The 242176-nt window shown below is 36.8% G+C and overlaps 7 protein-coding genes across 12 annotated transcripts; 2 read left to right on the top strand and 5 right to left on the bottom strand.

Annotated features, from left to right (window-relative positions):
- Nucleotides 1-17841: 17841 nt before the first annotated feature.
- LOC140748598 (uncharacterized) lies at nt 17842-73275 on the bottom strand. The gene is made up of 20 exons (XM_073081432.1): nt 72915-73275; nt 57905-58037; nt 54751-57281; nt 40528-40666; nt 33774-34108; nt 32458-32772; nt 31839-31977; nt 31253-31404; nt 30664-30802; nt 28086-28267; nt 26014-26149; nt 24783-24944; nt 24237-24325; nt 23473-23937; nt 22478-22594; nt 21812-21878; nt 21161-21261; nt 20317-20484; nt 19645-19780; nt 17842-19299 (listed from the first exon to the last, which is right to left on the bottom strand). Exons 1-20 carry the CDS (start codon nt 73030-73032, stop codon nt 18183-18185), a joined length of 6741 nt encoding a protein of 2246 aa, XP_072937533.1. The 5' UTR covers nt 73033-73275; the 3' UTR covers nt 17842-18182.
- A 9559-nt stretch (nt 73276-82834) lies between these two features.
- On the bottom strand, nt 82835-96295 carry LOC140748599 (spliceosome-associated protein CWC27 homolog). 3 transcript variants are annotated; one of them, XM_073081435.1, is made up of 10 exons: nt 96083-96290; nt 95114-95222; nt 94225-94325; nt 92922-93072; nt 91193-91379; nt 90496-90626; nt 88967-89204; nt 88274-88474; nt 83735-83869; nt 82835-82999 (listed from the first exon to the last, which is right to left on the bottom strand). In XM_073081435.1, the coding sequence occupies exons 1-10, from the start codon at nt 96122-96124 to the stop codon at nt 82849-82851; spliced, it is 1446 nt and encodes a 481-aa protein (XP_072937536.1). In that variant the 5' UTR covers nt 96125-96290; the 3' UTR covers nt 82835-82848. The 3 variants fall into 3 exon arrangements, with proteins under 3 accessions (XP_072937536.1, XP_072937535.1, XP_072937534.1); XM_073081434.1 differs by lacking the exons at nt 82835-82999; nt 83735-83869 and adding an exon at nt 85730-86636 and having other exon boundaries at nt 96083-96295; XM_073081433.1 differs by lacking the exons at nt 82835-82999; nt 83735-83869 and adding an exon at nt 85731-86639 and having other exon boundaries at nt 96083-96295.
- Nucleotides 96296-112143: 15848 nt separating this feature from the next.
- Nucleotides 112144-118074, top strand: LOC140748695 (U-scoloptoxin(01)-Er1a). The gene is made up of 4 exons (XM_073081546.1): nt 112144-112236; nt 114895-115058; nt 117069-117149; nt 117905-118074. The coding sequence occupies exons 1-4, from the start codon at nt 112206-112208 to the stop codon at nt 117959-117961; spliced, it is 333 nt and encodes a 110-aa protein (XP_072937647.1). The 5' UTR covers nt 112144-112205; the 3' UTR covers nt 117962-118074.
- A 3406-nt stretch (nt 118075-121480) lies between these two features.
- On the bottom strand, nt 121481-141546 carry Cht2 (Chitinase 2). The gene is made up of 10 exons (XM_073081383.1): nt 141355-141546; nt 130857-131021; nt 128849-129044; nt 128295-128391; nt 127152-127214; nt 125471-125623; nt 124521-124715; nt 123483-123616; nt 122676-122851; nt 121481-121850 (listed from the first exon to the last, which is right to left on the bottom strand). The coding sequence occupies exons 1-10, from the start codon at nt 141428-141430 to the stop codon at nt 121564-121566; spliced, it is 1542 nt and encodes a 513-aa protein (XP_072937484.1). The 5' UTR covers nt 141431-141546; the 3' UTR covers nt 121481-121563.
- A 5114-nt stretch (nt 141547-146660) lies between these two features.
- LOC140748687 (serine protease 33) lies at nt 146661-161239 on the bottom strand. The gene is made up of 9 exons (XM_073081540.1): nt 161020-161239; nt 155547-155832; nt 154520-154712; nt 153916-154033; nt 151477-151606; nt 149713-149833; nt 148954-149201; nt 147322-147429; nt 146661-146842 (listed from the first exon to the last, which is right to left on the bottom strand). The coding sequence occupies exons 2-9, from the start codon at nt 155761-155763 to the stop codon at nt 146661-146663; spliced, it is 1317 nt and encodes a 438-aa protein (XP_072937641.1). The 5' UTR covers nt 155764-155832; nt 161020-161239.
- Nucleotides 161240-169271: 8032 nt separating this feature from the next.
- Nucleotides 169272-220455, top strand: LOC140748600 (serine protease 33). 4 transcript variants are annotated; one of them, XM_073081436.1, is made up of 7 exons: nt 169272-170108; nt 190766-191281; nt 213521-213632; nt 215343-215402; nt 217986-218239; nt 219131-219298; nt 220123-220455. In XM_073081436.1, the coding sequence occupies exons 1-7, from the start codon at nt 169472-169474 to the stop codon at nt 220353-220355; spliced, it is 1980 nt and encodes a 659-aa protein (XP_072937537.1). In that variant the 5' UTR covers nt 169272-169471; the 3' UTR covers nt 220356-220455. The 4 variants fall into 4 exon arrangements, with proteins under 4 accessions (XP_072937537.1, XP_072937538.1, XP_072937539.1 ...); XM_073081437.1 differs by lacking the exon at nt 215343-215402; XM_073081438.1 differs by lacking the exon at nt 190766-191281 and having other exon boundaries at nt 169273-170108.
- Nucleotides 220456-222776: 2321 nt separating this feature from the next.
- LOC140748664 (angiotensin-converting enzyme) lies at nt 222777-234002 on the bottom strand. Its single transcript, XM_073081507.1, has 10 exons — nt 233871-234002; nt 229893-230261; nt 229131-229501; nt 228523-228711; nt 227255-227367; nt 226236-226384; nt 225752-225860; nt 224943-225430; nt 224316-224471; nt 222777-223655 (listed from the first exon to the last, which is right to left on the bottom strand). The coding sequence occupies exons 2-10, from the start codon at nt 230213-230215 to the stop codon at nt 223493-223495; spliced, it is 2061 nt and encodes a 686-aa protein (XP_072937608.1). The 5' UTR covers nt 230216-230261; nt 233871-234002; the 3' UTR covers nt 222777-223492.
- Nucleotides 234003-242176: the final 8174 nt, after the last annotated feature.

Below are 242176 nucleotides of genomic sequence, written 5' to 3'. Positions count from 1 at the left end.
TTATTTATTACTTATAATCAGCCTGTATTTATAATTAAATTATTTTTCATCTCAAGTTCATAATTTCGGTACTCATTCCAAAAACATCGTATGCTAACGGATGACTCCATCTGACTTTTTTCAATCTAGAATGACATAATTTCCTAAAAAATATAATTTTTAGGTTCACATTCGCTCAATGGGTTGTCTATCTCTCTCTAACATCGTTATTTTCTAGGAAATGGGTGAGACAGACATAGTTTTAAGGTCTCACGCTCGAGTAGGCTAAATTATGCGCATGCGATTAATTGCGCTAATTTTATTGCAACGGTAAAATAATTATTAGCCAAGTTTTAATCATGTTGTAAATATATTATCTGCTAGCGGATCGGCTGAAAATTTAGGGTGTTCTTTTTTGTAAAAAGTGTAAAAAATTGCAAAAAGTAATTTAGACGTTCTATCTAAGAAACCGAAAGTAAAAATGAATTGTGAAAATGAAAAATATGGGATTCTTTTATGTAAAAATCAAAATACTTAAAACATATAAAAATAAGGGCTCTGACTGTAGATTTTCTCTTAACCCTTTTCATCAACCTGTTGCTGTCCTTGCTGGACATGACTTTGAGACACACATCATTGAGATTTATTTTTTTAGATCGAGGTTTTTTTTTAATCGAGTTAAGATCGAGAAGTAGTTTCTTAACCAGTAGGTTATCACTGCTAAAAATAATATAGTATTAGTTATCTGCGTCACCTTGAGCCACATACAAGCACCGTTGTAACTTCCGGCCTAAGGTCTCGAATTAAGGACTGCATTCCATAAACTTTCACTATCGCAGTCGCTTCGGAGCGCTGAATAATAATAAGGCTTCGCTAGTTCCGTGTTCATTCCCGACGTAAGAAAATATCCGATTTACTTACTTATGAAGGTGGTAGAACCCTTTGTGGTTCGACATTGATTACAGATGTCCATGGGCGGCAGTAGCCACTTACCATCAGGTGGACTGCATGCTCGTCTGCTACTCTTATACATTATGTATTATAAATTCAATGCAATGCTTCTGGCTCCTCTCAGAATGATAAGAATTAGTCCAAAGTCAAGTTCAACTGATAGATTTGAAATAAATTTAATAACTGTTTAATAGATCTCTGAAGTCATCATCATCATCAACCCATTACTGTCCCACTGCTGGGCACGGGTCTCCTCTCATAATGAGAAGGATTAGGCCATAGTCCACCGCGCTGGCCAAGTGTGTATTGACAGACTTAACATACCATTAAGATTTTTTTTATAAATCTCTGAAGTATTCAGGTTTAATCGCGATGTTTTACTTCACCGTTAAAATAAGTAATTTGATTTTTTGTAATTAGATATTTGAAAGAATAAGAATATTTTATTCAAACTAGATTCTGTGAAATTATTAGTATTTAAACGTTAATATAATCTTTTCTAATATATTATAAACTTTATAACACATACCATTCTACAAGGATAATAAAAATAATAACATCTAATACGCACACAACTTTGAAAAAATTGACAAAAATATTTTTGAAAAATAAAATGAACTAATATTTTCTAATACGTACAAAAAAGCGAGTAATCGTATAAAAATATATTGTTATAATTTCAGATACTCAAAAGTGAAAACCCGTTACAAAAATAACACAACTAATTTCAAAATATGTCTATTGTATTCAAATTATGTAACTTAAAATTAATACAACTAAGTAATGATGATTATATTTATCAGAAACCACTGCTCATCTCAAACCCGAGGTTAACTTTCGCTGAGGGTTACCGTTGTCATAGTGATGGGAACGGTATTCATTTGTATCGATATTATAAATATCGACTTTATAAATATCTACTTTCACGCCGAAAACTATGACTGGTTTTAAAATTTTGATTTATTTTCAAATGATATAGTGATGAAAACGATATTTATTTTAGTATCGATGGTTTAAGTATCGCCTTTCATGTCGAACTTGTTTAAAATTTTCAATAATTTAATATTTAAACTTTTTTTACAATTAAATATATCTTTTTTTGTTATTAATACAATTATTCATTATAATTTTCTAAGTTTATTTTATATTTTTTAGTTTGATTTCTATAAACGCGTGTACTTTAGTTTTTTTAAACTATATTTATTTTTTATTGTTTAGTTAAACTTCTTATAAAAGCGAGTTCTTTAGTTTCTTTAATTATTATTTATTGTTTTATTTATACTGCTGTTCACATTAAACATCCACAAAGCGTCATAATTATAAGGATGTGTGTTGATCTCTTTCTACTGAAAAACGGAGTTACTCACTGACAAACTTACAAGTGAAGCTAATATAAGGCGTGTAATAACAAAAATCTTTTTCTAGGAAACCCGTTTATTTTATATCCACAATTCCACATCATGGTGGTCGTATAAGCCTAACGACTGTAACCGTATTTAAACGGTAAAACGGTCAAACTATAGCAGGGGGTGTCATACTTCCTGTGAAGTTGCAACAAAGTATAAGAAAGTATATATAAGTAATTTACTTGTAGCGACTTCCCGCTACTCGTCAAGAGATGGCGCTGCTGAATCACGCTATCGAAGTTTTCTAAACATCTATACAAGCTCCGAACTGAGACTGTAGGAGCACGGCCGCTCCCCGGGCATGATCACCTAGCCCGGCGGGAGATCTCCCTTTGCCAAATACTCCTCTTTGTACATCAGTTAAGAATATCATACAGACAAACATAAAATATAGTCATTAGTCATGTAGGATTAAGTGTTATGTCACTAGAAAAAAAATCTTTATGGCGTCATGGCAAAAATACATATTCAACCTTTCATTTCTTTAACATGTACATTTTGAAAATGACTCTTAAGGAGTTGCAAGAAAGTACAAAATCCTTTTTATTGCTGTAATATTTTGAAAATAACTGTACTATTTTCGACAAAACAATATATTCACGTGAAGGCCTTTATGATATGGGTTATTCCTGAAATAAGAATAAATCTAAATATATATATATAACTCAAAGGTGACTGACTGACATAGTGATCTATCAACGCACAGCCCAAACCACTGGACGGATCGGGCTGAAATTTAGCATGCAGGTAGATGTTATGACGTAGGCATCCGCTAAGAAAGGATTTTGACCAATTCTACCCCCAAGGGGATAAAATAGGGGATGAAAATATTACTTCGTAACGCGAGCGAAGCCGCGGGCAAAAGCTCGTTCATGCATAAAATTCAACTTACTCAAAAACATTCACTATTTTTGGGAAATAAGAATAGTACATTACGATACGCGTGGCCAAAGTAGCCTATTTTTGCACGGCGTGAAGTTAGCGCCCGAGCGCAGCGAGGGTGCTAAACGCCGTGCAGATAATAGGCTACTTTTGTCACAAGTATCGTATACTATTTTATAGCTCGTGTGACATAAACCCGCTTATACTTGTGAAGAAATATGAAAAAATATGATAATTATTTTGAAACTTATAAATGATTGAAACTAAAAATTATGAACTAAAAAATCAATAAAAACGTGAGACAACCAAAACCATTGAAATTTAGAAAATTTAGTAATTATTCTGCACTTGTGATAAAGACAAATCTAACACCACACATACGTCGAAATCTATCAAGCCATTTAGGCTACATACAGGCGTATTAAAGAAACATATGATAAGCAATCACATAATGTACTAATACATAACTAATACTAGTGATACAGTAGAAAATCGATTATCCGGACCTTAGTTATAAATATTCGCGATTGTTCGGATTGTGAAACGTGAACAAGTAACTTTGTAATAACCCTTACAGATCAGCCACATTTTGTGTGACTTGTGCATTTAAATTCCGGAAAGTCGCCAAATCGCAACAAAATAGTTACTATAAAAAACAAAAACCCGATTGCTTAAAATATAACCTATGTTATCGCCACAATTTAGACGAATTCAGCGACACATCATGTATCAAAATTAATGAAGTCGTTTGAGTTTGCCAAAGAATGAAAAATACATACGTAACAAACATATAGTCGAAAAACATCGCCTTCCTAAATCGGTTTAAATAGCTTTTCTTCATAAACTCAATTATCCAAATTTTCGATAATCCGAATGCCACAAATACGACAACAAATAGATCGCTTAGTCGAGATTCTACTGGAGTAGTATTATGGCTAATTTTGATAACGATTCCTAATTTAAATATCTTCTACTATGGTGTGTAGCGAAAATAAAACAAACACAGTCAAAACAAACAATAAAATTCGATAAAGCCCAATAGTTAGTCTTATAGTGATGCTATTGCTTAGTATGTACACAATGGCAAAAACATTTATAAATACCTCCAAAATAAAATATTAAAATAATTATAGCTTTAAACAAAATACTCATTACTCACTTTTAATTTTTAAATGGCATTTAAAAGTATGAAACGTTCATAGCTATGTTTATTTTTTTCAACTGTGAGGGTAGTGTATTAATATTCGTACGGTGTAAAAATCGGGTACTTTGGACACAGAAATGCGTGGCTAAAATGCGGGTTTAGGTCACAGAGTGCTATAAACACTATTTACTACAAATGGACTAAAACTTTTTGTCTGCCTCTTTGACACACAAAAGACAACAAAACCCAGATCCGTCTTCGTATCGATAACATTCATAGTCACATCACTATGATCCCACGAGCCATCATCGATAAAGTGTTCCGGCAAGCCACGACACAATAGAAAGTTTATTTTTACTCTGAGCGTGAGTACCGTTCGCAAAAAAATTATATTAAGGGAAATTTATTTTATTTATTTAAATTGTATTTATAGTTCGGTCAAATTCGACATACGGTGCTACATAAATTAAGCTTTTTCCAATAAATTAAAAGTATATTTTCTTATTAATATTAACATTGTTTAGTGCTGTTGTGTTCTGGTTTGAAGGGTGTGGTAAGGGAGATACTTATCTGATGAGTTCCAACTTAGTCCTCAGGAATAGCAACGCTGTGATCGATCTCAGGTAGGAATCAGGTAGGAATATTATGGTGATAGAACCCTTCGTGGTTCGACTCCGTTGGCATCACCACCACGCCTATTTCGGCCTAATAACAGCAGTGTTAGGCGCTACTGTGTTCCGGTTTGAAGGGTGTGGTAAGGGAGACATACTTATCTGATACGTTCCAACTTAATCCTCAGGGGTAGTAACGCTGTGATCGACCTCAGATAGGATTCTTATCTTATCTGGGGTTGGTTACAGATATCCATAGGCGGCAGTAGCCACTTACCATGAGGAGACTGTAGGCTGCTAGCTTGCAACTAAAACATTGTTTTATTATACACATATTTAAAGTAAATTAAATTGTTATTCTTAATGATAAAGATGTGCAGAGTTCTAGAAATAAAATTATTCAAAGTTTCCAATTTTTTTTTTAATATCTTTAGAATTTACCTATACGAAAATAATTTTTAGAATTTTCAATAAACGAAAAAGAACAGAATTTTAAATTTCGCTTATGATTAAAAAAAACCATTCAAGTATTTCAAGTTTTTATCTTAACCACTTACTTTTTTGCTAACGGTACCCCCGTCACATTAAAGCAAGTATCGCCGGTTCGAGGTCGCGTCTGAATTCAAACACAGGTGTGTTAACCTTCACCGACTTGTGATTAAAGGAATAAGGTGTTGGAGAAAAAGAGACATTTTGTCACTATAATCTAAGGAAAAGTGAAAAATATGGCAAATTAGAGATGTATTTCGTGTGTACAATTTATTATGTGTAATTTAAGAAAATAGTGAAAAATACGGCAACCTATTGTAGAGATGTGTAATGTGTGTGTGTTTTAGTGTGTGTGTGTGTGTGTGTGCGAGCGCGCGTGTGTGTGTGTTGTGGCGTTGTGATAAGATATAACTTACACATTTATCAATATGTGATTGATTCATATTTTTTTTATTTATACGTGTGAATGAGTTATGGCTTATTTAAGTAAGGGCATCTATATGTGATATAGATTTTATGTACGGGCAGGTGTTACCCTGCACAGACTTGTAATTACAGGACTTCTCAGAAATCAGAATTACTCGTAGAATAAGAGGACCTAATTCGTGTTGGAGAAAGAGAGACAATTTATTATTATGAGCTAAGAAAATAGTAAAAAATTTGACAAATTATTGTTGAGATTTTTATGTGTGTGTGTGTGTGTGTGTGTACGTGCGTGTGAGTGTGTGTGTGTGTGTGTGTGTGTGTGTGTGTGTGTGTGTGTGTGAACCTTCACTGACTTTGTGACTTTAGAGGAATAAGGTGTTGCAGAAAAAGACACATTTTATCCTATAATTTAAAAAAATAGTGATAATACGGTAAATTATTGTAGATATGTGTTTTGTGTGTGGGGGGAGTGGGGATATAATGAACCAAACTAAAACAAACATTTTAAATATATAAATTGTTCTCATGAAGTAAACACTATAATCTATATTGTATAATTAAATTAAATGTAATCATTATTAATATATATATAATGAAATTTTAAAATTTTGCATGCTTCCCTGAAGCTAAGTGTGAGAAAAATTGTAATACTCCTACCAACCCACATTGTACCACATTTAAAAGCAAATAAATGAATATGAATATGAATATGTGTGTTGTGGCGTTACAATAAGGAGATAAATTTGTATGTAAGCCTCCATATATAAAAAAGCACCAATTTATTTTCCCATTTACCGGTAAAATTGTATCATTTCATTATCTATTCTTATACTTATCTATACTAATATTATAAAGAGGAAAACTTTGTTTGTTTTTTTTGATTGTAATGAATAGGCTCAAAAACTACTGGACGATTAAAAAAACATTTTACCATTCGAAAGCTACATTATCCACGAGTAACATAGTCTATATTTTATAAGAAAAATATTTGATAAATAGATTTTTAGGCGGTACAAAGTTTGCCGGGTCAGCTAGTTATTTATAATTCTTGAATTAAATTAATTTATATCTATCCCATTCTACTTTTTATGTTTTTCTTTCTTTTTTATTAGGTTAGTATTGTAAATAATCGTGTCTATATCTTATTTTTTTTTATAAAATTCACATTCACTTATTTTAATTCTTGAATATTTCGCAGGTATAATATAGTTTCTTATTGTATATCATCAACATCAACCCATTACTGTCCTACTGCTGGGCACGGGTCCTCTCAGAATGAGAAAGATTAAGCCATAATCCACCGCGCTGGCCAAGTGCGTATTTTTAAACTTCACATACCTTTGAGATATTTTCTGCATGTATGCATCATATACAAAGATGCAAATCATAGTTCTGCTATCCGCTCACCAGAGGGCGCGGGTTCACGATTTCATTTCTCGAGAAACTCCGTCTTTAAGAGTTAACCTTTAGTCAACCTGTAAAACAAGTTTATGCTTAACACAGTTAAGTTTGAAGTTATTTCGTTATTTAAATAGTTTATCTGGTAAAAGTTAGTATGACAATGACATATGACATTCTGTCCCACTGCTGAGCTGGGGTATATGAGGCATTCCAACTTAGTCCTCGGTAGCAACATCTGTGGCCGATCTTAAATACGATCTCTTATTAGAGTTTCTTGTCAGATGTCCATGAGCACCAGTAGACTTACCATGGTAGACTCTATGCTACTGCCACCCATGGACATTTGTAATCAACCCCAGATAGGATTAGATATTCCTACCCGAGGCATGCCACAGATGCGACCCCTGACGACTAAGCTGGAACGCCTCGGAAAAGTACTTCCCTTTTACAGCAGTGCAATTATTAAACTGCAAGATATTTTATAAAAAAGACAATGGGCGGCTAAAGTGGCAATTTCGCCGCCAAAGTCTATCCACAAAGATCTTTTCCCACAAACCTCAAAAATTAATTCGGAGATACTTTTAATCCTTTCTCCAAAAACTCCTATTTCGAAGTAACTTTAAATCCTTCTAAAAGTTCTCATTCGAAGCCTCGAAGACCTTGGCATCGTTGGAAAGTGGTCACCGCGAAACCTGTGATTTACGAAGAGAAATTACGAATCTCAACGGCCTCCTAAACTGTGTTGTTCATTCAACACACGTTTATAGGCTTTAGTTGAAAGTATTCTGAATTAGGACCTACATACATACATATGTACAATGTACATACATATATAACGCAGTGATAGCCTAGTGGTTAAGAAACTCGGCCTCTTGATCCAAGAGTCCGAGGTTCAAATCCTCTTATTTTTTAAAGTTAAGTGCGTATTAGAAATTAATTATCACTTACTTAAACGGTTAAGGAAAACATCACGAGAAAACCTGTATACCTGGAAATCTAAAAAAAAGTTTTAAAGGTATGTGAAGTCTACCAATACGCACTTGGCCAGGGCGGTGGACTATGGCCTAATCCTTCTCATGCTGAGAGGAGACCCGTGCCCAGCAGTGGGACAGTAATGGGTTGATGATCATAAATACATACATACATACGTACGTAAATACATGTATGTTTCTATGTGCCTTATTAAACGCTTAAGATTTCAAAAATACTTTTTTTACTTTTACAATCATCAACTTTAACTTACCATACTTAATAACAGCAGTGTCAAGCGCTGCTGTGTTCTGGTTTGAAGGGTGTGGTAAGAGAGACATTTTTCCGAAGCGCTCCAGCTTAGTCCTCAGGGGTAGCGGCGCATCTATGGACGGCCTGAGGTAGGAATCCAATCTTACCTGGGATTGATTACAAATAGGGCGGAAGTATCCACTTACCATCAGGTGGTGCATGCTCGTCTGCTCCTCCTATAAAATAAAAAAATAAATTGTATTTATTTGTATTGCTTGTATATACAAGAAAACTATAATTTTATTTATTTGTATTGCTTGCATATACAAGAAAACTGTACATATAAATAAACCATTAGGAATAGTAGCTTTCTACGAAAGATTGTTCCAAGATTACCTTTGACACTCAATTTCTTCATAATGTTCCTACGATTTGATTTGCAAAAAGTGTTGCCATAACAAATGACCGTACCGATCTCAGGGGAAAGTGGGCTTTCTCGTAATCCGACGGTAAAAGTAATATTTGAACAATCCGATGTTATTGCTCAACTTTCTTTGGACGGGTCATTGAACTGTAATATTGTTTATAGTTTTAGCTTATGTCCGTTGATAATCGATCTATCAATTTTGACTACCAATTATCGAATTATGCAGGTCTGTAATCGGAATGGACGATTTAGGTAAGCAAAATATTGTCCAATATTTCCAAAATATTGTCCAATATTTCCAAAATGTTGTCCAATATTTCCAAAACATTTCCAAAATATTGTCCAATATTTCCAAAACATTTCCAAAATATTGTCCAATGTATCCAAAATATTGGCCAATATTTTCAAAACATTTCCAAAATATTGTCCAATATTTTGCTTTTTTATTCCAGCTTAGTCCTCAGGGGTAGCAGTGCATCTGTGGCCGATCTCAGGTAGGAATATCTAATCCTATCTGGGGTTGATTACAGATGTCCATGAGCGCCAGTAGCCACTTACCGTCAGGTGGACTGTATGCTCGTCTGCTACTCCTATATTTAAAAAAATTGTCCATGGGCGGCAGTAGCGATGGACTAAGATCACAATATAGGTTGATCTTCATCGAGCTGGTTAATTAATGAAACATTTTGATATCAATTAAATATGTCAAAAAATATATTGCAAATGAGTTGACTAAAAACAATTCAATAAATATATATTAAGATAAAAAAATATTTAGTCATAGTCTAGCATAGATTAGTAAAGATACAAATAAATAAAGAGATATAAATAAACAAATAAATAGATATAAATAAATAAAAAAAAAAAGAAAATACTTCGCCGCCTTGAAATTGAATGAAGCCACAAACGGCTTATTAGTAAGGTCATTTTTTGAATTCTTGACAAATAAAATTTTTAGTCAACTCATTTGCAATATATTTTTTGACATATTTAATTGATATCAAAATGTTTCATTAATTAACCAGCTCGATGAAGATCAACCTATATTGAGATCTTAGTCCATCGCTACTGCCGCCCATGGACATTTTTTTAAAATATAGGAGTAGCAGACGAGCATACAGTCCACCTGACGGTAAGTGGCTACTGGCGCTCATGGACATCTGTAACCAACCCCAGATAGGATTAGATATTCCTACCTGAGATCGGCCACAGATGCACTGCTACCCCTGAGGACTAAGCTGGAACGCCTCGGAAAAGTATGTCTCCGTTACCACACCGTTCTTACCAGAACACAGCAGCGTGTAACACCGCTGTTATGAGGCAGAAATAGGTGTGGCGGTGATGTCGCCGGAGTCGAACCACAAAGGGTTCTACCCTTCAAATTCATGAATAATGAAGCCCAAATAATATTATATTTCTACCCTAGTTGACAGAGGCCACTAATTCTAGGTATGTATGCTTTGTCCCTGTAGTACCGGGATCAGAATAGGGCTACGGTATCCCCTGCCTGTCGTAGGCGGCGACTAAAAGGGGGCTTCCGGTGTTGCAGGTGGCAAGAGTGGGAGCTCGAATCGTCCAGCAAACGACCCCGGGAAGGACGGCGGCATGTGTGATGTGTGGTGGCATTCCGTCGTAAACATCAGACCGTGTGAAGAGCGCCTGGGCTCACCTGGGCGGAGCCTGATGGGGTAACACGTTCAGAGGACTCCGGTTGCGTTCCGTTGGAGATCCCGGAGTCCTCTTCGCAGCGCTGAGGATGGCCACCGGGAGTTTTAGTGCGGTAAGATCCCACATAACCCCGTGTCGCTCCTACGACACTAGGTACCTTTTGAAGGTTTCCTCGTCAACAAAAAAAAGTATGTATGCCTGTTTGCTACTTCTACAATATACTCGTAAGAAACAAACAACAATCATTAATAACATTTCAAACAAGTGACAGCTACTAATACTGATGAACAATGCATAACAAATCCCATAACTGATCGCTATGCACAATTGCAAACAGTTTTCACTGTTCCCCTGACAATCCACCTTTCCCCACTTCGAGTTTCATAAAGAAAAGCGACGGACGAATGATGGCATAGAGTAGAATCGCTACAGAAAGATCTTTAGGAATCTTAAAGAAAGAACATTAAAAATATTTTTGGTACAAACTTTTCCTTTTATCACAGACTAGCTGACCCGGCAATCTTTGTACCGCCTCAAAATCCTTTTGTCAAATATATTTCATATAAAATATAGCCTATGTTACTCGTGGATATTGTAGCTTTCGAATGGTGAAAGAATTTTTAAAATCGGTCCAGTAGTTTTTGAGCCTATTCATTACAACCAAAAAAACAAACAAAGATTTCTTCTTTATAATATTAGTGTAGATGTTAGTTACCAACGCACAACCCATGAAGACTAATTTAAAATCTGCTGTATAACGCCCATTACGTATTGATAATCAATCTATACATTTGTCATCCACCATAGATCCAAATTTTTTTGTTAATGTTTTACTCATTTTGCTTTTATAATATAGGAGTAGCAGCCGAGCATGTAGTCCACCTGATGGTAAGTAGCTACTGTCGCCCATGGACATCTGCAATCATCCCTAGATAAGATATTCCTACTTGAGGTCGTCCACAGACCCGCGGATATCCCGGAGGACTAAGCTGGAACGCCTCGAAAAGGTCTCCCTTACCACAACCCTGGACCGGATTTAGAGGTATAGATGCAACAAAGCCTTGGGCCTTGGCCTTGGGGCAACAAAGGAGTGGAGGCCCCCTGGCCCTAAATTATTTTCCGAATAAAGATAAAATAAAATTAAAATTAAAATAAAAAAAAATTCTGTTGAGTTTTTTAATTCATGTTTGTACAAATTACTGTAGATAAAGGTAAAACAGCGAAAAAAATATCAAAGGAAAAGATATCTTTTTTTTACTAGTGTTTACTAGTCAGAATTAAAAAAAAATCCGACATCTCTATTGTGGGGACCCCTGTTTTGAGGAGGCCCCGGGGCTGCCGCCCCGGTTGCCCTCCCTTAAATCCGGCCCTGCAACAACCTTCGAACTAGAACACAGCACTGCTGTTATTAGGCAGAAATAAGTGTGATGGTGGTGCCGCTGGAGTCGAATCACAGAGGGTACTACCATCATTGAATCTTGTCGAATCGAAATGTCGGTCTTTGGTGCCAAAACATTCTATAGACAGATAATTAGTAACGGGTAGGAATTGGCGTGTTAACATATAAATAACTAGTTTTTGTCCGCGGCTTCGCCCGCGTTTAAAAGAAAATAATATAACATACTAACATACATAAAACTGAAAATTCGTACCTTCAACTTTGCTAAAGATCATCTCTTGATCAAATGCATAGTTTACGACTCAATCCTTACTAATATCGATTAAAATAATCGATGTTTTGGGTCCAAAAGATCGATTCTCCGATTAATCGATTTTAGATCGCCATCCATAGTTCCCGTGGGATTAAGGGATAAAAACTATCCTATGTCCTTTCTCGGGTCTCAGACTATCTTTGTACAAAATTTCATTCAAATCGGTTCAGTAGTTTCGGCGTGAAGAAGAGACAACCAAACAGACAGACAGACAGAGTTACTTTCGGATTTCTAATATTAGTAAGGAAGTAAGGATAAGGATTATGTGTTATCTTTTCTTTTTCATTTCCATTCCTAGTCTTACAAAAAATATGGGGAGAGACATAGGTAAGGTTCTTGTTTTGAAGGATACCCATTGCTATGTTGAAGGTACCCCCGGAAATCGTGACGCATTACTTTCACTGCGTTAGCTATGCACTTCACTTCTGTGATGTCCACGGGGATTTATGTGTGCATTTGTGTAGGGTTGCCAACTAAGTACAAAACTTTTTTTTTATGGAACCAGCAAACGAGCTGTCAATTTAACGATAAATACTGCCGCCTATAGACATCTGTAATCGGTGCGCCGCCAACCCTGAGGATTAAGCTGAAACGCCTCGGAAAAGTATCTCGGAAAAATATCAGGTACACTGCATGCTCATCTGCTTCTTCTGTATTATAAAAAACGCACTTGGCCAGCGCGGTGGACTATGGCCTAATCCTTCTAATTCTGAGAGGAGACCTGTGCCCAGCAGTAGGACTATAATGGGTTGACGATAGCTTTAGCTACTCTTACAGCGTGCCATCATCATCAAACCATTACTGTCCCATTGCTGGGCACGGGTTCTCAAAATGAAAAGTACGAATCGGTAGACTTCACATACCTTTAGAAACATTTAAGAATTCTCAGGTATGCAGGTTTCCTCATGATGTTTTCCTTCACTGTTTTAGCAAGTGATAATAACTTCTAATACGCACATAACTTTGAAATATCAGAGGTGCTTGGGATTTGAACCTCAGAGCCCTCGATCAAGTGTTTCTTAACCACTAGGCTATTAGCGTTACAGAGTGCCATAACATCCCTAAATGAAGAAAGGAAGGTGGTAGAACCCTTTGTGGTTCGACTCCGGCGGCACCACCGCCACACCTATTTCTACCTAATAACAGCAGTGTTAGGCGCTGCTATGTTCCGGTTTGAAGGGTGTGGTATTGGAGACAGACTTTTCCTAGGCGTTCCAGCTTAGTCCTCAGGGGTAGCGGCGCATCTGTGGCCGACCTCAGGTAGGAATATTTAATCCTATCTGGGGTTGATTACAGATGTCCATGGGCGGCAGTAGCCACTTACCATCAGGTGGACTACATGCTCGTCTGCTACTCTTATATTATAAAAAAAAAAACTTCATTAGCGAACAATTTACATACAGTCCCATACAAGTAAGTTGTCATCTCACGGTGTAAATGTAAAAGAAACTCCGTGGTAATGTTTGGCTACTGCTGGGAACTGGGACGAGTTTCACACGATGACATGTAATTATAAAAGCAATGATGGGCCATGATGCTATCTTTATTACTGCAAGATGGAATAAAGTTTGTGTTACTTTTGTGATTCGATAGGACGCTGCAAGGTTTCGGATTTTGGGTAAGAAGTTGCTATATTTTTGGGGTGGAAATTGTGTAATGTGCTTCGTAAAATACACTATCGTTTAGTGAAAGACCCATCAAAATCCGTTCAATCTTTACTTTAGCAGAATAAAAAATGTAAATTTGGGATAAATTTCTAAAAAATAAATCGATAACAAATAATTTTATATGGATCTTGGGGGTAGAATTGATCAAAATCTTTTCTTAGCGGATGCCTACGTCATAACATCTACCTGCATGCTAAATTTCAGCCCGATCCGTCCAGTGGTTTGGGCTGTGCGTTGATAGATCACTATGTCAGTCAGTCACCTATGAGTTATACATAATTATATAATAATACTAAACAGAGTATCATTTTCGAAATATTTGACAACCCTAACACCCATTGAGTCAGAGCTCACCATCCTTCACTTTCTACGTACATAAATATTTATTTTGTTAATGTTTGTTTAGCACCCATTATTGCATTTGTGTTATGTCGTTCTAACACTGTCATAAAATTATGGAAATGTGTAAATTATTTTCTCTTTTCTCTCACAATACTTGGTTTTACTTCGACTTTACTCGGATCTCCTCTTAAGGTCTAAATAATAAATACTCAATGTATGCTTACTTATTTCAGATCGAAATTAAATTTCTAGTTTGACATATTTTTTATACTTAATATAGGAGTAGCAGACGTCCATGCAGTCAATCTGCAGATAAGTGCTACAGCCGCCTATGGACATCTGTTATCAACTCCAGATTAGATTAGTTTCCCACCTGTGTCGGCCACAGATGCATCACTACCTTTGAGAACTAAGCTGGAACGCCTGGGAAAAGCATGTCTCCCGTACCACATTTAAACCAGAACACAACAGCGCTTAACACTGCTGTTATAACAGAAATAGGTGTGGCGGTGGTGCCGCCGGGGGTCGCACCACATAGGGTTCTACCATCTTCTTTTATTAGTACGAGTATCATATTAAACAGAGTATCATTTTCTAAAGTTTTGACAACCCTAATACCCATTGAGTCACAGCTCACCATCCTTCACTTTCTACGTACATAAATATTTATTTTGTTTATGTTTGTTTAGCACCCATTATTGCCTTTGTGTTATATCGTTCTAACACTGTCATAAAATTATGGAAAGATGTGTAAATTATTTTCTCTTTTCTCTCTACTAGGTTTTACTACGACTATACCCGGTTCTTGTATTAGTCGTATTATTAATACTCAATCTATGCTTACCTATCTTAGATCTAAATGTGACAATTTCTAATTTCGGTTCGGTTTAATTTGAAATGCTTATTTTTTGTTATAATATAGGAATAGCAGACGAGCATGCAGTCCACCCGATGGTAAGTGGCTACTGCCGCCCATGGACATCTGTAATCAACCCCATATAAGATTCCTACCTGAGATCACAGATGGGCCGAAATCCCTGAGGACTAAGCTGGAACGCCTCGAAAAAGTGTGTCTTCCTTAGAAATTCAAACCAGAATAGAACAGCGCTTAACACTGCTGTTATAACAGAAATAGGTGTGGCGTTGGTGCCGCCGAACTCGAACCACAAAGGGTCAAACCATTTTTAATTGTGCCACTTATTAAAAAAATATCCTTTTAACTTATACAGCCGTAATTTACCCGTTGTTTTGTGAAAGTTTGCTCTTAATTTGGTTCATAAAATTGAATCTTTTGAAAGCATTTAATAAAATTATTGCCTCATTAATTTAATTAGTATGTTTCAATTAGTATTTTTAAACACTACTTTTGATATTTTATAAAAAAGCTTTTAAAAGAAAGTCTCTAACATCTAATTGCCGAATGATTTTAATGTAACAACGACTTTTTAGTATTCTTAGTAAGAATTTTTAGTAAGTATTTTACAATTTAAGACTGTAATGGAGTTTTGGGACAAAATTAACCCATGATATTAATTTTTGTTTATGTCAAACACTAAAATCGCTTAAGAATATGTTTTCAAATATTTCTCAAGCTAAAACTAAATACAATACATACAGCGCCATCTCTTATCGGTTGGTGGAAACTAGGAGAATATTAATTGGCCAAGTGCGTGTCGAATTCGTAACGGAGGGTTCTGTACCGCTAAATTATAATTTTTTATTTTTTATTTTTAGTACTTGTTATCATAACAGTTATAGAAGTAAATACAATGTGCAAATTTGAACTGTCTACCTATTACAGTGTAATAGATAAAGCGAAAAGTGTCGAAAAATAGCGGTTTCTTGTATGTCAACCCCTATATCTTTTTAAGTATTTTTTGGTATTTGTTAACACGCTTTTATTAGCTTGGGTTGTATATATGTATGTATGTACGTAAAAGTAACGGAATCTTTAAACCCGATTTCTATCCACTTTGAACGGCAGTTTAATTCAAAATTTTGAATTAAACCGATGACAATACACGATTTTAATAACTTTGTACCATTGTCCTTATCAACATCCTCAGGATTAACGTTTTTCGAGGCGAGAGAAAGCCTTAGGGAGTGTTCAGGCAAAGTTACTAGATTGATTTTTAGTTTTGAAAAATAATAATGTTACTTCCCTATAACTCAAATGTGCTGAAACATATCTATAATGCCATCTTGTAGAATGATTTTTAGGATTCCGTACTCAAAGGCTAAAACGAAACCCTCCGCTGTCTGTTCGTGAGTCACAGGGCTTTATCTCTTAAACCGTAATAGATAGACACTTGATTTTTTTACAGACGATGCATAATGATTATTTTAGTTGCTTTTATCATAAAAGCGTGTTTTTTAGTTTTTTGGACTATATTTATTGTTATAGCAACCACGTTGTACATCCTCAGTAAAAATGTCAAGTTTTCAAGTGTTCAAGTCTATCTATTACGGTTCTAGAGCTAAAGCCCTGTGACAGACTTACCGACAGCGAAGTATTAGGGTTTTTATTGTTCGGGTACTGAACCCTAGAAATAAAACGCTAATAAATTGCTACATATTTTATTCAGTAAAATATAAAAGTATGGTAACTTTAGTAACTTAAAGTATAGTCCGCGCCAAACTGCTAGTCCGCTGTGAAGTTGTTGCGAGCAGGTGTAGTCATACAATTTGCTATGGCAACGCGATTCATTTCTATATTCAGAGCGGACTAGCAGTTTTACGTGGACTGTAAATATCCTAAACTGACCGCAAGTCTGTAAATAGAATAATAAATTAGGTTTACAAAATAAATTACTTTACCCATCGTCAGTTTAACTCAAACATGTATCAGCCAAGTGCAAGTCGAACTCACACATCGAGGGTTCCGTACCAAATTTTCGTTTATTTTTGAAGTGAAAACTTCTTTAGTGTTCTGCTCTTTTTGTGATGAGTAAAAAATGTTAAACTGGCGTCAGAACACGTGGCCTGATCGAAAATTCGTGTAACGGCAAAGTAAACTGCAAAAGTCACGATGTCATCCGGTATCAGCATAAAAATATGTCAATGGGTGTCAGTTTCATTTTTATTTATTATATTATTAAAACCGTTGTTTTATTTTTTATTTTTAGTACTTACCATAGCAGTCATAGAAGTAGATGCATTGCGAAAATTTGAATTGTCTACCTTTTATGGTTCATTAGATAAAGCGAAAAACGCTGGAAAATAGCGATTTCTTATATGGGAACCTTCTTTTATATTCAACTTTTATTTATTTTTCAGACGGACAGACGGGGAGACAGCGGAGGCTTAGTAATAGGGTTTGTAACTTTTAGGTACGGAACCCTAATAAGAAATTATTTAGAGTCAAACTGACAATCTTACAATCCGTTAGAGTATAAATATAAAAATATAGTAATACTTCCTTAAATTAACTTTTTAGAGAATGATCTTAAAGACAATTACAATAATTTTGATATAAATGATTATTATTATTCATCATTAATTAAATTATTATTTGAATAATGAATGTTAACGCAAGAAAACAAATTATTATCAATTTTGTATTTTAGAAAATTACAATTGAGTCTTTAAAGATTTTATTGCAATTTTATTTTATTCATCCAATTTTATTTGCACTTTACTTGAATAATAATAATAACTTTATTATAATGATTTTCTTTCTTTCATTCATTTATTTTTCTAATAAAAAACTCTGAAATAATATCAAATATATCTTGAAAAATACTGTAATTATAATTAATGTATAATTTTCTCGTCCTAAAGTAACTTAAAAATGCAATAATTACTTAATCTAAGATTAATATGATTATACCTACGTTACAATAATTCGTATTACAAATTAACTTTTAAATCCGTCAGTATTATTTTTACTTCTTTCTCGTTCTAGCAGCCTCTTCCTCACTTCTTCTGGATTGTATCTCTTTCTGTAAACCCTTCGAACTCGTCTAATAGGGTTTATATTTCTCGCTCTGACAACTTTCTTCTTAGCATTGCTATTAGCGATGACGGACGGTCCTCTAGATTCTTCTAGACGGAGACTTTTGGGTTTACGAGTCGAATTTGAGAATAAGTCTCTTTGATCTCTAATAGTCGCGTCGTAAAAGACTTTTCCGTTAACTATCGCCTTTCTTATATTCTCTGTTGTACTCAAAACTCTTGGTGGCCGCACGAAAGTCGTCTCACTTACTTCTAAGCTTCTGTCATTCCCAAATCTTTCCTTTTCTATGTCATCTTTTGATACTTTTTGAATTATACCTCTTCGTTCCGTTGTTGGGAATTTATTCCCAAAATTGAAGTCAACGAAATCTTTGTCCAAAGCTATTTTTTTGCTTTCCAAGTCCTTTTGAGAACGTTTTTCTAGTACTAGTTTACTTCCACGCCTAGAAGCTAGAAGTCTTCCGATCGCTTCGATTTGCTTCTCTTCTGCTTCGACAGTTTTCAAATCTGACAACTTACCAGGTTTTACATCTTCAATGTCAAATATTTCTATGGGCGTCGTAAAATCATCAAGTTTATCATCTATTCCCTTTAAAACTTCATACTTTTCATCAACCTTAACATTTTCAGCTTTGGATTCTGTTTCATTCTCTTTTTTATCGTCTATTTCTTTTATAACTTCTGTTGTTGTTTCCTTTATTTCTACTTTTAAGGTAGTAGGAACTACTTCTGGTTTATTTGTTGTAATAGGATATCTGTTACAATCAGTTCTATTTCTTATTCTCTGATTATTATCATGTTCGTCTTCTATATCATCATTATCATCATCATCAATAGTTCTTGATTCCAAGTCATTACCTTTTCCTTTATTAATATTTCTGGATTTGGATTCAGGTGACCTTTCTTTCGGAGGATCATCGTCCCTTATTGGATATCTATTATTTGTAGAGGTTTCGTTGTATCTGAAGTAGGTCATGTTTGGCGGTGGACCTTTGTGGAGGTATGCTACGGGCCAGTATCTGAAAATATTAAACATGAGTATTACTTGTTTCAATAAAGAAAGTAATCCAAAATGAACGATGTGCGGTTATGGAGGTCGCGGTCATCTGTAGATATCTGTAATACATCCCAAGTAAGATTTAAATCCTAACTGATACCACTAATGCATTGTAACTACTGAGAAATGTATTTAATGGCTTGTGTTAGTTGCTCATTATTTTTGCGTACATTTGAAACTAGAATTCAGTAACGTTACACTGTTTGAAGGTAGAAGCAGTTAAAGCAATAGTGCTACTTTAGTTGAATCCATAAGGATAATATGTTTTTCCAAATGATGAAGAGACAAATGAACAAAAGTATTCTACCTTGGTACTCCAAGTTCTCCAGCCCCTGGCGGCAGATCTTCCTGGGCTGGGTTCACTGGAAGCCAGGTACCTGGTCTAGGGTTATTTTGACGGTATTTTATGTATGGACGCTCCTCTGTTGGCACTCTGGAGTAACCTGGAAGAACATATTATTTATTCTCAGAGCGCTGTAACATGGGGATCTTCAAAAATTACAAATGTCCATAGGTGACTGCTTTCTACCAGCTCGTTTTTCATCAAATTATTGTTCACCACTGCTTCTGGAAACCCTCTCTAAAAACAAGAATGGCTCATCCCATAGTCTTTTTTCTATGTAATATGGGAGTAGCAGACGAGCATGCAGTCCACCTGATGGTAAATGGCTCCTGCCTGTATCTTTAATCAACCCCAGATAGTTACATTCCCACCTGAGGTCGGCCACAGATGCGCCGCTACCCCTGAGGACTAAGTAAGAATACTTCGAATAAGTATGTCTCTTACCAGAATATTCAAACCAGAACACAACAGCGCTTAACACTGCTGTTATAACAGAAACAGGTGACGCTGGTGCCTACGGATTTAAACCTTCGATTACTAATAATGGCCCCTTCTAAATATGAAAAGGGCTAAAACTAGTAGTCCCAGCTGACCAAATAGGTACACACAAAAAATGTCAAAAAGATTTTCGATTACCAGGCAAAGGGTTTCCATATTTATCATAGTACGCTTGAGGGCCGTTCCTGTAGAGCTCATCCCAGTATTTCCTATCAGCATCAGAGAGGTATGGACCAGGGATCACTCTATCCCCGTATCCAGGGCGTTCCCGGTGGGGTCTGGATGGAGCGTGGGGGCGGATTTCATCTGGAATAAAAAAGATGATATTTTTTATAATATGGGAGTAGCAGACGAGCATGCAGTCCACTTGATCGTAAGTGGCTACTGCCGTATGGACGTCTTTAATCAACCCTAGATAGGATTACATTTTCCTACCTGAGGTCGACCATTACCCCTGAGGCCTAAGAATGCCTCGGAAAAGTATGTCTCCCTTACTACACCCTTCAAACCAGAACACAGCAGCGCTACACTGCTGTTATAACAGAAATAGGTGTGGCGGTGGTGCCGCCGGAGTCGAACCACAAAGGTTTCTTCCACCTTTAAAGATGATGTTTTAGAAACATTATTATTCATTACTTTCCTATGTAATTAAGACGAAAATTACCTTATTTCCGTCTTACGAATGAACATTTTTTTCGATTTCCATCAAATTTGTTCATTATTAATAATTAAGCTATCCATGATGCTTTTACTGGAAGTTTAAAAAATTTACATTTGTCTAAAAATCTCAATTTTGACAAAAGTTGACATTTAGTAGAAAAACATTGGATAGAATAAATATTTAAAGCTTTAGTAAACTGGCTTTCTGCACCATTGATATTAAAGTAGGGTCTCTTCAAAATTGAACTAATTAAATAATAAGCCTAAAGCTACATGAAGTTAAAAGTGTAAGAGAACCTTTTAAATAAATAAGGATACTTACCTCTATGTACCTGTGAAGGGTGAGGAACCTTATGCTGATGGTAGGGATAGTACTTCTCACTACAGGGTCGCCACTGGTCATTCTCTGGACCTACGTAACACCTGTAATAGACAAAAATTAAAAAAAAATTGAAATACCGCGTGAGGAGATATATAATAACAATTCATAAAAAAGTAACTCTGATTATAACTAAAAAAATAAAAATTAAAGACTAAAGAATAACCAAAAATTGGCCAAGTGCAAGTCAAACTCTTACATGGAAGGTTCCGTACCACAAAATTGACATTTGTTTTTGTTTTTACTATTTGTTGTTATAGCGGCCACCAATAGACATACGTAAAAATTTCATGTGTCTGTAGCGACTTTCCGCTACTCGTCAAGAGATGGCGCTGTTGAATCACGCTATCGAAGTTTTCTAAACATCTTGCATATATACAAGCTCCGAACTGAGACTGTCGGAGCACGGCCGCTCTCCAGGCATAATCACCTATCCCGGCGGGAGATCTCCCTTTGCTAAATGTCTATCTATTACGGTTCAGTAATAGAGCCCTGTGACAGACGGACAGACAGCGAAGTCTTTGTATTCCGTTTTTAAACCTTTGAGTTCGGAACTTTAAAAAGAGAGATGGAAGGAAATTGAATGAAACTTACCAAGGCTTTTGGAATCCTTCACTGTAACCACAACGGTGTGTAGGAGCACAGCAATAGTCCCATGAACCTATAAAAAGACACCTTGATATAATAATATAAGTATGATAACCTATTAAAAATACTAAAGAAAAATATAGGTTTCTTTGAAGTCACACAGTAAGGTTGAAAAGCAGTGGGATAGTAATGGGTTGATGATGATGATGATGATGATGATGAAGGTTGAAAAGAAGGTAAGAAGGTAGAGTGCTTGTCACCCCTATTTTTGCCTAATAACAGCAGTGTTAAGCGCTACATACTGTGTTCTGGTTTGAAGGTTGTAAGGAAGACATACTTTCCCAATGCATTCCAGCTTAGTCCTCAGTGGTAGCGTCGCGGTGACCGACCTCAGGTACGCGAAGAATCTAATCTTATCTGTGGTTTATTACAGATGTCCATACGGCAGTACCTTACCTTCATGTGGACTGCATGCTCCTCTGCTACTCTTATTACTTTTTATATTTGAGCCTAATGGTAAAGAAGACGTCCTACCTGATGGAAAGTATTCACCGTCGCCTATGGACATTTGCAACACCAGAGGAGTCGCCAATGCATCCCCGGCTTTGGAAGAGAACTCTTTTTGCACCTTTTTTTGAAGAGCCTCATGTATTATAATAAAAAAGCTCTTACCAATCTCCCCACCCTCGGGTTCACAGGCCCAGTGGCCAGCGACTTGGTTCTGCGCACACGTGGTTCCTTTGCGACAAGGGAACCCTGATACGGTGTAGTGACGCCATGATGCTATTACTGGAAATAAAAAAAATAAATAAGTCAGTTAGGTACATAGTTTAGCAGTCAGCACCTGAAAACGATTTTTTCAACATAATATTATTCTACAAATAAAAAATAACGCAGCTAAAGATGGAACATGCGTTAAAAACTTCGATCACTAATAAGAACTAGATACACAATCAAAGACAAAAAAACGGCGCGACGGAAAGAGCACCCAAATAGACATTTGGGTGCACAAACCTGTCAAAGCGATAGCTTATGACAGCTAGCTTATGTCGTAAAAATTTATTGCTTTTCGTAAGCAGCTTTTAAAAACACCTTTAAATAATAGAGATAAGGTTGATTTTGCATTAATTTTAGATTCTGTCGCTTAGAATTTTATAAACACGTTTGACGCCACTTTTGAAGTTAATTTTTGTATGGGATTGTGTATCTAGTTCTTATTAGTGATCGAAGGTTAAAAAGGTAAAAAATAGTGAATGAAACTAAGCCTCCCATGCCCAGCAGTAGGACGATGATAGGTCTACGACGACATTGTGAAGGTGGTAGAACCTTTTGTGGTTCGACTCCGGCGGCACCACACCACACCTATTTCTGCCTAATAACAGCTTAGGCGGTGCTGTGTTCCGGTTTGAAGGGTGTGGTAAGGGAGACAGACTTTTTTGAGGCGTTCCAGCTTAGTCCTCAGGGGTAGCGGCGTATCTGTGACCAACCTCAGGTAGGAATATCTAATCCTATGTGGGGTTGATTACAGATGTCCATGGGCGGCAGTAGCCACTTACCGGTTGAGTTAGTTGGATCCCTACATAAACCATCATTACAAGAGCCAAAATTGTTCCCTTAAACAAATTATGCAAACTAAAACAAAATACTAAAATGGTGATAAAACTTACTCTCATTGTCTTCTCTATCTCCATAAATTGGTCTATTTGGTCTTCCAGGATACCCTGGTTCTGGCTGGGGTCTAGATTGTGGGGGATACCCTGGTTTATACACTGGAGGCGGTGGCTTATACTTCGGCCTGGAATCCGGATATGGCTTATACTTTGGTCCATCATATCCTGAAGGATAAGGTTCTACAGGCTTATCCAAATAAGGTCTGAACCCTGGGCCACTTGGAGCTGAAGGTGGAAGATGTCCAGGGTATTCAATGGGTCGTTTATCACTGTCTAAATATGGTCTGAAGCCAGGTCCACTTGGAGCAGACGGGAGTTCAGGGTACCCGGGCTTGGAGACAGGTCCACTTGGTCCTGGAGCGAAAGGTTTGAAGGCTGGTCGTTCGTGTATATACGGTTTTGGTATGTCTTCTGGTGCTGAAGGAAAGCCTGGTCCAGACGGCCCTGATGGTATGTAGGTTTCTGGTAAAAAAAAACAGGAAATTACTCGTACAAAACGTGACTTTACTCGTATTTTACTCTTGCTTATGAAAAAAAAATATTTTATTACTGTTTACTAGTTGATTATTTTTTATATCTCTTTTTGTTACTTTTTATTAATATTCAAAAATAAGAAAGTAATGCAAAGCTGCTAAAAAATAGAAAAAGGTGTGATAGTCCACTTAAGTCTAAATGTAAAATGAGACTTACTACTTTATTGTTTCTCAGTCTATAGAAGCCGATATACGTTAATTTTGGAAACATTAACCGAAGAATCTTACCTGGTGGTGGTAGATCAGGTCCTGAAGGTGGATAGTGCTCATCAGCAGTTGGTGCTGAGAGCGGCCGAGGTACTTCTAACGTTGGTACGCTGAAAAACAATAATGTTGTCACATAAACATATTGTTATAAAATATAAAGAAATAATCAACTATTAGATAAACAGAGAAGAATAAAAGATAGAAAAAAGAAATTGTGTATTAAATGAAAAATAAGAGTATAACAAAGAAGAGAAGAAGGAAGAAAAATAATTTGTCTTGTGAAAAAGAGTAATTAAAATTTATTTGTTTACAAATTCGAGGTGGATTAATAATACGATGAAGTCGATTAAAAATTAGATTTGTCAGTAAAAGAAATAATCAATGGACAGATCGATTATGAAGCGGAGAAAAGCAGATAGAAAAGAGGGAATAAAAAAGAAAGAAAAAAATAATGAGCAACAAAAATGTAAAAGAAACGATGGAAACAAAATAATATTGGAATAAAGAATGTACAAAAGAAGATAAATAAGATGAGAAACTTAACAGTGAAAGATATACAAAACTTACTCATACTCCTTCCCATGCACCTTCCTCCAGCACTGGCCATTAAACAGATCGAAGGCGAAGAGCCAGTCATCCGCAGAATGTTCATAGTCCACACCCCTTTGCAGATCGAATAAACGTATTTCTGATAGTAGGCAGTTTTCTTTTTCTGGTGGCGCTGTGCTTCTAGAAATAGAATTTATAAGTGAAATATGTTTGATAAGGTTGCTTGGGTAATGGTGATGGTAGAGCTTTAAATTTTAGAGGTGCAATTCCAAAAATATTCCTTGTTAATTATTTGAAAATTCAAATTCAAATTGATTTTTTTATTGCTCATGCATACAGTACATAATTATGATGTTACAAATAGGGTATTCGAACATGCATGTACCCTGCTAGGGCATTGCAATGAAATACATTCACATTAGCTTATATTTATCTTAACTTAGAATCGTCATTGTTCATATAAAATGGAAAATACATCATTATTACATTTTAATAAGTTCATATCATTATAATGTCAATATTTATATAAAGTAAAATTAATCAATTATATAAAATTAATATTAATGTATGTAAATTGTATTTAATTCAAGGTTAAAGGTAAGTTGGTAAGGGAGACAGACTTTTCCGAGGCGTTCCAGCTTAGTCCTCAGGGGTAGCGGCGCATCTGTGGCCGACCTCAGGTAGGAATATCTAATCCTATCTGGGGTTGATTACAGATGTCCATGGGCGGCAGTAGCCACTTATCATTAGGTGGACTGCATGCTCGTCTGCTACTCTTATAATATAATATAAAAAAAAGGTAGTAGAACTCACTATGGTTTGATTACAGCGGCACTGCCACATCTAATTCTGTCTAAAAACAGCTGTGTTAAGCGCTGCTGTGTTGAAGTTTAAAGGGTGGTAATGGAGTTATAATTTTCGAGGCATTCCAGCTTAGTCTTCAGGGTTAGCGGCGCATCTGTGACCGATCGTATGTAGGAATCGAATCTAATTTAGGGTTCATTACAGATGTCCATGGGCGGTCTATCCCTGAGAACTAAGCTGTAATGTCTCGGAAAAGTATGTCTCCCTTACCACACCCTTCAAACTAGGACACAGCAGCGCTTAACACTGCTGTTATTAAGAAATAGGTGTGGCGCTGGTGCCGCCGGAGCCGAACCAAAGGCTTCAACTACCTTCAAACTTTGGATTGGTTGCAACCTTACGCGCAATTAAGAAATTGAAGTACCAAAAACTAAAAAATGTATACCTGAAGGAGAAACTCAAGCATCTAAACGGTGCGTCAGTACAGGCAGAGCCACAGGCCCTTTCGTCCTTCACCCTTGCCTGCCCTCTGACGGCATTCCCTGTCAGTTTCGCTGCATTATCGTACTTCAGATAACATTCTGTAAAAGTAAAAGTTTTTGTAAAATGGCACATAAATCTAATAGTTGGCGAAGTGTAAGTTGAACTCGAAAACGGAGGAGTCCGTACTACAATTTTTTATTATTTTTTTTATTTTTAGTATTTATCATCATAGCGGCCATAAAAGTGAATGTATTGTAAAAAAATGATCTGAACCTATTACGATAAATAAAGCGAAAATACCAAAAAAAAAATTAAAGGTTTATTTTATAACGATTCCCATTTATTTTCAAGGTTTTTTTTTTTAATTTTTAGTATGTGTTGTTATAGCGGCCGTCGTTATGCATACTCAGTAAAAATCAAGGGTCAATTTATTACGGTATAAGAGATAGAGGCTCTGTAATAGAGTACCGTTTTTACCCTTTGGGTATGGTACCTACCCTAAAAAAGCCCTCGCCGGAATTTAAATCATTTACGATTAAATGCGTTGAAAGAAAGGTTGCCATTCTAACCCACATCTATATTAGTAAGAAAATATTTGATATATGTATTTTTTTATAATATAGGAGTAGCAGACGAGCATGCAGTCCACCTGCTGGTAAGTGGCTACTGCCGCCCATGGACATCTGTAATCAACCCCAGATAGGATTAGATATTCCTACCTGAGGTCGGCCACAGATGCGCCGCTACCCCTGAGGACTAAGCTGGAACGCCTCGGAAAAGTCTGTCTCCCTTACCACACCCTTCAAACCGGAACACAGCAGCGCCTAACACTGCTGTTATAACAGAAATAGGTGTGGTGGTGGTGCCGCCGGAGTCGAACCAGAAAGGGTTCTACCGCCTTCGCGTATCATATATGTTAGTGTGTCATATAAGTATGTTACATACCATAATGACAACATTCTTAACGAGTCGGTATTCGTTTTTCTCTAGGAAATCTAACGTCACTCAAGTTATAATTGCAAGGTACATGGCGAATGCGTGTAGAAAATTACATACATATTACATTGAAAAGTTGTTTTTCTTGAACTAGAAATCTTGTCTACATTACGTTATTATATACTTCGTTGATTTTAAACCAGAAACTTTATTTGAAATGAGCTTTTGCCCGCGGCTTCGCTCGCGTTACGAAGTAATATTTGCATCCGCTATTTTATCCCCTTGGGGGTAGAATTGATCAAAATCCTTTCTTAGCGGATGCCTACGTCATAACATCTACCTGCATGACAAATTTCAGCCCGATCCGTCCAGTGGTTTGGGCTGTGCGTTGATAGATCACTATCTCAGTCAGTCACCTTTGAGTTATATATACTCGTATTTAGAAGATAGTAAAGAATGGAGTGAACGAGCATGCAGTCCACCTGATGGTAAAGCTTCTGCGGTATGGACATCTGTTATCAACCCCAGATAAGATTAGAGTACTGTCTCAGGTCGGCTATACATCGGCCGCTACTCTTGAGAACTAAGCTTGAATTCCTCGGATAAGTATATCTTCCTTACCACACCTTTCAAAGCAGAACACAGCAGCGCTCACTGCTCACTGCTTATCTGAGACAGAAATAGATGTGGCGGTGGTGCCGTTGGAGTCGAAACACCTCCAAGCTTCATGTACCTGAAGCCACCATGCATTACCACTTCTGATGGTTGCAATAATAGGCCGCCATCAGAACCTACCACCGAATGGATCTGTCTAAAACGCAAAACTGCTTTACCGCCACACTTATTTCTGTCTATTAACAGCAGTGTTAAGCTGCTGTGTTCTGATTTGAAGGGTGTGGTAAGGAAGACAGACTTTTCCGAGGCGTTCCAGCTTAGTTCTCAGGAGTAGCGGCGCATCTGTGGCTGACCTCAGGTAGGAATCTAATCCTATTTGACGTTGATTACAGATGTCCATGGGCGGCAGTAGTTTACCATCAGGTGGACAGCAAGCTCGTCTGCTACTCCTATATTATAAAAAAATTCTTTAATTATACTTACGAGTATCTCTATAATGGACATCATCATAAAGAGCCGGTTCGCAACCTCTCCCATAGTTGCCTCGCGCGTACAGCTCGTGCCCAGCAGTGGGCCGCAGCCCACGCCCAGTGTCCAGCGAGGTGGGCGGTGTCGACGTCAGGATACAGTTCTCGAGGTCATCACCGATTGACGGGGAATCGAACCTGTTGAATAGTACTTTTATTTATTTTTGAGTTACTTTAACATCAAATTAAAAGTTCACATTCACCAAATTTAATAAATTTAGGCGTCGTAATTGAAACTCATCAAAAAAAGGTAAAACCATAAAAAACAATAAAAATATAAATACATTTAAAAAGGAAGCACTAGCGCACGTCATTAAAATATTGAAATTTAATTAGAGTAACTCATTATGTATTTATAAGCACGCTTACTGAAGTTATCTTACTGTTTTAGCTTAAGTTTGTCTTATAAGTGAAATTTTGTTATTTCTTTAGACAATAAAATTCTTTAAACCTAAAAGCAGTGATAGCCTAGTGGTTGTGAAACTCGGCGTCTCGATCGAGGGATCCGAGGTTCGAATTCCAAGCAAGTACGTCTGATTTTTTAAATTTATGTGTGTATTATTAATTAAATATCTTACTTGCTATAATGCAGAAGGAAAATGTCGTATGCAAATCGCGCACATGAGAGTTCTTTAAGTAAAGTTCTCAAAGTTGTATGAAGTCTACCAATCCGCATTCGGTCAACGCGGTGGACTATTTCATGTGACTATATAATATAGAAGTAGCAGATGAGCATACAATCCACCTCATGAAAGGTAGCTACTGCCGCCCATGGATATATGCAGTCAAACTCAGACAAGATTAGTTTCCCATCTGAGGTCGGTCACAGAAGCGCTACCCCTGAGGACTAAGCTGGATCGCCTCAAAAAAGTATGTCTCTTACCACACCCTTCAAACCGGAACACAGCAGCGCTTAACACTGCTGTTATAACAGAAATAGATGTAGCGGTGGTGCCAAAGTCGAACCATAGAGTTCTAGCACCTTTAAAACCTTAATTTCTCAATCTGAGAGGAGACCCGTGCCCAGCAGTGGGACAATAATCATCATCAACCCATTATTATCTACCGCGCCATACCGGTGGCCATAGTACACCGCGCTGGCCAAGTGCGAACTGATAGACTTGACATACCGTTAAGATTTTTTTATATATCTCTCAGGTATGAGGTTTCCTCAAAAGGTTTTCCTTCACCGTTTAGCAAGTGATAATTATTTTCTAATACGCACATAACTTCCAAAAATCAGAGGTGGAATTTGAACCTCGGACCCCTCGATCGAGAGGTCGAGTTTCTTAACCACTAGGCTATCACTGCCATCAGAGTGTTCTACCACCTTTAAAACCTAAATCTCTCAATCTGAGAGGAGGCCTGTGCCCAGCAGTGGGACAATAATGTATTGAAGTACTTATATATTTGGTCTATGAATTTGACACATAAGCTCAGTGAAGCATAAATTTTAAATTACCGAATCGATACGAATACAATCCAGTAAAATTGCATTAACTTTTTATATAAATGTTCAATTCGTCTCATAACATTACTTATAATGTAATTTTACTGTGAACTTTTATAAAATAAATATTACTTAACGTTATATAAAATATTATCGATTTTCATAAAACAGTTATATTTTTTGCTGGTTATTTCAAAATTTGTTCCATTACCGATTAAATTACGTAGTTTATAATTATTAAACTTAGATCTAAATCATTGAGTTAATCTCAATTAATAAGTAATTAAATATCTTTGATTTAAAAGTCATTTCTGGTCTGAAATTTACGATGGTTAGATTGAAGGTGGTAGAATCCTGTGGTTGGACTCCGACGGCACCACCGCCACACCTATTTCTGTTATAACAGCAGTGTTAAGTTCTGCTGTATTTTGATTTGAAGGGTGCGGTGTGGAGGGTGTGGGATGTTGACCATTTTTGTAATATTGATTGTAAAAAATATTAAAATATACATTTATAACGCGTTAGAAAACTTTACAAAGTCCGGCATATCGTCTATTGCTCCCCCGCGGCAGAGGGGAATCCATGAAGGGTTTTCTCATAAAAAAATAACTGACAAATGGGACTCAATAGTTTTGTGACCTCTGTGATCCTTGAGACTGCGCCTGACTCTACTTTTACCTTGGTAGAGTCCGCGCCAAACTGCTAATCCGCTCCGAATGTAGAAACGAGTCGCGTCACAATAGCAAATTGTAGATATTAGCGGGATGATAACATCGTGGGACCCCCCCGGCACCCTCAGTGTTGTTTATGTGTAGTGTAGTATGCATGTGTGCGTGGCTGCGCCCACCACCACCACCGGTGTTTTACGAAAATACAGCAGTGCGTTAATAGTCAGCTGCCTTTTCACTCGCTCCCTAGTCCGCATATTTATCACTCCGCTGCCCACTCTGGCCCACGGGTACACAGCTGCATTACACATTGTACATTACGAGTATATGCTAACTAAACCTGCGCGCAAAAACTTCAGAGCAGACTAGCAATTTGGCACGGGCTGTACAATCTAAGAAGTGTTTAAGCCACTTACCTAAAGCTGAACCCTCTACAGAAGAACGCATGAGCCCGTATACACTCCGCCTCGCACGCGCCGAGCCCCGCCACCGTCAGCGCCGCGCGCACCGCCGTCCCCCCCACAGCGGCTCCAGAACGCACGTGCCAGAAACATTCTGAAATCAAACGTAATGGAATGTAATGAGATGAAATGGGATGTGATGGAATGGAATAAAAAGTGGTATATTGAGACGAAATGTAATGATATGAAATGCAATGAACCGTAATGGAATGAAGTGTAACAGAATGGAATAAAATGCAATGTTATGTATTGAAATGTAATGTAATGAAATAAATTGAAATTAAATGAAATGTATTTATCTTGCATTAAGCTGTGTTAGTCTAGTGGTATGAACTTCTGTATTTCAGTTTGTCTGGGGTTGATATTCTGGTCACAAAGGTATATGAAGTCTACGCATCCACTGTTTTTGGTACGGTACTTTCATATACACAAGCCTTGAGCTGAGACAATAGTTTCAGACAACAACTCTTCTGCGACGATAGATCTTCTTCAGTAGACGATAGATCTTCTTCTGCTAAATTATAAAAAAGCGCTTCCTACATACCACTTTCAACCCAGGGCTGCTTGCTGACAGTGCCACACCCTTGGTCTTGTGGCATCGCGTAGACATCAGAGCCACTGTCAGCTGACATCTCCAGCCCTTTGTAGGGCCGCTCGCTCAAGAAGCAGTTGTCTATACCATGGGAACTTGAGTATCTGTGGAGAGGTGAAATATTTCAGGCCAGTATGATTTGTCAAAGATTTTTTTTTCAATTCTTTTTTGTTCATTTTTTGTACCTGTACCAAATTACTCGTATAAGATAGTTTGACAAAACGTGGTAAATTTAAATCACGTATTCTTTTAATTTTGTTTTAACGCCTACGAGTTTCTTACTAACTTAAGATACATAGTTTGAAAAAAAATGACAAATTTATTTGTCATTTTTTTTCAAATGACAAATTTATTTGTCATTTTTTTATTTATTTTTGTAATATGTGACAAATCGCTTAATATTCTTAATATATATATTAATTTAACGAGTAGATCGACAGTTTTTGGAAATATTTAGGGTGCTGCTTTATTTGGAAATACATATAAGGACTCGTCTATAAGATACCAATTTTTATGCAAAAAACAGATATAAAATTACCTGTAACTATATGAAACGCATTTAAACTCTGTTTCCCCGAAGCAAGCCGCTTCACACTCAACGACGTTCCTTGCGAACAGGGAGCGTCGGATCGCACCCGACCCCAACGACATGCCGGGACGACGTCGCGACGAACAATCTGAAAGTGTAAAACATTGTTTTACATACTTTTTGAAATTATAGTACTTTTTAGGGTTCCGTACCCAAAGGGTAAAACGCAACCCTATTACTAAGCTTTCGCTGTCTGTCCGTATGTCCGTCTGTCTGTCTGTCCGTCTGTCACGGGGCTCTACCTACTGAACCATAATAGTTAGACACTTGGAATTTTTAAAGAGGATGCATAAAAGAGGCCGCTATAACAACGATTACCAAAAATAAAAAAATCTTGAAGATAAAGGGAGGTCGTCATACAAGAAAGGGCTATTTTACGGCATTTTTCGCTTTATCTATTGAACCGTAATAGGTACACAGTTAAAATGTTTACAATGCATTTACTTCTATGGCTTCTGTGATAATATATACTATAAATAAAATGGGTGGCGCGGAACCCTCCGATGTAGGAGTACGACTCGCACTTTCCAATTATTTTTAAGTAACATTAATTCAGAATTGAAGTTACCTTTAACTGGCACTTCATCACTCCTGCCTTCAGCGATGAAAACCTTCGCCGGCTCCAAAGAATCCCAGCCTCCCCATCTCTTCCAGGAGTTCCCGTACACCTGATTATCCCATGCCCTACTCTTCGCTAGGCTATGGTAATTGAACTCTGTATTATCCCCATAAGGTTTCACACCATGGTAAGTCCTCTCGTCAGCTAGCCGCCAATGGTTCATGGACTTATGGTGGTCATTCCTGTCCTTGTAGTAGCTGTCATAGCTACCGTATGTGCCGCCATATTGCCCCCAATTCTCGTCGGTGTTAGCTCGACTGACTCCTTAAAAAAATCAAATAAAATTAGGTGATTGGTTATTAAAATGTAAAAAGGAATGACAATACTTTTTTTTATAACAGAGGAACAGCAGACGAGGATACAGTCCACCTGATGGTAAGTGGCTACTGCCGCCTTTGAACATTTGGAATCAACTCCAAATAGGATTATACCTGAGATTGGCAACAGATGCGCTACCGCTGAGGATTAAGCTGGAACGCCTCTGAAAAGTGTCTCCCTTACCACACCCTTCAAGCCAGAACACAGCAGCGCTTAACATTGCTATTACTAAGTACTTTGAAGGTGGTAGAACACTTTGTGGTTCGACTCCGGCGGCACCACCGCCACACCTATTTCTACCTAATAACAGCAGTGTTAAACGCTGCTGTGTTCCGGTTTGAAGGGTGTGGTAAGGGAGACAGACTTTTCCGAGGCGTTCCAGCTTAGTCCTCAGGGGTAGCGGCGCATCTGTGGCCGACATCAGGAATATCTAATCCTATCTGGGGTTGATTACAGATGTCCATGGGCGGCAGTAGCCACTTACCATCAGGTGGACTGCATGCTCGTCTATTATAAAAAAAAAGTAGAAATGTGACAGTGCTGCCACCAGAGTGGAACCACAAAGCTGGTAGAATACCACCTTCAAAACAATTATATTTTGTTTTCTTGTAAGAGTATGAATTTATTAATTTCCATTATTTTATTAATCTATTTATATCATTTTTATGTGACGTTTTGTGGCACCAAGAAATACTCAAAAAGTTTGCACGGTCATTTTTGCTGCGTACGTGCAAAATGTAGATTGAACTTCTCCTGAGGTATTCCCTCAGGACTATGGCATGTGGCTCTTCAAGAGGGGTGCAAAAAGAGCTCTTCTTCAAAGCCGGCGATGCATTGGCGACTCCTCTGGTGTTGCAAATGTCTATAGGCGACGGTGACTGCTTTCCAGGTAGCCCGTCTCCCTTATCGTTAGGTTAAAGATAAAATTAAAAAAATTTCAAACGTACCAATCTGATAGGGAACAAAGAATCGATCTTCATATCTCCTATTGGAGTACCTATTTACCCTCCTCTCATCCTGGTATTTATACCCTCTGTAACCCTCATACCAATCTGATCTATCCGACCATCTCTCCGAGCCACTGGGTTTGGACGACAGGTAACCAGAGTGCAAGAGCCCTGGTCCGCGTAGAGTGTCCAGGCAGTGAGGTTCCAAGCTATTCCGGTCGAGCTCATAGAAGTCGTAGTCCTTGTCGTCCACGAAGTCCTCATGGAGATTGAAGGCCTCTATGGGTTTCGTCATCAACTCGCAGAGGCCCTTGCCCCGGAAGGAGGGGTCTAATCTGAAAAAAATCATAAGAGGGTTATAGAGACATACAGAAGTGATAGCCTTTTTTTTATTTTCGAGGGAGAAAACTTCAAAAGGCCTAGCCTAGCCGACTGTATCAGTAGCCTAGCCGACTGTATCAGTACCCTTACCAGGAGTTATTACGTTTCGACAAATATGACAGTTTTGGTATTTGTTTACGTATTTGCCCATACAAATTCCAATCAGCGCCCCTAACGGATTGTGTCAGAACTTGGAAATAGTATGGGCCAATACGTAAACAAATACCAAAACAGTCATATTTGTCGAAAAGTAAAAACTCATGGTAAGGGTACTGATACAGCCTGCTAGGGGAATTGGAAATGTATGGCCAAATACGTAAACAAATATAAAAACAGTCATTTTTGTAAAAGTAAAAACTCATACTAAGGGTACAGTACGGAAAAGGGTTTAGAGTAAACAATAACATAAAAACGTAGACAAGATAACGTTAGGTACCTGTCACACACGACCTCGTCTCAATCTGAACGAAACATCAGCATTGTGCTGTTACCTTGCGTGTGGACAGGGCCGGATTCAAACGGAAGTATTATATAGTGATTGTAGATTGGTTGGATAATGTTAATGTTTTGATTATTCTTTTACTATCCTTTTATTTATTTTACATGATAGCAACAATAAACGGATTGAGCTTTTGGATATTATCAATAATAAACGTAAATCTATTTTGGAAAAAATAAGGATTTAAAGAAGTAAAAAATATACAGATAGTAATATAGTAGGATCATAATTTGACGACCCGCGTGGCGGAGTGGTCACCATGCCGGTCTGACGCGCGACGGGTCCCGGGTTCGATCCCCGGTCAGACAGATTTCTAAATGATGAATTTAGATTTCTGATTCTGGGTCTGGGTGTTTGTGTATTTGTCTCTATGTGTGTCCATAGCACCCACAACACAGGGAATCTTAGTGTGGGGCTGTGAGTGTAGAAAGCGTTATAATTATGTTTCTAATTTAATCAGTTTAGATGTATGCAAGTAAATAATAATGATAATTTGTATGTGAATAATAGAAATATTAAAAATAACCTAACCATTGAAAAAAAACAAAAAGGTCGATAAAATCATTTTCATTTGTAAAATAAATTTATTTTTGAAAATTAATTAAATTGTGTTTGTAGGAAATAAGACAAGAAAGATTTCAATGTCATGTCAAATGAAAGATATAGATAAAACAAGATAAATCGTCTCGTTAGCTGAGAAACGCTATTGCGAAGCTTAATAGGAGATAATCATAATCTTCTTAATAATTATAATCTTTGTTTAAGCTCCTACATACTCGTAATTTTCAAGCGTAATGAAATACTTACTTGTAATAACTGTACTAATATTTACAATGTTTATTTAAATAAAGTTATATATTATAACAACCGGCAATTTTTTTATATATACATAAATCCATTAAAATTTTTTTGTAACATATTTTTTTCACCTCATATAAGTCGCTTTATTTTTAAGTGAGCCGTCAAAAGTGTTTAGAAAAGAAAGCAATAAATACATTTTGATGGTTAAGTAATAAAATTAAAATACTGCTAAGTCCATCTCTGTACTAACAATAATAGGTGTGTATGGAAGACGAAACTATATAGAGATCTAAAAATTGTATGCTGTTTAAATGAGATCAGATTGAAGGTCAATATTACAACGATATTGTAGCACACATAGATATATCAGCACACATAGACAATTCATATATCTAAATATATATAACTCAAAGGTGACTGACTGACATAGTGATCTATCAACGCACAGCCCAAACCACTGGACGGATCGGGCTGAAATTTGGCATGCAGGTAGATGTTATGACGTAGGCATCCGCTAAGAAAGGATTTTGATCAATTCTACCCCCAAGGGGATGAAAATATTACTTCGTATCGCGAGCGAAGCCGCAGGCAAAAGCTCGTTATGTATAATCCTTAAGGATTAGTATGCCAATGAATGAAAAAATATGTACCTATTTTCTTCAAAATTTTCCTTTTCCTTTAATTTATCACATAACATTACTTTCCAGAATTTGATCCTTATAAGCGACACTATCAGATAGTGGAATATGACAGCGTATTTTTTTTTAAATGAACTCGTTCGATTGCCGGCTAGGGAAAATATATTTTGAAAAAGTAATTATTTAGTTTTTATCAAAATCGCCTTAGTAACGTAATCCACCGCGCTGGCCAAGTGTAAATTGGTAAGCTCAAAGGTGAATCGAATTGGTTGAATCTGAAGAGTGTGTATTCTACCAATCCGCACTTGGCCAGCGTGGTGGACTATGGCCTAAACTCTCACTTTGAGAGACCCGTGGCCGGTGGGACAAATACGTCGACGATGATGAAATAAAATTCATTTTTGTTGCATCACATATAAAAATGCTAAGAGTGTTGTCAGTATGTGAGATTGTGATAAAAATGTGCAGAGGCAAAAAGTGTCATGTATTGTCAGTAAATAGGGTTGACACTCAATTAAATTTATTTAACTACTAGCTTTTAGCCGCGACTTCGCTCGCAGTCAGAAGTATTTCTATCCCTTGGGAATTATTCTTTTTCCCTGGGTAAAAGGTACCCACTTAACCGATTGACTCAATGCAGAAACACGCAGTCCAAATCGTCAACGATCTGATTTACGATCGGTTAGAACCTTATAAGTTTGCGGAGCGACATAGGTTCCCTCTGTGTGTTCTACCGGCTTTACAATGGTGTATGTTCTGAGGAACTGTTCGATCTGGTGCCTACATCACCCTTCCTTCATCGCACCACTCGCCGAAGGATGAAGTTCCATCCACACCAACTGGACTCATGGCGGTCCTCCACGGTTTGCGCTAACGTTCTTGCCACGAACGTGCAAGATGTGGAATGAAGTTCCTCCCGAGGTATTCCCGGAGCGCTATGACATGGGGCTCTTCAAAAAAGGTGCAAAAAGAGCTCTCCTTCAAGCCGGCGATGCATAGCGACTCCTCTGGTGTTGCAAATATGCATAGGCGATGTTGACTACTTTCCATCAGGTAGCACGTCTGCTGTATCGTTAGGCTCAAATATAAAAGATACCCTATGTACTTTTTAGAACCCAAAATATCATGACACTCGGTTATGTAGTCAAGACGTGAAAGTGTAACAAACAAAAAAACTCACATTCGAATCGATAATATTAGTTAAGACTAGCTTTGCTCCGCGATTTCACCCGCGTTAAAAAGAAACAGGGGCACAGCTAGTTCTAAAATATAAGTAGCCTAAGTTACTCCTTATTACATCAGCTACCTGCCAATTAAAGTCCAGTCAAAATCGGTCCAGCCATTTCAGAGATTAGCCGGATTGTTATTCTGGTGTATGTACCGTACGTATATTCATATGCATGTAGTAAAAAGCGGTTATTTCAATATTAAAAACAGACACTCCAATTTTATTTATATGTATAGATGTATAGATAAGCTTTTATTCCTGTAGCATCCTTAAGGCTTTAATTCTCATTTATGAGCTTAGAAAACACATGTTTTGAGAAACTAAATGGTGGTAGAGCCCTCTGTGGTTCGACTCCGGCGGCACCACTGCCACACCTATTTTACCTGATAACAGCAGTGTTAAGCGCTGCTGCTCTGATTTGAAGGGTGTGGTAAGGGAGACACTCCAAGGCATTCCAGCTTAGTCCCCAACGGTAACGCCGCATCTGTGGTCGGCCTCTGGTAGGAATCTTATCTGGGTTAATTACAGCTGACTATGGGCGGCAATAGCTTACCATCAGGTGGACTGCATGCTCGTCTGCTGCTTCCATATATTATAAAAAGAGTTTTGAAGCTTGTGCCAAAAACGCAATGATAGTGATCAAATAACTCGGCCTCTTAATCGAGGGGTCCGAGGTATGTACCACTGATTTTTCAAAATAATGTGCGTATTAACTAATTATATCATTTTTTAAAAACGATGAAGGAAAACATCGTGAGGAAACCTGCATACCTGAGAAATCTTAAAAAAATCGAAGGTATGTGAAGTCTACCAATACGCACTTGTCCAGCGCGGTGGACTATGGCCTAATCCTTCTTATTCTGAGAGGAGACCCGTGCCCAGTGGTGGGACAATAATGGGTTGACGTCTTCTTCTTACTACTTTTTTATAAATTCGATGTACAGATACGCGAAGCTTACATTCCTATTATATGTATTTTTTTGTCCTTGTGCCAGCCCTAGGCCCGGCCCAGTTGTTCACAGAGAAGGGCCAGTGACGGCACACTATTATACCATCTCAAGGTTGTTTTTACGTGTACTACTAGGATTAGTTAATTTGCTATAACTACAATATTGCATACATATTAGAGGCTAGGGTTGCCACTGTGGCAAAAAAAAAAATTGTTTATGGAAAAAGGGGCAAATTATGATGCAGTCCACCTGATGGTAAGTGGCTACTGCCACCCATGGACATCTGTAATCAACCTTAGATAGGATTAGTCCTACCTGAGGTCGGCCACAGATGCGTCGCTACCCGTGAGGACTAAGCCAGAATTCCTTTGGAAAAGTACGTGTCTCTTAGCACACCCTTCTGACAGACTAACCAGAGTTAAAGGTGGTAGAATCCTTTATGGTTTGACTCCAGCGGCATCAACGCCACACCTATTTCTGTTATAACAGCAGTGTTAAACGCTGCTGTGTTCTGGTTTGAATTTTTAAAATCGGTCCAGTAGTTTTTGAGCCTATTCATTACAACCAAACAAACAAAGTTTTCCTCTTTATAATATTAGTGGAGACAAAAACGCAAACCTTATGTTTGTTTTTAGTTAACTATATTCTACTGTAATGTTTAATTTAGTTAATATTTTAGTTATGAGCTCCATGAAGTAATGTTCCCACGTGATTTTCGCACTATTGTCTCTAATTTCCTGCATGCTTTGAAGGCCTCAAATTTATGCAAAGCATTATGTTTGACCGCTTAAAAGTTTTAATTCTATTGTCGGGTATCGTTCACACAGAGTCCCAAGTTCAATTCCCGGTCAGGTTTCATCATCATCATCAACCCATTACTGTCCCACTGCTGGGCATGGGTCTCTCATAATGAGAAGGATTAGGCCATAGTCTACCGCGCTGGCCAAGTGGTATTGGTAGACTTCACATACCTTTTCGATTTTTTTTATAAATCTCTCAGGTATGCAGGTTTCCTCACGATGTTTTCCTTCCGGTCAGGTTTGTTTGAATGGATTTAAAATTCCTGGTGAGTATTTACTACCGCACATAGACATATGGGAATGGAGACATACTTTTCCGAGGCATTCTTATGTATTACAAAGAGTTCCATGTCCAATCCCCGGTCAAGTTTGTTTGAATGGATTTAGTGTGTCTGAAGTTTTGTGGTCAGTGCTGCCGATACACATGTGGGAAGGAAGACATACTTTTGCGAGGCATTCTTAGCTACTACAGAGAGTTCCACGTTCGATCCTTGATCAGGTTTGTTTCAGTATTCCTGGTGAGTGGTTACTGCCAGCGTTCCAGCTTAGTCTTCAGGAGTAGCGGCGCAGCTGTGGCCGACTTCATAAAGAGATCTAATCCTATCTAATCAACCTCATGGTAAGTGGCTACTGCTGCCCAAGGAGATTTGCAATCAACTTCAGACAGGATCAAGTATTCCTACCTGAGGTCGCATATGCGCCGCTACCGCTAAGGACTAAGCTGGAACGCCTCGAAAAAGTACGTCTTCCTTACCACACCAATCAAACCGGAACACAGCAGCGCTTAACACTGTTGTTATAGCAGAAGTAGGTGTGGCGGTGGTGCCGCCGGAGTCGAACTACGTTGGGTTCTACCACCTTCAAAATTATGTGGTGTAACTCCTCATTACTGCCCCCTGTTTTGACATTATTTATGATTACTTAATGTGACAGACACTACACATTAGACATCAGACACACAGACAGACCGACACAAAACGCCATGAAACATTAACGCGATCAAAACCGCGAGTAAAAGTTAGTAAAAAATTAACATAACAAAAAAATGTTAACAAAAAAAAAACCGACTTCTATGTCACTACAAAGTAAAAACTAATTCAAATAAATGTTGGTTTAGTACATAGTTCTGAAGTCGGCGCTCAATATATTTCGTTTGATACCGGCGTAAACAGCGTGTACAATATAAGCGCCGACACGGTTAAGAAATACTCCAGTCATTGAAGTTTATATGAAATCGGGTTTTTCCAATTTTCCGGGAAAACTGGAGAAAATTTTCAAATTTCCTCGAAATGGGATCCCCTGTGAAACTAGCCGCACACAATGGTGTACGAATCATGTCGATCGGTCGCGGCATCGCGAAAAAATCGCCGAACAACCATAAAAAAAGCATATACGAGTATACGTTCGAATTGAGTAACCTGCTCCTTTTTTGAAGTCGGTTAAAAAACTAAACTCACCTATAATTGAAGCTCTCGCAATGAAATCGCTTCTCTATCGCGCACTCTCGCCGGCAATCTTCTAATTGTTCGCAGTGCAACACCTTCCTTACGTGGCTGCGGAGAGCTCGCCGCCCGGCCAGCACTCGCCGGAAGCATGCTAGAAGAAAGATAACGTTAATATCTTCTGTTCCTGTTTCACTCACAAACACTAAGACATACCATCACATACTCACACACACACACACACACACACACACACTCACACACACACATTCACACATACACACGCGCTAATATGAGTTGGACACGCTTTTAATTTAAGTAGTCATAATTCTTAAAACATGTGTATATTTGATTAATTTTTTGTCCTGGTGATGAACGGGGCACCCAGTAATACGGGCTACCAACCCAGTACAGGGGCCCTTGCGCCTTGTTTTGTATATAATTGTACTTTAATCAATAAAACATTGTTCTTTTCTCTTCTGTTTCTTGTTTTGAGGAATAATCTTCTAACGCAACAACTACAAAAACGCGTTCTCAAACGACTACTAAGATTACTTATTCAGGTTATGAGAAATAAGGGTGTGGTAAGGGAGACAGAATTTTCCGAGACGTTCCAGCTTAGTCCTCAGGTAGCGGCGCATCTGTGGCCGACCTCTGGTAGGAATATCTAATCCTATCTGGGGTTGTTTACAGATGGCCATGGGCGGCAGTAGCCACTTACCATCAGGTGGACTGTATGCTCGTCTGCTACTCTTATATCATAAAAAATATGTATTTTAAAGTTTGGTTCGACTTAAGGGCACCATCGCCAAAAATATTTCTGTTATAATAGTTAAGCGCTGCTGTGTTCCCAATTGGAATGAAATGAAATGAAATGAAATGAAATATGAAATATTTATTTTGTATAGGCCAACGGCGGCACTTACAAATATCAAGACTTACGAGTTACGAGTAAGGGATATCCTTATACAAGGACTTAAGGTCTAAGTTAGATCTATCTGGGGCTCAAATATCGATGGGCAGTAGCCACTGGTCTGTGGACTGTGTAATGATTTGCAACTTACGTCTTATTAAAACAATATATTTTAACTTGCTAATTTCTTGGACTCCTTGTTGACTTGGCAGATAATCATGGGGTACAGTGACCAACAGGACTGCAGTACCCTTACCATGAGTTTTTACGTTTTGACAAATATGACTGTTTTGGTATTTGTTTACATATTTGCCCATACAATTTTCAATCAGCGCCCCTAGCGGATTGTATCAGAACTATAGTGTCAGTAACGTAACATTAAATGTCTAAATTGACAAACTGGCGCTTTATGATTTGTCTCTCTTTTTTACGAACATGCGAGGCAGACAGAAAGACTTGAGCACTTACTTATTATTAAGTTTTCTCCGTCTACTGAAGCAAACGGAACAGAATAATGGATTGAGTAAACGTAACGTAAAATTGTGGGATGTTTTGAAAACTCATGGTAAGGGTACAGTCCCGTTTACTACTTTCGTTTTATAAAAAAAATGTAACTGCTTATGAAACCGGGAGGATACTCCATCAAAATGGATTGGTGAATAGCATAATAGGCTTAATCCTTACTAATATTATAAATCCGAAAGTAACTCTATCTGTCTGTCTGTCTGGTTGTCTTCTTCGCGCCTAAACCACTGAACCGATTTTAATGAAATTTCGTACAAAAATAGTCTGAGATCCGAGAAAGGACATAGGATAGTTTTTATCCCGGAAATCCCACGGGAACTAGAGATGGCGATCTAAGATAGAGTAATTGGAGTATCGATGTTTTGGACTCAAAACATCGATTATTTTATGCATTTGATCAAGTGATGAATTTTAGCAAAGTTGAAAGTACGATTTTTCAGTTTTATGTATGTTAGTATGTTATATTATTTTCTTTTAAACGCGGGCGAAGCCGCGGGCAAAAACTAGTCATAAAAAATATTGGCGAAATGTGAGTAGAACTCGCTCACTTAGAGCTCTGTACTATGAAATGCTTAATTTATTTTTAATATTAGTATTCACTATAAAATTAAACGAGCAGATCCTGATGGTAAGTGACCACTGATGCCCAAAAATATCTGTAATTAACCCTAGATAAGTTTAGATTCTCACTTAGGATGCGTTGCTTCCCCTGAGAACTAAATAAAAAAGAATCGAATATTATCACCTTTATTACTTCGGATACCTAATGTCCTTTTTAGGACATCATCATCAACTCATTAACGTCCCACTACTTGGGTCTCCTCTCATGATGAGAAGGATTAGGCCATAGTCCACCGCGCTGGCCAAGTGCGTGTTGGTAGACTTCATGTACATTTGAGATTTTCTTTTTATAAATCTCTTAGGTATGCTTTCCTCACGATGTTTTCCTTCACCGTTTAGCAAGTGATAATTAATTTCTAATACGCACGTAACTTTGAAAAATCAGAGGTGCGAGCCTGGGATTTGCACCTCGGACCCCTCGATCGAGAGGCCGAGTTTCTAACGGTTTGGGTTCTAGAAACACAGAATGTATGAGTGTAAAAATATATAATAAATTACCTAATAATATAAAAGGACATTTGCCACATGGCAAATGTGAGATTCGTATCAATAATGTCTGTAACCAACATCAAATTGTAACCACATTGCAACAAATAAAGATATTTCATTTCATTTTTTAACCACTAGGCTATCACTGCCGTACCTTTTTGGGACACCTTTACAAAGTACAACACAAGTGGAGTCATGGACAACAACTAGTCTCATCTTGTTTTAGTAATTTACACTGATTAATGACTTCATTTTGATTGAGACAAAAACTAATTGGGACACCCTTACAAAGTACAACACAAGTGGAGTCATGGACAACAACTAGTCTTATCTTGTTTTAGTAATTTACACTGATTAATGACTTCATTTTGATTGAGACAAAAACTAATTGGGACACCCTTACAAAGTACAACACAAGTGGAGCCATGGACAACAACTAGTCTTATCTTGTTTTAGTAATTTACACTGATTAATGACATGTTGATTGAGACAAAAACTAATGACCTTGTGAATCGTACCATAAAGGATAATTGCATGCTATTGTAGTGCAAATGGTTAAATTATTCTAATAACGTCATTTTCGAATATAGTTTGACCTACTGACTCATCTATTTAGGATTTAAATATACAGGATGATTTTTAACACGCTTTTATTAGCTTGGGTTGTATGTATGTATGTACGTAACAGTAACGGAATCTTTGAACCCGATTTCTATCCACTTTGAACGTTCAGTTTAATTCAAAATTTTGAAAAATTATCAATACCCGATGACAATACACGATTTTAATAATTTTATTATATTCTGCTCGTCATGATCTTCAGGAAACAGGATTACACGATTTTCCTTGTGCGATTTTAGCGTGGTTTTTAGTTTTTAAACTATAATTTAATTTTAATATTTAATTCAATATATTCTTCTTTAAAACCCCTTTATATTGGTAGGTACTCATATCATGAGGGCATAAAAATGATTATTCCAGTAATATGTTATGGTTAAATGGTTTAAAATTCAGATTTAATTCTCATAAATAATATTTAATTGGTTTAAAAAGAATGAATAAAAAGACCCCTTTCTTTTATTTTAGTTGGTCATATATCAACACTTCTTAGATTTGACAAGTGTTTAAATTTTTTAATTAATCGGACCGTTCTAAGTGGGTGAAAATCAAGTTCAAAGATTCCGTTACATACATACAAACATGTCAAGCTAATAAAAGCGTAGCAACTAAGAATGCATTCTACCTGATGCTAAACAAATAGGAACTACCGTGAATTTGTAATAATTTCCTAAACATATTTAAATTAATTGTGTTAATGACTACAGCACTAAACATTTTGAGAAAATACGCCATCTAGCGGGAGCTATGTCAGATATGTTATAAGAAATGCAAATAATTTCTTAAATTATTCAGAGATGTCGCTTAATACACACATTTTAACTATACTCTGACTGTAAATTCATATTCTTTACTTTTTATTATCAATTGCTACATAGATATGATATACTTTTTATGTAATGAAACCAACAAATAAGCATAACACTCATGATGATAAGTGGAAAAAACCGCCCATGGACATCAGTCAACCCATTATTGTCCTACTGCGGGCGGATTGTATAAGAACGATAGTGTCAGTAACGTAACATTAAATGTCTAAATTGACAAAATAACGCTTTATGTTTTGTCTCTCCTTTTTGCGAACATGTGAGGGAGAGAAAAAAACTTGAGCACTTACTTATTGTTACGTTTACTCGTCTACTGAAGCAAACGGAACAGAATAATGGATTGAGTAAACGTAACGTAAAATTGTGGGATGTTTTAAGAAAATCATGGTAAGGGTACAGGTGTCCTTAGGGTTTAAGGCCACGGACCACAGTGCTGGCGAAATGTTAATTAGTAGATTTCACCCACCTTTGAGTACTTTTAAAGAACTTTCAGGCTTTCCTCACCGTTACTGCTGGTGATAATTAATTTCTATACTTTGAAAGTCACTTAACTTGAACATGCTTTGAAGCACATAACTTTGAAAGTCAAAGGTGAGAGACTGGATTTGAATTTGGTACGCCCCCGATTGAGAGATTGAGTACCATACATAGCAGACTAAATCATTATTTCACATAAACATACATAATATCTTATATATAAAATTCTCGTGTCACAATGTTAGTTACCGTACTCCTCCGAAACGGCTTTACCGATTTACACCAAATTTTATATGCATATTCAGTAGGTCTGAGAATCGGCTACTATCTATTTTTCATACCCCTAAGGGAGAAGGGTTGTTCAACCTTAACATTTTTTGAATTATATGGCAACACAACATTTGCCGGGTCAGCTAGTTTATTTCTAAAAATCACGGGCTCAGAGGGCTTTTTGGTTGGAATTGGTAATAAATTTAATTATTTTGCGATTTTATATGTTAGAATAATTTCTGATCGTAATAATAATGCAATATAATAATGTAAACGATTTGTGTGAAAATAAATATGTAAACTGTGTGTGTAACATAATTATAACAACAAATAACATAATTATAACAAAAAATATGTTATTTGTTGAAAATATTGTGGCCGTGAACCTTAATAAAATAAATAAATCATAAACAATTATTAATATTATTATTTTAATTTTACAAAATGTAAATTTAATTTAATTTAATTTATGTGTTATCTCAATAAAGTACTATTTAAAAATTGTATACATACTTGGCGCATTCTCCACAAGAATAATTCTGTACCCGGGAACAATATGCACAAACAAACAGAACAATATAATTAACACTCTCATTTTCACACACTAAAAACATTTCTTAAAAAAAAATAAACTTCAACCAATTTTTATTGTCCTAAAAATCATTGTCACAATTTTTTGTAAGCATAATTTCTGTAATTGTAAATTGTAAGTTACATTTACAGAATTATTTGTAATGTAAGTACATTTTACAGAATGTGGGTCAGAGGTTACAGTGAACATAACTCGACTGAACGGCGCTATTGTGTGCCATAGGCTTATATGTGAGAGGTAAATTTTTTAAAGAGTTGTAGGGATATGCCGACTATTATAAAAAAAATGTGAGCCGTCACGGGACGCCTGGCAGATGTGAAACATCGACATTATTTTGTAAAAGTAATATGCAGAAAAGAACATATTGTGATAGGAACTAAATATGTCATAGAGAGAATCGCACAGTCGATTGCGCATGGCGACGCGTCGCCACACCGTACACACTACTGCATATAGACTGTATATATATACCATCGTATAGCGTGGCGACGCGCCACGGCATGCGTCGCCACGCCAGAAATCGGTTTTACGTGCGGCTATAGATGTTTCATATCAAAAATATAATATTCAAATAGAAAATGAGTATGCTGCCGCATGGCATAGTCCGCGGCAAGCTGCTAGTCCGCTCTGAAGTTGTTGCTAGTCATAAAAAATTCTATGGCGACGCAATTCATTTCTATATTCAGAGCAGACTAGCAGTTTGGCGCGGACTATAAGTGGCTGCCGCCCATGGACGTCTGTAATCAGCCCGAGATAAATAAGGTATGATGGTCAGAGATAAGTTTGTCTTCCTACCCGTTCACAGAACACATGAATTATAGTAGAAACAGGTGAATTGGAAGATTTTTTTAATAATCCTCACATCTCATATTTTAATTTCCTCGAAAGGTTTAGGCTGCAGGGCCAAAGAATGAAACATAATATCTAAGCTCGAAAAACATTACCCTCCGCATTCGGGTGAAAGATAAAACGTCAGAGAGATTTATTAAAGTATTTTAAACTACTACTTTGTAGGGCATGCTAAAATGCTCGAAAAGCATAAATAATTGGCTAAGTGCATTTTGAACTCGAATACGGAGGGTTCCGTACCTCAAAAATTTTCATTGTTTTTTATTTTAAGTGTTTTATTATAACAGCCTTTGAAGTAAATGCATTGTGAAAATTTGAACTGTCTACCTATTACGGTTCAATAAATAAAGCGAAAAAGGTGTAAAAATTGTGGTTTTTTGTATGGCGACCCTATGGGGTTCTTTTGGATATATAAAAGTGTTGGTTCTTCTGCTCATGTCTGTCACTACAATATTTATAACTACCGAGAGTGTGCACCCCACGCTTTTTTACAATTAAATATACCTTTTTTTGTTGTTAATACAATTTTTCAATAAAAAAATTCTAAGTTTATTTTATATTCTTTAGTTTGATTTCTATAAAAGCGTGTACCTTCGTTTTTTTATATTTTCAAAAGCACCCCACGTTTTTTTACAATTAAATATATCTTTTTTTATTTTACTTTAGTTTTTTTTAAACTATATTTATTTTTTATTTTTTAGTTAAATTTCTTATAAAAGCGAGTTCTTTAGTTTCTTTAATTATTATTTATTGTTTTATTTATACTGGTGTCCACATTAAGCATCCACAAAGCGTCATAATTATAAGGATGTATGTTGATCTCTGTCTACTGAGAAACGGAGTTACTCACTGACAAACATACAAGTGAAGCTAATATAAAGCGTGTAAAAATTATAACGTCATGTCCACACCAACCCAACGCAGTTCTGATTAGACCTGATAACTTCGGCGCCCGCGCCATTGTCTCTCAAAAAAGGATTTATTCGAAGCAAAAACCGAATATATCCGACTATTGTATGTCCACGGTGTAGTCACCGTTTTACGCACAATGTTACAATGTTATATGTTTGTATACTAGTTTGCCACGCGACTCTACTCTCGGTTAAACGAACGAACAAAACTTGATTGTAAGTGGCTACTGCCGCCTATGAACATTTGTAATCAACCCGAGCGTGGTTTGGAGATTTTTTATATAATACAGGGGTAGCAGAAGAGCATGCAGTCCACCTGATGGTAAGTGGCTTCTGCCGCCCATGGACATGTGTAATCACCCCAGATAGGATTAGATATTCCTACCTGAGGTCGGCCACAGATGCGCCGCTACCCCTGAGTACTAAACTGGAACGCCTCGGAAAGTATATCTCCCTTATCACACCCTTCAAACCGGAACACAGCAGCGCCTAACACTGCTGTAATTAGGTAGAAATAGGTGTGGCGGTGGTGCCGCCGGAGTCGAACCACAAAGGGTTCTACCAATCTACAATATAGGTTATCAAGATTGTTTTTTTTTAAGTCTTCTTTAGTATTATATCACGGGCTATTGAGATCAACTCGACCTTGAAGATAATTCAAGCTCGTTTACTACAGGAAACTATTAGTGTTACTACATTATAATGTCGTCAAAAATATATCAGAAACATTTTATGAAATCGAAGTCGCAAACAATCAAGCCACTTGATGGTATGTTTTTATCCATCCATGGGCATCTATAACCAAACTCAGATAGGGTTGATCTTCCTGAAGCCGTCACAGATGCGTTGCTGTTAAGTTAAAAGTTTTTGTAAGTAGACACTTATGTAAGGGACACTGCGGTAAGGGAGACCTTACGACACCCTTCAAACCGGTACACAGCAGATTTACACTGCTGTTATAAGTAAACATCCGAGTCATTCCAACTTAGTCCTCAGGGGTAGGGCCGCATCTGTGACAGACCTAAGAGAGAAGTCTAATCTTATCCGGGGTCGATTACAGATGTCCACGGGCGGCAGTAGCCACTTGCCATCAAGTGGTGCATGCTCGTCTGCTACTCCTATATTATAAAATTAAAGGTGGTAGAACCCTTTGTGGTTCCACTCCGGCAGCACCACCGTCACACCTATTTCTACCTAATAACGGCAGTTTTAGGCGCTGCTGTGTTCTAGTTTGAAGGGTGTGGTAAGGGAGACAGACTTCCCCGAGGCGTTCCAGCTTAGTCCTCAGGGGTAGCGGCGCATCTGTGCTCGACCTCAGGTAGGAATATTTAATCCTATCTCGGGTTGATTAGATGTCCATGGGCGGCAATAGCCATTTATCAGGTTCCATGCTCGTCTGCTACTCTTATATTATAAAAAAAACTCAATGATGTCACGAATTCCTATGTACGTAATTAATCCAAAACCATTGTTTTATGAACCTTGAGTTTAAACAATTGTTTGAAGTAGGAAGCACTGCTATCTAAAAGGATGATATCTATTTTAAAAGTGGTCAATTTTAACTATTGTATTGTTACGTAGGATATAATTTATTAATTTATATATCTTCAACTACTTAACACCGTTAATAATCGATCTTTCCAATTATTGTGTACTAAAAATCGAAATTTTAAAATTTCTAGTAGGCAGAAATTGTCCCTGTATTTTCCTGACCAGAATAAGGCTACGGTATCCCTTGCCTGTCGTAAGAGGCGACTAAATGGGGGGTCCGGGGTTGCGGGCGGCAAGAGTGGGAGATCGAACCGTCTAGCAAGCGAACCCAGGAAGGACGGTGGTATGTGTGGTCGCATAGCGTCGTGAACACCAGACGGTGTAGCGAGCCCTGAAGCTTAGCTAGGCGGAGACCTAAGGGGCAACGCGTTCAGAGGATTCCGGTTGCGTTGCGTAGGAGATCGCGGAGTTCTCTTAGCAACGTCGAGGACGGCCACCGGGGGGTTTTAGTGCGGTAAGGATTGACCTGTGACCCTATGTCGCTCCCACGGCACCAAGTAGCGTTTGAAGGTTTCCCCCTCGTCAACAAAAAAAGGGCAGAAATTGCAAATATTGATCTTAAATCTTTTGGTAAGCAAAACCATAATTTTGAGAATTTCTAGTAGGTAAAAATTAATTATCTCTTGCTTAAATAGAGAAGGAAAACATCGTAAGGAAACCTGAGTAACGCAGTGGACTATGGCCTAACCCTTCTCATTCTGAGAGGAGACCTGTGCCCGGCAAGGGAGAGTAATGGGTTGATGATGATAGTAGCCAGAGATTATTTTGTATATAATATAGTAGTAGCGGACGAGCATGCAGTCCAACTGATAGTAAGTGGCTACTGATGCCCATGGACCATCTGTAATCAACCCCAGATAGGAATAGATATTCCAATTTGATGTCGACCACTGATGCGCCGCTACCCCTGAGGACTAAGCTGGAACGCCTCGAAAATCTATGCTCCCTTACCATACCCTTCAAACCAGAACACAGCAGCGCTACACTGCTGTTATGACAGAAATAGATGTGGCGGTGGTGCCGCGGGAGTCGAACCACAAATGTTTCTACCACCTTCACTAGACAAATCTTTAGTAGGCAAGACATTAGCAGATTATTAATAATGGACATTACTTACAAGGGTTTCCCATATCAATGGTGTTATGAACATGAATGATAGTTATACATCATAAACCCGACAAAATAATAGACAATAGGGAAGGACGGCTAGCTGTAGCCATTATGATATAACTCTAACAATAAGTTTCGTACACAAAAAGATTCGCCGATATTAGATCGCTATCTTGTTTGTTGTGATCTAATTCATAAGCTGGAGCGGGAGCGTCAACTGAGCGGAGCGACACTATCGGTACTCAGGGACGGCCCTATTTATATACTAGTAGTGCCGGGCTTCACTTTAAAAAAATAATATGAAAATTGCGCCGTCTGTCAAAAATTGGGCGTAACAACTCAGAAACCTTCGTGGGCTCGTGCACAACAACTTTGCTAAAGATCATCATGTGATTCATAAATTATAATAGCATAGATAGCCTCCTCCCATTACTGTCCCACTGCTGGGCACGGGTCTCCTCTCATAATGAGAAGGATTAGGCCATAGTCCACCGCCCTGGCCAAGTGCGAATTGGTAGACTTCACATACCTTTGAAAACTTTTTTAAGATATGTCAGGTATGCAGATTTCCTTACAATGTTTCCTTCACCGTTTAAGCAAGTGATAATTAACTTCTAATACGCACATAACTTTGAAAAATCAGAGGTGCGTGCCTGGGATTTGAACCTCGGATCCCTCGATCAAGAGCCCGAGTTTTTTTTTTATAATGTAAGAGTAGCAGACGAGCATGCAGTTCACCTGATGGTAAGTGGCTACTGCCGCCCATGGACGTCTGTAATCAACCCCAGATATGATAAGATATTCCTACCTGAGGTCGGCCACAGATGCGCCGCTACCCCTGAGGACTAAGCTGGAACGCCTCGGAAAAGTCTATCTCCCTTACCACACCCTCCAAACCGGAACACAGCATCTCCTAACACTGCTGTTATAACAGAAATAGGTGTGGCGGTGGTGCCGCCGGAGTCGAACCACAAAGGGTTCTACCACCTTGGAGTTTCTTATCCACTAGGCTATCACTGCTATTAATGTGTTAATCACTCATAACTTGCACCACACATCATCTTGAATAGTAAATTGTCGGTAGGCGCGCGCCAAATTGTTTAGACCTCCTATTATGTCCATTACATGAGTAAAAACGAAGGTTTCGGCCACTTCCAGCGAATTATGGGATTTGAACTGGAGATTTTTGATACGTTTATTATGTTATTTCTTAGAATTGGCGAGAAAAATAGATGGTTATGTCATTTGATAAAAGAGTTATAGAGCCCTCTGTGGTTCGACTCCGGCAGCACCACCGCCATACCTATTTCTGTTAACAGCAGTGTTAAGTGCTGCTGTGTTTTGGTTTGAAGGGTGTGGTATGGGAGATATACTTGTTCATTCCCTCCTTCATAAAAATATAATTATTGGCCAAATACGCGCTGAACTCGCACACGGAGGGTTCCGTACTATAAAAATTTCATTATTTTCTTGTTTTTAACACGCTTCTATTAGCTTGGGTTGTATGTAGGTATGTATGTAACTAAGTAACGGAATCTTTGAACCCGATTTCTGTCCACTGTGGACGTTCAGTTTAATTCAAAATTTTAAAGAATTATCAAAAACCGATTACATGATTATAAACCGAATACACGATTTTAATAATTTTGTACCATTGTCCTTATCAACATCCTCAGGATTAACTATTACTTTACTTTAATTAATTATTACTTTTTAGTTTCAATAACTATCATATCGTGGCTTTTAGTTAAATAATAATGTTATTTCTCTATAACTCAAATGTTCTGAGACATATCTATAATGCCCTCTTGTAGAATGATTTTTAAGATTCCGTACTCAAAGGATAAAACGAAACCCTCCGCTGTCTGTTCGTGAGTCACAGGGCTTTATCTCTTAAACCGTAATAGATAGACACTTGATTTTTTTACAAACGATGCATAATGGTGGCCGCTATAACAACAAATATTAAAAATTAATAAAATAAATATAGTTAAAAAAACTAAAAAAATAGCGGTTTGTATGGCGACTCTCGTCAATTTTAACCGACTTCAAAAAAAGAGGAGTTTTTTCAATTCGACCATATATTATATGTTCTTTTTTTAAGATTATTTTTATTTTTAGTATTGGTGTTATAGGAGCTACCAGTATACATTTTCTGTAAAAAAATCAAGTGTCTATCTATTACGGTGCCAGAGATAGAGCCATGACAGACGGATAGACAGCGAAGGCTTAGTAACAGAGTTCCGTTTTTTACTCTTTGGTCACGGAACCTAATAAAACATATTTTACAAAATTGTAATCCAATTCGAAGAACAAAGTGCAACCAGACAGTGTGACATACCATCAACCTTTAGCTTTGTTTCAGCACATTGTATTATTATCACAATACAGCCTGTGTGTGACCTTTACTGGCTGACAGTCAATTCAAAATTTATGAGGCACGAGCTTTTTTATAAGAGTAGACAAACAGTCCACCTTTTTCTTTTTTTTTTCGTGGGGAAACCCTTCATGGGTTCCTCTCAGCTGCGGGGGTAGCGGAGAGGATATGCCGGACTCCTACCGGCTAAAACCCCACGGTGTTCCTCTGGACGCCTTTTGTCGGGACCACGGGTACGCTAATAGCACTCGTCCGCGATCCCGACGGCGTTTGCCCACGTCCGGGCCTGTCTCGGTTAAAAAAGTCCACCTGATGGTAAGCTACTGCCCATGGACATCTGTAATCAACCCTACATAAGATTAGATTCCTACCTGAGATCTGCTATAATATGGAACAGCAAACGAGCATTTTTTATAATATAGGAGTAGACGAGCATGCAGTCCCCCTGATGGTAAGCTACTGCCCATGGAAGTCTGTAATCAACTCCAGATAGGATTAGATTCCTACCTGAGGTCGGCCACAGATCCGCCGCTACCCATAAGGACTAAGCATGAATGCCTCGGAAAAGTATGTCTTCTCTACCACACCCTTCAAACCAAAACACACCGCTTAACACTGTTGTTACAACAGAAATAGGTGTGGCGGTGGTGCCGTCGAAGTCGAACCACTTTTTTATAATATAAGGGTAGCAGACGAGCATGCAGTCCACCTGATGGTAAGCTACTGCTGCCCATGGACGTCTATAATCAACTCCAGATAGGATTAGATTCCTACCTGAGGTCGGCCACAGATGCGCCGCTACCCCTGAGGACTAAGCTGGAACGCCTCGGAAAAGTATGTCACATAACATCAGGTGGACTGTATGCTCGTGTGCTACTCCTATAGTGCAAAATGCTCGTTTTCTACTCCTATTTTACAAAAATACCACCCAATTTTCGAAAAGCGAAGCGTTATTCGATTTTAATAGTCCCATGACCCTCACGCTCAGTAAATATGACCCTGCGTCACATAATTTGGGGTCATGTTAAAATGCTTCCTCTACTTTAGTTTTTTGTTAATGATATTTGGTATAATCGTCTTAAAAATAAAAATAAAGCCGTTTTTGTTCTTAAATACAGAATTAATCCCCGATGTAAAAACAACTGGTTTGACAATTGGTTCCGGGTTTGATCCCCGGACAGACATCTGAATGATGAATTTAGATTTTATTCTGGGTCTGGGTGTTTGTGTATTTATCTTTGTGTATGTCCATAGCACCCACAGGGAATTTTAATGTGGGAAGGTGAGTGTAAGAGTGCGTCTTTTTTTTACGAAACAGTGATAGCCTAGTCATTGAAATTCAGTCTCTCAATCGTTGTGGGGGAGGTCTGAGGTTCAAATCACGTATCACTGATTTTTATCTTATATATAAAATTTCAAAAATGTTTTCCATCACCGTTAGAACAAATGTTAATTAATTTCTTTATTATATTTATTTGAAGGTGGTAGAACCCTTTGTGGTTCGACTCCGGCGGCACCACCGCCACACCTATTTCTGCCTAATAACAGCAGTGTTAGGCGCAGCTGTGTTCCGGTTTGAAGGGTGTGGTAATGGAGACAGACTTTTTCCGAGGCGTTCCAGCTTAGTCTTCAGGGGTAGCGGCGCATCTGTGGCCGACCTCAGGTAGGAATATCTAATCCTATCTGGGGTTGATTACAGATGCCCATGGGCGGCAGTAGCCACTTACCATTAGGTGGACTGCATGCTCGTCTGCTACTCTTATTTTATAAAAAAAATACGTACACTAGCTGACCCGGCAAACGTTGTGTTCTCATATAAATAAAAAAAATGTTAAGGGTGATCAACCCTTATCACTTAGGGGTATGAAAAATAGATAGTAGCCGGTTCTCATACCTACTGAATATGCATATAAAATTTGGTGAAAATCGGTAAAGCCGTTTCGGAGGAGTACGGTTACTAACATTGTGACACGAGAATTTTATATAATAAGATTTTGGTTATTTTTAAAATACTGTCATTATTATTTTTTTCATTTAGTTTAAGTTATTTTCTTGATAATAATTAAATATAAACTTTATTATTAAATAATTAATAATTTATAACTTACCTTTATAAGAAGGTTCATTACCCGGGTTCCGTCCATACCCGGGTCTCTCTTCATAATCCCCGATCGTAACCGGTCGTGACGTCACGATTTCTCCATTCGGTCCCACTAAGTAACTTGGCACGTCACCCGGTTTATCAATATCCGACTCGTAAACCGGTTTATAATCTGGTCTATCAAAATCATAACCGGTTTGGTCCGGTTTATATCCGGAATCGTTGGATGGCTTACCAGTTTGGGTAGACCCGTAACTACTATCCTGTTGGCTTGAAGGACGGGTCGAGGTTGGTTGGTCTTGTGGTCGTTGGTTGGTATATCCAGTATCTTGATTGGTTGGTTTATGAGGTCGATTTGGTCGGTTGTAACTATTTGATGGTTCATCATCATCATACGAATGGCTGCTTTGGGAACCAGAATGTCCTCCATATTGTGTACTGGTCACTTGTCCATAGGTTTGGTGGTTACTCAAATTATATTCACTGGTGGAAACCTGATGATTTTGATTACTTTGACTTTCGTACTGATATGAGCCATGAGAAGTTCCATAATGATGACCACTGTCAGAATGGATTCCATAAGATCCTTTGTTGCTTTGACCATATTGTTGGTTACTGGAACCGCCGTATCCCTGGTTGCTCGTACTGCCATATTGTTGATTACTTTGACCATATTGTTGGTTGCTTTGACTGCTACCATATTGGTCATGACTTTGACCACCGTATGAGCCTTGGTTCTGACTACCATATTGATCGTTACTTTGACCACCGTACGATCCTGGTTTACTACTGCCATATTGGTCGTTACTTTGACCACCATACGATCCTGGTTTACTACTGCCATATTGGTCGTTACTTTGACCACCATACGATCCTGGTTTACTACTGCCATATTGGTCGTTACTTTGACCACCATACGATCCTGGTTTACTACTGCCATATTGGTCATTACTTTGACCACCGTACGAACCTGGTTTACTACTGCCATATTGGTCGTTAGTTTGACCACCATACGATCCTAGGTTTTGACTACCATATTGGTTACTTTGTCCATACGATGTTTGACTAATTTGACTGCTGCCATATTGTTGATGACTTTGACCATACGACGCTTGGTTCTGACCGTAACCATATTGACTATCACTTGAAGCATACGATGGCTGACTGTGATCTTGACTTCCATAACCCTGACCTTGACCCTGACCTTTCTGACCGGTACCATATTGGCTATATGACCCTTGGCTTACACCATAGTGACTACTGGAATGACTTTCCCCATACGCACTTTGACTGCTGTAATCATGACTTCCGTATGATGGATATTGTTGGTCTGCGTACGAAGGCTTAGTACCTTGAGGCTTTGGACCATATGAGCTATCAAAATCTGATTGCCCATAACCAGGCTTTTGGGGTTTCGGGTCTTGTTGTGGTCGATTTTGACCATAACTGAGTGAACTCGACCCATATTGTGAACTTTGGGCACTTTGTGAGTAATGCTGGCTTTGGGTTCCGTATCCAAAGGTTCCTTGGGGGATAGGCCTGTCTGGTTTAGGCCTGTAGGGTCTAGGAGGGTCGTATATTTGTACGTAGATGGAATTGTCCTGGTTGTCAGCATAATTGCTGGCGTACTGCTCATTGTAACTGTATGTAGGTTTGTCATTGGGTTTAGGTGGTTGGTAAGTAGGACGAGGTCTGTACGGTCGGTTGGGAGGTCCTACTGGTCCGTTGGGATGTCCTGGATCGTTCTGGCTATCTGGTCTTGGATAATCAGGCTTTGGTGGTCTACCATAACCGGTATCCTCTTGAGGTCTTTGATCTTGCAACGGCTTTCTCGTAGGTCTAATAATGTAGACATATTGAGGATGTTCTGGTCTAATTTCTGGTTTTACAGGTTTTTGTCCATAAATATCTTGGATTTCATCGTTTGGACGATTGGGGTAATATGGATCTGGTCGTAAAGACGCAGGAGGTGGTCGTGGACGTCCATAAGGTTCCTGGAACTGCAGTACATCGTATGGATCTGGTTTATGTGTGTGGTTGTGTGGTCTTTCCGGTCTATACGGAACATCCTGAGGTCTATGAGGTCCATAACCTGGTCTTTCGGGCCGATATGGAATATCTTGAGGCTTATGAGCCCCATAACTCGGTGGTCTATCGTAATCTGGTTTAGAATTCTCATAATCATCTGGTCTTTCGTTATCGATGTAGTTGTTGAATGGTCTACTCGGTCTTTCCGGTCGGTAGCCATAGGGTGGTGATGGTCTCGGGCCGTTAGTCTCAAACGGCCGTAGATCTAGCGGTGGGTAGCCTGCTAACGGTCTTTTCTCTTCAGCATCAGGCCGGTAGACCGGACGGTGCTGCGGTCCGTCTCCGGGATCGTCTGATTGCGGTTGGAGGGGGGATGGTGGCGACTGTTCACACTGGAACCGTCTTACATAAACGTCATAGTCTGGGTGCTTTTGTAGAAGATTCTTTTCTTTTATTTCTTTCTCGTCTACTTTGCTCAGCTCGCATGTGGCGTTGCCTTTAGCGCCGACACTAGAAAGTAAATGGAACTCATTTAAATAGATAATTTGAAAGTCGTTTAAAGTTAAATAACACAGTTTAGTAGTAATTGTATTTATAGATAGAAGTACGAGTAGCACCAAAAGCATACCAAAAAGTCATAAGCTTAAGTAACATAACTACTTTTTTTAACCGACTTCAAAAAGGAGGTGGTTATCAATTCGGCCGGTATCTTTTTTTTTATCGTCATCACTAAAAAGGGTGAAAAAAATTTTTTAACAAAAAGTACAACCGACTTCTATGTCACTACAATGTAAAAATTTATTGAAATAAATGTTGGTTTAGTACATATTTCTGAAGTCGGCGCTCATATTAGACACGCTGTTTACATCGTTATCCTACGAAATATATTGAGCATATATATATTGATTTATTATGTAAATTACGCAGTATTCGTTATTTATACGTAAATTTTCTCTAAAAATGTTTTTATTTGTCAAGAATTCAAAAAAAGAACTTACTAATATGCCGTTTGTGGCTTCATTCAATTTCAAGGCGGCGAAGTACCTTTACTAATCCATGCATTATATAATTATAATAGCCGTGATAAAACTCTAACAGGCAACACAACGCCATCTAGCACAAGTGAAACTCACCCATAATCGTAGGTCTGGCATTGTTTGTCTTGCTTGCAAATCTGCTCACACTCCTTAGTGGTTAGTTCCGACACATTCCTGTAGATGGCGTCGCTTGGCAACTGTTCGCCTATTGACACCCGCTCGAAGCAATCTGTAATGGTGGAAAATAAATTTATTTAAAACTTTAAACATATATTGACATAAATCACGACCACCATCTTTTAAAAACCATCATAGTTCAGGAAAGTTATTTCCTCCTAAAACAGTAAAATATTCCGTCATACACAGTTGAACAAACTTAAACCCTTATTAATTTTTCGCTTATCCATTGTATAAAACCAATTGAAATTGTCATATTTTGCTTAAAAAGTTAAATTTCCTGCAAAAAAGTAAAAGTATGATTAAAATATTGTTTTAAGAGATGGTAATAACCCCCAAGACAACAACACTCAAAAAAAGAATAATTCAACATCTTCGATCACCAAATTAGCATTAATCTCTACCTGTTTCACTCTTATATCATGTTTATTCATAGATTAGTAAAGATACTTCGCCGCCTTGAAATTGAATGAAGCCACAAACGGCTTATTATAGTAAGTTCTTTATTTAAATTCTTGACAAATAAAAACATTTTAAGAGAGAATTTACGAATAAATAACTAATACTGCGTAATTTACATAATAAATAAATAATTATTTCAAATATTTTAGGGACATTTTAGCACGGAGACCTGGCAAAACTTTTTTACGCAACCATTTCAATTCTCAAAACTGGGTACATTTTCTTGTTAGGAGTGAGTAATCTTTACTAATCTATGTGTTTATTGTACTTATTTCCAATTGAATTTATTGTTAAATCTTTAGCAAAATCTGTAAAGGTTGCGCACGCCTACAATTTGCATGCACATGTGTCTAGCACCACTTAATGTAATACTTATAGAAAAAAATTGTGTGTACTGCTGTTGCCGTGCAAATAAATCTATACTTATATTATAAAAAGGAAAGCTTTGTTTGTTTGTTTGATTGTAATGAATAGGCTCAAAAACTACTGGACCGATTTTTAAAATTCTTTCACCATTCGAAAGCTAAATTATCCACGAGTAACATAGGCTATATTTTATATGAAATATATTTGATAAATAGATTTTGAGGCGTCACAAAGTTTGCCGGGTCTGCTAGTATATAAATACACTTTTAAAGGTATTTTACCACCGCTTTCTACCTAATCACAGCAATATTAAGCGCTGCTAGTAGAACCCTTTGTGGTTCGACTCCGGCGGCACCACCGCCACACCTATTTCTAATAACAGCAGTGTTAGGTGCTGCTGTGTTCCGGTTTGAAGGGTGTGGTAAGGGAGACACACTTTTCCGAGGCGTTCCAGCTTAGTACTCAGGATTAGCGGCGCATCTGTGGCCGACCTCAGGTAGGAATATCTAATCCTATCTGAGGTTGATTACAGATATCCATGGGCGGCAGTAGGCATTTACTGAGGTAGCTCGTCTGCTATTCCTGCTATTTGTATATATATTTAAAACACTATAAAGTTTAATATAAAAGTGCATGTACTTAAAAATTAATTACCTGTTAAGGTCAAAGATTCAAAGATTACGTTTTTACTTTATCCTATGTGTTAACAATGTACATACTTAAAATATATTGCTTTTTGCAGCAATAATATGCATGTAATATTTTATCTCTTTGTATTATTGTGAAAAAAGTTATATGAACTTTGAAAAACTCTGGAGATCTGGGGTTGGAATCCTCAGATTTTTCAAAATAATGAAGCTTATATAAGAAATGACTTATTAGGTACGTGATTGAATGAAAACATCTGTAACAAATCGATATGTCTAATTCTTTTGTAGTTTTCAAATGCCATTTTTATAATATAGTAATAGCAGATAAGCATGCAGTCCACGTGATGGTAAGTGGCTTCTGCCGCCCATGAACATCTGTAATCAATCCCAGATAAGATTAGATTTCTATGAGACGTCGGCCACAATTGCGCCGCTACCTTGAGAACTAAGCTGGAAGGTCTCGGAAAAGTATGTCTCCCTTACTACACCCTTCAAACCAGAACACAGCAGCGCTCAACACTGCTGTTTTAAGGCAGAAATAAGTAGTATGTTGGTCTTACACCATACACATAAGACCTGCCTTTGTAAGTATCTCAACCGAAAGTTAAAACATTAGTAATCCATTGTTTGGTCTCGCAATACGCGGAAAATACAGCTCAATGAAGCGTAAATCTAATGCAGAGGATGTGGGTATAGTCTAGATTTAGACTATAAGGTTTCCAGCCCTGCAACTAAGATTTTTTTTGTAATATAGGAGTAGCAGACGAGCATGCATTCCATCTGATGGTAGGCTTCTGCCGCCAAATGACGTCTGCGATCAACCCCATATAGGATTAAATATTCCTACCTGAGATCGGACACTTATGCGCCACTACCCCTGAGGACTAAGCTGGAACTCTTCGGAAATGTATGTCTCCCTTACCTCACCCTTCAAACCGGAACACAGCAGCGCCTAACACTGCAGTTATTAGGTAGAAATAGGTGTGGCGGTGGTGCCGCCGGAGTCGAACCACAAAGGGTTCTACCACCTCGTAAGTCCTGCAACTATGGTTGAAGTAGCGCACCGCTACACCTATTTCTGCCTTATATCAGCAGCGTTATGTACCTACTGCTGTGTTCTGGTTTGAAGGGTGTAGTAAGAGAGACATACTTATCCGAGGTGTTCCAGCTTAGTCCTCAGGAGTAGTGCCGCATCTGTGGCCGACCTCAGGAATATCTTATCCTATCTAGGGTTGGTTACAGATGTCCATGGGCGGCAGTAGCCACTTACCATCAGGTGGACAGCATGCTCGTCTGCTACTCCTATATTATAAAATAAACATACTTTTGAAAAAATAGAAGTGCGTGCCTGTGATTTGAACCTCGGACCTCCCGATAATGCCAATTTAACCACTAGTCTATCACCGCTTAGAAACATGACAAGCATAATATTTAGTTATATTTTGATTATAATTTTTTGCGCTGTAATGAGGTAGAACATTCAGGTCAGTATTAGAAATATTTAAATAAAGTTATGTTTACGTAAATAAATAATTTGATTTGGTCTCAGTTGATTTGGTGGTATTTTTTTATAACTACCATTTGAGTAATAGTTACTTTAATCTTAAAAAAACTGACCCTGAATTCGGCTGTATTGATTTTAAAAATGATTTAAAGTTAATAAAACACTTCGAGGAGAGATATTGGCTTTAGATCCGGAATGTCTAGAGTTCCTGCGTTTAATCGAATAAACATGGCCAAAGATATACCGGAAATACTATTATTTTCTTGCGCGGCATAGCGCTTCTTATATCATCATCATCATCATCAGCGTCAACCCATTATTGTCCCACTGTTGGGCACGGGTTTTCTCTCAGAATTAGAAGGATTAGGCCATAGTCCACCGTTTGACCAAGTGCGTATTGGTAGACTTCTCATACCTTTGAATTTTTTTTTACATAAATCTCCCGTGTGCAGGTTTCCTTACGATGTTTTCCTTCACCGTTTTTAGCAAGTGATAATTAATTTCTAACACGCACATAATTTCGAAAAATCAGAGGTGCCTCGGATTTGAACCTCGGACCGCTCGATCGAGAGGCCGAGTTTCTTAACCAATGGGCTATCACTGCTTTTAGTAAACAGCTCCACCCAATTAGCATATTATGTGAGAAAGAAAAAATCTTCCAACGAGAGGACCGTTTTTGTTTTGATGACAAATTTCAAACAATCCTCTACTCTCCTACCCTCCCTCCTCCCTTCCGAGGTAGGGTAAGCCTGAGGTAAGGATTAATAGGACCCCATAGTGTCAATCTACCCATAAAGTCTAATAATTTGGTTGTAATGAAAGAGGCCACCCGGAAAACAACTCTCCTTGAATTTGTAGACATACAAGCTTTTGCCCGCGGCTTCGCTCGCGTTACGAAGTAATATTTTCATCCCCTATGTTATCCCCTTGGGGGTAGAATTGATCAAAATCCTTTCTTAGCGGATGCCTACGTCATAACATCTACCTGCATGCCAAATTTCAGCCCGATCCGTCCAGTGGTTTGGGCTGTGCGTTGATAGATCACTATGTCAGTCAGACACATTTGAGTTATATATATTTAGATAAAGGTTTTGTCGTAAAATGGATAAAGGTGAACTGTTTTCAAAAACTGCTTTGAAGCGCACTTATTTCAATATGGCGGCGCAAGCAGCGAAAATGAAATCGCAAAAACAAATCGTAACCCATTTCCAAAATTCCCGATAAATGGTTCCCAAAAGGTTATATTACTAAATGACTGGAACCTTGAAGGTGGTAGAACCCTTTGTGGTACGACTCCGGCGGCACCACCGCCACACCTATTTCTACCTAATAACAGCAGTGTTAGGCGATGCTGTGTTCCGGTTTGAAGGGTGTGGTAAGGGAGACAGACTTTTCCGAGGCGTTACAGCTTAGTCCTCAGGGGTAGCGGCGCATCTGTGGCCGTCCTTAGGTGGGAATATCTAATCCTATCTGGGGTTGATTACAGATGTCCATGGGCGGCAGTAGCCACTTACCATCAGGTGGATGTTCGTCTGCGACTCCTATATTATAAAAAAAAAACCTCCGAAAAGGTACTGCTATCCAATGATAGCTACCGGGCCCACAGAAGCATTTTTATTGAATGAATCACAAATTTTCACGAAGATGTAACTTTTTTGATAATAATATCTAATAAAATACCTATCTTAAACGATTCGGTTGAGCAGCATTTTAGTTTTTGTATCACTTCTTTAAGTATGAATGATGTCTCTTAGAATTTCCGTGTTATTTGACCCGCGATATTCGATCTTTCAAGCTAGAGGTTCTAGGTTCGAACCTGCTCACCTCCGACTTTCCGTTATGGGCGTATTACAAATTAATTATCACTTGTTGTTCATATTTACCCTTCGTTGCGTAAACGCAACATTTTATGTTTGTTTTTTTTGGTATTAAAAAAAGGACAGTAAATCTTTGACATCTAATCTAGTCTGTAAAAGAAAAGCTAAAATACAGGTTATAAATATTATAATAATAATATAAATATTATAACTAATGGGTTAATGGCAAAGGAAAACGTCTTGACGTTTCCTTAGATGTCTAAATTATTAAGTTTAAAAAAAAATAGATAAAAGTAACAATAACAAACAAAAATATAATCAAAATTATTTTTTGAAAACAAAATGATCAAAATGCGTTAATGACATTTTTTATAAAATGCACGGAAAAGTTTCGATATGCGTAATTCTGTACTCTTACCATGAGTTTTTACGTTTTGACAAATATGACTGTTTAGCGCCCCTATCAGCGCCCCTAGCGGATTATATCGGAACTTGGAAATTGTATGGGCCAATACGTAATCAAATACCAATACAGTCATATTTGTCGAAACGTAAAAACTTGTGGTAAGGGTTCTGATTAGAAGATTGAACGTAATTTATATTTATATATGTCAGATCGCCGAGCCTCGCGTCTGACCGATATGGAAATGCCAGATGGCGTTCCTTCATAGTGCACCAACTGCTTTCGGTTCCAACAAAGAAGCACACAAGAAAATAATAAATTCGGAGCCGATGGATTTACAAGTCCACACGCCATCAACGTCAATTGTCAACTCACTCTCAAAAACGAAACAATAATCATAGTTCTTATAACAAAAAGGCGACACTTGCAACCCCACCCGGAGTTACCCGCTCCAAAAATATAGTCTACTAAAATAATTGTTAATGAAGTAATTTGAATGGAAATCATAAAATAAGATTAAATAGCTTCAACTCAAAATTAACTAAAATTAATTGAAAATAATAGCCCGCGCCGTTACGGCCGTCCTGCATCATCACACGTCCTCGTGTGTGCTTCTTCGATGCCTTTTGAAAACAAACAATACCACACTGCGTACCTCGATACACTCGGCCATACTGACCCTTTACTAAATTAACGCAGAGAGCAAATTATAAACAAAGTACATACTGGGTATTAATCTCGTATAAACTTACGTGACAAGAGTCTTACCCCTTACTATGAACTGTACAAATTCACAAAACACTAAGTCGTTACGATTACAACTCATACTCACCCGATATATATTCAGAACCACTGTGTCATACATACTCCTTTGCCACATAGGCTACTATGACACACAGGCTACTGTGGCACACAGGCTACTGTGCCACACAAGCTACTATACCACACAGGCCACTATACCAAACAGGTCACTATACCACTCATTCTACTTTGCCACATAGACTACTATGCCACACAGGCTACTACGCTACACAAGCTGCTATGCCACACAGGCTACTCTGCCACACAGGCTATTATGCCACACAGGCTACTACGCTACACAAGCTACTATGCCACACAGGCTACTCTGCCACAAAGGCTACTATGCCACACAGGCTACTATGCCACACAGGCTACTATGCCACACAGGCTTCTACGCCACACAGGCATCTACGCCACACAGGCTTTTATGCCACACAGGCTTCTACGCCACACAGGCTTCCCGCACAACCCCACTTAAGTTACACTTCTCATTAAAGTTTCGTTCGCTAAAAATACCACACAGCAAGAATACTTACATCATACGATTAATTCAGATACGGGTCTTGCCTAAATAGGAGGCAATATTCTATAACATACCATCGCCGTTATCGGTGCATCCTGATTCTCTGTCAGTAGATAATTCCAGGCCAATATCTAATTCTGTTGGAACATGAAAATCTGGCATTTACCTCTAACTTGATTATTATTGATTTTATTTTAAGAATCTTGTTCTGTTTTGCTTGTAACCAATTGCTAGATTGTTTTTTTTTTTGTCTGGTGACTGAGAACAACGGCTCCGTACCCATCGGCACTCACATCTGTGTGCAGTTCAATTGATTTATCGACATCAAAAAAAAATCGATACGACCGGTTTGTCTGTTAATATTTTAATTTTTTTTTCTCACCATCATCATCATTAACCCATCACTGTCCCACTGCATGAGTCTCCTCTCAGAACGAGAAGGACCAGATCACAATGCACCGCGCTTATCAAGTTTACACTTGGATAGATTTCTCAGGTATGCAGGTTTCCTCACAATATTTCCCATCGCTTAAGCAAGTGATAATCAACTTCGAATACGCACATAACTTCGAAAAATCAGAGGTGCGTGCCCGGGATTCAAACCTCGGACCTCTCGATCAAGAGGCCGAGTTTATCAACCACTAGGCTATCACTGCTATTTCTTTCCTATTGTTTTCAACGTTGGGTGTCCAATTACATTTGCCTTTTTCTGTTCACCTATATAAATGGCCTGTCTTTTGAAAGAAACTGGGTACAATCTCAAATATGAAGCGTATCTTAAAAATTCAACCCTAGATTCATAAACCAGCATTTTTGTTTTGAATTCAATGATAAACTATTTTCTGTTAGAGCTTTTAAAACTTACTGAAGCCTGTCAGAAGCTTCTTCTACAGTACAAGCCGGGACAATAACACAATCAATGTAAATTACAGCGAATGGCTCTATTAAGGAGCCTTACGTAAACCAGAAGGCATGGAAAGATATTCGAACTATCCATCAGGTATAACGAAAGCAATACGCTCAATAGAGTCTTTATGAACGAGAATCTGGTGGTACTCGCTCGCCATATTCAGGGACATGAAATAATGAACACTCACCCTTTTTACTACGCTTTTATCAGCTTTACCTGCATGTATCTAGGTATGAATGCATGTAACGGAATCTCAGAACCCGATACCCACCCATTTCTAACGGTAAGTACAATTCAAAATTTTGAACAACTATCAAGGTCCTATGATAATACATTATTTTCGTAGCAGTGTTCGAGGTAAGTGGCGCCGCAGCAACGCGGTGCGGACTAAATCACAACTAATTAACCAAGCGATGCTGTTATCGATCCACAAAGTTCACCACCGAATCGCTAGATGGCGTCAATTATTATTGAGATAAAAGTTCGTAACTAGATTGCAAAAATCATTACCTGTTAGTTTAACTATAAGTGTATTTTTTTAGTTTTATTTTTAAATTATAAGTTATTCCTAACTAATAGAATAGGACTCGAGAACCATTCTTCAGCTTTCTCGTAAAATACCGGAGTCCAATAGTTCGTTAATTTTATTTAGGGCCATTTGCCGCTCTTCAGGGCTAAGTCGGTATAGTCGTCGTATCTTCAGAATAAGTTGACATACTTCAAAGGAAAACCCCAATGAGAGCAAATCTCTACCTATCATAATATCATGTGAAATACACAGGTTAGGTACAACGTAAAACAACGAGATAAACGCAATGCCCTGTAACACTACTGTCGTTAATAATTGCAAGTTACAGTTAATATTTGAATAAATAAATGAAAAAAATAAACGCCTTCTACACTCACAACCCCACATCAGCTTACTACCTGTTTCGCGGGTGCCATGGACACACACAGTGACAAACATAGATTCACCCAGACCAGAAACCTAAATTTATCACTTAGACATCCGTCTGGCCGGGGATCGAACCCGGGGCCCTCCGCGCCACAGACCGGTATGGTGACCGCCCCGCCACGCGGGTCCTTAAATACCACTCCGAATAACTCTGGTATTTTGTCGTTTACCTGAGAATATGTTAGCTACACTTTCTTTAAGTAAGGATCATTCAGCACCGGAATCGACCTTCCTCGGGCAGTGTGTCACCATGTGACCCTTTTCACCGCAGGAATAGCAGATAAGGGGTCTCTTAATGGCTACTGCTTCCATAGTTTGTTGTGGCGTACGATTACCTAAAAACTCAGAACGGGGATTAGTTATTACATCTCTTTTGCTTTTATTAAAAACGCAGAAATTTCAGCAGAAACGTGGCCCATCTTGCCACAACTATATCATCTTCCAGCGTGATACATTCGTGGTTTCTTCGCATCACTAGGCAAGTTAGTTGTGTCAATTTGGAAGCATGTGCTATAGTAACAGCAATGGCAATTTGTTCCACCGCTAAAGATCGCCACTGACTCATTAGTGTACTAAGAAAACGAGTGGCATACGAGGACATGCATTCTCCTTCCGTAGGAGTCTCAATACACAATCTACACAAAGGTTGCCGGAGTTTTAACAAAACCTGCCAAAGGGTTTCCCAACTGAGGCCAAGTTATTTCAGTAAATCCTTTGAGGGCTTTACTCATTGTAATAATAACATGAATACCCGATAATGGCTTCTCTTGCAAAGCTTAAATCCACTATATAACACCAGACGCGTGCGTCGCTTCCGTGCACCAAATGTGACCGTAGAATTATAAGAGCTTGGTTCTCTAATTACACGAACGCATTCCTTCATTTGCTTTTTCTGCATTTCAAATAAAATTTTCCAACTGTCACTCTCACTATGCTGTGGAGCTCCTGGGCGTCCCGCTTCTGATGTCAGATCGCCGAGCCTCGCGTCTGACCGATATGGAAATGCCAGATGGCGTTCCTTCATAGTGCACCAACTGCTTTCGGTTCCAACAAAGAAGCACACAAGAAAATAATAAATTCGGAGCCGATGGATTTACAAGTCCACACGCCATCAACGTCAATTGTCAACTCACTCTCAAAAACGAAACAATAATCATAGTTCTTATAACAAAAAGGCGACACTTGCAACCCCACCCGGAGTTACGCGCTCCAAAAATATAGTCTACTAAAATAATTGTTAATGAAGTAATTTGAATGGAAATCATAAAATAAGATTAAATAGCTTCAACTCAAAATTAACTAAAATTAATTGAAAATAATAGCCCGCGCCGTTATATATATCTTTCTCTTTTTTATAATATATGAGTAGCAGACGAGCATGCAGTCCACCTGAGGGTAAGTGGCTACTGCCGTATGGACATCTGTAATCAACCCCAGATAGGATAAGATATTCCTACCTGAGGTCGGCCACAGACGCGCCGCTTCCCCTGAGGACTAAGCTGGAACGCCTCGGTAAAGTATGTCTCCCTTACCACACCCTTCAAACCGGAACACAGCAGCGCCTAACACTGCTGTTATTAGGCAGAAATAGGTGTGGCGCTGGTGCCGCTAGAGCGAACCACAAAGGGTTCTACCACCTTCAAAATAATAAATATCAATAATAGTAAATAATATCAGACTTTGTTTAGCAAAACTTGTTTGCCAATAATTTAAACAAATACAAGGTTATAAACGAAAGTGATGAATAGTAAATTAAAATAAGTTATAATATAATTTCAAACGTTACAGAAAAACTTTACGATTCAATTGAGTTTTTTTAAGGTTTTACCGTAAAATAATGATGGATACTACGACTACACTATTTTGGTAATTTTTTTAAATACTAGCTTTTGCCCATGACTTTGACTATGTCATCTGAGATTATCAGGCACAGGACCAATAATCATAATGATTTATTAAAATTCTTTCATAATTATATTTTTTCCGATATTTTTATTTGTAAGTACTACAAACTCGTCAATAAAAAAAACAAAAGAAAATCAACTGACAAACAAAACAGAAAAAGATACGGAATAGTTATCTTTGACAATTTTGTATATAGATAAATATTTCTAACTTTTTTTTTCATAAATACTATTCAAGTTTTCTATTACAACTGTCGATTATGTCATTAAGTATGTTTATTTCTTTTGTCTGTCATATTATGGCATTTAGGTAAATAGACCAGTCAAAAGTGATCTCCATTTTAATAATATTTATTTGTAATGAGAGACCTTCGGCATTTCGCCTATTTATCTTGTCTGTCATAATTATTATGGCATTTGTTTAAGCTAACCGGACAAAACTGACCTTTATTATATTTCGAGCTCCCACTCTTGCCGCCCGCAACCCCTGAAGCCCCCTTTTAGTCGCCTCTTACGACAGGCAGGGGATACTATATCCCTATTCTGGTCCCGAAACTACACTCTGTCTAATAATAGCAGTGTTAAGCGCTGCTGTGTTCTCATTTGAAGGGTATGGTAAGGGAGGGAGACTTTTCCGAAGCATTCCATAAAGATATAATGCAACATCTGTAAAGTTTTCGGAAAAGTCCTATCATAATCAGTTACTCGGTAACAATTGGTAACAGATAGAAATCCAAATTTTACAGTAAATTTTACAGTCTTTATTTTACAAATTGTTACAATCGTGACTTACAGATTTCAATACAATTAATTTTCTTTTCTTTTTCTAAGAAACATCTTTATTTCTTTGGTTCTCTCTATTTAAAAATGATGTTATATAATTTAAATAAATAATCTATGTAAATTGGTAAAAACATAACAGTATTTTTATATTTTAATAGGGATAGCAGACGAGCATACAGTCCACCTGATGGTAAGTGACTACTGCCGCCCATGGACATCTGTAATCAACCCCAGATAATATTAGATTACTACCTGAAGTGAGCCACAGATGCGGCTCGCCGCTACGCTGAGGAATAAGTTGGAATGTCTCGGACAAGTATGTCTCCCTTACCACACCCTTCAAACCAGAACGCAAGCGCTTAACACTGTTATAACAGAAATAGGTGTGGCGGTGGTGCCGCTGGAGTCGAACCACAGAGGGTTCTACCACTTTCGGTTCCACAATAATTGGTTTATGATGATGTAAACAAACTAAAAAATCTTAAAGGTATGTGAAGTCTACCAATACGCACTTGGCCAGCGCGGTGGACTATGGCCTAATCCTTCTCATTCTGAGAGGAGACCCGTGCCCAGCAGTGGGACAGTAATGGGTTGATGATGATGAAACAAACCACATAGCATAATTACTTCCACATTTAATAATGGTTTAAATTATAACTGACTCACTGCTTAAGTCATAATCCTATATACCTATCATTATAATTGCCTTCTTGTGTAAAAACACATAGTTTTTGTTCTTATATGTAAAGATATTCAATTCAATCCTTATCTTTTTGTGTAATTACATCTCTGACCCGTTGGTCATCACTTAAAATATTAATGACGTCAGTTTTTATAGAATACTAGCCGACCCGGCAAACTTTGTACCGCCTCAAAATCTATTTATTTGCCATATAAATAAAAAAAAATGTTAAGGGTGAACTACCCCTAACATTTAGGGGGATGAAAAATAGATGTTGGCCGATTCTCATAGATACCGGATAAGCACGAAAAATTTCATCAAAATCGGTCAAGCCGTTTCGGAGGAGTATGGCAACGAAAACTGTGACACGAGAATTTTATATATTAGATATAGCCTATGTTACTCGTGGATAATGAAGCATTCGAATGGTGAAAGAATTTTTAAAATCGGTTCAGTAGTTCTTGAGCCTATTCATTACAATCAAACAAACAAACAAAGTTTTCCTCTTTATTATATTAGTATAGATTCCTTTTTTAATGTAAAAAAATCAGGAAATGATCTGAATACATAAATTAGTAAAGATTACTCACTCCTAACAAGAAAATGTAACTAGTTTTGACAATTGAGATTGTCACTGTCATCTATTTTCGTGTTTGAAAATTAAAAATCAATGTAGTTTTTAGATCATTTACGAATGAAACGTTATATTTCCGCATTTTTCGATTTCGTATTTTTACACCACTTAACTGCGCATGTCGGCGTCGTTGCGCGTAAATTACACCATGACAGCCATTAAACGGCTGACGGAATTGTCAGCCGTTTAAGCCTTTTAATGGCTTCCTTCAATTACAAGGCGGTGAGATATCTATACTTATCTATGCTTGAATATTGAAATATTATAATAATAATGTCTCTTTAAAACATAAGAGTAGCAGACGTTCATGCAGTCCATGTGATGGTATAGTCTACACCAAACTGCTAGTCCGCTCTGAAGTTGTTGCGAGCAGGTGTAGTCATACAATTTGCTATGGCGACGCAATTTATTTCTATATTTAGAGCGGACTAGCAGTTTTACGCGGACTATAAGTGGTTAAGCTACCGCCTATGGACATCTGTAATCAACCCCAGATAGGATCAGATTCTTAGCTGAAGTCGGCCACAGATGCACCGCTATCCCTGTGGACTAAGCTGGAACGCCTCGGAAAAGTACGTCTCCCTTCAAACCAGAACACAGCAGCGCTTAACACTGCTGTTATAACAGAAATAGGTGTGACGGTGGTACCGCCAGAGTCGAACCACAAGAGTTCTACCACCTTCAAACCCGTAGATCTTTATGTAGATGTGTTGCCACCATAGATAAGTAAAGATTACTCATTCCTAATAAGAAAATGTACCCAGTTTTGAGAATTGAAATAGTTGCGTAAAAAAGTTTTGGCACGTCTCCGTGATAAAATGTCCCTAAATATTTGAAATAATTATTTATTTACTATGTAAATTACGCAGTACTAGTTATTTATTGGTAAATTTTCTCTAAAAATGTTTTTATTTGTCAAGAATTCAAAAAAAGAACTTACTAATAATCCGTTTGTGGCTTCATTCAATTTCAAGGCGGCGAAGTATCTTTACTAATCTATGGTTGCCACAGATAATATCTACTAATGGCAACGGCATTCCAATTTTGAATTACGTTTGTTTTTCAGTCAGTCTCATGCAAATGTTTACTAACCAGTTAGAATATTTCCTTAAGTAGGTTTTATGTTGTTTAAAACTTGATTTCACCACTTTGAAACTAAGAATTAACATTTGAATCTACTTGTACTATTATACTGGTACATTAAACCTTAGATTAAATATGTTTACTAACATTTTCTAACAGGTCACTTTGACCCGCGTAAAGCGGTCACCATACCGGTCTGACGCGCAGGGACCCAGGTTCGATCCCCGGCCAGACCGAATGAATGGTAAATTTAGTTATCTGGGCCTGGGTGTTTGTGTTCGTCGTGTGTGTGTAGCACCCATGATACAGGGAATCCTAGCTTGGGTCTGTGAGTGTAGAAAGCGTCTAGTGTTATTTTAAAACTTGCATAAATATCGTAAAAATTTCCAAATGGCCGCAAGAAATTATCCCACTGCTGGGCACAGGGTTACTCTCACAAATAATATTAATAAAGCTTTCTACACTCGTAATCCCACGCTAGGATTTTGCTATGACGTGGGTGCCATAGACACACACTTAGGCGAATCATCAATATCATCAACCCATTACTGTCCCACTGCTGGGCACTGGTCTCCTCTCAGAATGAGAAGGATTAGGCCATAGTCCACCGCGCTAGACAAGTGCGATTGATAGACTTCACATACCTTTGAGATTTTTTTTTTTATTTTATTAATCTCTTAGTTATGCAGGTTTCCTCACGATGTTTCCCTTCACCGTTTTAGCAAGTGATAATTAATTTCTAATACGCACATAATTTCGAAAAATCAGAGGTGCATGCCTGGGATTTGAACCTCGGACCCCTCGATCGAGAGGCTGAGTTTCTTAACCATCACTGCTTAAGGCGAATATAATATAAATCTAAATTCATCATTTAGATATTCATCTGACTGGGAATCTAATCTAGAAGCCACTGTGTTTTACACTGGTGACCGCTTCGCCATAGGCAAGTATTGAAGGTGGTAGAACCCTTTGTGGTTCGACTCCGGCGGCACCACCGTCTCACATATTTCTACCTAATAACAGCAGTGTTAGGCGCTGCTGTGTTCCGGTTTGAAGGGTGTGGTAAGGGAGACATACTTTTCCGAGGCGTTCCAGCTTAGTCCTCAGGGGTAGCGGCGCATCTGTGGCCGACGTCAGGTAGGAATATCTAATCCTATCTCGGGTTGATTACAGATGTCCATGGGCAGCAGTAGCCACTTACCATCAGGTGGACTGCATGCTCGTCTGCTACTCTTATATTATAAAAAAAATGAGTAAGCTCTACCCACCACGCTCCTCCCTTGCGGCAGTATTATTAAATTAATATTGTTTAAATCAAATATTTTTTTAATTCAAAATAGGTTCTTTACAGAGCACTTTTTGAATGTCAATACAAATACCACCACTTCAAGAGGATCGTTATGGAAAAAAGCGGCGAAAGAATTTAAAAGTAGAATTATTTATTTTTCTCACCTTCAATAGACGTTCCCAGTTGCGAATCTATGGTCAGAGTTAGCACGGATGCAAGCAACACGGGGCACAGAACTAGTATGTTCAACATTCTAACAGACAGACAAATTGTCATGCTCATACATACACTAATTACATGCCATGACGAAAAAAATCCCACGAAATTACAGCCTCATAAAAATATAATTCATTACAACACATATATTAACGGCTGTATACAAAAGTAATCATTACGTTCACAGAATTTAAAAATAAAAAGAAAAAGAATTTTAATTGAGCACAGATTGAAAATAGAAACGTCAGAGTTCCCGCGCTTGTCACTAACTTTTTAAATCAAGGCGAAGGAGACGTCCACACGGTTTTGAATTTGCGAATCTTGTGGCGCAAATCTTTGTCGGGTGTGGCTGAACGATTTGGTTCGTTGGTCAGCTTCCTCCATGTGAACTTTTGTTGGTTAATCGAACCGACAAGTATCTTATCGGCCATTCTTCTTACAATTGAACAAAAACTGCAAAATTTTAATTTCGAATTGATAAAGCTACTTAACACAGGATTAAAGAAGATACCTACTCATTCCGCTGACTGAGTTCAATAGTAGACAAGTGAAAAATTAAAGAGTTTGAATTTAGAATAACTTTTTGTTTTTTTTTTTAATTTATTTAGACAATTAATATAATAGACTTTTAAATCCACATACATTTCGTTCTTAAATATAGTCCTCGCAAAACTGCTAGTCCGCTCTGAAGTTGTTGCGAGCAGGTCTAGTCATACAATTTGCTATGGCGACGGAATTCATTTCTATATTCAGAGCGGACTAGCAGTTTTACGCGGACTATACCAGTTATATTGATTGAATTGTCATTTCAAAAATAAAATTCTAAAACATTGAAATAACATCTACAAGGCTAGCACAACTCAATGACTATTTTCAGAAATCTTTATTATTCATGATAACAGTGATTACAAAATCTTTTTTGCAAGGTTGTAACTATTACAGATAGAAAAAGATTAAATCTTTATGAGTTCAGAAGGACAAGACTGGTACTTGACATTGAAAATTAATTTTGAAGGTGATAAAAAAATAAAAAGATATTCTTTTTACACTCACAGTACCACAGTAAGATTCCCTGTGACGTGGGTGTCGTGGACACACACATAGACGTATACTTATACACAAACACCCAGAACAAATATCCAAGTTTCCAAAAATCCATCATTCAGGTGCCTGTCTGGCCGGGGATCGAACCCGGAACCCTTTACGTGTCAGATCTGTATGGTGACCGCAACGAGGGTATAACATATTAAAAAAAAGAATTTATTTAAATAACATACGATCGCCTGACTTTATTTTCTTATTTAATCTTCGTAAATAAGGTTGTTGTTACTTACTAGGGTTTAATAACTATCGACACTAATTGCTTAAACGGCAAAGGAAAGCATCGTGTCGAAACCTGCATATCTTAAAACTCTAAAAAAAAAGTTTTCAAAGGTATATAAAGTCTACCAATTCACACTTGGCCAGCGCGGTGGACTATGGCCTAACCCTTCTCATTCTGAGAGGAGACGCGGGTCCAGCAGTAACAGTAATGAGTTATTATGATACTTACTTTGAAGGTGGTAGAACCCTTTGTGGTTCGACTCCGATGGCACCACCGCCACACCTATTTCTACCTAATAACAGCAGTGTTAGGCGCTGCTGTGTTCCGGTTTGAAGGGGTAAGGGAGACAGACTTTTCCGAGGCGTTCCAGCTTAGGCCTCAGGGGTAGCGGCGCATCTGTGGCCGACCTCAGGTAGGAATATCTAATCCTATCTGGAGTTGATTATAGATGTCCATGGGCGGCAGTAGCCACTTACCATCAGGTGGACTGCATGCTCGTCTGCTACTCTTATATTATAAAACAAAAACTTGGATTTGGTAGGGAACCGTCAATGATGTCCGAAGATATCCGATGATACCCGAAGAAATCCGACACGAACATTAGACCAAAGTCCGATAAAATGAAGAAAGTAAATTGGTTTGAGGGGCGCAAAAATTATATCTTACGTAAGCGCCTTGCTTTCAAATCTTACGTGAAATTAGGAGATTGTGCTTTTTAGATTGAGTTAGACTTAGCGATTATTTCACTATGTTGAAGTCTTAAAATAAGCTATTCTGTAGGTGGTTTCAAATCTTCTTCGTCAGCCCGTTACTTTCTCACTAAGTAAGGGTCCCCTCTCAGAATGAGGATTAGGCCATAGTCCACCGCGCTGGTCAAGTGCGTATTGGTAGACTTCACATACCTTTGAGAACTTTAAAAAATATCAGGAATGTAGGTTTCCTCATCATGCTTACCTTCACCGTTAATAAAACACATTATTAATTTCCAATACGGACAAAATTTTGAAAAATCATGGGGCGTGATTTGAACCTCGGGCCCCTCGATTTAGAGACGTTTCAATCACTACTTTAGTCGGATTACAGCACATCTTTATTTCGAAATCAATTACAGACACATACATTTTATATACATACTAGTAGTGCCCGCATCCACGTTTCAAAAAAATAACATGACATACATATAACTGAAAATATGTACCTTCATTGGAATGACAGTGGCGCCGTCTGTCGAAAATTGATCGTACTAACTCAGAACTTCGTGGGCTCATGCACAACTTTGCAAAAGATCATCACATGATCAAATGCATAGTTTACAATTCTGTAAAGGACATACAGACAAACATTCATGTTTATATATATAGGTGAAGCGATAGGTACCTAGTTTCCCCAGATGTTCGTTGTATATAATCATCTGATTGCAATCTACAAATTTTCAATAAAAAATTTGAACAAGCTAAAACAAAGGTCTATAAACTTAGCGGAAATGTAATTCTTGAACGAAGTTATTAAACTGTGGACACTGTACGAGTAAATTAATAAGAAAATAATAAATGGAGAGAATATTTCCTTTGTTTTAATCATTTAGGTAACTCTTTGTAGTTAGGAATCGCCGCATGGATTTCTGATTTCTGTCTTATAACTGAGGTGTCTTATAACTTTTTTTTTTATAATATAAGAGTAGCAGACGAGCATGCAGTCCACCTGATGGTAAGTGGCTACTGCCGCCCATGGACATTTGTAATCAACCCCAGATAGGATTAAATATTCCTACCTGAGGTCGGCCACAGATGCGCCGCTACCCCTGAGGACTAAGCTGGAACGCCTCGGAAAAGTCTGTCTCCCTTACCACACCCTTCAAACCGGAACACAGCAGCGCCTAACACTGCTGTTATTAGATAGAAATAGGTGTGGCGGTGGTGCCGCCGGAGTCGAACCACAAAGGGTTCTACCACCTTCGAACTGTCGAAGAGCCGACAACCGCTGGAGTAGACGACTCTTGGAGTGGAGACCGCATCTAGACAAACGTAGTGTGGGACGCCCTCCTGCAAGGTGGCGCGACGATCTGCGCCGGGCGGCGGGAGCTAGTTGGATGAGAAGAGCCGAAGACCAGGCTCAGTGGCGTACCTTGGGAGAGGCCTATGTCCAGCAGTGGACTAACGTGGGCTGAAGAACTGAGGTGTAAAGCTGCTGATCATGGATGCTTTGCTAATTATGAGTATTAAGATAGTCGTCTCATATGTAAGGTTCCACTCATCAAATATCTTTGTCCAATGTCCAACATTTGATCAAATTTCTTTGACAGACGCCCATTACATTTGTCTAATATATTCGTCCAATATTTCTTTATAATATGCGTAGTTGAGAAAATGGAAGAACGTGAAGCAATTGTTGCTGTCGATTCTTTCTAGCTGGATCTCAAATCTTTGATCTTTGATCAAGTATCGGTGTTACTAGTAAATTAGATTAAGTCATCCAATTTATTTGATCAAATGTACATTGGACAAACATAACAGCAGTGTTAAGCGCTACTGTGTTCTGGTTTGAAGGGTAAGGGAGACAAACTTATCCGAGACAATCCAGCTTAGTCCTCAAGGGTAGTGGCGCTTCTGTGGCCGACCTCAGGTAGGAATATCTAATCCTATCTGGGGTTGATTACAGATGTCCAGGGGCGGCAGTAGCCACTTAGCATCCAGTGGACTGCAACCTCGTCTTCTACACCTATATTTAAAATCCACACCCTTCAATAAAACAAAGAACCTATGGCCATCTAGAACTCTTCATCTTAATAAACTTGTAACATGCATCTGGTTTAACTAAAGAAAATTGTACATATTACGTTACAACCGGTTAGAACCATAGACGGAAGCTCGTTCCTTTATAAATAAATGTCTATATTACCTCTGCATTATAAACAGGGGGCCTACCACCATCTTCTGAAAAACCATCATAGTTACGGTTTAAGATATTTATTTTCTAAAAGAGTTTTTTTTTATATAATATAAGAGTAGCAGACGAGCATGCAGTCCACCTGATGGTAAGTGGCTACTCCCGCCCATGGACATCTGTAATAAACCCCAGATAGGATTAGATATTCCTACCTGAGGTCGGCCACAGATGCGCCGCTACCCCTGAGGACTAAGCTGGAACGCCTCGGAAAAGTCTTTCTCCCTTACCACACCCTTCAAACCGGAACACAGCAGCGCCTAACACTGCAGTTATTAGGTAGAAATAGGTGTGGCGGTGGTGCCGCCGAAGTCGAACCACAAAGGGTTCTACCACCTTCAAAAAGTACTCACTTATATAAGATAAAATATATGTTCATTTTCAAATAAATACATCAAGCGTCGGAACAAAATAAAATTCTTGAGATTTTACAATTGTAGGTAGGATTGCATTATTAACAATAAGAATAGTGGAATATTACAAGGTATAGTTAACTAGTTCAGGAAAGTTTTATTTCAATATTGTATCAACATTATTTTGTTTCGTACCACGACCTTAAAACAATATTGTTTTATTCCTACCGAGTGATGTTAAAATGAATAATTTGTCTATTCCTTATCCCAGAGGAAACGAGACATCGAAACTAGTGTCAATTTGTCGTACCACGGTATTGTTTGGTTTCCGCTTCCGTCATACGTAATTGAACAAACTTAAACCCTTATTAATTTTGCGCTTATCCATTGAATAAAACCAACTGAAATTGTCATATTTTGTTTAAAAAGTTAAATTTCCTGCAAAAAAAGAATGAATGATGATGACCGACGTCATACAAAAGCTTATTGTAATATTATAAAAACAATCTTACTTCAACGAGGTCGTGGCACGAAGATTCAATGTATGATTAAAATAATATTGTTTTAAGAGACGATAGTAGGCCCCCAGGACCTCAATTCCACGAAACTTGCAAGTAGCGGTTCTTATCTGGTTTAAAAATAAACAAAGAGTGTTTGATCGAATACTGATAAAGGACTTGCTTAAAAATCGATGGCACAAAAACGGTTCTTTAGGTTACATACTTCTTGTTTAAGATGTCTGTATAAATTAATTAAGCAACATGGTTAAATTTATTAAGCTGACTTTCACTTACAAATACTTATGTTGCAATCCAATCAATCTTTAAGGTGGTAGAAACTTTTGTGGTTATACTCCGGAGGCATCACCGCCTATTTCTACCTTTTTTTTTCGAGGGGAAAACCTTCAAAAGGTACCCGACGACGTGGGAGCGACGCCGGGTTATGTGGGATTTTTACCGCACTAAAACCCCCCCGGTGGCCGTCCTCGGCGCTTGTTGGAGAACTCCGGGATCTCCGACGGAACACAACCGGAGTCCTCCAAGCGCGATGCCCGGATCGGGCTCTGCCCTAGGGGAGCGTTCGCTCCTCCCACAACATCTGGTGATTACGACGGTATGCGACCACACATACCGCCGTCCGTCCCGGCGCCTATTTCTACCTAATAACAATAGTGTTTGCGTTCTGGTTTTAAGGGTATGGTTAGGGAGACATACTTTTTCGAGGCTTCCATTACTCAGGGGTAGCGACGCATCTGTGGCGAACCTCAGACATGACTCTAATCTAAGATCGATTATGGATAGTTAAGGGCCCAGTTATCAGATGGATTGAACGACCGTTTGCCACTTCTATAAAAAACCCTTAAAACAAACCATAACTCTCTTAGGGGCTATACAACCATCAAAAACCTTTGTCTACATGACAACCATAACCCATAAAACAAACTGTGACCCCTCAGGGGTCGCACGACCATACAAAACAATAATCAGTTATTTTATTATACCGTTCTAACATTTCACAATTCACACGCCACCAATAGATATTTTTCACAAAAAATCTCGCAGTTAGGTTTAATTACAGTAACTAATTTACAGAAGTCCAGTTAGAAATAAAAATATGTAGTGAAACGTCAAGTGCGAACAAAGTTTGTGGAGAGATAGTTCTGTGTATTAAGATCTATTAGAAAGATACAGAGCTATTAGAAATTAATTGTCACTTGCTTAATTGGTGATGGAAAACATATTAAGAAAAGCTGTACGCCTGAGATTTAAAAATCAATTTTCAAAAATGTGTAAAATTGACCAATCCGCATTCATAAATAAAATAATAATAATAATCATTTATTTCAGACAATATAATCAAAGATACAAAAGTATTATTCAATACAGAGGTCCACATCATATATACCTTACAGACTAACATACATATTAATATATACTTAATAATATTTATAACTAAATCACGTATTTGCGGCGACGTGAGACGCGAGTCAGATGACTGCCGGGGGTCCTCTCCGTCCACGGAATTTCCGGAACACAACTCCCTTCGGCCACAGCTCCTCCTTCAGGAAGGTCTACAATTGCTCGGTTTTTTTTATAATATAAGAGTAGCAGATGAGCATGCAGTCCACCTGATGGTAAGTGGCTACTGCCGCTCATGGACATCTGTAATCAACCCCAGATAGGATTAGATATTCCTACCTGAGGTCGCCCACAGATGCGCCGCTACCCCTGATGACTAAGCTGGAACGCTAAGGAAAAGTATGTAAAGTATATAAATTACCACACCCTTCAAAACGGAACACAGCAGCGCCTGCTGTCATTAAGCAGAAGTAGGTGGGACGGTGGTGCCGCCGGAGTCGACCTTTAATTTATCAAATAACCGAGTACACAAGCGACGCCGGGCGGTTATCTTGTTAAGGATTATTCTGTATTTTATAATAATAATTACCTTTCATTTTATAAAATTAATGTTATCACTAATTTAAAATAAACACATGTTATTCAAAATATAAATACTTATCGGATCCCAAATTCAAAAACGAAATTTCCCACGCTTTTTGAAAGAGCTTTGTTTTGCAAAGCTCTCAAACTTAGAACCAATAAAGATGGGAACGTTATTTTTATAAGGACATGTCTTAAACTTAAAGTTTTGGTACGTTACACTTCATTCATAGCAGGGATAGCCTAGTGGTTAAGAAACTCTGCCTCTTGATCGAGGGGTCAGAGGTTCAAATCTCAGGCACGCACCTCTGACATTAAAAAAAAGTTATGTGCGTATTAGAAATTAGTTATCGCTTGCTTAAACGGTGAAGGAAAACGTCGTAAAGAAACCTGAAACAAAGAAAAAAGTTTTCAAAGGTATGAGAAGTCTACCAATACGCACTTGGCCAGCGCGGTGGACTATGGCCTAATCCTTCTCTCTGAGAAGCGCCACTACCCCTGAGAACTAAGCTAGAACGACGGATAAGTATGTCTCCCTTACCATACCCTTCAAACCAGAACACAGCAGCGCTTTACACTGCTGTTTTTTTTAGAACTATGTGTGGCGGTGGTGGCGCAGTCGAACCACAAAGAGTTCTACCACTTTTAGTATATCAATATAAGTCTCATGTAAGGAAACAAATAAACGATGGGATAATTAGAAGTGTTGTAAGTACCAGTTTATCTCGCGATCTAGCGGACGAGTCGGCAAAATTTATCATTAATTTAATAATATACTAGAGATGTTACATCGTGGACAAATTATCGATAAAATCTTGTTTTCGTTTTACAACTTTGTTAGACGCTACTGTTGTCTGCGGAGGTGCGGTAAGATAAAACTTGCGTGATTTTTATAATATAGTTCCGCGTTTCCCAACCTGTGGTCCGCCGACCCCTGGGGGGCCGCGAGTATATGTATGGGGGTCCGTAGTGTCATCTCCGGACCATACATAAATCGCTCATTAAATGCAAAAGGGCCGCTTTACTGCTTTTTTCAACAACATACCTATGTGAAAAAGCATCCTCTACTCTTGTTTATACAAAAAAACAAATACAGAAACAGATTACACGTAGAATCTGATTTGAGATTACAGCTTAGTAGTAACATCAACCCGAATATCCCTGATTTAGTTGCGAAAAAGCAACACCTACCTTCACATTATTTTTTTTTTCATATTTTCCATAATAAACAGTCATAATTACCTTCCGTATTTGTTTTTTGTATCTGTAATAACTAAAACAAAATACGTAATCCGTTTTTTTGCTGTTTATTTTATTAAGGCGACCGTTAAAAATTGACTGATTTCCTAAGGGTCCGTGGACTGAAAAAGGCTGGGAAACGCTGATATAGTTACTTAGTGGCTACTGCCTCATGTTGTATTCAACCCCATATAAGGTTAGATATAGGTATCTAACAGGTAGGCCTGAAGCTGGCCTACCTGTTAGATAGATACCTATATCTAACGTTCCAGCTTAGTCCTCAGTAACGGCGCATCTATGACCGACCTCAGGTAGGAATATCTAATCCTATCTGTGGTTGATTTCAGATAGCCATGGGCGACAGTAGCTTACCATCAGGTGGACTGCACACGTCTGCTACCCCTATATTATAAAAAAAAAAGGTGCATGGTTGATGGAATCCCTTCTGAGCGAGTTAAAACTAGATTTTTCTAGTTACCACCGATACTACCCATCCCTAGCACTGCACTCTAAGCGATCGGAGATAACACAACAACTCATTGTTGTAACGATTTGTTCTCTCGCGGGCGTTGACCTATCACCTGTGGAAGGTGAGCGGGCTTCCTCATCCTTGCTGATTAACAGTAGCTACACCGTTATCCGGCTCGAAGGACCGAAAACAGTGCATATATTTCAAAGTCTATTAAACTATTAAGAGACCCAAGTTGGTTTTAAGAATTCATATAATTATATAACAAACTAGCTGACCCGGCAAGCAAATATATTTCATATAATATAGCCTATGTTACTCGTTGATAATGTAACTTTCAAATAGTGAAAGAATTTTTAAAATCGGTCCTGTAGTTTTTGAGCCTATTCATTACAACCAAACAAACAAACAAAGATTTCCTCTTTATAACATTATTAGTGTAGAAAAGATACATACATGTACATCATTATTTTTTATTTGCCAAGGAATAAGGAAAATAATTTGTTCATTGTAACACATTCATTACGTATGTTTTAAATATAAAATACTTAAGAAAATATTCAGAAAATAATAAATAATAGGTTATACATACTAAGAGAAAAATCGTGAACTAAAATTACGGATTAAAGCACAGAGCTATCCTAAAGATTAAAGTTAATTACTCGTTAAAATGTTATTTCTTAAAATTTCCCCAGTAAACAAAATAAGATATATACTAGCTTTTGCCCGCGGCTTCGCCCGCGTTTAAAAGAAAATAATATAACATATAATCGATTATGATATGAAAATAATCGATTTTTTGGTCCAAAAGATCGATTCTTAGATCGCCATCTCTAGTTCCCATGGGATTTCCGGGATAAAAACTATCCTATGTCCTTTCTCGGGTCTCAGACTATCTTTGTACAAAATTTCATTAAAATCGGTTCAGTGGCTTAGGCGTGAAGAGGAGACAACCAGACAGACAGACAGACAGACGGAGTTACTTTCAGATTTATAATATTAGTAAGGATAAGGATTATTTATAATTATAAGTATAGATACTAATGTTTGAGTTCGTCTTAATATATGTTTAAAAATGATCTTAACACAATAAAAACACTTTTAATTCAACGTTTATTTCTTAGTTTTCTTCTGGGTCATCTCCCTCTTTCTCTTATTAATCGGGTTCCTGGGGTCGTATATATCAAACCAGTCGTCTCCCTTCGTCGACGCGTCCTTAGCTAGTACTGCGCCCTTGTCCTCAAACTTCAATGTGTGACCCAACCTGAAACAAATAATGTATTTACTTTTCTTTATAATATAATATAGTGTGGCGACTTCCCGCTACTCGACAAGAGATGGCGTCACGATTCTGAATCACGTCATCGAAGTTTTCTAAATATCTTGCATATATACAAGCTCCGAACTGAGATTGATGGAGCACGGCCGCTGTCCGAACATGAGTACCTAGCCTACAGGAAAATCTCACTTTGCCAAAATATAATAAAGCCCACCTGATGGTAAAAGGCTACTGCCCATGGACATCGGTAAATACATATTTCTGCCCAATGACAGCAGTGTTAGGCGCTGCTGTCATTGGGTTGCGCTGCTATAGGTTTCTTCACGATGTTTTCCTGACTGAGTGATTATTAATCTATACATATAAATAAAATTGGAGTGTCTGTTTTTAATACTGAAATAACCGGTTTCTACTACATGCATATTTATATACATACGGTACATAGACCAAAATAACATTTTTGACAATTTTTGTCTGTCTGTCTGTCTGTTTGTTCTGGCTAATCTCTGAAATGGCTGAACCGATTTTGACGGGACTTTTATCGGCAGGTAGCTGATGTAATAAGGAGTAAATTATGCTACTTATATTTTAGAACTAGCTGTGCCCTGCGGTTTCATCGCGTTATTTCTTTTCAACGCGGGTGAAACCGCGGGGCACGGCTAGTTTCTAATACGCACATAATTTTCAACTACTAATCTACCACTACATTTTATTACGTACCAGTCATCATTATTCAAATCTTCATCTTCTTTATCATCTTTCTTCTCTTCTGCATTCGTCTCTAATTGACTCTTCTCTTTAATCGCGTGCAATTTGTTCTTGAACTTTGCTAATAACTGCAGTGTGAAGTCCTCTCTGAAACAAAAACAAGAACTGTTAGGTCGAACCTACCTTGAAGGTACCAATTACCTTGAAGATGGGAAGATTTATTTATTTATTTATTTTAACAAAATCCACAGCTCTTTGTAGTAAAGATTACATAGCTTATGTTTAAAACTTATAGTCAATTACGGATTTACATTTTTTAAGTAGGCAGTGTTAAACTGTCACTGAGGTTTACAATAAAACATTATAAGTGCATGCGTGCGTGTGCGTGTGTGTGCGTCTTTGTGTGTTTGTGTGTTATTGTGTGTGTGTGTGTGTGTGTGTGTGTGTGTGTGTGTGTGTGTGTGTGTGTTAATGTGTGTGTTTTGCAGCTACTCGTCCTTTACGTAATTAAATATATAGGATATTTTTTGTCATTTTATATATCGTAGTATACATAATTTAAATATAAATAGTTCCATGAATATTATATATATATATATATATATATATATATATATATATATATATATATATATATATATATATATATATATATATATATATCTCATATAAATATATAGTTATTATAATATATATAAATAAGAAACGATAACACTATAACTATAAAAACCCATTTGAAGGTTTGATGGTGGTAGAACCCATTGTGGTTCGACTTCGGCACCACCGCCACACCTATTTCTGCTATAACAGCAGTGTAGCGCTGCTGTGTTCTGGTTTGAAGGGTGTGGTAAGAGACATACTTATCCGAGGCGTTCCAGCTTAGTCATCACGGTGCGGTGTATGTGGCCGACCTCAGGTAGGAATATCTAATCCTACCTGGGGTTGATTACAGATGTCCAGGGGCGGTAGTAGCCACTTACCATCAGGTGGACTGCATGCTCGTCTACTACTCCTATATTATAGAAAATATACCTACTCATATTAAAAGTGTCACACAAAATCATATTTTTCTATATAATATTTTGACGGTATATTCTATTTTTACCCGACTGCGGAGGGTAATGTTTTTCGAGCGTATGTATGTATGTACGTATGTATGTATGTACGTATGTATGTATGTACGTATGTATGTATGTATGTATGTATGTCTCATTCTCTGTCATATGGATATGTCATATGTCTCGTGGATAATGTAGCTTTCGAATGGTGAAAGAATTTTTTAAAATCTGTCCAGTAGTTTTTGAGCCTATTCATTACAAACAAAGTTTTCCGCTTTATAATATTAGTGTAGATTAATTAAACAATGTTTAACACTTTCAAATTATAATAATAATAAACTTGAAACTATTAAAATTATCTTCTTTAGCTTCTTAACCGTTGCATGGGAGAGGAAATAAGTTTGAAATAAAATAAAAAAAATACAACATGTTACATAAAATTGTTTATTTAGAAGAAAAAATCAAATTCGGTAACTATTTTAGATATATTGCTCAAAAATCTATACAGAGTGTTCGAGATTTATGTTTATCATATAAATTCTTTATTCAATATTTATAAAATATTAAGAAATCACTAAAATATCTATTAATACATATTTTATATTCTTAATTTAATTTAATTTGTAATACAATTTTATTAATAGTTCAAAAATTCTTAAATACATTTTTGGCGAAAGCTTTTCTTAATATGGAACTAGCAGACGAGCATGCAGTCCACCTGATGGTAAGTGGCTACTGTCGCCCATGGACATCTGTAATCAACCCCAGATAGGATTAGATATTCCTACCTGAGGTCGGCCACAGATGCGCCGCTATCCCTGGGGACTAAGCTGGAACGCCTCAGGAAAGTATGTCTCCCTTACCACACTTCAAACCAGAACACAGCAACGCTTAACACAGCCATAACAGAAATAGGTGTGACGGTGGTGCCGCCGTAGTCGAACCACAGAGGGTTCTACCAAATCTCCCCGGTACAATTACTTCTCTACATAATATCGTCTAATTCTTCAGCATTATCTATTATAGCCTCATCCCAGGGTCCGTATATATTATCTTTATACCTCTGCCACTTCACAAACATAACTGGACAATACACACTCAACACACACACAGAAAGAACAAAATAACAGAACAGTGTCACCGAGACAGTATACAACGAAACCAAAGTCAGAAATAGAATCCCAAAAAATAAAACCAAAAAAATCTTCGTGCGTAAAATAACCAAAAATAATTGAGGACTTAAAACGAAGAATATCACCGATATAGTTAACAGTATGAAGGCATCGAACGGAGTAGACAACCTAGATACCAAACACACTGACGCAAAAATCGCAGCGTTTATCGATAGCGACTTAGAAACAAACGCCGCTGGAACGTCGTAATCGAAGAAAATGAGATGAACGAACAACATTAGAACCGCCCAAGCGTATATCGTGTCCGTACTGACTGTATCTGTTAACGTATGTAATATAGGCGACAGTATATACCCAATAACTAAGTAAACCAACACATTTTTCAAGTGCCGCAAAAAAGCAGCACCTTCGACGAAAACATACAAAACGTAACACAAACAAGTCGTCGTGAACGTCGCGTATATTACGACGTGTGTTTTCACCCAATCATTATACATATATACATAGAGAGCAGCGTACAAAACGCACAAACACAATCTTAACACGACACGAAAAGATCCCACTATCGCTTCTTTCAAATTAACTTTTTCCACAAACGGATTCCGTTTCAATTCTTCGAGAAACTTCGAATCCGTATAATTGTCCGGAAAATCGCGATTTTCATACAAATTCTTCGTCCACTTTTTCCGTTTCGTGCCTTTCCTAGTGAACTTCGTCCGTCCGCTTCTGAAAAGACGGTTTCTCTCTTGAAATTTTCTTGATGATGATATTTATCACAATTCACAAATCACAATTTTAAATTACTTTAATAATTGAATCATATAAATTATTAATTTATTTAGATTATTTGCAAATAAGAAGCATTTCATTTATTTATGATATTGTTTGTATTTTATTTTAACAAAAATAAGTAATCTATAGTCTGATTCATAATTAGGTGTCCAAAATGTAAACAAAGGTGTTGACCTATAAAGAAAATACGTTTCAAATGGTAGTTTCTTATTTTTGACAATATTAAATTAATACAACAATAATAAAATAATAATCTAAAAAAAATAAGATCAATTTATATTTTCTAATATTTATATTACCTCAATTTCCTTCCATAAAGTAATAATAATAAAAAACAAGGTTTATGGTAGAAAATTAAAATGTGATAATGGTAACACAATCGGAACCCAGAACATTTCTTGTGCCGTCATTTTTATGTTTCGTAGCTGATGTTATTCATTTTCGTGATTGTAATTGAACTCGAATATATTATCGTTTTCATAGCGCGTTTGTTAAATTGTGAATAAAGGTAAAGTTTTCGTTTTTTGTTGAGTTTGTTAAAGTTTTTATTTCTTGTTAATTTTGACAGTGACATTTGTTTGTTTACATTTTGGACACCTAATTATGAATCAGACTATATACTAATATTATAAAGAGGAAAACTTTGTTTGTTTGTTTGGTTGTAATGAATAGGCTCAAAAACTACTGGACCGATTTTAAAAATTCTTTCACCATTCGAAAGCTACATTATCCACGAGTAACATAGGCTATATTTTATATGAAATATATTTGATAAATAGATTTTGAGGCGGTACAAAGTTTGCCGGGTCAGCTAGTAAGATATATTTTAATAAGAAAAAAGTTACACATTTAACAATCAAACAAATTAAGCTTTTAAAATGCAATATGCATTTTTCTTTTCCAAAGATATTTTATTTAAACTTAAAAGAAGAAACAGGTGATAATTATTATGATTACTCTTTTTTTATGTTCCCGTATAAAAATATAACGAATTACATTTAATATTCTTTCTAAATTATTTATTAACTCATTTTAGAACCGTTCAATATAATTCATCTTTTAAAATAACGCATTACCTATTTTAATTTATTTTCCTTTAAATTAAAAAATGTCCGAAAAATATAATTAATTTTAACACAGTTTTAATATAATTTATCTTTTAATTTAATATTGCAATTTTCTAAAATAGATTGCTAAACTCATTGACGACCCGCGTGGCGGAGCGGCCACCATACCGGTCTGACGCGCAAAGGGTCCCGGGTTCGATCCCCGGTCAGAGAGATATCTAAATAATGAATTTAGATTTCTGTTCCTGGGTCTGGGTGTTTGTGTATTTGTCTATGTGTGTGTCCATGGCACCCACGACACAGGGAATCCTAGTGTGGGGCTGTGAGTGTAGAAAGCGTTTGAAAGCGTTCATATACAAAAATGCAAAAAAAAAAGCAATAATTAATTAAAATATAATACTTTATTTTTTAATTTAATGCCGTTCTTTTTTAATCTTTACTAAACTCATTAATTAATGAATAAAAAAAACGTTAAAAACAATAAAATAAATTCCCACATACCTCGCTGCACCCTTCCTCGGAATCTTCTCTTTCATCTTCTTATATTTCTCCTGTTCTTCTACATACTTCTTGTACATCTCGTTATCTTCTTCCATCTTCTTAGCTTTACTGTCTTCTGTCTCGTTCTGTTCTGTCACTTTCTCTTCTTTGGCACCTTTCATCTCCTTCTTGAGCTGTTTTATTTCGGTTCTAATACGATTTCTGAAAACAAGATTAAAATAAATCAGTATATATTTACGGAACTCTTAGATAGGTAGGTAGATGTAGATTTTATTATGTGTTATTATGTGTTAAAGCAATTTATAATTAACTTTTTAATAAGATTGACAAAGGAGCATGCAATCCAGAAGGTGGTAGATAGAACCCTTTGTGGTTCGACTCCGGCGGCACCGCCACACCTATTTCTGTTATAACAGCAGTGTTAAGTGCTGCTGTGTTTTGGTTTGAAGTGTGTGTTAAGGGAGACATACTTTTCTGAGGCGTTCCAGCTTATTGCTCAGGGGTAACGGCGCATCTATGGCTGACCTTAGGTTGAAATCTAATCCTATCTGGGGTTGATTACAGATGTCCATACGACAGTAACCACTTACCATCGGATGGACTGCATGCTCGTCTGCTACTCCTATATTATAAAAAAATCTCCTAAAAACCACTAGGATACCAATATCCTTAAAAAAAATCTCAATAACTTACCTCTCTTTCTGCCTCTCAATATCTCTCTCCTTCCCCAAATAATACTCTTCCTCCGACTCGCTCTTCGAATCATCTTCCGTCTCTTTCCGTCGCTTACTCTCACTGGCCTCTGGAGTCTTCTCTCTCTTTCTGCCGAGCTTATCTCTTATGTTAGTCACTGCTGTTGCGGTCTCTAGCTTCTTCTTCTCTAACTCTTCTGGTGATAACTCTTCTTTCACTTCTTGATCTTGTTCTAGTTCTAAAAATATATCATTATAATAATATTCTATCATTAAGATATACAGGGTGAATCGTCCAACGGTCCTTCAGGGCCATTTCCAAAACTATAAGAAATCGTAAAAGACGTTGAAGGGCCGATTTTTATTAAAACTAAAACTGCATCATTGATTTTTTTCCCTAGCCCGTAATAAAACGAGATCATTTTGAAAAAACAAAACAGGCTGTATAATTCCAACATTGGATAGTGTCGCTTATATGTATAATGCTCTAATTCTAGAAAGTAAACTAGTATATACTAAAGTAAATTCTAACTTTGCCACACCTTTCAAAACATATGTATCGTAACTTCCCAGAATTTAATCCTTATTGGGGTTGAAATCAGAAACCCACGGGCAGCAGTAACCACTTAGGGGTCGTTCAAGTATTACGTAAACAGATTTATTACAATTTTTACCCCCCCATCCCCCTTGTCAGCAAAAGTAAGAAAAGCTCTTACCCCCTCCCCCATGCTTACGTAAACATTTTTCAATTAATGTATTGATTTTTTTTTATATTATAATTATATTGTTATAATTATAATTTTAAAAATGCCTAAACGTATGCATGATTAGCGGGTATCCCGAAAATGCGTTTCGCTTTCAAGTAAAGAGAATGTGAGGGTTGCCATTCGTGTAAACAAGTAACAAACTACCGATGACGTAATCGTCATCGAGACTCCCCTACCCCCCATGTCATCCAAAATAAGCAAAGCAAAGACCCCCTGCCCCCTAATAGCACTTACGTAATACTTGAACGATTTTATTTTAATACATCGATTTATTGACGGAAGTAAATGCGATTTAAAAATATACATAATATTTTTTACGACAATACAATGGCTTCACGATCTCTATACAAAACTAAATAAAAAATGTACACTTATCATTTATTATAATCAAATGGTATTTCATTTAAATTTAAGGCAAGATCTTAAGAAATATACGCTTTAAGAATATATTCGAACAGCTGGGATAGTGGAACTGTTTTTATAATATATGATTTTATATTTTCATTTTAATGAATACTATTTAATATACTGCCAATGAAATACTAAAATTACTATCTTTTTGTTTTTAATCGACGAAAGCTCCGTCAAAATCGATTCAGTCGTTATCAAAGATTCATAATATAACATATATATATTATAACATATATTATGTTATATATATTATGTTATATATTATAACAGTAGAACGACCCCTTACCATCAGAAGAACTGCTCAATATTATAAAAAAATCGACCATTTCTTATTCCTCTGGTCTCATTTTACCTGCAGCGGTCTTCTTGCTGAGTTTAGGATCTTCCAGAAGATCGTGCGTCGACTTTGGCTTCCCGCGGTACTCCATAGCCTCTCCCTCTTCCTCCTCCGCTTCCTCCCCGAAGGAGAGTAGACCGAAGTTCCTAATAAAAAAGAAATTAAATTAATATGTTTTTACAGAATTATTTTTCATTGTATCCGCTGATAAAACCGACACTCACAGTAAGAATTAAATGAAATAATACAGCATTTAATGGACGTAATGTAAATACCTAATAAATGTAAGGCAAATGTTAAAAAAATGTACATAACTAGTCTTTGCCCGCGGCTTCGCCCGCGTTTAAAAGAAAATAATATAACATACTAACATACATAAAACTGAAAATTCGTACCTTCAACTTTGCTAAAGATCATCAATTGATCAAATTCATAGTTTACGACTCAATCCTTACTAATATCGATTAAAATAATCGATGTTTTGGGTCCAAAAATCGATTCTCCGATTAATCGATCTTAGATCGCCATCCCTAGTTCCCGGGGGATTTCCGGGATAAAAACTATCCTATGTCCTTTCTCGGGTCTCAGACTATCTTTGTACCAAATTCCATTAAAATCGGTTCAGTGGTTTAGGCGTGAAGAAGAGACAACCAGACAGACAGACAGAGTTATTTTCGATTTATAATATTAGTAAGGATTCTTAAATACTAACTTAATCCCCTGTCGTTCCTTCTTCTTCTTCTTGGGTACTTCTTGGACCTTAGCGATGACCCGCGGTACAATGTCAGTGTACGGGTTAATCAACACTTCGGTGCTGGTTATCTTGTGTGGGTGCTCCGGTCTGTCATCAGGGCCTATAAGACCCTCGGATAGCTTTAACACGTTGTATATTGTTTCACCTGAAAAATGTACAAATTTCATGTACATTACACAAATAAATTCGCACATAGAAAGTGGCAGAATTTTCTGTTCCACTGCAGTAGCACCGCTTCCACACCTTTTTTTTGTAATATAGGAGTAGCAGACGAGCATGCAGTCCACCTGATGGTAAGTGGCTACTGCCGCCCATGGACATCTGTAATCAACCCCAGATAGGATTAGATATTCCTACCTGAGGTCCGCCACAGATGCACCGCTACCCCTGAGGACTAAGCTGGAACGCCTCAGAAAAGTCTGTCTTTGTTACCACATTTCAAACCAGAACACAGCAGCGCTTAACACTGCTGTTATAACAGAAATAGGTGTGGCGATGGTAGGTTACCATCAGGTCGACTACATTCGGGTTTCCTCAAGGTGTTATATTACTTTCAATTCATATTTTTTTTAATATGCCCAAGACCAAAAAATCAAAGGTGTGTGACAGGATTTGAACCTCGGACTCTTCAATTGACAAAACGAGTTTCACCCACTAGCCACCACTGCTTGATATTAGAAATATATTTTTAAACTAGTGGTGCCCGCGGCTTCGCCCGCAATCCAATGTGAAACATTCCAAAATCGACAACTAATTACGAATTAAAAATGAATAAAAAAACACCTTTTCCCCACGGACTAAATTGTGAATCTAAACCATTCTTAAGTCCCCTTGAACACACACAACAGATTTCATCAAAATCAGTCCAGTCGTTTAGGAGGAGTTCAGTGACATACACACGCACATAAGAAATATATATATAAAGATATATTCATGAAACTATTTAACACAATTAAAAGGGCTGGTGCTTACCTCGGGCAATGAATTAGCTTAGCTATTCCACGAGGTAATGTCGCCAGCGTTTTGAGGATTCTTCCAAAGAACAACTGGGATGCAACTTATTATATTTAATTATTTTTTCACAAGTATTTTAAAACTGTTTTATATAATACTAGTTTTTGCCCGCGGCTTCACCCGCGTTTAAAAGAAAATAATATGACATACTAACATACATAAAACTGAAAATTCGTACCTTCATTGGAATGACAGTGGCGCCATCTGGCGAAAATTGGTCGTACCAACTCTGAAACCTTCGTGGGCTCATGGACAACAACTTTGCTAAATAAAGATCGTCACTTGATCAAATGCATAGTTTACGATTCAATCCTTACTAATATCGATTAAAATAATCGACTTTTTGGTCCTAAAGATCGATTCTCCGATTAATCGATCTTAGATCGCCATCCCTAATTCTCGTGGGATTTCCGGGATAAAAACTATCCTATGTCCTTTCTCGGGTCTCAGACTATCTTTGTACAAAATTTCATTAAAATCGGTTCAGTGGTTTAGGCGTGAAGAAGAGTGACAGACAGAGTTTCTTTCGGATTTATAATATTATAGTAAGGATAGTAAGGATAAGGATTTTTGTACTTTGTTATTAGGTTAATATTGTAAATAATTCAATATGTACTTGTCGTAATTTTCAATTAAACAAAGTTATTTGCAAAACATGAATAATACACCTCACCAGTAACTTTCCCGAATATAGTATGTTTGTTTTGCAGCTCCGGTGTTGCGGCGAGCGTGAAGAAGAACTGAGAGCCGTTGTCATCCTTACCGGCGTTCGCCATCGCCACCAGACCACGCCGGTTGAAACGGAGACGAGAGTGGAACTCATCCTACGAGGAATTAATAATTTTATTGTAACAACTAATTTTTTCTCTTTATATTTTTGGAAGAATATAAAGATAATGATTGATTTTTTTTTCATCAACAACCCATTACTGTCCCACTGCTGGGCACGGGTCTCCTCTCATAATGGGAAGGATCAGGCCATAGTCCACCGCGCTGGACAAGTGCGTATTGGTAGACTTCATATACTTTTGAGATTTTTTTTTTATAAACCTTTCAGGTATGCAGGTTTCCTCAAGATGTTTTCCTTCACCGTTTAGCAAGTGATAATTAATTTCTCATACACACATAACTTTGAAAAATCAGAGGTGCGTGCCTGGGATTTGAACCTCGGACCCCTCGATCGAGAGGCCGAGTTTCTTAACCTCTAGGCTATCACTGCTGCCGTTGTTTTTCATTGTATTTTTTTTTTAATTACAATGACAAACAACGGCAAATGACTCAAATGAGCACGCAGTCCATGAGATGGTAAGTGGCTACTGCCGCCTATGGACATCTGACATCAAGTGGATTGTCTCGGATAAGTATATCTACCTTACCATACTTTTTCAAGCCAAACACAGCATCAATGAACACTGCTGTTATTAGGCAGAAATTGGTGTGACGGTGGATCCTCTAGAATCGAAGTACAAAGGGTTCCACCATCTTGAAGTGTTCACTGCCGTATTGACTACTCTTATCAACCTTAGAAAGATGAGCGTTATAGCAGATAGCCACAGATTTTTGCGTAAGGATATTGTTAGTATTGTGTGTCGTGATATGAAACCTAGAAAAGAAAAACGAACTAGACGTAGGGTAGATAGATTAATCTACCACTAGTACTTGTCAACGGTTTCTCCCCTCCACCTCAGTTTCGCCGTGACCACGATCCATGCAACTGGGTCGAAATATCGGCAATAAAGACGCATATCGTGAGTATCCGTTACATAATAAAATGTCTCAATTCCGCGATAATTTTAGTCTAAAATCATATAAGCAGCAGATTTGTTACCCCTGAGGTGCGCCGCTACACCTGAGGACTTAGCTGGAAGACCTCGGAAAAGTATGTCTTCCTTACCACACCCTTCAAACCATAATGTTCTGCATTCGATGGGAAAAGTTCTCTTACTATTGATAATGAATTTATGTTATAAATATACCTTAAAAGTATCCCCATACACAGATTCACCACCGGTACCATCCCCATTAGGATCACCACCCTGCACTATGAACCCTGGGACCACTCGATGGAAGATTGTTCCTGAAACAATATAGAAATATATAAAAAAAACTAGCTACTTTTATTTTATTTTTTATTATTTACTCTTTATTGACCATGTTAAAAACAGTGTGGTGCAAAAGGCGGACTTAATGCTAAATAGCATCTCCCAGTCAACCTTAGGGATGTGCAGAAATATTGAAGGCGGTACAACTATACTAAAAAAATAAATAATAATAACAGTAAAAATAATAATAAATACGAAAAAAAATAAAATGGAAAAAAAGGGAGAAAGGAGAACATGAAAAAAGAAAGAATGTGAAAAAGAAAGAGAAAAAAAAGAAATAAGATATAAGTAGATGAGAAGTAAATACATTTTAAAATAAATTACTACGTGAAAATATTGTCACTTTACATCACACCACTAATTTGGACTTTTAATTTGGACTTTTTAGGAATTTTTCCAACAATCTAAAATCTCTATGGGTTTATTTAGATGTAAATAACTAGACTAGACTTCTATAAGCAATGATAGTCTACTGGTTAAAAAAACTGAGTCTCTTCATCGAACGGTCCGAGTTTCTAATCCCAGGCACCTCTGATTTTTCAAAGCTATATGCGTATTAGAAATCAATTATCACTTGCTTAAAGGGTGAAGGAACAGACCATGAGGAAACCTGCACATCGGAGAGATTTTATAAAAAAAATCTCAAAGGCAAAGTCTACCAATACGCACTTGTCCAGCGCGGTGGACTATGGCCTAATCCTTCTCATTGTGAGAGGAGACCCGTGCCCAGCAGTGGGACAGTAATGGGTTGATGATGACTCACCATTATAATAGCCTTCCAAGCAAAGTTGTATGAAGTTCCGGCATGCCTTCGGTGTCTCCTTCGTCCACAACTCTATGTCTATTTCACCTGCGGTTGTTTTCAGTAACACCTGAAAAACATTACCAATGATATTCTGTTTGGTTTAAAAAAGTTATAATATTTTTTGGTAACTTTTATTGTATTGTGTTTTTTGTATTTTGACAAATAAATTATTTTCCTTCTTTCATTCTGAAGAGAATAATTTTGTGTTATCTACACAATATTACGGTGTAAGAGTCAGATGAACGTATCTACATTTTGTCAATTTTACAGGAGAGCAAAAATAGTGTGAAAATTCGCCACTTCAAACTTTACCAGATTATTAATAGAGATAAAATACAGTAGTTGAAATAAAAATATTGAATATAGCGTTATGTCATTTGCCATTTCATAAAAGACTACATTGTGGACCATTTTGTGCAAAAGAAACCATTTATGATTTTTTGTACATATGTTCATCTGACTCTTACACCGCGATATAGGTCTTGGAATCAACCCTTATTCTAACTAAATCTAAAGTATTAATTTAGATATCCGTTTATTGTTTTTAAAAAGTTAGTTTTGAAAATAGGTGGCAGAAGGTTAGGGAAGGTTTTGAAGGTGATAGAACCCTGTAGTTCAACCCCAACCACATATATTTTTTTCTCGTAATAACTGTTAAGTATTGGGTGTGTTCTGGTTTGAAGGGTGTGGTAAGGGTGTTAGACAGGGTAGCTTACTTAAGGGTAGCAATGCATCCGACCGCAGTAGAACTCCAAATGTAGTTCATTGATTACAGATATCCATGGGCGGCACTAGCCACTTACCTATATAATCAGGTGGACTGCATCCAATTTCATATAAAATGTGTTAAAAGTACAGAAAACTCTAAAAATGTTGTTGTTGTTTAATAACCTATTAGATTCATTGTTTTTTTTTACGAAAATTTACCTTCCCAAGCGCTGGCGGCTCTTGAATGTAAATATTACTCATTTTCAATCACAACAGTACGCTATTTCATAGTATTAGCACTAACAATATTAAATTAACTTAAAATGTGATTACTTTGGCATAAATTTAATTTATTTTAACGTATAAACATAAAATAAAGTCGAAATAACTTATCATAAAAACGTAAATATAACGACAAATGACAATAAAACTCAAATGTCATTAGTGACATGAAATTCAAAAGGTGACACATGTCAAATATCCACAGATTACAAATGTTTGTTCAAACGGTGGTGCGTTCTGGCTCGATAGACACGATATTTTTATAATGTAACTTAAACCATGTATTTACAGAATTAACAAGTATTAAACAATGGGTTTTTATTTATAAAAAATATAATGTTATAAGAATGCAAGCCAGAGCCCATAGAAAGTTTAAATATTTATAGTCTGTTTGATCTGTTTAGCTGACCTAAATACATGATAATTTTAGCGGGGGTTTTAAACATACAAAAATAAACTGTTAGTAAATTAGACTTATTACTGCGAAATCCACTATTATATAAGTACTTAATATTCGTACTTGCAGAAAATAATTAATTGCGTATATGGGGTACCAAAAGTAATTATAACAAAATAAAATTATGAACACATTTTTTTTATCTTTACGTAAGCCAGCGTTATATTATTTTCATAGATTAGTACTTATCTATGATTATTTTGATCACCTTATCTTATATATTGTATTTTGTTCAACTAAAATACATTTCACGAATATTATAGGAAACAAATTCAATATAGAATATCTTTATCACGATTCCAGAGGTGGAATGTGAGGACATTCCATAACATAGCCTCGTAGCACACAAAAGTACAAACAACTTTGATACACTTCCCGCCCATTTCGCGCGACCTATGTGAGGTCGCGTTAACCAAGTGTCTCACTAACACAAGCGATAAAGATTTTACTAGCAAGGGGCCGTTCAAGTATTGCGTAAGTAGATTTATTAGAATTATTTCAAACCAGAACACAGCAGCGCTAAAGTCTGCTCTTGGGTATTAGGTAGAAATTGTCCCTATAGCACCGGGACCAGAATAGGGCTACGGTATCCCCTGCCTGTCGTAAAAGGCGACTAAAAGGGGGCTTCCGGGGTTGCGGGCGGCAAGAGTGGGAGCTCGAACCGTCCAGCAAGCGACCCCGGGAAGGACAGCGGTTTGTGTGGGGATACCGTAGGCCTATTCTGGTCCCGGAACTACAGGGACATCATAAAAGGACATACGGTAACTTTCATCCCAACAAAAATACTGTTTCAAGAGATAGATTAAAAGCCGCGGTTTTTTTATTAGCTATCTATTATTATCCTGTGGTTCCTTACGATATAAAGTTAATCGCTTACTAGCTCACATAGGCACACCTACCTTATTAAAGTTTCTTCAATCTTGGAATGTCAGCCATTTTTTTTTGCGTTCATGTAGTCACATATTATTGATCTTTAGATAAGAATAAACTATTAAGTTGTAAGTAGGTGACGCTATATAACTTGTAATATTGTAATTTGAAAGGTGACCTTTATGTAATTTATCGAAATTGTTCATCTGTAACCAATACCTACCAGGATTTCTTTTTTTTTATAATATAGGAGTAGCAGACGAGCATGCAGTCCACCTGATGGTAAATGTTTACTGCCGCCCATGGACATCTGTAATCAACCCCAGATAGGATTGGATAGTCCCACCTGAGGTCGGCCACAGATGCGCCGCTACCCCTGAGGACAAAGGTGGTACGACTCGGAAAAGTCTGTCTCCCTTACCACACCCTTCAAACCGGAACACAGCAGCGCTTAACACTGCTGTTATGAGGCAAAAATAGGTGTGGCGGTGGTGTCGCCAGAGTCGAACCACAAAGGGTTCTACCACCTTCAATAACATCATCACAACTATGTATTTTCAGGTGGACTGCATGCTCGTCTGCTACTTTTTTTTTTTTTTTTTTTATAATATCAGAGTAGCAGACGAGCATGCAGTCCACCTGATGGTAAGTGGCTACTGCCGCCCATGGACATCTGTAATCAACCCCAGATAGGATTAGATATTCCTACCTTAGGTCGGCCACAGATGCGCCGCTACCCCTGAGGACTAAGCTGAAACGCCTCGGAAAAGTCTGTCTCCCTTACCACACCCTTCAAACCGGAACACAGCAGCGCCTAACACTGCTGTTATTAGAAAACTGTATTAGCTACTCTTATATTATAAAAAAAAAATGTTACCTAATCGGTCGAACCATACTGTTTATACCTCTTTCTCGACCGTTACAAAGCAAGATCTTTAATTTAGTTTCACTTGTATGTTTGTCAGTGAGTAACTCCGTTTTTTCAGTAGATAGAGATCAACATACATCCTTATAATTATGTCGCTTTGTAGATGCTTAATATGAACAGCAGTATAAATAAAACAATAAACAATAATTAAAGAAACTAAAGAGCTCGCTTTTATAAGAAACTTAACTAAAAAATAAAAAATAAATATAGTTTAAAAAAAAAACGAAAGTGTCTACACGCTTTTATAGAAATCAAACTAAAAAATATAAAATAAATTTAGAAAATTGTTAATGAAAAATTGTATTAACAACAAAAAAAGATATATTTTATTACATACTGCATAATTTAAAATATATACCTACCATCATGCAATTATTTGTAGCGGATTGTTGCGAAGTAGTTTTAATCTTAACTTAATATATTTAATTATAAAAAAAAGCGTGGGGTGCTTTTGAAAATATCAAAGTGTTGGTCCTTCTGCTCATGTCTGTCAGTAAAATATTTATAACTAGGTACCGAGAGTGTGCACCCCACGTTTTTTTTTACAATTATTATATCTTTTTTGTTGTTAATACAATTTTTACTTAAAATTTTTCAAGTTTATTTTATATTTTTTAGTTTGATTTCTATAAAAGCGTGGACTTTAGTTTTTTTAAACTATATTTATTTGAAAATATGTAGGTAAGTTATGAATAACTAACGTACTATAGTTACGGATGTTGGCTGACTTACATATGACGACCATTAGTCCTTAGAAGTGTCAATACATCTGTGATCCACTTCAGTTAGAACCTTTTCTATAGAGCAAGATGTCCATATTCGGAAGTGACTTACCATCAGCACTGCATACTACTTCAATCTGACTATATGCTGTTTACTTGTCCCTGTTCTGGGGCCAAAATAGTCGCATGCCGTCGTACGCACCTGACGGTGTGGCGAGCGTCAAGCTCACCTAGGCGGAGACCAAGAGGGCAACGCGCTAAGAGGACTCTGGTTGTGTTCCTTTGAACATCCCGGAGCCCACTAGGACGGCCACCAGGGGGATTTTAGTGCGGTAAGAATACCTGCGTCGCTCCCACGACACCGGTTACCTTTTGAAAGTTTCCCCTCGAAAACCAAAAAAATATGTTGTTAACTATATTAAAACCGATTCAAAAAGCGATCAGCACGAGGTATTCATTACAGTAATGCAATAGTGGCACGTGATATTGAAACGTCGTGTGGAGGTCACTTGCCACTTGATCGATAACTCCATAGGTGTTTAGGCGAGGCGAAGTTTAATCCGTGGATTTTAACCATGCTAATATAGAACGGATTTGAAATTAAACATAGTTGTATATATAGTTTTTTATATCACGGCGTGCGTAAATGGACGTTTTACGCACGCTTCGCGTGCGCAAAACCCCCATTTCCGACCCCGTAATATAAAATTTTATACAACACGCGGACGAAAAATGTTTTTCTGACTCGTGTGATTGCAGTCCTCGCCTGCGGCTCGGCCTGCAAACTCACACTTGTCAGAAAAAAATTTTTCGTCCTCGTATCGTAATGTACTATTTTATAATATAGGAGTAGCAAACGAGCATGCAGTCCACCTGATGGTAAGTGGCTACTGCCGCCCATGGACATCTGTAATCAACCCCAGATAGGATTAGATATTCCTACCTGAGGTCGGCCACAGCGCCGCTACCCCTGAGGACTAACCTGGAGCGCATCGGAAAGTATTTCTCCCTTACCACACCCTTCAAACCGGAACACAGCAGCGCCTAACACTGCTGTTATAACAGAAATAGGTGTGGCGGTGGTGCCGCCGGAGTCGAACCACAAAGGGTTCTACCACCTTCCGAATATTAGACAGGCAATAAAAAATGGCATGTTGGAAACAAAGTATCGTCCGCGTATAACTGCTAGTCCGTTCTGAATATAGAAATGAATCGCATCGCCATAACAAATTGTATGACTACCTGCTCGCAACAACTTCAGAGCGGACTAGCAGTTTGGTGCGGACTATACAAGTTTGTGGTACAAGTGAATCATAATTATCAAGTGAATCATAGCCAATTTTTATACTATGTAATGAAGCCATTTAACGTATAAGGTGGTAGAATCCTCTGTGGTTCGTCTCCAGCGGCACCACCGACACACCTATTTCAGCCAAATCACAGCATTGTTAAGGGCTGCTCTAAAGTAAGGTTGACACACTCTTACGAGGCGTTCCAACTTAGTCCTCAGCAGCGCATCTGTGGCCGACCTCAGGCAAAAATCTAATCGTATCTGAGGTTGATTACAGACGTCCATTGGCGGCAGTAGCTACTTACCATCAGGTGGACTGCATGCTCGTCTGCTAGTCCTATAATATAAAAAAGATATAAACATTACCCTCCGCACTGGTGTTAAAAAGCCTTTACGTTATTAAGTAAAAATCTACCATCAAAAACTTCTTTTTTTATATTTGAACCTGACGATAAAGCAGACGTGCTACCTGATGGAAAGTAGTTAACGTCGCCTATGAACATTTGCAACACCAGAGGAGTCGCCAATGCATCGCCGGCTTTGAAGGAGAGCTCTTTTTGCACCTTTTTTGAAGAGCCCCATGTCATAGCGCTCCGGGAATACCTCGGGAGGAAACTCATTCCACATCTTACACGTCCGTGGCAAGAACGTCCGTGCAAACCAAACTAAGTATCTTAAGTGAAACTTAAGTTAAAGCTTAACTTAAGTTGCTTCAACTTAAATTCACTCTCTAACAACTCAAGAGATATTGTTAAGCTGACAGTCTATCGATCATGTTAATACTGTTAAATGATTAATTGGCTTGTCTCTTCAACTTGTCAACGGCTAGATAAACAATCATTGTTTAACGATAACAAAGGCGCCAGTTAAATTAGAGTGGGACCTGAGAACAAACAACATTTCGTCGTCGTCAACTAGGGATGCGCCGAATATTCGTTTGGTATTCTGCATTCGGCGTATTCGGCATCTTTTTTGCTATTTGTATTCGGCCGAATTATTCGGTTTTAGTGCCGAATATATTCGGTTCGAGTATTTCTATTTTCTTGTATACACGACATGGTACAAGACTAAAACACAAAACTTCTTATATAAGATTTACGTTATATTATAAGCGAAACTCAAATCCTATGAAGAATATGTTGAAGGAAGCTAAAAAAATAAAGCAATTAAACATCAAATCCACATTTATTTTGAAACCTCAAATCAACACATTTATTACTTAATCTATAGTTAGTACAGTCAACATTTATTTTAAACCTAAAATCAGTATTTATTTTTAAAACTCAAATCAACATTTTAAAGTGTGAATGAACACACATAACTGGCGAATTCACAATAAAGAAATGGTAAACCGAATAATTCGGCTGAATATGCGGTTCAGTAAAGGTTAAGCCGAATATTATTCGGTGAAACCACTATTCGGCGCATCTCTATCATCAACCTATTACTGTCCCATTGAGCACGGGTCTCTCAGAAAGAGAAGGATTAGGCCATAGTCGACCGCGCTGGCCAAGTGCGTATTGGTAGACTTCACATACCTTAAAGAACATTTCTTTAAAGATCTCTTAGTTCTCCTCACGATGTTTTCCTTCACTGTAAAGTGATAATTAATTTCCAATAAGCACATAACAATACTTACATAAAGTAATAAAGTAGAAGTTGCACTTAATTCGTGAATGCTATATTAACCTGTACAATTTTATACACAGTAATATTTTTAACCGACTTCGAAAAAGGAGGAGGTTACTCAATTCGACCGTATATAATTTTTTTTTTTTTTTTGTTCGTAAGACTTTATCTATCTTTTTTTGGTCTAAGAGAGAGACATGCATAAATTACAAATGACCTGCATGACACAATAGTAACATGCTGTATATATTATGTAGTATCTACATGTTTATAATATTTAAAGGTGGTAGAACCCATTGTGGTTCGACTCCGACGGCACCCCCGCCACACCTATTTCTGCCTCATAACAGCAGTGTTAGGCGCTGCTGTGTTCCGTTATGAAGGATGTGGTAAGGGAGACAGACTTTTCCGAGGCGTTCCAGCTTAGTCCTCAGGGGTAGCGGCGCATCTGTGGCCGATCTCAGGTAGGATATCTAATCCTATCTGGGTTTGATTACAGATGCCCATGGGCAGTAGTAGCCACTTACCATCAGATGCACTGCATGCTCGTCTGCTACTCCTATATTATAAAAAAAATTAAGTGTCAAACGAACATGCAGTCCTCCTGACAAGTGGCCACTGGTGCCCACAGACATCTGTTATCAACCACAAATAAGATTAGATTCCTATCTGAGGTCGGCCACATATGCGCCGCTGCCCTTGAGGACTAAGCTGGAACACCTGGGGGCTATAGTGGACTGTATGCTCGTCTGCTACTCCTATATTACAAAAATTCTATTTTTTTTTAATGTGTACTTTTATACCCCGAGGATTTATACCCCGCGTAGCGGAGCGGTCACCATACCGGTCTGACGCGCAAAGGGTTCCGGGTTCGATTCCCGGCCAGACAGATATCTGAATGATGAATTTAGATATCTGTTCTGGGTCTGGTTGTTTGTGTATTCGTCTTTGTGTGTCCATGGCACCCACGATACCGGGAATCCTAGTGTGGGGCTGTGAGTGTAGAAAGCGTTTAAGCGTTTATAAACTTAAACTAAGGCATAGATTAGTAAAGCTTACTCACTCCTAACAAGAAAATGTAACCAGTTTTGACAAATAAAATAGTTGTGTGAAAAAGTTTTGCCACGTCTCCGTGCTAAAATGTCCCTAAAATATTTGATAGACCTATTTATTTATTACTAGCTGCCCGGAAAACTTTGTACCGCCTCCAGATCTATTTATCCAATATATTTCATACAATATAGCCTATGTTACTCGTGGATAATGTAGCTTTCGAATGGTGAAAGAATTTTTAAAATCAGTCCAGTAGTTTTTGAGCCTATTCATTACAAACAAACAAACAAAATTTTCCTCTTTATAATATTAGTATAGATGTTACGCAGTATTAGTTATTTATACGTATTTTTTCTCTAAAAATGTTTTTTATTTGTCAAGAATTCAAAGAAATTACTGACAAAGTCTTTTGTGGCTCCATTCAATTTCAAGGCGAAGTATTTACTTATCAAAGATTTAAACTAAGATGGAATGCCTATTACAATTTCACAAAAATCTATCAAAACGACCTCAGTCTCATTACAAAACATGACAGTTCGAATATAATTCAAAAAATCATATACACACGACCTCGTACACTAAATGGTCAGCTGGTATGTGACCATTCACTCAAGAGAAATGTATTTTACTGTGACAAGCGGTCATTTATTTAGTTAACTACGATATTATAATAAAGTTAACATGTCAGTTTGTTGTTTTTTAACACGCTTTTATTAGCTTGGGTTGTATGTAGGTATGTATGTAAGTAACAAGTAACGGAATCTTTGAACCGGATTTCTGTCCACTTTGAACGTTCAGTTTAATTCAAAATTTTGAAGAATTATCAGAAACCGATGACAATACACGATTTTAATAATTTTGTACCATTGTCCTTATCAACGTACTCAGGATTAACGATTTTCGAGGCGAGATTGTTCATGCGCCTTTCGAACCTGATAAATGGAGCTCCCCACGCTTTTTTCACAATTATACTATTTACTGTTCCTTAATTGATTCTTAGATTGAAAGTTATTTTCTACTTTTTAGTTGATTTTATCATAAAAGCGTGTTTTTTACTTTTTTGAACTATATTTATTATGTAATTGAAAGTTAATTAGAGGCACTCCCGTCACACCATTTCTATCTAATAACAGTAGTGTTAAGCGCTACTGGGTACTGGTTTGAAAAGAGGCATAATTTTTCGAAGCATTCTAACATAATCCTCAGGGGTAGCGGCGCATACCCTTTCTTTCGATGCACCACCAACACACCTTTTCTGCCTAATAATAGCAGTGTTAAGCGCTGCTGTGTTCTGGTTTGAAAGGAGACATACTTTTCCGAGGCGTTTCAGTTTTATCCTCAGGAGTGGCGACGTATCTGTGGCCGATCTCATGTAGGAATCTTAATCTTATCTGTGGCTGATTTGACAGATTTGACAGATGTCCATAAGTGGCAGTAGCCAAACTTCAAGTAGAGTGCATACTCGAACTGCAAAAATATTGCAAAAAATATCTAAAAAATCGTTAAAAAAATACAAAATAAAGAATCTCATAAATAATTTTCATTGATAATAAGTAGGTACTTACTCGTAACACATATTTTATTATAACTGACCTTGTGCTTAAAAGTTATTTCATGTTTCAATTTCGTGACTTCCCTGAAGGTATTCTGTATCATCCTTGACATTATTCATCGCAAAATAAGTAATATGTTAGTATCCGTGATCTTTATAAATGTTATGTATGTATGTCTCATTATTTGGTACATCCTGCAGATCAAACATAATTGTGGGAGTGATATAGGCTACATTACTTACCTATTCCACGCTCGGCCTCTCAATCGAATGGTCCGAGGTTCAAATCCCACGCACGCACCTCTGATTGTAGAAGTTATGTGCGTATTAGAAATTAATTATCACTTGCTAAACGGTGAAGGAAAACATCGTGCGGAAACTTGCATAACTGAGAGATTCATAAAAAAATCTCATGGGTGTGTGAAGTCTACCAATACGCACTTGGCCAGCGCGGTGGACTATGGCCTAATCCTTCTCATTAAGAGAAGACCCGTGTCCAGCGGTGGAACAGTAATGGGTTGATGATGATGATGATGATGCTGACTTACCTTTTCAGTCAATTATTTTTAGGTGGATTATCTTATATATAAAATTCTCGTGTCACAATGTTGGTTAGCTGACCTACCAAACGTTGTGTTGCCATATAATTAAAAAAAATGTTAAGGGTGAACAACCCTTATAACATAGGGGTATGAAAAATAGATAGTAGCCGATTCTCAGACCTACTGAATATGCATATAAAATTTGGTGAATATCGGTAAAGCCGTTTGGAAGGAGTACGGTAACTAACATTGTGACACGAGAGTTTTATATATCAGATTTTAAAGGAATCTTTCGACTGGGAAGACACCACCTATCTATTTCAGCCTCGTAGTAGCATTGTAATGGTTTGTAGCATGTAGTGAAGTAGATTTTTGGAGTTTACTCCTTAAGAAACGATTTGAGTTATAAGCCCCGGTACGGAAATTTTATGAGGAGTAAAATCAAGTGTAACACGAAAAGTTGAGGCGTTACGTAGAAAGAGACAAACATATATATCCACACTTTACGCGCAACACCAGTGAAGTCACTGAATAGAAATGTCATAATTTTATTTTTTTGTGTAGCAAACGTACGTTATCGAATATGTAGTTCACCTAATAGTAAGTGATTAATACCACGCATGGATATACATATATCAACCGACCAATTTGCTACGTTTGGTGTCTATCCTACTACCTTCAGATCAGAATACAGCATTTTATGTAGCTAGGGCTTCGCAATCGAACCAAGAAGAGTAACTAATAGACGAGCATGCAGTCCACCCGATGGTACGCGGCTACTGCCTCCCATTAACATCTGTAATGAACCCCAGATAGATAAAATTTCTTTCAAAATCTTTAATGTCATTTTTCTGTAAATTGCGCGGAAAAGATTTTTCTCTTTTTTTATAATATAGGAGTAGCAGACGAGCATGCAGTCCACCTGATGGTAAGTGGCTACTGCCGTATGGACATCTGTAATCAACCCCAGATACTTAAGATTTCTACCCGAGGTCGGCCACAGATACACCGCTGCTGAGGACTAAGCTGAAACGCCTGTCTCCCTTACCATCCTTCAAACCACACATCAGCGCCTAACTCCTGTTATAACAGAAATAGGCGTGGCGGTGGTGAACCTTGTTCCATTCCTAAGGTTTCGGTGCCAACGCAGTGGTCCGAATAACCCACAAAGTGGCGGCTGACCCGACCTTATACGCGAAAATCGATCCATCGATACATTGAATGATACTATGCAAAAATGCACAACCACTTATTTTTTAATATGCAAAGATGCATAATCAATATAGTTATTATTATTTATGAGACACACTCATCTATACTATTCGACGTACGTACCGAAATCAAGCAGACGTGTTATTGTTGTTCTAAGAGAAATTAATTGCAAAGTTGTGGTTTTTCATTAGTGTTTATAGCTTGAGTTATATCAGCCTATTCGTTAGAATACCAGCTATTGAACTGTTAATAAACCGTGACTAAAAAGTGTGTATTAAAGTGATAATCCGCAAAATAAGTGTTAAAATATTCCGTTGTGGTCACCAAACTCAAAACGACAAACAAAAGATTGGACTTTGAACTCATTAGCAACGACTTATTATTCTAATCAAGTGCTTAGGCAGCTACATACTGAGCTTAAATTTCGTACTTACTACGCGACAACTGCGTGGTCTAGTGGTTTACCTGCAAGAGACACTAGTGTTAATCGACGGAGGCAAGATCGAATCCGCGTTCCAAATTTTTTTTTTTTTTTTTTTTTTTTTTGTTTTGATGTTTATTATTTTAGTATTTCTTTTTTTGCAAGTTTTTTTTTTGTTTTTATTTTTTATTATTATTTTTTTTTTGTTTTTGATATATATATATATTTTGTTGTTGTTTTTGTACATTAAGTGAACATGTCTAAAGAAGCAAGTCAATGGGGTTGTTGTGAACTTGACATACTCAGTGATGACTTTATAGAGTGCGCCATTTGCTTGAAAAGGTTTCACTTGGAGTGCTTAGGCGACACTGATTCTAATGCCCTGTGTAACCCATCCTGGGAGTGCCCTAAGTGCAGCATATTTCGACGTAGGCAGAGTAAAAATTTTACCAACCCCCCACCGTCCAGCTCCAATGTGACTGTCAGAGCATCTAAGAGGCAGGCTGTGCACTCACCGCCCACTGTTGCAAACTCTTCTCTTATAGCTGTTAGCAACGTGGAAAATATTGTGCAAGAAATAGTCAAAACTGAATTCGACTCCCTAGTTACGAAATTGCATGCTACTATCACTTCTATCATTAGCTCTGAACTTCAGTCAATCACCCAAGACATCAAGGGCATGAAAGCCTCTGTCGAAAGTATACACTCCCAGTTCGAAACCCTCTCTAAACAAAATATTGAAACGAAACAGGAAATCTTGGACTTACAGGCACAAAATAAAAACTTGAAGTCGACTGTTGATGAACTCAAGCAGCGCGTAAATACTTTAGAGCAGAACGCGCGTTCGAACAACGTGGAAATTCAAAGCGTACCTGAAAGAAAAATCGAAAACGTGGTAGAGATTGTTCAGCAATTGGGTAACGCAATAAACTGTGAAATTAAAGCTGAAAACATTCAGAATTGCACTCGTGTTGCCAAAATTAACAGGACCAGCGCGAGACCTAGATCAATTGTGGTACAATTCAATAATTCAAAAATTAGAGACCAGTTTTTGGCTGCGGCAATAAATTTCAACAAGAAAAAGCCCATAGAGAACAAGCTAAACACTACCCACTTAGGACTGCAAGGCCCCAAATCTCCAATCTACATTGTTGAGCACCTATCTCCGAACAATAAGGCACTGCATGCAGCTGCTAGAGCAACAGCTAAAGACAAAGGGTTTAAGTACGTGTGGGTCCGCGGAGGGCGAATTTTTATGAGAAAGAGTGACGAATCAGACTATATTATCATAAAGGACATTGATTGTCTCAATAAAATACAGTGATCGTAGTTTGTTAATTTACATAATATATAATCTGTTCTCAGTCGTAATACACTTTATTTATTTTTATGGATGTAAGAAATGCTAGCATAAGTTCTCTATCAATATATTATCAAAATGTCCGTGGTCTTAGAACGAAAACCCACACCTTCTTTTGTAATCTTAGTAACTCGAGTTACGATTTGATAATACTTACTGAGACTTGGCTCAACAGTAACATTTTAAACGCTGAACTTTTTGGCGATAACTATGTTGTCTATAGAAAAGATAGAGAAGAATCAGTGACTGAGACGAAAAAAGAAGGTGGAGGGGTCTTAATAGCGGTTTCGAAATTGTTAAGATCTAAAAGACAATTTTCGTTTGAGACTAATAGTGAAGACTTGTGGATCATTATTGACATTGGTACACCAAAAAAGCCTTGCCCTATCGCGATTTGCGTTGTATATTTGCCACCTCCGGTACTACGATCTACCCTTGAGGCTTTTTTAGATAGTCTTTCGCGTATAAATGAACAAATTAATTATCATAAATGCGTAGTTGGAGATTTCAACTTGAGTAATATTGACTGGGGCTTAGCAAATAAATCAGATACATATCACACGTCTTCACTTAACCAGGACTTCTTAGATTTTCTTAACCTAAATAATTACAAACAATATAATTTTATCAGCAATAGTATGAATAGGATTTTAGACTTAGTACTCTTAGACTTTACATCTCAGTGTATTGTATCACGTGCAGTTGACGTATTATCGCCTGTGGATCCACTACATCCTCCCCTACACATTAATATAGCTTTTACATGTGAATCTAAAATGCTCTATAACGTACAATATACTCGCCATAACTTTTACAGAGCAGACTACCAGTTAGTAAACGCCTACTTAGCTAAAATTAATTGGGTTGATTTGTTTACTGGAGTGACTGATGTCAACAAACTGGTGGATTTATTGTATACAGTCATTAGGGAAGCGATAAATAAGTTTGTACCGGTCACAAGACAAAAAACCAATAAATATCCATCATGGTTCTCACGTCAGTTAATCAGGAGATTAAATGAGAAAAACAAGTATCGAATTAAGTACAAGAAGTTTAAGAACCCTTTAGATTTGATATCCTTTCAATTGTTGACAGAGCGTTGTGCTAAAATGACTGCCGAATGCTATCGCAATTATTTGAAATCAACAGAAAACAAAATATCCATAAATCCAAAATACTTTTGGTCATTTGTGAAAGAAAGGCGTGGTGGTCGCAGTTCTTACCCAGCCACATTTACGGATGGCATATCTGAATGTTCCGAAGGAAAAGACATATGCAATCTTTTCGCTTGTCAATTTAATTCTATATATGAAAATACTGACGATAGCGACTACATACACAATGACTCAAGGGAAAACACGAATACCTACCCCAATGATCAAGCATTCTATGAGGCATTTACCTCGCTATATATTAGTAGTAACTCAATACGAAAAGCTTTACTATCTTTAGATGGCACGAAGGGTGCGGGACCCGATAGTATTCCACCATACTTCATCGTCAAATGCGCTGACAATCTAGTCACTCCATTGCATCATATATTTAATGTCTCCCTTAAGTCAGGCATTTTTCCTTCACTTTGGAAGACAGCCAAAGTAGTGCCAATCCACAAATCTGGTGATATTCATCTTGTGAGCAACTATCGACCAATTTCCATCTTGTCTAGCTTTTCAAAAATCTTTGAATCACTAGTATGTCGATTTGTCCATAAACATTTTGAGAAATACAGCAGTGATGAGCAAAATGGTTTCTTAAGGGGCCGATCAATTAATACAAACTTGGTGTCTTATGTTGACGACCTAATTACATCGGTTGATAAAAGGAAGCAAGTCGACGCTATATACACCGATTTCACCAAAGCATTCGATAAAGTTGTTCACAAGATCTTATTAACTAAATTGAGTTCATATGGATTTGCAGGTGACATTCTCGATTGGCTGCGGTCATATCTGTCGGAACGCACATTTTTTGTCGTGGTTAATGGTTTTAATTCATATTCATGTAAAATATTATCTGGCGTTCCACAAGGTTCCCATCTAGGCCCAATTTTGTTTAATATATTTATTAATGACCTCCCACTTTGCTTTAATAATTCAATTCCATTGATGTTTGCAGATGACCTAAAATTGTATAAAGTAATAGACACCTGGGAGGATGTATTAAGGTTTCAGGAAGACATAAATGCTCTGGCTCGCTGGTGTAAAATAAATATAATGGAGCTTAACGTGTCAAAATGCTTTCATATTAAATTTACTAGAAAATTCCATTTCATTCCTTCAGTTTACTTCATTAATGATACGCAAATTTGTGAAACAGAAACAATTAAAGATCTGGGTATAAGTATTGATACCAAGTTAACTTTTGTACCACATATAGATTCAATGATAAAGAAAGCATCTAGAATGTTGGGTTTTATCATTAGATATTCCAAATTTTTCAAAAAAGCTTCAACTAAAATCATTATGTATAACAGTCTTGTAAGATCCACTTTGGAATATGGGAGTGTAGTTTGGCGTCCTCATTTTGCATCCCATATGCTTCGTATAGAGCGGGTACAGAAGAGATTTGTCAGGCATCTTGCGTATTCGTTAGGCAAAAATAAAGACAAGTATTCTTATAAAGCGTCTCTAGATCACTTCAATATGTCTAGCTTGGATACCCGGAGAGATGCATTAGATCTTATCTTTTTATATAAATTAGTAAATTCTCAGATATATTGTCCGCGTCTTCTCTCTAAGCTCTCCTTTAGAATACCCGTCAACATGCCTCGCAAACCGATTCAACTCTTTGTACCTCCCCATTGTAAAACTAAATTGGGATCAAACTCTCCTATTGCAAGACTGTCCATACTCTATAATAAGCGTAGTGAATCCACAGACATCGACATTAATAATATGTGTCTAGCTGCTTTTAGGAAGGCTGTATCTAAATTATAATTAGTGTTTCTATTTAATGTTTTATTTACTTGTACTATTTTTTTTTTCTCTTTTTTGTGTTGTTTTAGTTTTTGGTTTATAAAGTTTGTTATTCTATTTTCATTACCACGTTTAGATCTGTATTGCATGTGATGTTTACCTCTAAGTGGTTGTACATTTATTGCTTGCATTGTAACTAGATTTAATTTAAAAATATGTATAATGTTACAACCGTTGGTGAACTTAATAAAATAAATAAATAAATAAATAAATATACTAATCATATAAAGAGGAAAACTTTGTTTGTTTGTTTGATTGTAATTAATAGGCTCAAAAACTACTGTACCGATATTAAAAATTCTTTCACTATTCGAAAGCTACATTATCCACGAGTAACATAGGCTATATTTTATATGAAATATATTTGATTAATAGATTTTGAGGCGGTATATAGTTTGCTGGGTCAGCTAGTTAAGTATATGTTGTTACATGTATTCTGTAAAACATTTAAGTCTCTATCTTATACGGTTCAAGATTCAAGAGATAGAGCCCCGTCACAGATGGACAGACGGACAGACAACGAAAGCTTAGTAAAAAGTGTCCGTTTTTACCCTTTGCATACGGAACCCTAAAACGAAATAAAATGATGCGGTGGTGCATCCAGATTCGAATCACGAAGGTTCTACCACCATAAAAAGTAAATTTAAAAAATTGTCCAAGTGCAAGACGAACCCGCAAATGTGGGGTTCCGATCAACTAACATTTAAAATTATTTTTTTAGTCCTTTTATAGCGGCATTATACGTCTTCTGTAAAAAAAACATGTGTCATCTATTACGGTTCAGGAGATAGAGCCCTGTGACAGACGGACAGACAGGAGGCTTAGTAATAGGGTCCGGTTTTTACCCTTCGGGTACGGAACCCTAATAAACAAGTTACTTACACATTACTGCATAATCCCGACCACGGATAAGTACGTTACCACATTCTAAATTCAAAGGTAATCTCGAACGATTAGTTTGCTTAATCTCGTGGCGAGGGGCGCTTGCGCACTTGCATTTATTTATAATTTATTTTTTAATATTTATTCTTAAATTTAAATTTTAAACATGTTGAAAAGTATAGCTGTGTTTTTATTGGGTAAGTTTTTTATTTATTATTACTGTTTATTTACAATTTAATTTAGGTTTTACTTATTTACGAAAATAAAAGGACCAATCTATTTTTAAATATTTAAAAAAATAGTTAAAAAAAACGTTAGTTTATATTAATAATTACAATCAAATCTTCTTCTCGTGAACTTTATTAAAAAAATTCAGCAATCAAAAATATTTTGGATATTTCTTTTTTTTCAGAAAATTTTCTGAAATAGGTATTGCCTATAGAATGCAGACATTACATCTAATATATAAAATTCTCGTGTCACAGTTTTCGTGACCGATTTTGATGAAATTTTTTATGCTTATCCGGTATCTATGAGAATCGGCCAACATCTATTTTTCATCCCCCTAAGTGATAAGGGTTGTTCACACTTAACATTTTTTTATTTATATGGCAACACAACGTTTGCTGGGTCAGCTAGTAATTATATAACTGTAAATGATACCACAGGCTGAAATATTTATAAAATTTGACATAATTATGGTAATTAATATTTATACACCAATGTCCTACTTTTTTAGGGTTCGCTAAATAATCCTTTCCTTTGATTTATCCTACCTATAAACCATGTCCTATCCTTACCATAATAGAAAGCTGAAAATTAAAAAAATGTGTTAGTTACGGCGAAAATGCAAAAAAAAACAAACAATTTGTCTAACAATGTTTTTTTTACTATTTTGTCATTATATCGTGGTAAAAATGATGAATAAAACAAAATAATATTTACACACATACGTCTTTTGTGTACCTACTTTGTAAGAATCCAGAAATACCTAAATGTAAATATATTTTCATGTCAATAAATATAATACATTTTGGCACAATACATATCAATAAATACATTGCGAAGTGGTACGGAATCCTCCACCTGAAGCCCGACTCACACTTGGCCGATTTTGATGTCAAATTAGCACTAAGTTATCGCCTCTACAAATATGGGAGGACCAGTGGTTGCTCTAGATCCTAACAAAAAATAAGCACAAATCTGTAATGTTTGGGTTAGTTTAAATCGAACCAAAATCGTAATGGTAGACTTTATTTAATAATTACTTAAGTAAAATAGGAGAAAAGATATTGAAAAGCATATTAAAAATTAATTAACGCTCGCTGTAACAGTAAAAAACATCGTGAAGAACAGCAGTGTTAGCAGCTGCTGTGTTCCGGTTTGAAGGGTGTGGTAAGGGAGACAGACTTTTCCGAGGCGTTCCAGCTTAGTCCTCAGGGGTGGCGGCGCATCTGTGGCCGACCACATGTGGGAATATCTAATCCTATCTGGGGTTACAGATGTTCATGGGCGGCAGTAACCACTTACCATCAGGTGGACTGCATGCTCGTCTGCTATTCCTATATTATAAAAAAAATTGTAAGACTTAAAAATATAGCCTATGTCACTCCTACAATTTAAACGAATCCAACGACACCTCATATGTTTAATCCGTCGAACCCTTTGGACTGTAGCGTGCCAAAGAATGCGACATACTTACATACGCTTAACAAACATTACCCTCCGCATTCGGGTAAAATTTTGGAATCAGAAATGTTGAATTTACAATGGGCATAATGACAAATTTTGAACTCCCCTTCTATAATGTAGGTACATGTCTACTGATTCCAAAAATCGTATTATTTCGGCAATAAATTCAGTATTAACGGAAATATTAGCATTTTTAAAATAAATTTTGAATTAAACGCGAAAACGCTTACGGGTGTCATAGCGTCCGCGAGTGACGTCACGTTTCAATATCCCATAGAAAAGTTCAAGCAATACGGTGACACGCCAAAAAAATTACGTCATTTCGCCCCGAATAGCGTTTTAGACAAGATGGCCGACTGCATAAATTTATACTTTATTTTATTGAAAATATAATAAATCCTAAAGTTTTTATTACTGGGCTATTTTTTAGAATGCTTTCAACACATTGTTTTTAAGTACATAAATCATTTATTCTTAGATTTTTTAATACTGTCATCATGCCCATTGAGTAAAGTAGTTCTAGCAAACGAGCATGTAATCCACCTGATGGTATGTGTATGTATGTGTAACAATGTTAGGCGCTGCTTTGTTCCGGTTTGAAGGGTGTGGTAAGGGAGACAGACTTTTCCGAGGCGTTCCAGCTTAGTCCTCAGGGGTAGCGGCGCATCTGTGGCCGACCTCGGGTAAGAATATCTAATCCTATCTGAGGTTGATTACAGATGTCCATAGGCGGCAGTAGCCACTTACCATCAGGTGGACTGCATGCTCGTCTGCTACTCTTATATTATAAATAAATAAAAAAATATGTAGCCACTGCCGCTCATGGGCATCTGTAGTCAACTGCATACAGAACATAGGAACTAAACAGGCTCGCCTCATTTGTACGTCGTCAACCCATTACTGTCCCATTGCTGGACACAAGTCTCCTCTCAGAATGAGAAGAATTAGGCCATATCCACCGCGCTGGCCTAGTGCGTATAGACTTCACATACCTTCGAGAACACCTTTTTAAAGATTCCGTAGGCATACAGTTTTCAGTAAACACACTTCCTGGTGCGTGCCTGGGATTCGAACCTCGGACCTGTCGATCGAGAGGCCGAGTTTCAACCATTAAGCTATCAGCTCATATGTACGTCAACCATTAAAAAAGTTTCCCTTTTCAGCCCTAGCAGCGGTATACAGCCAGCTACCCCACGACTACTACCACGATCTGCATCTACCCCACGACCCGCCCCTCTACCCCGTGTTCCACCACGCTCCCCCCACGCAGTTCAGTTGCGCTGGACGGAGTAGGGGGTACTATGCTGATGTTGATGCTGGATGCCAGGTGAGTGTTTCATGAAGTTGTTCACCAGTTGTTGTTTGAAGGTGGTAGAACCCTTTGTGGTTCGACTCCGGCGGCACCACCGCCACACCTATTTCTACCTAATAACAGCAGTGTTAGGCGCTGCTGTTTTCCGGTTTGAAGGGTGTGGTAAGGGAGACAGACTTTTCTGAGGTGTTCCAGCTTAGTCCTCAGTACACAGTATAGGATATAGATATTTGTACTGTGCCATAACTGTCCCACTGCTGGGCACCGGTCTCCTCTCAGAATGAGAAGGATTAGGTCATAGTCCACCGCGCTGGCCAAGTGTGTATTGGTCGATGTTACATAATTTTGAGAATTTCTTTCAACATTTCTTAAGGATGCAGGTTTCCTCACGATGTTTTGCTTCACCATTAAAGCAAGTGATAATTATTTTATTCTAATTAACGTTTTATTTTATTCTTATTAACCGCGATGGTTAATTAGAATAAAATAATCGTAGACTGAACGTTCGTTTGATATTTTTATTTAATTAAATTCTTACAATAACACATATTAGTAAAGATACTTCGCCGCCTTGAAATTGAATGAAGCCACAAACGGCTTATTAGTAAGTTCTTTTTTTGAATTCTTGACAAATAAAAACATTTTTAGAGAAACTTTACGAATAAATAACGAATACTGCGTAATTTACATAATAAATAAATAATTATTTAAAATATTTTAGGGACATTTTAGCACGGAGACGTGGCAAAACTTTTGGAGTTTACTCCTTAAGAAACGATTTGAGTTATAAGGCCCGGTACGGAAATTTTATGAGGAGTAAAATCAAGTGTAACACGAAAAGTTGAGGCGTAACGGTAACCAAAATATGAATCAAGAGTGCTTTTATTAATTTAAAATACAGTAAGTTCAAATCCCATATGAAAGTAATTATTACAATAAAAATAATTAGCAATATATAAAACATTAAAACGTCATTAACTAATTTGTTTACATTTTTGCATAAATTAAGTTATAGGTTTGATCATTTATAAACACTGTGAAAAATATGAACATTGGGGCCATAATATGATTAACAATCTTTTATGAACGTTTTTAAAGAAGAGTAACATATAAAATCAGTAAGCAATTGAATAAGATATAATATTAGCAAAATAAGTTTTTAACATAAAGAGGCTTTTGTAAGTTACTAATATATTAATTTAACTTATAAAAATGGATGCATTATTGATCAGCACCATCTATCAACGATAAACGGGCAAAATCAAAACAGTATTATTTAATATTTATTACAGAATTATTGCTAATGAATTATGTTCAAAATAAGTTATATAAAATTAGCAATACGTTTTAAATGAATTCTAGAATTATAAAACATTCAGAAACAATCCAAATTACATATAATAACATGTTTATTGAGTCTCATATAAATTTCATCCGTAAATTGCAACAAGGATATTTTATAGATGGCAAAGAAATTATAATTATTAAGTTTTAAGTTATAAAACGTTTAACATTGTTTTAAATATAAATAATTATATTATATTAAAATTTACTTTAATATAAACAATTATATTAAGTTACCATTATAATATTTGGAACCAAAATACATAGATTGATAAACTTGCAAACTTACAATTTATAAAACTTGCCACTAGATGGCGCTATTTTATATTATTTTGTAACATACTTTATGTAATACGCATTATTGAAGAAATATAAATAATCCGAATAATTACAGATATATGTTTGTTTCTCTTATCATTTTAGCAGACGCGTTCATTTACCTACCCTTTTTTCTATTCGATATATATCATAATTATCATTCGTAAGGAGTAAACTCCAATCGTGCGTCGTAGCTGACACACACACACTTTTTTTTACGCAACTATTTCAATTCTCAAAACTGGGTACATTTTCTTGTTAGGAGTGAGTAATCTTTACTAATCTATGCAATAACTATTATATTTTAAATGCTAAAAATCATTAATGACTTCTACCACTTTAATACCTTCATACCGTTTACAGGCATACCATTTCTGCTGGCATCAACGTCTCGTCAGCACTGATCTCTGCACCAATGGAACGCTGTTCAACGAACAGTTCCAAGTAAGTTGGTTTATATTATGAATCATTTTTCTTTAAATTGTGTGTGTGTGTGTGTGTGTGTGTGTGTGTGTGTGTGTAAATTGTAAATATGTTACACGGAGCTATAATCCAAGAATCCAAGAATCCAAGGAGATATATAAGGATTTTTCTAAAATCAATAAAATAGGTCTTCAGTGTTTAATCGCTGCATCTAGCTTTTTTATAACATAGGAGTAGCAGACGAGCATACTGACCACCAGTACCCTTACCAGGAGTTTTTACGTTTCGACAAATATGACTGTTTTGGTATTTGTTTAAGTATTTCCCTTACATTTCCAATTAGTTCTGATCAACAGTAAAACAGTCATTTTAGTAAAAACGCATACTAAGGGTACAGGGGATGGTTAGTCGTTACTGCTACTCATGGACATCTGTAATCAACCCCAGATAGGATTAGATATTCCTACCTAAGGTCGGCCACAGATGCGCCGCTACCCCTGAGGACTAAGCTGGAACGCCTCGGAAAAGTCTGTCTCCCTTACCACACCCTTCAAACCGGAACACAGCAGCGCCTAACAGTTTGTTTGGTTGTTTGTGTGTGTGAGTGAGCGCGCGTGTGTGTGTGAGTATGCGTGTGTGTGTGTGTGTGTGTGTGTAGTTTGTGTATATGCATTTTTAATAGTATAAGAAGGAGTGTATCTAGTTAACGCTATAGTGTAACTTTTTTATTTTATTTTTGCATTTTGCATTTATATTATTTATTGTTAATGTTTCAGGTGTGCGACCACTTTTACAACGTACGCTGTGGCTCCCCATACATAGATTTGAAATAATTTCACGCAACTTTCATTAATATTTTCCAAAAAATATAACAACACATTTTTCAATGCCATTCTGTATATTTTGTAAATAGATTAAGATTTAATTTATTATAATTTATTTTATATACGTGTACAAATAAAGTATATTTATTATATAGTATATTATTTTATATCACGGCGTGCGTAAATGGACGTTTTACGCACGCTTCGCGTGCGCAAAACCCCCATTTCCGACCCCGTAATATAAAATTTTATACAACACGCGGACGAAATAGTACATTACAATACGAGGACGAAAAATTTTTTTCTGACAAGTGTGAGTTTGCAGGCCGAGCCGCAGGCGAGGACTGCAATCACACGAGTCAGAAAAACATTTTTCGTCCGCGTGTTGTATAAAATTTTATATTACGGGGTCGGAAATGAGGGTTTTGCGCACGCGAAGCGTGCGTAAAACTTCAATTTACGCACGCCGTGATATAAAATGTTTTTCTGACTCGTGTGATTGCAGTCCTCGCCTGCGGCTCGGCCTGCAAACTCACACTTGTCAGAAAAAAATTTTTCGTCCTCGTATTGTAATGTACTATTTATTTTATTTTCTATTAATTTATACAAATGCATTTGATCTTGTGATGATCTTTAGTAAAGTTATTGTGCATGAGCCCACGAAGGTTTTTGAGTTGGTGAGACCAATTTTAGACAGATGGCGCTACTGTCAATTCATTCCAATGTCATTCCAATGAAAGTGCAAATTTTCAGTTACGTGTATGTCATGTCATGTTTTGACGCGGGCACTACTAGTCTTATATATAAAATGTCAGTTACCGCACTCCTCCGAAACGACTTTACCGATTTTCACAAAATTTTGTATGCACATTCAGTAGGTGTGAGAATCGGCCACTATCTACTTTTCATACCCCTAAGTGATAAGGGTTCACCCTTACCATTTTTTATTTATATGACAACACAACGTTTGCCAGGTCAGATAGTTCATAAAAATCTTTTAGCATTATGTAAACTGTTAATTATGAGGTAACCATTTTAGTCCTCAGGACTGGCAATACATGTGATTGGCTTCACGTAGAACCTGTACCCTAACTCAGCTTGACCACCGCCAGCGTCACCGAGCCGAGCTGGAACAAAATAAACCGCCGATATCGGTCGCGGTGGACAAACTATCGCCGAACGTCATATTAAAATCGGCCCGAAATAATCTCGTTCTCGGTATCGGCTCGGTGACGATGCAGTGGACAAACGGATTTAGTATGTTTTTACGTTTTTACAAAAATGACTGCTTTGTATTTGTTTACGTATTTCTCATTCATTTCCAATCAATTCTGATACAGTGCTGAGGGCGATGATTGGAAATGTATGGGCAAATTCGTAAACAAATACAAAAACAATCCTTTTTGTAAAAACGTAAAAACTCATACTAAGTTTACTGTTCTATATGGAGTTCATAACAGATTTCCATATGACAGTGACTTACCATCAGATAAACTGCAGGCTCGTTTGATACTTCACTTATTAAAAAGACCGCATAGATATATTTCGTTACTACCATAATCTATACTACTCGTAATATTATAAAGAGGAAAACTTTGTTTGTTGTTTGATTGTAATGAATAGGCTCAAAAACTACTGGACCGATTAAAACTTCTTTCGCCATTCGAAAGCTACATTATCCACGAGTAACATAGGCTATATTTTACATGAAATATATTTGATAAATAGATTTTGAGGCGGTACAAAGTTTTCCGGGTATAAAATAAAAAGTAAAATTTTCAAAAACCATATTTATTGTCAAATCAAATAAAAATAAGCAAAAAAGTATCACATCACAAGTAGAGTATTATCAATTTATTTACAAAAATAGTAAAATAAGATTTCTAGAAAATAATAAATGTTAACATTATTTTTTTTTCTTGAAATCTCTACAAAAATTGTCAAATGTAAAACTGTAAAGTAAAAAAATAGTTAAACACCCCTTCAATGTAGCTTTAATGTATAAAATAATAATTCAAATACTTAAAACATAATTTAAGATAACTTAAGTACCTAAAAAAAAATTAACACAAAATTCTGGATTTTATTAAATTTAAAATTGTGAAAACTATTTTAATTTAAGTCTTCAATAATAATGAATTCTTAAGTCACAAAAAATAGCTGCAAAAAATGTATGTATTTATTCGAAAGGTCATGAACTCCCAATTATATGATAAGTACTTAAATATAATTAATTTTAATTAATTACGAGCACATATAAAAATGTTATATGAAAATGTATTTACAACAGAGATGCCAATGATCATTAATCTAAAATATCAATGGCAGTGTAATTACTTAGTGCAGCGTTTCTCAACCTTATACTACGACCTCTAAAACCTTAAAACATCTGTACAATTACTTGAATTATATAACTTGCAGGTCTACACTCTACTAGTTACCGAACTTTATTATATTTTATCAGAATACGTCGACGTTATCCAGTTATCCACCCATTACTGTCCCACTGCTGGACACGGGTCTCCTCTCAGAATGAGAAGGATTAGGCCATAGTCCACCGCGCTGGACAAGTGCGAATTGGTAGACTTCACATACCTTTGAGAAGCTTTTTTATATAAATCTCTCTGATATGCAGGTATTATCGCGATGTTTTCCTTTACCGTTTTGAGAAAGTGACAATTAATTTCTAATACGCACATACCTTTGAAAAATTAGAGGTATGTGCATATGCCTAGAATTTGAACCTGGGACCCCACGTTCGAGAGGCTGAGTTTTTAAATCACTAGGCTATCACTGTTTTTATATGTATCAGAATACATTACTGTTTAAGACATTCAATCATTACACTGCTTCTTGGAGGCAATTATAGAGGTCTTAGGAGATAGATGATAAGCTAGTATCATCCTTACTAATATTATAAATCCGAAAGTAACTCTGTTTGTCTGTCTGTCTGTCTGGTTGTCTCTTCTTCACGCCTAAACCACTGAACCGATTTTAATGAAATTTTGTACAACGATAGTTTGAGACCCGAGAAAGGACATAGGATAGTTTTTATCATAGAAATCCCACGGAAACTAGGGATGGCGATCTAAGATCGATTAATCGGAGAATGAATCTTTTGGACCCAAAACATCGATTATTTTAATCGATATTAGTAAGGATTGACTCGTAAACTATGCATTTGATCAAGTGATGATCTTTAGCAAATTTGAAGGTACGAATTTACAGTTTTATATATTATTTTCTTTTAAACGCGGGCGAGCCGCGGACAAAAACTAGTCAATTATATTTTATGTTAATTATAGAAAATATCCATCTCATTCTGATAAGAGACCCGTGCCCAACAGTGGAACAGTAAGGAGTTGCGAACAAATGGTGTTTTGAATTTCTTAATCCATCGTATTTTATCTCAAAAATGACAAAAATAAAAAAGACAAAAAAAATTTTTATTTTTTGCCAAAAATTTATAAAAAGTAAGCAATTTCCCAAATCCTTTACAAATTTAATGTTATTATGATGTAAATCATATTTTATTAAAAAAAAAAAAAACATTTTTATAGCTCCAATATTTTTCCAGAGGCCGCTTACAAAGGTTGAGAACCACCTTACCCTTAGACTAACCTAAAAAAACCTAAACAGATACTCATCACCATACAAAGTACACTACCACTCAAAACACCAGCTCCAGACTTAGGCTTCACATCTTCTACTTCGTTCTCCTTCGTAACTCTGTCCATTTCGTCCAATATTCTCTTCTCTTCTATAGCGAGGGTTGCAGCATCGTTGATGGTCCTCATCAGAGGGAAGTTGGAGAACTGTGGCTCTGGGAGACGCAGATGCAGTTTACTGTTCGAGACCACGTATGAAGAACGTCTGCTTAAGTTTTCTATGCGGTTTGCTGAAAGAAAATTGGTCTATTGGTAACATTTTAATTATCACACCTATTTCTACTGTGGCGACTTCCCAATACTCGCCAAGAGATGGCGCTACGACTTCTGAATCACGCTATCGAAGTTTTCTGAACATCTTGTACATATACAAGCTCTGATCTGAGACTCTCAGAGCACGAACGCTCCCCGGGTATGATGACCTAGCCTACAGGGAGATCGCTCGTTGCCAAACTACTGTTAAGCAATTATGCGTTTCAGTGGAAGAATGTGGATGTACTGACTTACATATGAGGCCACTATCTTAGTCCTCAGGAGTGGCAAAGCATCTGTCGTCGGCTTCAGGTACAACCCCTATGTAGAGTTGGTCACAGATATACATACAGCAGTGATCACTTAACATCAGATCGACTGCATTATTATTATTATTTTTATAATGTAAGTGTAGCGAATGAACATACAGTCCACCTGATGGTAAGCGGTAGTACCACCGATGGGCATCTGTAATGAACCACAAATAAGATTAGAGTCCTACCTACTTAAGCTCGGCCACAGATGCATTGCTACCCATGAGGATTACGCTGAAATGTCTCGGAAAAATATCTCCCTTACCACACCCTTCAAACATTCAAAGGCAAATTCAAAGTCTTCAACGCCTCCTGAAGCACAGGAGTGTCGACCACCTCGTTGTAAGTCTCCACGAAGTCCGATCTCAGGTAGAATCTAATCCTATCTGGGGTTAATTACAGATGTCCATGGGCGGTAGCGCTTACCATCAAATGGACTGCAAGCACGTCTGCTACTCCTATATTATAAAAAAATGAAAATTCTCTTACCATCAGGCAAATTCAAAGTCTTCAATGCCTCTTGCAGCACAGGAGTGTCGACCACCTCGTTGTAAGTCTCCACAAAGTCGTGGTACGTATCAGGCTCTGCGTCGCAATCGCCTTTGAAGTCGTCAGTGTCGATACTCCACACCATCAGGCCACCGAGACCATATTCTACCGCTAACCTGGAAAAATGTTACTAATTATAAGTCTGCAAGTTTTTTTTAATTCATTGAAGTGAAAGCTTCTTTAGCGGTGTTGTGCACGTTTTGTGATAGGTAAAATGTTAAACTCGCGTCAGGATCACGTGTACTGATCGAAAATTCGTAAGACAGCAAAGCAAACGCAAAAGTCAGGATGTCATGCCGGAGTGCAACCTGTTGATTTTTTTTAACACAATTGTATTAGCTTCACCTGTAAGTATGTATGTTTGTGAGTTTGTGGGTTTGTGTGTAAATCTGCTTTGGACTAAAAGCAAGTGGCTTATTACTGTTAGTATATATCCCAACTTTTAGTGTGTTCTTTAGCTGAGCTGGTCTTCGCTGACGTCAACCTCGCGCTTCATGAGTTCTAATCCACGGTGAAAAAAATTTTTTTTGGCAATTTTTTACAATAAATCGAACTAAAAAATGTATAAAAATACTAAAAACACATAAATATAGTATAAAAATACTAAGAACACGCTTTTATGATAAAATCAATTAAAAAGTAGAAAATAATTTTCAATCTAGGAATCAATTAAGGAACAATACAAATTTTCAGTTACATGTATGTAGTGTAACTTTTTTTACAAACGCAGGCTGAAATTTTACTTACTTCACTTTAATAGCAATAGATCTTGGGTTGTCATACGAGATGATGCGATTCCCATCACGGAGGTAGGGCGTCGCTGACTGGTCATGCCAATGATGTGTCCATTTTGATGACTTGTTGGTTATTTCCATGCAAATCTGTGGATAGAAATATACGAAATATGTTAACAATCTAAGGTATAACAGTGACCCGTGGCGGAGCGGTCACCATACCGGTCTGACGCGCAAAGGGTCCCGTGTTCGACCCCCGGCCAGACAAAAATCTGAATGATGATTTTTTTTATATAATACAGGAGTAGTAGATGTGCATACAGTCCACCTGATGGTAAGTGGCTACTGCCACCCATGGACAGCTGTAATCAACCCCAGACCAGATCAAATTCCCACCTGACCGACCACAGATGCGCCGCTACCCGTGAGGACTAAGCTGGAACCCCTCGGAAAAATGTCTCTTACCACACACTTCAAACCAGAACACAGCAGCGCTTAAGGCGGTACTACCCCCACATATATTAATAGCCTAGTTATAGTTATAGCCTAGTTATAGCAGTGTTTAGCGCTACTGTGTTCTAGATTGAAGGTGTGGCAAGGGAAGTATTTGAAAAGGCATTCCAGCTTATTCCTCAGAGGTAGCAGCGCATCTGTGTCCCACCTCGGATGGAAATCTTGTCTTATCTTGATTACAGATGTCCATGGGCAACAGTAGCCACTTAACATCGTGCATCGTGCATGTGATGGTGGTAGAACCCTTTGTGGTTCGACTCCGGCGGCACCACCGCTACACCTATTTCTACCTAATAACAACAGTGTTAGGCGCTGCTGTGTTCCGGTTTGAAAGGTGTGGTAAGGGAGACAGACTTTTCGGAGGCGTTCCAGCTTAGTCCTCAGGGGTAGCGGCGCATCTGTGACCGACCTCAGGTAGGAATATCTAATCCTATCTGGGGTTTATTACAGATGTCCATGGGCGGCAGTAGCCACTTACCATCAGGTGGACTGCATGCTCGTCTGCTACTCCAAAAAAAATATTTTAAACATCCCTTACCTCATTGTAACCCAAAAATCCATTCTCCTTAGTCCAAGGGCCAGGGAAGCCGACGTCCTTCACCGGGGTGACTCCGAAGTGTATTTCCTTGACCCCAAGGTTCTGCAGGATAAAGCTGCGTCCATACATCGGGAGACCGAGCACCATCTTGTATGGACTGACTCCGTGGGACAGCATGTATTTTATTGTGTATTCCTGTGGAAAGAAATAATTAAATTATCTACACTAATATTATAAAGAGGAAAACTTTGTTTATTTGTTTGGTTGTAATTAATAGGCTCAAAAACTACTGGACCGATTTTAAAAATTCTTTCACCATTCGAAAGCTACATTATCTACGAGTAACATAAGCTATATTTTATATGAAATATATTTGATAAATAGATTTTGAGGCGGTACAAAGTTTATCGGGTCAGCTAATTATAAATAAAGACACCGTTTTCTACCTCTTTTTGCTAATGTTAGGTAAAGATGAAAATTATTCTGTTAATGAGCTTTTAAGATTTCTTTTATTACATTTACATACATGTAAATGATCTAATGTCATCTCCGCACGCTTACTAAACCTCAACAAACTGTTACAAATTCAGATGTGTGGATAGAGCGTATTTGTAGTCGATCCAATGGAGTGTCGAATCTTTTAGCAAATCAAAGGATTTTTTTATTTCTCCCTAATACCAGCAGTGTTAAGCGTTGCTGTGTTCTTGTTTGAAGGGTGTCGTAAGGAAGACATACCAAACAGTTACCGCTTAGACCTCAGAGGTAGCGGCGCATTTGCGTCTGATTTCAGGTAGGTATCTAATCCTATCTGGGGTTGATTACAGATGTCCATGGGCGACAGTAGACACTTACCATCAGGTAACTGCAAGCACGTCAGTTACTCCTATATTATAAAAAAAATAGATATCTGTCTGGCCGGGGATCGAACTCAGTACCCTCTCAATACATACCACACTCAACACATCTTTTTCATCACCACCGCGCAGTGGTGCGTTAGCACCCACTACGTGGTCCCAGGTTCCGTGGTAGTCGTAACACATCATGTGGATGAAGTCGAGGTACCGGCTCAGTTTGATCAGGTCGTAGGCCGCGTCCATTGTGTCCTGGATAAATTAGAATATAAATGGCTTAGGATAAATATCGAAGAACATTTTACGTTTGTTGTTCAAACGATTTTCTTTGCTTTTTGTTTGTGTGCTAAAAATGAGTTTTAACAATAAATAAGTCTTCAATTTCTGTAACAATTATGACTGAATTTTGGCCATTGTCTACACCAATATTATAAAGAGGAAAACTTTGTTTGTTTGTTTGATTGTAATGAATAGGCTCAAAAACTACTAGACCGATTTTAAAAATTATTTCACCATTCGAAAGCTACATTATCCACGAGTAACATAGGCTATATTTTATATGAAATACATTTGCGAAATGCATTTTGAGGTGGTACAAAGTTTGCCGGGTCAGCTAGTACGAAATATAGATAGACAGTAATTCATAAGTAATATTGCTCTGTATATATTTGCATTAGCATCTAAAGGTAGTAGAAACTTGTGTGATTCGACTCTAAAGGCACCTTCACATCTATTTATTTAATTTAACAGATTACATTGATCATATGTGTTAACATAGATTAGTAAAGATACTTCGCCGCCTTGAAATTGAATGAAGCCACAAACGGCTTATTAGTAAGTTCTTTTTTTGAATTCTTGACAAATAAAAACATTTTGAGAGAAAATTTACGAATAAATAACTAATACTGCGTAATTTACATAATAAATAAATAATTATTTCAAATATTTTAGGGACATTTTAGCACGGAGACGTGGCAAAACTTTTTTACGCAACTATTTCAATTCTCAAAACTGGGTACATTTTCTTGTTAGGAGTGAGTAATCTTTACTAATCTATGTGTGTTAGTAAGGACTTAAATGCCTTTAGCAGCGGTGTATGGCAGGCAGCTACAAGGCGTTTTAATTTAGTTTGAAAAGGTATCAACGTATTTGTACCCGAACTAAAGCCTAAAGTGTTGTAATCCAACTTGAAGTAACAGATAGTTTTGAAGGTGACAGAACCCTTTGTGGTTGGACTCCGGCGGCACCACCGCCACACCTATTTCTACCTAATAACAGCAGTGTTAAGCGCTGCTGTGTTCCGGTTTGAAGGGTGTGGTAAGGGAGACAGACTTTTCCGTGGCGTTCCAGCTTAGTCCTCAGGGGTAGCGGCGCATCTGTGGCCAACCTCCGGTAGGAATATCTAATCCTATCTGGGGTTGATTACAGATTTCTATGGGCGGCAGTAACCACTTACCATCAGGTGGACTGCATGCTCGTCTGCTACTCTTATATTATAAAAAAAAGATAGGGATTTTCAACTAGTACCCTTACCATGAGTTTTTACGTTTAGACAAATATGACTGTTTTGGTATTTGTTTACGTATTGGCCTATACAATTTTCAAGTTCTGACACAATCCGCTAGGGGCGCTGATTGGAATTAGTATGAGCAAATACGTAAACAAATACCAAAACAGTCATATTTGTCGAAACGTAAAAACTCATGGTAAGGGTACAGGAGCACTAATTTGAAGGGAATATGTAAATCATATCGCTAAACTATTCTTGTTTAACCCTTACCTTTCCAGCTCCAAGTGCTGCTGTGAGGATGTAGCCATGCGATTCAAAGGCTTCTTTCAATTCCTGGGAAATAAAAATGGTAAAAATAAACAATCTATAACTAACATATTTAATAATAACTCCAAAATTCATTTTATACGTATCGTCAATTAAAATTACAAAATGAAATATATCTTTTAAATTTATATAACTCAAAGGTGACTGACGGATCGGGCTGAAATTTGGCATACAGGTAGATGTTATGACGTAGGCATCCGCTAAGAAAGGATTTTGATCAATTCAACCCCCAAGGGGATAAAATAGGGGATGAAAATATTACTTCGTAACGCGAGCGAAGCCGCGGGCAAAAGCTCCTTTATAATATAAAAGTAAGGGTTTAAAAAAGTCAATGAAAATTTTGAAAAATTCCATAATTGGATTTTATGTATTGTAGTTATTGTGAACGTAAACAATTTTTTTTAAAATATCTCGATATTCAACTTTATTTACTCGTACAATCTGTAATCCATGACCGAAATGGGATTGGATCGATTATGGTGGTATAATCTTTTATAGTTCAACTCCGCAGATAACATCGCCACACCATTTTCTGCCTAATAACAGTGTTAACCGCTACTGTGTTCTGGATTGAAGGGTGTGGTAAGGAAGACATACTCATCCAAGTCCTCGCGCATAGCAACGCGTCTGTGGCCAATATCAGGTAGGAATTCAATCTTACCATCAGGTGGGCTGCATGATTATGTTCTACATCTATATGTAAAATAATGTGAGCCGTCACGGGACGCCTGGCAGATGTGAAACATCGACATTATTTTGTAAAAGTAATATGCAGAAAAGAACATATTGTGATAGGAACTAAATATGTCATAATGATAAAATAAAATATTACGATTTTTTTCCAGATAACGATGACTATTTATTGAATTCGATTGCGCATGGCGACGCGTCGCCACACCGTACACACTACTGCATATAGACTGTATATATACCATCGTATGGCGTGGCGACGCGACGTGGCGCCACGGCATGCGTCGCCACGCCAGAAATCAGTTTTACGTGCGGCTATAGATGTTTCACATCAAAAACTGGACGAAAAACATCACGTCAGTATGATGTCCAAAAATATCAAACGGATCACTTTACCTTTACTAGAAAGACATAGTTGGCTTTGTCTTCCGGGCTTCCTCCTCTCTTAGCTGGGTACTCCCAATCCAGGTCCAATCCATCGAACTTGTACAAGCTGAAAGTAAATAATAAAATTTATAAATAAAAATAACCTTTAAGATGGTAGAACCTTTAATAATAAACTTAATAAATAGTAATAAATTTAAAGGTGGTAGAAGCCTTTGTGATTCAGAAGCACCACCGCCACATCTTTTTCCACTAATAACAGCAGTGTTAAGCGCTGCTATGTTCTGGTTTGAAAGGTGTGGTAATGGAGACATAATTATCCGAGGCACATCGGTCCACATTGGTGGCAACGCTTTTGTGGCTAACCTCAGCTAGGAATCTAATCTTATCTGGGGTTGATTACAGATATTCCTGAGCGGCAGAAGCCTATTACCATCAGGTGAACTCACGATTTTCTGCTAGTCTTATAGTATCAAAATAATCTCATTGTCATTGTTCTGTTTTCCTCTAAAACCAACACCACAAATTCTTCTGCAATTTCAAACATTAATTCACAAAAAACTCACTCCAAAAAGTACATAACACTCTTGATAAACTTCGCTCTTGATTCTGGAGTGGCGGCCATCTTGGAGTACTTCTCGGAGCCTTCATTCCAGCCCCCAATAGCGACAGTCACCTTGAGGTGAGGGTAGCGTTCTTTCAACGAGACCAGACGTTTGTAGCCAGCCTTACCGTAGTCTTTCTCCAGGTCTTGCCATGGATCTAGAAATAGGATAAGAAATGGTTAAAATAATTTTTTTTTTTTTTTTTTTTATAATATGAGAGTAGCAGACGAGCATGCAGTCCACCTGATGGTAAGTGACTACTGCCGCCCATGGACATCGGAAATCAACCCCAGATAGGATTAGATATTCCTACCTGAGGTCGGCCACAGATGCGCCGCTACCCCTGAGGACTAAGCTGGAACGCCTCGGAAAAGTCTATCTCCCTTACCACACCCTTCAAACCGGAACACAGCTGCGCCTAACACTGCTGTTATTAGGTAGAAATAGGTGTGGCGGTGGTGCCGCCGGAGTCGAACCACAAAGGGTTCTACCACCTTCAAAATAAATGAAGAAATAGATAAAATATTCACGAGGAAATAGAGAAAATATTTATGAGGAAATAGATAACATATTTGCGAGGTAACGACGAAAATTTTAATGAAGAAATAGGGAAAATATTTACGAAAAAAAATAGAAAATATTAATAAAGATATAAAGAAAATAGTAATGAGAAAATTAAGAAAATATTTATGAGGAAATGGAGAAAACATGAGTAAATATCTATAAGTCGTCCAAATGAGTTACTATCCCTAAAGAATAAGCAACTCGTAGATATCATCATATAAAGTCACTATTATCTACTATTCGAAAAGTATACGGTATCAATACGATATATTATCTTCATGTGTATAAAATTCAAATCAAAGTAGTTTTAGCATGATATAAGATCATAAAAGAGGTTACCACCTTTGATAAGTAAAATAGAAAGATACTTCACCGCTTTGAAATTGAATGATGACACAAAACACACACACACTTTCTACACTCACAACGCCATACTAGGATTCCCTGTGTCGTGGGTGCCATGGACACACACATAGACAAATACACAAACACCCAGACCCAGAAACAGAAATCTAAATTCATCATTTAGATATCTGTCTGGCCGGGGATCGAACCCGGGACCCTCTGCGCGTCAGGCCGGTATGGTGGTCGCTCCGCCACGCGGGTCGTGAACAAAAGAATGATTTACCATTTATTTTTTAAATTCTTGACAAATAAAAAACATTTTTAAGAGAAAATAACTACTACTACGTAATTTACGTAATAAATAAGTATTTCAAACATTTTAGGGAAATTTTAGAACGGAAACATGTCAAAACATTATTTACGCAATAATTTCAATCCTCAAACTAGTTACACTTTCTTGTTAGGAGTGATCAATCTATGTATTTTACTCATCTTAGGTGACCACAAAATAAACTCCAAAATTTTCCACTCATGCACTTCTAAACTATTTATAAAATCAATAAGGCTACGTAACTCAAGGTTAACATTCTATTTTTTTCAAGTCAACTCAAAATTAAGTTATCATTATCGCCCACGACTAATTTTTATGTAAAAATACCGACCCACCCAAGCCTAAGCTAAAATGCCTTGTATAACTTAACGGTTAATAACAAACCTAAAATAATCATGCATAACTAGCAAGAACTAGGTTGGAATGCCTTATATTACCTAAACTCTTAATACTATGCATTGCTGGCAAAAACGTAAGTTGGAATACCTAATGTCCTTAAAAAACTAAATTGATATGCCTAGTGTCCTTAAAAACTAAGTTGGAATGCCAAGTGTCCTTTAAAAACTAAGTTGGAATTCCTAGTGTCCTTAAAACTAAGTTGGAATGCCCAGTGTCCTTAAAAACTAAGTTGGAATGCCCAGTGTCCTTAAAAACTAAGTAGGAATGCCCAGTGTCCTTAAAAACTAAGTAGGAATGATTAGTGTCCTTAAAAAACTTGGAATGTCTTACCTAAACTCTTTATACTGAGGGTACTTTCATCCAGCCCCGCGAAGGAGTACACGAGATGAGTGCAGAGGGACGGCTCCAGGTCCGCCAGGTCGAACTTGCCACCACCCTGCCGGTACACCGCCCATGTCGCCACGTAACACACTACCACCTTACCGTGCATTGGTCCTGGAAAAACACAAAATTAAAATATGTGGGGAACTAAAGTTGTATTTTTAGCACGCTTTTATTAGCTCGACCTGTACCCTTACTAGGAGTTTTTACGTTTCGACAAATATGACTGTTTTGGTATTTGTTTTTTTGTTTTTGTTGTTTGTTTGGTATTTGTTTGGTTACGTATTTGCCCATATAAATTCCAATCAGCGCCCCTAGCGGATTGTGTCAGAACTAGGAAATCGTATGGCCAATCGTAAACAATTACCAAAACAGTCATATTTGTCGAAACGTAAGAACTCCTGGTAAGGGTACTGTATGTAAGTATGTAACGGAATCTTCTAACTCGATTTTTACCCACTTAGAACGGTCCGATTAGTTACAAATTTTGAACACTTATGAAGAGCCGATGACAATACACGATTTTAATAATTTTATCCCATTCATCTCATTAGGATCGTCAGGAATCAGGATTAACATTTTTTTCATGCGATTTCAGCGTGTTCTTTTTAGTTTTTAAAGTATAATTTATTTATTTCGGTATAATTGTAACGCAACTGAACGCGGAAGGTGTTTTTCGAGTGTATGTATGAATATATGTATGTATGTACGTATGTATGGATGTATGTATGTCTCTTCCTTACGTACAACCTACAACCTAAAGGGCTTATAAGGTACTAATATAAGGTGTTGGATTCAGCTAAATTTTGGGAGTTGTATAGGTTAAGAGAAGCAGTGATAGCCTAGTGGTTAAGAAAAGCGGCCTCTTGATCGAGGGGTCCGTGGTTCAAATCCCAGGCACGCCTCTGATCCTCTGATTTTTCAAAGTTATGTGCGTATTAGAAGTTAATTATCACTTGCTTAAACGGTAAAGGAAAACATCGTGAGGAAACCTGCATACCTGAGAATTCTTAAAAAAAAAATAGTTTTCAAAGGTATGTGAAGTCTACCAATACGCACTTGTCCAGCGCGGTGGACTATGGCCTAATCCTTCTCGTTCTGAGGGGAGACCCGTGCCCAGCAGTGGGACGATAATGGGTTGATGATGATAATGATGATGATGATGTATAGGTTATATTACTTTCCTTTTAAGTTAAGCATATTTCAGTAGTATATTTTTTCTGTTTTTATAATAATTATTAGTTTTAGTGTCATTATGGTTAAAAAAAATATAGTGTGATTCGGTCATAAAATTATTTTCCATAATGAATGACGTTTAAATTATTGAAGCCCTCTCTGTTCTTATATCCTACTAAAATTCTATAATTTAATTTAATAATAATATCTGCCAAAAAATAAAATAAGGAAAAGTGTATTTCGAACTCAAAACTACTTTTTCGACAACGTATAATAAAATGCTTCGCTGCATATGCTTTAGAATCTTTAATCATTTTGGATTCAAATCCTGAATTAAAATAAGAATCCTTCTATCATCTCTCTATTTTAAATAGCACTATTAAAACAATTCACTTTTGTATTCACGTTGGTAAGTTTATATGGAGAGATTTTCCGCAAACGCCTTATTAAGCCATCGTGACATTGTTCTAGGTCAGTTACTCCAAATTGTTCTTTGTTCTTTAAACGCCCTTAATAAGTCAACTGTCATTATACTTTCACCAAAGTATTTACAAAGTAAATTTCAAAGTACCGTTAGGAAAGTTTTCTTAACGGCATATGACTTTTCTTATAACCGAAGTAAAACGAGCATGCAGTCCTCCTGATGGTAAGTGGCAACTGCTGTCACCAATATATTCACACAAGGAGTACACGGCGAATCAATTTGAATGATAATAATATAATGCACTGGGTTACACACGTACAAACATAAATACTAGTAATACACTGATAATAAAGTAACGCAATACAGGGCTGGTTCAACCTGATTGCCTGATATCATCCACATCCTCGGATGCGGATGCCTTTACTGATCATACTGAATTGGGGTCTCAACCCCTAGTGGCCTCCAACCTCCCCTTTAGCCACCCCGTGCCTCGGTCGTTTCATATGTTCACAGAACTGCTTCAGGCTAGAAATAGGTGTAGCGGTTCTACCCAGTAGAATAATACTGATTTTATCATCTTCGAAACTATCTGAAGGCTTTACTTAGTAAACAATAACCCGTCTGCCATTGGCCATGTGCGCATTGGTAGACTTTAATACAACAATATTTTCCTTGCCCGTATAGCATGTTATAATCTTATATACAAAACTCTCGTGTCACAATGTTATTTACCGTACTCCTCTTTTTATTTATATGGCAACACAACATCCGGGTCAGCTAGTTAATTTTTAATAATCATTAATAATGATCGTTAATTTAAGACCCATATAATGTGTGTTAATAACAGATTACTTAATAACCTAACAAAAAGATAAAAATCGGATTTTGAAAAATCATGTCTAGAATTCAAATCTTTGACCCCCGATTCACAGGCAGAGTTTTAACCACGATTATCGGTGCCCATTTTAATCAGCCTTTATTTATTACCCACAACAACATTTTAGTTTAAAAAACATATTATTTACAAAAATGTAAATCATTATAATTTTAGTTTCTCACGAAACTTGCAAACAAGTTTAACAAGTAAACCTCAATACCTATGCTAGCACAAAAATGTTTATTATTCGATTCGATGTTAATTAGATAAGTAGTTCATTATTACCAGCTATTAACGAACATCGCAAAATAGTTAAAAATAATGCATTTCTACACGGAATTTCTGCATTTTATTAATAGTGAGAGTATTGGAAGTTGAAATGGTATGAAATATTACTAATTTATCTTTTTCTGCATTAATTTATTATTAGTGAGAGTATTAAAGTTGAAATGGTATGAAATATTCCTCATTTATCCAGAATTTGATCCTTTTAAGCGACACTATCTCATAATATAATACAGGGTTTTTTTCTTTCAAAACCTTTTAATTCCATCATATATTTCCATTCATATATTTTTTCGACCCGTGTGGTTGAGTCACCATACCGGTGTGACGCGTCGAGGATTCCGGGCTCTGTCCCACTCAGACAAATATATGAATGATGAGTTTAGATTTCTGTTCTATTTAGATTTATTTAGATTTCTGTACTGGGTATAGATATTTATGTAGTCATTTATGTATGTCTACGACACAATTATTTCTATGATAATGAAATAAAATAAAAATAAAAAGTTACGTATAATTTCATCATAATCGGCTTCGTAACTCCGTTTGGTTATTTTTCATTATTTATTATAGCTTCAAATACCCTATATATTAACTCTGGATACTTTTATCCTCGGAAAAATTCTACACAATTTAAAAAATCGGTTTAATTACACATTTTGATGTCTCTATAAAACGCCTTCTAAACTCACAGCCCCACACTAGGATACTACTCTACTCTACACATTTAAGATAACAATTCGCAAATTGTTTTTTTTTTTTATAATATAGGAGTAGCAGACGAGCATGCAGTCCACCTGATGGTAAGTGGCTACTGCCGCCCATGGACACTTGTAATCAATCCCAGATAGGATTAGATATTCCTACCTGAGGTCGGCCACAGATACGCTACCCCTGAGGTCTAAGCTGGAACGCCTCCGAAAAGTCTGTCTCCCTTACCACACCCTTCAAACCGGAACACAGCAGCGCCTAACACTGCTGTTATTAGGTAGAAATAGGTGTGCCGGTGGTGCCGCCGGAGTCGAACCACAAAAGGTTCTACCACCTTTAAATTACTTACTTTATAGTACTTTTAATTTTTCTTATGAAAATGTCATATTGACTTTCTTATATTTTATCATGAAAAACATTAAACAATATTACATAAAACCTATATTCTAATAAAAATAAGCGAAGGTACTTCGTTTAAATATATACGAGTATATTATTTTATACGCTCTATAACGTTACTTATGTCTATAAAACACATTAAAATAAGGCAATTTATGCAATAAAAACGAAAAGGTACTTTTCTGGGTTACGAATATACGTAGGAGGGGTCGAATTAAATACCTACAACAGACAGTCGATACATTTAACGGACATCCCTATATATACAAAGTTGGGACATTCTTACGTCACAACCCCTCACTCGTTAACCTTGAGGCCGGTTCAGGCTTCGTTTGAGGCTTCGAGGCGCATACTAATGACTACATCAAGGTGTTAATACTTGTTGTCAATAAAATTTGTTGGTCGAATAAGAGTACTTAAAATGATTCCGTAACGAAAGGGTTCGTAAAGAATTAAATAATAATAAAATTGGCCAAGTACAAGTTGAACAGGGGTCCGTACCACCAAATAAATATAGTTAAAAAAACTAAAAAGTTTTTAGTTTTTTGAACTATATTTATTTTATTAATTTTTAATATTTGTTTTTATAGCGACCATCATTATGCATCGTCTGTAAAAAATCAAGTGTCTATCTATTACGGTTTAAGAGATAAAGCCCTGTGACTCACGAACAGACAGCAGAGGGTTTCGTTTTATCCTTTGAGTACAGAATCCTAAAAATCATTCCACAAGATGGCATTATAGACATGTTTCAGTATATTTGAGTTATAGGGAAATAACATTATTATTTTTCAATACTGAAAATCAATATAGTAACTTTACCTGAACTTTCCCTAAGGCGGTTTCTCTCGCCCCGAAAATCGTTAATCCTGAGGATGTTGATAAGGACAATGGTACAAAATTATTAAAATCGTGTATTGTCATCGGTTTTTGATCATTCTTCAGAATTTTGAATTAAACTGAACGTTCAAAGTAGATAGAAATCGGGTTCAAAGATTCCTTTACGTAGTTAAATACATACAACCCAAGCTAATAAAAGCGTGTTAAAAAAACAAGTATTAAAATTTACGTCTATCTGTTTGTCCAGGCTAATCTTTGAAACGACTAGAATGATTTTGATGGAAATGGCACTGGTAAGTAGCTGATTTTATAAAGGCTACTTTTATATTAGAAAAAATATTAGGATCCCGTACTAAACAATTAAAACCCATATAATGTCCTGAGTGAAATTATATTTTTAAACAATTGAGCCGCGGGACACAGATATTATAAATAAACTAGCTGACCCGGCAAACGTTGCGTTGCCATGTAAATAAAAAATGTTAAGGGTGAACAACCCTTATCACCTAGGGGTATGAAAAATAGATAGTAGCCGATTCTCAGACCTACTGAATATGCATATAAAATTTGGAGAAAATCGGTAAAGCCGTTTCGGAGGAGTGCGGTAACTAACATTGTGATACGAGAATTTTATATATAAGACTAGTAGTGCCCGCGGCTTCGCCCGCGTTTTATAAAAGTAACATGACATACGTATAACTGAAAATTTGCGTCACTGTCGAAAATTAGTTGTGCCAACTCAGAAACCTTCGTGGGCTCATGCACAAAAACCTTTTCCCACGGACTAAATTATGAATCTAAACCATTCTCAAGTCCCCTTGAACACACACAACAGATTTCATCAAAATCAGTCCAGTCGTTTAGGAAGAGTTCAGTGACATACACACGCACATAAGAAATATATATATAAAGATAATTGTTTAAATTTCACTTGGAGTTTTTGAGTTATAAGGGCACAAACGAACGGACAGAGAATCTGTATTATATAATCTAGGATGAGGATAAAACAAGTTATTTATTTCCATACTAAACCATGTAATGAATAGGAATTAATTAAGTAGAATGAAAAAGTAGTATTTATGGACGGAAGATTTTATATTACCTACTTAAAAACAGTCATTGAAATAAAATCCTAATAAATATATAGTTTTTATAATATGGGAATAGCAGACGAGCATGCAGTTCACCTAATGGTAAGTGGCTGCTGCCGCCCATGGACATCCGTAATAGGATTCCTACCTGAAGCTACACACGAAAAGTAAACTAGAACGCCTAATAAATACTTAGTTTTATTTTCCTGAATTGAGATGTTTAATTTGATTATGGTAGAACCACCACTTCTATTTTTGTATAACAGCTGCTAGTGTAGCGCTGTTGTGTTCTGGTTTGGAAATGTGGTAAGGGAGACATACTTATGCGAGGAATTCCAGCTCAGTTCTCAGGGGTTTTTTTTTTTTTATAATGTAAGAGTAGCAGACGAGCATGCAGTCCACCTGATTGTAAGTGGCTCCTGCCGCCCATGGACATCTGTAATCAACCCCAGATAGGATTAGATATTCCTACCTGAGGTCGGCAACAGATGCGCCGCTACCCCTGAGGACTAAGCTGGAACGCCTCGGAAAAGTCTCCCTCCCTCACCACACCCTTCAAACCTGAACACAGCAGCGCCTAACACTGCTGTTATTAGGTAGAAATAGGTGTGGCGGTGGTGCCGCCGGAGTCGAACCACAAAGGGTTCTACCACCTTCAAATCACCAGGGGTGGCAGCGCATCTGTGGCCGACCTCAAATGGGAATCTTGTCTTGTCTGGGGTTGATTACATACGACCATTGACGGCAGTAGCCACTTGCTAACAGTACTTTAGTATGAGTATATACATTTTTACAAAAAATACTGTTTTGGTATTTGTTTTCGTATTTGCATTCATTTCCAATCAGCACCCCTAGCGGACTGTATCAGAACTGATTGGAATTGTATGGGAAATACGTAAACAAATACAAAAACAGTCATTTTTGTCAAAAAGTAACTAAGGGTACAGTCTGCTAGTCTTCTACACTAATATTATAAAGAGGAAAACTTTATTTGTTTGATTGTAATGAATAAGCTCAAAAACTACTGGACCGATTTTAAAAATTCTTTCACCATTCGAAAGCTACATTATCCACGAGTGACATGGGCTATATTTTATATGAAATATATTTGATAAATAGATTTTGAGGCGGTACAAAGATTGCCGGGTCAGCTAGTATATTATAAAAAAAGAAGATAGTCACAACGAAATGTGTCAGAGTTTAACAATTATTATATTCGGTTGAATAGTTATAATGAATCATTTCTGAATCAAATATCAAATATGAAATAACAAAATGCATCCAAACTTCCTTATTATTTTTGCATTCCAGCTTCAAAATGATTCATTGTAAAATGTTATTCATTCTATACGCATATTATTGTGAATCATCTACCACGTGTTTATTCATAACTTTTCCTCCCTTCCTTAAGTCTATATCTTACTAATATTATAAATCCGAAAGTAACTCTGTCTGTCTGTCTGTCTGGTTGTCTCTTCCTCACCCTTACTAATATTATAAATCCGAAAGTAACTCTGTCTGTCTGGTTGTCTCTTCTTCACGCCCAAACCACAAAACCGATTTTAATAAAATTTTGTACAAGGATAGTCTGAGATCCGAGAAAGGACATAGGATAGTTTTTATCCCGGAAATCCCACGGGAACTAGTGATGGCAATCCAAGATCGATTAATCGGAGAATCGATCTTTTGGACACAAAACATCGATTACTTTAATCGATATTAGTAAGGATTGAATCGTAAACTATGCATTTGATCAAGTGATAATCTTTAGCAAAGTTGAAGGTACGAATTTTCAGTTTTATGTATGTTAGTATGTTATATATTTTTCTTTTAAACGCGGGTGAAGCCGCGGGCAAAAACTAGTAATATACTAAAACCACTCTATATTAATACTAGCTGACCCGGCAAACGTTGTGTTGCCATATAAATAAAAAAATGTTAAGGGTGAACAACCCTTATCACTTAGGGGTATGTAAAATAGATAGTAGCCGATTCTGAGACCCACTGAATATGCATATAAAATTTGGTGAAACGGTAAAGGCGTTTCGGAGGAGTACGGTAACTAACATTGTGGTACGAGATTTTTTTTTTATAATATAAGAGTAGCAGACGAGCATGCAGTCCACCTGATGGTAAGTGGCTACTGCCGCCCATGGACATCTGTAATCAACCCCAGATAGGATTAGATATTCCTACCCGAGTTCGGTCACAGATGCGCCGCTACCCCTGAGGACTAAGCTGGAACTCCTCGGAAAAGTCTGTCTCCCTTACAACACTCTTCAGACCGGAACACAGCAGCGCTTATCACTGCTGCTATAAGGCAGAAATAGGTGTGGCGGTGGTGCCGCCGGAGTCGAACCACAAAGGGTCCTACCACCTTCAAATTCTATAGTTGATGATGAAAGAATATTTTAAAATAAATAAGTTATTACATAGTTAATCAAAATACCGAGACCCGCTTATATAATACAACTCAAACGGTTTTTAAATTACTTTGTGGTTACATATTAATGCGGTTAAATCAATTATTTTATAATGGTAAAGAAATTAGTTTTGTAATAACGACAGATGATGCCTATGAGGATATTATGTATGCCTACTACATACTCATAGATTAGTACAGATTACTCACTCCAAACAAGAAAATGTACCCAGTTTTGAGAATTGAAATAGTTGCGTAAAAAAGTTTTGCCACGTCTCCGTGCTAAAATGTCCCTAAAATATTTGAAATAATTATTTATATATTACGTAAAATACGTAATTATTACGTAAATTAGTTATTTATTCGTAAATTTTCTCTAAAAATGTTTTTATTTGTCAAGGATTCAAAAAAAGAACTTACTAAAATAAGCCGTTTGTGACTTCATTCAATTTCAAGGCGGTGAAGTATCTTTACTAATCTATGGCCTACTATGTAAGAATTACGATCTCCTAGGGTACTTTATTATTATGTACTAGCTGACCCGGCAACCGTTGTGTTGCTATATAAATAAAAAATGTTAAGGGTGAACAACTTATCACTTAGGGGTATGAAAAATAGATAGTAGCCGATTCTCAGACCTATTGAATATGTATATAAAATTTGGTTAAAATCAGTAAAGCCGTTTCGGAGGAGAACGGTAACTAACATTGTGACAAGAGAATTTTATATATAAGATTATTTATTATTTTTAACCGACTTCCCAATGTTTTACCCAATTTTGATGCAGTTTTGGTTATTTAAAAGCATTTTACAAGTAAAGTTTGAGTATAAAAGACATAACATTTTTAGTTTTTATCAGCTTTTTTAAGCGTTTCATTTTAGCTTTTACCCGCGGCTTCGCTTGCGGTCAATTTTTTTATCTATTTTTTTTTTATAATATAAGAGTGGCAGACGAGCATGCAGTCCACCTGATGGTAAGTGGCTACTGCCGCCCATGGACATCTGTAATCAACCCCAGATAGGATTAGATACCTACCTGAGGTCAGCCATAGGTGCGCTGCTACCCCTGAGGACTAAGCTGGAACGCCTCGGAAAAGTCTGTCTCCCTGACCACACCCTTCAAACCCGAACACAGCAGCGCCTAACACTGCTGTTATTAGGTAGAAATAGGTGAGGCGGTGGTGCCGCCGGAGTCGAACCACAAAGGGTTCTACCACCTTCTAGCAGTAACAGTACTTTTTCGGGCTAAAACGTACCCTATATACTTTTCTGGACCCCTTACAACATGTGCACAAAATCTCATGACAATCGGTTATTTAGTTAAGACGTGAAAATGTAACAAACAAACTTATATTCGCATTTATAATATCAGTTAGGATTTGCTATGTCTAAAATGAGCCACAATAAAAACACGACGAAAATATATCTTTGGCAATTCTGTTAATAACAAAAGTTATTTATAATAAGATAATGTCATTTCAACGCACGACCTTCGGATTACGAATTACACTTTGTCGGTAATTTAGTGATAAAATTGACTGCTCAGTGGCTCGCTTGAGCTACTGGTAGCTCGCTCGTGTTAATAATCCATCTATCTAATGTTTACCTACCAAAAACAGCCATTTGACAATTACAATAGACTTTCAATCTTCGATCTTTGGTAGACCGAATTGGGTAGATTGAATATCAATAACGGGCAACTAAGTAGTTGTTAACGCGATAAAAATGGTTGCAGCGCCCATGGACATCGATAATCAATCTTAGATAGGATCGGATGGTTAAACAGATGCTATCCATGAGAACTAAGGTAAATTGCCTTGCAAACCAGCATTGAGGCATTCCAGCTTAGTCCTCAAGAGTAGGAAAGCATCTGTTGAAAATAATAAACCCGGAATCGAACCCACTACACTCTTTAATAAAGTCATACGAATATAAAACTTAAATAAAGTCATTAAACATTTAAAATATAAAATATTCAAAACGCTTTAGAAAAGACACCCAGACCCAGAACAAATTATAAATCCGGAATCAAACCCACTACTCTATAATAGAGTCATACGATTACGAAACCTTATATAAAGTCAAAACATATACAGCTATGAAACTTTAAAATAAAGTCATTCAAAGTTAACCCAGTATAAATTATCCAAACTTTTAAGTACAATATTGTATTGACTCATAAAATGGACACCAAACAGTCATTTACGTTGCCTTTCACTTACCCCCCAAGGTCTGTCCCTCCATAACACTCACGAATCCACACAAAAATAAAAACACAAACGATATCTTGGCCACCATTTTGTTAAACAACACGTTTATTATAAATTAAAACTAAAATAATTTTAAAATTCGAATTCCAATTTCGAACGCGTCGTGCTACAACCACGACATTCTTGGTTCTTACTGGCGCAGTGATGTGGTACTGGAACAGGTGAGGTAACAGGTATTGTGATACTAGGTACCTAGTACAATTACGGTAGTTGATACTACCTAGTATTTTTAGTACGTGTTTATTAATAGTTTTTGGTATGTATAATGTGTTGTATTAATATTTTATTGTCCCACTGCTGGACACGGGTCTTCTCTAATAACGAGAAAAGTTTAGACCATAGTACCTCACACTGGCTAAATACAACGTGGTAAACTTAACTACTCCTCTTAAGTATTATACTAAGTTTATTATACTATTTTAGTTTGTGTTTATACCGACCCCGTATCCTTTATATCATTTTTAGGGTTCCGTAAACAAAGGATAAAAACAAAACCCTATTACTAAGCCTCCGCTGTCTGTCACAGGGCTTTATCAACTGAACCGTAATAGATAGATACTTGATTTTTTTACAAAGTCTGTATAAGGGTGGCCAATATAACAACTAAGTATAACTAAGAATTAAAAAGTTGGAACTAAATGGAGGTCGCGTTTTTCGCTTTATCTATTGAACCGTAATAAGTTAATAGTTAAAATTTTTACAATGCATTTACTTCAATGGTTGCTATCATAACAAATACCAAAAAATAAAACGTATGAAAATTTCGGTGGTACAGAACCCTCATGTGCGAATTCGACTTGCACTTTGCCAATTTTTCGCTACAACGCTTTCGGATTTGGCCAACCAAGTATCTTTGAAAGTTACAATTATGTTAATTATAACTTTTAAAGAAACTTGGATACCTGTTATCTGTTATAATAAGTAAATTAAACTGAACTGAATATAATTTCATCGCAACAAAAATAACAGGTATTTGGAGCAAGCAATCCTAGTAACAGGTACCAAATACCTATTACAACCCACCTCTATAGCTGTTTGACATTTCTTACACGTTACTAAATACCGTATTGACTACCTCATTGTAATCTCACCTCTATTTCCAAGGCTTTAACGTCCAAAATACCTTCCAAACTCTACAGTGACCGGTTGATTGATCTCTCGAACTCTACATAAGTGATTATTAACCGTTTTCCTTGAAAATAGAGTTGGAAATAGCTTAAACAATTTGTGAAACCGGTTAGATTATAAAACCATGACGGTTTACGTTTGAAAGTTTAGATTTGCGGAAACAAAGACGCTCGTGCGATTACTTATAAAAAGATAGTATAGGTAGAGTATAAAAAGGTAGTTTGGTGAACTTAAAGAAAATTGCTTTTTTAAGTATTTAATATTATAAAAACGTTTCTTGTTTTAGTTTTATAGTTATTAATAATAATATTAGTAATGTTTTTACTTGCCAGTGAAACCTGCATACCTGGGCGATTTATAAAAAAAAATCTCAAAGGTATGTGAAGTCTACCAATACGCACTTGGCCAGCGCGGTGGACTATGGCCTAATCCTTCTCATTATGAGAGACCCGTGCCCAGCAGTGGGACAGTAATGGGTTGATGATGAATGTTTTTTACGCACTGACGTTTTGTGACTTGGTTAAGATTAACATACACAAAAATAAAACACCCCATACAGAATTAAAAATCATCTTTAAAAGGCCTAGCCATGGTTTCAACCCGGGACTCTGTGTGTTCTATAATAACTTTATGCGTTTTAGGTGTCATGGACACACAAAGATAAATACATGCATATATATCATTTTTCATTATTTATACATACACAAATGAATTAGGAAAGTAATTAGTAAGTTCAGTATGCTAAAGGCCGAATAATACTTTCTCTTTCAGTGTTAGTCATTGCCTGAGCGCGTAGGTTACATACTAAATAAGTATTGGTATATTACACTTGTCTTAATCTATACTTCTAGACTAATATTATAAAGAGGAAAGCTTTGTTTGTTTGTTTGATTGTAATGAATAGGCTCAAAAACTACAGGACCGATTTTAAAAATTCTTTCACCATTCGAAAGCTACATTATCCACAAGTAACATAGGCTATATTGAATATGAAATATATTTGATAAATAGATTTTGAGGCGGTACAAAGTTTGCCGGGTCAGCTAGTTATTTATAATGTTACTAGCTGACCCGGCAAACGTTGTGTCATATAAATAAAAAAATGTTAAGGGTGAACAATCCTTATCACTAAGGGGTATGAAAAATAGATAGTAGCCGATTCTCAGACCTACTGAATATGCATATAAAATTTGGTGAAAATCGGTAAAGCCATTTCGGAGGAGTACGGTAACTAACATTGTGACACGAGAATTTTATATATAAGATACTAAAATGCAAGTGATTAGGCTTTATAATCAATTCTGACTTAAATTACTTAAATATACATAGAAGTACCAAACGAGCATGCAGTCCACCTGATGGTAAGTGGCTACGGCCGTGTAATCTGTAATCAACCCCAGATAAAATTGAATTCCTACCTGAGGTCAGCTGCAAATTCGTGTTGTCTGATTCATTTGAAATACCTTATCGCACTCTTAACTAACTGGCCACGGATTCACCGCTACCTATGAGGACTAAGCTGGAACGCGATAGAAAAGTGTGTCTCGCCCACCAAACCAGTACCCTTACCATGAGTTTTTACGTTTTGACAAATATGACTTTTCTTGTTTTGGTATTTGTATACGTATTTGCCCAAACTATTTCCAATCAGCACCCCTAGCGGATTGTATCAGAACTATATTGTCAGTAACGTAACATTAAATGTCTAAAATGACAAAATGGCGCTTTATGTTTTGTCACTTTTTTGCGAACATGTAAGGCAGACAAAATGACTTGAGCACTTACTTATTGTTACGTTTACTCAGTCTACTGAAGCAAACCGAACAGAATAATGGATTGAGTAAACGTAACGTAAAATTGTGGGATGTTTTGAAAACTCATGGTAAGGGTACAGAACACAGCGCTACACTGCTGTTATAAGCATAAGTTTTTAAGGTATTAATAAAAAAACAGTTTATTCAATTATTTTATTTCACAACAATTTAATTAAACAATAAATAAATAAATTAGAGATCAAATTAGCTAAAACAATGCGAAGGATTAATGGCAAGAGTCAAATACTGTAGAAAGGTACAATTTGTGGAATTATATTATTTATGTAACAAAAAGTTATATAAAATAAACCATCTACACGCGTAGCCTCACACTAGGATACCCTGTATCGTGGGTGCTATTACCACACACAGACAAATACACAATCACCCAGACCCAGAAACGGAAACCTAAATTCATCATTTAGATATCTGTGAGGCCGGGGATCGAACCCGGGACTGCGTGTCAGACCGGTGACCGTTCCGCCACGCGGGTCGTATCTAATATATAAAATTCTCGTGTCACAGTTTTCGTTGTCATACTCCTCCGAAACGGCTTGACCGATTTTGATGAAATTTTTTGTGCTTATCCGGTATCTATGAGAATCGGCCAACATCTATTTTTCATACCCCTAAGTGATAAGGGTTGTTCACCCTTAACATTTTTTTTATTTATATGGCAATACAACGTTTGCCGGGTCAGCTAGTTTTTATGTAAATTACACATGAGACAACTTATTTCTTTAATTGCATTGAAGTATCAAACGAGCATGTAGTCTATCTGATCGTAAGTGGTTACTGCTTCCCATAGACATCTATAATCAACTCCAGATAAGATAATAAAATTTAATTATTTTGTCAGGAATAAGTGGTCATATTAAAAAGGTATTTTTTCTGGGTTATATTATCTACTTACAATCCCGAGACTATCCCGTTATTTCGGGATATTTTACAGCAAATCGCGGAAAAAAGAAGAAACGAGAACCGGGATCAATTTATTGCTCAGATTCTTTCGCTCGTTACAATCCCGGGATCTCGGGATTAACTGTAAACAATCCCGAAATCCCGGGATTACAAAAGAGAACCGGTGTCAAATTCTCTGTACATAAAACATATTTGTACTAACAAACATCTAAATTCCACAAATTATACCTAAAAATAAATTTCTGAGAACCTGACGCGTGAAAGCTATTGAAGATAATAAATAATAATTAACTAATGACTTCGTTATCATAACTATAATTAATTAATACATTGTCAGTTCTTTTCATAGATTAGTAAAGATTACTCACTCCTAACAAGAAAATGTACCCAGTTTTAAGAATTGAAATAATTGCGTAAAAAAGTTAAGAGACATTTTAGCACGTCTCCGTGCTAAAATGTCCCTAAAATATTTGATATAATTGTTTATTTATTACGTAAATTACGCAGTATTAGTTATTTATTCGTAATTTTTCTCTAAAAATGTTTTTATTTGTCAAGAATTCAAAAAAAGAACTTACTAAAATAAGCTGTTTGTGGCCTCATTCAATTTCAAGGCGGCGAAGTATCTTTACTAATCTAAGGTTCTTGTATTCACAGATGTTTCGACAAATTATTTTAACAATAATATAAACACTATTATTTTGTGTAGCAAATGCAGTGCCGTCAGAAATTCCGGGGCCCCTAGGCTTATAAAAATACGGGCCCCATTGGGAAGTAATGTTGAAAAATACATTTTGATTTAGAAATGTGGACCGTAACTCTCAGTATGTACGTGTGGTGTAAATGTTACGTGTATAGCCTTTAGGGGCCCTCCTGAGGTTTGGGGCCCTGCGCGTGGGCCCCCAGTGTCGCATTGTCCACAGAGTGAGTAGTGACTGCCCCTGGACTATGGGTATGGTCTATTGTTAACCAATTATTGTCCCACTGGGCACGCGTCTCCTCTCAGCGAGGAGTTAGCTCCTCCTCCCTCTCTCCCCCTCACCCCTTATAACCATTTTGTCTTTCAGTTAACTTCGATTAAGGTGTGTGAAATAAAATTTTAAAAGTGACGTTGTGGACGTAGTGATAGATGCCGGTAGGTTCACAGTCAGCTGAAGTATGACCAAAATATCGTGTGACCTAAAAGATGACCCTCAAACTTCCCTCTCCCCCTCCTAAAGACATAGTATACCTCTGACTATTATGATTTTAAAAGTGACCTCGAGACCCCCCCTACCCCCTTAACCCTCAGGACACTGCCTCTGTCTATTTATGACCACTGACACTTAGCACACCGTTAAAAATATGACAGAATTTAAAGGACTCCCCATTATAAGTAGAAAGGGGGGGACCTTTCTACTTAAAGTCAATATAATTCGTGATAGGGGTAATAACAGCGCGTATCCAACTAGCAGTGGTTTGAACGTTGTGGTAGATGCCTGGTTGATGGTCCACACCGCAGCCGAACCCAGCAGACGTGATGCCGACCAGGTAGTAGCGGCCGCTGTCCAGGACTATGAGTGGACCTCCGGAGTCACCTGGAAGAAATACATTATTTTTATCATAAATGATTTAAGAGAATTAATACAATCTGTAATCTAATAATTTTACCATGTACTTTCTCTAAGGAGCTCGAAGACCGCGTCGAAAATCGTCAATCGTGATGATCATGACAAGGACAATGGGACAAAATTATAGAACACAACCGGAGTCCTCCGAGCTCGATGCCGCTATTGGGCTCTGCCCAAGGGGAGCTGTTTACGCTCCTCCCGCACTTAGTGTTTACGACGGTATGCGGCCACTTACACCACAGTCCCCTTTTTTGCTTGCTGGACGGTTCGAGCTCCCATTCTTGCCGCCCGCAACCCCGGAAGCCCCCTTTTAGTCGCCTCTTACGTCAGGCAGGGGATACCGTAGCCCTATTCTAGTCCCGGGACTACAGGAAAAAAATGCATACATACCTACATAAATACATACAGATCATGTTAATAAAAGCGTAGCAAAAGATAGACCTTACCTAAACAAGCGTCCTGATGGCCATCGGAGTGGCCAGCACAGATCATCTCGGAATGTATTTCAACGGATATCTGTTTACTCTGATGCCAGTTGATACATTGTTCTGTACCTGAGAATAATTAGGGAATTTTAGTGTTTATATCAGTAGTAAAATCAATGATTTCATGGCGGCTTGAAACTCCGACTCACAGTCAAGGAGTCTATGTTCAAAATCAGATTTTTCAAAGCTTATTAGGAAGTAATAATATTATATCCGTTTTTATAATATAGGAGTAGCAGACGAACATGCAACCCACCTAATGGTAAGCGGCTACTGCTGCAATCAACGCCAGATACGTCGGCCACATACACGTCGCTACCCTTAAGGACTAAGCTGGAACGCCTCGGAAAAGTATCCCTTACCACATCCTTCAAGACTTAGAGGTCTATGAGCGGCAATTAGCAAATACTATTAGTTGAAATGAATCCTTTTTTTATAATATAGGAGTAGCAGACGAGCATACAGTCCACCTGATGGTAAGTGGTTATTGCCGCCCATGGACATCTGTAATCAACCCCAGATAGGATTAGATATTCCCACCTGAGGTCGGCCACAGATACGCCGCTACTCCTGAGGACTAAGCTGGAACGCCTCGGAAAAGTATGTCTCCCTTACCACACCCTTCAAACCAGAACACAGCAGCGCTTAACACTGTTGTTATTAGGTAGAAGTAGGTGTGGCGGTGGTGCCGCCGGAGTCGAACCACAAAGGGTTCTACCACCTTCAAAACCTTGTTTGCAACTTCAATCTTATAAAAATACATGAGAAATCCTAGGAAATTATATAACTTTTATTATTTCATCTATATACCATAAAGCGTTATATTACTTATATTTGATACAATTTTGTTTGATTTTGTAGGATTCGAATCAATTATACTCTATATGATTTGATTGATTCATCATAAAGCGAATTTATTTTCAATTTGATTTAATTGTCTAGAATCCCATTAGATTTTAATAAATCCATTCAATATGAATTGATTTGAATGACTCACTGAATGGGCGTAGAAAGCTTTCATTCAACACTCATATTATTATTGTATGTATTATCATTTGTCGACACACTTTCGCTTTCTCATTCATTCTTCGAAAATTCCATTTCTTATTGTACTGGTATTAAACCTACTTACAGTATTTTATATAACTGAATTTCTCAACATACAGATAGCCAGAATTTAGAAGGTGGTAGAACCCTCTGTGGTTCGACTCCGGCGGCACCACCGCCACACCTATTTCTGTTATAACAGCAGTGTTAAGCGCTGCTGCGTTCTGGTTTGAAGGTTGTGGTGAAGAGTGTTTCATTAGTCCTCAGGGGAAGCAGCGCATCTAGCACCGACTTCAGGTAGGAATCCTATCTGGGGTCGATTACAGATGTCCATGACAGTAGCCTTATCACGTCCCTTACCACACCAAAACACAGCAGCGCTTAACACTACTGTTATAACAGAAATAGGTGTGGCGGTGATGCCAGAATCGAACGACAGAGGGTTCTACCATTTCAAAACCTTTATTTTACTCATTAATACACTTAATAATACTCTTACTCTTATTTTACTTTTTATTACACTTACTTATTTTAAATAATACTTACTCAAAATAGGAACAGTCGCGGACCTCAGCAGATTAGTCCCCGTGTGTCCGTTACTCGCGTCGGTTTTGCCCCACCCGGCGATAACTCCGGACTTGCCCCGGAGCTCCAGATCCACGTCAGGGAGACATATGGGGAGGATATGACTTGTGTAGGTTATTGGGCGGGATAGCTTGAGTAACGCTATGTCGTAACGGTCTGGTTGAGTCATACGGAACTGGAAAAGTGGGTGGAGAATCTTTTGGACGACCCTGTGGAAAATGGGCGTATATTTTTATGGGGAATTGTTTAATTTTTGTAATTTTTTGTAAATTTTCTAGTTGAACTATTTGTAGTTAAAAAATAATACTTAAGCTACACGATACTTATTACTTTAACGCTACACGATACATACCTACTTACATAGATACATACATAATGTCTAGTCGAACCTGAAACCTGCTACATATCAAACCTTTTCGCCCTTTACTCGGGTAAAAAAAAATGATTTTAATATGGTTCCAGTTATTTTTTACTAACTATTTTTCTAATAGCTCTTCTAAGTTCTTCTTCTTTTTTGGCAAAGGGAGATCTCCCTGTGAGCCATATGCTCCGACAGTCTCAGTTCGGAGCTCGTATACGAGTATGTATACGGTGTTGTAAAAACTTTAACAGTTTGATTCAGAAACGTGTAGCGCCATCCCCGCCAAGGCGCAACAATTATTTATTATAATTCAATTAAATACCATACCCAATAATAACATACTAATAATAATAACATACCCAAGTTTCCTGGCAGTATGTGCGCCAGCGGTGGTGTCGAGGGCGCCCAGCCACACAGCAATATCTCTAGGGCGGGCGCGCGATACGCAATGGGCGGCGGTGGCTACGAACCATCTTGAAACTGAAAATATATTGAAATTAATGAGTGAAATAATACAAGCCCAATTAAAAGTGAACAACGATTACAAGCAAAATGTGGAATGAACTTCCTCCTGAGGTGTACCCTCAGAACTATGACATGCGGCTCTTCAAGAGGGGTGTAAAAAGAACTCTCCTTCAAAGCCAGCGATGCATTGGTGACTCCTCTAGTATTGCAAATGTCCATAGGCGACGGTGACTGCTTTCCATCAGGTAGCCCGCCTGCCTTATCGTTAGGTTAAATATAAAAAAAGACAAGCAGTGAAATTAGGTGTCTCGATCAAGAAGTCCTAGATTCGAATCCCAGGTAAGGTGTATGATTTTTCTAACTTATTTGCGTATGAGAAATTAATTATCACTTGTTTTAACAGTGAAAAAAAACATCCTGCATCCTTAAGAAATCTTGAAAAAAGTTCTCAAAATTATGTGAAATCGATCAATTGGCAATTTGCCAGCGCTGTGGACTATGGCCTAATCCTTCTCAATCTGAGAAGAGACCCGTGCCCAGCAGCGAGAAAGTGATGGATTGAGTCACTGCTGGGCTATGCTTCCATGCTTCTATCTTATCTCTTTCTATGCTTCCACATTTCAATTAAATAATATAATTATTCTTGCACAAAATTTTACGATTTTTAAATAAGCAACAGTAGACAAACAACTTTTTGATCAAGACTGTGATTTAGAGGACTTTTTTTTATAATATAGGGGTAGCAGACGAGCATGCAGTCCACCTGATGGTAAGTGGCTACTGCCGCCCGTGGACATCTGTAATCAACCCCAGATAGGATTAGATATTTCTACCTGAGGTCGGCCACAGATGCGTCGCTACCCCTGAGGACTAAGCTGGAACAACTCGGAAAAGTATGCCTACCTTACCACACCCTTCAAAACGAAACACATGTTATGAGGCAGTACTAGGTGTGGCGGTGGTGCCGCCGGAGTCGAACAAACACAAAGGGTTATATGTATATGTATCATGTTTTGCTCTCTGAAGTTTATATAAATGTTATAAAAAACAAAACCAATTCTTAAAAACACTACTACTGTTTGCTTGTAACACCATCTAGCGCCATCTTATAAAATACAGAAATAACCAATATGATACAGCTATTCAAGAACTCCACAACAGATGGAGCTGTACCCTTACCAAGAGTTCTCAAAACATCCTACAATTTTACGTTACGTTTACTCAATCCGTTTGCTTCAGTAGAATGAGTTGTCAAGTGACGATAAACTTTTTGTCTGCTTCACATGTTCGCAAAAAAGAAAGACAAAACATAAAACGCCATTTTGTCAATTTAGACACAATGTGATCTGATCTGATACAATCCGCTTGGGGCGCTGATTGGAAATTGTATGGGCAAATAATATAATTAATACTATACACCTTGTATTTTTATTATTTTTTGTTGTTTTTTCGATTACCTTTTTTTGTTCTTTATTTTTAATTAAGTCTTATATTTTTTGTTTTCTGTTTTATAATATTTTTGTGTATTTTTTTGTGTGGCAATAAATGAATTCTATTATTATTATTATTAAATACGTAAACAAATACTAAAACAGTCATATTTGTCACGTAAAAACTCATAGTAAGGGTACATACAGTTTATTATATATTACAATTACCTAGCACCCCCCCACATTGGAACTCAGATATCCTGACATGGGCTTGCCAGGGGAACTCCGCGAATCTCGCTTCTCGGCCTCCAATGATCCTCTTCTGGAGTATCCTTGTTGCAGGGAGACCACAGTCCACCTGTAAAATAATAACCAATAACTAAAAAACTAAAAAAAACTAAAACGCGTTCTACACTCCCAGCCCTTCACTAGGATTCCCTGTAGCGCTATGGACACACAAAGAGATAAATACACAAACACCCAGACCCAGAAACAGAAACCTAAATTCATCATTTAGATATCTGTCTGGCCGGGGATCGAACCCGGGACCCTCTGCGCGTCAGACCGGTATGGTGACCGCTGTGCTACGGGGTTGTCATATCTGTGAGCTAATTATTCCTGAAAGACTATTCTATATATTGAAGATTCAATAACAGCTCCTTATCTTCTCTACCAATCCATTCTATGGCATCCTATTCTCTGAACAATATACTTAATATCCTTCTTTCTTTTATACAGTTTCCCGCTAGATTGCTCACCAGAAATTAATTCGGCTTGTAGGCAGCCCATAATAAGCCGTTGGGCATTCAAGGTTGTGCCTCAAGGTCTCGTGCGATGTTGCCGCCTCACCGACCTGCGCGCGCATCCCAACGGCCGATGCAACGGCCGTTCGCGCGCCGCCGCCCGCGCTTTTGTATTAGTCTGGTTGAGTCCTCGATGCCGAGCGTTACGTATTTGTGTTTCGTATAGCAAGTAATAACTTACATATTGTTACAGGCTTCTATTAAAATTAAAATTAATACACCCTTACATAACTAAATAAATGTTGAAGACTGTTAACGGTATGTTTGTATTGCAAAAATCAAACATAGCCTAGGGGTTGAAATGCCTCTGGATCGAGAGGTCCAAGGTTCAAATCCCACCCACGCACCTCTGTCTTTTCAGCGCTATGTGCGTAATACAAATTAATTATCAATTGCTTAAACGGTGAAAGAAAACATCGTAAAAAACCTACATGACGTTTGAGAGTTTAAAATAAGTTCTTAAAAGTTTGTGAAGTCTATCAAATTGCACTTGGCTAGCGCGGTGTCTACTTTATTATTAGTGGTGACGGCCTTCTCATTATGAGAGGAGACACGTGCCCAGCAATGTGATAGTAACGGGTTGACGACTAAATACTGATAACTTTCATTAACATTCTATAGCATTCCACATCCATGTCACAAGTACTCCAGAACTTAGTCAACCAGATTGTTTCAACGGCAGTACACAAAGCCATTATGCTACAATTTGCTGCTAATCGCCACACAATGATAGTATAGAGCGCTAAATGTGTTCTAATGACAATATAAACACTATTACACATTGTAGAAAGTTTAGCGAAACTTGTAATGAGTATTTCCTATTTAACCTTGATGAAGTAAACAATGATTTTTACTTTTTTTATACTACTGGAGTAGTTAATGACAAGTCTATGTGGTCACTTTTCATGGTCACCAACTCCACATAAAACAGGTCCTGCCTGAAGCCGACCACAGATGCGTTGTCATTCCAAATGATGATTTTTTTAAAATATAGGAGTAGCAGACGAGCATGCTGTCCACCTGATGGTAAGAGGCTACTGCCGCCCATGGACATCTGTAGTCAACCCCAGATAAGATTACTTTCCTATCTGGGATCGACCACAGATACGCCGCTACTCCAGGACCATACTGGAATGCCTCGGAAAAATATATCTCCCTTCCCACACCCTTAAAACCAGAACACAGGCGCACTTAACACTACTGTTAATAGACAGAAATAGGTGTGGCAGTGCCGCCGGAGTCGAACCACAAAGGTTTCTACCACCTCAAAAACTTTCTTATTTTCATTATTTAACTGTTCTGTACCACCACTCTCTGTTGGATAGGGGCACTTTTATTAATTGGAGGACTAGGTTATTTTCTATACAGATTGACGGTGAAAAATAAAATCTAGTAGGCCTTTGTAAGACGCTCAATTCTACAAGAATTAACGACAATTCTCATAATTAAGTTAAACTTGAAATTGCAGTTCATCGAAGCACTGTGCTAACAAAGCTGTATTAATACCTTTGGGTTCGATCACCAGCCACATCTAAATATATATAACTCAAAGGTGACTGACTGACATAGTGATCTATCAACGCACAGCCCAAACCACTGGACGGATCGGGCTGAAATTTGGCATGCAGGTAGATGTTATGACGTAGGCATCCGCTAAGAAAAGATTTTGATCAGGGGATAAAACTGGAGATGAAAATATTACTTCGTAACGCGAGCAAAGCCGCGGGCAAAAGTTCGTAAATAATATAACTTTAGATTTTTTTTAGGTGTGGGTGTTTTTGCACTCGTCTTTATGTAGGCATAGCACCGACCCTATAAAAATATTGTGTGTGCGTTGCTTATTATTAACATTTCTCAAATTCACCTGAGTGACGTCATCATCCACTCTCCGTCTAAACACGTTGGTTGGCACCACGCTGCGCTGTGGCACTTGCCGCAGCTTCGGTGGCACCACCTTGTAGTGCCAGTCTGATGAAGGTATACTGTAACCAAAAACTATAGGTTAATGAAGAGTTCCCATGGTAACAAATACAGTTCCATCTGAAAATGACTCTCAAATGATCCAAATTTTATTTGTGTTTTCATAATGTTTAATCACAATATTCGAAGTGTACGGTGATACAATTGTGAACATAAACTAATTTTATTATTCAACTAACTACAATTATATTTAACAAACTGCTTCAGAATTTAGGACAGTTGAAAACAGAATGTCATCTCAGTTACATATCGTGTATGTTTTGTTACTAACAGTTCAAAAATTATAATTTTGGACGCAAATTCTGCAATAAGCGAATTTAAATAAATTTAATTTGCATTCACACGGACATTTTCCTTAATCCGTCTGTCATTTAATCACAATATTTTTTGCTATCAAAGCAAACGTATTTAAACACATATATATTCATCGAACATACTCTGTCTAAAACAAAGTTTGAGTCGATGCAAATACTTTGGTAAAAACTTACGTATTATCAAAATCATTTCTCTCCTGCTGCGGCGTGACACAGCACGAGAAGAGCCAGCCGCCGCCACACCCTCTCGCCCTGGTTCCACCTCGGAGCCAGCACGTCAGCGACAGGGTACACGGCTTTACCTCAGACCCGATGGTACAGGAGGTAGGATACCCGAGGAATGAGGCCAGCACTCGGCTGGAGAGGACTGGAATTGGAAGTTTTTTGTTACTGTTTTTATTTATTTATTTATTCTTTATTGACCATTTTAAAAACAGTGTGGTACAAAAGACGGACTTAATGCTAAATAGCATTATCTCCCAGTCAATCTTAGGGATGTGCAAAAAATTGAAGGCGGTACAACTATACTTAAAAAATAATAATAATAATAAATAGGAAATAAAATAAAATTAAAAAAGGGAGGAAGGAGAACATGAATAAAGAAAGAATGTGAGAAAGAAAGAGAAAAAAAAAGAAATAAGATATAAATAGATGAGAAGTAAATACATTTTAAAATAAATTACTACGTGAAAATGAAGAAAAATTGTGTAGACACCATATCTAATGATGAACTAAATTACAATAGTGAGCAAAGACATCCTTTTTAAAAGTGTATTTGGGGCACATTGTGTTATTGTTATTCTTTGTTGTTTTGTTTTGTTTTTTTTTTTTTTTTTTTTTTTTTTTTATAATATGGGAGTAGTAGACGAGCATGCAGTCCACCTGATGGTAAGTGGCTACTGCCGCCCATGGACATCTGTAATCAACCCCAGATAGGATTAGATATTCCTACCTGAGGTCGGCCACAGATGCGCCGCTACCCCTGAGAACTAAGCTGGAATGCCTCGGAAAAGTCTGTCTCCCTTACCATACCCTTCAAAACGGAACACAGCAGCGCCTAAGCATTGCTATCATTAGGTAGCAATAGGTGTGGCGGTGGTGCCGCCGGAGTCGAACCACAAAGGGTTCTACCTTCAAAAAAAGTTATATTTACTATTAGACAACTACGCAAATTAAAGAGCAAATATTAAAATTAATTTACCTTCAACCCCATTCACTTGACCAGTAACATTTAATATCATCAGCGGCAACAGCATCCGCCATTTCGACCGCCACCTCGGCCGCCATCTTGTTGTCGGCCATCTTGTTCTCACATTTCTGTAGATCTTTCTTCTATCTCTATGGTTATCTCTGGTTCTTTTTTCTCTATTCCTTTGTCTATGAATCCATTTTGTGCGATTGTATTTTACCGTTGACATGTCGACAATATTATATTTTTGTGATCGGACATATCGGTAGGAATTCAGGAATGGTGATTTATTTTTAATCTGTAATAAATGAAAGTGTTAAAGCAAATAAGTTAAAATTAATCCTAATAAAAAATCATATGACTCCCGAATTTATGACAGATAAAGATATATATTAAATAATTAAAATTTAGACACGTAATATGTAATACTAACATTTAAATATATTTATAATGCGATTTAATGATATATTATACATTAATTAATGCACTTGACAACTAAATAGAATTACGAATCTTTGACATGTATAATTAATTTAAAAAATGAATAATAATTGTATGTTGTGCTATATTTATCATGGAAATGTAACCTAATGTAAATTAATTCTGCTACCTCTAGTTTTTTGCGACACCCTCTCAGAGCATCACATATTGCATATATTTTGTTGTAAGTTGTGTGTGTATTTTGCAATGAATAAATAAATACTCTTGGACTTTGTGTCGGACTTGGAGTCTTGGAGACTTGAAGTCGGTCGGCGGCACGTGTTCTTTTTTTTATAATAAAGGAGTAGCAGACGAGCATGCAGTCCACCTGATGGCAAGTGGCTACTGCCGTATGAACATCTGTAATCAACCCCAGATAGGATTAGATATTCCTGCCTGAGGTCGGCCACAGATGCGCTGCTACCCCTGAGGAATAAGGTGGAATGCCTCGGAAAAGTCTGTCTCCCTTACCACACCCTTCAAAACGGAACACAGTAGCGCCTAACACTGCTGTTATTAGGTAGAAATAGGTGTGGCGGTGGAGCCGCCGGAGTCAAACGACAAAAGGTTCTACCACCTTCGATAAATAGTAAAGTTTTTTTTTAATCAAGAAAAAAAAAACTCCTGTTATTTTTCATCAAAAGTAAGGATTTTGACGTCCAAAAAAAATATTTTTTAACAACCACCCTAAAATATGTACACGACAATAATTGTTCATACTTGTATGTATATCCCTAATTTATTCAGGTTTTATAATCAAGCAAAGCCTTGTTTGAAGGCTTGACAATTAAGCGGAGCGAAAGCGTCGCACGCGTGACAGCCTTTCGGGGACATGACCCCATCGTTAACGCGAAAATTAAAGCCTTAACGAAGCCAATTAATTAGATTTCTTTGTTTAAAAACTGATTTCATTTTTAACACGCTTTTATTAGCTTGGGTTGTATGTATGTATGTAGGTATTTTCGAACCTGATAAATGGAGCACCCCACGCTTTTTTCACAATTATACTATTTACTGTTCCTTAATTGATTCTTACATTGAAAATTATTTTCTACTTTTAGTTAATTTTATCATAAAAGCGTGTTTTTTAGTTTTTTGAACTACATTTATTCAATACAGTTTCTGTCAGTTGACTGTCAATAATGATAATAATAATTATTGTTCGTAGTTTATAATCGATCTGTGTTTTTTTACCAAAGATCGAAAAATTATAAGTTTTAGTCTAGTAGATAATGAAATGATAATGATAATGCTTAATAGATAATGAAGAAATTGTCAAGTGTAGATCTCTGGCACGCAAAAAATTTGATAGATTGAAAATTAATAATGAATATTAAGTGATTATATTATTTTGATATCATGGTCGTGCTGCCAATTAGTAATTCTATAATTACAACAAAACTAGGTAATTAATACCTTATGGTAACTTTCCTGCTCATATACCATAGATAATTATAGATATCTCACCGCCTTGTAATTGAAGGAAGCCATTAAATGGCTTAAACGGCTCACATTTCTATCAGCAATTTAATGGCTGTCATGGTGTAATTTACGCGGAGCAATGCCGACATGCGCAGTTAAGTAGTGCAAAAACACGAAATCAAAGAAAACGTGCGGAGAAATATCGTTTCATTCGTAAATGATCTAAAAACTATATTTTTTGAATATATTTCAAAACCGAAAATAGATGACAGTGACAATTTCAATTCTCAAAACTGGTTACATTTTCTTGTTAGGAGTGAGTAATCTTCACTAATCTATGTCATATACTTACATTATTCGCACTTTTAACACAACTTAAAAGGAATTTACTGTCCAAATTTGAATTTGGACTGAATTTCAGAGAGGACAAGGCTTTTTAAGAGATATAAGCTAATGATGTTTGATAATTGAGACTAGAGAAGCGCCGAATATTCGTTTGGTATTCGGTATTCGGCGTATTCGGTATCTTTTTTGCTTTTTGTATTCGGCCGAATTATTCGGTTTTGGTGCCGAATATCTACGGTTCGTGTATTTCTATTTTCTTGTGTACACGACATGGTACAGGACTAAAATACAAATCTTCTTATGTAAGATTTATGTTATATTATTATAAATTATAAGTCAAACTCAAATCCTATGAAGAATGTGTTGAATAAAGCTAAATAAAATAAAGAAATTAAACTTCAAATCAAGATTTAATTTGATACCTCAAGTCAACACATTACTTACTTAATCTATTGATTGCTAGCTTTTGCTACTTAGTATAGTCAACATTTATTTTAAACTTTAAATCAGTATTTATTTTTAAAACTCAAATCAACATTTTAAAGTGTTTTAATGAACACACATAACCGGCAAATTGACAATAAACAAATGGTAAACCGAATAATTCGGCCGAATATTCGGTTCGGTAAAGGTTAAACCGAATATTATTCGGTATTCGGTTATTCGGTGAAACCACTGTTCGGGGCATCTCTAATTGAGACATGTTATTATGTAACGGGTACTCACGATATGCGTTTTTTATTGCCGTTATTTTACACTATGTAATATTGTCAGTAAAGTGACAGCCTACGGAGCCCAAGGTTTGAATCCCTCTTAGGGTTAGCCTCTAATGTTTCAAGTGTTAGATTGTAACGGAAGTTATCGTAAGGAATCGTGGTTGCAGTCTACCAATTTGGACTATGGCTAAGCCCCTGTCTTTCTGCGAGAAATCTCGTGCCCACCAATGGGACAGTAATGAGTAATTATCAGTAGAAGTTAGAGTATAATTAAGTAAATAGAACGAGATAGTGTATCGTTTAAAATAACTAACTTTAAAATAGAAATAACTAAAATTATATATAAAATAAATGAGCCAGGCATAAGAGATATAATAGTTGGGTACACTTCCGCGAAACAAGACTATTTAGAAACATTACATTGAATTTTACACAATAACAAGGAAATATTAAAAAGAGCGAAAGTAACCTACATGTCTTTGAAATGTAAATGAAAGATCGCAAGTGCTTTGTAAAGCAATGAATGAATGAAAAGTATTTACTTTGTACAAGTACGGTATTTAAAAAGGGCCAGTTATTTTCGCTGTATTTCTTTTTCTACACTAATATTATAAAGAGGAAAACTTTGTTTGTTTGTTTGGTTGTAATGAATAGGCTCAAAAACTACTGGACCGATTTAAAAAAATCTTTCACCATTCGAAAGCTACATTATCCACGAGTAACATCCTTACTAGTCCTTACTCCTTACTAATATTATAAATCCGAAAGTAACTCTGTCTGTCTGTCTGGTTGTCTTTTCTTCACGCCTAAACCACTGAACCGATTTTAATGAAATTTTGTACAAAGATAGTCTGAGACCCGAGAAAAGACATAGGATAGTTTTTATCCCGGAAATCCCACGGGAACTAGGGATGGCGATCTAAGATCGATTAATCGGAGAATCGATCTTTTGGACCAAAAAAATCGATTATTTTAATCGATATTAGTGAGAATTGAATCGTAAACTTTACATTTGATCAACTGATCTTTACCAATGTTGTTGTCCATGAGCCCACGAAGGTTTCAGAGTTGGTAAGACCAATTTTCGCCAGGTCATTCCAATGAAGGTACGAATTTTCAGTTATGTTAGTATGTCATATTATTTTCTTTCAAACGCGGGCGAAGCCGCGGGCAATAACTAGTAGGCTATATTTTATATGAAATATATTTGATAAATAGATTTTGAGGCGGTACAAAGTTTGCCGGCTCAGCTAGTTTTATAATATGAGAGTAGCAGTCGAGCATGCAGTCCTGATGGTAAGTGGCTACTGCTGCCCATGGACATCCGTAATCAACCCAGAATAGGATTAGATATTTCTACCTGAGGACGACCACAGATGCGCCGCTACCCCTGAAGACTTAGCTGGAACACATCGGAAAAGTATATCTCCCTTACTACATCCTTCAAACCCGAACAGAGCAGCGCTCAATACTATTGTTAATAGGCAAAAATGGGTGTGGTGGTGGTGCCACCGGAGTCGAACCACAAAGGATTATACTACCTTCAAACCTTATGTAATGCGCACATAATTGTTGAAGATAAGAAGAAATAACTGGGATTCAAACTTCGAACACACAGAAAGTAACTGAATTTCTAATCTCTAGGCTATGACTGCCTTTTTGTTAAATGCCTACTTCCAATAACTTGATACTTACAATTATAAGGCCTTAAGGTAAGCAATGTAAGGGCTATTTGATTAAAAGTATCAAATTTTAATCACGCCTAAGGGCTAATGAAATGATTGAAAATAGTCACCATCAGGCATGAAATACGTAACACCAAAGTGACTATTTTAATTAAATAGCCTAAGCATTTGTTTTTAATCAAACATTCTTCGATTCATCATCAACCCATTACTGTCCCACTGCTGGGAACGGGTCTCCTCTCCGAATGAGAAGGATTCTTCGATTAATTACTTTTAATCAGATAGCCTAAGGACTATTTTCCTTTTAATTGAACCTTTTACTTTTAAAGAAATAACCTAAGGGCTATTTTCCTTTTAATTGAACCTTTTAATCAAAGAGCCTAAGGGCTATTGTATGTTTAATCAAACCTTTTACTTTTAATCAAGTAGTTTAAGAGCTAGGTTTCTTTTTATCAAATCTTTTACTTGTTTTAATCAAACTTTTACTTTTAATCAAGTAGCCTAAGGGTTATTTTCCTTTTAATCAAAGCTTTTACTTTTACTCACATTCCACAAGGTAAGTGTTAGTTATACGTCTGCAACTACCTTCAGGTTGAGATGGCCTGGACCATAATGCATTGATCTGCCTCAGTGCAAATCGGTGGAGCATTATAAGTGAAATTTTAGATCAGTTTTTCTGTATCATATAGTCTGGGTTTTGAGCTTAGATCTTGTAATATTGATTGTAGTAAATTAAAGTTTTAGGATATCTAGGTCAAAAACTAGGTATCTTCATTCAAATCTCTCAGCCTAACCCGATTATACGAACAGGCTTTAAAGTTCTGTATAAATACTCACATTACACCTTTCACTTTTAGATCTAAAACACTTTCACTCCACAAAACACTTCTAAATGTCTCAATCTTATATTAACGATGTATTTTTTTGGTTTAAATATTTATTTTCGTGGTTACAAAATTTCCGGTACAAAAGACTTCAACGCGTTCACTTAAACTTCGAAAAAATTAAATTGACTTTTTTTTTAGGTTTTTCGCAAACGTCATTCCCATCCGACGGTTGGTGGTGGACTGTCGTACGTTTTCTCAAAACTGGTCGCTAAAGCTGGTTTTGCGTTGCGCTATCACGATTATTATAGATCTAGTTGTAACAGTTTCACGTTTTCGTTGTTTTAATCGAAATTATGGGGAAAATTAACTTCGCGTTAGGCTTCGATGACCGATTTCATGGTATATGACCATACGTTAAGTTTAAGGGAACTGTCCTGTTTATTAATACTGAGTTATTTCACGTTTCTTAATGATATCAAATAGAAAATTTAAAATTTGAGCACTTTGTAAGGAAAAGACTTACAAATAAAATATAGTAGGCCAAACTTATAGGTTTTGTTATTTCTTCCAAAAGCTTCGGGTGAAAGTATTGTCAAAATTTCTTAAAGCAGTAAGAAATATCCTGTGGAAAGGGACTAATAAACCTAATTAAAAATATTTAAGACAAATACGCCTTCTCCTACGGTTTTGCTTGAAGTAAATATGTACATACATATTTGAAGGTTTTTATTTCATCCCCCAAGAACTTTACATAATTAAATAAGAAGATTTGTTTTATTATTTTTAATTAAACTTGCTTTATTATAATACATACAGCCTTTTTATGTATTCTTAACGTTTTAAACAAAACAATATGTTTTAAGAATTTTATCTTATTAAAATGTTATTATTTATTTTTCTTTAATTGTTTTTGTCAATAATCCAAAAAATATCCAGGACATCAACCAAAACATATACGCTTTGCCGTTTTCAGATTCACTAACTAATATTTACTACAATATTTATAGTAGTTTATGTATTTTCATGAATTAATCTTTGTGGTAATACTTAGAAAGGTAGTCAATTGTTAAGATTTCTTTAAATATTTACTACTCTTACTATAATTATACATTTTATTAATATTTTTAACACGCTTTTATTAGCTTGGATTGTATGTATGTAGGTATGTATGTAACTAAGTAACAGAATCGTTGAACACGATTTCTATCCACTTTGAAAGTTCAGTTAAATTCAAAATTTTGAAGAATTATCAAAAACCAATGACAATACACGATTTTAATAATTTTGTACCACTGTTCTTATCGACATCCTCAGGATTAACGATTTTCGAGGCGATTTTGTTCGAGCGCCTTAGAAAAAGTTCATCGCAAAGTTACCAGATTGCAACAATTATTACCACCCTTTTTTTACAATTTACTATTACCTGTTCCTTAATTGATTCCTAGATTGAAAATTATTTTCTACTATTTAGTTCATTTTATCACAAAACCGTGTTTTTTAGTTTTTGTAATAATGACTATTTGGCAAAATTGAATAAACTACCAGACATGCAGACTTTTTAATATTATTTAGATAAAAATCGATTTAAGTACATAAAATTATTTTTTCGCACGAAAAACATAGGTCGTTTAATAAGGTTGTATGCTTAATGAAGTATGGAAATAAATGCGGCATAATCACGTTATAACGGTAGGCTTTCGGGGTCAACAGCTGATCGCAAAAACACTCGAATAGCGGACCGGCTGGGAATAATTGGTACACGCTAAAACTAAACCTTTTATATTGAGATTTTTATAATACAAGAGAAGCAGACGAGCATGCTGCATGGTAAGTGGCTACTGCCGCCCATGGACATCTGTGATCAACCCCAGGTAAGATTAGATTCCTACCTGAAGTCAGCCACAGATGCGCCGCTACCCCTGAGCTGGAACGCCTCAGAAAAGTATGTCTCGCTTACCACATTTCAAACCAGAATACAGCAGCGCTTGACACTGCTTTTATAACAGAAATAGGTGTGGCGGTGGTGCCGCCAGAGAACCACAAAGTTCTACCACCTTCAGATGGACTACATGTCCGCTACTTCTATAAGAAGTATTATACTAATAGGTGGTGGTAAATAATTTGAAGGTGGTAGAACCCTTTGTGGTTCGACTCCGGCGGCACCACCGCCACAACTATTTCTGCCTTATAACAGCAGTATTAAGCGCTGCTGTGTTCTAATTTGAAGGGTGTGTAAGAGAGACATACTTTTATTTATTTATTTAATTATTACAAAATTTATTTCCGAGGCGTTCCAGCTTAGTCCTCAGGGGTAGCGGCGCATCTGTGGTCGACCTCCGGTACGAATATCTAATCCTATCTGGAGTCGATTACAGATGTCCACTTATCATCAGGTGCACTGCATGCTCGTCTGCTACTCCATATTACATATAAAAAAGTACCGAACAATGTTTCCGAAAGTCGCCATACAAAATGCCAAACAGCTGACTAATCATTATTATCGAAGATTAATGGATATGACAAATTCAGTTGTCGGTTTGGTTTTCACTTCTCTTTGTATATTTTTAATAAATGACGTCTGTCTGTACTTTAGTTGGTCGACCTTTTTTACTCGTATAACGCAAAAGTGTAATTTTGATTTTTGTTTTTTTTTTGTTTTAAAATTAATATGTTAAATGAGGTAAACATTTAACTTATAAACTTTTATATCAACATATTAGTTTACAATGAAAAATCAAAAAAACGATTGATAGGTATAAGGTAACTTTTATTATTATTATAAATAAAAAACCCGACAACTCGAAAATAATTATCTGAAAAGAGATTTAATTTATTCTATGCCACAGCTTAGAAGAAACTAACCACCCCGTTAGCGACCCCGGGAAGGGTGGATGTATGTGTGGCCGCGTAGCGTGGTTCACACTAGATGGTTTGGCGAGTCTTATGCTTACCAGGGTAGAGCCCGACGGGGCAAAATGCTTAGAGGACTCCGGTTGCATTCCTTTAGAGATCCCGGAGTCCTCAACACAGCGGCGAGCACGGTCACCAGGGGGGTTTTTAGTGCGGTAAGAATCCCACATAACCCCGTGTTACTCCCACGGCACCGGGTACATTTTATTTATTTATTTTATTAATTTATTTTATTGAAGGTTTCCCCCTCGAGAAGAAAAAAAACAAGAAAAAAAAGGCATACCAAAGAATAAGACATATGTACAAACACACACACATCGATACATACATACATACATACATACATACATACATACATACATACATACATGCATACATACATACCTGCATATATACATACATACACCCAAAAAATCCTCTGCAATTGGCTAAAAAATCAAGTATAGCAATGTCACATGCAAAACTTATAGAGCTTCGTAAACTCGACACACTTTCGGGGCGGCGCCGATTTTACATAACATGGCGCCATGAAAATATATCGTTAGTTGAATTTCGTTTTATTTCTTTATAAAAATATGAATATAACTTCAGTCATGTAATCATATAAATGAACAAAATTAAAATGTCTGTCTGTAATTTGAAAATTTTCCACTTTGTGAATAGTTTTACTAATTTTAAAAACAAACGCATAAAAAGCTCTAAAAAAATCCATATTGAAAATTCGATGTCTGTTCAAAATTGCTAAGCAGATACGGATAGAACTTAATAAAAAAAATTGCATTGTTGATGACCATGATTGAGAAATAACGCCCTGGTTTGCTTATAATTGTGTTCAATCGCATTACACCAAATCAAGAACCTTCTTCTTTTTTTACTTTTTTGTCTACACTAAGTAATATTATAAAGAGGAAAACTTTGTTTGTTTGGTTGTAATAGGCTCTTAAACTACTGGACCGATTTAAAAAAATCTTTCACCATTCGAAAGCTACATTATCCACGAGTAACATAGGCTATATTTTATATGAAATATATTTGATAAATAGATTTTGAGGAGATACAAAGTTTGCCGGGTCAGCTAGTAAGATATAATCTTAAAAACTACTGATTCAAATTGGACACAAATTTTACAAAAAAGTAATGACACTTTACTGCGGATGACGTATCTCAAAATATTAAGGATTCTTCCATAAACTTCAAAAAACTAAAGCAGAGTATAAGCGAGCAGATCAGAGCTTTTCAGGTTATATAGTTATCAACCGGATGTGCGTTCACTTGGTATTATAGTGCATAATAATTGTATTTTATATGATTCTTATTTATGATACTAAAAGTTGTTATATACGTGTTATAAACTTTATATACCTTCAAATATTGTTATCGGTGGCTACCGCAATACATGGAAATGTGTAATCCTACCTACATGCGTAATCATTAAATTCCTACCTGTACCTTACCAGGAGTTTTTCCGTTTCGTCAAATATAACTTTTTTCGTATTTGTTTACGTATTTGCCCATACAAATCCCAATCAGCGCCCCTAGCAGATTGTGTCAGAACTAGGAAATCGTATGGGCCAATACGTAAACAAATACCAAAACAGTCATATTTGTGAAAACGTAAAAACTCATGGTAAGGGTACTGAGGTCGGCCACAGATACGCCGCTACCCCTAATAACTAAGCTGGAATGCATCGGCCATGTCTCCATTACCACATCCTTCAGATCAGAACAAAACAGCGCTAAAAATGCGGTTATAAGGAAAACCTTTCTTAATCAAAGCCAACTTATGTAGCGTTAAAGGATTATAATCGAGTTCAAATATGACTCTTGTAGTATGTAGAGTTTTTAAGCACTTTGTAGAGTTTCTTCTTCTCCACAACGAAACACCTTGTGAAGTGGCGGTAGTTGTACTGACATTCAAAAAGTGCTTTGTAAAGAACATGTTTTGAATAAAAAAAAAATTGATTTGATTTGATTTACAACACTTAAAATCAGGTGTACTGCATGATCGTTGCCACATCCATCAAAAACCAATTTTGATCATATGTAAGTTTTAAGATCAGAAAGAAACCATAAGAAACAGCTAGTATTCAATGACATAAGATTAAATGTGCACATTAAAACATAATCTATATACATTTAAAATTAATGAATAGAATCTAATTATAATATTTAAGTAAAAGTTAAAACAAGTTCACAAATGTTAAAATATACATCAATACGGTATCGTGGGAATTTTATTTTATACATATTGATAAGTTAATGAGCGCGTTGATGTCTTTTACTTGGGACTTTGGAGAACAGCAGTGTTAAACGCTGCTGAGTTCTGTTTTGAAGGGTGTGATAAAAGAGACACACTTATTTGAAGGGTTGAAGTCTTTAGGGGTAGTAACACGTCTGTGGTTAGCCTTAGGTAGGACTCTAATCGGGGGTTGATTACATATGACTATGGTTGTAGCCAATTACTGTCAATAATTTTCTGTTTTATGAACATATTTTATATTTTTGATGAGTAGCTATTGACTAGTTTTAGTGTCATCAATATCGACGTCATCAAGTATATACATTTTCTTAAATTAATGATTAATATAATTATGTTCTTAGTTGCAGTTCGTAATGACAGTGATAGCCCAGTGGTTAAGAAAGTCGGCATCTCGATCGAGCGGTCCGAGGTTCAAATCCCAGGCACGCACCTCTGATTTTTCGAAATTAAGTGCGTATTAGAAATTAATTATCACTTGCTAAAACGGTGAAGGAAAACATCTTGAGGAAACCTGCAAACATGGGAGATTTATATAAAAAAAAAAATCTCAAAGGTATGTGAAGTCTACCAACACGCACTTGTCCAGCGCGGTGCACTATGGCCTAATTCTTCTCATTCTGAGAGGAGACCCGTGCCCAGCAGTGAGACGTTAATGGGTTGATGATGATGATTATGTTCCAGTTTTAACCTTGGAATAAGCACTGTATCGAAGCATTAATGCGCTCGTTGATGTCTTTTACTTCGGAGTTTTTTATTCTTTGCAGAACAGTGAAGAGTTTCTATATAAATAAATTTAATAAAATAAATGTGTTACTATTTCGCGCCAAAAATCCGCCATTTTGATTTTGATGTGAAACATCTATAGCCGCACGTAAAACCGATTTCTGGCGTGGCGACGAATGCCGTGGCGACGCGTCGCCACGCTATACGATGGTATATATATACAGTCTATATGCAGTAGTGTGTACGGTGTGGCGACGCGTCGCCATGCGCAAAAATCGTAATATTTTATTTTATCATTATGACATATTTAGTTCCTATCACAATATGTTATTTTCTGCATATTACTTTTACAAAATAATGTCGATGTTTCACATCTGCCAGGCGTCCCGTGACGGCTCACATTGTTTTTTTTTTACGAACACCTATCTAAGGACACTCGGGTCATTGAGACAAATATAATGACACCTTAACTGTTGAAATTCATCCAGCCGTTTGTTAAATCGGATCAAATAAAGAAAGACAAACATACAAGATACACGCAAAAAACATAACCCTTTCTTGGCAGTCAGGTAAAAATAAGTCATTTTCAAGTTATATTACACAAGCTTAATATATTTGTAGTGTTTTTAGCATTTAATATGAATAGTACAGTAGAAAAGAGTGGTTAGCGTGGCATAAGGTATAACTCTACAAAGCTAAGGAAAGTCGAGTAGCAACCGACTGCCTAAATACACCCTTCATGCTATGGGAAATATGTTAAGGTAACGATTTCAGGTGTTATAATTAGATAGCTGTCCTTAAACCCTGTCGGAGGCTTAACAGGCAGCTTGAAAACTTTCATCGCTAAATACACCAATCGTGCTGTGAAAGACATATTATGGTAATGATCCCAGTTGTTATTATTTGTTGGGAGGCTTAATAGGCTGCTTAAAAACGTTCGTCATAACACCCTTTATCAATCCTTCAATGCGGGAAGCAAGATGGAGTGTGATACAATACGTGCCTCTTCCAATTATACCCACGCCTAACAGTGGGATATAAAAAGCTTACAGATAAATTTATAAAGCCTTATATCATATATTGTACAGTACCCTTACCAGGAGTTTTTACGTTTCGACAAATATGACTGTTTTGGTATTTGTTTACGTATTTGCCCATACAAATTCTAATCAGCGCCCCTAACGGATTGTGTCAGAACTAGGAAATCGTATTGGCCCATACAGTACAGCGCCATCTCTCGACGATTCACACATACATGTAGAGTGTATTGGAAAGGCTTTAGTAAGGTCCATCATAACATGCAGTCTTTCTAAAGAGAAAGGTTCTGTTACTTCAGGATGGTTAGCTAGAGGGCGCTTCTAAATTATTTTGCTGGTAAACTAGCCTTCTTACTTTGTTACTAAGTGTAGGTCTTTATTTTGGCTTATTTAGTTGTTTCTATGTTTGCTAAAGTTAATATAAATTAAATAGTTATTATTATTGTGAGTGAAATCTTGTGCCTTTATGAATACTATTATGTATTTTAAACTAATGTAATAGGAATATTATTTATCTTGTGCAGAAAAAAATTAAATATAAAATATTGTAAAATATGAAATACGAAAAAAAGGACTATATTTTTCATGGTACACGCTTTGACTTTCTTACTAGATGATATATTTTTCAAATTCTTACAGATTATGATCGTAACCATTTGTTTTTATTTTTATATATTTAAAGTTATATTATTTCTGTGATGACTAAGTCCTGTGCATCTGTGGCTACTGCCGCCCATGGACATCTGTAATCAACCCAGATAGGATTAGATATTCCTATCTGAGGTCGGCCACAGATGCGCCGCTACCCCTGAGGACTAAGCTGGAACGCCTCGGAAAAGTCTGTCTCCCTTACCACACCCTTCAAACCAGAACACAGCAGCTCCTAACACTGCTGTTATAAGGTAGAAATAGGTGTGGCGGTGGTGCCGCCGGAGTCGAACCACAAAGGGTTCTACCACCTTCAAAAGGGAGGAGTAGGAAAGAGAGGGAAGTAAACTTGGGGTTTATTACCAACAATCATAATTTTGGACATTTAATAAGATGCATAATCAAGGAAAATAAAATCAAAAATATTTTGATAAATATTTAAAAAATAACATATAATGTGGTATTGAAAAGTCATTACATTTTTCCGTAACTATGAAGGGTACTCTATAATTCAAATTTGATTTTTAACACCCATTTTTACATTCCAACATTTTACGAGAAAACAATACACCAATCACTCCGTAAACATGAAAACAATTTGGACAGCGTCCAAACGAGGCCGCTTTCAGTCCCAAAACACAGTTACCAAGCGACTCCATTACATAACTCCCACGTCACATTTTATATAACCTCAGTCGTGAATCGAACGCCAGAGGGGGCGGCGGCAGTAGACGCGCAAACCCCGCGAGCGGCGCACGTCAAAAATGAAAAACCAAAACTAACTTATTATTTATTATTCAAAAAAAATGCGCTGACACTTTCGCGAAAAACCGAAGATACGTACGCAATGAAAGTGAAACCCGCGGTTCAGTGACCGTAGCAACATGTTCAGCGAAAATAGATGGAAAGTGATCCTACTCGTGGCTGCGTCCGCCGCCGCCGTCGAGCCGTCCCGCGCGCTTAGCCTAGTCTACCAAAACCCGAGAAGCATGCCTATGTTTGTGCCTAAGATACACAGACGTAGGCAATCCCGTGTGTTATTTCTGGATGAGGACGAAAATCGACAACCGTTCGGACGCGGTGAGATCGATTTGACCGAAAACTCGAAAATTAAATTCGATGATGCGTCCGATTATGAGTTTACGTCGCCGGACGATACAAAAGCTCAAGAGGACGATGGGCCTGTTAATGATAGGTTCTACGAGCCGTTACCGCGTTTAAGATACCCTAAGTACTACCAAGGGCGGTTCGGTCGTCCCTACGCGCCAAGTTTCGGTTTCGATCCCTACCAAGTGCCCTTTTCAACTGTACGGAACAGTTTTTACAACTGGAAAGCGCGGACCCCTAGAGTAGTTTTCCCCTACGCCGAGAACTCGAACGTTCAGACAAACTCGCACGCCGGGCCGAGTTTCAACGACAATGTTGTGTTTCGTGAACAAAATTTTGGATTGAATGACATCGGCGCTGAGGATCAAACGCTGCAGGACATTGGTACGGGCTCGGACGCTTTCGCGGAGAGAGGTGAGTTGTGTAATAGGGTGAAGACGTTCACTAGTGACGTCACTTCACAAAAGTTAAGTTGAATATATGAAGTCCTATTGCAATTTATGCAAATTAATTTTAGATTTATACTAAAACTACAAGTCTTTTGCTCTCATAAGATATATTTTTTAAATATAATATAATATAAGATATTTTATTTTAAGAAAACTGCAACTTGACATTTAAAATTTACAACAAACAGAAAACATTCAACAAATATATTATTTTCAACAATAAAGTTATTCTGTACAATTAAATTATTTAAATCAAAGTCTACAAATTTCCTCTTATAGGAACCTATTAATGACGTATTTTATAACACGAAACGACACAAAATGACGTATTTTTTAAAACGAAAGATATAGATGAACATTTTCATACGCAAAATTCTTGAAAAAAACATTGTAATCAACTCGAAAAATCCACAACCTCTCTTAGAATACGAGTATTACTACGTTTATTAACTTAAAACAACTTTCAACAAATATTTTATGACTAAGAAATTAAAAAAAACTCACAAAAATCTTAGGAAACGTAAAAAAATTTAGGATAAAGAAATCTTAAACGTGTAATACGAAGTCAAAATTCTTTATTAAAGAATATAATAGTGACACTTTTACTAATTTTTTCTCAGAGAGGTCAGATCCTAATCTATCTTCTCCCCAAGTTTGTCGTGGTACTTACGGGGCACCCTGTATAACTATATTATTGTGATTTAACTGAAAACATGTAGTTGTTGAAGACACTAGCTCTATCAAAATGAAGTGATACAATTCTAAATTATTTTTTTATGTGTAAAAGACGTGTGTTAAGAAATTTAATACTCAGCTTTTTCTCCATAAACTATAAATGTTGTTGTGGCCACATTATGATAAGCACAGTAGAATAAATGTAGGAATATCTAGTCCTATCTGGGGTTGATTACAGATGTCCATGGGCGGCAGTAGCCACTTACCATCAGGTGGACTGCATGCTCGTCTGCTACTCCTATTTTATAAAAAAAAATCCCTTCCACAGTCGAGTAAAAATCTACCAAAACACAAAGCAATACTTATTTACTTTGCGATAACAATTTAACATAATAATTGCGTACTAAATACCCTACGATACAAACATTCTCTTTAGTTCCCAATCGTGTAGCATCAAAGCCTTAATCTTTAATACCGTCACGGCTAATAGCCACACGAAAGGCATTAGAGCTACCGGAAATGTGCCAAGGATCCGTGAGTTATTGGCTAAGGCTTGATGACTTCCCGTAAAATTACAGATATCATCGAAAGGGAGTATTGATGATGTAATTTCCTGTGTGCCTTATTACAACAGTGTTCCGGTTTAAGGAAAGGCAGAATTACTTTTTATCAATAATTCTTATTTATAGAATACTATACAATTACTTTATACAAAGAATTTTAATAGATATTAGTTCATATTTAGTTTGTCATTCCCAGAATTTGATCCATATAAGCGACACTATCAGTACCCTTACCAGAAGTTTTTACGTTTCGACAAATATGACAGTTTTGGTATTTGTTTACGTATTTGCCCATACAAATTCCAATCAGCGCCCCTAGCGGATTGTATCAGAACTATAGTGTCAGTAACGTATCATTAAATGTCTAAATGACAAAATGGCGCTTTATGTTTTGTCTCTCTTTTTTGCGAATATGTGAGGCAGACAAAAATACTTGAGAACTTACTTATTGTTACGTTTACTCAGTGTACTAAAGCAAACAGAACTGTAGCACTACCATGAGTTTACAAAAGTATTACTCGCTAGCGACTGCGTAAAATAAATGTATGAAAAATTGTACAGCGCCTCTGGTGGTTACTCGTAGAACTAAAATCCGTAGTGACGTAACTCGATACGTAAAAAACCTATCGAAATCAAATCGCTAGCGAATGTCATTATGATCTATTGCCATACAAATTCGGTCCCATGAGTCATTAATTTGACAGACGTTGTCAAGAAATACCGTAACGATAGTAGTTATGTTATTCACTAGCAAAATGACAATAGTTTTCTATTTACCATTTCTATAGTGGCGTTTCTATGCCAACTCATGGTAATGCTACAGAACAGAATGGATTGAGTAAACGTAACGTAAACTTGTGGGATGTTTTGAAAACTCATGGTAAGGGTACTGAAATCGATCGAAAGAAAAGTATTTACATATGTATGTACGTGTGTGTGTGTGGTTTGAAGTGAGTGGAAAATTTAGGTTAAAAAAACAGATGGAATAATTGGTTTTGAGTGTTTTGGACTCATATTTAATAATCATGCGATTCGTCTCATTTATTAACCGACTTCAAAAGGAGGTTCTATTCGACCGCTATGTATGTATGTTTGTATGTATGTAATGTGTGCATGTATGTATGTAAACTTGTATGACCGCCATTTTCTCAGAAACTACGAATCAAATTTGTTTCATTTTCAACTTTAGTGTATAGACCGTAGATTAGTATAGATACTTCGTCGCCTTGAAATTGAATGAAGCCACAAACAGCTTATTTTATTAAGTTCTTTTTTTGAATTCTTGACAAATAAAAACATTTTTTTAGAAAATTTACGAATAAATAAATAATACTGCGTAATTTACGTAATAAATAAATAATTATTTCAAATATTTTAGGGATATTTTAGCACAGAGACGTGGCAAAACTTTTTTACGCAACTATTTCAATTCTCAAAACTGGGTACATTTTCTTGTTAGGAGTGAGTAATCTTTACTAATCTATGATATAGACACATTATTTTCCTTAATTAAAATAAGACTCATTTTGGTAGACACACTCATTAATAAAAAATATATAAACAAAAACCTAAGAACAATTAAATTGCGAACAGAACAATTACCTAACGAAAATTAAATTAAAAGAAAGAAAGCCTTATCTATACATAATCTTGGTTTAAAAAGCTTGTAAAAAGATTACCGACAGCAACTGTCTTGGCATCAAAACATAACGTGGGAAAGACCTTGGTGAATTACCACACAAAAGGGAAAAGTTTCATTGTTAAGTGTAGAATTGAAATGTGCTGCATTTTTATTTAAGTTTCGTAGTGGACTTTCAGTTTTTCGTACGGTCACTTGAGATAATTTTAAGGTGAAAAATAATTCAAGTGTGTAAAAAGTTTCAACAATTTTTAGCACAAAAGACAAGTTATGCTAAAATAGCTGAAAAAGTTTTTGGGAGTATTTTCACACTTAATATAAGTTAACAATGGTATTTTCATTGTTTTTAACGTAACACCCACCACAACATTTCTCCATCAACAAGGGTTAACTGGTGGAGAATGCCACTAGGCATTAAGTACGCCCTTTGTAACCACTAGGTTTACAATAAAGTTTAAATAAATAAATAAATAAACTCCCGTTAAACTTAAAAATCTTTTGCGGACCATATTTTGACTTTTACGGACCACCGGTTGGGAACCACTGCCCTAATCGAATGTAATATCACTAACACTTTGCAAGAATTAATTCTTGCAATACGGAAAACTTTTACAAGGAATCGTAACATTTACTCGTAAAATTGAAACACTTGAAAACAGGGAAAGAATTTAATAGTGTAAATTTATGCACGCAATTTTACGCTGTATTCCATAGTAATAAGAGTGAGAATTGCTTGGTGGTTGGATCGCGTGATGTATATAGCGTGTTCGTATTTAAATTAAGGGTACTTAATATACACTTGTGTGAAAAATTTTCTTCGTTCAGTATATTTTGAGACTTTTGTTCCAAGAACATTTTGCTTTTAACTAGAACAATTGTGTAAGTATTTAGGGAAATTGTATGCCTTAGGAAATAGTACAAAAAATACTGATCAATTCAAATTCAATTAATGTTAATTAATTTATAATTTATTTACATTGATTATATTTTCACTCTTTGATTTTTTATGTAAAAAATATTTTCCTTATATAAAGAAGAATATTCTGTTCAAAAGAAAACCCGACTGCTTAATAATATGCTTATGTCGCTCATATGATTGCCGTTTGGTCATATTAAAAAAATAGGTAAGGTCCTCATGAATCTGCAGAAAAAATTAACAGATTTGGTTTTACATTATCAACAATATCAATAATAATAATCAATCCATATTTTACCTATCTAAATATATATAACTCAAAGGTGACTGACTGACATAGTGATATATCAACGCACAGCCCAAACCACTAGACGGATCGGGCTGAAACTTGGCATGCGGGTAGATGTTATGACGTAGGCATCCGCTAAGAAAAGATTTTGAACAATTTTACCCCCAAGGGGATAAAATAGGGGATGAAAATATTACTTCGTAACGCGTGCGAAGCCGCGGGCAAAAGCTCGTAAACAATACAATACAAAAAATCTTTATTGCACACCATAGGCAAAATAAAATAAACAACAATAATAAATAATTAAGGGTACAACAGGCGGTCTTATCACTAAAATAGCGATCCCTTCCAGATAACCATTGGTTTTAAGATAATATAGGCTAAAACCTAATTGTTAAAAAAGCGAAAAAGATAAAGATATTTATTATGAGGCACTAAAAGATAAACTGGTGAAGGAGGACAGCAATATATATTGCGCAACAACCATCAGGTGGACTGCATGCTCGTTATCTACTTCTATATTAAAAAATAAAAACTATATGTGTCTTTGATTCGATCCCCGGCATTCCCAATAGCGAGACCTAGTATCTAACCACAGCTTATATTAAAAAGATAAAGATAAGAGGCACTAAAAGATAAATTGGTGAAGGAGGACACCAATATAGGCTAACATCGCGTGGCGCTAGCTCGCTTTCTACATTGCGCAACAAGATGCTTTCCTTGTCAAAACGCTGATGTAACGATGACGCACGCTTCTCAAATTGTAGTTTGTTGTTGGTTCGATTCCGGGTTGGGTTTTGTAATGTTTTCATGTAATAAGCAAACACTTTTTTTGTCGTATAGCTGTAGCATAACAGTATATGTTTTTCAAAGAATTAAGTTATTGAATACATACAATTTAACTAATAAAATCTGTATCTATAAAAAGTCTATAAAAAACCTATAAATAAAACAAACCATCTAAAATTAAGTTGTAAAGTAAATTTATATGTTTTTAAAGGTAAATAACACATGCCATGGTATGCCACACTTATTTCTGCCTTTTTTTTCGTGGGGAAACCCTTCATTTGTTTCTCTCAGCTGCGGGGGCAACGGAGAGGATATGCCGGACTCCTACCGGCTATAACCCCACGGTGTTCCTCTGGACGCTAATAGCTCGTCCGCGATCCCGACAGCGTTTGCCCACGTCCGGGCCTATCTCAGTACCCCTACCATGAGTTTTTACGTTTTGACAAATATGACTGTTTTGGTATTTGTTTACGTATTTGCCCATACAATTTCCAATCAGCGCCCCTAGCGGATTGTGTCAGAACTTGGAAATGGTATGGGCCAATACGTAAACAAATACCAAAACAGACATACTTATCAAAACGTAAAAACTGATGGTAAGGGTACTGTTCGGGAAACACTTATTTCTACCTATAGCACTACCATGAGTTTACAAAAGTATTACTCGCTAGCGACTGCGTTAAATAAATGTATGAAAAATTGTACAGCGCCTCTGGTGGTTACTCGTAGAACTAAAATCCGTAGTGGCGTAACTCGATACGTAAAAAACCTATCGAAATCAAATCGCTAGCGAATGTCATTATGATCTATTGCCATACAAATTCGGTCCCATGAGTCATTAATTTGACAGACGTTGTCAAGAAATACCGTAACGATAGTAGTTATGTTATTCACTAGGAAATGACAATAGTTTTCTATTTACAATTTCTATAGTGGCGTTTCTATGCCAACTCATGGTAGTGCTACTAATCACAACAGTGTTAAGCGCTGCTGTGTTGTAGTTTGAAGGGTATAAAGGAGACATACGAGTAGCTACTTTTCGAAGCATTCCAGCTTAAATTTTAATTTTTAAGATTTTTTCTTAGCGTTTCATAATATTTAATGTTATCGAAAAAAAAATTAAAATGTATTTTTTATTTTTATATTTGAACCTGACGATAAAGCAGACGTGCTACCTGTTGGAAAGTAGTCAACGTCACCTATGGACATTTGCAACACCAGAGGAGTCGCAAATGCATCGCCGGCTTTGAAGGAGTCATAGCGCTCCGGGAATACCTCAGCCTTCCAGGTATACCTTCATAGGTACTCATAATATAAATATGAGACCATAATAACTAGAATTTTGAAAAATACTAATCCTAACCTTTTTAGCTATTGATAATCTTTAATGTTATCTATAAATGATGAACAATGTATGAATTATCATAAAAAAAAGTTTATCTTATATATAAAATTCTCGTGTCACAATGTTAGTAACCGTACTCCTCCGAAACAGCTTTACCGATTTTCACCAAATTTTATATGCATATTCAGTAGGTCTGAGAATCGGTTACTATCTATTTTTCATACCCCTAAGTGATAAGAGTTGTCACCCAACATTTTTTATATATTGCCGGCTCAGCTAGTTATGGACAAAAATGTATGACAAACCTCGAATTTGGTTCAATCGAAGCACGCGTATACTTCTATTCGTAGAAATTACAACAATACGTACAGTATAATATTTTCCACATTAATCGTGAGAAGAGAGAAAGATAAAGTTTCACTGATGTTACGACAAAAAGCAGATAGCGCCTGGGAATAAGCTATTGTTGCCCACGAAAGTGTTCGAGATAGGAGATGGGTAAAATTTATAAATTTTACCCGACTTAGGGTTATTTTTTTTTTATAATATTGGAGTAGCAGCCGAGCATGCAGTCCACCTGATGGTAAGTGGCTACTGCCGCTCATGGACATCAGTAATCAACCCCAGATAGGATTAGATATTACTACCTGAGGTCGGGCACAGATGCGCCGTTACCCCTGAGGACTAAGCTGGAACGCCTCGGAAAAGTCTGTCTCCCTTACCGCACCCTTCAAAACGAAACACAGCAGCGCCTAACACTGCTGTTATTAGGTAGAAATAGGTGCGGCGGTGGTGCACCCGAGTCGAACCACAGAGGGTTCTAGCACCTTCAAAATAATGATAAGTAATGATATTCGAGTCATCATCATCAACCCATTATTGTCCCACTGCTGGGCACGGGTCTCTCAGAATGAGAAGGTTTAGGCCATCGTCCACAGCGCTGGACAAGTGCGTATTGGTAGACTTCACATACCTTTGAGTTTTTTTAATCAATCTCCCGTGTATGCAGGTTTCTTCACGATGTTTTCCTTCATTTAAGGAAGTGATAATTAATTTCTGATACGCACATAATTTTGAAAAATCAAAGGAGCGTGCAGCAGATTTGCAGATTAGCAGATTTGAACCTCGGACCCCTCGATCGACAGGCCGAGTATTTTAACCACTAGGCTATCACAGCTGTTCGAATGTGTCGCTGTTTCGATATTCGAGTATGTCTAATTTAAACCCCTTCTACACTAGGATTCCCTGTATAGGAACCCTCCGTTTGCTTTCTTTTTATTTATTAAAATTATTGTCTCGTACTATACATTTAATAACAAGTATTTATTATGCTTATACAATTACGTGCTTTTGCTCGCGGCTTCGCTCGCGTTACAAAGTAATATTATTAACTAAGAAGAGTTATACAAACTTTTATTCCCTATTTTATCCCCTTGGGGGTAGAATTGATCAAAATCCTTTCTTACCGGATGCCTACGTCATAACATCTACCTGCATGCCAAATTTCAGCCCGATCCGTCCAGTGGTTTGGGTTGTGCGTTGAGAGATCACTACGTCAGTCAGTCACCTTTTAGTTATATTTAGATTTACTTTACATTTAATTATTTATTATACATTTAAGTAATATTCTCACAGCATCAATCTGAAGGCGTTCTAAGAGCGATCTTAACATTGATCTCGCAAGATCACAGCCTTCGCTATGCCAGTGACATTCTATTAGAGTTAGTGACACGACACGACGGTTTGCTAGGGTTGTACGCTTGTACAGTACCTTTAGTATGAGTTTTTACGTTTTTACAAATATGACTGTTTTGGTAATTGTTTACATATTGGCCCATACGATTTCCTAGTTCTGATACAATCCGCTAGGGGCGCTGATTGGAATTTATATGAGAAAATACGTAAACAAATACCAAAAAGGTCATATTTGTCTATATAAAGGTATTGTCTATATAAGGGTATAAAAAGAAAAAAATATGTTGGTGGTACGGAACCCTCCGTGTGCAAGTTCGACTTGCACTTGGCCAATTAATATTTATTTGCTTGTCTCAGCTTGTTCTTTATTTCCTACAATCTAAATATATATAACTCAAAGGTGACTGACTGACATAGTGATCTATCAACGCAGCCCAAACCACTGGACGGATCGGGCTGACATTTGGCATGCAGGTAGATGTTATGACGTAGGCATCCGCTAAGAAAGGATTTTGATCAATTCTACCCCCAAGGGGATAAAATAGTTGATGAAAATATTACTTCATAACGCGAGCGAAGCCGCGGGCAAAAGCTCGTTTCTTATATAGCATGTTTATATTTAGATGATAACCTTTAGTATGAGGCTTACGCTTGCATAAGAGTAGGAAGGTAATTAACACCGGAACTAAATGATTATGAGCGATGACCTCTTTGGTTTTGAATCGAAGATTGTAAGTATTTTTTTTTTATAATATAGGAGTAGCAGACGAGCATGTAGTCCACCTGATGGTAAGTCTACTGCCGATGGTAAGGCTACTGCCTCCCATGGACATTTGTAATCAACCCCCGTGGGGATTAGATATTCCTACCTGGGGTCAGCCACAGATGCGCCGCTACCCTTGAGGATTAAGCTGGAACGCCTCGGAAAAGTCTGTCTCCCTTACCACACCCTTCAAACCGGAACGCAGCAGCGCCTAACACTGCTGTTATTAGGTAGAAATAGGTGTGGTGGTGGTGCCGCCGGAGTCGAACCACAAAAGGTTCAACCACCTTCGATAACAGCATCAATCTGAAGGCGTTCTAAGATCGATCTTAACATTGATCTCGCAAGATCAAAGCCTTCGCTATGCCAGTAACATTCTATTAGAGTTAGCGACTACGACACGACGGTATGCTAGGGTTATACCGTATTGCAATTGACCAAGTGAGAATCGAACTCGAATATGGAGGGTTCCGTACTCCCAACTTTTCATATTTTTTTATTTTTAGTATTTATTTATTTATTTTATTTTCATATCACGGTTTAATAGATAAAGCGAAAATCGCTGAAAAATAGCGGTTTCTTTTAAGGCGACTCCTGTTAAGTCTATTTTGATTTTTTTTTTATTTTTGTTGTTTATTGTTATATCAGCCACCGTTGCACATACTATATAAAAATCAAGTTTCTATTTATTACGGTTCACGAGATAGTGATAGACGGACAGACAGCGAAGGCTTAGTAATAGGCTTCCCATTTTACCCTTTAGATACGGAACCCTAAAAATCTGTCACCCCCAAAGTCTATTTCTATTTACGACTAGCTGACCCGGCAAACTTTGTACCGCCTCAAAATCTTTTTATCAAATATGTCATATAAAATATAGCCTATGTTACTCGTGGATAATGTAGCTTTCGAATGGTGAAAGAATATTTAAAATCGGTCCAGTTGTTTTTGAGCTCATTCATTACAATCAAACAAACAAAGTTTTCCTCTTTATAATATTAGTATAGACTTCGATTTTATCTACCCAATATTTATTTACATGATAACCTTTTAAGAGGCTTTTACGCTTACATAAGGCTTTAGGAGGTCAATTAAGACCGGAACTAAGTTATTATGTGATGACCTCTTGTTTTGTTTTGAATTGAAGATTGATAGGAAAAAAACATATGAACTTACGCAAATTTATGATGCTCAATCAGCTGTTTTATTTCCGTAAGCGGTATAGCGCTTCCGGGTTCGATGCCTCGATAGGCATGGATGAAGAAGATTTTTGATTTTATTTTAAGTTTCTGTGATTTGATTAGATATAAAACAAAAATAATAATAATCATCCCCTAAGAACTAAATAAGGGAAGAAAGGTTGTATGAAAATTATGTTGAAAAATCAATATTATGTAAAAATGTTTTTTAGTTTTACAATGAATAGTAGCCACCATATATTTATTTCTCATTATTAGTATTTCTACCGCATCAAAACAAAACCCGAAGACGGCTACTCATAAAAAATATTCCGGTTTTAAACGACTTACGTAACTGCACTCGCAGTTAAATGAGAAAACAGTTAAAATGTAACCGAATTTTACATAAACGAGTTCAAGAGAACGCAACATAAGCAGTGGTCCGTTAATCCAGGGATCCGAGGTTCAAATCCCATGCAACTCTGATTTTTCAAAGTTATGTGCGTATTATAAATTAATTATATCTCTAACAGGGAAGGAAAAGTAATAAAACTTGCATACCTGAGAATTCTTATAAAATTCTCAAAGGTACGTGAAGTCTACCAATTCGCACTTGTCCAGCGCGGTGAACTATGGCCTAATCCTTTTCATTCTGAGAGGAGACCCGTACTCAACGGTTGGACAGTAATGGGTTGTTGATGACGATCATAATGGTAGAAATACGTATGACGGTGGTACCTTCCTAGACAAACCTTCGTTCTATGATCTTTATATACTTTTTCAAGACGTTCCAACTCAGTCCTCAGGGGTTGCAAATTTTGCAATCATCATCATCAACCCATTATTGTCCCATTACTGGGCACGGGTCTCCTCTCAGAGTGAGAAGGATTAGGTCATAGTCCACCGCGCTGGCCAAGTGCGTATTGGTAGACTTCACATACCTTTGACATTATTTTTTTTTATAAATTTTCAAGTATGCAGGTTTCCTCACGATGTTTTCCTTCACCGTTTTAGCAAGTGATAATAAATTTCAAACGCACATAGTTTCGAAAAATCTGAAGTGCGCGCCTCGGATTTGAACCTCGGACCCCTCAATCGAGAGGCCGAGTTTCCTAACCACTAGGCTATCACTGCCTTAAATTTTGCAACACCTATTGTTAAAACATTAGAAGGTAGATGGTAGAACCCTCTGTGGGTCGACTCCGACGGCACCAACGCCACCTATTTCTGTCCACAGTGTTAGGCGCTGCTGTGTTATGTTTTGAAGAGTATAATAAGGGAGACATACTTTTTCGAAGCATTCCAGCTTAGTCCTCAGGGATCTGCACATCTGTAACCCACTTAAAATAGGAATTTAATCCTATCAGTTTTTATGTGTCATTGTAAAAATCATGCATTATTTTTTGAAACTTCAAAAGAAGTGCCTATAACTAAACAGAGGTCAACTAAATTAACGAGCATCATGTTCCGGTGTAAACTGACCTATTGTGTAACTATTATGCAAACCATAATAATATTATGTCATAGTGGAAAATGTCAGCTAGTATTGTATAATGTGGAATATTAACTTGTGCGTAAAGGTTAACCCTTCACTAGCTGGGCTTAATTAACCAATTAATTCGTTAGTTTATTAACAAATTAACGAATTAATTGGTTAATAAAGCAATAATGATTATTATTATTTGTTTGGATTCACAAAAGAATGGTTTAGATTCACAATTAAGTCCGTGGGAAATGGTTTTTTTAATTAATTTTTAATTCGTAAGTAGTTATAGAATCGGAAACTATGCATTTGATCAAGTGATGATCTTTAGCAAAGTTGTTGTCCAAGAGCCCACGAGGGTTTGGGAGTTGGTATGACCAATTTTCGACAGATGGCACCACTGTCATTCCAATGCAGGTACAAATTTTCCGTTTTATGTATGTCATATTATTTCTATAAAATGCGGGCGAAGCCACGGGCACCACTAGTATGCATATATTTTTGATAAATCAAAGTTAAATCCCTGGGTTGGAACCTCGGACATTCCGATTGAGAAACCGGTTTTCTAACCAATAGACTATTAACCTATAAGCAATAAATGTTAACAATTCCATAAGCTGTGGAATTCCAATATATTTTTAAGCATACATTTTTGTGAGCATTTCTCACATAAAATAAATTTAATGCAAGTTTATCTATACGTACCATTATATCACGTGACGTTAAGTTGGGAAATTTTATACATTAATACATATTCAATTCTTTGAATATCAAGTTGCTTAGTGATACTGGAAGTGGCAATACAATTGTTATTTGCCGACTGCAGAGGGATCAGTTTTTGGAACGTCTCATTCTTTGGAACGCCCTGCAGCGTAAACGGCTTGACGCGTATTAACATAAGAGGAACTGTTTGATCTGGTGCCTACATCACGTTTCCTTCATCGCACCACTCGCTGAAGGATGAAGTTTCATCCACATCAACTTGACCCGTGGCGGTTCGGTTTGCACGGTCATTTTTGCCGCGTACGTGCAAAATGTGGAATGAACTTCCTCCTGAGGTATCCCCTCAGGACTATGACATGGGGCTCATCAAGAGGGGTGTAAAAAGAGCTCTCCTTCAAAGCCGGCAATGCATTGGCGACTCCTCTGGCGTTAAATGTCCATAGGCGACGGTGTCTGCTTTCCATCAGGTAGCCCGTCTGCCTTATCGTTAGGTTAAATATTAAAAAAATAAGATGTCCTTGGAGCCGTACATTGCATGTACACATACACACGATAAACATTACCCTCCGAGGTTGGATAAAAAGGATGTTCGTTATACCGTGAGCTCAAAAATTTTGTCAACAAAAAACAAAAGGTGGTAGAACCCTTTGTGGTTCGACTCCAGCGGCACCACCGCCACACCTATTTCTACCTAATAACAGCAGTGTTAAGCGCTGCTGTGTTCCGGTTTGAAGGGTGTGGTAAGGGAGATAGAATTTTCCGAGGCGTTCTAACTTAGTCCTCAGGAGAGCGGCGCATCTGTGGTCGACCTCAGGTAGGTATATCTAATCCTATCTGGGGTTGATTACAGATGTCCATGGGCGGCAGTAGCCACTTACCATCAGGTGGACTGCATGCTCGTCTGCTACTCTTATATTATTAAAAAAAAAAAAAAAAACATCTTCATTTAATTACAACCGAAAAAAATTCCTTACTTGCTATCGATTTAGAAAATCGATATTTTTGGACCTAATTTCTCCGATCGCCTACCCTTAGGGTTCGTACACAAAACTGCGATGCGACGTCGCATCGCAAAAATCTGAGAGCTCCCTCGACGCATCGCAAGAACTTGCGAATTGATTCGCATCGCACAGTGGTTGTTGTTGTTGGTCACCCTGAGAGACGCTACGCCGCACGATATCGCATCGCAGCAATTCGCATCGCAATTTTCTGCGTTGCGAATTCGCATCGCGTCGCATCGCAGTTTTGTGTTCGAGCCCTTATAGGTAGAACACTATGTGATCCAATTTTGGAGGCACTGCCATACCTATTGCTGGGAAATGACAGCAGCGTAAGAGCTGCTGTGTTCTGGTTTTAAGGGTATGGTAAGGCAGTTATTCCATGGCCGACCTCAGGTAGAAATCTAATCTTATCTGGGCTTGGTTATAGTAGTCTATGGGCCGCGGTAGCTTACCATTAGGTGAACTACATGCTCGTCTAATACTCCTATAAAAAACCTTAGTGATAACCCTAAAGCAACATACAAATTGAACATAAAAGAATTTTATCGTCCAATAATTTTGTTATGTAATTTCATGGTAAAATTTAAACGGCTCTACTCTATCTGTAGATATAAAGTTGCGCGTGAGCATAACTTGCATTCAACTTGTTAAGGCCTAGTGTGTACAATAATTTATATCTCTGTCTTATTTACTCAATTCATTGCAGACAAATTTTAAAGAGGGGTAAGGCCATGTCTTTTTTTAACACGCTTTTATTAGCTTGGGTTGTATGTATGTATGTATGTATGTATGTAACGGAATCTTTGAACCCGACTTCTATCCACTTTGAACGTTCAGTTTAATTCAAAATTTTGAAGAATTATCAAAAACCGATGACAATACACGATTTTAATAATTTTGTTCCATTGTCCTTATCAACATCCTCAGGATTAACGATTTCCGAGGCGAGATTGTTCAAGCGCTTTTCAAACCTTATAAATGGTGCACCCCACGCTTTTTCCACAATTATACTATTTACTGTTCCTTAATTGATTCTTAGATTGAAAATTATTTTCTACTTTTTAGTTGATTTTATCATAATAGCGTGTTATTTGAACTATAATTATTTTGTTCGACTTGGCGAAGCACTTACGTTCCTCCAGATAATAAACGACTTTTTAAGTGACAAATTTGACTAAAATATCGAAATTGACATCTTTATACACATCTTTAATCCTATTTCATATACATCAATTAATAATTTAGTTTTAATTTTGATATTTCTTTTAGTTATTTTATTTTAGGACTTTTAGGACTTATTATTGTGTGCCTATTTGTGGCGTGAAAATAGAGGAACGTTTGTAATCGATTAAGATATATTTTACCTCTTTTTATCACGTTTTTATTAGCTTGACCTGTATGTATGTATGTAACGGAATCTTTGAACTCGATTTTTACTAGCTTTGAACGGTCAGATTAATTTAAAGTTTTAAACACATATCAAGAACCGATGACAATACACGATTTTAATAATTGTGTCCCGTTCTCCTCATCAGGATCGTGAAGATTAAGGATTTTCCTTATTTGATTTTAGCATGGCTTTTTTTTTAAACTATAATTTATTACAATAAATAAGTTTTGATTAGATTTGATAACTATTAAGAATGGAGTGGCGCTTAACAACAGTGTTAAAAGCTGCTGTGTTCCGGTTTGGACTGTATGCTACGGATACTTATCCCAGGCGTCCCAACTTAGTCCTCAAGGGTAGCAACACATCTGTAGCTGTTCACAGGTAGCAAAGGTAGTAGTAAGATTAGAATCTTATCTGGGATTGATTACAGATCTCCCCAGGTGGCAGTGGTCAGTTCTGAAAAATCTTAAAAATACTACCTACTGACATCCTCTTAACAGATTTCACTAACGCGCGCAATCGTATGTGACAGAACGCACAAACAACGTCTATCTCTTTCACTCCTACGTAACACACACATGCCGTCCCCCTCACACACCGTGTCATTGACATCAATGCGCATGCACTAAATTAGATTTTCCAAACATTTAATTACTTGTAATTATAACTGTTATTATGTTGTTATGTTGTTATACATATGTTGTTATAATTTATTGTAAAACGCATTTAATTAATTACATTTTTATTACTTTTTGTAAATTACCTACGTTTTTAAGAAAAAATCAGTGTTATGGAGTTTTTTCGTGGCTACGGAATACTTTCTGAAGTTGTGATAAGTTTTGACGTTCAATTCTTCTTTAAAGGCTATATCTATATATACAAAATAGAGTGTTTGTCTGTATGTCCTTTATAGAATCGTAAACTATGCACTTGATCATGTGATGATCTTTAGCAAAGTTGTATATGAGCCTTTTTTATATATAATATAAGAGTAGCAGACGAGCATGCAGTCCACCTGATGGTAAGTGGCTACTGCCGCCCATGGACATCTGTAATCAACCCCAGATAGGATTAGATATTCCTACCTAAGGTCCGCCATAGATGCGCCGCCACCCCTAAGGACAAAGCTGGAACGCCTCGGAAGAGTCTGTCTCCCTTACCACACCCTTCAAAACGAAACACAGCAACGCCTAACACTGCTGTTATTAGGTAGAAATAGTTGTGGCGGTGGTGCCGCCGGAGTCGAACCACAAAGGGTTCTACTACCTTTAAAACTTGTGCCTGTGGATACAAATGACACACACCCAGAAAAGAAATCTAAATTCATCAGTCAGATATCATCAGTCTGGTCGGGGATTGAACCCGGAACCCGCTTCAGACCGGTATGATAACCGCTGCGCTCAGGGCTGGATTTAGAGGTCTAGAGGCCTTGGCAACAAAGGAGTGGAGGCCCCCTGGCCGTTGGCTGGAGTTTTTCAATAAATATTTTATTGTCAAACGCAGGTAGATTCTTCTAGTATTCACGTTTGTACAAAGTACTGTAGATAAAGGTAAAATAGCGAAAAAATATCAAAGGAAAAGATATATATATATTTTTAGTAATGTTTACTAGTCGGAATTAAAAAAAAACCTACGTCTCTATTGTGGGGGCCCCTCTTTTGTGGAGGCCCCGGGGCTGCCGTCCCGGTTGCCCTCCCTTAAATCCGGCCCTGGCTGCGCTGCGATAAGCTCTAAAAGTCAAAAATTTTGTAACACGTAGTACTGTAGCGAATAAATTAAGCCTATGGGCATTACCTTTGTAGGCCATTGACCATATACCATTTCCTACTTCAAATCTCTCACCTACTTACACAACAATTTCAATAACGGAAACAATAAAGATAATTGATTACAAATTTTATAACCTTATAAATGTGGGTAAGCGTTTAACACAGCAGTTAAAATAACTGGTTAATTTATCTTGTTTTTTAGAATAGAAGCTCTGATTGGTATGTTACGTTGCGAGTTCAGGGTACAAATCCCAGGCACCTTTGTTCTTTTTTTTAGAACAATAAGATAATGTTTATTTACAACAGAAAAGATAAATAATTAAAGTACTTAAACATAATCTACAATTTTAAATTAAAAAATAAAAAACACAAAATTAAACTTATAAAATAAAAACGTCGTCCTAAACCCTTTCTTGTGGCATAGTGCCCAAAACACTGGCAGCGTTACCTCGCTGTATAGCGAGGCTAATTTTTTGTGCGAAATAGCCAGCCCTCCCTCTAGTCACCCGATGCGACGATAAATCTGTGGGACATGTCTTTCACATTTTTTTTAATATCAGCTGACCACGGCCTTTGTTTTTGTTATGTTAAGAAAACATCTCGAAACTTACGTGCCTGTAAGTCCTATAAATACCTTTTTTGCTATAAAAATCTTTGTGAAATGTACTAATACTTAACTGACATTGAAAACAATAGCCTAAAATTGAATTCAGAGATAATAGGTATCTAATAATGCTAGCTAATCAGTGGGACAATAGAATAGAATTCAATAAAATTAACATATACAATTGAAGTTAAGAAGTAAATAATTTTGGGCTAGAATCATTCATCAGCGTCATCATAGGCACATCTATTTCTAACTCTTGGCAGCTGTGAAATCCTATTTTCCAGTTTGAAGTGGAAGGGAAGGGAAGTGGAAGTAAGACATGTACTGAAGGTGGTAGAACCTTTTGTGGTTCGACTCCGGCGGCACCACCGCCACACCTATAACAATAACAAACACAATAACAATAACAGCAGTGTTAGGCGCTGCTGTGTTCCGGTTTAAAGGGTGTGGTAAGGGAGACAGACTTTTTCGAGGCATTCCAGCTTAGTCCTCAGGGGTGGCGGCGCATCTGTGGTCGACTTCAGGTAGGAATATCCAATCCTATCTGAGGTTGATTACAGATGTCCATGGCCGGCAGTAGCCATTTACCATCAGGTGGACTGCATGCTCGTTTGCTACTCCTATATTATAAAAAAAAATATGGCGACTTTCTAGTGTAAACGTAATGCCACTGAAGGACCTTTCTTCCCCAAGTGTTAAGCTGTGAAGTAAAGTATACTCCAGTCCCCCAATTATAGGACCCCAACATAACAGGGAAACCTAGAAGAGACAGGCAATCAAATTTACATTCAAGCATTTCAATTCCAACATTAGAAAGTCGCAAATAATTATTATAACATCTAGCTACTAGCGGTAAACAGTGACAATACAACGATACGGTTTCGTACAATACAAAACTATGTAATTGTGTAATATTACGCGACTCTACCGTAACGTGAAAGTGTGGTACGGTGCGCAAAAACATACGTTTCAATGTAACTTTCGATGTTCCAATTTATTCTTGTCCATAGCGAAACCTTGTGAAGTGGTAGTTGTATTGACATTCAAAAAGACACTGTATAGAACCTATTTTGAATTTAAAAAAAAAATAGAATTATGTACTAAACCAACGTTTAGAATTTGAATTATTTTTTACTTTTTAGTGACATAGAAGTCGGTTGTATGTTTTTGTTATTTTTTTTCCTTGCTGTATAAGTGATAGACAATTTAGTTTTTTTATTATTAGTACCTTATTATAAAAGGCACTTTTATTTCATTAATGCCGTTTGTTCATTGTTGTTTATTACTTATAGGCAAATTCATTTTATTAATGTCCCATGTTTCTTGTTATAAAATTTAGAAGCATTTTTCTTTCATTGTCCCCTCTGTAAAATGAATAAAGTTTTAGATTGCGCTTGTTAAATTTTATTTCGCTCTCATTTGAAAATATACCACTATTTTGAAATATACCAACTCACCCGCGTACCGACGACCCGCGTGGCGGAGCAGTCACCATACCGCTCTGACGCGCAGAGGGTCCCGGGTTCGATCCCCGGCCAGACAGATATCTAAATGATTAATTTAGATTTCTGTTTCTGGGTCAGGGTGTTTGTGTATTTGTCTCTGTATATGTCCATAGCACCCACGAAACAGGGGGCACCCACGAATCCTACTGTGGGGCTATGAGTGTAGGTTTTGATTTTTTTTTTAATTCAGAAACCATAGTGGGCTCATGCACAACAACTTTGCTGAAGATCATCATGATCAAATGCATAGTTTAAGATTCTACAAATGACATACAGACAAACATTTATTTTTATTTATTATATAATTAATAAAGAGTAAAGACGCTGAAATTCTCAAGTTGCAGAGATATGCAGATCTTATTAAAGGCTACATAATTCTGCCATTTGGTGTTGAAACATTGGAGCCGTGGGATTCCAATGCTAGATTATTTTTTAAGCATCTGTCCAAACGGTTGATAGAGTCAACGAATGACCAGAGAGCTGGCACATACCTCGGACAGCGAATTAGGGACTATCCAACGAGGGAATGTTGCCAGCATTCTGGGAACTCATCCCAGGGACAGCAATTTAGATGTAGCTTTTTATATTTAATTTAAAATAAAGTTATATTATTTCATTATTTTTTTATATTACTTTAATTTATTATAGTTAAAACATTTCAGTGTGTAAATGTCAAAAATAAAAATATATACGTTAATAAAGAGTTAGTTTTATAAAAAACCCAACTTTTTTGCCGACTCTACTGTCCACTTATCACTCGATAATAACCAGTTGGTTACACAATTCGTTTAACGGTAGGCGTTATCGGTAATTGGGATGTCTACCGTTACTTATTAATATTTAACTTTTCCGGTTCTCTTGTACTCTACATCAAGGTAGAGCTTCGTGGTTCGAAGAGGTTCAAATTCCAACTTTGTCGTCTCTACATTAAAAATAACTCTACATTAAAGAATATACTAATATTATAAAGAGGAAACCTTTGTTTGTTTGATTGATTGTAATGAATAGGCTCAAAAACTACTGGACCGATTTTAAAAATTCTTTCACCATTTGAAAGCTACATCCACGAGTAACATAGGCTATATTTTATATGAAATATATTTGATAAATAGATTTTGAGGGGGTACAAAGTTTGCCAGGTGAGCTAGTATTATATAAACTGTGTGATTGTATGACAGCAGTAGAGTTACTGTGTTAGGAACTTGATGGCCAGAACTAGAGCTAATTAAACCAGAGTATTAAAATAGTTGAAACCATAGCGGCCACTTAAAGGCAAATCCTATTTATTACATTATGTAAGTGCAACAATTTGATATTTTTCTTACATCCGTTAGTAATTATTACTAAAAAAATCTAATTTCGACCGTATGTGGGCAATAAATTAGGATTGATTATTATTAACGGGTTTTTATACATATGCTGAAGACTACCAAGTTTGATAAACTAAATGCCACAAACATTTTAGGTGGTAGAACCCTTTGTGGTTCAACTCCGGCGGCACCACCGCCACACTTATTTCTACCTAATAACAGCAGTGTTAAGCGCTGCTGTGTTCCGGTTTGAAGGGTGTGGTAAAGGAGACAGACTTTTCCGAGGCGTTCCAGCTTAGTCCTCAGGGGTAGCAGCATATCTGTGGCCTACCTCAGGTAGGAATATCTAATCCTATCTGGGGTTGATTACAGATGTCCATGGGCGGCAGTAGCCACTTACCATCAGGTGGACTGCATGCTCGTCTGCTACTCTTATATTATAAAAAAGAAACTTACTATCGCTGCTACAAAGGATAGTTTATCAGACGTGACCTTCTATAATTTATTTTGATGTGAAACATCTATAGCCGCACGTAAAACCGATTTCTGGCGTGGCGACGCATGCCTACGATGCATACGATGGTATATATATGCAGTAGTGTATACGGTGTGGCGACGCGTCGCCATGCGCAATCGAATTCAATAAATAGTCATCGTTATCTGGAAAAAAATCGTAATATTTTATTTTATCATTATGACATATTTAGTTCCTATCACAATATGTTCTTTTCTGCATATTACTTTTACAAAATAATGTCGATGTTTCACATCTGCCAGGCGTCCCGTGACGGCAATTTTTTTTTTTCTTACTATTTTAATATTTTTACATGTGTACATAAACGATCCGATCATAAACTGTATATATTTAACAACTATCATCACTCATTAACCTCATTTACATAAACCCATTAATATATCTAATAAAACCAATTAACCCATCCATAAACCAATTAATTAATTAAACCCATTATTTTTTAAACAGATGCCAACGATCCACATCGAGCTCTTTACAAGAAAAGAAGAAAAATATCACCGAAGTTGCTAAAACCGATGTTTATTCAAACAAACACAGTGTTGCCATACATAAAACGATTCGACGATACGAACACGACAGTGTTGCCAGCGTTCAAGCCGATTTCAGACGCGCAAATGACTAGAATCAGCGAGATTTTAAAAGAAATAAGTACAAATACAGATACGAAAGTGCCAGATGTGAGTACAAAGAAACGGAAAGGCAAACTATTACATATAGATAATGAATTAGATAAAATCGAAGATGTAAAAGATAGACACAGCGAGGAATTCTGTGCCCAAAGTGGCACGTGTGAGTTCTTCTTCTATTGCTGGATGGTTGGAGGCCTTCTCGAAGGTTCTTGTGGAGGCCTCCTCAAAGGATGTTGCCACAGAGTAGCCAAAGCCGGGATTCTCGGAGTGCAAGACTCGAACAGTATTGAATATACGAATGAACTGAACTATGGCCCTGTTATAAATGACGACAGTAAGTGGATTTGAAAGATTTAACCGTTGTGTAACATTGGAAAGGAAGCCTTAATCACCTGTTAAACGATTTGTTTGTTTTGGTAGGCTCTTTTATCAGAGATTTAAGATAGTTAATATAAAAATATAGTGATTTTATGGTGTTATTTTTTTGTTTTGTAAGTTTTTGGTATTTTTTCCATTACAATCAAATTAATGAAGAAGTCAATAATGACACAATTTCGTTGTTTTTTCAACTTATGGTTATTTTTTAATTATTTCAAATCGGCGTTTCTTTAAAAATATTTAATTTTATATCATGAAGGATACCGAATTCTAAAGATCATTCATTTTTTTTAATAATTTCAATTTTAATATTTAAAAATGTCAACTTTTGGTTAGTTTTGTTACTCGTAATATATTATTTTCCATTCAAGCCATTAATGCGTCGAAATTTATGAAGCTTTTTCTACAAAATATAGCCTTTTAATTAGTTTTTCGTAGCCAAATTTAAATTAACTTATTTATCTATTTATAAATTACTAGCTGACCCGGCAAACTTTGAACCGCCTTAAAATCTATTTATCAAATATATATCATATAAAATATAGGATATGTTACTCGTGGATAATGTATCTTTCGAATGGTGAAAGAATTTTTAAAAACAGTCCAGTAGTTTTGGAGCCTATTCATTACAACCAAACAAACAAAGTTTTCCTCTTTATAATATTAGTATAGATTCCTTTCCATTCGTTACACCACGGTGTGTAAGGCAGTAACATCGGCAACTAACAGAGCTCATGTGATCGTGCGGCAAGACATAGGTAGAATGTTCTAGAAAGATCTAGAAGTTTGTAGAAATTCCAGGTTTATCCAGTGACGTCATCAGGTATAACTGTATATAGCCATTGTAATTATGTATCTATATTTTATCTCTTTCTCGCTCTATTCTAACTATGTCTTGCTTCCTCACAATCTATTTTATTTATGGTTCATTTTTATTTGTATTTATATTTTTATTTTATTATACTAACTTTACTAAAACTTTTTTATAAAAAGGCGCATACTGTATATAACTCGTGAGTTCTGAAGGAACAAACAACTGATGTTAAGATTTTTTTAAAATATTATAGGTTTAGCAGACAGCATGCAGTCCACCTGATGGTAATAAATATATACAAATATTAAAATATATACAGTGTGCGTCTTTTTAACATATATTTTTGGTTTAAATGCAGGTAAGTAATATACTATTTTTATTTATCTTCTATTATTTTTATACAATATACATACAAATTTATGTGTACATGGTTACTGTTAATTTGTGTACATAATGTTATATATAGCGTTGTTTCCAGTTTTCATTATATGACGATATTATCATTTGCAGCAAGTAAATAGAATTTATGATATTACTAGTTTCTGCCCGCGGCTTCGCCCGCGTTCTAAATAAAATAATATGACATACTAACATACATAAAACTGAAAATTCGTACTTTCATTGGAATGACAGTGGCGCCATCTGGCGAAAATTGGTCGTACCAACTCTGAAACCTTCGTGGGCTCATGGACAACAACTTTGCTAACGATCATCACTTGATCAAAAGCATAGTTTACGATTCAATTCATACTAATATCGATTAAAATAATCGATTTTTTGTCCAAAAGATCGATTCTCCGATTAATCTATCTTAGATCACCATCCCTAGTTCCCGTGGGATTTCCGGGATAAAAACTATCCTATGTCCTTTCTCGGGTCTCAGACTATCTTTGTACAAAATTTCATTCAAATCGGTTTAGTGGTTTAGGCGTGAAGAAGAGACAACCAGACAGACAGACAGACAGACAGAGTTATCTTCAGATTTATAATATAAGTAAGGAAAATAAGTTAAATATAACACTACGTATTATATACATTGAAAATAATCAGATACAAGTAGAGGTTTCAACCCCAGGATCCTGGAATCCCGGTCCTGACTGAATTGGACAAATCCAGGAATTTACGGGAATAAAAAAAAATAGTTTAAGCGGCATATTTCTGCCTAACAAAAGCAGCGCTTAACAATGCTGTTATTAGGTTATTTGTAGGTGGTAGAAACATTTGTGGTTCGACTCCGGCGGCACCACCGCCACACCTATTTCTGCCTTATAACAACACCGTTAAGGGCTGCTGTGTTCTGGTTTGAAGGATGTGGTAAGGAAGACATACTTTTACGAGGCGTTCCAGCTTAGTCCTCGGGGGTAGCGGCGCATCTGTGGCCGACCTCAGGTAGGAATATCTAATCCTATCTGGCATTGATTACAGATGTCCATGGGCGGCAGTAAACACTTACCATCAGGTGGACTGCATGCTCGTCTGCTACTCCTATATTATAAAAAAAAATGGTAGAAATAGGTTTGGCGGTGATACCTCCCCGGTCAAACAATATCGATATCTTAAAATATTGATATATCGTTCTAAATACTGATATATCTTTCAAGATATTTCAATATTTTTAGGTCTAAATAACCCAATTTCAAAATATTTGCATACCATCTCCTCTTAAACAAAGGTCCCAATTGAAGTACGCATGTGTGCGTGTGAGTGAAAGCTGTTACGCAACAGTCGAGTACCTCGTTTTCAATGTGTTGTTCGTTGTAACTTAAGTAAGAGCAAAATGGACTCCTAATACTGAAATGCAGTCCAGTATTATACGTCTATTTAACTACTATGTTACTACACATACGTCTGAACTTTGAAGGTGGTAGAATCCTTTGGTTAGACTCTGGCGGCTCCACCGCCACACCTATGTCTGTATTTTTATTTTATAATGTAAGTGGAGCAGACGAGCATGCAGTCCACCTGATGGTAAGTGGCTACTGCCGCCCATGGACATCTGTAATAACCCCAGATAGGATTAGATATTCCTACCTGAGGTCGGCCACAGATGCGCCGCTACCCCTGAGGACTAAGCTGGAACGCCTCAGAAAAGGCGTCTCCCTTACCACACCCTTCAAACCGGAACACAGCAGCGCCTAACACTGCTGTTATTAGGTAGAAATAGGTGTGGCGGTGGTACCGCCGCAGTCGAACCACAAAGGGTTCACTTCTACCACCTTTTGTTATAACAGCAGTGTAGCGCTGCTGTATTCTGGTTTGAAGTGTGGTAAGGGAGACATACTTTTCCGAGATTTCCAACTTATTCCTTAGGGATGGCGACGTGTAGGTTAGCTATCTGAAACAAGAACCTTATACCGGATTGATTATACTTAGTCCATGAGCAGCAGTAGCCACCATCAGGTGGACTGCATGCTTCTGACCTACTCCTATTATAATATAAGCAGCTTTGGACGAATAATAATTAATTTAAATCATCATCAACCCATTACTGTCCCACTGCTGGGCACGGGTCTCCTATCAGAGTCAGGCCATTAGATCAGGCCATAGTCCACCGCGCTGGTCAAGTAATTGGTAGACTTCACATACCTTCGACATTTTTTTTTATAAATCTCTCAGGTATGCAGGTTTCCTCACGATGTTTTCCTTCACCGTTTAGCAAGTGATAATTAATTTCTAATACGCTCATAACTTTGAAAAATCAGAGGTGCGGGATTTGAACCTCGGACCCCTCGATCGCGAGGCTTTCTTAACCACTAGGCTATCACTGCCTTCAATTTAAATAAATTAGTGCACACGACTAGGTTTTTATGATTCAAGCAAGACTTTATGGTTATGGCAACATTATGCCCATAATTAATACGGTTAAGTGTTGTCATTAAGGTAGAATTGCCAATAAAATTGCAGAGTGAAAACGCTGCTAAACGTTTTGAATGGAATCGTTACAAATACGCCTACGATTTTTAACCAATATGTTTGTTTTGTTTAACATTATTTATTTAACCACTTTTAACGAACGGTTATTTTAATAAATTTTACCAAATTTTTTCCTAATATCAAATACATGAAATGAAATGATATGAAATATATTTACTTTTGTATAGGCCAACGACGGCACTTTTTTTCTTAAACTACTACCGGATCGGAACGCAACCTCAACTGAGAAAATCCAGTAAGAAACTCAGTGGGTTTGTCTTCTTTTTCATAATAGTTATTAAAAATAATATGTTTTGATTGTTTTATTAATTTATGTATTTAAATTTCTTATCTTATATATAAAATTCTCGTGTCACAATGTTAGTTACCCTACTCCTCCAAAGCGGCTTTACCGATTTTCACCAAATTTTATATGCATACTCAGTAGGTCTGAGAATCGGCTACTATCTATTTTTCATAGCCCTAAGTGATAAGGGTTGTTCACCCATAACATTTAAATATGGGTCAGCTAGTAATGTATTATTATTGTAGTATGTTCTCTTTTGATTTCACCACTTGTTAAGTAAATTAATAATTTTAGGCGATGCTATGGTTAATATTAAAAATCGGTGATTGAAACTCGCCCTCTCAGTCGAGGCCGAGGTTCGAATCCAGGCACGGACTTTTTGTCTTCTTAAAATTATTTGCGGAAAAATACGCAATATTTACCACGACCTCCTCTCTTCACATGAGATTGGGTCATACCTCATTTCTCCGCTTTTAAATGTCTCGCGTAGTATGCCCCAAAACTAAAAATTTTGTAACCCGACCGCATCAATGTCAAAATCAATTTCAAAATTTTACCAAACAATTCCACATCAGAATAGTGCACATTTGCATAACGTCCTTTCTTATGACATTGTCATTATCGTTATGCCATAATAGCCTTTATTGTGTGGTAATAACACCTATAATCCTCTCAAACCGCTTATGGATTTTCCAAATCTGTTGGCAAGAACCGCATTATGCAAGAGCTAACGGAACTCGATGATTCATGTGGTTTTAATGGATATGGTATTGCACTGATCTCAATTTTGAATCCGGGTTTGCTAATAGTTATCGCTCTATGTAAATACCTTATCCAATGTTATGCATTCATTACCTCTCAGTTTTGAAGGTGGTAGAATCTTTTGTGGTTCGACTCCGGCGGCACTACCGCCACACCTATTTCTGTTATAACAGCAGTGTTAAGCCCTGTTGTGTTCTGGTTTGAAGTGTGGTAAGGGAGACATACTTTTCGGAGACGTTCTAGTTTAGCTTCAGGGGTAGCGGCGCATCTGTGGCCGGCGTCAGGTAGAATATAATCTCATTTGGGGTTGATTACAGATGTCCAAGGACAGCAGTATATGAGTGGTAGACGGGAGTGCCAGTCCGGTACACTCGTCTACCACTCATATATTAAAAAAAATTACATTTAAAATGTTATCTACACTAATATTATAAAGAGGAAAACTTTGTATGTTTGTTTGGTTGTAATGAATAGGCTCAAAAACTACTGGACCTATTTTGAAAATTCTTTCACCATTCGAAAGCTACATTATCCACGAGTAACATAGGCTATATTTTATATGAAATATATTTGATAAATAGATTTTGAGGCGGTACAAAGTTTGCCGGGTCAGCTAGTGGCTTATATGTAAGCGTTTAAAGTATTTTCTTAACCATAGAGTTGTGAATGTAGAAAGCGTCATCATTATCATTATTAGGCGAATGACACGTCTTATTTGTTTAAGACAGTAATGCATTGTGTCCTAAACCAATCTGTATTAAAACAGCATATACTTATAACGTACGACTTTGCTAAAGATCATCACTTGATCAAATGGAAAGTTTATGATTCAATCCTTACTAATATCGATTAAAATAATCGATTTTTTTGGTCCAAAAGGTCGATTATCTGATTAATCGGTCTTAGATCGCCATCCGTAGTTCCCGTGGGATTTCCGGGATAAAAACTATCCTATGTCCTTTCTCGGGTCTCAGACTATAATACAGTGATAACCTAATGGTTAAGAATCTCGGCCTCTTGATTGAGGGGTCCGAGGTTCAAATCCTAGACGCACCTCTGATTTTTCAAAGTTATGTGCGTATTAGAAATTAATTTTCACTTGCTTAAACGTGAAGGAAAACTTCGTGAGGAAACCTGCATACCTGAGAAACCTAAAAATAAAGTTTTCAAAGATATGTATAGTCCGCCAATACGTACTTCGCCAGCGCGGTGAACTATAGCCTAATCCTTCTCACTCTGAGAGTGCCCGTGCCCTTCAGTGGGACAGAAATAGGTTGATGATGATGAAGCGTTAAGTATTTTCCTTCACCATAAAGCTATGGTTATAGAAAGCGTCATCATTATCATTATTAGTTACACGAATGATACATCTGACGTCCATTCACGTCATTCGTATGATGTCCATGAATTGCACGCATACTAAACAGTACCCTTAGTCTGAATCTTTACGTTTTTACAATAATGACAGTTTTTGTATTTGTTTACGTATTTCCCATACATTTGCAATCAGTTCTGATACAATCTGCTAGGGGCGTTGATTGGACATGTATGGGCAAATACAAAAAAAAAACAGTCATATTTGTAAAAACGTTAAAACTCGTACTAAGGGTACTGATGTCCATTCACGTCATTCGTATGTCCACGAATTGCATGCATACTAAACAGATCGGCGTGTAAAATTCGATGGAGCAATGAATGTCAATGTCACATGTAACTTAAACTCACTTTCCATACATTAGTTACGAGTGATATTTGTAACGCATCGTTATTAAGCTTGGTATACCATAACGTCATTCGATACCATATTGTCACATTTGCCATCGTGTCATACCATATCGACACGGTAGGCATAACCAACACAACAAAACACAAATCGATATCTAAACTACTGATTTATATCTTACGAGCTTTTACCCGCGGCTTTGCTCGCGTTACGAAGTAATATTTTCATCCCCTATTTTATCCTCTTGGGGGTAGAATTGATCAAAATCCTTTCTTAGCGGATGCCTACGTCATAACATCTACCTGCATGCCAAATTTCAGCCCGATCCGTCCAGTGGTTTGGGCTGTGCGTTGATAGATCACTATGTCAGTCAGTCACCTTTGAGTTATATATATGTAGATAACAGCAGTGTTAAGCGCCGCTATATTCTCATCATTAATCTCCCAGGTTTGCAGGTTTCCTTCTCCGTTTAAACAAGTGATAATTAATTTCTTATATGCTCATTAATTTAAAAAATCAGAGGTGCTTGCCTGGGATTTGAACCTTGAACCCCTTCATCGAGAGGCCGGGCTTCTTAACCACTAGGCTATCACTGTTTTTTTTTTAGTAGCGGAGCATCTGTGACTGACCTTAGGTAGGAATATCTAATCCTATCTGGGGTTGAATACAGATGTCCATGGGCGGCAATAGCCACTTACCATCAGGTAGACTGCATGCTCGTCTGCTACTCCTATATTATAAAAAAAAATGTCCATGGCAGTACCACTCATGTGGACTGCATGCTCGTTTTTCTTTTTACGATTTTTTTAAGTAGTCTTCATAATATGAACATAATTTATTGTAATATTGCCAAAAATTAGTTGACATAGTACTACTAAAACTTTAATAATTATCATCATAAATAATTTGCCATAATATCATCGACAATAATATCAAAGACTAGTTGACCCGGCAAACTTTGTACCGCCTCAAAATCTTTTCATCAAATATATTTCATATAAAATATAGCCTATGTTACTCGTGGATAATGTAGCTTTCCAATGGTGAAAGAATTTTTAAAATCGGTCCAGTAGTTTTTGAGCCTATTCATTACAATCAAACAAACAAACAAAGTTTTCCTCTTTATAATATTAGTATAGATTAATTGTCATAACATTACGACTAATAAACTGCCTGTAATATTTCCAAAACTAGTTGCCATAATATTTGACAAAAAAGAATATCCTATAATATTGTCAATGGCTATCTACAGTTATGAAAATCTTGCCAATATAATATCGAATGTCTATCATATTGTCGAAAAGTAATTGCCATAATTTTGTCAAAACAAATCCATCATATTGTCAGTAACTATTGTATGTAGGCATATTGTAGGCAATATACCCGAGCAATGTTAGGTCGGCAATATTGCCTTAACACTACGAAGGCCACGAAGCGTAAGAGTGAAAGGCGATCGGAAGGCCTGGCGGAAACCACGCGCCAACGAGCGATTATGGCAGCGGTTATGTGGTACAAGGCACGAAAGACGCAACCGCAATAAGAAATTTTGATGTAAATAAGAAATGTAATGAAATAAGAAATTCAGGGGAAATTTGGTTACATTAGACAATTTGAAGATGGTAGAACCCTTTGTGGTTCGCCTCTGGCGGCACCATCGCCACACCTATTTCTACCTAATAACAGCAGTATTAGGCGCTGGTGTGTTCCGGTTTGAAGGGTGTGGTAAGGGAGAAAGCCTTTACGAGGCGTTCCAGCTTAGTCTTCAGTGGTAGCAGCGCATCTGTGGCCGACCTCAGGTGGGAATATCTAATTATCTGGGGTTGATTACAGATGTCCATGGGCGGCAGTAGCCACTTACCATCAGGTGGACTGTATGCTCGTCTGCTACTCCTATATTATAAAAAAAGACAAATTTTTTGACCAAGTTCCAGTCGGACTCGCCGGTTTTGGGGTCATAACTCCTATGACTCCACCCCCTGGGACCGCGCCTGAGGCATGAGCGGTAGCGAGCGTAGAGAAAGGGGATTTCATTACCATATATTACGTATTGCGAAGGTAGAGGTTATACGGTACAAGCCATAAGCGGTAGCGAAGAGAATTGTTCTCAGGAGTAGAATTTTGAAAAGTAATTGATTTTGACCAACTTCATCATCATCATCATCAACAACCCATTACTGTCCCACTGCTGGGCACGGGTCTCCTCTCATAATGAGAAGGATTAGGACATAGTCCACCACGCTGGACAAGTGCGTATTGGTAGACTTCACATACCTTTGAGATTTTTTTTTTATAAATCTCTCAGGTATACAGGTTTCCTCACGATGTTTTCCTTCACTGTTTAACAAGTGACATTTTGACCAACTTATAATAAGTTATTACATTACTTGTTCTATTTGTAGCTAAATAGCCTTTGGAAAGCTGGAAAAAAATAGCTTTTACCCGCGGCTTTGCTCGCACTCAAAGTAGTCTATCTATCCCTCGGAAACTGTACTTTTTTTGCATATAAGATACCCTACGAGTATATCCTTTGAAGAACTCCTGACAACATTTGTAGACATTTCATAACCATAGGTTACAGTTAACCAACGAATTAAGTAGACTCAACGAAGAAACAAACAAAGTCACATTCGAATCCTTACTAATATTATAAATCCGAAAGTAACTCTGTCTGTCTGTCTGGTTGTCTCTTGTTCACGCCTAAACCACTGAACCGATTTTAATTAAATTTTGTACAAAGATAGTCTGAGACCCGAGAAAGGACATAGGATAGATTTTATCCCGGAAATCCCACGGGAACTGGGAATGGCGATCTAAGATCGATTAATCTGAGATTCGATCTTTTGGACCTAAAAAATCGATTATTTTCATATCATGACATATAATCATATGTCATTCTATTCTTTTAAACGCGGGTGACGCCGCGGGCAAAAACTAGTTTATAATATTAGTTACTATATACGAGTAGCAGAGTTAACTTATAATCTCCCATAACTTGAACAACTATCCATCCGACCGTTGACATCTTCCGGTCGCAGGCTTTAGCGCAATTAAACTCCAATCAGGTTATGTCAGCTTTTCTCACGTGGCCTTGTGACATTCCTGTAGGTATAACGTTTGTATGTATGTATATCTTATATATACAATTCTCGTGTCACAATGTTAGTTACCGTTCCCCTCCGAAACGGCTTTACCGATTACCAAATTTTATACGCATATTCAGTAGGTCTGAGAATAGGCTACTATCTATTTTTTATACCCCTAAGTGATAAGGGTTGTCCCTTAACATTTTTTTGTTTATATGGCAACACAACGTTTGCCGGGTCAGCTAGTAATACTATAATTAAATAATTTGAATATATTTCTACCATATGTATATACTAGTTTTTGCCCGCGGCTTCGCCCGCGTTTAAAAGAAAATAATATTCATACTAACATACATAAAACTGAAAATCCGTACCTTCATTGGAATGACAGTGGCGCCATCTGGCGAAAATTGGCCGTACCAACTCTGAAACCTTCGTGGGCTCATGGACAACAACTTTGCTAAAGATCATCACTTGATCAAATGCATAGTTTACGATTCAATCCTTACTAATATCGATTAAAATAATCAACTTTTTGGTCCAAAGGATCGATTCTCCGATTAATCGATCTTAGATCGCCATCCCTAGTTCCCGTGGGATTTCCGGGATAAAAACTATCCTATGTCCTTTCTCGGGTTTTACACTATCTTTGTACCAAATTTCATTGAAATCGGTTCAGTGGTTTAGGCGTGAAGAAAAGACAACCAGACAGACAGACAGAGTTACTTTCGGATTTATAATATTAGTAAGGATTGTATTTATAGCTACATCTTATGACTTGCACCACACACTATCCACGGAATCATTCGAGCATTGACATCTCAGTAGTTCCGGCCGCTTGCTCGCACTTAACTCTAATGATCTATTCAGTTTCCGACTGTACTAACTTATACTTAACTTTTAACATTAAGTTAATTATGGGGTAAACTTTATTATATAAAATAATGGCCTTTTATATTATTGTATTTTATCAATTTTATAGTGGTATGAATTTTAGTCTTGCGTTTTTTATAATATAGGAGTAGCAGACGAGCATGCAGTCCACCTGATGGTAAGCGGCCACTGCCGCCCATGGACATCTGTAATCAAGCTCAGATGCCACTTACCATCAGTACACTTAGTATAAGTTTTTACGATAAAAAATTTGCCCATACCTTTCCAGTCAGCGCCGCTGCGCACTGTATCAAAACTGATCGGAAATACGTAAACAAATACAAAAACAGTCATTTTTTTTTAAACGTAAAAACTTATACTAAGGGTACCTACAGCTAGTTAATTTTGAGACCTATATCGGTAACTTTCATTCAGATTCTGTTTTTCCTTACCACACTACGTAAACAATAGTATAACAAGCAAACGATAAAAATCAGTGTTATTTCAATGTTGTCTCAAGCAATCAGAAACAATGCTGTAAGTTCAGAAGCACCAAATTTCAATAATGGTTCCGTAGGCGGCGCATATGTAGGGAAAGTTTTTGGGAGTGTCGTACTCTTAGCGTGTAACTACGGAGTGTGTAACGTATTATTTTTTTACTTGCGTATAGCGTACTATACGCAAGTAAAATGTGATTAAAATAATAGAGAGCAGTTAAAATTAAATTAAATATAATTAAATTAATTCATAAAGTAGTAATCTTAATTAGTACTGATAGTAAAATTGATAGTAATAGTAATTGATAATAATAATTGTAGTCAGGGGTGTGAAAAGCGGCTAATCAAGCGGCTAATCTAATGTCGAATTCCAGTCATCTGATTTCTTTAAGTTATGTGCGTTATCAAAATTATGTAAAGATTTTGAATTTTGTCAAAGTGCTAACCCCTCTAAGTCTGAAACTCGTGCCCAGCGGAGGGACAATGTCTTGAAGAAAGCGACATCTTTGATCGCCTATCGCTTCTCTTTGACGGTTGTACAGGTATCAACAAACCATACTTATTTGTAAATTTTGTAACAAAGCCGAAACTTTCGATATTTCCGTGTATGGAAAAGTGAAACAATATATTTGAACTGCGTAAGTTACAAATGGTCTACATTTAAATGTGGTCTTTACCAAATTTGTTTTTATAGATATACAAAATTTGCAATTAAAAAATTAGAATAGAAACTTAATATATATTTCATAAGCTACAAAAGTAGACATATATTTAATATAACTATATTTATTTATTATTTAGTCATAATTTTTATTAGATAAGCATGAAGTCTACCTGATGGTAAGTGGCTACTGCCACCCATGGACATCTGTAATAGACCACAGATGCAACCCCTAAGGTCTGAGTTGGAATGCCCCAGAAAAGTATGTCTCCCTTACCACACCCTACAAAATCAGAACTCAGCGCTTAACACTGCTGTTATTAGGCAGAAATAGGTAAGGCGGTGGTGCCGCCGGAGTACAAGAACAAACGGAGTACAACCTTCAAATTCTGTTGAAACTAAAAGATACGAGTTTTATCCGCGCCCGATGTCGGTTCTGCTTGGCCTTATCGCCAAGAAATAGATTTGCTAATGGTGCCATTAGTGTCGAGTAACAAAGAGTTCTATCACTTTCAAATCCTAATACATAAACATTGTTCGCGCCCTACGTCGCTTTTGCGTGGCGCCTTATCACCAAGTATTTCCACTATTATGTCATTTCTGAGAAAGTCACATCTGTGTGATCGGTCTAGTTAGCGTAACACACTGTGTTACGACATTTGCTGGTCGTTACGGTGTTAGGTGTGATAACTGGAATCTTATGGATAGTAGGAGAAAAATCAAATCAAACCTCCTTATTTGTGAATACAGGTATTAAAAACACAGGTATTAAAAAGTTACATATATACAGACCATTAAAGAATAAAATCTTAATTTCAGACTTCTAATACTTAAGAAATTAAATTTAATATTATTTGGCCTAAATTAAAATTATCCATTAAAGGCTAATAGATAAAGTAAAAAGAGTCAAGTGTGAGTCGCACTTACGCATGGAGTTCTGTACCAACATAAAATATTTTCACCGCAAACCTGCTAAAATATTTTTATTTTATTTTATTCTATTTTACACAAATAACTACTACAAATACAAATAACTTCAGTAAGCGTGCTTATACTCGTAAATATATAATGAGTTACTTTAATTAAATTTCATTATTTTTAATGACGTGCGCTAGTGCTTCCTTTTTAAATTTATTTATATTTTTATACTTTTTTATACACTTGAAACACATTACCTTCCGCAGCCGGTTAAAAAATCCCCTTTGGTGTATAGACCGTACCGAAGAACGAGACATACATACTACATACATACAAACGCTCGAAAACATTACTCTCCACATTTGACCAAAAACTTCAAGGATTCGTTATTTCTGTGCGGAACCCTAAAAATCAACATAGCGTAACATTCCGGAAAATATCTATAATATGCGGTATATGTTAAAGTAGGCGACACTTTCTCTCTGACATAATATTACTTAAAAGTAAATCTCTCTGACATAATGTTACTTAAAAGTAAATAAACATTCGCAAAAAAACTCGTTTTATGTTGAATAATTTAGAAGAAATGTGTCAGATTGCGGCTTGCATTTTTATGTAAGATTTAAGTAACTATGCAGTTCTATAAGAATTAAGTAGTTAATCCACATGCTAGTGGACATGATGGTCAATTGCCCATGGGCACCTGTAACTAACTCCATATAGAATAGATTCTACCTGAAGTCCATCACAAATGTGTTGCTACTCAGCAGCACCAAGATTTTTTTATAATATAGGAGTAGCACAGGAGCATGCAGTCCACCTGATGGTAAGTAGCTACTGCCGCCCATGGACATCTGTAATCGTAAATATTCCTCCTCATGTCGGCGATAGATGCGCCGCTACCGCTGAGGACTAAGCTGGAACGCCTCGGAAAAGTATGTCTCCCTTACCACACCCTTTCTACCTAATGACAGCAGTGCTTAACACTGCTGTTATTAGGTAGAAATAGGTGTGGCGGTGGTGCCGCCGGAGTCAGACCACCAAGGGTCCTACTACCTTCTATAATATTCCTTCTATGACTATAGGCTGGCAAGACTGGCAAAATGCCACTGGCCCCGGCTTGACGGGGCCCCCGTCCCAAGAGCCAAAATCTGCCAAGAGCCACCGGGATAAAAACAATCACTACTACTTGTTCGTGGGCGAAAAAAAGACATTTGTAAAACAATGTGACAAGTTTTCTAAGGGCCCCATTCTATGAATTTGCCCAAGTCTCATGCTATAATGACACCACTGACCACTGCGCATAAAAAGTTGCTTACAAACTTCCAGGGCTGCACTTACCATCCAAAAACATGTTCATTTCCGACAAAAAGACAGTCCTAATCTAGGCCGCACAAAACATTAGATCACAGAACTATGCTACGACAAAGTAGGTGAGATTTAACCAACTTTCACAATGATATAATACTTACCCAATACATAAATATACTCAACACGTACACAAACATTGCCGTCCGTATGTCACGCGGTGAATATATAATAGTTATTTACATCAAATTGAGTTTAAGACCCAATTAAAGCGTACGTTAATTGGTAGAAATCTTGTTTTGCAATACAGTTAAGTGGAGTCGCTTAATACGTCTTTAGTATAGAAATAAGTCCGTGCGATTAAAGTCTTTTTATGTTAACAAAGACTTATAATCTAAATTCAAGCTTATCTCAAAAAGGACAGTAATCTAAATTGAGGCTTATAATCTGAAAATGTCTTATAATTGTAGTTTAGGATTTGAATGTAAATAAAGACCTAAAATAAGGCTCATAATCTAAATAAAGGATCGTAATGTAAATAAATACTTGTAATATAAATTATAGTTCTTAATTTAAATAAAGTCCAAATGTAAATTAAGATTTCAAAATTAAACAAATGATTTTAATGTAAACTAAGAGTACTGATTAAAAAAAGCTCCGAATATAAATTAAAGCTCCTAGTTTAAGTAGCAGACTCTAATCTAAATAAATTCCCTAAAATGGCCTGACATCAACATTAAGGCTGTAAATCTAAATTAAGACTCATAATATAAATAGAGTCCAAGAATATAAATACAAGCTCGAAGTGAAAATTAAGCCTCCTAATTTAAATGTAGGCGTATGATCTAAAAAGCTCTGGCCGAAAAACGAAGCAATGAAATTTGCACTCATTAAACATCTGTCATCGAGCAAAAATCTTCAAAAAACTCAGCCGAGAATCGAACCAGTGACCCATTCGACCCAAGGTCGGAAACTCAAGGACACAAAAACCGTGTCTGGAATATAAAGTATAACCTAGATAGCTGTCATTGTAATGCATAGTGCTGTGTTCCTAGTGATGTAACGAATGTGTAATCGAATTAATCGATTATGCAGTCGATTATATGCTTGTTTTTATTGATGTTGGATTAAAGACTATTTATTTAATTAGCTTTTGCCCACGGCTTCGCTCGCATTTACAGAAGTCGAAGACAATATCGTTTTTATCTATCCTTAGGGAATAGTTCTTTCTTTTTAGAAAAAAATATTCTATGTAATTTTTAGACCCTTGACAACGTGTGTACAAAATTTCAAGACATTGGTAGTTAAGGGTTGAAAACGTAACAAACATTTGTTTGTTTTACCACACCCTTCAAGAACACAGCAGCGCTTAACACTGCTGTTATAACGCAGAAATGCGGCGTTGGTGACGCCGGAGTCGAACCTCAGAGGGTTCTACCACCCTCGAACATTATATTAGTGGTTGTTTTTTTATATAATATAAGAGTAGCAGACGAGCATGCAGTCCACCTGATGGTAAGTGGCTACTGTCGCCCATGTACATCTGTAATCAACCCCAGATGGGATTAGATATTCCTACATGAGGTCGGCCACACATGCGCCGCTACCCCTGAGGACTAAGCTGGAACGCCTCGGAAAAGTCTGTCTCCCTTACCACACCCTTCAAACCGGAACACAGCAGCGCCTAACACTGCTTTTATTAGGTAGAAATAGGTGTGACGGTGGTGCCGCCGGATTCGAACCACAAAGGGTTCTACCACCTTCAAAAAATATATATAAATAAATTATGAAATAAAATATCATAATCATAATCTTTATTGCATCATGCAGTTATCACATACATATAAAGGTGTTACAAACTTTGATACAGTGGCATGAAACCCTGTAAGGGTGAAGCAATTTAAATTAATTATAAGTAAACATACTAAGCTAATGTAACAATAATTTAAAATTTTCAATTTATTGCAAAAGTTGATGATTGTGGAAAAATATATCGTATTTTTAAACCCCGTCTGAGCGTTTTAACACTTACAAATGATAGAAAAATGTTTCAGCTAGGAGCATAAGTGTGCACAACAATACAAAATCCTCCAAAAACATTTTCTCTTAGTGAAAGCGTGTCTGATCTTACGAAACGAATCCGACAGAAACATGTATTGTAAGGAAATGTCAAACGGATTTAATGGCTGCCAATTATAGTGGATAGGTCAGTGGTTCTTGTCGATTTGAAGATGCCATACGCATACCCACCATCATATCATCATACCATTACTACCCACCGGCTGGGCACAGGTCTCCTCTCAGAATGAAAAGGATTAGGCCATAGTCCACCGCGCTGGCCAAGTGCATTGGTAGACTTCACATACCTTTGAAAACAGTTTTTTTAAGATTTCTCAAGTATACACGTTTCCTCACGACGTTTTCCTTTGCCTTTAGTTAGTTACAAATAATTTCTAATACGCACATAATTTTGAAAAATCATACATGAGTGCCCGGGATTTGGACCTCGGATTTGATCGAGAGGCAGAGTTTCTTAACCACTCGGCTATCACTGCTTATACCCACCATAAGATAACAATATTAAACATTACTGGGTTTTGGTTTGAAGGCTTCCGCCGTATCAGACGTATCGATGATACGGGACACCTGGACTACAGAGGCCCGTTGTGTTCGCAAAAGTTCGCAAAATTTTATACCCAACTAGCTGACCCGGCAAACTTTGTACCGCCTCAAAATAAATTTATCAAATATATTTCATATAAAATATAGCCTATGTTACTCATGGATAATGTAGCTTTCGAATGGTGAAAGAATTTTTAAAATCGGTCCAGTAATTTTTGAACCTATTCATTACAATCAAACAAATAAACAAAGTTTTCCTCTGTATAATATAAGTTTAGATTTAACAATTCTAAGGCCGTACTTGCCAGGCAAACTATGTCATAAAAATTATCCAACGTGCCTAAAGAAGGCTTCACTTCAAAAATAAGTTAATATTTTTTTTTATATTGTAGGAGTAGCAGACGAGCTTGCAGTCCACCTGATGGTAAGTGGCTACTGCCGTAATACGCATGGACATCTGTAATCAACCCCAGATAGGATTAGATATTCTCACCTGACGTTGACATCAGCTGCGCCGCTACCCCTGAGGACTAAACTTAGTCAAGTTCCAGCTGGAACGCCTCGGAAAAGTAAGTCTCCTATTACCACACTTTTCGAACCAACACAGCAGCGGTCAATACTGCTGTTATTACAGAAATAGGTGTGGCGGTGGTGCCGCCGGAGTGAAACCACAAAGGGTTCTACCACCTTCAAAAGGATTGTACTTGTGCAAATCACCTTCTACCTTTTTGATTGAGAAGAATTAAGCCACCCTTGAGCAATCTAGACCAAAATTCAAGATGTTGCTAATCTACTCATTGACTAATACTGTAGCAATGAAGACGCAACTCCATAGCATTGTTACTGATGGTCAGTCACCGTAAAATGATAACATAATGACGCTTGTGCAAGAATGAAGACATGGTATGAGTAAAGCGACCATACGTCCCGTTTTGAACAGCACATTCCCTTTTTTCGATGCTTCGTCCTGTGGTCCCCGAATTTTTTTTTTATAATATAAGAGTAGCAGACGAGCATGCAGTCCACCTGATGGTAAGTGGCTACTGCCGCCCATGGACATCTGTAATCAACCCCAGATAGGATTAGATATTCCTACCTGAGGTCGGCCACAGATGCGCCGCTACCCCTGAGGACTAAGCTGGAACGCCTCGGAAAAGTTTGTCTCCCTTACCACACCCTTCAAACCGAAACACAGCAGCGCCTAACACTGCTGTTATTAGGTAGAAATAGATGTGGCGGTGGTGCCGCCTGAGTCGAACTACAAAGGGTTCTACCACCTTCACCTTGGAAAATTAACCTCGGGACACAAAATTGACCCGTTCTCGCAAATGACAATAATGATAACTAAATAATAAAATCCATAAATTTAAAATAAGAATGTTTTAAAAGCACGTGGGGTGGGGTGCTCCATTTATCAATTTTCGAAAAGCGCTCCTCACTTTTTCCACAATTATACTACTTTACTTACTACTTACTGTTCCTTTATTGCTTCCTAGATTGATTATTATTTTCTACTTATTAGTTGATTTTATCATAAAAGCGTGTTTTTTAGTCTTTTTTAACTATATATTTTCAAGTAAAAAGTAATTGACATAAAAATATCGATGTCCCGTTTTGACTGAAATAATAAATGGTCACTTTAGATATGAGCACCTGTACATTTTTATTTGCGACTAGTAGTTCCCGCGGCTTCGCCTGCTTTTAAAAGAAAATTGACATACATATAACTGAATTTGTATCTTCATGGGAATGACAGTGGCGCCATCTATCGAAAATTGGTCGTACCACCCAGGGAGGCATACTTTTCCGAGGTGTTCCAGTTTAGTCCTCAAGGGTAGCGGTGCATCTGTGGCCGACCTCAGGTAGGCATATCTAATACTATCTGGGGTTGATTACAGATGTCTATGGGCGGCAGTAGCCACTTACCATCAGATACTGCATACTCATCTGCCACTCCTACGAGTATATTTAAAAAACCAAGGGGTTTTACCACTTTTTAGCGAAGAAAATTATAAAGGAATTGCTTAATAAACAAGTTTTATTTGTAAGAAAGATGACACTATTGTTTCAACTTGAACTTTCTCGCTTGCGGTTTAGCGGTTTGTAATCTTGTAGTTAAGTTAGATTGTCTCAATGGATGGTTTGAACGATAATATATAATACTTGATACGAAATTTCCGGCATTGTATTCATCATTTAGACTTTTTTTGGATATGTAGTCTTGTAGCTGAGAAATAAATCTATTTCTAACACAGAAATAAGTCTATTTCTAACCTCCCGCAATTCAAAATATGATTGCAACACTCTTGTCTTGAATATTGCTATCTTTTTAAGTACATGTACAAATTTGGATAATAAACAAACCGAAGTCCGTACCTCACAGAACTACATTTTTATAAGAGGAAAGAGACCGAAAATTAGTCTTTAAAAGCTTTCGAATCTATACTGTAATCCAAAAAAAGGACAAACGGTTAAAAATACCTTTCTTATTTATTTCCAACATCCGTACTTAATTAATTAATCCGTAATTATTGAAGGTGGTAGAACCCTTTGTGGTTCGACTCCGGCGGCACCACCGCCACACCTATTTCTACCTAATAACAGCAGTGTTAGGCGCTGCTGTGTTCCGGTTTGAATGGTGAGGTACGGGAGACATACTTTTCCGAGGCGTTCCAGCTTAGTCCTCAGGGGTATCGGCGTATCTGTGGCCGACCTCAGGTAGGAATATCTAATCCTATTTGGGGTTGATTACGGATGTCCACGGGCGGCAGTATCCACTTACCATCAGGTGGACTGCATGCTCGTCTGCTACTCCTATATTATAAAAAAAAAATCTATCCAATTTATTTTTTGGCTATAAGAAAGTCAAGTTCGATCCTTGGTAAGCTAGACCTTAAATTAATTAATTATTAATAACTGGACTTGAACTAAACTGGCTAAAATTAAAACTAACTATATATATACCGCGGCCTTCAAACCATTGAGTAGTTTTTTGCTTTATTACGTCATTCGTTTCCAAATGTGTCAATACTTAATCTCTCAGTGCATCATAATAATAGGTTAATTAATTTATAAAAAAACAATTTAAAACTTTTTGTAAGAAAACTTTCTCCAGAAAAGTAGGGGTATTATGTATATGCCCCTATGCCTTGAAGCCCACGATTACAAAAGATCTTTCTTTGCCAATCCCTTATCGAATATCAGTGAGAGTTTTAAGTAAGTGGGTTAAAGGTATTAATACCGACACAGTTTTATAGATCCAGTTTAAAGTAAAATGCACTTCTTTCAAATACCTGATTATTACATAACGATTATATAATACACAGTCCAGTTCAGTTTACTGTGATCACTGGTTCGTATTACCCGTGTAGATAAACGTATTAAACGAATAATTATAATATTAAACGAGTTCGTGTAATTATAGTACTAATTGTTGTTGAGTGAATTATTTTTGGTGCGAATTATGATAACTGCGTAATAGGAACTACGCGTGGATGAATAAACATATTAAACGAATAATTATAATATTAAACGTGTTCTAGTAATTATAGTATTAATTGTGGTTGAGTGAATTATTTTCGGTGTGAATTAATGTTAATTCTTTTATGTAATGTGTTATTTGATATTCGTAGGAAGTAACATGTGAATGTTTTTTATGAGACGCAAACAATTTTATAATAAATTATAAATTACTAATAATAAAATTTCGTATCAATAGACAAATAAGTTTCGTTATATTGTTAGTTTCATAGTTTTTGATACTTATGAGTTATGACGACCAACAAAGAAAAGTTATGCTAATTTCAATTTATTTAATAATTATGTAGATTTGATAGCTAGTAAAATTAAATACTTTTTAGTCAACAACGTGAAAAGTTTTTAAGTTTGCTTTTTTCGTTTTTAGGTAAGAAATGGACTTGAACTTATATCAAAAAAACATAAAATTCCTTTTATTGAATTAATATCTCTATACATTTAAAAATATTCTGAAAACCAATGATTTTTTTATTTAAAAATAAAGACGTCAATAAAAAGCTGTCCTTTTTGCTTCGCCGAATTCGGGTGGAAAATACTATGAATAGATTGGAGGCACTCCTAAATTTGTGAAAATATATAAAAATGGCGTTATAAAACTAGAAAATGAAGTACTGTGTAATGTTGTGTACTTTCGTCGTAATTGTGGTGAGGAAATGTGAAACCGTAGAGCTGTTCAAACTCTGGCGCGTGCCAAAGTTACTTCCTAAGGTGAACATGGAGAAATATGTTTTTGAAGGTAAATACAATAACAAATCAGTGTACTATTTTACTGTCCTTCAATTTATATTTTTAACAATTACTAAGTATATCATTTAAAATATATATAACTCAAAGGTGACTGACTGACATAGTGATCTATCAACGCACAGCCCAAACCACTGGACGGATCGGGCTGAAATTTGGCATGCAGGTAGATGTTATCTTACATCTTACAGGTAGATGTTACGTAGGCATCTGCTAAGAAGGGATTTTGATCAATTCTACCCCAAGGGAATAAAATAGGGGATGAAAATATTCCTTCGTAACGCGAGCGAAGCCGCGGGCAAAAGCTCGTTTATTTATGAAAGTGTTTTTGACCGAATAGATACTTACTTACTTAGATACTTTTTACTTACCGATAAACAAAAAAGCAGTGATAGCCTAGTGGTTAAGAAACTCGGCCTCTTGATCTAGGAGTCCGAGGTTCAAATCCCAGGCCTCTGATTTTCCAAAGTGATGTGCGTATTAGAAATTAAATATCACTTGCTTAAACGGTGAAGAAAAACGTCGTGCGGGAACCTGCATAACTGAGAAATCTTAAAAAAGTTATGTATAAGTTATGTGAAGTCTACCAATACGCACTTGTCCAGCGCGGTGGACTATGGCCTAATCCTTCTCATTCTGAAAGGAGACCCGTACCCAGCAGTGGAACAACAATGGGTTGATGATTGCAAGATTTATTTATGGGGGCGATGTTAACCGAATAAATGTAATACTTACCAATAAAACACATTAAAATATTTTTTATAAACGTTTAAATTTAATAATAGACCAAATGCAAGTCGAACTTCCACGACAAGGGTTCCGTGCCACAATTTTTTTTTTTTTTAGTATTTGTTATCATAGAAGAACACCCATAGAAATACCTACAATGTCAAAATTTAAAGCCTCTTACGGTTAAAAAAACTAATAAAGCGGCTTTTTTATCGTGACCTCCATTTATTTTTAAGTTTTTATTTTTAGTATTAGTTGGTCTAGTAGCCAACGTTATACACAGCCTGTAAAAAATTCAAGTGTCTGTCTTTTACGATTCAAAAGATAGCCATGTGAAAGACGGACCTACAGCGCAGGCTTTGTAATAGGAACCCTATTAGTCAGCATCCCGTTTTTTTTTTGTTTTTAATTTTTTATTTTTGGTTTTTTTTTTTTTTTTTTTGACGAGGGGGAAACCTTCAAAAGGTACCCGAGGCCATGGGAGTGACGCTGGGTTATGTGGGATTTTTACCGCACTAAAACCCCCCCGGTGGCCTCCCGTACCCTTTCGCCCCTTACCCTTTGTTTGTCGTTTTTACCCCTTGCAATATTCTTTGGTGTTAATATTATTTTTTTGGAAGCTTTGCTGATTTTAGTTATATCTACGTGAATGTGTGTATTAAATATTCTGTTTCCCAAATAAAAATAAAATTTCCTTGTTCCAGGTTGTGGCATAGCCGTGGGCAAACAGACCGCCCAGCGGAGGATCGTGGGTGGCGACGACGCAGGCTTCGGGACCTTCCCCTGGCAAGCCTACATCCGGATTGGCTCCTCCAGGTGACATTGTATTAGAAACAAACTTCCTCGTATTAGAAACGGTTGTTTCTGCGTTAGAAACAGACTTGTATGCGTATTAAGAACAGAGTTAAGTTTATATGAGAAACAGTCTAACCCGCGTAGCGGAGCGATCACCGGTTTGAAGCGCAGAGGGTCCCGGGTTCGATCCCCGGCTACACAGATATCTGAATGATGAATTTAGGTTTCTGTTTCTGGGTCTGGGTGTTTGTGTAATTGTCTCTGTATGTGTCCGTAGCACCCACGATACAGGGAATCCTTGTGTGGGGCTGTGAATGTAGCCTTTTAAGTCTTAACTCCGTGTTAGAAATTAACTTAATTCGGTGTTAGAAACAGACTTACCTTTGGAATTAAACAAGTTGTTTTGTTTTAAAATGGTATTTACTGCCAGTAGTGGACTTCTAAAGTCTGATAGATAGATACCCAATTGCCCATACTGTACTGTACCCTTACCAGGAGTTTTTACGTTTCGACAAATATGACTGTTTTGGTATTTGTTTACGTATTGGCCCATACAATTTCCAATCAGCGCCCCTAGCGGATTGTGTCAGAACTAGGAAATGGTATGGGCCAATACGTAAACAAATACCAAAACAGTCATATTTGTCGAAACGCAAAATCTCCTAGTAAGGGTATTGTACTGTTTTATGCCAAAACTTTAATATGAAAAACAAATAATAATTATTACAGTAACGTCACTCAATCACTATAATTATTAACACGTAAGTAACTGAGAATTAACCTACCCTTAAGTACTAAAACATATATACTTTGATATGTATAACTTTTTTCGTATCCGTACATGATAAAATTGCAAAATTTTATCGTAATCGGTCCAGCAATATTTGAACAGAACTTTCGTCTCAATTTCAATAAAACACATTGTAAATTTTAGATCACGTCTTTGTAAAAAAATCTGAATACTGTAAAAATATTAACCTGCAATACATATATCACATTTAAATATGTATTTACATCAGATGATATACTGTTTTGTCAACGATAATATTAACTATTTTTGTGTGTGCTTGTGAATAACAATTAATAAAATGTAGATTATATTACAATGTAAAAACTGTTAATATTGTTAATAATCTATATTTTACGTTAATAAAAATTCTACCAAAATAGTAGAAAGTAAATTTATATGGCAACTCGCCTGTGATCTGACAAATGTCAACTGTCATTTGTCTTATTCTTGTCACGCGAGTTAGTGCCACTGTGTGATGCGACACATGCGTGCCACACGCGTATTATCGTTTCGTACATACTTTTTCTGTTTATAAGCGATATACATGGGATGCTAAAGATGATTGAGTCAGTATAGGTCGACTGGGAAGATCCCACTGCTACACCCATTTCTGACGTGAAACAAATATATATCTCCATTTCAGTGGATGTAAGCCCACTTATACTGTGTGTCAACCATCTTAGGCTTCAGAAGTGGCGAACCTGTTCAATATGGTTGATCACAGATGTCCATGGTTGGCAGGAACGACTTAGCTTCCGAGACGGTGGACTACAAGCTCTTTTGCAACTCCAATCATACATAAAAATATGAGAATTTGCACCCGCTTGACAAGAAAAAGCCTTCAGAGACAATTTTTGCACTTCACCATATTTTTTTAAGTGCTATGTTGGTAGAATTTTCCGTGTTAAAACGACTAATACTGATTAATATAATTTTTACAGATGCAACATGCTAATGTCCATTTTCGAGCTTATTGGTTGGAAGCAGTGTTGGATAGAGAGGTAAATGTGCGAAAGAGACAAATATACAGCAATGTAAAATTGCATTTAGCCTTTTTCGGGGAATTAAAGTAGAAATTTGGGTTTTAACTGGCAACTCTGATCTGTATATACCTTTCGTTTATTTGTACGATTTTTTTCTTTAATTTCTTTGTATAATTTGCTATTTATTCGAGTAGATTTTTTTGAACTCAATGTACTTATGTAATAAATATTGCATGCCTGAAAAATGTAAAGCATGAAAGAAGTCTTAAAATTAAATACTTTGTCTTATTTCTTAATTATTTATACACAGACTTTTTCGCACATTCCTCTTTATGTATATAATTATTTAGTTTTATAAGTTTGCATGTTATATGTAATATTATACTATATTTTAATACAGGTTAATTAAAATGCATGATAAAATGAATTAAATCTTATTGTTTAACTATAAATACACATATATTGTAGTATTTAAATATTAATGTAAAATATTACCAAAAAATAACACGAATAACTTCACCACTCCTAACCTACGCTAACCTAACCTATCCTAACCTACATTACTCAATATCCGTAATAGATTTGCCATTGGTTATAAACCAGTCATCATCATCATTGTCAGTATTGCCAATATTAAAATGTTCTCCAATGTAATACCACAATGCTAAGCGCTGCTGTGTTTAAAGGGTATGGTAAGACATACTCCGAGGCGTCCCCACTTAGTCCATAACGGTAGCAACATATCTGTAGCTAACTTGAGCTTTAACTCTAATCCTATCTGGGGTTGATTACAAATATCCATGGGTGGCAATGGCCTTAGCATCAAGTATACTGTATGCTACTTTTCTACTTCCATATTAGAACAAAGCATCATATAAACTTAAAAACACAAAATAACAGTTAGTTTATTTCATCTTCTGATTAGTGATTAGTAGTTAAACTAAATCTAATTGCTTGTCAATGTAACGTTTGTGTCGTTACTTACTGCGTTGTGTCTTCCTATTTTCTTATGCTTTTCTAATTAAATCCATACATAAGCAAGTATAATTGACATTTAATTACTCTGTCAACGTATTACTAATTATAATCAAGTTTCCCGATAAGAAAATATTGCATTTATCTCTTTTGCTTTTATATCTGTTATAATGTAAAAAAGTATTGAGTGTTGCCATATGTATGTCAAAATCTGCCTTAAAATTACTTTTTAAAATCCAGTGTGCCTTTTAATCTACCAATCCATTTGTACCTAGCGTAAACTAAGACGAGTGTCTTTCTTATATCACAAACTTGCCCAGCAGTGGGACAGTAATAAGTTAAATTTAAAAAGTTGAGTTTTTATTTTATACATAATTATATTTGTAAAGAACGAATACTACGTGAATAATTAATTATTAGATAATATGTTATCTTAGTTAATCGATTTAGCCTAATATTGTAAAAAAAAATTGTCACATTGTCTATGAATTTAGCGCGAAAATTAACACGTCATAAATATCTCATTCTGCAGCATTATATCCCAAACAGATTATTTTGCAATCACTTGTACCTACGTATCAATGAATATTTCAAAAATGGTTCAAATTGTTGCTTTTGACCTAAACATCGATTTACATATAAAGCAAGTTTAAGCCACTTATTAACTGACATAATCATGATACAAAGCAATTTTCTCTTTCAACTTTCCTGTAATAGCACGCTAATGCCATGCCCACACTGCGTATCATGCACGTGTGTTATGTAAATGAATTGGTAATTTTAATTTGAGCGCAACACTGATGCAGTTTATGAAACTCAGAAGTATTTTTACTATGTTTTTTATTAGTAGCAAGGGTCAAAATTTTGTTATTCAGGTATGCGGAAAATCTACATCTAGTCATATTTTTTTAATAATTCTAATTTTAAAATTAGTCAACTGAGTAAATTCAATTTAATTTTTCAATAAAGTTTAAAAAAACTGACTCCTTTTACTAAGTATTTTTATTCACTATTTTTTTATTTATATTTTCTTTCTAAAAATCCTTTACTGTACCATATTTAACTATACTATACTCATAGTATTTTTTGTAATAATTAACTATTAGGTATTTTACTTTTTGTATAGTCCGCGCCAAAGTGCTAGTCCGCTCTGAAGTTGTTGTCGGCGCGACTCATTTCTATATTCAGAGCGGACTCTGTTTCTCGCGGACTATATCTTTCTTAATATGTATAAAATTTCACTATAAACAACTAAAACTTTTCGAACAACTCTTTATCATTATGTTACGACATAGATTAGTAAATATTACTCACTCCTAACAAGAAAATGTACCCAGTTCTGAGAATTGAAATAGTTGCGTAATAAAAGTTTTGCCACGTCTCCGTGCTAAAATGTCCCTAAAATATTTGAAATAATTATTTATTTATTACGTAAATTACGTAAATTAGTTATTTATTCGTATTTTTTTTCTAAAAATGATTTTATTTGTCAAAATTCAAAAAAAGAACTTACTAAAATAAGCCGTTTGTGGCTTCATTCAATTTCAAGGCCGTGAAGTATCTTTACTAATCTATGTTATCAGTATATCACACAAAAAACCTCTCTAACCCCACCTCCACCTCCAGATGCGGCGGTTCCCTCATATCGCGTCGTCACGTCGTGACAGCGGGTCACTGCGTCGCCCGTGCCCAACCGCGTCACGTCCGTGTCACGCTCGGCGACTACGTCATCAACTCCGCTGCAGAGCCGCTCCCGGCGTACACGTTTGGCGTGCGTGCTATCAAAGTGCATCCACTGTTTAAATTCACGCCGCAAGCTGATCGGTTCGATGTCGCGGTATTGACGTTGGATCGAAATGTGCACTATATGCCGCATATAGGTAAGTATGGGGGTAGTTTATTAATATTTGTAATTATCTTTAAGGGCTGTCTAAGGGCGCGTTTCCCAACCTGTGGTCTGCGGACCCCTGGGGGTCCGCGAGTATATGTATGGGGGTCCGCGGTGTCATCTTTGGACCATACATAAATCGCTCATTAAATGCAAAAGGGCCGCTTTACTGCCTTTTTCAACTGTTTATTTTATTAAGGGGGTCCGTGAAAACTGTGCTTGATTTCTTAAGGGTCCGTGGACTGAAAAAGGTTGGGAAACGATGGTCTAAGGGGCAATCTTAGTACTTGTGTGGCATTTGTGATCCGCTTCAGAACTCCTGTTTGATGGACTGATTATAGTCGTTTATGTGCTGCAGTGATAACATGTCATCATGTGTCAAAGGTGGAAGAACTCTGCGGTTCGATTCCGGAGGTACCATCGCCACACCTATTTCAAAGAACAGTAGTATTAAGCGCAGTTCTGGTTTGAAGAGTGTGGCAAGGGAGTAATACTTTTCCGAGTCGTTCCAGATTAGTCCTCAGAGGTATCGGGGCACCTGTGGCCGACCTCAGGTAGAAATCTAATCTGATCGGGGGTTGATTATAGATGTTCAAGGTTGGCACAAGCCACTTACTATCAAGTGGACTGCATGCTATTCCTATATTTAAAAAAACACCTGTGATCGTCTTAAGGTAGACTTCACACACCCCTTACATTTTTTCTAAAGAACCTCAGGCGTATAGCTTTCCTCACGATGTTTTCACCGTTATAGTCAGTGATAATTTATTTCTAATCCGCACATTCTTTGAAAATCAGAAGTGCGTGCGTGCCTTAACTCGACTGAGTTTCATACACTAAGCTTCCATTCCAGCATAATAAAACAGTTCCTCATTGATTCCAGCACCAATCTGTCTCCCGGAGCGTGGCTCGGACTTCCTCGGGCAGTACGGCTGGGCGGCAGGCTGGGGCGCGCTCAACCCTGGCTCGAGACTCCGCCCCCGGACGCTGCAGGCTGTTGATGTACCGGTGCTCGATAACCGGGTCTGTGAACGGTGGCACCGTGCTAACGGTAAGACTACCTTGAGATACAATTCAATTATACAATTATTTGAAAAAAATATAGTACGCGCCAAACTACTAGTCCGCTCTGAAGTTGTTGCGAGCAGGTGTGGTCATACAATTTGCTATGGCGACGCGATTCATTTCTATATTCAGAGCGGACTAGCAGTTTTACGCGGACTATAACTACTAAAACACACTAAAATGTACCTTGGGATACAATTCAATATTTAAAAACTTATTTAATGTATTTTAATACACAAACTGTTAGCATTCGAAGTCTAGGTAAGATATTAAGTTAGTTTAAGATTTCGTTATTTAAAGATGACTGCCTGTGTCCAAAATACAATAAATAAATAAAGACTACTTTTATAACATTGATTTAAAGGTGGTAGAACCGTGTTCGACTCCGGCGGCACCACCACGCCTATTTCTGTAATAATGGTAAGGGAGAGATACTTTCCCGAAGTATTCCAGCTTAGTCCTAAAAGATGGCAGCGCATCAATGGTTGACCTCAGGGAATTTGGTCGTGTCTCAGGTTGATTGCAGATGTCCATGGGTGCAGGCAGTAGCTACTTAAGATCACTTGATCTTAGCGGACTGCATGCTCGTCTGCTACTTTTATTTAAAGTAGAATATTTAGCAGATCTGATATTAAGTAGTCGCTCTCATCTGCGGACGTGTAATCAAGACTGGAGTCGTCTACAAAATCGATCAAAGATACATTACTACTAGTCTGATAAACTAAGCATAATATTATTTTGGCATACGTGTACTAATATTGCCAAATTATTTCAATAAATAACTAATAAACTCCTTTATTTTCTTTCCAGGCATAAACGTAGTAATCTACCCAGAGATGCTGTGCGCGGGCTACAGGGGCGGTGGCAAGGACAGCTGTCAAGGCGACAGCGGCGGTCCCCTCATGCTGGAGCGCACCGGCCGGTGGTACCTCATCGGTGTGGTCTCCGCGGGCTACTCGTGCGCTAGCCGCGGTCAACCGGGGATATACCACCGAGTAGCTCACACGGTTGACTGGATCTCACATGCGACAACACTAACGTAGCTGTTTGGGTGTCGTCGCCTTGTTTTATTTATGTGGCAACACTAGTTGTCAATGTCACTGTCATTCTGACAGTTGAAAGTCAGACATACAGCCTGTTATATGAAATTACCCAAGTTTAGGGGTAATGAAACACATACTTAAACGTTATTGTGTTATGAATGCAACGAAGTCAATTCTTTTGTAGTTGCTAAATTCATGAGACATTCCATTTTAAACTTACACTAAATATTTGAAATATTTCAAAATTTGGAAAATAGCAATTATCAATAAAATAATTTTAATTGTTGATTAAATATAAGAATTACATAATTGCTTTAATTCAGTTGTTTTAATATAAAATGGAATCAAGGCGACGATATTCAATCAAAATATACGCATAAGTGAAACATTTCGTTATGACGAAGGACTTAAACGAATTTGACGTAAAATGGAACGTAAGTGCAGGGTTGCCATTCTTATTGATTGTGACACAAAATTTCCCGTTTTTGAAATAATTACAAATGTGACTTTTTCAAATGCCAAGGCTGAATGCAATAATAACCATTAATTTGTTACGATACAGAAATGACATTGAATGACGTTATTAATAAAAAAAATCAATATGACAATAATATGATTTTCTACATTTAAACGATATTATTTGCATTTAAAAACTGCATTCTAAAAACAAATTGTACATTTAGGGGCCAGACATTTTGATACAAAGCGTTTTGTGATCCATTTTTACAATTTGAAAATTATATTTTTGTAATTATTACCTTAAATTTTACAACAATTGATTGGTAATACCCTTATAATAAAACAACGGCCAAGGAGTAGGTTACCTTTATATTTAATTAGGTACGAACATTAAATTAATATTTATTAAATTACACAAATATTTAATAATTAAGATGCTTTTAATTTATTGGTAAAATTGGGTAATATTTTGAATATTATTTAAGAAAACTTTTTATCGATTATATTTTTATACTCTAATATTTTTATAATAAATGTGATACCGTAAAATTCGATAAATATGAAAAAAAGAATTAAAATACTCGCTAAAATTGCAATATTGTATAAAAATATTCTTAAGTGCCTATAGCATTTGTACATAATAATTTTAATGTTAACTGTACATATTAAATACAAGATTGAATGATAATAAACATATTTTTATAATTTTCTACCATTGCGTGCAAGTACTATAACATAATTTATAAATTTTAATTATCTTCCAATAGCTTTTTATCTTGCCCAACCAACATATAAATACATAAGTTTTAATAAAAAAATATAGACAAAATATAGAAAAGATCTTACTGAAAATATTGGTAATGATTACATAGCCATATTGCCCATAATACTTTATCATAATCTTCACAATTTGCAATCTTGCCGCTAAATATTAACCATCATTTTAATATGGTACACAAACTCATAGACTATAAAATTTTAGCATGTTTAGTACCCTTACCAGGAGTTTTTACGTTTCGACAAATATGACTATATGACTGTTTTGGTATTTGTTTACGTATTGGCCCATACGATTTCCTAGTTTGACGCGATCCGCTAGGGGCGCTGATTGGAATTTGTATGGGCAAATACGTAAACAAATACCAAAACAGTCATATTTGTCAAACGTAAAAACTCATGGTAAGGGTACAGAAAACGATTAGCCTTACCTTTTACCAAGTGAAAAGCTACTGGAAAATAATTAAACAAACAATTTAATTCATTAGTTTACAAAAGATTGTGTTCATTTTACCATGTTTTTCTGTTATCATATTTCTTGTTATCTTTCTATGTTAGGAGACCATAAACAAAATATTGTATTACGCACTATTTAAAGAGGCTAAGTTAAATAAATATATTTATTGTTAATTTAAATATTGTTTTATTTTATTGGAAAATTTAATGTAGATTAGTGAAATAGATATAGCAAGAAATAATATTTTCTAAGTCATTTTGTAATGCTTACGCAAATAATACATTTTTACTAAACAAATAATACATTTTGACAACAAACCAAATTTAAAATAATTATTTATAGTTTAAAAACTAAAAACCACGCTAATATCGCACAAGGAAAATCGTTAATCCTGATTTGTGACGATCCTAATGAGATGAATGGGATAAAATTACTAAAATCGTGTATTGTCATCGGTTCTTGATAATTGTTCAAAATTTTAAATTAATCGGACCGTTCAAACTGGGTAAAAATCGAGTTCAAAGATTCCGCTACATACATACATACAGGTCAAGCTAATAAAAGCGTGGTAATAGATGTTTTAGTAAATTTTAGTAGATTTCAATCTCCATATTATCTCTATTTTAATACAAGTAAATATATTCATGGAAATGGTAGTGACATTCCTAAAAAAAAGTATAGTTACAATTATATTTATTTCTGTGGGTAATAATAAAAATACCTTAGAATTACTGTTCAGTTACTTTATTTATCTTAAACTTCACATTAAAGCAAAAAAATGCACATAAAAGACAAACTGTCGTCATATAAATAACAGTACATCTTTAATTCTTTCTTACTTAGACAAATATCGTTATATCCATAAAGTACTATATAAATCTGAGCTCAAAGTATCTATAATGCTGCCCTTATAATAGCCGGTAATATAGCTTCTCCTATCTTTGAAGACTTAAGTAAAAATAATATGAATGTCGATATAGTTTCTAATCTGGTTAGCTGAAAATACAGTGCCTGAGAATATTGTTGTAATAAAAAAAAATACTTCAAAAAAATATTAAAACAACTTTAAGAAAGAAATAAAGAAGAAGAAATAGCTCCTAAGAAATAGCTGCAACTTATCTTTAATAGCTAACTTAAATAGCTTTAATACTTTTAATTCGGAAAATCACTTGAAAACATCAATGTGATTTAGATTATTATGACGTCATCTCTTGTCCAGTAACCTTAGTATGAGTTTTTACGTTTTTTTATTTGTTTACGTATTTCCCAAACATTTCCAATCAGTTCTGATAGAATCCGCTAGGGGCGCTGATTGGAAATGTATGAGCAAATACGTAAACAAATACCAAAACAGTAATTTTTGTAAAAACGTAAAAACTCATACTAAGGGTAAAGATACAGTAAAATCCAAATTGCAGTGTAAAGGCAGCATTTTATAATAGTCCTACCAACCTAATGGAATTCTATGTTTATCTACCAATCGCTGTAACAGCTCGGTTAGAGGGCGGTAGTATCGCACAATGGCAGTAGCGGTGACGTCAGGGTTGCCAGTTGTAGCTTCGAGGATATCGCGCCAAGGTTGGGAATGGCCGCGTGACATTATATCCCTGGAAAAGGTAATTATTGACATTTGGAAATTGTTAATATTGAAGCTACTGTCTCTGATTATTTATTCTTTTATAGAACTAGCTGATGGGCTTGTATCTCACAAGAGTGTAATTACCATCGAAATATATAAATAATCGAATATTATAAAACACGTGTCCTATTTAAAATCGAGTACAAATACAATAGAATTTAAATCAGCTGTTAACATGATTATGTTAAATTCATATCTAAATCATTTAAATCATTGATTGATGCATTGATCTTCAAATTGATTATAACAATGATGGACAGTATCATGGATAAACCTGAATTTAAACGAATTATCTAATATTTAGAGTGAAGACCAAACACGCAAATCATCATCATCATCATACCTATGAGTTTCTTTTTTTTATAAATTTCTCAGGTATGCAGGTTTCCTCACGATGATTTCCTTCAACGTTTAGCAAGTGATAATTAATTTTCTAATACGCACATAACTATGAAAAATCAGAGGTGCGTGCCTGGGATTTGAACCTCGGACCCTTCGATCGAGAGGCCGAGTTTCTAAACCACTAGGCTGCCTTACAATTAACAAACAAATAACTGACGTATAATATACATCCCCTCATTCCCACAAGTAACGCCTAAAATGCCGTAATAGTTTAATGATAAATTACCTTAACAACTTCCCAGCAGTCTTCGACCCATAAATATCACATCGATGTACCATTATTGACCTGGGGATTGGTTCTTTAACATTACGTCGACCGTACACGGCTGCCTTGCAGAGACTTTCAAACAGCTGATGTTGGTAGAAGCTGCTTAAGAAATACCTGAAAAGGGCAAACTTAATATAGTAAAAGTTAATAATTAACACCGGTCCTGGTCTTACACTGGGATTGTATATGTTGTACGCGCCATAGACACATATAAACAAAACTAAACCCATAAAGTTAGCTGAGGCGATAAAATTTATTAAAACCTTTAAGAAAAGTGAGTTTTCGTTCTTATAAATGTTTGAATAGTAAAGTAATAAATATAAATTAGAATCTTTTTATTAAAGACATTCTTTAACGGTGGAATGTAAAGAAACATACACGCCCGATATTTTTTACAAAAAAGGTGCAAATGGTATGTGACTATATAACTATCACTTAATATTTTTCATTCTAAAATCCGTGCCTAGTAGTGAGGCTATAATTAATTAGTTGGTAGCAAACACAAACTGGTATTGTATTCATTCAGTAAAAAAAAATCATGCAAATTAAAATTTAAGGCATCTAAGAAATTACCCACTTACTTACCTTACAAACGGCGTATTATCCGGAACATGAAACTTAGCACCAACATCAAAGTACTCATCATTTCTCTCACCAGGGGGCACTATTCCCTGCAGCCTCTCTATCAACGCCCAAAACTCCGTATTCGCTAGCTGTTCATCTATTCCCCCTTCAAAATACTCCCATCTGTACTCCTCCATCGCTAACGCAAACGGTATTTGGGGTAACTTAATCAACGCTTGCTTCAGAAGTAGGATATCGTCAGCTGTTATTTCTGGAGCCTCCTCAACTACTATATCTGATTGCATATCCTCTACCGGCGTTACCGTTCTCTCTTCACTGTCGTATTCGTCTTCTACATCAAAGGTAATACCGCTTAGATTTAGAATAGGGTTTTCAACGTTGTAAAGTATTACATCGTCGATCAAACCAAGCCTGTGTAAGTGTTGAGGTGTCATTACGCCATACATGATCGCATCGCCAATGCTTTCTTGTAACGCTGAGTTTGCTTGCTGGAAGTTTAATAATGTATTTTTGTTAATTTGAACCCAAGCAATGATCATTCAGTGGTTAGAAACCTTGCCTCTCAATTCGGAGAGCCGAGGTTCGAATCCCAGGCACGAATCTCAGTTTCTTTTTATTTGTTATTATATTATATTTCAAAATCTATCACTTGTTTAAATGGTGAAGGAAAACATAACAAAAACCCGCACTTGACTAATCTGAGTGACTATGACCTCAATCATTTTCTTTCTGAGAGAATATCTTGCAGAGCAATGGTCAACCTCTTTAGATTAACGTTAAGATTCTAAATAGTCTTAGATAGTACTTACACGAAATATGGCTGGCTGTTTCTCGTACGCCATAAAATATTGTATATGGCCCATTTCATGATGTATCACGTAAAAGTCTTCGAAAGTCACATTCGCACAATATAATATCCTGCAAAGATAAATTATTATTAAGAACTTTCTTGAAAAAAATATAACATATTACACGTCATAGATAATGATTGTCATATACATGTAATTTTAGTAAACAATCACATTTTAGTAAATAATAACGGTTAATTATAAAAACATAACAATTTTAAAATGTGAATATGTCTCACAGTACACAATTTTTTTTTTTTACAAAATTTATAGACAGAAATAAAATTTTAAAATACTTAAAATAAACTTATGACAACATACTTTAAATATATCATTCATATATACATATGACAACCACTACAAAACACTTTTTGCAATAATCATACATCCCGAACTTATTCACATTATTTATGGGTAAAAATCAATTGACATATGGCAACACTACCTGAAATCGCCATCTTTGAACATGTCGGCGGCGGTGCCATGACAACGCGCCATGGAGTGGTTCTCCCGCGAAAACACAGATTCGCGCCAAAACGCATCTGTCATTGCAGGCAGCCCGAGTGACAAGTAGAAATCTTCAGCTCTCTTTAACTGTAATAAATTAAAATAAGAAAATCAAGTATTAGAAATCAAACTCTCGGTTATTATCCCGGTACCATCATGTAAATTTCAAAATGAAATATATTTATTCGTACAATCACGATTTGTTTAAGGACTGGCCAAATGTATTGACATTCGGACAAAATAATCTAGATGTATATGTGTATATCTATGTATTAAATAATCTAGATGTATATGTGTATATTTATAATGCAATGCAAGATTTTTATGTTTTCATGATTTTTTTTTATATGGTAATAGCAGACAATCATGCAGTCCACCTGATGGTAAGTGGCTCCTGCCGTCCATGGACACCTGTAATCAACCCCATGTAGGATTGGATATTCCTACCTGAGGTCGGCCACAGATGCGCCGCTACCCCTGAGAACTAAGCTGGAACGCCTCGGAAAAGTCTGTCTCCCTTACCACACCCTTCAAACCGGAACACAGCAGCGCCTAACGCTGCTGTTATTAGATAGAAATAGGTGTGGCGGTGGTGCCGCCGGAGTCGAAAGAAAAGGTTCTACCACCTTTACATGTAATTGCTAGGGCACCCAATCAAATGCATAGTATTTTTCATAAAATTTTAGTTAGAGTAAACGAGCAAATCCACCTGATGCTGCGGTGCCTGCACTCACTACCGCCTATTGACATCTTTAACCAACTCCATTTTGAACAAGGGTTTTAACAGTTAAAGGCCTGTGCTTTTAACTAAAGCTGATTATAGATGCGAGGCCACTCTCCCCCCATGGGAATGTGGCCATCAAAGTCTTCAAAGACTTCATGTATGTAATTCACACGTAATTATAACAACAGAATAATTTCTTAAATACATAATGTATCCGTAATTAGAATACTCACCATATGTTCAACATCCCATTTAACTTTCGCCTGTTGCATTTCCTTAGTTAAGTCAATTGTTTTGGGTAATATTAGATCAGCTAATGGCTCCCAATTCTGCGCCCACATATCACCTATAAATTTACATAATATACGTAATGCAATTTATTTATCCATACTAGATTTAAAATATTTCTTTATAAATAAAAGATGGATTTATTGATAGCCAGATGCCGATAAATCATGGTGATTTTATTATTAACAGTCATAGATAAGTATAGATATCTCACCGCCTTGTAATTGAAGGAAGCCATTAAATGACTTAAACAGCTGACTTCTGTCAGCCGTTTAATGGCTGTCATGGTGTAATTTACGCGCAACAATGCCGACATGCGCAGTTAAGACACGAAATCGAAGAAAAAGTGCGAAGAAATATCGTTTCATTCGTAAATGATCTAAAAACTACGTTTTTTTAATATTTTTCAAACACGAAAATTATTGACAGTGACAATTGTCAAAAGGTTACATTTTCTTGTTAGGAGCGAGTAATCTTTACTAATCTATGTCAACAGTCATATTTTTTCCGTACACAAGTACAAGCCGTTCTTAACGACCAAAAAACATTTTTATATAGAATTGTGCATCGCAGTATTTATAAAAATGTCAAATCATTATATCGAATTTGAAATGATTATTTCCCGTTGGATAAATAAATATACTTAATAATATCCAATTGAATAAGTCATCATATCTTGTCAAGACCTTATAGGCTGTTTGAAACCATACAACTAGGGTTGGTAACTAACCCGAAGTATGTTCCAATCTCCAGTTATGAGAAGAGAGACGTCCCCAGCAGTAGGGTATAATGAAGTTTTGTTTAGTCAAATACGTACCCTTTTTTTTCTTCTCGAGGAGGAAACCTTCACAAGGTATCCGGTGCCGTGGGAGCGACACGGGGTTATGTGGGATTTTTACCGCACTAAAACCCCCCGGTGGCCGTTCTCAGCTCTGCGTAAAGGACTCCGAGATCTCCAAAGGAACGCAATCGGAGTCCTCTCAGCGCACTGCCCCGTCGGGCTCCGCCCAAGTGAGATTGAATCACCCCAGCTGACGACACGACTGAATGCGATCACAGATACCGCCGTCCTTCCCGGGGTCGCTGGCCGGGCGGTTCGAGCTCCCACTCTTACCGCCCGCAACCCCGAAAGCCCCTTTTAGTCGCCTCTTACGACAAGCAGGAGATAGCCCTATTCAGGTCCCGGAACTACAGTGGCAAATCAAATACGTACCCAACAAATGCGCAGGTATAGGTCCGCGCTCAGAAACCATCATACCGTACTCCCTCCTCAAGAAATACCTCGTCACCCCATGGAGTAGTTTGTACAACGGCTTAACACTTTGGTATAGCTGATTGCAAACCTTCCGAAGGTCTGGATATTCCATGTCAGCGCGCCAGGAATCGCCTATGTTAGAATAACCTTGAAAAAAAGAAAAGGTAGTAAGGTGTTGGAAGTTCGACTGCGTTATCACAGCTATTTCAGCTGTATTACAAGTATACAATAGTGTTCTGATTTGAAGTGGGTGGATTGCAGATATCACTATAATGCATTAGGGGTAATTGTAATAGAGACATTAAGGTATGAAGTCCCATTTGTTTCCCATAGCAACGGCCGTTTTTCAAGATCACATGCCTATATACAAAATACTATAATGAATATTAAAAACCTGGTCATCTCTTCATCAATTAGCTTTTATGTGTTTATTATATTTTAACATAGCTAAACCAATTTAGACGTCACTTTTTAGTAAATTCGTGAAGTGCAATAGGAGATTATATTACAACGATCAGAAAAGAAAATAACAATACTTGTAATAATAATGGTCTTAAAAAACCAACCATTTCTTATAGCTGCCTGATTCTCAATATCGACCAATTGCCTGTACGGCTCCTTCATCGGCGCTATCACCTCTCGCCACGTCTCCCAAATCCATTTCAAGACATCTTCATTCCTCGAAAATCTCATTAACCTGTTAAAATCTAATTCCCCTCTCAAACACAAGGACCCTGAATCAGGTTCCAACCCTTCTTCGTTGTTTAAAAGGAATATCTTCTCTTTCCTCCACGGCCATCTTGCTTTGGATAAATAGTTCATTATGACCTTCTCAATGCTAGTCAAGTTGTCTCTGGTAGCTGTTCTGGAGTCAGGTATGCAGATTTCTGAGTCCGCGTAAATTGCTTGCAGTTTTTCTAGCAATTTGCTAGCTTCCCTAGAAGAAGAAGAATGTCTTTAAGTTTTTGTCGCGAATGCCATCAATATAATAAATAAACAATTCCAACAGGAATTAATAGGATTGAAAGAAATCTTAAAATGTTTCAATCAAAGTGTACATTGTTCTTGACTTGATAATAGCAGATTTTTTATTTAATAACAGATTTGCTCCTACAAGTATTTCTTTTTATAGTGTTTCCGCTGCTCCTTAGCTTCGTATCTTTTATTCTCAAATACTACACATAATAATTCTGAAAAGTACCAAAATATTTCTATCCAATTTTCCCTCCCTAAAAAAGAGCTTAACAAAAAGCAATGTAAACTACTATGTAATGTAAACTCACTCTAAAGATAATATTCTTGTATAAAAATATAAAAAACCATCACACCTGGCTTCATCAATAGTAAACTTCGGTCCCCTGCATAGCAAAAAGATCTGCCTCTCTTGGGATTTGCTCAGCACCGTAGTCTGATGCAAAACTTTCAGCTTGTTGCACGTAGCCCGTTGCCAAGCCAAGAACTTCTTTTGGTATTCTGCTTCTCTCTTCGGTATCTCAGTATCGTTGGGATTTACAGCTAAATCCCAAGCAATATTAGCTGCTAAAGCGTTGAAAGTCTTCGTTTCATTGTTAATTCTGTCGAAGAGTTTCCTCACGCTCTTTTCACTTGCACTCGCATGGAAAAGGGCGAGGAAGACTATTATTTTGAACATTTTGATGTTTGGCTGTTTATGCGCCGGGCATTTTTGATTGTGTGATCTGGAATCATACATACAAATACAGTGATTGACTAATGGTTGAAACTTGGCCAGTCAGAGGATCCAAGGTTAAAGCCCAGGTTACATTTGATTTTTCAAAATATTGGTCGTATTAAAAATAATTATCACTTGCTACAACGCTGAGGGTAGACGTCGTGAGAAAACAAACACCTCAAAAGTGTATGAAATCCATTTATCTGTGCTTGGTCACTGCAGCGGACTGTGACTCAAACCTTTCTCAATCGAAGATGAACTGTGCCGTGGGCAGTAGGCTTAGGACAACGACGTTCTATATAATCCAGACAGACGTAGATTATGGATTTTATTAACAAATAAAGGAATGAATTCTGGTTACTTACGTATTATAAAAACAGTGCAATTTTTTCATGCGAAATTTATAGATTATGGATTTTATTTAAAAGTAAAGAAAAGAAATCTTAGAGAAACATTTTAAGTGCAATTGTTCAATTCAAATTTTACTAAGCACCAATAAAATTAAACTGTAAATATTTTAAGCTGGATAACCGGTTGGAGAGGCTAAGTCAATAACGGTTTATCAAAGCCCTTATCATAAGCCCCGTGATTCCGCCGCTGACAACGTTCATTAAACTGATAAGTTTCATTGATTTTTCAGTAATGGCTAGTGTGATTAATTTTGAAAGCTAACCAAATATCAATCACCATAAACCCATTAGTGTAGGACTGCTGGGCACGGGTCTTATAAAAAGACATACCCACTAAGTTTCTTACAGAATCTTCTCAGTTTCTCTTATGTGGTAAGGGAGATATTTTTCGAAGACGATCCAACTTAGTCCGCAGGAATAGCGACATTTGTGGCCGACACCAGGTAGGAATCTAATCATATCGGGAGTTGATTACAGATGTACATAGGCTGCAGTAGCCACCTATCATCACGTAGACTGTATGATCGTCTGCTACTCCTATATTATATCGATCCGCCGTAGCCGATGATAGAATGCCTACACAAAATAAATATATTTCATTTCATTTCTACCCAAAATGGGAAGGATAACTAGCTAAATGCGGATTGGTAAACTTTACAACTTTCAAAACTTTTTAATATTAGTTACCGATATTTTTTTGGTCGGTTGGTGGATCGGTTACAACGAATCTCTACGACCGTGTTCGGACATAAAAGTAAAAATCGCCTGTCGCCAGTGTCCGTTACATTTATTAAAATGTCTCAATTCCGAGATATTATAAATCCGAAAGTATCTTCTTCTTTCTGTCTGTTTGTCTCTTCTTCACGCCTAAACCACTGAACGATTTTTAATGAAATTTTGTACAAAGATAGTCTAAACCCCACGGGAACTAGGGATGACGATCTAAGATCGATTAATCAGAGAATCGATCTTTTGGACCAAAAAGCCGATTATTTTAAACGATATGAGAAAGAATTGAATCGTAAACAAAGCATTTGATCAAGTGATGATCTTTAGCAAAGTTGTTGTCCATGAGCCCACGAAGGTTTCAGAGTTGGTACGACCAATTTTCGCCAGATGGCGCCACTTTCATTCCAATGAAGGTAAGAATTGTATGTTAGTATGTCATATTATTTACTTTTAAACGCTGCGAAGCCGCGGGCCAAAACTAGTATTAGTCTAAAATGGTATAACTTTAAGAACTTTTTTAAAGAACATTCAGAAATGTTAATTTCCCCACGACGTTTAACCATAAAACGAGACTTTTTAATATAAATAACTTACAAAAATCGACAAAAGATAGCACCACGATCTGAATCAATGTTTTTAAAACTTCTAAATATTTTCCTTTAGGAAGAATATCGTTATAAATATCGTTAGCCAAAAACATAGATTAGTAAACAAAGAATATTCGCAGTATAGTACTCAATCCCTATTTGAACTGAAAAGAGGTCACATCAATTTGCAGACGGATAGCGATTTGTACTGCCAGTACTTTGCAGCGGTGATTGACTGCACATCCGCCAATTTAACAATGTTATAAACTACCTATTCTTCCCGCGTATCGGCAGGATTGCTTTACAGATTAGAAAAGCTTTATACAAACCATAGATAAGTATAGATATCTCACCTTGTAATTGAAGGAAGCCATTAAACGGCTTAAACGGCTGACAATTCTGTTAACCATTTAATGGCTGTCATGGTGTAATTTTCGCGGAACAATACCGACATGCGCAGTTAAATGGTGCAAAAACACGAAATCGAAGAAAAAGTGCGTAGATATATCGTTTCATTCGTAAATGATCTAAAAACTACATTTTTTTAATATTTTTCAAACACGAAAATAGATGACAGTGACAATTTTAATAGTCAAAACTGGTTACAATTTCTTGTTAGGAGTGAGTTATCTTTACTAATTTATGAAAAGAACGCTACGGCCTTGCCGCTTTTTTTGGCTCGACTTGGGGGAGGCACTGCCGTGCCTCCAGATACATACGTAACATCTACCCATTAGCGTCTCCTCTCAGAATGAGAAGAATTAGACCATAGTCCACCGCGCTGGCCAAGTGCGTGTTGGTAGACTTCACATATCTTTGAATACATTTTTTTAGATTTCACGATGTTTTCTTTCACCGTTTAAGCAAGTGATAATTAATTTCTAATACTCACATAACTTTGTAAAATCAGAGGTAAGTACATGCCTGGGATTTGAACCTCGGACCCCTAGATCACTGCTTTTTTACGATATTAAATGTATTCAATCTATATAGAAAATCATTACTTCGAGAAACATACAAAATTAAGTTAGTTTTATATTTTTTGTTTTTATTAATTTTGTGTTTTTCTTTATCATTGCGTTGATCAGTTAAAGAGACACCACACAACCTTGGTGTTATATGACAGAAACGTTATATTTTTTATCTAATGATACACCTGATAAATTTTGAAATAAATATGTATGTATGTTTTTGAACATTTTACTTTTACGATGAAATAAATAATAAATCAGTCGCAATGGATAAGAGCTCAGATCCTTTAAAATTTTTTTTTTAAGCTTTATCACCTTTATTTTTTCTCTAGGAATAAGTTTATAATTATTAAAGTTCTATATATTTTTGAATAACCTGGATATTTAATAATAAAAATAAAAATAATAAAAACAAAGTCTATTTATAACATTGTAATATAAATAAATATTGGTACCTACCATTCATTACTATCTCATTGGGTAAATTTTGCGTTTTAAAATTGAATTTCAATATAATTCAAAGCTCTCTAACCAAGAACACTATCACATTATAACATAAAAAGTAGCATAATGTGACCTTTAAATATAAAAAAAATATTTGCGTTGCTCCAACGGTCTCCGTGTTTTATTTATTTTTATTTATTCTTTTAATAGACATATTACTTTGGATTAATTTTCTTTATTTTCCTAAATACAATAAATCACCAAATAATAATATAACAATGTGAGTATATAGCCAAATAATATATAATAACAACCATACCACGTATGCAAAAAAATAAAACCAAACGCAAGCCTTATAACATAATAAAACAAAAAAATACAAAAAGGGAAAAAATAGATCGTATAATATGACGTAAGTACACTATAAATAAAATTCTAATTTTAAAAATACGCAAGCATAGAGAATCTGACTTACCTCAAGCCGGGGCGAATTTTCTCGAATGCCAAGGGATTTTTTTATTAAAATATTGTAGGGAGAAGGTTTTCTAGCAGTGTATGCGTCCTGCAGTCTAGCGTACGACGAAGCTAGTGGCGTTGTGTAAGTGAACGTTTTATTTTTATCCTTCGCTGTTGGGGACAGTGAAAGCTATACTATTCAAAATATTATATATACTAGCTATTGCTCGCGACCTCGCTACTACACAACAATAAAATACAAAAAATCAACCTTCATTCCCTTTTTCAACAAAAACTTTGAAACAAATATCTGGAGGCACGGCAGTGCCTCCGCCAAGTCGAGCCAAAAAGAAAGCGACCGTGCCGTACCTTAAATTTTATTTAACCAGAACAAAGATTTTTTCAAATAAACTTTCTACCTCTATTTAACTTATTTACGTATAGAATGACAAAAAATCGTGCGTGCCTACAAAGAGTATAGTAATCTATTCAGCGTGCCTATATCATAAAATTAGTTTTTTCTCTGAATTTCATAGGTTCAATAGATGTCTGCGATGATTAGTCAATACGTGAGTCCTTTCGATTTTATAGTATAAGTTCGATACAGGGGATCGTCGAGGACGTAGTAGGTCGAAACCTCCGTAGTTCTACCTGAAACCAATCACAGATGCTTTGCTCCTTCTGGAGACTATAATAATTGCCTCATACAGTTACTACTAAATAAGCTGATTCAAACCCCTTACGAAACATAAAGCCTGCATCTGCCATTCAGTGGCAGACAATGGTCGTTGGAGGCCTAGGGCGGAAAGTTGACTGAAGGCCCCAGTCTAAAAAGTTGATTTGATTTTACCAAATTACAAATGTCTCATAGACTTATACTTCGATAAATACGTATTACAATGATGGCGATTAGTTCAGCGACCTTATTTTAAGCTAATAGCAACTGTGTTTGGGGTCTCTCAGGACCGGGGACCGGGGAAGACCGCCCCTTCCGCCATTAGTCCGCTAGAGCTGCCATTGTCACGAATTATTTGCAATGGATAACACACAATGAAGTTTTTTTTTTATAATAGTAGTAGCAGACGAGCATGCAGTCCACCTGATGGTAAGTGGGTACTGACGCCCATGAACATCTGTAATCAACCCCAGATACGCTTAGATATTCCTGGCGCCACAGTTGCGCCGCTACCCCTGAGGACTAAGCTGGAACGCCTCGGAAAAGTCTATCTCCCTTACCACACCCTTCAAAACGGCACACAGCAGCGCCTAACACTACTGTTATTAGATAGAAATAGGTGTGGCGTTGGTGCCGCCGAAGTCAAACCACAAAGGGTTCTACCACCTGGTTAAACTACTACGACCTGGTTACCACTAGTAAAAACACCTACGTCGTAAGTTATTTGAAACTAAGAATAAAAAACAATGTGAGCCGTGACGGGACGCCTGGCAGATGTGAAACATCGACATTATTTTGTAAAAGTAATATGCAGAAAAGAACATATTGTGATAGGGAACTAAATATGTCATAATGATAAAATAAAATATTACGATTTTTGCGCATGGCGACGCGTCGCTACACCGTACACACTACTGCATATAGACTGTATATATACATATACCATCGTATAGCGTGGCGACGTCGCTACGGCATGTGTCGCCACGCCAGAAATCGGTTTTACGTGCGGCTATAGATGTTTCACATCAAAAGCATAGCTTCAACACCGCACAGTCCTTACAACATAGATAAGCTCCCCACGGCACGACACAATAGCCGTCCGTCTTAATTCAAACAACAAATGTTTTCGATTCAGTATTTATTACAATTTGCGCTACACTCCCCCGGATTTCGTCTTAATTGGACTCTTTGTTTTGTGGTTTTATTTCGCAATTGCTTTTTATGTTTGTGTTTTAATTATTTGTTTAAATAGTATCTACGTTGTCTACACTAATATTATAAAGAGGAAAACTTGTAGGAAAAATTTAATCAAATCGATTTCAATGAATTTGTGTGTTGTTCATAAATTAGTGTTTATTAGACCTTACGTACTAGCTGACCCGGCAATATACTATATACTTTTGTACCGCCTCAAAATCTATTTCATATATAAATATACTTCATATAAAATATAGCCTATTACTCGTGGTTATTGTAGCTTACGAATGCTGTAAGAATTTTTAAAATCGGTCCAGTAGTTTTTGAGCCTATTCATTATAAACAAACAAACAAAGTTTTCCTCTTTATAAAATTAGAGTAGATAGAAATGATTAGTGTTTACAGAAGTATAGCATACAGAGGGCGTAGAGGGGGGTGACATTTCCAGCCTAGACGCAATTAAATCGATGCAGTATTAGCATTTACTAATAACGTAATTAGTAAGATTAATTATCGAATACAAACACATTATTGCTTGCTTTATAAATCACTACCTCTTACCCACCGCTTCGGTAGCGGCCAGAAGTTTTATCTATCCCTCAGAAACAGTACTTTTTTCGGAATGTTAATGTTTTCTGGACCCTAACAACGTGTGTACAAAATTTCATGACAATCCGTTTTGTACTTTTTATCCGTGGCTTTACTCGTTGTTAGTTTTTATTTATTTTATTTTATCTATTTGAAGGTGGTAGAACTCTTTGTGGTTCGACTCCGGCGGCACCACCGCCACACCTGTTTCTACCTAATAACAGCAGTGTTAGACGCTGCTGTGTTCCGTTTTGAAGGGTGTGGTAAGGGAGACAGACTTTTTCGAGGCGTTCCAGCTTAGTCCTCAGGGGTAGTGGCGCACCTGTGGCCGACCTCAGGTAGTAATACCTAATCCTATCTGGGGTTGTTTACAGATGAGCGGCAGTAGCCACTTACCATCAGGTGGACTGCACGCTCGTCTGCTACTCCTATACTATTAAAAAAAAACCCTCAAGAAAGTACTTTTTTGGAGATGAAAGATACCCTATGTCCTTCTCTGGACCCCTGACAACATGTGTACAACATTTCATGAGAATCGGTTTTGTAGTTAAAGCCTGAAAGCGCAACAAACAAAGTCACGCCTTTATAATATTAGTTAGGATCACGTCCTACAGATCAACACTAGTTCCATTTGCAACGTTAACTTACCTAACACAATAATAACAGTACAGGCAGCCCCCCGGACTGTCAGTCTTAATACACAGAAAATTGCTGTATGTACTACATCTGAAACTGGGTGCTACTATGATCGCTTTTAGAGAATGCAATCTGTAAATTTCAAGCGAAGTATAAAATCATTGTTTTTTCCACGCTTTTATTAGCTTGACCTGTATGTATGTAACGGAATCTTTGAACTCGATTTTTACCCACTTAGAACAATCCGATTAATTTAAAATTTTGAACAATTTTAAGAATCGATAATAATACACGATTTAAATAATTTTATCCCATTCACCTCATCAGGATCGTTAGGAATCAGGATTAACGATTTTCCTTGTGCGATTTTAGCGTGGTTTTTAAACTTATTTAGTTGGAAGTAACACATACACATGTTAGTTCCTACCTACTTCTGCCGCAGATAGCTATTTGTAATCAACGCCAAATAAGTGCGACTTCCATTTTTTATAATATTGCAGGCTGAGAGGACTCCGGTCGCGTTCCTTTGGAGATCCCGGAGTCCTCTACGCAGCGCCGAGGACGGTCACCGGGGGGTTTTTGTGCGGTAAGAATCCCACATAACCCCGTGTCGCTCCCACGGCACCTTTTGAAGGTTTCCCCTCGAGATAAAAAAGAAAAAAGTACTCATACTTTGCTACCCTGAGGACTAAGTTGGAACGCCTCGGTTAAGTATGTGCTCTTACCACACCCTTCAAACCAGAACACAGCAGCGCGTAACACTGCAGTTATATGCAGTTACTAGCTGACCCGGCAAACTTTGTACCGCCTCAAAATCTATTTATCAAATATATTTCATACTAGTTTTTGCCCGCGGCTTCGCCCGCGTTTGAAAGAACATACATAAAACTGTAAATTCGTACCTTCAACTTTGCTAAAGATCATCGCTTGATCAAATGCAAAGTTTACGATTCAATCCTTACTAATATCGATTAAAATATATCGATGTTTTGAGTCCAAAAGATCGATTTTCCGATTAATCGATCTTAGATCGCAACACCTAGTTCCCGTGGGATTTCCGGTATAAAAACTATCCTATGTCCTTTCTCAGGTCTCAGACTATCTTTGTACAAAATTTTATTAAAATCGGTTCAGTGGTTTACGCGTGAAGAAGAGACAACCAGACAGACAGACAGAGTTACTTTCGGACTTATAATATTAGTAAGGATAAAATATAGCCTATGTTACTCGTGGATAATGTAGCTTTCGAATGGTGAAAGAATTTTTAAAATCGATCCAGTAGTTTTTGAGTCTATTCATTACAATCAAACAAAGTTTTCCTCTTTATATTATTAGTATAGATAGATAAGCAGAATTATACGGCGGTGATACGCCTAAATCTGTTTTGTATGTATATCGTAATAAACCAATATGTTACCTGTAACATCAGTAATATTACCTGTAATAAAATAATACAAGCAATGCAATGTGGGAATGGAGTCGTTTAATATTTTTCATATGAAAATACCGATCATACGAACGCAGATTGGCATTGATGGAATTTGATAAAGGATTCATAATATGAGCGACTCAATAGAGTCAAAAATGTATAGGTATAAGGTAAAAATGTATAGGTAATAAGAGTAGCAGACGAGCATGCAGTCCACCTGATGTGGCTACTGCCGCCCATGGACATCTGTAATCAACCCCAGATAGGATTAGATATTCCTACCTGAGGTCGGCCACAGATGCGCCGCTACCCCTGAGGACTAAGCTGGAACACCTCGGAAAAGTCTGTCTCCCTTACCACACCCTTCAAACCGGAACACAGCAGCGCCTAACACTGCTGTTATTAGGTAGAAATAGGTGTGGCGGTGGTGCCGCCGGAGTTGAACCACAAAGGGTTCTACCACCTTTAAAGGTTTAATGTTGGTAGACTTTTCATGTTTTGACTCCGGCGGCACCACCGCCATACTTATTTTTGCCTCATAACAGCAGCGTTAAGCGCTGTTGTGTTCTGCTTAGCAGGGTGTAGTTAGGTTGACATTATTATCGGAGGCGTTCCAAAGTAGTCTTCAGGGGTAGCAACACGTCTGACTCGACTTCAGGTAAAACTCAAAATTTATCTGGCGTTGCTTACAGATATCCATGGGCGACAATAACTACGTAAGTACCATGAAGTTGTAAAGGTGAAGTTTAAAGGTGTTAGAACCCTTTGTGGTTCGACTCCGGCGGCACCACCGCCACACCTATTTCTACCTAATAACAGCAGTGTTATGACGTTCGCTGCTGTGTTCTGGTTCGAAGGGTGTGGTAAGGGAAATATACTTTTCCGTGGGGTTCCAGCTTAGCCCTAAGGGACAGCGGCGCATCTTTGGCAGACTTCAGGTAGGAATAATCCTATTACAGATGTCCATGGACGGCAGTAGCCACTTACCATCAGGTGGACAGGATGCTCGTTCGTCAGTTCCATTAAAAGCGATATAAAATTGAATCCAGAAGATTAATTGCGTCGTCTTGCCTATTTTTGGTACAATACAAATACAGGTCTGTGGTATTAACACTAACAATGGTGCTTTAAAAAATATGAATATTTAAAACCAATTTCTTCTACCGTTGCTTATAAAAATAAAATCTCGCAGTGTACGCTTGATTAAATTACCTTGCGGGGGATGAGCCGGGTAAAGCTGGCGTGAAAATAAATTAAAAATTGTTTAAATTATTCCTAGGTTTTTGTTGTGGGTGTTATGGGCAGGTACGCAAACAAATATACTCAAATATCTTCAGAGAAATCTTATTATTTTATTAGCTTTTACCCGCAGCTTCGCTCAAGGTCAGTGGTTTTTATGTATCCCTCGGAAACTATACTTTTTTTGGGAAAATAGGTACCTACCTTATGTCCTTTTCTGAATCCCTGACGTGTGTACTAAACTACATGACAATCAGTTACGTAGTAAAGGCGTGAAAGTCACACAAACAAACTCACATTCGAATTTATAAGGTTTATTAAGGATTGAATTCTTATTTTATATAGAAAAATATATTAGCAACAGAGCACGCAGTTCACATGGTGGTAAGTGGCCACTGCCGCATGTGGACAATGTGCATGTGTAACCAACATCTTTATATATATATATATATATATATATATGATATATATATTATGTGCGTGTGTATGTCACTGAACTCCGCCTAAACGACTGGACTGATTTTGATGAAATTTGTTGTGTGTTCAAGGGGACTTGAGAATGGTTTAGATTCACAATTTAGTCCGTGGGAAAAAGGTTTTTTAATTAATTTTTAATTCGGAAGTAGTTGATTTTGGAATGTTTCACATTGGATTCGACAGACTTCGCTACCATCGCAGTTCCAAATATTCTATCTATTTTTCAAACCCGTAAGTGATAAGGGTTGTTCACCCTTAACATTTTTTTTATTTATGTGGCAACACAACGTTTGCCGGATCAGCTAGTAATTATATAGAACAAGAGTTCTATCTAAAACAAAAGTTTGACCGCTCCTAAGGACTCAAGGTTCCCTCATTTGTAAGCCAGTGGACACCCTTCCATCTAAATGCAAGAACTGCTTTATGCTACAATATATAATATAGAAGTAGCAGACGAAGGTGCAGTCCACCTGATCTTAAGTAGCTACTGCCGCCCATGGACATCCGCAACCAACCCCAGACAAGAATAGATTCCCACCTGAAGTCTGATGCACTACCTGATGCGCCGCTTCCCCTGAGGACTAAACTGGAATGTCTCGGAAAAATGTCACCCTTCAAACCAGAACATAATAACACTTCGAAGGTGGTAGAACTCTTTGTGGTTCGACTCCGGCGGCACCACCGCCATACCTATTTCTGCCTAATAGCAGCAGTGTTAAACACTACTGTGTTCCGTTTTGATGGGTGTGGTAAGGGAGACATACTTTTCCGAGGCGTTCCAGCTTAGTCCTCAGGGGTAGCAGCGCATCTGTGGCCGACGTCAGGTAGGAATATCTAATCCTATTTGGGGTTGATTACAGATGTCCATGGGCGGCAGTAGTCACTTACCATCAGGTGGACTGCATGCTCGCCTGCTACTCATTTATTATAAAAAAAAAATCATACCACTGCTGTTATTAGGCAAAATAGTGGCTGTGGTGCCGCAAGAGTTGAACCACAGAGGGTCCTACCACTTTATCACAACTGATTTCGATGAAACTACCTACCGTAGAAGACTTTGTGGGAGAAGAATAAAATAAAACAAACTTTCTCGTACAGTTCTATTTAATTCCGAAACAAATTGATACAGACTTACCTATCGGAAAAAAACAAACATTCCGGCCATTCCGTCCTGACATAAAAAAAACATTGTCATTTTAAAATATTAATAATAACAATAAACTAACATAACATGGCTGTTTAGGAACTAAACTATTTACAAATAAAGATAAAACTAAAATATAATCACATTTTTGCCGTAATAAAAATCAACAGAAATACATAATTAAAAAAAAAACAAACTTGTACTTTTAAACATAAGGTTTATGGCGTTTCACGATGTTTGAGTAAAGTTTTAATAGAATATTAATTGACATCTACGTTTTTAGGGTTTCGTACTCAAAGGGTAAAACCGAACCCTATTTTTTTTATAATATAAAAGTAGCAGACGAGCATACAGTCCACCTGATGGCTAGTGGCTACTGCCGCCCATGGACATCTGTAATCAACCCCAGATAGGATTAGATATTCCTACCTGAGGTCGGTCACAGATGCGCCGCTACCCCTGAGTACTAAGCTGGAACGCCTCGGAAAAGTATGTCTCTCTTACCCACCGGAACACAGCAGCGCTTAATACTGCTGTTATAAGGCAGATATTTAAAGATTTTCAAATAAATTTCATGTCTTCATTGGATAAATATAATCTCGAAGTAATTTATTTAAGGCTCTACTCAAACATCATGGAACAGACCTTTAGGGTACATACACATTAATATTTTTTAAATTTAATGGAATAAAGATAGGTAACATATTATAAAAACACGATTTTCTGAAAAATACATAATTATATTCCATTTGAAGACCAAATATGATCACAGGTTAAAAAAATGCCTATAGATAGACAAAAATCATAGACAAAGTGTTTTTATTTATAACTAGCTGACCCGGCAAACTTTGTACCGCCACAAAATCTATTTATGAAATATATTTCATCTATCTTCTAATATTATAAAGAGGAAAACTTTGTTTGTTTGTTTGGTTGTAA

This window comes from Epargyreus clarus, unplaced genomic scaffold (genome assembly GCF_041222505.1).
Source record: "Epargyreus clarus isolate Ecla_fem2 unplaced genomic scaffold, WU_Ecla_fem_2.2 ptg000016l, whole genome shotgun sequence".
Classification (NCBI taxonomy): Eukaryota; Metazoa; Arthropoda; class Insecta; order Lepidoptera; family Hesperiidae; genus Epargyreus; species Epargyreus clarus.
This window is presented reverse-complemented; position numbering and strand designations above follow the sequence as displayed.

Coding starts and splice junctions, on each gene's coding strand:
- LOC140748598 (XM_073081432.1), bottom strand. CDS start 73,032: ATGAGCATGACAATTTGTCTGTCTGTTAGAATGTTGAACATACTAGTT. Junction 34,109..40,527: donor TGCGAGAGCTTCAATTATAG/GTGAGTTTAGTT, acceptor GATTTTTTTCAG/ATTAGACCCCTCCTTCCGGG. Junction 23,938..24,236: donor ACCTGATCTACCACCACCAG/GTAAGATTCTTC, acceptor TTTTTTTACCAG/AAACCTACATACCATCAGGG.
- LOC140748599 (XM_073081433.1), bottom strand. CDS start 96,124: ATGAGTAATATTTACATTCAAGAGCCGCCAGCGCTTGGGAAG. Junction 90,627..91,192: donor AAGGAACGACAGGGGATTAA/GTTAGTATTTAA, acceptor CTTTTTTATTAG/GAACTTCGGTCTACTCTCCT. Junction 89,205..90,495: donor CAGCAAGAAGACCGCTGCAG/GTAAAATGAGAC, acceptor ATATATTTTTAG/AACTAGAACAAGATCAAGAA.
- LOC140748695 (XM_073081546.1), top strand. CDS start 112,206: ATGTTGAAAAGTATAGCTGTGTTTTTATTGG. Junction 112,237..114,894: donor TATAGCTGTGTTTTTATTGG/GTAAGTTTTTTA, acceptor TTCCCTTTTCAG/CCCTAGCAGCGGTATACAGC. Junction 117,150..117,904: donor TGTTCAACGAACAGTTCCAA/GTAAGTTGGTTT, acceptor TTAATGTTTCAG/GTGTGCGACCACTTTTACAA.
- Cht2 (XM_073081383.1), bottom strand. CDS start 141,430: ATGGTGGCCAAGATATCGTTTGTGTTTTTATTTTTGTGTGGATTCGTG. Junction 131,022..141,354: donor GGAGGGACAGACCTTGGGGG/GTAAGTGAAAGG, acceptor GTGTTTTTCCAG/GACCAATGCACGGTAAGGTG. Junction 128,392..128,848: donor AGTGTTATGTACTTTTTGGA/GTGAGTTTTTTG, acceptor ATTTACTTTCAG/CTTGTACAAGTTCGATGGAT.
- LOC140748687 (XM_073081540.1), bottom strand. CDS start 155,763: ATGTCAACGGTAAAATACAATCGCACAAAATGGATTCATAGACAAAGG. Junction 151,607..153,915: donor TGGATGATGACGTCACTCAG/GTGAATTTGAGA, acceptor ATTATTTTACAG/GTGGACTGTGGTCTCCCTGC. Junction 147,430..148,953: donor CGCGACTGTTCCTATTTTGA/GTAAGTATTATT, acceptor AATTATTCTCAG/GTACAGAACAATGTATCAAC.
- LOC140748600 (XM_073081436.1), top strand. CDS start 169,472: ATGTTCAGCGAAAATAGATGGAAAGTGATCCTACTCGTGGCTGCGTCC. Junction 191,282..213,520: donor CCCTGTTATAAATGACGACA/GTAAGTGGATTT, acceptor TCCTTGTTCCAG/GTTGTGGCATAGCCGTGGGC. Junction 219,299..220,122: donor ACGGTGGCACCGTGCTAACG/GTAAGACTACCT, acceptor TTTTCTTTCCAG/GCATAAACGTAGTAATCTAC.
- LOC140748664 (XM_073081507.1), bottom strand. CDS start 230,215: ATGTTCAAAATAATAGTCTTCCTCGCCCTTTTCCATGCGAGTGCAAGT. Junction 229,502..229,892: donor TTTACTATTGATGAAGCCAG/GTGTGATGGTTT, acceptor TTCTTCTTCTAG/GGAAGCTAGCAAATTGCTAG. Junction 227,368..228,522: donor TATACCTGCGCATTTGTTGG/GTACGTATTTGA, acceptor GTAAATTTATAG/GTGATATGTGGGCGCAGAAT.